We start from the raw sequence: 288,358 nt of genomic DNA, 5'->3' as shown, positions 1-288,358 counted from the left end.
ACATGATAGATTATTAAAAAAGAGCAAATAACTACTAATTTTTTTGCCTTTCAATTTTTGTATTAGAGCGTATTTGACCAAAATAGAACAGAGCCGTTTATATATTTCAAAATATAGATATTACTGTGTTACGAGGTTCGGGAGTCTACTTTTCGGTCGAATGATCTATCTGTCTGGCAAAGAATGTCTTATTTTAATTTGGCATTTGGAGTGTCAGGCTGGTGCCAGGGCTGCCTCACGCCAGAGGGTCAGGGAAAATCACGCTGTAAGTAGGAGGGTGGCCACCAGGTGGCAGTCAAGCACTACCCGTCAGCGTCTGAGTTCAGGTTAGTGTGTATGATGGCGAAACAACTAATTTTGTTGAAAAACAAATGTGTTTAATTTTAAGAGCTTTCTCTCTCATATGTAGATAAAGTCTAATATGGACCGCAGACCCCATTATTAAAATCCATCTAAACCAAGATAAAGTTTTATTACTTATCTGCCATAAATATAGTTTCGTTTCTCTCGCATACTGGAAAACAAAAAGGGAGATGATTGAGTACTTATATATTATTGACCATATACTTGAAAATATATGTCAATAAATAGTGCCTAACAATCTTCTGTCAGAAAAATGTCCAGAACTTCTGTGCAAAAGGGAACTGCAGTAGGGTTCCTGAGCTGTCACGATGTACCTCTACCTGACATTTCTCTGGAGAGACCTCTTCACCTCAGAGGGTGTCCAACTTTGCAAGCTCCCTCCACAAGTATGGAAAATGATAAACATGAGACTGTCTTACTTTTATAAAAAGATCATATTTTTATTCTCAAAGTTAACTTTTTGTAAATACTTTAACAAAGTATTTATTTATAAAGCATTTGAACATTTTGAAGAAAAATTTGGAGTTTCTATATGTAATTATAACCTTTTAGACCTATGCTAAATTAATACCATCACAGAAAAAGCATAAAATTAAAATTATATCATCCTGATTGGTATAAATTAGTGTATCTCATTGTTACTGTTCCTTTCTCTTTTAGAGACTGCATGATTTGTACTCAGTTAATAATATCTTTTTGTTTTATAATTTTATTATGGAAATTTTAAAAAATATACGAAAGAAGAGAGACTAATATAATGAGCCCGTTTATATTCATCTTCCAACTTCAATAATTACTAACATTCTGCATTATTGTTTCATCTATACCCTCCGACCTTTATTTTTCCAAGTATCTGAAGCATTTTAAAGCAAACCCAAGAGGTCATATCATTTCTCCTGTGAACACTTGTTTGTATCACCAATAAGTGAAAACTTAAAAGAAAGACACCAACCACATAACCGCAATACTGCTATCCCATTACTGGAGCTCTTGATATGTAGCTTTGTTTCAAAGCTCAGTCAGGCAGTACAACATCCTCAGTGAAATAATATTTAAGTCTTGAGAGCTTAAAATGAGGGTATGCTGTAGGATGTTGAATAAATACTAATTTTAAAAAATAGGCAGAAAAAATAGGCAGAACTATTTTTAAGATGAAATATATTTATAGAGAGTATATTTTATTATTTAATTAAACTATAAAATCTCATATGTGAGTCATTGCACAAAGGGAAAGCATGTACATATCTGGAGACAGGCAAAGTTTTTTTATTTACATGTGTATATAAAATTTTGTACACGTTTACAAGTTAGATAAGTGTGTTCCAATGTGCATAGTTATGTTTTATTACCACAGTCTGGATGAAAGTTATACGAGTAAGACTACATTGGCTAAACTATGTCTGCCGTGAGGCATGAGACTTTCTGATGCACAGCTCTGTTTATTCTGGCTTCCCTTCTTTTTCAGACTTCATGTGACGTAATGTTCCCTATAAAAATCTGACATCAGTAAGCGTAGGAGCGGACTCGTTACATTTTCTGAAGGTAATCAGTGTTTTTAGGTTTTAGTATTCTCCTCCATGCCTGGCCATATTGACATTAGCTTCAGCTGAAGCAGGCGTGACCACAGAGTTCGTTTACCTCAAATAACTAAAGCTTAAGAACATGCCGCAGAGTTCAGCTAAGACTAGGAGAGGCATGCAATTGCATAGATGAATGTAAGTGATATTGCATATCTTTTTAGGAATGCAATGTTTAGATTATATCTAGTGGCGGTTAAGAGTAAACGGACAGCTTTTTTTTCTCTAAGATCTTGTATTGATAATACTTCCACGCTATTTCAATATTATATTAACCCGGTGTATTGCCTGTGTGTGACAATTTTGCAGGGTTTTCCCTAGCACACTGTTAACTTAAAATCCAAAAGAATGCACAGATTAAATTGCAAATAGAAATCTAAAGTAACTGTTATTTCCTCAGATTTTTTTTTCAGTTGCTATTTGCTTTTTTTTTGAAGTTTTGAATTTTATTTTATTTATTTTTTTATACAGCAGGTTCTTATTTGTTATCCATTTTATACATATTAGTGTATACATGCCCATCCCAATCTCCCAATTCATCCCACCACCACCACCCACCCTGCCACTTTCCCCCTTGGTGTCCATATGTTTGTTCTCTACATCTGTGTCTCTATTTCTGCCCTGCAAAGCGGTTCATCTGTAACATTTTTCTAGGTTACACATATATGCGTTAATATACGATATTTGTTTTTCTCTTTCTGACTTACTTCACTCTGTATGACACTTTGTAGATCCATCCACGGCTCTATAAGTGACACAATTTCATTTCTTTCTATGGCTGAGTAATATTCCATTGTATATATGTACCACATCTTCTTTATCCATTCATCTGTCAATGGGCATTTAGGTTTTTCCATAACCTGGCTATTGTAAATAGTGCTGCAATAAACATTGGGGTGCATGTGTCTTTCTGAATTATGGTTCTCTCTGGGTATATGCCCAGTAGTGGGATTGCTGGGTCATATGGTAATTCTATTTTAAGTTTTTTAAGGAACATCCATACTGTTCTCCATAGTGGCTGTATCAATGTACATTCCCACCAACAGTGCAAGAGGGTTCCCTTTTCTCCACACCCTCTCCAGCATTTGTTGTTTGTAGATTTTCTGATGATGCCCATTCTAACTGGTGTGAAGTGATACCTCATTGTAGTTTTGATTTGCATTTCTCTAATAATTAGTGATATTGAGCAGGTTTTCATGTGCTTCTTGGCCATCTGTATGTCTTCTTTGGAGAAATGTCTATTTAGGTCTTCTGCCCATTTTTGGATTGGGTTGTTTGTTTTTTTAATATTGAGCTGAATGAACTGTTTATATATTTTGGAGATTAATCCTTTGTCCGTTGATTTGTTTGCAAACATTTTCTCCCATTCTGAGGGTTGTCTTTTCGTCTTGTTTGTACTTTCCTTTGCTGTGCAAAAGCTTTTAAGTTTCATTAGGTCCCGTTTGTTTATTTTTGTTTTTATTTCCATTACTCTAGGAGATGGGTCAAAAAAGATCTTGCTGTGATTTATGTCAAAGAGTGTTCTTCCTATGTTTTCCTCTAAGAGTTTGATAGTGCCTGGCCTTATACTTAGGTCTTTAATCCATTTGGAGTTTATTTTTGTGTATGGTGTTAGGGAGTGTTCTAATTTCATTCTTTTACATGTAGCTGTCCAGTTTTCCCAGCACCACTTATTGAAGAGGCTGTCCTTTCTCCACTGTATATCCTTGCCTCCTTTGTCATAGATTAGTTGACCATAGGTGTGTGGATTTATCTCTGGGCTTTCTATCCTGTTCCATTGTCTATATTTCTGTTTTTGTGCCAGTACCATATTGTCTTCATTACTGTAGATTTGTAGTATAGTCTGAAGTCAGGGAGCCTGATTCCTCCAGCTCTGTTTTTTTCCCTCAGTACCGCTTTGGCTAACCAGGGTCTTTGTGTCTCCATACAAATTTTAAGAATTTTTTGTTCTAGTTCTGAAAATAATGCCATTGGTAATTTGATAGGGATTGCATTGAATCTGTAGATTGCTTTGGGTAGTATAGTCATTTTCACAGTATTGATTCTTCCAATCCAAGAACATGGTATATCTCTTAATCTGTTTGTATCATCTTTAATTTCTTTCATCAGTGTCTTACACTTTTCTGCATACAGGTCTTTTGTCTCCTTAGGTAGGTTTATTCCTAGGTATTTTATTCTTTTTGTTGCAATGGTAAATGGGAGTATTTCCTTAATTTCTCTTTCAGATTTTTCATCATTACTGTATAGGGATGCAAGAGATTTCTGTGCATTAATTTTGTATCCTGCTACTTTACCAAATTAATTGATTAGCTCTAGTTGTTTTCTGGTGGCATCTTTAGGATTCTCTATGTATAGTATCATGTCATCTGCAAAGAGTGACAGTTTTACTTCTTCTTTTCCAATTTGTATTCCTTTTATTTCTTTTTCTTCTCTGATTGCCGTGGCTAAAACTTCCAAAACTGTGTTGAATAATAGTGGTGAGAGTGGGCAACCTTGTCTTCTTGCTGATCTTAGAGGAAATGGTTACAGTTTTTCACCATTGAGAATGATGTTGACTGTGGGTCATATATGGCCTTTATCATGTTGAGTTAAGTTCCCTCTATGGCTACTTTCTGGAGAGTTTTTATCATAAATGGGTGTTGAATTTTGTCAAAAGCTTTTCCTGCATCTATTGAGATGATCATATGGTTTTTCTTCTTCAGTTTCTTAACATGGTGTATCACATTGATTGATTTGCGTATATTGAAGAATCTTTGCATTCCTGGGATAAACCCCACTTGATCATGGTGAATGATCCTTTTAATGTGTGGTTGGATTCTGTTTGCTAGTATTTTGTTGAGGATTTTTGCATCTATATTCATCAGTGATATTGGTCTGTAATTTTCTTTTTTTGTAGTATCTTTGTCTGGTTTTGGCATCAGGGTGCTGGTGGCCTCATAGAATGAGTTTGGGAGTGTTCCTTCGTCTGCAATTTTTGGAAGAGATTGAGAAGGATGGTTGTTAGCTCTTCTCTAAATGTTTGACAGAATTCACCTGTGAAGCCATCTGGTCCTGGACTTCTGTTTGTTGGAAGATTTTTAAACACAGTTTCAATTTCATTACTTGTGACTGGTCTGTTCATATTTTCTATTTCTTCCTGGTTCAGTCTTGGAAGGTTATACCTTTCTACGAATTTGTCCATTTCTTCCAGGTTGTCCATTTTATTGGCATAGAGTTGCTTACAGTAGTCTCTTAGGATGCTTTGTATTTCTGTGGTGTCTGCTGTAACTTCTCCTTTTTCATGTCTAATTATATTGATTTGAGTCCTCTCCCTCTTTTTCTTGATGTGTCTGGCTAATGGTTTATCAATTTTGTTTATCTTCTCAAAGAACCAGCTTTTACTTCTATTGATCTTTGCTATTTTTTTTGTTTGTATTTCATTTATTTCTGCTCTGATATTTATGATTTCTTTCCTTCTACTAACTTTGGGTTTTGTTTGTTCTTCTTTCTCTAGTTCCTCTAGGCGTAAGGTTAGATTGTTCATTTGAGATTTTTCTTGTTTCTTGAGGTAGGATTGTATTGCTATAAACTTCCCTCTTACAACTTCTTTTGTTGCATCCCATATGTTTTGGATCATCGTGTGCTCATTGTCATTTGTCTTTAGGTATTTTTTGATTTCCTCTTTGATTTCTTCAGTGATCTCTTGGTTATCTAGTAACGTATTGTTTAGCCTCCATGTGTTTGTGTTTTTTACAGCTTTTTCCCTGTAATTTATTTCTAATCTCATAGCGTTGTGGTAGGAAAAGATGCTTGATATGATTTCAATTTTCTTAAATTTACTGAGGCTTGATTTGTTACCCATGATGTGATCTTTCCTGGAGAGTGTTCCATGTGCACTTGAGAAAAAAGTGTAATCTGCTGGTTTTGGATGGAATGTCCTATAAATACCAATTAAATCTATGTGTTGTATTGTGTCATTTAAAGCTTGTGTTTCCTTATTAATTTTCTGTCTATATGATCTGTCCATTAGTGTAAGTGAGGTGTTAAAGTCCCCCAGTATTATTGTGTTACTGTTGATTTCCTCTTTTAGAGCTGTTAGCATTTGCCTTATGTATTCAGGTGCTCCTATGTTGGGTGCATATATATTTATAATTGTTATATCTTCTTGGATTGATCCCTTGATCATTATGTATTGTCCTTCCTTGTCTCTTGTAACAGTCTTTATTTCAAAGTCTATTTTATCTGATATGAGTGTTGTTATTCCAACTTTCTTTTGATTTCCATTTGCATGGAATATCTTTTTCCATCCCTTCACTTTCAGTCTGTATGTGTGTCCCTAGGTCTGAATTGGGTCTCTTGTAGAGAGCATATATATGGGTCTTGTTTTTGTATCTGTTCAGCAAGCCTGTGTCTTTTGGTTGGAGCATTTAATCCATTCATGTTTAAGGTAATTATCAATATGTATGTCCCTATTACCATTTTCTTAATTGTTTTGGGTTTGTTTTTGTAGATCCTTTTCTTCTCTTGTGTTTCCCACTTAGAGAATTTCCTTTAGCATTTGTTGTAGAGCTTTTTGGTGATGGTGAATTCTCTTAGCTTTTGCTTGTCTGTAAAGCTTTTGATTTCTCCCTCGAATCTGAATGTGATCCTTGCCGGGTGGAATAATCTTAGTTGTAGGTTCTTCCCTTTCATCACTTTAAATATATCATGCCACTCCTTTCTTGCTTTTAGAGCTTCTGTTGAGAAATCAGCTGTTAACCTTATGGGAGTTCCCTTGTATGTTATTTGTTGCTTTTCCCTTGCTGCTTTCAATAATTTTTCTTTGTCTTTAATTTTTGCCAAATTGATTACTATGTGTCTTGGCGTGTTTCTCCTTGGGTTTATCCTGTATGGGACTCTCTGGACTCGCTTCCTGGACTTGGGTGGCTATTTCTTTTCCCATGTTAGGGAAGTTTTTGACTATAATCTCTTCAAATATTTTTTCGAGTCCTTTCTCTCTCTCTTCTTCTTCTGGGACCCCTATAATGCGAATGCTGTTGCGTTTAATGTTTTCCCAGAGGTCTCTTAAGCTGTCTTCATTTCTTTTCATTCTTTTTTCTTTATTCTATTCCACAGCAGTGAATTCCACCATTCTGTCTTCCAGGTCACTTATCCGTTCTTCTGCCTCTGTTTTTCTGCTATTGAGTCCTTGTAGTGTATTTTTCATTTCAGTTATTGTATTATTCATCTCTGTTTGTTTGTTCTTTAATTCTTCTAGGTCTTTGTTAAACATGTCTTGCATCTTCTCGATCTTTGCCTCCATTCTTTTTCCGAGGTTCTGGATCATCTTCACTATCATTATTCTGAATTCTTTTTCTGGAAGGTTACTATCTCCACTTTATTTAGTTGTTTTTCTGGGGTTTTATCCTGTTCCTTCATCTGGTACATAGCCCTCTGCCTTCTCATTTTGTCTATCTTTCTGTGAATGTAGTTTTCCTTCCACAGACTTCAGGATTGTAGTTCTTCTTGCTTGTGCTGTCTGCCCTCTGGTGGATGAGGCTATCTAAGAGGCTTGTGCAAGTTTCCCAATGGGAGGGACTGGTGGTGGGTAGAGCTTGGTGTTGCTGTCATGGGCAGAGCTCAGTAAAACTTTAATCCACTTGTCTGCTGAGGAGTGGGGCTGGGTTCCCTCCCTGTTGGTTGTTTTGCCTGAGGCGACCCAACACTGGAGCCTATCGGGGCTCTTTGGTAGGGCTAATGGTGGACTCTGGGAGGGCTCACACCAAGGAGTACTTCCCAGAATTTCTGCTGCCAGTGTCCTTGTCCTCACGGTGAGACACAACCACCCCCCACCTCTGCAGGATACCCTCCAACACTAGCAGGTAGGTCTAGTTCAGTCTCCTATGGGGTCACTGCTCCTTCCCCTGGGTCCCGATGTGTGCCCTCCAAGAGTGGAGTCTCTGTTTCCCCCAGTCCTGTCGAAGTACTGCAATCAAATCCCCCTAGCCTTCAAAGTCTGAATCTCTAGGAATTCCTCCTCCCATTGCCAGACCCCCAGGTTGAGGAGCCTGACGTGGGGCTCAGAACCTTCACTTCAGTGGGTGGACTTCTGTGGTGTAATTGTTCTCCAATTTGTGAGTCACCCACCCAGCAGTTATGGGATTTGATTTTATTGTGATTGCCCCTCCTACCATCTCAGTGTGGCGTCTCCTTTGGCTTTGGATGCTGGGTATATTTTTTGGTGAGTTCCAGTGTGTTCCTGTCGATGATTGTTCAACACTTAGTTGTGATTCCAGTGGTCTCGCAGGAGGGAGTGAGAGCACATCCTTCTACTCTGCCAACTTGAACCAAATCCTCCCTCCCCAGATTTTGAAAAAAATATTTATTTATTTATTTGGTTGCACTGGGTCTTAGTTGCAGCATGCAAACCCTTAGTTGTGGCATGCATGTGAGATCTAATTCCCTGACCAGGGATTGAACCCAGGCCCCCTGCATTGGGAGCACAGAGTCTTACCCACCGCACCACCAGGGAAGTCCCTATTTCCTAAGATTTTGACTGTCCTCTGTGTATGCCTGCTTTATATGGACTTAGTCTTAGGAGTACTTGCCTTAGGAAAAGTGTAGGAAAGGTAACTTTGTCTCATCAGGTATCTCTAAATTTTTTTTGTTGACTAACTTCTGAAATTCTAAAACCAATGTTCTATTAATTCTATAGTAGATAGATTGAATTCTTTGTTCAAATACAACAATTCCTGAGCCCTAAGCCTTATGAATTATAACACCTCGATGTGTATTCACCCACTCTCCTTTTCTCTGTGCAAGTCTTGATAGGGGAGTGAGCACACCGAGGTTGCTATCAGAAAGAATACATGCAGGCCTTCTTAAGAAGCAGGTTTATTCAACAGAATTAGCTCTAGTCAGGATTTGACTAACCAAAAAATGTGCTAAGTAAATTTGTGTTAGCAAGTAACCTAAAACTGCCTGTTTTTTTTCTATAAGGCTAAAAATATCTGTTTAACAAAATGTTATCGGAAGTGTTTTATTTAAAACAAATATTATAGGCTAATGTAGAGTCTATTTTGTCTAATTTCCCTGAAATGTATTCTCTAATCATAAAACTGCCAACATCATCATCTACTGAATGTTATATCAATAGATAATTGGAAAACTTTCACTTCTAGTGGAGTTTAGTATCAATATTAGAATGTGTAAAAACTTATGAGTGAGATTGTCCTGGGTTCTAATTTTAGTTCTGACACTGACCTTGGTCTATTACTTACCCTCTCAGAAATTCGATTTCTTCATCCATAAAAATAGCATAATCCTGTCTAATAATAATAGCTGTGTTGGAGAATTGTTTTGGCTCAGACGGTGAATATGAAGTAGCTGGCTGTCTTAATTTGGGTTCTCCCAGAAACAGGAATTCTAAGGCAAGAATTCCAGTGAAATAGTTTACTCGGGAAGTTCAGAGAATATGGTAGGGAAGTGGGGGAAGAATCAAATGACAAGGTGTCAACTGGCAAAGAGTACGTGGGTCAGCCAGCTACCACAAAGGACACCTAGAGCTTAATTCTGTAGGGAAAAATGATGCAAAGCACACACCTTAGAAATTTCCACCTGAGGGGTGAGGGAGTTGGGATATTAATACACCAACTTCTGGGAGGTCAGTGGTTGAGGGCTTCTCTCTGGGGTATTAATTCCTTAGCGCTATACTCTGCTCCTGAACAACAACCCTGAGGGATGCATACACCATGCCAGTGGTTGGAATCTCACCAGAGCATACTGAAAATTCCTCAGGAATGTGGGGTGGGCACTGATACAGCTTCTTCACTAGTACAATGTTTTCCCAGGCTTCAATAAAAGATAGGTATGAAAATAAAAAATAAAATGGACCTCTTACTAGAAGATATTGTTATTGAATACTATACCCTTCCCTTTATAACATACTCTCTTTTCTGAATTAGTCAGCTTAAGGCTAAGCTGCTGTACGAAAAAAAAAAAGATCCCAAACACAGTGGTTTGAAGAATGGAGATGTTTCCTTCTTATGTATTAGTCCAGGGTTCTGTGGGACAGATTCGCGGGCCTCCCATTCGGGGAAGCACGTTCCTTTTATCTTGCTGCTCCATAGTAGGAGCTGGAGGAGACATGAGGGTAATGTCTTTGTTTACATGGTCAAAGCAGAAAGTGCCATTTCTAGCTTCCAGCCAGTGGGAAGGGGAAAAGAGAGGGGAGGAGCGTTTGCCCATTGTCTTAGGCCCAGCCAGCCCCAGAAGTAGCATCCACATCCCTGCTCCCATGAAGGGAGCTTGGTCACGAGGCCGTGCCTATGGCAGGGGAACCTGGGAACACCGGCCAGCTGGTGAGCAGCGTCCAGCTCCAGGTCGGTTACTATGGGAAAAGGGAGAAGGGGTTTCTGTGCACAAGCGACACTCTTTGCCACCTCTCAGTAGCATAGCATCTATTTTAGGCTTGACTAAGCTTCTTGTAAATCTCAATAGCCACAGAAAGAGCACAGGATAGGAGCCTATCAACCGATCTGGTGGCGTCTTTCACTGAAACTGAGTCACAGAGCTATTCACATAGTAATGACGGGCTTGGACTTCACCGCATCTTTTCTTTTCACCACATCTTCTTCACCTAGCCATACACTTACCTAGAACTTTTCCTGCTCTCACCCATAATTTTGCACATTTGTATATTTCCAGTGTCTTGATTTGAGTTGAGGCTTACCTAATTGATCTGAGCAGAGGGATGTGCAATCAGCACGACTGACATCCCAGCATCAGTTCTGAATAAATTCCTAGAGCAGGGGTGGGGGAAACCATCTTTCACCATCCAATCACCATGCAGCTTTCTGGTGTGCATGTGACCTGTGGCAAGGTTCTTCAGCTACTGCTTGCCTGGCGCTCCATTGGAGATGGAGAGAGGAGGAACATGGAGCATGGGGGCGGGAGGGGAGGTTGCATTAGGGGCACCGTGGAAAAAGCAGGTTCTTGACCCTTGGCCTCTGGGTGGGACTGTTGGGGGGTCAAAGGGGTGGGGTCTTAGCTTGCTGGAAAGGACTTCTGTGACTCTTTATCTGGTATGAGATGTGGAAGGGGACAGCTGGAGGGGGCTTCTTAAGTTATAGGTCGGTCCCCACAAACATGGGCCAGTGAATGACCCCCCTCCTTGCTGTTCTTACTGTTACCAGGCTCTTTTTCCCCCAGCAATATCTTGCACAAAGTACCACCTTGGGACTGTGGAGTAATTTTTAGTCAAGTGACTGACGAAACTCTGACTTAGGCCCTGTAGTTTAGGGGAATTGATGCATGATGTAAGAAAGTGTGAGATTTTTGAAATTTGACTGTATAAAACTTGAGGATCTCATAGATATATTTCAATCACCTGCATAATTTCTATCCTTATAATCATGAATATTTGAGAATTGGCTAATCTTTATGTTATGTATGCAGTGTACTCTTTGTCTAATGATTATCTATCTGCATCTCTGATTAACCAGACCCTTTCCAAAAAAGTTTCTCTTCCTCACACGCTCGCATTAAAGAGGAATGTTTATGATTCTTTGACCTAATTCTGTGTTGTGTTGATTTAATTACAACTGTGTGCATTCTAGTTATGCTATCTATCACATCAGCTAGATGAAATATCTTGAAGGGAGGGACAAACTTAAAACTTTTTGTTCCTAGGAACAAGTCCTTTTTTTTTTTTATAACACCTTTATTGGAGTATAATTGCTTTACAATGTTGTGTTAGTTTCTGCTGTATAACAAAATGAATCAGCTATACATATGGATATATCCCCATATCTCCTCCCTCTTGCGTCTCCCTTCCACCCTCCCTATCCCATCCCTCTAGGTGGTCACAGAGCACTGAGCTGATCTCCCCCGTGTGATGCAGCTGCTTCCCACTAGCTATCTATTTTACATTTGGTAGTGTATATATGCCAATGCTACTCTCTCACTTCGTCCCAGCTTACCCCTTCCCCTCCCTGTGTCCTCAAGTCCATTCTCTACGTCTGCATCTTTATTCCTGTCTTGCCCCTAGATTCGTCAGAACCTTTTTTTTTTTTTAGGTTCCATATATATATGTTAGCATATGGTATTTGTTTTTCTTTTTCTGACTTATTTCACTCTGTATAACAGACTCTAGGTCCATCCACCTCACCACAAATAACTCAATTTCATTTCTTTTTATGGCTGAGTAATATTCCATTGTATAAATGTACCACATCTTCTTTATCCACTCATCTGTCAATGGACCCTTAGGTTGCTTCCACGTCCTGGCTATTGTAAATAGTGCTGCAGTGAACACTGTGGTACATGACTCTTTTTGAATTATGGTTTTCTCAGGGTATATGCCCAGTAGTGGGATTGCTGGGTCGTATGGTAGGTCTATTTTTAGTTTTTTAAGCAACCTCCGTACTGTTCTCCATAGTGGCTGTAACAACTTACATTCCCACCAACAGTGCAAGAGGGTTCCCTTTTCTCCACACAGTCTCCAGCATTTATTGTTTGTAGATTTTTTTGATGATGGCCATTCTGACTGGTGTGAGGTGATACCTCATTGTAGTTTTGATTTGCATTTCTCTAATGATTAGTGATGTTGAGCATCCTTTCATGTGTTTGTTGGCAATCTGTATATCTTCTTTGGAGAAATATCTGTTTAGATCTTCTGCCCATTTTTGGATTGGGTTGTTTTTTTTTTGATATTGAGCTGCACGAGCTGCTTGTATATTTTGGAGATTAATCCTTTGTCAGTTGCTTCGTTTGCCCATAGGAACAAGTCTTGCTCCTTGTTGATACTCAATGAGTGTGTGTTGTTAATGTTGTTATAGTTTATAAAGCTGAATGCCTTCTCCTTTACTTCATTTCTTAAGCCCTTTTTCATACATATGCGGCGTCTAAAGGTATTTTACAGAACTACCCAGATTTCCATGCACTTTTCTTTTGTTAAGTCCCATCTGATCCGGATATGCAATATGGAGCCGCATTTCTGGGAATATTCAGTGTGCAACACAAAGTCCTAGGAAGTTCCTTTGGAAATCCAGGGATTTAGGGTTTGGAGGGAGTAGTTTGAGTTGATGAATTAATAGAAACTCTTCTAAATTTGTCCAACTCAACCTTCTACTCCTTTCTAAATAATTTATTGAGGGTATAGGATTCCTCCCACCCCCACCCCCACCCCCAATGAGATATGGCCTCACATACTTTGCTACTCTTTGAAGCCCAGTTGTTCTCCAATAGTTCATTCTTAACATTTCAAACAAGTTTCAGATGTTTTCCTTAGGTTTATTAATCATAGAGGCATTATAAAACCTCTCTAGACAAACTCCGCCTGGCCTCTTCTTATTTGGTCCTTCCGTAACTCTGATTACTCAGCATTTGTATACTTTTCTGGTTATGTTTGGAAACTTGCACATTGGTAGAGAGAACTTTTTTTAGTTAGGGTTATCCTAACTCAACTAGAGTAACAATATGCCTGAGATGCAATTGTTGCCACTGCCTGGCACTAAATAGAATACACAGAAAATTGAATCCATTAAAATGTGAAACATCACAAGCTTTGGGGACCTTTCAATAAAACCTGCTCAATTTTGGAAAACCATTTAATGCCACTCTAAAACATTAAAACTTGTAATTTAGGTATGAGATACTTAAATGAGTAAGCCCTAAGTGGAAACCTGATATAAAATAGTTTTTGTTGTTTATCCATTCTAAATGTAATAGTTTGCATCTACCAACCCCAAACTTCCAGTACGTCCCTCTCCCTTGCCCGCTGCCCCTTGGCAACCATAAATCTGTTCTCTATGACTGTGAGTCTGTGTAGCACAGGGAAGTATATCCAGTCTCCTGGGATAAACCATACTGGAAAAGAATATAAAAAAAGAATGTGTATATGTGTATAACTGAGTCACTTTGCTGTACAGCAGAAATTAGCACAACATTGTAAATCAACTATATTTCAATTAAAAAAAAAAAAGAAAGGGACTCTCCTGGTGGCACAGTGGTTAAGAATACGCCTGCCAAAGCAGGGGACACAGATTCAAGCCCTGGTCAGGGAAGATCCCACATACCGCAACTAAGCCCGTGCGCCACAACTACTGAGCCTGTGCTCTAGAGCCCTCGAGCCACAACTTCTGAGCCTGCGTGCCACAACTACCAAAGCCTGCGTACCTACAGCCCATGCTCTGCAACAAGAGAAGCCATTGCAATGAGAAACCCACACACCCAAACGAAGAGTAGCCCCCTCTTGCTGCAACTAGAGAAAGCCTGCATGCAGCAACAAAGACCCAACGCAGCCAAAAATAAATAAAATAAAAAATAAATAAATTTATAAAAGAAGAAAAAGAAAAAAATATTTTTTGGCTCGTCAAAGATAAAATCACAGAACCATAGACTATTTAGAATAGGATTTAGTTCTAAAATCAGTTGAACCTTGACCTCTGAAGATCTAATGGTTCTGACAGGGTATCTGACAAAGGCATATGTTTATGTGGCTTATTAAGTCTATGTAAAGCATCTTAATTTTGAACGACATTATGTACTTCTCTCACTATGGGCAGAACATGGCTGAGAATGGATACCTTCTGCATGTTAGTTATTTTATCTTGCAAGTATTAAACCAATACATTTTATTTCCACCTCTTCCCTGAAATTGTTTTTCATTCACAGTCTTCTATTTCTAAAGCTGAGTCTTGAGGCTTATGAGAGGCTGGCACTGGACTTCTTTAGTAAGACAATAGGGTTGAGAGCAAGGCTTTTTAGAGTTGAGAGTTTTTCCCAGTCTCCTTTAGCTTTGATTTAACTTACCAAAGGGAAAGTCTGGAAAACTTGGGTCACAGAGTTTTCCCATAGTGCAGAGGAGGTAACTCTCCCCTGTGGCATCTGAGCCATATCCCTCCCTGAGCTTTCCTGGAAGAGGAGGAGCTGTGTTAAATAGATGCGTGGGAGGCTCTTTCCATTTATCATCTGAAAGAGATTGCATTTTGGGCTAACATGGGACTCAACCCCATCAGACTGAACTTGGCTGTGCAATGTGGCTAGTGGGACACTCAAAGTTTAGCTTTTCCAAAGACCCCTCCCCCACCCCATGTTGTATAAATAAGTCTAAGGAGTTCTTGAAACTCTGGAAGGGGAATCTGCAAATCAGCTAAGTTGGGAACTGGTGAGCCTGCCCTATGTCCCAGTTTGAGACTGTCTTAGTTTACCCCAGTTGTTCCCGTGTAATTATAATCAACCTTCATTTCACTCTCATGAGTGTCTCAATTTGGTTGATCAATTTTATTGTCAGCCCAGCCGTGGTGCCTGCTGAGATGGGAGCGGCTCTGAAGCAGAGGCAGGAGGAGGACTGTTGGGCCAGATGTAGGAAATGTCATAGACGTGGGGAGCTCTACAGCACTGCTGAGAGCTGAGCTGGAGATCCATCAGCCAGGGAATGCTACCAAGTCAGCTACGAGACCAGATCAAGGATGATTCCAGCAAGGGAGTTGAGTCATGAATGGCGGCGAGGCAAGCAGAAACCAGGTGGACCTGGACATCAGGGGTAAGACTGGAGAACTTGAATGGTTATCTGTCCACACATAAACCATAGCCCTCCCCCATACACCCCAACACACCTTGTAGAGCTGAGGTATGTGTGTGTACGTGCATGTGCACTGGTACACACGGATGGGGTGGAAGGCTAAAAGTCTGCCCTTCTTTCCTAGATAGGTCAGAACATTACCTAAAGGGACTGTTTCAGTTACTGAATGGAGTTAAGTTTTAAATAGTCTTGAAGAAAGTTTAATTCCTTACCCTCTAACCAGCGGATAGAGGCTTGTGAGGAAGCTCAGAACAGTTTCAGTCAAAGTAAAGGTGTTACATTTCCTTTGCATATCTTGAGTTGCAGTATGCCAGTAAATTTGTGACCCCACTAAATGCATATAAGTGCGGTCTAACTACTGATTAAACTAATGACCAGTGGAGTTAGTCTGTTTGGGTCCAAATCCCAGTTCTGCCAATTACAAGCTTTATGATCTTATTCGAGTCACTTAATTTCACTATGTTTTTATTTTTCCAAGTGTAAAATAGGGATAATAATAGTGCCTAACTCTCGGTGGTTTTCTGAGAACTAAGTGAGATGTATGTACTGGGTACATAATACATGCTCAGTGAATGTCAGCTATTGTTATTAGTATTCTGGTAGTCACAGTGATCTATTTCGTAAGTTGTATAACTTCTAAGTGCCTACATTTGCATCAATCCTACCTCAACTGATAAGATTCAAACTCCTTAAGGCCTTAGAGGTTTTTTTGTTTTTTTGGGTTTTTTTGCGGTACGCGGGCCTCTCACTGCTGTGGCCTCTCCCGTTGCAGAGCACAGGCTCCGGACGCACAGACTCAGCGGCCATGGCTCACGGGCCCAGCCGCTCTGCAGCATGTGGGATCTTCCTGGACTGGGGCACAAACCTGTGTCCCCTGCATCCGCAGGCGGACTCTCAACCACTGCACCAACAGGGAAGCCTGGCCTTAGAGTTTCTTTTATCTGTACATCTTCCAGCATGTGTTCAGTGCTCCATGTACCAGGAGTTATCAATGGATGTCCCTTCAGCTGTTGACCGTAGAAGGCTTAGGTGTTCATAACACAGGACAAGTCATTTTTGATTCTCTTTCTCACCTTCGATATCTAATCTTTCAGTAAATACTACATTTTCTGCTTCCAAAGCACCCTTTAATCCATCTACTTCTCTTCATTTCCATCGCAACCTCTCTATTTCAAGCCACTGTGATCTTTCACCCAGATTCCTGCAATAATCTTCTCATCTGTATCCTCTTTTCCATTTTCAGTTCTCTCAATCTATTTTTTTTTTTTTTTACAGTGAATGGAGTATATATAAGTCAGATCACACCATACCCCTGCTTAAAATACTTTAAGGAAGGGATTTCCAACCCCCGGGCCACAGACCGGTAGCAGTCCGCATGGTGTTAAGAACCGGGCCGCACAGCAGGAGGTCAGCAGCGGGCAGGCAAGAGAAGCTTCATCTGCCGCTTCCCATGGCTTCCCATCGCTCCCATTACCGCCTGAACCAACCTCAACCCCTGTGGAAAAATCGTCTTCCATGAAACCGGTCCCTGGTGCCGAAAAGGTGGTTGGGGACCTCTGCTTTAAGGGCTGTCCTTGTCTTAGGATACAATCCAACTTTTCTTTTTTTTACCATAACCTATAAAGCCCTAAGTTAGGACCTATAAATTCAAACTCCCGTGGAGGCCAAATCAGCAACATAAATGAATGAAAAAGGCTGGCTTTGGGACAGTGGTGAACTTGAGATCACAGGCCTCATCTCAAGGGGTGGATCTAGCTGATTGTTGCCATGTAAGAATACAGGCCCACTGCTGACAAATCTTTTGAATTTTCTTGAAAATTCAGAAATTATTGTGTGATATCTCCTTATTTTCAACTTCTGGCAACTAATTTAAAAACACACACATACAGGAATCTAAAAAAACCAAACTCATAAAACAGAGATCAGATCTGTGGTTGCCAGAGGTAGGGGGTGGGGGAATTTGGTGAATGGGGTCAAAAGGTACAAACTTCCAGTTATAAGATAAATAATTCCTGGGGATTTAATGTACAACGTGGTGGTTATAGTTAATAATACTGTATTTTATATTTGAAAGTTGCTAAGAGAGTAGATCTTAAAAGTTCTCATCACAAGGAAAAAAATTTGTAACTATGTGAGGTGATAGATGTTAACTAGACTAATGTGATTGTTTCACAATATACACAAATATCCAATCACTATTTCGTACACCTTAAACTTGTACAGTGTTGTATGTCAATTATATCCCAATAAAACTGGAAAACACACACACACACACACACACACACACACACACACACACACACACACACACACAGAGCTGTGAACCAGATCCAGGCCCGAGACCTCTGTTCTACATGACTGGACTCAACGTAGCTTTCTGAACTTCTCTCTTCTATGCTCTGCCATTGCCTTCTTTATGTTTCCTGAAGGTTCTGTGCTCTGTTCCACATCAGAGCCTTTGGACAGGGATTACTCCTCTTCTCTACAGTTTGCATAGCCTTCTTGCCCTTCAGGTCTCAGGTTAAAACGGCAGCACCTCAAATAGGCCTTCTCTTACAAGAGTCCCTAATTTAGCTCAGGTTACCTAGAAGGCAGGACCTGAGACAAGGATTATGTACTAAGCTTTACTTGCTAGGTGTCATCCCAGGGCAGTGAGACTAACTGAAGAGAGGACAGAGGAAGGATGGGAAGCGGTGCAAGGTGGAGCGTCACAGAGCTGGTCACGGCTCCCTGATGAGCCACATGGAGCTGTGGCTGGGCCCAGGGGTGGCCTGTATGGATGGACATTTGCTTTTGTTAGATAGTCTGTGGGATTACCCGTCTGGGGCTTCTTATGATGAAATCTTGGATTGGGGATTCTCAAACAATGTGAGTGGTGTACCTTTGGTCATCAGACCTACTGAAACCTGGTTTATGGTAATGAATTCTCAGCATAGGCTATTTTTTCTTTTTTCCTCATCCAGCCCAGGCCAAGATGGTTAAGCTACATTCTTATTTTCCTATGCCTGTGCTTTTTTTTTAAGTTCAAGTGTCCTAGTTTTATTTAGGGGTCTCACTTCCAGATCCTAATCTCTGGGATCTGAGGCTTCATATCCTGTTTCAGTAAAAAAAAGATCTATTGGTTTTTGAGACTAATACCCACCCCCCCTCAAGCCCCAAGGATCTCATTGTCAGTTTATGTTCCCTGCTCTTGTTTTCATTTCCCTCTTTGTTTTGGGCCCTTAATGGTTTCCTACAGTTTCTTTCAGGTTCAGCTGGTTTTCAAAAAGAATGTTAGTGATATTTTAGCTAGCATTTCTAGGTGTTTTGTTGGAGGAGAATTTCAGGATTTTTGGACTATACTCTAATATTTTTAAAAACAGAATTCACACACTTGAAATCACGCATTTGTTGATTTGATTTTTGTCTCTCTCCCCCAAGAGATAGTGTGTTCTTCAAGGGCAGGAACCTTGCCTAAGTTCTGTGCCACACATAGTGTTTGGTACATAATAGGCATACATGATATATTTGGAGAAATGAATCTTGATAACGTTAATATGGAATTGGGGATGTAACTGTTCTCTGAGCTCCAGAGGATAGTGCCTCTGTTTTACTCAACTTTGTCTTTCCAGGGAATTTAATACAGTTTCAGGAATAGGGAGGATGTTTTCTATAAGTATTTGGTGGTTAACTTATGGTTATTTATAGAAAAAAGAATTGTAAAAATAAGCAACTTCTTTATGTTTGGTTATTATAGGAATGTTAAGATGGATATTTACAGTTTTATTTTTCAGACTTTCCCCTGACCTCTGAAGCTATAAGTAATTTCTCCTCCATGTATTTCTTATAGCCCTCCTTGCTTTGCCCATCTTGTTGTGTATCTGCCTCATCTTCATTACCAGACTCTAAGCTCTTGAGGTCAGTTACTTCTGTATTCCTGTCTTTAATCCTCTAGTGCTTGCTGGGTTTTTCAGCCTTGGCACTGTTGACACTCTGACTGGATAATTCTTTGTTTTGGACAGCTGTCCTGTGCATTGTAGGATATTTCACAGCATCCTTGGCTTCTACCCACTGGATGCCAGTAGCATTCCTCCACTGTGACAACCAAAGATGTCCCCAGATGCTGCCAATCGTCCCTGGGGCACAGAAATGCTCTCAGTTGAGACCCATCACTTTAGAGCCTCACACAGAGAAAATGCTCCCCATTTGTTTATTACGTAAACTTCTACAGCAAATTCTGATTGAATTCCACAAGGCAAATGTAGAATTCACATTTTCTTGAGGAAACTGGTCTCGTGTTGGACCACCCTTCTTGTCTGCAGGTCTGAACGGGCACTGAGATGAGCTGTGCTCCTGTCACCACTCACTGTCAGCTCCCTCCTCAAAGCCTATCCTCTCATTCCGTCTACTTGTTTATAATCTGAAAACATCTGGAGGTGCAGAGTTTGGGTGTGTGGCTTAAGTCCACAGCTTCCATAACGCATGTATTCATTTTCTGACAAATGCTGTCAGTCAAATGTACATTTGAATGCACCTGCTCTACAGATGACAGGATTTCTAAGCAAATGCAGACAGAGGATTAGAATACTATTTGTTGGCATAAATGTGCAAAATTTGGCCTCGGAACTGTAACATTTTTTTTTCCTTTAGCAAAGCTACAACTAATTTAATCAGCAGTTTTTGAAAAGAAACATTCCTGCTTTCTTACTTTTACTTATTTTACACTGTTTTCAACAGTTTAGAGATATATAAAAAACTTAAGCAATAAATTATGTTTTGTTAAAAAAGCTGTTTATATTAGAAACAAAGCTTATAACAAGTAACACATTTTAGTTAACAAAATTAATTTTAGGCAAGGAAAATGATTTTAGGTAGTGAAAGTGGATGGTGAGACCTTGTTCCCTCTCATGCTCCATGCCCACTCTTAGGGCACCGGCTCACCGTTAACTTACGTAATGTGACTGACACAGCGGTGGAGGGTACAGAGTGATGGTGGGATGTGTGGATTAAATTCCATTATCTCCACTTGTCAATGGAGGAAATAGGCTCAGAGGGATTAAACCATTTAAAAAAATTGTTCACTAGTTGAGGTCAGAGCAAATTCTCCTTTTTCCCAGGGCTCTTTCTACCATGAGACATACTCAGATAGTGATATCATATTCCAGATATTGCTGGGGAAGTGCAAAAAGTGTTTCTCTGTCCCTAGTCATTTACAGTCCACAGCAGCACAATGGCTGGAAACTTTCCTCAGGTAAGCCATAAAGGTGAAAATATTTCCTCCTGGCACCATGCAGAATTTCCAGGCAGAGCCCGAACACAATCTATGGCTCAGAGGGAAAATGTCATGGGAGAAAGTTACAGAAACAAATGCAGTGTTGTAATGGTATGAAGAATTAAGACATTTGTAAGGATAATAGAGTAGAAAAAGCATGGAAAGCAAAGCAACTGTAGTTCATTTTGAAGAATCATGAAAGATGACCTTTCTCTTTTCTTCTGAGCAAATATTAAGAGGAATTCAATTAATGAATTCCAGACCCACACCAGACAAAATCCAGCTGTTTTAGTTTGTTTAATTATTACATTATCATAAGGCAAGTTCACTGAAATCCTGAATAGTAACCAGAAAGGCAAGTCATACCAAGCACAGGTCTTCAAGTCTCCACCTCAGCAAAATATTGGAAAACCACCAATGAACAATCTAATCCTCTGTCTGCATTTGCTTAGAAATCCTGATTTTTTTAAAAAAAAATTTATGGAGTACAGTTGATTTGCAATATGTTAGTTTCAGGTGTTCAGCAAAGTCAATCAGTTATACATATACATATATCCACTCTTTTTTTTTTAGATTCTTTTCCCATATAGGCCATTACAGAGTACTGAGTAGAGTTCCCTGTGCTATACAGTAGGTTCTTATTAGTTATCTATTTTATATATAGTAGTGTATGTCAACCCCAATCTCCCAATTTATCCCTCTCCCCACAAAAAATGATTTTAAGTAATCTTATTTTCCTACTATGAAAACAAAACATCAATTAAAAATTTAGAAAACGCAGGAAAAGATAACCATTGTAATTGTTGTCATTCTTGTAGTTCAGATATAAATATACATATACATATATAAATATATATGTATGTATTTCTGTAGAAATACATATGCATGGTATGGGATGAAATATTTATATCTATATCATATCTATTTTCTATATATCTATCACCATGTGATAATACAATAATTCATTAATGCTATTTTATTACCTGCTGTTTTCACTTAACATTCAGGGAACTTCCTTCTGATTAATTAAATAATTAAACATTCTTCTGCAATGTTACTTTTATGGCTAAAGAGTCAACAGGGAACTTATAATTAAGGTGTGGAAGTCAGTTTGCTTTAAAAAACTACTGCTTTGGGCTTCCCTGGTGGTGCAGTGGTTGAGAGTCCGCCTGCCGATGCAGGGGACACGGGTTCATGCCCCGGTCCGGGAAGATCCCACATGCCACGGAGCAGCTGTGCCCGTGAGCCATGGCCGCTGAGTCTGCGCATCCAGAGCCTGTGCTCCGCAACGGGAGAGGCCACAGCAGTGAGAGGCCCGCGTACCGCAAAAAAAAACAAAAAACTACTGCTTTGTGATTTTCATTTACTTTTTTATTGTCTCACTCTACCTGATTCTGATTTCTACATTCTGTAGATTCAGATGTTTATATTATTACTTAACACTAGCCTTTTTAAGAACTTTCTTCATCATTTCATCATATGGTTGATTTCCTCACAGTCCTCAAGGTAGGGACTAAAAGAAAAGCTTTGAGGTACAACATTTTTAGATATTTCATCATTTCAAAACACTTTCCTGTCCCTGATTATTTGTTCCAGCTCTCCCAGGTGAATTATTACCACATTTTCAGATGAAAGGGGTAAAGAAATGCAAATATTAAGCATATGAAGACCTGCTCAGCTATAAAATGGATTATCAAATTCAAATATTTCTGAGCATTGCTCACCCTGAATTTTTCACCGAGTCTTTCACCCTTGTAACGACATTTCCTGTTAGTAACCACCTCTGCTGGCCTACAGCTTTTAATGCCTAGACATCTTACTTTCTTGACAGTTTTCCTTTTCATTATCAGATAGGCAGATCAGTATGTTGATGAGTTTTGTTGATGAAAGCAAGAATTGAACCTGTTTCCCCTGTGGTTTAAGGACTAATTTGCCTAAGGTGGGCCTTTTTAGTTTCCTTACTTTTTTTTCTCTTTAAACTTTTGATCTCAGTTGCTAATAGTGTGTTATTAATATTAATCCAGTTGTCTTCTTAATTAGCTCATGACATCAGGGGAATTCCATGTGTCTTCCACATAAAGACTCAGTTAGATCCGAAGAGTTCAGTTCATACAGATATTTCAAGATGACTGTCATATTAATGATGAAGATAATATTAATAATGAAGACAATAACTAATATTTATTATCTACTTATGTGTCCAATAGTAAGCACTGTTTTGAAGATATTTTATTATGGAAGACTTACAACCTGCGTGAAAGTAGAGAGAGCACTGTAATGATTACCCGTTACCCAGCTTCAGTAACTGTCAACTTCTGGCCAATCTTGTTTCATTGTTCTCTCGCCCACTTCTCTTCCTCTCTCACACCACAGTGTTTTGCAGTAAATTCCAGATATCGTTTTATTTTATCTGTATATATTTCAGAAGATAAGAACTCTCAGGAAGTATATACTCAAATGTATTTTTAATTTTTAAACTTTCTGTTAAATTATTACGTAAGACAGAAAAATACATAAATCGTACGGGCGCAACTTGGTTAGTTTTTGCAGACTGAACCCATTGGTATACCTAGAACATCTCCGGTGCCACAGAAGCCCCCGTTGTTCTCATTTCCAGTTGCGCCCCCACATCCCAAGGGTAACTACTATCCCGACTTCCGGCACCCTAGATTAGTTTTGCCTGTTTCTGAAGTCGGTATGTATGGAATCATACAGTGTACTGTTTTGGGTCTGGCTCCTTTCATTTAGTCTGAGAGATTTATCCGCATTTTTGCACGTCTGTCCTCATTGCTGTATAGCACACCATTGTCTGACTGACCACAGTGTAGCGATTCAATTGCAGAAAGCATTTAGAGCGGGGGTCCCCAGCCCCCAGGCCACGGACAGCTACCGGGCGAACGAGCCGCTCCCCATCACGCACTCCTCATCGCTCGCGTTACCGCCTGAACCAGCCCCCCACACCCCGTCCGTGGAAAAATTGTCTTCTGAGAAACTGGTCCCTCGTGCCAAAAAAGGATGGGGACCGCTGATTTAGAGAGTTTCTAGTGTTTGGCTATTATGAATAGTCTTAACTTCCTTTATTAATCGTATAGAAGAGGTAAAGGCGGGTTGGGTGAAATAAAAGTAATTTGCTAAGTTCACACAAGTAATAAGTAATGGAGTCTGAATTCAAACTAGCTTTGCCTAACTTCAGACTCAGAGGTCTTAACCACTGTGCTTTCAAGGCAGCCCTTTTCAGAATTAACTATAATTTTCTGCATAGTGTGTATATACAAATCCATACGTTTGTGGGGAAAAGTACATTATTCTGCATGGCTCTGTGCCCAATCACTGGTTTTCCAATTCTGTGTCTACTTCTTGGAGAGTAAATGTCTCACTCCATTTAAAAACATTGTTAAAAGTCATCCATGGCTATTAAGATTTAGAGTATTGAGCAAGAGGAGAGATGACTTTAGAATAGGAAAGGAAGCAGGAAATACACTCAGGCACATGTCATCTGACCCTTTCAAAAAATAAGATGCTTGTGAACTGTAACTGTATGCAGAATATGGTCTTATATAATAACTACCAGGGTTAAATTCTATTAACCTACTTGCAAGCACATAAACAGGGAAGTGGGGTTTTTAATAATAATAAGTTATTATCTTATAACTTTTAAACCTAGTCTTGCTTTTCCTTTTTCTGAAACTGTTGGGAAAATAAATAATTTAGTTAAATATTTTATGAATAAATGTAGGTGTGACACTATTTTATTTGTAAATAGGACAAAGTAGTTATTCTATTATGAATACTTGTAGATATTACAAAGTACTACTTCTTCTAAAGTTTTGTAAAATCTAAATAGACGTATAGCTAGATTAATAGAAAGTGTAAGTATTTGCAAATTGTAAAACCTGACTATAGCAAATATATCAAACTATCATTTTGATACCAAAGAACTAGCTAATGTATATCAATCCCTCCATCCCCGTTGTTTTTTGTTTTTTGGTTTTTCTTGCTGTTGATTATGTCTTTGAGGAGTTTTGGTTGTGAATGCATAGTTCATAAACATTTTTGAATTGCTTATCAAATCATAGACCAAAATTACATTTTTAGAATGTAATTTTAGAATTTTGCTAAGCAGTGAACTCATTCATCATGCATTGTTTGTTTTAGAGAGAATACTGAACAGCTCATATCCTTTGCTTAAAAATAGATTTTTTTTTTCCTCAAAGCAATTATCTTCTTTTCAGTCCAATTTTCTCTTTTCTGGTATTCAACAAGGCTTCATTTCCAATAAGCTTTTATTTTACTACGCTGATCATGAAATTATGCCACTTTTTTTTCTATCTGCCTCAAAGCTGTGGAGTTTTAAGTGTGTGTTTTTGCTCAGAGCATATATCTTCAGGTATAGAAAAGTCTATACATTTGACTCTCAGCGACTGTGAAGAATAGGTTACTGTGACTAACATATGTAAGAGACAGTTGAGTGGCTAAGAACACAAATTTTTGGAACCAGACTCCCTAGTTCAAATTCTGGCTCTGTCACTTACTAACATGTGACCTTGGTCAAGTTACTTAATATCTCTGTGCTTCAGTTTTCTTGCCTGTAAAAAAACTGGGACAATAATAACACTGACCTCACTGGGTTATTGTTAGAATTAAGTGGGTTAGTACACGTCCAGCCCTTAGAACTCTGCCTAGGATATAATATGTTACACAGGTATCTTTATTATTATCCAGAAATCTATTACTTTCCTTTGAAATTTAAAAATTTCAAAATAATTAATTTACAATCTAAGAATTTCTTCCTACAACTTTGAACATGCAGCTAATAATGACCCAACTCTGTCCAGAGAGCCTAGATGCATTTTCCATAAGTTTATGGATAATATGCTCTAAAGTTTTCTTCATCTTTTCTTTCATCTTTTACATGTTCATTTGCTCATTCAATCATTCCTGTTTATTGAACACTTACTATGGTGCTTGAGTATTTAGTAAGGAACAAACAGGAAACATTCTCTGCTACCTGGGTGCTTACAATCCAGTCTTAAAGCCAGCCAATGTGGAGAACAGGGCAGGTCTGGAAATTCCCCTTGTGACCTAGGCCCCCACACCCTGCTGCCCTGAGCATCGTTTTGAAGTCAATGTCTATTTTTCTCTTCACTGTATATATTAAATAACATAAACTTTAACTTAAAAATCACTATGCCTCTTTAAATGAACAATGTGGTAAATTTTGGTCTTATAAACGGATACAGACATAATGTGCCACCTCCCTTACAATTCATCTGCTTTTTTCTCACTGATAACATTAATCTATCTTCTTATTAAAAAGTTTCATCGTGATTCATTCTTGAAGTTGGGAAATTCAGCTTTAGTTGTAAGTTTATTAGACGTTCTCAGAATAATGCTCACACTTAAGATGGGGAAAAGGATGCCGCTGAACGGTAATATATTAACAACATGTGTTGAAAAATCGATTCCTTGTTGACTGTATACAAAACACAAATTTCTAATAGTTCTTAATGCACTACTTCCTCTGTGGATTATGTAGGAAATGCTTTTGTCTGAATAATCGTTCCCAGGGGGTGGGGGAAGCCTTCAAAATAAATTCACTTTATAGAGAGAGATGGAGTGTGTGTGTGTGTGTGTGTGTGTGTGTGTGTGTGTGAGGGGGGGGGGGAGGGAGCATGAGAGAATGAGAGAGAGACTGATGACTGTGGAGTACTGAGTCAGACCAGCACATATGCCTAGCCTGATTAAAGAACATAATTCGAAGGTAGCAATAGTATCTAATTACATGAAATACTTTGTATGCTGTTGCTTGTTACCACATTTTAGAAATAAACGAACAGCAACAATGAACAGCTAGTTCAAAGGTTAAAGAAAACAACGGTGGGGGACTAGGTTTTCATTAAAGAAGAAAAAATAACCCACCAAAACCTCTAATTGTCTGGATAGTTAGGGAAGAAGTAAATAACGATCACCCTCTCAATGGAATTACCTGGGCCCATAAAGGCAAAGTGGGTTATTTCCCCTCAGTCTTTTTTTTTTTTATACCTGGCTTCAGGACTTAGTAATGAAGCTCAGGTTTTTTTTTTTTAGAAGTAATGAATTTACTTTATTTTATTTTTTTAACATCTTTATTGGTGTATCATTGCTTTACAATGGTGTGTTAGTTTCTGCTGTATAACAAAGTGAATCAGGTATACATATACATATATCCCCATTTCTTCTCCCTCTTCTGTCTCCCTCCCTCCCACCCTATCCCCCCCCTTCCAGGTGGTCACAAAGCACCGAGCTGATCAGAAGCTCAGGTTCTTGATGTCCCATCGCAGAAAGAATTCAGTGAGAGACAAAATGACAGGTAAGAAGTGGATTTATCTGGAGAGAAAGACACTCCACAAGGCAGAGTGTGGGCCATCCCAGAAGGTGAGAAAGGCCCTCAGTCTTCTTGACTTTGGCTAACATACTTCTCTGCTTCCTTTTGGACTGGGGACATCTATAAAATGAACTCTTACGAGGGATGAAATGATACATTCCCCAGGTCCTCTTTAGGGAAGGGGGCGCTATCGCATGTGGGTTATGAGTGGGGTGTGGGCACTTTTCAAACAATTGTCTCCCCACACCACCCCCTTTGTAATGTTTTTAAAAAAATTCTCCTAGTCCCTCTCTGAACCATGTCACAGCCCAGTCACACACGTCCACTGCCTATTAGAACCCACTTTCTAGGGACTGTGAATAGATGGTCTCTAAAAGATCCAGTAGAGTTCCAGAAGAGGCAGTTTCTTTTAAGAATGCTTTCATCTCTGTTTTCTTTTTTTGGAGTATAGTTGATAAGAATGCTTTCATCTTAATAGAAGTCTTTTTAAAAAAATCAGCGTTGGCCCAGACCCAGAAGGACTGAGAAGAATCTGAACAAATGCAATTTTATATATGAACAGTAGTAAAGAAATTAGAGGGGGAGGATGAATGCTGTTAGTGCGGTGGGTGGGTTGAGGGGAGCTGAGACGTTTTCTCATTGGTTGAGGTGTGGGCTCATTTAACCTTGGATGTAAGTGTCATTTCTTTAAAAAGGCCACACACACCCCTTGTGAAAAGTGGCAGCCTTTCCCAGACAGACATCAGGGTTCCTTAGCATATTAAGCCTCTTTTCGCAAGTATGCAACACTTAAAATATGCAATCTATGCCTTTACACGTCTCCTTGGTCCAACTTCAGTTTGCATGTCAAAAAAAGGGTATCATTAAAAACGGTATCATTAAACTGACAAATTGATCTCAGGAAAGGGGTCAACATTTTTAGTGGTAGTGGCAAGATTTTTGTCAGGGCAATATTCTAGTGTGTTAGCCAGTAATGGTGTGTGTTTTTGTGTGTGTGAGCACGTGTGTGCATGTGTGTCTCCCTTCCTACTTTGTGGCTAAAAGACACTCTCTCATGTCCTCTTACTGTTAATTTCACATATGTAATTAGTAAGGGAGTCCCAAGAATAGTTTTAAGCACACTTTTTTTCATGATTCTTAATCTTGGAAGATTCATACTATTTTCTGACATAGAATAAAGCAAATAAAAATATCTTGAGACATTCTTTATGTTGGAGTTCAGGGTAGAAGTGATCGCTCTCTGGTTTTGGAGACTGGAGGGTTAATGATGAGACAAGGCTGTTGACAACCAGAGGTGTCTGAAGTCCTGGTTTTCCTGGAGTGCTCTCCGTTTCTTGCTTTGAATGAATGACCTGAGTGAGAACGCTAAGATTTTCCTTTCAAAAACATAATGTTATAGACATTCCTTTATGATAAACTTACTTTAATAACAGTCAGGTATATAAGCTGGTTAAGTCTGATATAACAGGTATGAATGTAATCTAGCTACGAATGCAACACATCAATGTAAAAAGCTGCCTGGGAATGATCTTTTACTGTGAGTTTTCCCAAGAGTTGTCATACAGTTTTAAAAGCCTTTTCTATTTAAGACCGTTTATCTGAGAAAGCCTAATTGAGCAGAATATTGCATTGATAAATTGCTCTGCTCAAGGCAACTGCCTTGAGGTTCCAAATCACAATCTGCGTTTAAGGGCTTCCAACAATAATTACCTCTGTGTAATGAGCAGCAGTCCTTAAAAGGGTCTGCCGTTTCCCCGCAATCTTTTACAGGGTGAGCAGAGCTGTATCCACTGATAACCCAGCTGCCGAGGAACTGAGCAGAGCCGGCTCCAAACTTCTCAGCTGTTGACAGGCTTGACTTGCTGAGAACACTGGTTAAATATAGCACACGCGAGCTCAGCTTCTCGACAAAGTCACTGCTCTGACAGTGCTGTGAAGGGAGCAGAAGACGAGAAACCTAATCTCAGAATCCAACACCTAGCAACAGTTGAAAAAACTTTTAAACAAAAGTCTGGGTGGGAGATATACAACAGCCTCCAATTTCTGCTGATCGGGATTTCAGGGAGAAGAAGCTGCTTTCCCCTTCTCTCTACCCAGTTTCCTGCATGACTTCAGCTATTGGCTAGTCCTAGGAAAGAAAGTGGGAAAAGCTTTTTCCTCTGTATTCTTTTGGGCTGGATAGCTTTCCAGAACTCCAGTCTCTCTTGGGCTGTGGGGCAAGCCACTGGGTTCTTCCAAGGATAAGCTACCTCCATAAAGGACGTACCTTTGGTTAGACGAGCTGCCAGTCAGGTAAGACCAAAATACACAGCTACCTACTGTCTTAAGAAATCTCTGTTTCCACAAGAAGAGAGCTCTCTCTGATTCTGTGTTGTCTGTTTCCTTTGATTCTCACTGTTCCACTATGTGATAACACGTTTAGGAATTATGACGATCACTGTGAATTCTTTTTAAAGAATCAGAAAGTCATCTCTTTCTCAGAATTATCCGATTGTTTTCTAAACACAAAGATTGTAATGATGCTTTAATAGCGATCAAAATGTGTCTGCCAAGTTATCATTTTCTGGCAGGTAACAGAAATACGACAAAGGACAACTTCACAGTCCTTTCACAATGAGGATGGCTAACCAATGGGAGGGGTATTTTTTCCAGAAGCAAAATAACTTTCATATAATGAAACTAGCTGAGCAGCTTGTGTGGTAAATGAGAGGCAAGTCCTGCGTGGTGTTTGCGTTGCTGTGCTTTTGACTGGCTGGCTTCTCCTTTGCCGGATTCTCTGATTACACTGGTACACCTTGTGCTGGTTCTGACCTCGTTACATGACAGTCACCCCGAGTGCTTCTCACTAGGCACAAGATATGCCTGGTTTCAGATCACTGCTTTTGCAGTTGTTGAATAGTATTCAGGAGAATACTATTTTGTGTTTTTTTTTAAAAAAGACACTGAGTAATTGCTTGTATATAGATGAGACAGATTCTGATTTTTAAAACTCGAATGTATTAGAAAAAATTCTTTCTTAAGTTGCACGTATGTGTGTATGAATGTGTTCATCATAGTGTGAAGGAAATCCTCCTTTTGTCTGTTGTATTGGCTCCCCTTCCATGAGTTTCTATGCTGTTTTATCAGAATTGCTTAGCATGATCAACATCACACTGAATCTGACAAAACTTACGGCTGCACATTGGTGACGTGGTTAGTATTGGTAACTCGTGTCTGTAGTTGGGTTGGATTTGTGTAAGAAGTTTGTTCCTCTAAGTGAACATGATAATTTGAAAAAATATTCTAAACTAAGGATAATTTCAAAGAAGATACAAATGCACATTTTAAAAGAAATTATTCGAGTCTATTTTGTCAACTTAAGTAATTTACCCCAAACCAGTTTTGAACAAATTGTTGACAAGAATGTATCAACTCTTTCAGTAAATGTTCCTATTTTAAGAAAAATGAATTAAAGCTTATATATCATATGCTCAGAAAAATGAAATAGTACATACATTTCAGTACATATTATATTTCATGATTCTGATTGCATGATTAGTTTACAAAGTAAATGCAGCTAATCACGTATAACGAATGTAACAGTGCAAAATGCACTCTGGTAAACTTGGTGTCAGAGAATGAAACTTCTGGTGCTTTAGTGGAGATGAAGTATCTTTGTCTTTAAAGAGTTTCAAAAAGTCTGAACTAAATGCTTTACATTTTTCTTGTTTTTATCTTAGGAAGGGTCACATTGTTGGCTTACAAACGTCTGTGTAAAGCCAAAATCTGCCATTCGTAGATTTCGGAGGCATGTAATTTCTTTTGGAGTTAGTGGAACAGTGTGAGGATAACTGAGTACAGCATTTGGCCCTGGGTGAAAGCATGTTTCCTGATGGATTGATTTCTGAGTATCGTTGTCTTCATGACTGTAAGTTTACCCTTGAGAATCAAAAATAGCTCAGGTTAGAGCACGTGCTTTCCTCCAGTTTATGAACTATCAGCAGTGCAGGTTGTGTTCTCTCGTTCACTCAGGCTCACGTCTGTGTTGTTTTGACCCTTGACCATAAGAGAGCCCATTGCCGTTTCTCCCACCACCTTAAGGTCTGTTCCCTTCATCCTTGGTCTGTATGATAACAGCGCTGCTCCCCTTCCACCCCTCGTTGCCATCCAGACCACCTTGCCCATGACCCTGGGGTTAATTTTCTTATGCTTGTCTCTCCTACTCCTCGCTTATCTTTTGCAACTAGTCGCTGCCAAACACCTAGGCTGGGTATTTTGAGAACCTTCCATCATCTGGCATGTACTTAACTTTTCCAGTCTCAGCTCCCACTACTCAACAACAAGTGTCCCTCTGCTTCAGATAGTTCAGATTTTGGGCCCTTCTCCAAACACCTACATACTGCATATTTCAATGCTCCACCTCTGCCCCTTTCATTCCCTCCTGCCTGGAACACTTTTCCTCCTCTCTCCTGTAGAGACTTTGTCCGCTGTTTAAAACCCAGATCAGTGGCTTCCACTTTCACAATGATTTCCCAGACCATACCATTTAGAAGTGATTCCTTCTTAGTTTGGGCTGTTTGGTGCTCTGTTAGAATTAGGGTCCTTTGGAGCAGGGTTTACTTCTTGAAATTCAGAACAAGTTTATGAAGGTGACCAGGTACAAAGCATTGTCCTAAGCATCCCTTGGCTCTGGAGCGGTTCGGCCCCATGTACCTTGTGGATGTTCTATGAACATTTTTGGCTCTGGATTTCTAATGGTGAGCATGTGAGAAAGTATAGGTAAGTATAAAATCAAGACAAGCAACTGTAAGTGTGGTTAATAGCTTTTTATTTCAAAAACTTCTCAAGGAAGGTCTTCATAGTTTTACCGAGTACAGAAAAATTACAAGTAATTGTGACTACGCTCATGTACTTGATTGTGGAGACGATGTACCTCTTGGGAATGAAATAGGAAGGCAGATATATAAAGACTATATATTTATACATGCATCTCCTGTGTATACACCTAGAGCTCTAAATACTATAACTCGTATACTTTTATCATCTTCTGCTACCAGATTCTATTTATAGTTACCTTTGGTACTATACATTTAAATCATGGTTCCTTCCATTTGTGGGTCATCATGGATTAAAATCTGGCCTTGAACATTAAAATATTTAAATATCATGATTATCCCTTTTTATTTTTCTGTAAATATTTAAAAAAGAGACATTTCTCAGTTTTATTTTAAATCACTCCTGAAACCTGTAGCCTTACTGTGTGAGATAAAGCATGAATCATGATTCTGAACTAATTTTTTTCCATGTTCACCAAAAGAAAATAATTCTCTTTACATTTTAAGACAGCCAAGGAGGTTAAAATTACTCTTTTAAATGGATGTTCACCAAGAATCACTATGGGATTTTCTCAAAGAAACTTATGAAATATTTAATATATTCATTTAGCAATGATTTCCCAGTGGTTATAATTTTTACTTATTCTTTAGAAGTGACACTTTGTGGTAAAATACTCATTCTCAACTAATGCTAATTGTCTGTTTTGGAAGATGAGCATTTCTTCACAAAACAGTTGCCCTAAGAAATAAGATTTTACAGAGCTTGTTTAATTGACATCTTCACTAATTTGTCCCCTCTCTAACATGTGGGTTTTAAAACAGCAGCATCATGGGAAGTGAAGGGGTGAGCTTAGGCTGAGATCTATTTCAGCAGACAGGTTTAAGAGAAAAAAGGCTGGTAACAGCTTATTAGAAAAATAATATCTGAAAGCCCGCAACATACATTTGTTTATACATTAATTATTTTAAACATATGTAGCAGTAGAATGAAAGATAAGCTAATAAAATGCGTTTTGCTTCCTTATATCTGAGCTGGATGTGTCATTCAGATGGAGGAGGCAGGAAAGGCTAATTGCATAGGCAAGCCAGACGGCCTGAATTCAGGTTTCAGCTCACTATGACCCTGGGCAAGTTACTCTCTGTGCCTCAGCTTCCTCATCTCTAAAATGAGGGTAATAATACTAGCTTCCTCAGAGAGTTGTTCTGAAGATTAAACGAGTTGATAAAACTTACAGTTGCCCAATAGACTTTTCAATAATTTTATGCTATTCTTGCTTTATTAGTGCACTTTAAATATAGTTATCTGTTTAGCTTAATCTTTGTTGCACACAAAAATCTTAGATACAGACGGTTTGTAAAATCAGGTTCATAGATCATAGGAAAGACAGAAGAATGTATTGTTTAAATGTGGAATCTTGTCAGGGACATACTTTGCTGCTGTGTACTCCAAGCAGACATAGTTTGAGCTCCAGCCAATAATTTAGTATGGAATTTATGTTTCAATCCCTCCGTTATCACTCAGCAGTGTGCTGTCTTATAGAATTATTACTAAAAAGGCCAAGAAATCACCCACAGCATAGACTGTTCCATGGTTTCTATATTTGCACTTGGAGATAATGTGTGTTTATATGTAGTGCTTGGGTATCTCTTTTATAGCCGACTACGCTGGGAGACTTCCTCTTCCAAGGAGGGATATATTATTAAATTTATCATTCTTTATTTCTTCCCTTAGATGTTTTGTTTTGTTTTACTAACCTAGTAACAGATAAAAATGAAAAGACCAAAAAAGGTCATCTCACACGAGCTTCAGCCTCACCAAATACAAGTGAATTCTTGCTACTCATTGCCCTTAATCCTAGTCATTCCTCTTAAACATGGCAAGAAAGTATATTCCAAGGCGAAAAAAGAGTGTTACCTCATAAAGATGTATGAGTATATTATGGGGTGCTCACTATTCTGTATATTTAACTTAACAAAAATATATGAAGCACTCAAAAGTGGAGAAGTTTCTTAGTAACTTCTACTAGCTTATGCAGGGTACTCACAGTTTAGACCTGTCCATTTTGCTTTATTTTTCACAATTGAAAGGATAAGTTTCTAAAAGATAAGGCAAACTGAATTTCAGAATGATCATTCTCTAATGAAGACCTTGTTTTAGAAAGAAAGAAAGAAGAAAGGAGGGAAAGAAAAGAATTTTCCTGGCTTTATAGAATACATTATAAAGGTTCTAGGGCAAAAATATGGGAACCTCAGGAAAACATATTGGCTTATGTTCTTCTTTTTTCCTTAAATGGTCAGTCCTACTCTTTAGCTAATCAGAGAAGAGAAAAGGCTGCAGGCAGAATACGACTTTCCCCATGGCAGTAGCTGAGGCAGTGTAATTTCAAAGGCTAGGCAGCGAGTTGTGTAAGAACTTAGAATAAGGAAAGTCCAGCATGAATTGGGCAGCTCCAGTTGGCTGTTGACCAGCTGATTGCAGAACTTGAGAAACTCCCAGGAAAGAGATGAAGAAACACGATATTAACCAGCGCTCCAGTCCCTGAGAGCTTTGTTTAAGCCACAGCAGCACTGAAAAGTCAAAAGAACGTTGGTGTTGCGTTTCCTTTTTGGGAAATGGTGTCAATGTGCATAATATTGTGTGATTTATGTGTTTCTGAGGTCTGTGAAAGACAGACTTTAAAAAGAATTTTTAAAGCTAATGCAGAATTTATCTCAAGTGGTCTGACTTTCATTGAACCCTTAAGGTTCAGGGATTTTTCTGTTTTTGCTTAAATGCTGTCACCTACCTCCTTCACCAAAACATAGATGAAAACAATTGTTGCTTCACTGGCCAAGGACTTTATATGTCTACACTTGAAAATAGTCTTTTTTTTTTTTGCTTTTTCAATAATTGTAATTGCAATCTTTCAATCTTTCCAAGTTACTTTGAAGAAGTGAATTATCTGCTGCTTATCTTTGTAAGGAAAAGGTGAAAGAAAGCCATGAAATGGGCATATCAGAGTTGGCCAAATGCATTCTTTAAAAAATGATTTGCTACAGATTTAAAGCCAAAAGCCAATTTGATTGAAAACAGTAGACTGCTGACATCACCAAGACAATCAAATTACTGCCAACTTGCCTTGTTTATATAAAAGATCTTTGCAAAAATAAGGTCCCCCCCGACACACACATGAGTCATAGGCGATACAGTAATAGGGATAAATGGACTTTATTTTTCTTTATATGTCTTTAATATACTTATGTCTTAAGTAACTCCTTTTAGGGCCTGCTTCTTTGACTGAGATACCACAGGAAAGGAAGAGGCATTGCTGAGTTCATAATGCTATTTCAGTGTGGCAGCCTAAGTACATGAGGAAATGACACCCCGGGCCTGTATTCGGAGCCTTGCAGTTACTGTGACGACAACACACACTAATGGAAAACAAAGATGGTCTGCTTGCCAGCACGAGCCAGGAAGAGTTTTGCCAGCTCAGATTTTTCCTAATTATTCTATAAGTCTTGAAATGTGACACTTGAGATATTCAAGGCTCTTTGTGTTTCATTAACTGTTTAGTGAGTGACGCATCCTTCACGGGCAGCCTGGAATTTGGACAAGGGAGGGGCCTTTACATATAAGCTTAACTTTCACATGCTCTCTTGATAGATCTCATCCTCTGGTTTGGACACCGCCAGACCAACTGCTTTGGTCACAGCCTGTTGTTTGGTCCTTAAGGAAGGCAGCTGCTTTGGTAGAATTCACTCCTCGGGGGCCCCTCAACTTTGGTGACAAATCCCCACCTTCCATCTTCTGTTCATTCCATAGATCGTTGCCCAGCATGCCAGGTGTTCCTACTAATGACTGGGACATCTGAATCCCAATTCTTATATAGTGATATAATAGATAATATAATGATAATAACAGCTACATATAATATAGATTATCTGCTTAATGTATGTATTATAGAGCTGTGCATAATTATTTAGTATATATACATGATGCCAGTAATAGCATATACTGGAGATTTTTCTGTGCCAGGCACCTTGAATGATTTTATTTACTTCTCATAACAACCCGATGAGGCACTATTTTTATCTCTTGTTTTATGGATTAGAAAAATGAGGTTTATAGATGATAAGTAACTTGCTCAGTGGTAGATTTGAGATTCTAACCCAGGCAATTTGATCTTATTTAGCCCATATTTTCACCACTTTCTTGTAATGCAGGCAGTTGTTCAAGGAGGACCTCTACCTAGGTGACTGTGAGACGTTTTGGTGAAAGGTGTCGAATGTGACCCTGCAGTCTGAAAAGATTCACTAAGAGCAAAGAACAAAGAGATCTGGGGTCAAAAGGCCAATGGGGCTCTTCTCCAGGGTCCTGAAGTAGAGCCAGAATCTGTAATGGCCTGCGGAGCTGGGCGACCCAGGAAGAGCTAGGCCTGGGGCCCTGGAACACAGAAGCTCTTCTTCCACAGTGGTGGATGGCACAGCGTGGATCTTGGCTTCTACGCTGCTGAGATGATTCTCTGGAGAAGGAACACGTGGAGCGTTTGGATTTGTGATCTGTTATGGGCGCTCTTGTAGCCAGATCCCTTGATGCCATTGGGGGTTTTGGTCTGTTGTTGCTCCTGTTGACAAGTTAGAACTCCCCCTCCCATTGTAAAGAAATGCTCTGCAGATCTCTGCCTTGGTCGTGGGCATTCCGTTTGTTAAGTGGTTCAAGAGAGAATCCTGCAACATACTTATTCCAGCTGTTGGTAGCAATAAAGCTGGAAGAAGCCTTCGGTGGTGTGTGTAAGGTTGTTGGGGGAGGTACTGAGGAAGGGGACAGAAAGTCTCATTCTGTATAAGAGCCTTCTTGACTCCCAATGACTTTGTTTAGGGAGTGAGTTGTCAGCCTAACAGCATGTTGTTCCTTCTGAAAAACAGAGCTGGCTGTAGTTTAAGGAAAATTACCTGATACTTTTCAGCCAGTGGTTTGCTACAGTGGAGCAATGGCGTGAGATATTTTATTATTCTATTTAATTCTTTTACCTTTATTCAAATCCGAGTCATCTCCAATGAGGCCAAAAATCTGACTCTCTGGATATAATTGGAATTTTTGAGTTTCTATTTACTTGTATGACACTTAACTTTTGTACTATCTGAAGTAAAAGGAGAGCAGTTCTAATACAATTTTGATGGAGCAGATAATGCTTTGCTTTTTCTTACGCCAGTGGCCATAAATACTCTACTTTTCCTGTGTATCAAATATCCCAGGTGGTAGGATTTAATATCCCAAGAAGGTGAATGTTTCACGTGAAATAAACACATAACAGAATGGATCTCTACCTTCTGAGAAATTCTATTCTATGAATTACGAACGGCATCTTGTCACAACTATGTAGCACACCCCAGCCCCGCTCCTACATGCTCACTACTGGTCAGCACACAGGACTTGTAGGCTACTTTCCTGACAGGCTAAACACCTTTCTGAAGCAAATACACTCTTTGCTCTGTGGCATAGACCTATTTAATCCAAAATAAAGGTCGTGATGTATTATATTTCATTAAGGCACTCTTTTTCATTCACATGATCTCTCCTGACTTCCTTATGACAAACAAACTAAGAATTTCCCTTTTGTCTGCCCTGTCTTTATGTAAAAAGGTGTAACAGTGTCAAAGGAGGGAAAGAATTAGTGTTCTATCCTTTGGAGACAAAGGGCTTCACTGGTTGGCTTCTGGAAGTATTCTTTTTCTCATTCAATTATTCTAAATTCCTCTTGGCACCCAAACCGCATGATAATTCAGACATTCTGTGAGACCTCCTAGTTCTCTTGGCATTGCCACAGCTGGTCTGACTTCCAGCAGGAATGGGGGCTCTGAGTCTCACACTGTCCATGACCACCCAGCTTTGGTCCTGGAGCCACCCATACCAAAGAGGGTGGAAACCTCTAGACTCTGAGCTCACTCGGGACCATCAGGTCATCTAGTCTGCGGTTCTCAACACTCCCTGTGTGTCAGAGTCACCTGGGATGCTTTGAAAATGCAGATATCCAGGCAATGCCCCAGAGGTTCTGATTCAAGCTGCCCTGAGTGCATACCCAAGTGTTGATCTATTTTGGAAGCTTTTATGTGATTTTAATGTGCATCCAGGGTTGAGAACCAGTTATCTAATACAATCTCTTCATTTTAAAGAAGAAGTTACCAGGATGAAGGAAGAGAGGTCGCTTGGTAGAAGTTACAATGTCCTCTGAGGCTGAGTCTATTACCTTTTCTATCACATGATCATAATAAACAACAAAGTAGCCAATATTTAATGACTGCTTTCTATGTGTTAGGCACTAGCAAGGCAGAAGTGAGGCAGATACTCGTACACTCTACATGTACAGATAAGGAGGCTGAGGGAGCTGCCCAAGGCCCTCCAACAAGCAGGTGGCAGATCTGCGATTTGAGTGCAGGCAATTGGACTCCTCAGCTTGTGCTCTTAATCTCTTAATCACTTTGCTGTTCTGGAGCCAACTCTGAGAATGTAAGGTGTTGAGTGGCAGCTGCTCCCCTATTTCAGCATCAGGGGTCTTGTGGCAGCTGGCCTTGGTGCTCTGAGATCCCACTAGCTGGTTTGCTGCTTGGCTGGAGATGGGGTCCTTGCATTCTCTATTTTCCCAATAAGTGTGCCAACTGGAGACAACCCATTCTCTTAGAGACTGTTCCAAAGCGTTCCATTTTCCCCAGTGACTTTGTTTCTTTTATCCAGTCTTTCTTTTGTGGACCATTATAATATTTCCTATCTTACTTTTGGGCACATATCTTTTTACCTTTAGGTGGAAATTCTAACCACAAACTCTACTCTCTCGTTCAGACCTTGACTTTTCCCCTAACCCTGTGAGTTTGGCTGTGTTCACCATTTTCCCTGGGATTTCCCCATCTCTGGACTTTCTTACTACCCCCTAACTTCTCATGACCTCAGCAACAACAGGAAGGGATTAATCACTTCACTTCTTCTATAGCAGCAGGTGCGTTAGAAACAAGCTGGTCTGTCCCATGGAAGTGACTGGCTGGAGGGTCAGCGTACTCCAAAGATCTCTTAAAGTATACATTTTTAGGTTGCATTATGGAATTAATTTTCTGATTGATTCTGTAAGTTTACATTTCTATAGAGAAGGCTTTTTTACACCTTGGGAAAAATCTATATACATGGTCTGGTTAAATGAACTTTACCAAGATGAAAATCACAAATGGCAAATACCTATAGCACAGATTTCTGTAAGCAATAGCAACTCAACAAAAAGTGAAAGATTATAATAAATATTCTATGATAAATATTTACATGTAAATTTAAAAAATGAACGTGATATATAGATTCAGGTATGACTTGGGACTTTTTTTAGAGCCGTGTTTCATAAAACAAGTGCTCAATAAGTTGAATCTGTTAAGTGTCATGGAATTGAGGAAGTAGACATTACTGAACAGCTTTGATCAGTAATTGGACTGAACATAATTTTTTTTATATAAACATGGGAATAACAATCACTGACCATGGGTGATTATTTCTCTGCTTCTCAGTATTCTCTAAACCTTTAATGACCACATATTGTTTTTATTACAAGTTAAAAATCAACAGACATCTTAAATGTTCATTAGAGCATCAGAGAGTAATGAATGCTTAACTGAGTGGAAGCTAGACTCTGTAGCTGTGATTAGCATGATATATGTATATTCCCAACAACAGACTAGAACTCTTACTTTAAATGCATAACTATTTTTCAAAAATTAATTAATTAATTTATTTTTGCTGTGTTGCGTCTTCGTTTCTGTGCGAGGGCTTTCTCTAGTTGTGGCAAGCGGCGGCCATTCTTCATCGCGGTGCGCGGGCCTCTCACTATCGCGGCCTCTCTTGTTGTGAATCACAGGCTCCAGACGCACAGGCTCAGTAGTTGTGGCTCACGGGCCTAGTTGCTCTGCGGCACGTGGGATCTTCCCAGACCAGGGCTCGAACCCGTGTCCCCTGCATTGGCAGGCAGATTCTCAACCACTGCGCCGCCAGGGGAGCCCCAAATGCATAACTATTGACACAAGTCTAATTGCTCCTCATCTCTTCACTCATGTGCTGCAAAACTCATAAAAAAAACAACAACAAACAAACACAAAACAAAACACAACCAAGCTCTTATTTGGTTTACTAGCTGGAAATGCGCTTATCCTTGGAAATCTATTTTGGAGTTAGTTGCTCTCCTCCCCTACAAGTGGTAAAGCAACAGCTGCCATTTAATTAATGTTCTGCTGACAGCTCCAGCTGATGAATACCGTTGAAGTTCCCTATCAGCATCAATACTACCCACATTACCCCAGGAGGAAATATTGATTATAGTTGCTTGATTTTGCCTTATTTCACCGTAGCTTTCTTTCCTGCACTACTTCCTTCAAATTCCAATGAGGCTGTTATTTACATCACCATTCACATCTTCCAGGGAATAAGGTCCCGGTGGAACACATGTGTTCCTGGTGATGTATTGCAATGGAATCTCACCAAAATGAACACGTGAAGCACTGAGCTCAAATAGAGGAGAGGACTGGGGGAAAACCAGATGAAAGTGACTTGTGGTTTCTCAGAAAGTAAAGAATTTTGTCCTTTTGAGAGAGAGATTAGAGAAAAGAAAAAGAGCTCTTGTTTTTCCACATAGCATAAATGTATGGTTAAAACCCTGCAATCTGATTTATATCTGGATTATTATTTCAAGTTCTGTTCCCAGAACTTTCATAGGAGTTGAACTTCAACAGTACTATCATTACTATTGTGTGACAATGAAAAAGATTTGAGCTGTGTGAACACAACCATTTCCAGAGTGAGATCCGTTCAATCCACTCATCCTGAAGAATGTATCTTAGGCTCCGTCAGGCAAGGCCCATGCACGTAGCTAACTGGCAACAGGTAGAACACAGGATCCAAATGGTGTGGCCTTAGATGACAAAGAGTGGTTCAAGCTAGTATCTGGCCTCTGAGGATCTAACATGAGGTTATGGGGTGTCCTGGAAGGCAGGTTGTGTTCTGACCCAGGCAGGGTGTCAGCGTTTGGGCAAGCCTGTCAGCAGGACCAGCGGGGAGAGCCGGGAGGTGGGATTCAGGGACAGAATAGTTCTGGAGGAGAAACAGTCCTAGAGACTCTGTAATGCAATGTCAAAACGACTGAGATGATACTAAATCCCAGAGTCCTGGGCTGGAGCTCTTTGTGTCCCTCCTGCTTCACATTTAGTTCGTCGTGTTCACCGACCCGCTAAATATTTATTGAGATTCATCTGTGTCAGGCACTGAGCTAGGGATTGGGTACAATAGTGAATATCATATTATCTCTAGTCTCTAACTGGGTTACAGGTAAAAACAATGGCAATTTCAATGCCATGTGACTAGTGAGTGAATGGGATTGTGGGAGCACTCACCTGGTTTTGGGTGGCGAGTGACTGATTCAGGAGATCAGAGATGGGGCGATAAAGCAACTCTTGCTGTGGGGAAAGGGGACCCTAGAGGCTGAAAACTAGGTAGGGCCTGACAAACAAGGTCTAAGGGAAGGCAGAGGAAATTAATGTGACTGAAAGGCTCAATGACTGATTTGTTGCAACAAGTCCATATAGCTTTATGAATGGTGGGGAACTCGTAAGTTGCATTCTTTTCTTATATGATAATTTTAAAGTTTTTAAAACATATGATAATGTTTTTATCATATATGATAATTTTATATGATAATTTTAATGTTTTTAAGAATAATGTGATGAAGAGGATGCACTATATACATATATTTTCATCACACTTAAATCTGTCTTGGCCATTATGAGCCAACCAAATATGCATCTTGTGGGCTGGAAAATTCCTGACCCTCACCACCACCCACACTCTGAGCATTCTTTTAAAGCAGTGACCAGTCTTAATAGGAATTCTGTGGTGGTCCAGTGGTTAGGACTCTGCTCTCACTGCTGAGGGTGTGGGTTCAATTCCTGGTTGGAGAACTAAGATCCCGCAAGCTGTGTGGCCAAAAAGAAAAAAAAAAAAAAAAAAACAGCAGTGATCAGTCTTTTAGATATATTTCTAAAAGGGAGTGCTGGATATTGCCTATAAAATTCTTTGCTTTAAGACTTTTACAAGTTTGTGCACTTTGAAAAATACTTACATATATTCAACACTTCACTTCAAGTGACTAAGTGCTTCTGGAGCAAGAAACTTATGTGAATAGCCAGGAAATTTTTGAAGTACCAGTTGGGAGCATTGCCTCACCACATAATAAAATGAATTTTGAAACAACACTCATTAAAATCACTTTTGATAGTGGTGTCAGAATCAGTTCACATCAGATGAGGAGATCAAAGGAAAATAGTCAGAACTCCAGAAACCTACATATGAGAGTTTTGTGTTAGAAAGGAGAGACACTTCAAATCAGAAAAGAAAATATGGAGTTTTCAGTCAATGGGGTTGAAAAAACTGGAAAAAAATGAAATGAAATCTCTATGTCACCACTTATACCAATACATACTAGATGCATCAGAAATTTAAGTGTAAAAATTGAAAGTGAAATACTTGAAAAATGTATACATATTGGTGGAGTGGGAAAGACCTTCCTACGCAAGGGAAAAAAGCAGTAAAACAAAAGACTAAAATATTTGACTCCATGAAAACAGAATGAAAACTTTTATACAGGAAAAAAAACCCACCTCATGAACAAAGTTAAAATGCAAACAGCAATCTGGGCAAAAATATTTGTGACAAAATAAATTAAAAACAAATATCCTTAACACAAAGAGCTCTTTTAAATGAATAAAGCAAGAGACACGACAATAGAAAAATGGACAAATGGCATAAATAAACAATTTATAGTAAATGTGTGAAAAACTATGTAACCTCACTGATAATTAAAAGTTCAAATTTAAAGAAGACAGTAGGGGCTTCCCCGGTGGCACAGTGGTTAAGAATCCATCTGTCAATGCAGGGGACACGGGTTCAAGCCCTGGTCCAGGAAGATCCCACATGCTGTGGGGCAGCTAAGCCCGTGAGCCACAACTACTGAGCCTGCACTCTAGAGCCCGTGAGCCACAACTACTGAGCCCATGCGCCCAGAGCCTGTGCTCTACAACAAGAGAAGCTACTGCAATGAGAAGCCCGTACACCGCAACAAAGAGTAGCCCCCACTCGCAGCAACTAGAGAAAATCTGCGTGCAGCAGCGAAGACCCGATGCATCCAAAAATTAAATAAATTAATAAATAAATAAATTTTAAAAATAAATAAAAAAGAACATAGTATTAATTCAATCAACGCATTGACAAAGACACAACAGAATCCAATACCTGTATGGTGAGGGTGTGATGAAGTGGTCGCTATGGAATGCTGGTGGGAAAATCAGCTAGGACAAGCTTCCTGAAAGGCAATTTGACAATATGTGGTAGAAATCTTAATAATCAGAAGAAAATCAGGCCACTTCCATTTTGAAAAAAAGCATTGTTTTCCTTTCCTCCTATTGTTCTCAAGTATTGCCTATTGACTTCTAAACGTTTGGCACACCTAGAGGCTCTTATTAAAAAGAAAAGTCCACATACTTCTTCCTCAGTAGCTTGATAGGATTTCCTAGGAGGGACCTTGCTTGATTAGAATTGTGGAAACAAGGCTGCATAGTCCGTTCTGCCTAATCACTGAAGTGCCAGGAACATCTTGATGGCCGTGTATTTCCTGAGTAATGTTATTATCAGAACAGAAATTGATATCCAAAACGGACACATATACGACTGGATCACGAGGGTAGGGGAGCAGGGGCAGGTGGATAAAATGGGGCACTGGAGTCAGGAATCCTTGCTTCTGATCACTACTTCCTAAAACTGCTGAGGCTCATTAGGGTTATAGGGCTAAACTGATCCAGGAAAACGGTACCAAGGCTCAAATTTTGGACGATCTGCTCAGTTCATGAATTATTCTGAAAAAATTGTTTTACCATAATATCTTTAGATACTGATAGATGCTAAGAGATGATTGACTCCAACCACTTTTTAGGAGGGATGAGGAAACTGAGACCCAGAAAGTCTGTCTTTCTCGAAGTCGTATAGCTTATGAATTCAAATCTGTGAATTCATAGACAAGCCACAGCATCGTGCTGCATATCTTCCTAGAATCCAGAGCATTATCTGTCTTGGGTTATTTCCCAAGATACTTGTTGTTTAAAAGCTCATGGTTTCTCTGTCTCCTCCTGCCTCTGGCACTCCAGATGTTGGGCTTTTCGGGACACCAGCACCTCTCTCCTCATCAATTCTGTCTGTTATTCCAGGGGATGGAGGGAGGCCAGTTGGAGAGTGGTGTGTGGTGTGTGGTGTGCGTGCGTCCTGCAAGGGGTCTTGTGAGGGTGGTGCCTGGTGCCTGTGATGCTCAGCTGCTTCTCACTTGTCTGAGAGCAGGAACATTTTGTGAACGGGTAGGGAGCAGTGATGTGAGTGAAACCTCACCCAGACCTTGTGTGTTAACATTCTTGTACTTTGTTCTGGACAAGGCCTTTCTTGGAAGAAGCCATTCCTGAAAGATTACCCAGAGTGTAAGTAGGCAGTAAGCATTTCACACTATCTTTTGTTGTTGGGTCCTGCAAGGAATGTGCTGAGATTAGAATGGTGCTTTGTCACTTCGGTGGTCCTTCCAAGTGTTCTTTTTCCTACACTGGGCACAAGTGAATGAGTTCCCTTTACTTCTCTCAAACCCACAGATAAAGTGAGCCTATGCGTTATATGTAATTCTGTTAATTAGAATGTAAGTGTGAATAATAGCACAACTATGCCTAATTTCCAACTTCTATTTGGCGATTTGACTAACAATGCATTATTCAGCGAGTTCATCACCTTCTGCTTCTGTAGCCCTCCTTTCTTTAAACAGCCAAAATGAGTACATTCTCATGTCTTTGCTTCTTTATCATCCCTTGTACCCTCCCTTCCATACTCACACTGTGATGGTGGGGATTCTGTTTCCCCTTTCTCCCTCCCAACCTGAGTTCAGGCCCTGATATGTGTGTTTTGTCCCCTCCCTCACAGGAGGACCTTCTCTGTCAGGCTTCCTAATCAACTTTCCATGCTTTCCTGGGCTTATTCCTCATTCTTTCCTCTTTCCCTTCTTTTCAGAACCCTCTTTCTGTTATTTCTCCTGCTTCAGCCAGTCTTTGAACATCTTTCAACATGAATATACATGAAAGGTACATAAATCAAGACACTTTTATTAATGTTATGGAGAAAGTTGTTATTCATAAAGGATAATTTGCTGTCAGTAATTAACTTTCAACCTCAAGATTTATTTTCAATTCCCAGTCGTTCTCTGAGAAATACCCATCTTGGAGGAGGGAACTGCCATTTCTCCTAGATTGTTGTACAACAGAGCAGAGATTGAAGCATAAATTACCACTCTACATGGGAGGTCAGACTAGATGCTTGGGAACAAGGAGATGGTCTGACTTGACTCTCTTCTCAGTTTTTAATATTTGTTTTTCTATTATGGAATTTGGTGATTTAAGCGGGAATAGTGTCTACTCCATTAAGAGACTGGAAGAACATTGTGTAAGTACAGTGATTGTAAAGGGTGTTTAATATACCAGGAAAAGGTCAGAATTTGGTAATATAAAATCCTCAGCTAAATTCCAGAAATTTTTCATGAGTGCTTTATTTAAAAGGAGAGCTATAAAATGTGGATTTAAAATATGTATGTGGGATGGATTGGATACCATTTTCTCAAATATTCTTGGAAAGGTTCTATATAACGATGGTGTGTAATTAATTTCTTTTACCCAACTTAGGTTCCTCACTAATAGTGGTTGATTTTTTTCTTTAATTTGGTTCATATCAAACTGAAGGTTACAAATAACCTCCTTTGCTGTGTATGGTCTGGACCCAACTATAGAAGCAATTGTCTATGTAATTTTCTACTTACAGCCCAATTAAACTGAAAGACAAATTAAGAATGATGACATCAGTAAGACCTGATCTATAAACTGTCATGTGAATATGACAATCATTAATGCATTAATGTTCATTTTAATATAACTATTATAGCTATTGGCTATAGGAAGAAAATAAAGACAGAATAATAATAAAGTTTTTACTGAGTGCTCCCAACATACCAGAATCTATGCTACATGCTTAATGTGCATGGTATAAAAATAACTATTATTATTCCTGTTTTATAGATATGCTGTTTTGTAAATTCTTGCTTAAGACATGGTCTGACTTCTTGTCATCTAAAATTTGGGCTTATCTGAAACTCACGTTTTAGGAAACAGGGTGCAAGCTCATGAAATACTTTTTCCCTCATGGATTTCCTAATATTTGGTAGTGTTGATTTGTATACAGAATTCACTATGAAATAAAAAAAAATTCCCATAAATATATTATCAGAGTCAAAAAAGTAAGCAATATTCAAAGCCATTTTAACTTGTTAAACCTCAGAAAAGATTTTTTATTATTTTAATACTATATTAATAGTTAATTTTAATATGTTATTAACATATTTTGTGTGATATAATAATAAAATGATATATTATATTATTAATATGTGCACGGTAATCCTATGTAGGGAATGGTGGCGTGGTGGACAAGGCCCAGCCACCATAAATACAACAAGGACTGTAAGGTGATTCCAGGAGAGGAATTGAGTTAACTCTGAGCCACCCATTGTTTTATGTCAGATTCTCCTCGTTATTAGTTCAGGTTATAAAATAAAATTTTCTTTTTTTTTAAAATTTAATTTTATTTATTTTTTTATGCAGCAGGTTCTTATTAGTTATCCATTTTATCCATAATAGTGTATACATATCAATCCCAATCTCCCAATTTATCACATCACCACCCCCCACCCCCCAGCCACTTTCCCCCCTTGGTGTCCATACTTTTGTTCTCTACCTCTGTGTCTCTAATTTGGCCCTCAAACCAGTTCATCTGTACGATTTTTCTAGGTTCCACATATATGCGTTAATATACGATATTTGTTTTTCTCTTTCTGACTTACTTCACTCTGTATGACAGTCTCTAGGTCCATCCACGTCCACACAAATGACCCAATTTCGTTCCTTTTTATGGCTGAGTAATATTCCATTGTATATATGTACCACATCTTCTTTATCCATTCACCTGTCGATGGGCATTTAGGTGGCTTCCATGACCTGACTACTGTAAATAGTGCTGCAATGAACATTGGGGTGCATGTGTCTTTTTGAATTATGGATTTCGCTGGGTACATGCCCAGTAGTGGGATTGCTGGGTCATATGGTAATTCTATTTTAAGTTTTTTAAGGAACATCCATACTGTTCTCCATAGTGGCTGTATCAATGTACATTCCCACCAACAGTGCAAGAGGGTTCCCTTTTCTCCACACCCTCTCCAGCATTTGTTGTTTGTAGATTTTCTGATGATGCCCGTTCTAACTGGTGTGAGGTGATACCTCATTGTAGTTTTGATTTGCATATCTCTAATAATTAATGATGTTGAGCAGCTTTTCATGTGTTTCTTGGCCATCTGTATGTCTCCTTTCGAGAAATGTCTATTTAGTTCTTCTGCCCATTTTTGGATTGGGTTGTTTGTTTTTTTTAATATTGAGCTGCATGAGCTGTTTATATATTTTGGAGATTAATCCTCTGTCTATTGATTCGTTTGCAAATATTTTCTCCCATTCTGAGGGTTGTCTTTTCGTCTTGTTTGTAGTTTCCTTTGCTTTGCAAAAGTTTTAAAGTTTCATTAGGTCCCATTTGTTTATTTTTGTTTTTATTTCCATTACTCTAGGAGGTGGGTCAAAAAAGATCTTGCTGTGACTTATGTCAAAGTGTGTTCTTCCTATGTTTTCCTCTAAGAGTTTTATAGTGTCCAGTCTTACATTTAGGTCTCGAATCCATTTTGAGTTTATTTTTGTGTATGGTATTAGGGAGTGTTCTAATTTCATTCTTTTACATGTAGTTGTCCAGTTTTCCCAGCACCACTTAGTGAAGAGACTGTCTTTTCTCTATTGTACATCCTTGCCTCCTTTGTCATAGGTTAGTTGACTATAGGTGCGTGGGTTTATCTCTGGGCTTTCTATCCTGTTGCACTGATCTATATTTCTGTTTTTGTGCCAGTGCCATACTGTCTTGATTACTGTAGCTTTGTAGTATAGTCTGAAGTCAGGGAGCCTGATTCCTCCAGCTCCATTTTCTTCCCTCAAGACTACTTTGGCTAACCGGGGTCTTTTGTGTCTCCATGTAAATTTTAAGATTTTTTTTCTAGTTCTGTAAAAAGTGCCATTGGTAATTTGATAGGGATTGGATTGAATCTGTAGATTGCTTTGGGTAGTATAGTCATTTTCACAAGATTGATTCTTCCAATCCAAAAACATGATATATCTCTCCATCTGTTTGTATCAATTTTAATTTCTTTCATTAGTGTCATAGTTTTCTGCATACAGGTCTTTTGTCCCCCTAGGTAGGTTTATTCCTAAGTATTTTATTCTTTTTATTGCAATGGTAAATGGGAGTGTTTCTTAATTTCTCTTTCAGATTTTTCATCATTAGTGTATAGGAATGCAAGAGATTTCTGTGCATTAATTTTGTATCCTGTGACTTTACCACATTCATTGATTAGCTCTAGTAGCTTTCTGGTGGCAACTTTAGGATTCTCTATGTATAGTGTCATGTCATCTGCAAAGAGTGACAGTTTTACTTCTTCTTTTCCAATTTGTATTCCTTTTATTTATTTTTCTTCTCTGATTGCTATACCTAGGACTTCCAAAACTGCATTGAATAATAGTGGCAAGAGTGGACATCCTTGTCTTGTTCCTGATCTTAGAGGAAATGCTTTCAGTTTTTCACTGTTGAGAATGATGTTTGCTGTGGGTTTGTTGTATATAGCCTTTATTATGTTCAGGTAGGTTGCCTCTATGCCCACTTTCTGGAGAGTTTTTATCATAAATGGGTGTTGAATTTTGCATCTGTTGCATCAATAGATGCATGAATTCTCCATCTATTGAGATGATCATATGGTGTTTCAGTTTGTTAATGTGGTGTGTCACATTGATTGATTTGCATATATTGAAGAATCCTTGCATCCCTGCAATAAATTCCACTTGATCATGGTGTATGATCCTTTTAATGTGTTGTCGAATTCTGTTTGTTAGTATTTTGTTGAGAATTTTTGCATCTATATTCATCACTAATATTGGTCTGTAATTTTCTTTTTTGTAGTATCTTTGTCTGGTTTTGGTATCGGGGTGATGGTGGTCTCATAGAATGAGTTTGGGAGCGTTCCTTCGTCTGCAAGTTTTTGGAAGAGTTTGAGAAGGAATGTTTGACAGAATTCATCTGTGAAGCCATCTGGTCCTGGACTTTTTTTGTTGGAAGATTTAAAATCACAGTTTCAATTTCTTTACTTGTGATTGGTCTGTTCATTTTTTCTATTTCTTCCTGGTTCAGTCTTGGAAGGTTATACCTTTCTAAGAATTTGTCCATTTCTTCCAGGTTGTCCATTTTATTGGCATAGAGTTGCTTGTAGTAGCCTCTTAGGTTGCTTCATATTTCTGAAATGTCCATTGTAACTTCACCTTTTTCATTTCTAATTTTATTGATTTGAGTCCTCTCCCTCTTTTTCTTGATGAGTCTGTCTAATGGATTATCAATTTTGTTTATCTTCTCAAAGAACCAGCTTTTACTTCTATTGATCTTTGCTATTGTTTTCTTTGTTTCTATTTCGTTTACTTCTGCTCTGATCTTTATGATTTCTTTCCTTCTACTAACTTTGGGTTTTGTTTGTTCTTCTTTCTCTAGTTCCTTTAGGTGTATGGTTGATTGTTTATTTGAGATTTTTCTTGTTTCTTGAGGTAGGATTGTATTGCTATAAACTTCCCTCTTAGAACTGCTTTTACTGTATCCCATAGGTTTTGGATTGTCGTGTTTACATTGTCATTTGTTTCTAGGTAGTTTTTGATTCCCTCTTTGATTTCTTCAGTGATCTCCTGGTTGTAGAGTAACGTATTGTTTAGCCTCCATGTGTATGTGTTATTTATGTATTTTTCCCTGTAATTGATGTCTCATCTCATAGTGTTGTGGTCAGAAAAGATCCTTGATATGATTTCAGTTTTCTTAAATTTACTGAGGCTTGATTGTGACCCAAGATGTGATCTATCCTTGAGAACATTCCATGTGCACTTGAGAAGAAAGTGTAATCTGCTGTTTTGGGGTGGAATGTCATATAAATGTCAATTAAATCTATCTGGTGTATTGTGTCATTCTAAGCTTGTGTTTCCTTATTAATTTTCTGTTTGGATGATCTGTCCATTGGTGTAAGTAAGGTGTTAAAGTCCCCCACTATTATTGTGTTACTGTCGATTTCCTCTTTTAGAGCCGTTAGCAGTTGCCTTATGTATTGAGGTGTTCCTATGTTGGGTGCATATATATTTGTAATTGTTGTATCCTCTTCTTGGATTGATCCCTTGATCATTATGTAGCATCCTTCCTTGTCTCTTGTAACATTCTTTATTTTAAAGTCTATTTTATCTGATATGAGTATTTCTACTCCAGCTTTCTTTTGATTTCCATTTGCATGGAATACCTTTTTCTATCCCTTCACTTTCAGTCTGTATGTGTGTCCCTAGGTCTGAATTGGGTCTCTTGTAGAGAGCATATATATGGGTCTTGTTTTTGTATCCATTCAGCAAGCCTGTTTCTTTTGGTTGGAGCATTTAATCCATTCACGTTGAAGGTAATTATCGGTATATATGTTCCTATGACCATTTTCTTAATTGTTTTGGGTTTGTTTTTGTAGGTCCTTTTCTTCTCTTGTGTTTCCCACTTAGAGAATTTCCTTTAGCATTTGTTGTAGAGCTGTTTGGTGTTGCTGAATTCTCTTAGCTTTTGCTAGTCTGTAAAGCTTTTGATTTCTCCGTTGAATCTGAATGAGATCCTTGCTAGGTAGAGTAATCTTGGTTGTAGGTTCTTCCCCTTTCATCACTTTAAATATGTCATGCCGCTGCCTTCTGGCTTGTAGAGTTTCTGCTGAGAAATCAGCTGTTAACCTTATGGGAGTTCCCTTGTATGTTATTTGTCGTTTTTCCCTGTGGCTTTCAATAATTTTTCTTCATCTTTAATTTTTACCAATTTTATTACTATGTGTCTTGGTGTGTTTCTCCTTGGGTTTATCCTGCCTGGGACTATGTGCGCTTCCTGAACTTGGGTGGCTATTTCCTTTCCCATGTTAGGGAAGTTTTCGACTATAATCCTTCAAATATTTTCTCGGGTCCTTTTTCTCTCTCTTCTCCTTCTGGGTCCCCTATAATGCGAATGTTGTTGTGTTTAATGTTGTCCCAGAGGTCTCTTAGGCTGTCTTCATTTCTCTTCATTCTTTTTTCTTTATTCTGTTTGGCAGCAGTGAATTCCACCATTCTGTCTTCCAGGTCACTTATCCATTCTTCTGCCTCAGTTATTCTGCTATTGATTCCTTCTAGTGTATTTTTCATTTTAGTTATTGTATTGTTCATCTCTGTTTGTTTGTTCTTTAATTCTTCTAGGTGTTTGTTCTTTAGGTCTTCTAGGTCTTTGTTAGACATTTCTTGCATCTTCTCAATCTTTGCCTCCATTCTTTTTCTGAGGTCTTGAATCATCTTCACTATCATTATTCTGAATTCTTTTTTTGGAAGGTTGCCTATCTCCACCTCATTTAGTTGTTTTTCTGGGGTTTTATCTTGTTCCTTCATCTAGTATATAGCCCTCTGCCTTTTCATCTTGCCTATTTTTCTGTGAATGTGGGTTTTTTCCCACAGGCTGCAGGATTGTAGTTCTTCTTGCTTCTGCTGTCTGCCCTCTGGTGGATGAGGCTACCTAAGAGGCTTGTCCAAGTTTCCTGATGGGAGGGACTGGTAAAATAAATTTTTCTTTGCGGAAAGCTAACCACCCTTAGTGTTATCAGATCTTTACTTGCTTCTCTAACGACTTACACTGACCAGCCCAGACTGTGTGTGATTTACAGTTCAAATAATGTTGATTTATATTTGTTGTACATTTGAATGGAAACTTTTAATTAAATGCACTTTAAAATGGAGACCAATTAAACTTTTGTCTGATTTTATCTTCTTAAAATAGCTAATGAGTATAATAGTCTCATGGAAGCTCTGTGCCTCCTCTGGGGAACCAAATGGACAGCTCCTCCACTGCCTCTATGGCAACTGCAGACCTCCTGAGGAAACACTGCCTGGAAGGAAGACAGAACTAGTATCTCAGCTGGACCAAGTTACAGTGGAGGGATCCTCCTTACTTTTCCTTGGTTTTCACGCATGGACTGTCCTTGAAGGCGAAGATTGTTGGGTCTGACATATGGGTAGTTACCATATGATAACCACTTGGGGGAGTGGGAGGTGGCTTTAAATACAGCATGAGTGTATAACTGCAGACATTTAGTGAATCACAGCTCTATGAGTGCAGCTTTTTTGTTGTAGTGAAAACTTGGAGGCAATATATATTACTAATCAGGAAAAGGAGGAATCTGAGTTGCTCTGACATCAAATTTGAAAAAGTAAATGACTATTTAATAAAACAATATATTAAATAAAAATAAATACAAAAATATCTACTTTAAGATTCTTTTGAAACATTAGAAGACTGTATTACAAGAGTTAACAATGGTCATCTCTGTTTGGATGAGTGTGACTTAAAATTTCTACAGTAAGTATGCATCTTATTTAATAAGAAAAAAAGTTGAAGTAATTTAACAATGACTTGATGGATTAGTTCACATGACCAAATAGATAAGGAATATTCCATTTAGACCCAAGATTTAATAAGATATTCTCTGAGGATCATAATGCCAGCATTGTACTTGTGTATTTATAGGCTATGTTTGCTATAAAAGATTTAAAAGATTATCATATAGATTTGGTAGGAATTGTTTTACGTTGTCCCAAATAAAACTATAATGTCTCTGTATTTTTAAACAAAACATTTCTTGGCTAGCATATGCACGGACATTTTGCTTTTCCAAAAATGCATTTGTTTTGTTTATTTTTTTAAAAGTTTAAACAATCATGAACTTACAGAAAAGTGGAAAGTACAGTACAAAGACTGTCTTCCCCTGGAACCATTGGAGAGTGAGTTTCAAACCTGATTCCCATCATCCTTAATTCTTTAGTGTGAATTACCTACAAATAAGGATATTCTCCTATGTAACTGTGATACAAGCATCAAGATTAGAAAATTAACACTGATACTTTACTACCATCGAATTCCCAGAACCCATTCTAGTTTCCTAGTTTTCCCAGCAATGTCTTCTGTAGCAAAAGGATTTGTTTCAGAATCACAATTGCTTTTAGTTATATCTATCTCTTTCATTTATTTCAGTCTGGAACATTTCCTTATTCCTTCCTTGACACTTTTGAAGATTACAGGTCATTTATTTTGTGGAATGTCCCTCATTTTGGGTCTGTCTGACGTTTCCTCATGATTAGATCCAGGTTATGCACCTTTGGCAAAGCATTTTTTGTTTGTTTGTTTTTTATGCTTGAGTTATATATGTATGTTTGTATATGTATATATGTAGACGCATATATATCTATATAAAATATAAACTTTAGTATGTCCTCCTTTTCATTCCTAATATTATTTTTAATTGAACTATATTTGACATATAATATTTTAATTTCATGAGTACAATATAATGATTCAACATTTGTATACATTGCAAAATAAGTCTAGTTACCATCTGTCACCATACAAACCTAATACAATATTATTGACTGTATTCCCTATGCTGTACATTATACCCTCATGACATTTATTTTATAACTGGAAGTTTGTACCTCTTGATTCACTTCCCCCATTTCACAGCCTTTCAACCTCTCTCTGTCAACCACCACTCTATTTGCTGTATTTGTTAGTCTGGGTTTTTGTTTGTTGGTTGGTATGTTTTGATTTTTAGATTCCACATATAAGTGAAATCATACGATATTTCTCTTTCTCTGTCTGACTTATTTCACTTAGCATAATACCCTCAAAGTCCATCCAGGTTGTGGCAAATGGCAAGATTTTCTTTTTTAAGGCTGAGTAGTATTCCATTTTAGGTGTGTACCACATCTTCTTTATCCATTCATCTATCAGTGGATACTTAAGTTGTTGCCATATCTTGGTTATTGTAAATAATACTTCAATGAACATAGGGGTGCATATGTCTTTTCAAGTTAGTGTTTTTATTTTCTTTGGGTAAGTACCTAGAAGTGGAATTGCTGGATCATATGGTAGTTCTATTTTTAGTTTTTTAATGAACCTCCATACTTTTCTCCATAGTGGCTTCACCAATTTACGTCCCCAGCAACAGTGCACGAGGGTTCCCTTTTCTCCACATTCTCACTAACACTTGTTATTTGTTGTTGTTGTTGTTGTTTTCCACAGGAGAAGGAAGGATTTATTTTGCTTGCAGCAAGTAAGGAGAACACTGGGGATATTTCCCAAAGCAGTGTCTTTTGTTGATTTTTTGATAATAGCCATTCTGACCATTGTAAAATGATATCTCATTGTGGTTTTTATTTGCATTTCCCTGATGATTAGTGATTTTGACCATCTTTTCATGTGCCTGTTGGCCATGTGTATGTCTTCTTTGGAAAAATGTCTTTACAGATCCTCTGCCTATTTTATAATTGGATTTTTTTTTGTTATTGAGTTGTATGAGCTCTGTATCTATTTTGTATGTTAAACTTTTATTGGACGTATGATTTGCAAATATCTTCTCCTACTCAGTAGGTTACCTTTTCGTTTTGCTGATGGTTTCCTATGCTGTGTAGAAGCTTTTTAATTTGATGTAGTCCATTTGCTTATTTTTGTTTTTGCTGCCCTTGCCTTTGGAGCCAGATTCAAGAAAGTATCTCTGAGACCAATGTCAAGGAGCTTACTGCCTCTGTCTTCTTCTAGAAGTTTTATGGTTTCAGGTCTTACATTAAGTCTTTAATCCATTTTCAGTTAATTTTTGGGTATGGTGTAAGATAGTGGTCCAGTTTCATTCTTTTTCATGTGGCTGTCCAGTTTTCCAAACACTGTTTATTGAAGAGACTGTCTTTCCCCCACTATATAGTCTTTCTTCACTAAATATTTGTTTTTAATGACCTCCCAAATCTTCTTTGATACCAGAATTATAACTTTAGGGACACAAGAAGACTGTAACCTAAGCTTGGATTTCCATATGACTCCATCATTTATAACTGTAACATCATTTTTGACCTTCATCCAGCCTGTTTTGCTGCATGAATTGGTTAGGACATCTCACCATCAATTGCCCTTGTGGTCTGTCTCAGGGCTTCTCAACTTCAAAGCAGTTGACATTTTGTGCTGGATAAGTCTTTGTTGTGGAGGCTTGTCCTGTGTGTTGTAGTATGTTTATGCTTATGTATCCTTGGCTTCTACCCACAGGATACCAGTAGCACCTCCTACTCCAAGCTGTGACAACCAAAAATGTCTTTAGACATTGAAAAAATATCCCTTGAGGGATGAAATTGCCTCTGGTAGAGAACTCATGGTGTAGCTTGTTTCTTTAGCTGATCTGAACTCAATTGGTGTCCAAATCTTCTTGAAACAGAAATAGAATGGTTTAGGCAATTTCTTTTCTTCCAGTTGTGTTCCATTGTCTTTAAAATATAACCAGAACATTCTATCATATTCTAGCAATGGCATTTTTCTAAATGCTAAATATGACTAGTTCTAACTTAGTTTCCAGTGGGACCTTGGCAGGACAAGAGACTTGCTTGACATAAGTTGCCATTTTACTAGCAAGCACCAGCCTTACTGAGCTCCTTACTTAAAAAATTCTTTGGTGTTCGTATCTCTTTAAATGTTGTTTATTTTTCAAAGTCTATTAAAAGAACAAAAACTGATACCTCACACTTTCCTTTGTAATAAATGGGACTTTATGATTCCTTCTCTTTGTTCCTTAAGGGCACTTACTGTTTGGTCTATACATTTTGGCAAGTAATTACTTTCCACTTCACACTTGATTTTATACCTTCTTGTTTGTTTGCTCATTTTCACCTTGTCATTTTATATTCCTGTCTAATTGGAAACTCTTGAAGGTAGAGATATACCTCCTTTGTTTACCCTACGACCTTGACATATGGCTAGACTACGTGGAGTGGATACTCAATAAATACGGGATTCAATTCAACTGGTTATGCTGGAAGTGGTTAAAAACTGAGTATTTTAGAATATGATGGATTCCCAGCAAGCTTACCCCTAGAAAATGCAGAAAAGAAATTCACTAAAATATGTCAACTTTTCTAGTGTTTTGTATCTGTTAGTCATTTGCCTTAGTATTCCCATGAAGCAAATGAAGGTATACCCATCTGCAATGAAAAGTGGGCTTACTGCATGTGAACTGTATCATATGGTTACTGCTCTCACTCGAACTGTCCTACCTTGAGGAGTTCTTTCTTCCTTCAGTTTTTTCATTTTGTGAACAAAAATGTGGCTAAGTGTCTCTCAACAATTTCAGAATGATGGGCTCTGGATATATGTCAAGACTTGAAAGTTACCATAGCAATCAGATGAATTTTTCTCTTAGTTGGTAAGTTTGGTTAGTTATAAATGACATGGGGTTTTTTCAAAAGCAGTTTTTACCTTTCACCAATCCAGGATATTTATGTTTCTTTTTTTTTTTTTTTTTTTTTGCGGTACGGGGCCTCTCACTGTTGTGGCCTCTCCCGTTGCGGAGCACAGGCTCCGGACGCGCAGGCTCAGCAACCATGGCTCACGGGCCCAGCCACTCTGCGGCATGTGGGATCTTCCCGGACCGGGGCACGAACCCGTGTCCCCTGCATCGGCAGGCGGACTCTCAACCACTGCACCACCAGAGCAGCCCACCTATGTTTCATTTTTTGTTGACTATAGAAATGATAAGACATTTCTACACATTTTGACAAATATAGAGATCATGTAAAATTAAGTTGTTATCGTGGCCAAATACTCAGAGGAACACAAAATATATTTTGCCAAAAAAAATTTATCTTGGGCTTAGTGAGAAAAAGACATTTTACTAAAGTTAACTGCAAACCAAGCACTTTAAAAAGATTGGAATAACTCTTAGTATTTTAATGAATTTAGAAGAAAGAACAGATATATTCTCCAAGATGGTATTTTTTGTTTAACTCGTCATGTGGCATTATGCAATCTTAAATGCAAACCAGTAATGTTATAAATATAGTAACTGCAGAAATATATCAGGCTTCCCTGGGGGCACGGTGATTGAGAATCTGCCGGCCAGTGCAGGGGACACGGGTTTGATCCCTGGCTGGGGAAGATCCCACATGCAGCGGAGCAAATATGCACCACAACTACTGAGCCTATGCTCTAGAGCCTGTGAGCCACAACTACTGAGCCCGCGTGCCGAAACTACTGAAGCCCGCGTGCCTAGAGCCTGTGCTCCGCAACAAGAGAAGCCACCACAATAAGAAGCCCACGCACCGCAACGAAGAGTAGACCCCGCTCGCCGCAACTAGAGAAAGCCAGTGCGCAGCAATGAGAACCCAACGCAGCCAAAAATAAATAAAGTAAATAAATTTATTTTTTAAAAAAAAAGAAATACATCTCAGGCAGGCTTGGGCTTGGGCCTGTTGACCAGTTCTACACATGGAAAACTGACCTTCCACTCACCTCATCCTACAGTAAATTCAGAGAAACATGCCTGTCATCAATTATACCTGTACAGAGGTAGGTATTAATCTAAGTCTCTAAAACATACAGATTGGAAGAAACAGCACATTGCCAAATTCAGTCTTTAGGCGATAATTTTACTTTTCTTTTCTCTACAATTATTCCAATATTTTCCTTTCTAATTAAAGTTTATACCCCGAGGGAAGGGAGGGAAGGCAAGAGGTCATAAAACACCTTTAGAAATAGCAAATGGAAGCATCTTAAATGACCTCAGTAGAGCTGGGTACCTCTGTAGGTGCTGAAGACCAGGAAGGTTGGTGCTGTCACAGGGAGAGCTCTGGATGCCCCGCTCTGCACCATAGTCTTCAAGCTCCTCAATTCTTGTATTTTAACTTACATAAAGGAAGTTAAAGGACCATAAATCCTTTGCTTGTCTTTGTTGAGATCTTTTTGAATAAATCATCTTCACATTTGGAGGCTGTTGTGGTGATTAAAATTTCTCGGAGAAACTGCTGTATTAAGACAGGGAAAATTCCTAAGATTCAGTTTCTTCCTAAATCATATTTGGCTTTTATTTATTATAAATGGAAATGGCTTTCAAGAGAGGCTCCATTATTTTCCTTTAAATGTAATATAATAAACTCAGTGCTTCCATTTTAATTTTAAAAATTAACTTTCTACTTATTACTTTTCTATTACTGTAAAGAAGTTTCTTTGTCTTAAAATTCTATTGAACATTTTGTCATTTTCATTTGAATTTTGCTTTCATTATTCATTTACTTGACACATATTTTTAAGGACTTACAATGTTATATCATCAATAGGCACTTTGGCAAAGCAAATTCAGATATAGTCCTTCCTCAGGAATCTTCTGTAAAGTTAAAAACAACAACAGCACATAATCTTCGCAAGTTTAGTCAGTTTGAAAGTAGGCAGACCTGATTTCAAATCCAGATTCTACCAACTGAAAAGGCCCTAAGCTCTAGTGTGCCCACAGTCTTCCCTGTATAGACCTTAATTAGAAAGGTAGGAAAATATTGAAATAGGTGATGAGAAAAGAAAGGTAAAAATTTGGCTAAGAGACTTTGAGATTTGGAAATGTGCCATTTCTTTCAATCTCTATGGGACTTGAGATGGGGTTTTTGGAAGAAGTAAGATTTATGATGCATTTTGTATTTTGTCTCTGTGACCAATATATGTGTCGTGGAGATAATTTGATGCTTTTAGTTCTTTAAATATTTCTTCTTAAATAAATCCATTCAGTCCATTAACCATAGTTAATGTTTTCCCACTGGTTTTCATGTCAGAGCTAAAGACCAATGTAGGCTAATGGGGAAGGAGAAAGAAAAATTAGTACATTCATAATTTATTCCCTGTTCTCACTTTAGACAAGTTAATTTTCCTTAAATTATCAGGTTCTATCTTAATCATAGGCCACTTGTGGTTATCGAGAAATAAATGTTTGTATATTTGGCCTTCATGGTTTTACATTTCATACTAAAAGCCAAATTCAACCCGTCCTTTAACACCCTATCACAAAACAGTCCATGTGGGAGCCAAAATTCTAAGAAAATGAATAATTCTTAAATTATAAAAATCTTCTCCCAATGGTTATTAAACTAAGACTTGAGAGGGGCTATTTTGTTAAATTAACATTCACATGTTATAATTGCCTTAAGAAGATGACTCTTGTTTCCAGAGTAATCACATTACAAATGAAAGAGCACTTACATCACAGCATCCTGGGTGGGTAATCTAAACCTCATCCAAAAAACAGCCACAAAAAATAAAGCCCCACCCAAGATTACCTTTCTTTTTTTTTTAAGACCAGAGGGTAAAGGGTATGGTGTGATGTGGTTTCTTTGGATTCTCTGGTACTGTGAATGAAAGGAAGAAATAACTTAAAGAAGGAAAGAAATAGCCTAGATTTTAATGAGTGTTGTTTTATTCATTTCATCCATTTAAAGCAACTTTGTTTACAGTTTATTATAACTTCATCACTTGTCTTCCAAATTTGTGACATATATTAAAAAGTTTATACGTTAAAAAATCATCCTTAGCAGTAGATTCTCCTTATTAAGAAATTAGAACTTAATAGATCAAACTGGAGTACCCCTTGATTATTCCCCTCTCCAATGCCTCCTATCTTAGTCCTTTCTCTAGAAATACTCACTATTAACAATGTAATATATATGCTTCCAGACTTTTCTCCGTGGGGTTGCCCATAGAAAAGGTATCTATGTGTGTATGTATTTTAACATAAATGATGTATCCATTATTTCACTTAAGAGTATGGCTTAGACAATTTTTCATGTCAGTGTTTACAGGTCCACCTCATTTTATCAATAGAAACTTGCAGCATGATCTTCCACAGAAAAGGTGCACAATTAGTTATTTAGCCATTCCTGTTGTTATGAATATTTAGGTTGTTTTTGAATTTTTCACTGTTACAAACAACATTCCAGTGAAGATCCTTGTACTTGCTTCCTTGGGCACGTGGCTCTCTGGGGGAGATATTAACAGTAGAATTTCGGAATGATGGGTTATGCAAAATCACCTCTTAATTGTTGTCCTTGTACTTATATTCCCTCCAGCTATGTATGAGTATACTCATTGAATTTTAATTTCCTCTGTTAAAGTAAGACTGAGCAACAGTTTGTATTAAGCTAGATCATTTTTATTATTTCTTCTGTGAATTACCAATTTATATCCCTGGCCCATTTTTCAATTAGTTCAGGTTTTTTCTTTCTTTAAATGATTTATTAATTCTAACCCTTTTTTGTTGTTTATGTTGCTTGTCTTCTACCTTTTACAGTGCTTTGGTCATTCAGGTGTTTTAAATTTTGATGTAGTCAAATTTATTATATTTTCTTTTATGACTTTTCCTTTTTTGCATATTATTTCAGATGGTTTCCTGACTCCAAGGTTGTACATATTTGCCTATATTTACTTCTAATAGTTTCTTATATATGTATATGGCTGAGTAATATTTGTGTATATGTATATCTCCCACATCTTCTTAAGCCAGTTGTCTGTTGATGGACACTTAGGTTTCTTCCATGTCTTGACTATTGGAAATAGTGTTGCTATGAATATTAGGGTGCATGTATCTTTTTTTTTTTCATCTTTTCTGAATATATGCCCAGGAGTGGGATTGCTGGATCATAAGGTAGCTCTATTTTTAGTTTTTTAAGGAACCTCCATACTGTTCTCCATAGTGGCTGCATCAATTTACATTCCCACCAACAGTGTACGAGGTTTCCCTTTTCTCCACATCCTCTCCAGCATTAACTGTTTGTGAACTTTTTAATGATGGCCATTCTGACTGGTGTGAAGTGATACCTCATTGTAGTTTTGATTTGCATTTCTCTAATAATTAGTGATGATGAGCATCATTTCATGTGCCTGTTGGCTATCTGTATGTCTTCTTTGTAGAAATGCTTATTTAGATCTTTTGCCCATTTTTTGATTGGGTTGTTTGTTTTTTCAATATTGTATGTGCTGTTTGTATATTTTGGATATTAATCCCTTGTCAGTTGCATCATTTGCAAATATTCTCTCCCATTAAATAGGTTGTTTTTCATTTTGTTGATGGTTTCCTTTGCTGTGCAAAAGCTTAACATTTAATTAGGCCCCATTTGTTTATTTTTGCTTTTATTTCTTTTGCCTTGCGAGACTGAACTAAAAAATATTGCTATGATTTACATCTGAAAATGCTTTGCCTATATTATCTTCTAGGAGTTTTTTGGTGTCATGTCTTATATTTAGGTCTTGAAACCATTTTGAGTTTATTTTTGTATATGTGAGGGAGTGTTCTAATTTCATTCATCTACATGTTGCTGTCCAGCTTTCCCACCACCTCTTGTTGAAGAGGCTGTCTTTTCTTCACTGTATATTCTTTCCTCCTTTGTCATAGATTAATTGAGCATAGATGTGTGCATTGATTTCTGGGATCTCTATTCTGTTCCATTGATTTACATGTGTGTTTTTGTGCCAATATAGAGTCTTTGCTCTTAATGAGTACACATGATAATAAATTCCTATTTGTACGTGGGTCTGTTTCTGAAGTCTCTTCTGCTTATATTAAACAATAATACCTCATAGTTCTAATTACTATAGATTTCTAATATGCTTGACATCTATTAGACAGGTTGCTTTTCTTTGTATTTCTTTTTTTAAAAAAGGACTTTAGTTACCACTATTCATCCAATCTTTTGTATAAATTTTAGAATTTCATAAAAATTATAGTTGTATTTTGAATAGGATTACGTTGAAATTATATATTTATTTGAAATAGAATTTACATTTTAAAAATATTGAGGTTTTCATCTATGAATGTGGTATATTTCTTCCCTTATTCAGGCTACTTTATGGTTTTTTAAATTAAGTTTTGTAATTTTTTTCCATAGAGGCTTTAATTATTTCTATTAAGTTTATTCTTAAGGACTTTATAATTTAATTTTTGTTGCTATTGGGAATGTGATTTTCCCCCCAATTACATTTTAAAAAGCATTGATGCCAATAGCATAGAAAAGTTGTTGATTTTTTTAATGTTGATTTTGCATCTTGCCATCTATATAATTGAACTTCCTTCTTAGTTATAGTAGTCCTTTATTTAAATACCTTTAATTTTCTAGGTAGATTGTCATGTCCTTTGTAATTAGTGGTAGTTTGTCTCTTACTTTCCAATATTTATAACACCTGTTATGGTTTTACTTATTTGATTCCATTGACTAGGATGTCCAGTTTGATACTGAACAGTAGTAGTAGTATTCGTGTTTTGTTACTGAGCTTAAAGGCAATATTTCCAGTAAGTCTCATGTTTGCTGTATTTTGCAGGTTCAGTAGATACCTTTGATCAAATTAAAGAAGCTTTGTTTTCTTGGTTTTCATACACACACACACACACACACACACACACATTGTGCACGTGCAGACACACACACAACCATATATATAGCTCCTCAGTTGAGTCTTTGGAGCATCATTGAAATTATTTTTCTCCTAAATCATGTGACTAAGTTAGTGAATTACATTGGTTGTTCATTATTAGAAAAATCTATCTTTGCATTCCTGGAATAAAACTTGCCTGATAATAATGCATTATTCTTTTGATGGTTTGCTGAATTTACATTTCTAATATTTTATTTAGCATTTTTGCATCCATGTTTGTGATATTGGTTTATACTTTTCTTTCGTTATGCAGTCTTATTTTGAATTTTTGGAAAGCTTATGACCCATATGTAAATAGGTTGGTAGCTTCTCATATTTTTCCATTCTTGTTTGTTTAAAATATGAATTTCTATTTTTTAAAGGGCTGGTAATAGTTGCCTACAAAATTTTGTGGGCTGGTAACCTTGGGTTATATAGTTGAATACTGTTTCTAGTTTTTTCTGCCTTTGTTGGATTGATTCAATTTTCTTCTACTTTTTTCCTGATGGTGTAAAAATTATAAATTGTTTTTGTTTTTCTAGTAATTGCTATTGCTATTCAATTTTTAACACATGCAACTAAATATATTTTCTATTAATATTCAGAGTTTACCAGTGTCTCTCTACATTCATTGAACAAAATGAAATCTCTGTATGCTTCAGTTTTACTTGAAGCATTTCCTTTCATTACCATTTCCCCCATGTTGGGATTATTTGGACTTTTGGTTCTACATTGTTATTTTTAAAATTATCATTGTTGTTTTAAAAAATCAACACAATTAGGATTAATAATGTAATTTAATGGATTTATTTGTTCACCATTTCTTCCTTATTACTATATTTATTTTTATTTTAAATGGGATAATTATTTCAAAGAGTTATTATAAATGGTAAACTTACTGATTCCTTCATGTTTCATCTTCGTACCTGAATGGTAGTTTAGTTAGGTATAAAATTATAGGTTTAACTTTTTTTTTCCTTGCTCCTTTTTTTTATTGTTGAGGAGATTCTCTGTAGACCATTTTTTTTCTTTCCTAAAGATTTTAGGATTTGTTTCCTTTATTCCTGGTTTTCTGAGATGTTAATATAATGCCTAGGTGTGAGTTTTAAAAATTTATCTTACTCAGCACTTGGTTAGTCCTTAAATTGTTACTAATGTATATATTACCTTCCTTTATTACTTCTAATATCTCTTTTAGTAACTCCATTAGATGGGTGATTGAATGTTTGGGTCTATTTTACATGATTTCTAACTTTTATTTTATACTTTATGTCCCTTCATCACTTTTTCTTGCATATTGGAAGAACTTCTTAGCTTAATATTCTGGTTAAGAAAGTTGTTCTTTGGGGCTTCCCTGGTGGCGCAGTGGTTGAGAGTCTGCCTGCCGATGCAGGGGACGTGGGTTCATGCCCCGGTCCGGGAAGATCCCACATGCCGCGGAGCGGCTAGGCCCGTAAGCCATGGCCGCTGAGCCTGCGCGTCCGGAGCCTGTGCTCCGCAACAGGAGAGGCCACAACAGTGAGAGGCCCGCGTGTACTGCAAAAAAAAAAAAAAAAAAAAAAAAAGAAGAAAGTTGTTCTTTGACTCTGTCCATTCTTTGACCCACTTATTGAGTACTCTATTTCAATGACCAAAATTTTAATAGTTGTTTATTTCTAATTGATCATTTTCTATGGATTTAATATCTTCACAAATATCCCTATGGGTATGAATTATACTTAAAGTCATATTATGACTTCTTTATTAATTTTGGTTCCTTGATATAAGTTCTTCGCTTTTTTAAAACAAAGAACTCTTATTTCTAATGCTTAATGATTCCTGAGTGTTTGTTCCTGCAGCTGAGACTCATTGTTAGGCTGTCCATTCTATGTGTTCCTGCAGTTGCTTAGACACAGGGGCAGGATTTGCTGCTGGAAATCTGTATTTCAGTCTGTTTTCAAGAGCATGTAGGAGGGATAGGGCTGCCACTGGGCAGAGTGCCTCAGAGGCTAGCTTCTGGTAGGTGAGGGGATGTCTCCATCCTCTTGGGTAGCTGCAGCCACCCAGGGCATCTGGGATGCTGTTTTGCTTCTTTGACCCAAGTTCCCATACCCATTGCTTTCAGCTGAAGCAACAACTCTTGTTTCTGCTCTTTGACTCAACAAGTGGCCTGCATTGGTAGAGGGGGTGTGCACAGTTCAACCTTCTTGACTGTTTGTGCTGCTGTTCTCTAACAGTCACAGTCTGTTGTCCCAAACTCGCCACCCCCCTTGTCCTTGGTTTTCATTCCTAACATTTTTGGCAACACTCCCCTATTCTTGTTGTAAGCTGCGGTTTTAAATATTCATTCTAATCCCATCTGCTTTCTGTCTTCCAGTGTTTTCTCAAAGTTTATGGTCCTCCAAAGGTTGATACTGTTTTCCAGTTATATGGATTTAAAAAATCCTTTCTAAAACCTTAAGGGTTTGCAGTGAGAAGAGGAAGCTATAATCTATTTCCATTCTGCCACCTTGAAATGGAAACCAGAGTACTTTTTAAAACATTAGGAGGATGTTTTAAAAATAAGTTTAACAGACCAGTTTTCAGGGCTGCCATTTATGGTCGTGTGTGCTATTCACCGTATGAAGGCTCTGGCTGAGGAGGTAGATGAGAGCTGACACTGAGCTCACTTCTTTTCACTGTACTGTGTTTACTTTCGGAGAAAAGGGGCCCTTTCCTCCAATGTACACAATGATGCCCTAATGGTCAGCAGTGGTGCTGGCCATTTGAGCTTTAAAATACATTATGTATGGTGATAGTTCCACGGGTATAAACTTATGTCAAAACTCATCAAATTATTCACTTGAAATATGCACGGTTATTGTACATCAATTACAATACCTCAGTAAAGTTGTAAAATAAAGTTAGAAAAGTAAATTATGTTATGTAAGTAGTGAAGTAGGTAGAATGTGCTATTGGATTTAGAGGATAAATTCTGAAGGTTTCATATTTTATAAATTGGTTAATACAATATCAAAGCTTTACCTTAGTTGACAAAGTACCAATAACTGTGAAAGAAGAGACATTCATGAACCACAGAAATGATAGTTAGCACGCAATGGTAATTAATCGTTAGTCATCTTTTATGAGGGAAGAAAATAGTAGAGTTAACAACCTGCCTTGGGTATCTTAGGGAGACTCCTAGGTGGAGGCAGAAGGATGAACTAGGGCTGTGCTGTTCACTATAAGACCCACTAGCCACATGTGACTATTTAAATTTAAATTTATTAACACAAAATAAAATAAAAATTCAGTTCTTCAATTATTCTAGTTTCATTTCAAGTGCTCAAGTCCTTGTGACTAGTAACTACTGTAACAGCACAGATATAGACCATTTCTGTCATTGCAGAAAGCTCCATTGGACAGTGCTGACCTAGATAATCTCTTAATTTAGGTTCTTTCCATTCTAATAGCTTTATCTCTGTAGATTAGTATATTAGCATATTTATCTCTGTAGATTAGTCAGATTGTCTAAGGGGGAAATGGAGTATGGATACACACTGAGCGTAGAATAGGTACTGGGTGATTGATGACATTGTTGGTGGATGTATGTATGAATGAATACATGTATGAAGAGTAGCAGTGAATTCCCACTATTTGATAAAGCATTGCATTCATTCATCCACTCATGAATTCAACAAATATTTATCAAATGTTTGCCATGTACTGGGTACTGCTTCAGCTTCTTGGGATATATGAGTAAACTAAATAGACAAAGATCACTTTCCATGTGGAGTTTACATGCCAGGGTGGGGATGTATTACAAATAATAAGCATAATATGTAAGTAAATCATATCACAAGTTTTAAGGTGATAAATGTTATGCAAAATAAAATGTAAATAAAACGTAAAACAGAGTAAGAGGAATGAGGAGTGCTGGGTGAGGATAGAGAAATAAGGATTATAATTTTAAGTAGGGTCGTCAGGTTATGCCTCACTGAGCAGGTGACATTCGAATAAAGACTTGAAAGAAGTGGGGAGTAAACCATGTGAATATCTGGGCTAAGAGCATTCTAGGCAGAGAGAACAACAGGGCGCAGACCTATGTTGGGGGCATGAGTGTCATGTTCAAGAAATAGCAAGATGAGTGGTGGAGCAGAGTGAACAGGAGGGTAGCTGGAGAAGAGGACTGAGAGGTAACATATGGACAGATCAATAGGGTCTTGTAGGCCATTGTAAGAGCTTTGATTATGACTCCAAGAGGGTTTGGAGTGGAGAAAGGACATGATCTGACTGAAGTTTTAAAAGGTTCAGTGTAGCTTCTGTGTCAAGAAGACACTGCAGTGGTGCAAGGACAGAAGCAGGAAGACCATTTGGAAGCCGTTGCAATATCCATGCAGAAACTGATGGTGGTTGGCTCTAGGGTGGTAGTGGTGAGAAGTGGTCAGACCCTGATGTATTGTTTAAGTACAATGATAAATAGCTGGATGAATTAGAAGTGGGTGTTAGAGAAAGGAAGTGTCAGTTAGGATACCAGAGTTTTCACCTGAGCAACTAGAATGATGGCGTTGCCATTCACAGAGCTAGGGAAGGCAGAGGAGGAACAGCTTAAGGGAAAGATTAGGAATTGAGTTTTAGACCTCCTGGATTTAGGATGTCTGCTAAAGTAGTTGAACAGGCTGCTGGGTAAGCAGGTCCAGATTTGGGAGAACAATCAGGGAGGGACATAGTGTTATTGATAAGTAAGGAAATATATTCTCTGTTAATGAACTAATGCAAGTTTTTGTACGTCAGAAGGTGAGAGTTGTCTGGCTGTGAGGTGGGATAAAAATGTCATCATTTGGTTCTTAGCAAGAGCTAGGAGAAGACCTGTCCATAAATTTTGCTTTGCAAATATTCACAAAATATCCAGGCATTAATTTTGGCTTTACAAAAGGGAATGTTTCCGTGCAGGCAGAGATGTGCCCACGCAGAGATGTGCCCTCTCGGGCACAGGGGTTTTCTGTGATTTTTGCAGAAAACACTTTAGCGTTTTTTGTTAATACTGACGCCATGTTAGGACATATGCTGGTATTTTTTTCCTCCCAGCCCCATAATATTTTTAGCAATTAAACCCAAAGTACTGTACTTTAAATATATTTTATTTATCACTGTAGCATAAATAATTTCTTTTTAAGTAATAGGGAAGAAAGCCTTGCTATTAATTTAAAAGAATGAACTAATTAAATGTAAGTATTTGAGCATCAGGCCTGAGTCCTATAAAAACAAGTTAATCAAAATCATGGAGCTTTATAATCTTAAAAGGATGACATCAAGGGTCTGATGTCTTGGATTCTTAAGGGCAGACATGGAGCAGTCCAACATCTATGCCAGAATGACCTCTATGAAGCATAATATTTCCTTTTAAATATTTAGACATCAAGATAGTTTTCTGTGGTTTTAATTGACAAAACATGGATTAGGGGAAAAAAACCACAGAAGTACAGCAATTTTTTCAGCTGTCCTCCTCTTTCTCTACCTTGCTTTTATCTCCTGTTAAATAAAGCTCACCAGTCCTAATGTGAACAACTCAGTTAGCACCTTCTTTCAGAAATGTGACCATTTATAAACATCTCTGGATAAGGAAATAAAGTGATAAGGAAAAGTTCATCAACTCTGAGTTAGAGTCATGAAATCTAAAGGAATTAATATGAATAAACTAAGATAAGAAACATTAGATAGTTTATTCTGGGTTTAGCTATGTTTCTTCCGTAATGCTTTTCCTGATATTTCTATTTGGTTAAGACTCGTATTTTTGGCTGTTTTCTAGATCAAATATATCATAGTGACCCATGTTACGCACAAGGATTCTTGTTTTATGATACCCAGAAAACTGTTTAAGTTTTGGTAGTTTCAGAAGAATCATGAGTTAACATAGGGAACTCTCATTCAGATAGTTTATTTTCAGCTGATTTGCTTTCTTAATTGCATAATCCCAAACTAGATATTTATGTAAAAAAAAAATATATATATATGTTTACTAAGTTTATCTTTGAGCATAATTAGCTAGTTCTTTTTCTTTCTCTTTAGCCTCACCCTAACCCCACTCCCAATACCCACACACCCTGGAACCAGTTAGGTTATAATAGAACACAATAAACCAGTGATTAGTTGCTTATCCTGCATACTGGATGCTAAGAGCCAAGAAGTGATTATGTGGAATAAATGAAATTCCTCCTTTCCATGAGATCGTATCTTAGGCGCATGTAGGGGGCACAGCAGTGAGCTTGGGCTGTGTGCTGAAAGCAGCAGTTCTAAGATGTGCACATGCCCCTGGACATGTGCCAAATGCAGACACTCAGCCTTAAGGCCCTTTGCTCACAGGTATGTCCTCATCTCATCAATCTCACTTGTTTACTCCCTACCATGAATTAAATATTTCGACTGGACATTTCTCACATATAATGTGCTCTTCTTTTTGTTTTTTGGCCAGGCCGCGGGGCATGTGGGATCTTAGTTCCCCAACCAGGGATCAAACCCGCATCCCCAGCAGTGGCGGCATGGAGTCTTACCCACTGGACCACCAAGGAAGTCCCACAATGTGCTCATTTTTTATTCTGTTGCCACTGTGAAGCTCTCATGTACAGATGAGGTCATATGACAATGGAAAATAACCAAATATCTGAGTAGCCACTGCCTTTAACCCTCCCCCACCCTGTAGCCCCCTCTCCTGAAGCCTCCTACCTCCACCTAGATGGCTCTTGGGCCACTGTGGTCCTGATGGAGGTGGTGGCAAAGAGGAGATGCTACAGAGGTGCCTAGAAAGGAAGAACGAGTAAAGGGGTGGTGGTTACTTGCATGGAAGTCCCACCTCTGCACCCCAGACAGCCATGGGATGACAGGAGAGTGAAAAGAGAACCTGGGTACTAAGCTTGGCTTGCGTTTGAGAGAGAATTTTCTAGAGTTTAGAGTGAGCACAGAAGGGGATTTTTTAAAGCAGCTGCTGTGCATAGCTATATATATCCATGGCTATTGATATGTGTATGGACATATATGCGTGCACACACATGTGTACATGTGTTTGTACATATATGATTTAATTGATAAAGATTTTATCTTATTTTCAATTATTTTTGTTATTGGCAGAATTTATGCTAAGTTGGTACATGGCAGGATGGGCAAACTGCTTGTTTATAGCTGCTGTCTGTTCTAACTGAGCCAGTGTGCTCCCGTTTGGCTGGTGACCCTGCCATTGCCGCTGTGTGGCCCCTCCACTGAGATCCTCTGGGCCTCCCTACAATCCAGAAACTAAAGCATTCAAACTTGTGCCACAGGGGGCCTCAAAGCCTCACTTCAGCATGGCAGCTGGCATCATTCGGATTGGTTGTTAAATATTTCAAACATCACTTCTGATTGTAATGTATCTGGAGCCGGGCTCTAAAGAAATGAGATATTCAGACAGGGCAGGTCCCTGTGGGCTTCACCTTGGTAGGGGGAGAAAGAGAAGTGATAGGAAGGATTGTACCAAAAAGGGGGGTGAACAAGGAAACTGAGGATGTAGGCAGAGAGGTAAAGATGCACCGCTGGGAAAGGACACTGCCAACAACTCACTCATGTCCTGGTTGCCTCTGGGGCTGCCACACCTTTGCACAAGCCACTGTCCCCTGCCTACTCCCCCGAAAGTTCTTGCCTTCTGTCATCCCACCTGATCACTCACATCCTGTCCTCTCTTCCATTGAGCATGTGTGTCACATGCACACACTTCACACTTGCTGACATGGTGCTCGGTACGAATTCTGGAGTGTTTGTTTTCCAGTGTGTATGTCCAGGCACCTTAGTGCATAGAATCTGGAGATCACCTCATTTAACACCCTTACTTTGAAAATCAGAGAATAAAAGTGGTCCAGAGAAATTAAATAATTGCCCATGTCCCTTGGATCTGGGATCAAAGTCTAGTCCAGGCATGATTCTCTTACTATACCATGTGTCTCCAGTTGCAAGTTTCCTGAGGGAAATTATATCCCAATCAGGACAGACTTCTCAGTTAGTTGGTTCTGTGCTTTAAGAACAATTGACGTAGTTTTTCTCTTCACCCTATGAACGCTTGGAAAAATAGTCGTAACATTGTGTTGAGTAAAAAACCCCATATGATCCCATTAAAATATGTATGTGAACATAATTTTAAGCAAAGGAAAAATTCTAGGTCCAAGTCAATAAATATTCTTCTATGATGTCAGGTGAGGCAGTAAAAGAATGGACTCTGGAACCCAGCTGCAATATTACACAAAGTATTTACCTTCTCTGCCTCAGCTTCCTCACCTGTGTAATCGGAATGATAATGGTACCACTTCATAAGGTAGTTCTGATGATCATGCAAGAGAAATGCCTGGCACATAGTAGGGCTGTATGTGTTAGCTATTGTTATTATTATAATTTTTGGTGGGTTGAAGTTCTCTACAAACCAGATTCAAAGAGTAGGAGAGACCTGATTCATTGGAATTAGATTTGTTGAGATGACTGTAACAAAGTGGAAGGTCAGATAGAAAGGAAGGTCTGTGGCGGGTGGCAGGGGGGTGTTTACAGTAAACGTTGCATGAGTTATATACCCAACATCTTGGCTGCAAAAAAACTTGAACGTACTAAATATTTCTTCATAAATCAGCTTGTTTGGACCAGTTCTATTTTTATCAACATGTCTTATCTCTCTTATAAACAAATCAGGTCCACCAAAGCTGGAAAATTAAAAAGCTAACAAGTATTGTAATTCAACAGAATTGTTTTTTAAACATGCAGAAAAGCTCAGTCTTTTATACTGACTTTTGGCCATATTGCTTTCGTTATCTTCTGAGATGAAGTGTATAAATACATAGTTATTTTCTGGGGCTCACAATGGAATCTCAGAAATAGGGGATGAATTCTCAATTCTAAAAGAACTTTTCACCTGGGTATTAAGTCAAGCCTTACTGGAAGATGAAAATCATTATCAATAATTCTGATAATTAATTATTTCCCTCTAAGATAACTGAAATTCTAAGGTATTTACTTTGTAAAATAATTTGTTGACGCTAAATTCGCAACTATAGAAATGATTTAATATCTAACATTACTCCTAGACAAAATTCAGCTGTTTGCTTAGGACATGATAGATTTTCCTCAAAGCAACATTGTTTCTTTTTTAAAATATATAAATGTACATAAAATGGTCTTAAGTCATTCAAAAAGGTGTTTAGGAGCTGAGTGCCTTTAGAATGGCAGAAAGGTGACTTTCTCTAAAAGGTATTAAATTCTGGGGAAAGTGTCTCTATCTCTTTAAAATCTTCATATATTTGCTGAGACAGCAAAGAGGTATTGATGGTTCTAGTCAGCTTAATGGTGGCTTATATTCCTTGAGGATGGTTATAGTTGTGGAGATTGCAACAAACACTTGTGGTTCTTAGCAAAGAATCCTTAGACATGCTCTAATCCATGGGGCTGCGGAGATTTTCTACCATCTTGTAGGTCCAGAGCCACTGGCAGAAGCAATTCTGGGGACTTCTAGTCATAGGACCACTGCCATCTCTACTGGTTGTGTTGGGGCCCAAGTGTTTCCCAAATAAGATGGAAATTAGAGCCAGGAGTCAGTAGCATTTCCTTCCTCAAAATAACATTTGATTGGAGTTACTTTTTTTTTTTTTAATTCTTTATTGGAGTATAATTGCTTTACAATGGTGTGTTAGTTGCTGCTTTATAACAAAGTGAATCAGTTACACATATACATATGTTCCCATATCTCTTCCCTCTTGCATCTCCCTCCCTCCCACCCTCCCGATCCCACCCCTCTAGGTGGTCACAAAGCACCGAGCTGATCTCCCTGTGCTATGCGGCTGCTTCCCACTAGGTATCTATTTTATGTTTGGTAGTGTATATATGTCCATGCCACTCTCTCGCTTTGTCACAGCTTACCCTTCCCCCTCCCCATATCCTCAAGTCCATTCTCTAGTAGGTCTGTGTTTTTATTCCTGTCTTACCCCTAGGTTCTTCATGACATTTTTTTTTCTTAAATTCCATATATATGTATTAGCATACTGTATTTGTCTTTCTCTTTCTGACTTACTTCACTCTGTATGACAGACTCTAGGTCCATCCACCTCACTACAAATAACTGAATTTCATTTCTTTTTATGGCTGAGTAATATTCCATTGTATATATGTGCCACATCTTCTTTATCCATTCATCCGATGATGGACACTTAGGTTGCTTTCATGTCCTGGCTATTGTATATAGAGCTGCAATGAACATTTTGGTACATGACTCTTTTTGAATTGTGGTTTTCTCAGGGTATATGCCCAGTAGTGGGATTGCTGGGTCATATGGTAGTTCTATTTGTAGGTTTTTAAGGGACCTCCATACTGTTCTCCATAGTGGCTGTACCAATTCACATTCCCACCAGCAGTGCAAGAGTGTTCCCTTTTCTCCACACCCTCTCCAGCATTTATTGTTTCTAGATTTTTTGATGATGGCCATTCTGACAGGTGTGAGATGATATCTCATTGTAATTTTGATTTGCATTTCTCTAATGATTAATGATGTTGAGCATTCTTTCATGTGTTTGTTGGCAGTCTGTATATCTTCTTTGGAGAAATGTCTATTTAGGTCTTCTGCCCATTTTTTGATTGGGTTGTTTGTTTTTTTGTTATTGAGTTGCATGAGCTGCTTATAAATTTTGGAAATTAATCCTTTGTCAGTTGCTTCATTTGCAAATATTTTCTCCCATTCTGAGGGTTGTCTTTTGGTCTTGTTTATGGTTTCCTTTGCTGTGCAAAAGCTTTTAAGTTTCATTAGGTCCCATTTTTTTATTTTTGTTTTTATTTCCATTTCTCTAGGAGGTGGGTCAAAAAGGATCTTGCTGTGATTTATGTCATAGAGCGTTCTGCCTATGTTTTTCTCTAAGAGTTTGATAGTTTCTGGCCTTACATTTAGGTCTTTAATCCATTTTGAGCTTATTTTTGTGTATGGTGTTAGGGAGTTATCTAATCTCATACTGATTGGAGTTACTTTTAATTAACTTACTTGAAGTGATTAATGTAAAAATTTAGGAAAGTTGCCTTCCAGAAAACACATAAGTGTCTGAGGATTCTGACAATTATCTTCTAATTCTCTTGGGAATATAAAGTGTGGGGGTAACCTAAATATTAAGAGACAGGAACCGTCTGACAGTTGGAAGGCTGCAGTTGAAATGCATCCCTGTTAAAATCAGTGGGTCAAAAAAGCAACTGGAAATTATGTGTCCATAAGGAAATGTGGACGTTAGTATAAATAACAATGGCAGAGTGGATGTTCCAAGAGGGTTTTAAAAAGCAGTCGGTTCAGAAGTTAGTTGTACCAGGACTGGAAAGGACAATGATAATGGCAAAGTTTTAAAACTTTCTTTTGAAAGTTTGACAGTGAGCTGAGAGGATGGGAAGGAAGTGAGAAACTCTTTCCCCAAATCTCCAATAGGATATGCCCTTCCTAAATTCACTTTTATGTTTCATGTAAAAATTCTTTTAGTAAGATGAATATTTCTTTAGTTAGATGATGTGGTTAAAGCAATTATTCCTCTTCAGACCTGCCAAAAATTCATACTAATAGTTAATAACATGCTGAATGAATATTTTAAAAACTGCATTTGAGAAACCTCAACTCATAACTTAAGAAAAGTTTTCAGTAAGCAGTGGCAGGGAATCACCGCAGACACTCACAGAAGAGAAGCAATAAAAATTGGTCTGTCACCTAGAGGGGTGGGATAGGGAGGGTGGGAGGGAGACGCAAGAGGGAGGAGATACGGGGATACATGTATATGTATAGCTGATTCACTTTGTCATACAGCAGAAACTAACACACCATTGTAAAGCAATTATACTCCAATAAAGATGTTAAAAAAAAAAATCGGTCTGTTAAAATAAAACCAAGCAGGATCAGAGACAGTGTATAGTGTCATTAGATTCTTAGCTCATTAGATTATCTTGGCTGGCTCTATACTTAGATGAACCATGTTGCTTGCTTTGGGGCCTCCAGGCAAACCTTATGTGGCAAGAGTTGAGGTCTGAATACATTTTCAGTACACCGCTTCGTGTTATTTCTTCTGACATTTGGCCATCCCCCAAATAATCTCTAGTACGTTTCATCAATGCCTTCATTTTCCTTTTGTAATACTTAATAACTTCTTTGGGTTGCTTTCTATTTAAGCAATTTCCCCACATCCAAGAGCAAGGAAATCCTTGAAAAAGGAAAGTTTAGCCCTCTTAAAGACTGAGACAATGTATCTTTGTAGGTCAAAGAAAATGTGGGGGGAGGTGGGTAGGCATCATCGTAACTCATTCCAAGCCAGCGTTTTCACTCATCTTTTCCTTTCCTATAAATAAAATTAAGTTTTGGGAAAAGGATTTAGAAAAATATTTGAATAAAAATTTTGTCCCAAGCCCTATACCTCCTCTTCCTCCCAGCCAGAGGCCACCCAGGGACTTGATTGATGTTCTCTATTGGAGAAGTCTGAAGGAATACACTTGGATAGCTTAAGTGTATCTGCTTTAGTAGGTAACATTTCCGGGCCACACAGAAATGGAACTAGTTTTCTGGGTGCGCCTCCAAGTTGACCAACTTGGAAAGTAATTAGCGGTGAGGTTTAGAGAATGCTACTTTAACTCCTCTGGGTCTTCTGTTCCCTCTAACTAAAATAAGAGGGCAGATTAGATGTTCTCAAAGGTGGTTCTAAATGAGGATCTTTCAAGCTTGACCCTACTTCCATTTTGGACTGGATAATTCTTTGTTGCGGTGGGCTGTCCTATGCATTGTAGAATGTTTAGCTGCATTCCTGGCCTTTACCCATGCCAGTAGCATCTTCCCTAGTCTTAACACCCAAAATTGTCTCCAGACTTTGCCAAATGTCCCCTGTGGATAGATTGTCAGATAAAAATACAGGATGCTAGTTAAATTTGAATATAAGATAAAGAATGAATAATTTTAAAATATGTTTGGGGCTTCCCTGGTGGCGCAGAAGTTAAGAATTCAGCCTACCAATGCAGGGGATATGGATTCGAGCCCTGGTCCGGGAAGAGCCCACACGCCGTGGAGCAACTAAGCCTGTGTGCCACAACTACTGAGCCTGCACTGTGGAGACCGTGAGCCACAACTACTGAATCTGCGTGCCACAACTACTGAAGCCCGTGTGCAGTAACGAAGACCCAACACAGTCAAAGATAAAATAAATAAATAAATAAATTTAAAAACAAACAAAAAGAAAAGACATGAGAGCGTGCATTTAAAAAAATATATGTTTGTCTGAAATGTTGAATGGGACATATTTATATTAAAAACTTATTTTGATCATGTTGAAGAATATGTTCTGACCTGGTAAATATCAGAATGTTCAAGCCATTGGTCCCTGGAATCAGACCTGGATTCATACCCATCTCTTCTCAGCTTTGTGTCTAGGGCAATCTGTCTAACTTCTCTAAGCCCCAGTTCATACCTACCTTTTAAAGTTGTTGTGGGGATTAAATAAATTATTTTACATGAAGCGCTTATTTGAAAAAACCTTTTTTGTTGTTCTTTATCTAAAATTCAAATTTAACCAAGCATTCAGTATTTTCATTTGCTGAGTCTGACAACAGTATCTGGGGAGCAAAATCATTTCCCCCCTCCTTTTATTGAAAATCTCTGTTCTAGTAAAAAATTTAATGAAGATGTGGTTCTATTCTCCCTGAAGTTTTCTGGATTAATTATAGGGATAGGCCAGACATCCGTTAGATTAGATTTTTGGAAATGTCCCTATTTAGTTAATTTTGCATTCATAGAAATACCTTTTCTAAAAAAGAATATTTTTCAACATTGTTAATATAGGGATGTCAGACAGTGACCATTCCTTTTGATCACTGTTGATTTTCTTCCGGGAAGACTAAGTGTATGCCGAGGGCATTGTCAAAATGGGGGTGGGTGGGGGGGAGAGAGAGAGAGAGAGAGAGGAGAGAGGGAGGGAAGGAGGAGAGAATATGAATATGAGAAAGAGAGAAAGATTTTGTTTGAATTAGATATTTTTTTAAAAGTACCAGTGTAGAAGTAGACGCCATGTGAGAAGTTATAACTTTGTTAAACTTATTTTGAATTCCATACGGGAGTAAGGTGAAGGATAATCTTGTCAGTGCTGAGGGCATGTGGAGTTTTTAACCCTGTCTTGCTTTGGGGACATTTCCCCCTACATCAGCCATAACCGGAAGTGGAGGCATTGCCCCCGGAACCTGCCTCCTTCTCTTTTCTACTCCAAGCTCTTGACGAGTTGTATGGAGAGAGCAGGGTACTGTAATGAAGTGTGCGTGTGGGGAAGGGGATGATCAAATGAAACAGAGGTTTAAGTACATGTCTTTGTATTGTGCCAAACTTGAGACACTGCTTTTTCAACTTGAGCCCAACTCATTTCACCAATTTAGGATTCTGGCAGTTTTTTTCATCGGGATTTCCCATCTTCATGAAAGCAGGGGGCGTTGAAGATGCAGCATAAAAATGAGGGAAGTTGGAACTGGTAAGCCATGGCAGTGATAACTGTAAGCCCGAGTGCTTGTTGGTACTGAAGAGTAAAGTGTATTTTGTCACTGTTATCGATAGAGATTTTTTTCAGTGCTTACAATAGGCATGGGATCAAACATGGAAGGACATGCTGAACAGCATAAAATTGCTCCTGTCTTTTACAAACTTCCAAGTCATTTAGGAAAAGAATACATGCAGACAGAGAAAAGGTAGAAAAAGAAAACAAAATATATGCTAAATGCCAAAAGATTGTTCATACGTTTGGTGTTATACGAGTTGAGAAGAGGAGATTCCACTTTATTCTCGTAGAGGGTGGCTCACCCTCAGCAGTATTGACATTTTGGGCTGTAGAAGTCTTTGTCATGGGGGCTGACCAATGCATTATAGGATGTTTAGCAGCATCCCTGACCCTTACTCATAGAAGCCCATTGTGATCATCAAAAATGTCCCCAGACATTGCCAAATGTCCCCTGGGGAAGAAAAATTGCCCTGGCTGGGAACCACTGGTCTAGTAGTGTGTGGGAAAGCTTCCTAAAAGAGAGAGCGTTTGAGCCGGGCTGGGAGGATGGGTAAGGTTTTGAAAGAAAAAGGTAGTAACAGAGGAGAGCATTTTAGGTGAGGGAGATGGCGTGAATAAAGATGCCAAGGTGGAAAATCAAGTCAGTTTGGAGTATAGTAGGCAGATGAGTTTAATCAGAGTTACTGTCCCTGTGGGGACTAGAACATATTTTAAGAATAAAACATATTTAGTGATTCTGCCTATGCCCACTGCACCTGAAACTGTCTTGACCTTAGGAGCTGTTCAGTAATTAATTGGTGATTTGATGTGAAAAGTAATCTGTATCAAGATTTAAAAAAGCCTTGCGTGAAAGTCTAAAAGATTTAAACTTTTTTTTTTTTTTTCTGGTGGGCAATGGACAGCCCTTGAATGTTCTGAGCAGGAATGACATAATCTTGAGAAAGTCAAGCTGTTCTGGAGTCAGTTGTCTCATTGGTGAGATAAAGGAGTTGGAATTGAGTGTAGTAATAGCAACCAGCTTTAAAAAAACCTTTCTGCTTCAAATTTATCAAACACCTTTGCCTACGTTTTCTAAATTGGTTGCCTCCCAAAATCCAATATTAACTACAGAAAATTTTTCTTCTCTAGTTATTTTTCTTCCCAGCTAACACTGGTGCTCAGACATTGCAGTGGAAATGGGCTTTGAATACATTTCATGCTAAGAAAAAAACTCCCACAGTTTTATTTTCTTCACCCCTCAAGATGTGATGTCATTAGCGGGCCCGGGCGGCTGGTTCACCTCATGGGCAAGATTAAGTTGAGCAGCGCTCTGTCCTTGGCAGGGAGGAGCGTGAACCTGGGCTCCTTTCTGTGTCTGGGATCAGGGTTGAAGGCATTTCCTTGTGTCCCCTCAGATGAATAAGTGGCAGTGTACAAGCCTTAAAAGAGCTGTCTGTCATATGAATTTGGCATTTACCCTCCACAATCTCTTGAAAGTCTGTTTGTGGTACCACAGGATGAGTCGTTGACCACTCTGTTCTTTCCATTCCCAAAGAGGCCAGACAGTTTTCTCTCTAATGTTCCCACACCCCAGGTGCTCTTTTTATTTACTGCAGGATCTGATCTGGTCCTGTGGAGAAACTGCATAATTTACTGTTATGAGGTAATACACAGCTCGTCTTTCTCTGTCCCCAACCCCCCAAACAAACTTCTCTTGTTCCTTGGGTTTCTCAACGTCTGACTGATGTTAGGACAAAGACGAGAATAAATTAGTTGAATCAACAAAAATGGGATTTGGGTAATTAGGAGAAAACACAGCTATGGCTAAAAATGGTTTCTATTAATTCAAAACATTGGCAAGCAAAAGATTATCAATGTGTTCTAGATCTGGTCATCACGAAATCAGGCTTATGGTAGAAATGTTTCTCATGAGAAGAAAAAACAGTAGGCTTCATGGAATTCAATTAAATTTCTTGAGTTGAGTCTGTCATTTCAGTCGGCAGCCTTCCATACAGTTGTTCGTTGCTATTACTATTCGTGGTAGGCAGAACGGCCCTCCCAGAGATGTCTACACCTTAAGCCCTGGCTCCCGTGAATATGTTATGTTATAAGGCAAAAGAGACTTTGCAGATGTAATTAAGGTTATGGACCTTAAGTTGGGGAGATTATCTTGGATCATTCAGGTGGACGTAACCTAATCCCATGCATCTTTAAAAGCAGAGAAGTTTTTTCCAACTGGAGGCAAGAGATGCAGCAAAAGAAGTCAGAGAAAGTCCAAGTGTGAGAAGGATTCAGTGCACTGCTACTGGTACTGAGATGTAGGGAGCCAGGTGCAAGAATCAAAGAGGGGCCTCTAGGTGGTAAGGCCTCCCAGTGGACACCCAGCAAAGAAACAGGGACCCCAGTCCTACCAATTCAAGAAACTGGATGCTGCCAACAACCTGAATAAGTTTGGAAGCGGATTCTTGCCCAGAACTTCCAGTAAGGAGTACAGCCATGCTGACACCTTGATATTATTCTTGTGAGACTCTAAACAGAAGACCCATCTGAACTACACTGTACCCAGATTTCTGACCCAAAAGCTGTGAGCTAATAAATGAATGTTGTTTTGAGCCAGTAAATTTTATGTTAAATCTGTCATGGCAGCAATAGAAAATGAATACGTTTTTCTTGGTCATTGTTTCTGTCTTCCTTACTTCATTACATTGTTACAATTTACTAAGGATTTGCATCACGTATGACACGGCACCAGTTATCAGGCTCCAACACTAGACTGTAAGCTTTTGATGGCATGGATATTTTTCTCTCTTTTTAAAATTCCACCTGTCTGTCCCTAGCACCTCAAACAGTGTCTAATACACATGCTCTGTGCTCAAAAGATATTTCTTGAGTGACTGAATAGGGCAACAAAACAATTTTAAATATTATCCCTTCCCTGGTGGAGTTTAAAAATCCAGTTAAGGCATCAAAATCTCAAAGTAAAAAAAGAACCCAAAAAACAGGACAATAAAATTTAAGCACAAAATGAAAGATATAGACAATAGATACTCTAGACTTCTAGTGGAATAGAGGTTGCAGTGCCTTGAGGTGGAGAAAGATTTCATGGAGGAGTTAGGCCTTCAAGTAAGAAGAGAACTTAAGGAAGCAAAGCAGAAGGAGAAGGACAGGAGAAAAAGAGACAACCCCCAAACTCTACACAGAGTAATTCCAGATGACCAGGTGGTGTGTGAACTAGTCTTGGTTTAAGCATGGTGGGAAGACATGCTGCACATGCCTTGCTGGAAATTACGGTGCATGTTTTATAGTACACTACACGTACCATTCAGGACCGGAATTTCAGTCATCGACATTCTTTGTCAGTCCTGTCATTCTTCTATTTGTGCCCTTCTCTCATAACATGACATTTTCATATTTAATGGTGTCATCTTACTTTTAAAAAATAAATTTGAATGCAAAAGTAATATATGTTCAGTCTAGACTTCTTGGGAAAAAATGAGCATAGAGAAAAAAATCATATACATTTTCACCACTGATAAGTAACTGCTGAACAGTTTGATGTACTTTATAAATTCTGTCCTTTTGAATAATTTACCTACTATATTCACAAAATTAGCATTATACTTAAGATACGGTTTAGAGCTAATTCTTGTTTTATGAATTAATAAATAAGCCATATCTTATCAATAAACCAGTCATAATTTATTTAATAATTTCCACACTATTGGTCATCTAAATTATCTCTAATGTTTTGGGATTTGGAATCTAATACTATTATTAAAACATTGACAAAAATCCTTGTCAATCAATTTCTGGTTGCATCTCTAATTATATCTTAAGGAAAGCATCCCAGAAGTTGGGATTATTGGATCCAAATGAATGACTATTTTGAAGGCTGTTTATACAATTTGTCAAATTACTTCGCAGAAAGAAAAGGAGGAGTTTGTTGTATATACTGCCTCATATCAATTTACATTTTCATGAGTTATGTGTAAGAGTGCTCATCTCACCATATCCTCACCAACATTTAGTTTTCTAACTCTATCTCTGTTAATGGTATTTCCTTGTTGTTCTGTTGTAAATTTCACTAGTTTTCTAAATGTACTTTTGTATATGTATGAAGTTAAATATATTTTCATGTTAGAGGAGAAGTTCATTTATCCTCTTTGTGAATCACCTATTGATACCTTTGCCTACATTTTTAAAAATTAATTAATTTATTTATATTTGGCTGCATTGGGTCTTTTTTGCTGCACGAAGGCTTTCTCTAGTTGCAGCGAGAGAGGGCTACTCTTCATTGGGGCGTGCGGGCTTCTCATTGCGATGGCTTCTCTTGTTGCGGAGCACGGGCTCTAGACAAGTGAGTTTCAGTAGTTGTGGCCTGCAGTCTCAGTAGTTGTGGCTCACAAGCTCTAGAGCACAGGCTCAGTAGTTGTGGCACACGGGCTTAGTTGCTCCACAGCATGTGGGATCTTCCCAGACCAGGGCTCGAACCCGTGTCCCCTGTGTTGGCAGGTGGATTCTGTTTTTTTTTTTCTTAAACATCTTTATTGGAATATAATTGCTTTACAATGGTGTGTTAGTTGCTGCTTTATAACAAAGTGAATCAGTTATACATGTACATATGTCCCCATATCTCTTCCCTCTTGTGTCTCCCTCCCTCCCACCCTCCCGATCCCACCCCTCTAGGTGGTCACAAAGCCCTGAGCTGATCTCCCTGTGCTATGCGGCTGCTTCCCACTAGCTACCTATTTTACATTTCATAGTGTATATATGTCCATGCCACTCTCTTACTTTGTCCCAGCTTACCCTTCCCCCACCCCATATCCTCAAGTCGATTCTATAGTAGGTCTGTGTCTTTATTACCGTCTTGTCCCTAGGTTCTTCATTACCATTTTTCTTTTTTTTTTTTTAGATTCCATATATATGTGTTAGCATACGGTATTTGTTTTTCTCTTTCTGACTTACTTCACTCTGTATGACAGACTCTAGGTCCATCCACCTCACTACAAATAACTGAATTTTGTTTCTTTTTATGGCTGAATAATATTCCATTGTATATATGTGCCACATTTTCTTTATCCATTCATCTGTTGATGGACACTTAGGTTGCTTTCATGTCCTGGCTATTGTATATAGAGCTGCAATGAACATTTTGGTACATGACTCTTTTTGAATTGTGGTTTTCTCAGGGCATATGCCCAGTAGTGGGATTGCTGGGTCATATGGTAGTAATATTTTTAGTTTTTTAAGGAACCTCCATACTATTCTCCATAGTGGCTGTATCAATTTACATTCCCACCAACAGTGCAAGAGTGTTCCCTTTTCTCCACACCCTTTCCAGCATTTATTGCTTGCAGATTTTTTTTTTATGATGGCCATTCTGGCCAGTGTGAGATGATATTGCATTGTAGTTTTGATTTGCATTTCTCTAATGATTAATGATGTTGAGCATTCTTTCATGTGTTTTTTGGCAGTCTGCATATCTTCTTTGGAGAAATGTCTATTTAGGTCTTCTGCCCACTTTTGGATTGGGTTGTTTGTTTTTTTGATTTTGAGCTGCATGAGCTGCTTGTAAATTTTGGAGGTTAATCCTTTGTCAGTTGCTTCATTTGCAAATATTTTCTCCCATGCTGAGAATTGTCTTTTCTTCTTGTTTAAGGTTTCCTTTGCTGTGCAAAAGCTTTTAAGTTTCATTAGGTCCCATTTGTTTATTTTTGTTTATATTTCCATTTCTCTAGGAGGTGGGTCAAAAAGGATCTTGCTGTTATTTATGTCATAGAGTGTTCTGCCTATGTTTTCCTCTAAGAGTTTGATAGTTGCTGGCCTTACATTTAGGTCTCTAATCCATTTTTAGTTTATTTTTGTGTATGGTGTTAGTGAGTGTTCTAATTTCATTCTTTTACATGTAGCTGTCCAGTCTTCCCAGCACCACTTATTGAAGAGGCTGTCTTTTCACCATTGTCTATTCTTGCCTCCTCTATCAAAGATAAGGTGACCATATGTGCGTGGGTTTATCTCTGGGCTTTCTATCCTGTTCCATTGATCTATATTTCTGTTTTTGTGCCAGTACCATATTGTCTTGATTACTGTAGCTTTGTAGTATAGTCTGAAGTCAGGGAGCCTGATTCCTCCAGCTCTGTTTTCCTTTCTCAAGATTGCTTTGGCTATTTGGGGTCTTTTGTATCCATACAAATTGTGAAAATTTTTTTTCTAGTTCTGTGAAAAGTGCCAGTGGTAGTTTGATAGGGATTGCATCGAATCTGTAGATTGCTTTGGGTAGGAGTCATTTTCACAATTTTGATTCTTCCAATCCAAGAACATGGTATATCTCTCCATCTATTTGCATCATCTTTAATTTCTTTCATCAGTGTCTTATAATTTTCTTCATACAGGTCTTTTGTCTCCTTAGGTATGTTTATTCCTAGATATTTTATTCTTTTTGTTGCAATGGTAAATGGGATTGTTTTCTTAATTTCACTTTCAGATTTTTCATCATTCGTTTATAGGAATGCAAGAGATTTCTGTGCATTAATTTTGTATCCTGCTACTTTACCAAATTCATTGACTAGCTCTAGTAGTTTTCTGGTAGCATCTTTAGGATTCTCTATGTATAGTATCATGTCATCTGCAGTGACAGCTTTACTTCTTCTTTTCCGATTTGGATTCATTTTATATCTTTTTCTTCTCTGATTGCTGTGGCTAAAACTTCCAAAACTATGTTGAATAAGAGTGGTGAAAGTGGGCAACCTTGTTTTGTTCCTGATCTTAGTGGAAATGCTTTCAGTTTTTCACCATTGAGACAATGTTTGCTGTGGGTTTGTCATATATGACCTTTATTATGTTGAGGAAAGTCCCCTCTATGCCTACTTTCTGGAGGGTTTTTATCATAAATGGGTGTTGAATTTTGTCAAAAGCTTTCTCTGCATCTATTGAGATGATCATATGGTTTTTCTCCTTCAATTTGTTAATATGGTTTATCACATTGATTGATTTGTGTATATTGAAGAATCCTTGCATTTCTGGAATAAACCCCACTTGATCACGGTGTATGATCCTTTTAATGTGCTGTTCGATTCTGTTTGTTAGTATCTTGGTGAGGATTTTTGCATCTATGTTCATCAGTGATATTGGCCTGTAGTTTTCTTTCTTTGTGACATCTTTGTCTGGTTTTGGGATCAGGGTGATGGTGGCCTCATAGAATGAGTTTGGGAGTATTCCTCCCTCTGCTATATTTTGGAAGAGTTTGAGAAGGATAGATGTTAGCTCTTCTCTAAATGTTTGATAGAATTCGCCTGTGAAGCCATCTGGTCCTGGGCTTTTGTTTGTTGGAAGATTTTTCATCAGTTTCAATTTCAGTGCTTGTGATTGGTCTGTTCATATTTTCTATTTCTTCCTGGTTCAGTCTCGGAAGGTTGTGCATTTCTAAGAATTTATGCATTTCTTCCAGGTTGTCCATTTTATTGGTATATAGTTGCTTGTAGTAATCTCTCATGATCCTTTGTATTTCAGCAGGCAGATTCGTAACCACTGCACCACCAGGGAAGTCCCTGCCTCCTTTTTTATATACTAGTGTTTTTGATTTATAAGAGCTCTTTATATATTATCATTAATTATTGATATTGTGATTATTATACTAATAATCAGTATGTTAATGGCATATATTTATACATAGTACTTGCAAATAATGTTCCCATTTTATAGTTTGCTTTTGAATTTTGTTTATGTTTATGCAGCATCATAAATCATAAATCATTACTTTGAAATCATAGATTTCAAAGTAATACCCCAAAGTAAACAAGGCAAGTCAATGGCTTAAAAAAAAAATTGTCCTCAAACATGTTTTCCTCTCACTCCCTGCCATCCAACTCTATCCCTGCTGCCCCAACATGGAACAGAAAGTCTACTAACGTTGGGACTTATATTACTTCCAAAGTGGTGTAAATTGATTACATTACTTATATCAACTAATTCTTGAATTCAAGAGGTGTTCTATAAATGCTTTATGATTGTTTAATAATCCCACCAATGAATTCTTTTTTAGAATAATTATATATAACAACTTAGCACTCAGAATTATGTGCATTTTGACCTGGAGTAATAGGTCTTAACTGGTTTTCATATTGCTCTGAGTGAATTCACAGACTCCATTGATTATTTCGAATGAGTCGTAAACACTCATAACCTGAGTGTTTGAGTTAGATATAAGGCAGGAGTTGATATAGCCACTCACTCTAAGGAATGGCTTTGGGACTGTCTTGGAATTTTTGCCACAGCAGTCAAATAAGCATCATTATTTCTTACACTTTTGTATTCTTGGTGAGCTTTGATCAGCCTTGTCTTTAGCCAGGCTACTTAGGCATCATTTTTTTTTAATTAATTAATTTATTTATTTATTTATGGCTGTGTTGGCTCTTCGTTTCTGTGTGAGGACTTCCTCTAGTTGTGGCAAACGGGGGCCACTCTTCATCGCGATGCGCGGGCCTCTCACTATCGCGGCTTCTCTGTTGCGGAGCACAGGCTCCAGATGCGCAGGCTCAGTAATTGTGGCTCACGGGGCTAGTTGCTCCGCGGCATGTGGGATCTTCCCAGACCAGGGCTTGAACCCGTGTCCCCTGCATTGGCAGGCAGATTCTCAACCACTGCGCCACCAGGGAAGCCCCTTAGGCATCATTTTTAAAAGGATTCACTTGCTATCTAATTCATTCAAAGAATGAATCATGTTTCACTTTAAAAGAATTGAGAGCAGAGATGCCAAACCCATATTCTGTGACCAGGAACCCTGATCTATTAGTAGAGGTAGTTCGGGTGAAGTGTTGAGAATTCTGGGAATGTATTCAGGCTCAACAGCCAAAAAATGCCACAACCAATTAATGATCTGGGAGGAAAGTGTGACAAAACTCATGCTGTGTATTTACCAGCCCAGGTTAAAGGAAATGTAATTACTAATTTGAAAGTTGAAATACAAACTGATTTTCTAATTTATTTAGTTTCTGGCATGCTGTCTTTGAAGTAAAATTACAAAGATGTTTTTTCCTCATTTGTTTTAGAAGGTGTTAGTTACTCTATTTGTAGAGAACAGCTCTCTATGGAAAGAGTTTGATATTACAACTATTTTAATTTTTTTCTATTTGAAAAGTGTTGAAGAATCCTGAGAAAATTCCCTTTCTTCCATATTGACACCTGGTTTGATTTCCTCAAGAGCTCAGTCTTCAAAGAATTGGAAAAGAGGCCTGATTTTCATCTGTGACAATATCTGGGTCTGTGTAGGTTTTAAAATGCAGTTTTTTTTCAAGATGAAGATTTAGTCCACGTAACCTCACCTGGATGTTTAGCTGAGGGCACACCCAAAAGATCCTGAGTCATAGTTGTAAAATAAAGATCTTTTCGTAGCTTCCTTGATCAAAGCCCCATGTACCTGTAAAGCAGAAATAACTCCAGCTCCTTTTAGGCCTCATCATTAGCTTACAAAATTTACTATTCTCTATTCCCTAGACAACTAGCCTTCATCTTTTTTTTTTTTTTTTTTGAGGTACGCGGGCCTCTCACCGTTGTGGCCTCTCCCGTTGCGGAGCACAGGCTCCGGACGCGCAGGCTCAGCGGCCATGGCTCACGGGCCCAGCCGCTCCGCAACATGTGGGATCTTCCCAGACCGGGGCACGAACCCACGTCCCCTGCATCGGCAGGCGAACTCTCAACCACTGTGCCACCAGGGAAGCCCCTCTTCTGTATTCTTGATATTCTCCTTTTAAACAAGGTAATTTTGTGTTTTGTATTTTGACAATATCATCTTATTATTATTATTTATTTATTTTAATTAATTTATTTATTTTTAATTTTTTTTTGCGGTACGCGGGCCGTTCACTGCTGTGGCCTCTCCCGTCGCGGAACACAGGCTCCGGACGCGCAGGCTCAGCGGCCATGGCTCATGGGCCCAGCCGCTCCGCGGCACGTGGGATCTTCCTGGACTGGGGCACGAACCCGCGTCCCCTGCATTGGCAGGCGGACTCTCAACCGCTGCGCCACCAGGGAAGCCCTAGCCTTCATCTTTTAAATGAATATTTAAAATAATGTCAGCTTGATAAAGCAAATCTCAAGTCTACAAACCCAGTGGTGGAAAGCACTGCCCTTCCTCTTCACATGGTGGGTGGAACCCCAGGCCCACCCTACACCCCACCCCCCTAGTTTCCCTCAATTGACAGTGACCTTATCCAAAGTTCTTAGATTTGAAAAAACAGTTCTTAGCTCTAGCTAACACGCATGGTGAGCTGCAGTTTTCATTGAAAATGCTTCCTGCCAATTAAAAACAAAGGAAGAAGTTAATTGCAAATGATTTTCAGGGAATTAAGTTTAAGTTTCATTAAGTGTTTCTTGCCAGAAAAAGACAATTCTTTAAAGAAATCTAAAAATCTATTTTCATATGCATGTAGCAATTTTCTCTCTTATTTCCCTAACTACACTGAAACTGATTTTAGCTAAAACTACCTATAGGTTCTTAATTAACACTACACACATTTATAGACTAGCTGTGTTCACACCAGCTTTGTGCCCCAGTCATTCGTTTTCAGTTCTGACTAAACATCTCCTCAGAATAATATGCTACTCTTTTGGAGGCAAGTTGTCTCCTGCCTGAGGTTTGGTGACTTCATTTGATATGACACCAATGTTAACCAAGGAAATGAACATCGAACAGTAAAAAAACCAAAAGGGAAGGTGTGTTAAATCATTGGGCAGACACTTGGCACCAGTAGAAGCAACTGGCTCCATTAGCTGGTCCAGGAAATGTGCCACATTGTGTGTAGAGAATCCAACTCCCCAAATTATAGAACTGGTAGAACGTTGTACACCGGGTTTACTTTGCTGGGTAACGTCATCCTTGGCTCAGATGCAATGAAAAATTCATCATCTTCCCAGGTGACGCTGGGGCAAACCAAGGTTTAGTCTCCTTTTATTGCCAGGGAGAGATTGATGGCTGTGGGTAGAAAACTATGTGAAAGTTGGCAGTTCTAGCTGGCTGGAGCTTTCAGGTTTGTCCAAGAGAAAGTCAAGGGTGTGAACCCAGGTAAACTAAATGTTTACAGCTATGGAAGCCACCGTGGATTTGAAACCACCGAGGTGCATGGTCCCATTCATAGACAGCATGCCATTCTCTACAGCCACAGTTTTCTCTGTGAATGACTATGAAACGTAGGTTAGCTCATTTAAGTTTGGGGCTAAACATGCAAGAGGACGATTTCACCAAGATAGGTAGATTTGTAAGATTCAGCAAAATAATGATCTTAACTAAATTGACGGGATCACACACTTTGTTGTTGTTAAGCACAAACAGATGAACTGTCCCAAAGGAATAAATGAAGAAAGTAAAATGTATTTGAAAAGAAGAATGTGCAGAAATATACTCTTAAGTATTTGTAGTGATCATAAGAAGAGTCATGACTTTGCAGAACGGAATCTGCAAATGTATAGGCCATGGGAACAAAGCAGTTTCATTTATTCACTATTTAGCAAATATCCTGTTGCCTACAATATGCAGACACTCTATTAGGTGCTAGGAGTAAAAATATTTAAAAACTTGGTTTCTGCTTTCAGGAAGTTCACACATAGGCAAATAAACATGGTAGTTGCCATAGTTATATGGGAACAACGTTCATGGAGAGTAAAGAAAGAAGCAGCTGAGTTTTCCTAAGGGACCCAAGGAAGAGAAAGCAATGCTTGAGTTGACACTTGAAGGAAGAGTGGGACGAATGGTGGGGATGAGAAGAGCAGTCCAGAGGCCTGGCGAAAGGGTGGTGTGTTCAGGAACAGAGCTGGACTTGGTTCTTTGAGGGCAAGGGCAGGAAGGGAATGCAGAGAGCTTGACAGGGTCTAGGTCATGTAGGACTGTAGGATTTGCTTCTGGGTAATAGCAAATTACTCAAGACTCTTGAGCAGAGGGGTGACACAAAGACACTTCTGTGTTAAATCTCTTTTTCTGAGAGCTCTGCAGAGTATGAGTCGGAGAGACTGACACTTGGGGGCGGGGTTGCGGAGCTGGGGGGAGAAGGGATCCAGGTAGGGGGTGGAAGTCGGACCACACTGGCTACGGGCTTCCCTCTGGCAGCCCCATTCCCGTGCGTCTCAGCTCAGCCTTCTGCTGGGCTGAAAGTCAGTGGAATGCCATAAGCTCTGAGATCATATAAATAACACTTACACAATTATGGGTAAAAATCCCACTAAAAAAAACTCTCGGGGGGAGGTGTACAAATTATCTTATTTTTCTTATATTTTGTTACCTAAAGTATTGTCGGATAGAACCAATGAAATTTTTTTCTCCACAAATGTACGCATACAGTAATGGTATGTGTAAGTCGAAATTCATTTAAACATGGACCTTTTAAAGTATGGGCAAATCTGTGGCAGTCACACACCGAAACAGGCCCATTTAAGCTCTGTGATTAATAAGGCAGTCTGATAGATAAAGTGTGTGGCTGAGGAAATGAGCTAGTGAGTGACAGGGGGACATCACTGCGTATGAGTGACTACAGAGTGACTTGAAGGGGCGGGGACACTATGACAAAAACTCCCGTGGGAGTTCACTCTATAAGGGCTCATTTGCAGCTCGTGTACAAATGTCTCTGTTAAACTTGTTATTTGCATTTAACAATAATAAACAATGATACACTGTGTACCTGGCAAGTGCAGTAAGTAGGATCAAAGCTTACAGTGAATCAAATGTTGACAGCCGGTTCAACCAGAAAAGGGGAATATGAGAACTAGAGACCCTCAAAGAACAGTTTTCTTTAAATTTCTGCATCTCATTTGGGAATCTCAACCTGTTTATTATTAACTGAACAAAGTGTATCTGAAAATTAGAGGCAAATAGTTGGTTTTTGATGGGGCCAGTGGTACATTTGGAAGAGAAGAAGCAGTAAACCAATTTTAATTTAGATTGGATCGACTATCAGAGAATTGTATTTGAGTCATTACGTTCACCATTATTTGCATTGTTACCTCTACTGTTTATTGAGCACTTTCTACTTGCACGGCACTGTACGAAGCAGTCACCACTCACGATTTCATTTTGTCTCTCCAAAGCTCAAGGGGTAGTCAGAGGTTATTATAATCCCCATATTGCAGTAAAGCTGAGGCTTGGAGAGGTTGAACGGACTTTTTTCTCTATGGCTCACCTTAAATGTGAGAATGTTAGAGCAGAAAGAAACTTGAGGTCATCTATTTCATCAGAAACTTAGATGCTAAGCAGTCAGGCAGATAAGGTAACACCGAGACTCCATGCCTTATCCAACAAGGACAGCTGCTATTCAGTAGCAGCCTTTGTTGCCACATGGGAATGTAGGCTTATTGTTGCCGACCTTATAATTTTTAAAGAGAAATCAGGAATTTGGATTTGAATGCGTAAGTTCCCAATTTTTAAAGCATGCTGGGCAAACAAGGTACCTCCAATGGCTATATCTGGGCAAAGGACCACCAGTTAGCAACTTCTAATTAAGTACGATCCCATTATTTTACAAATGAGACACAGAGAGGTGAAGAGAGCTGCCCAGTGTCACACAACAAGTCAGTGGAATAGCTGGGAATCTATGTGCAATACATATTTCTTCCATTTTTTTCCCCTGAAATCATGTTAGATTACAAGTTACCAAAACATTTCTTTACATTTTTCAGAAAAATTTGAAGTATGTAGCTGGGGAAATGAGCTAGTGAGTGACAGGGAATAGATTGACTACAGATTTTTGAAAGGTATTTAGAAATTGTTTACTTCCTCAATATATTCTATTAAAAATTGACAGATAATGATAATGCTTTTGACATAAATATTTGCTTTCCCTTCTGCTGATTGCTTTGATTAATGACTTTATAAAGAGCTTTAAACAGTGTAATTTGGAGAATAGGACTTCTAAGAAAAACATGAGTTGATTTTTAATTTTTGTTTAATGGATGTTTCAGGAGCATAATGACTTCTAACTACAAATTTTCTAATAGTCTTCAATCTTCATTTAATCCGAAAACTGGAGAAATGAGTTAGGGAATCATTTTCCCAAATAATAAAGAAACTTTCCACTTTTATTTCAAGAGTTTTCATTGTGGACCACAACAATGATAGTGTCATTTTATAGCTTAACTGTTAACATTTTCTCCCTTCCTTGTTTCTCTAGTGGTAAAAAGATGGCTCTTACAGGAGCTCCTTGTTTCTCCATTCAGCTGGGTTGTCAAGGAATCCAGGAGGGGCTACTGCACTGATAGCACCAGCTAAAGATCCTGCATGTGTGCAGATATGGACGTATGTGGATGAGGGTTTGGGGAAAGAATATAAGAGAAATGAAGTTGGAGAAGGGAGGAGGTTTCACTCTTCTATCACATCCATTTCTTTTTTTAAATTGAAGTATAGTTGATTTACAAAGTTGTGTTAATTTCTGCTATACAGCAAACTGATTCAGTTATACATATATATACATTTTTAATACTATTTTCTATTATGGTTTATAATGGAATATTGAATATAGTTCTCTGTTCTGTACAGTAGGACCTTGTTGTTTATCCATTCTAAATATAAAAGTTTACATCTGCTAACCCCAGCCTCCCACTCCAATCCTTCCCCCCACCTCCTTGGCAACTACCAGTCTGTTCTCTATGTCTGTAATCCTGTTTCTATTTAATAGATAGGTTCATTTGTGTCATATTTTAGATTCCACATATAAGTGATATCATATGTTATTTGTCTTTCTCTTTCTGACTTACTTCACTTAGTATGATAATCTCTAGATCCATCCATGTTGCTGTAAATGACATTATTTCATTCTTTTTTATGGCTGAGTAGTATTCCAATGTATATATGTACCACATCTTCTTTATCCATTCATCTGTCGATGGACATTTAGGTTGTTTCCATGTCTTGGCTATTGTGAATAGTGCAGCTGTGAACATAGGAGTGCATGTATCTTTTTGAATTATAGGTTTGTCTGGATATATGCCCAGGAGTGGGATTCCTGGGTCGTATGGTAGTTCTATTTTTAGTTTTTTTAAGGAACCTCCATACTGTTCTCCATAGTGGCTGCACCAATTTACATTCCCACCAACAGTGTAGAAGGGTTCCCTTTTCTCCACACCCCTCCAGCATTTGTTATTTGTAGACTTTTTTTTTTTAATTCTTGCGGTACGCAGGCCTCTCACTGTCGTGGCCTCTCGTGTTGCGGAGCACAGGCTCCGGACGCGCAGGCTCAGTGGCCATGGCTCACGGGCCCAGCTGCTCCGCGGCATGTGGGACCTTCCCGGACAGGGGCACGAACCCATGTCCCCTGCATCGGCAGGCAGACTCTCAACCACTGTGCCACCAGGGAAGCCCCTATTTGTAGACTTTTTAATGATGGCCATTATGACCCATATCACACCCATTTCTTAAAAGAAGTCAGGGGAGTCAAGAGTGACAAATTGCTGGGGTTGGAGGGGTTCTCAGTGGGCCCTCAACCACGTGGCCTCATGGAGGCATGAGATTCTTCATCGCAGGAAGCCAGTCCTGCCTGCCATTATACTTTGTAGACGGGTCTCAGCATTTCCCTGTTGCTGACTGTGTGGCTCTTAATAGTACGCATGTTACGTATCTCCAATAAGCTCAACCACAGTGAGACCTCTCTTCCTCTGCAACTTCCCCTTTACTTCCTGCACTATCAGGGGCCTGGCAGTAAACAGGCTGACTTGCCCTGAAGGTTGGGGAAGGCAGATGGAATCCTGAATTTCCAGGTTCTTAGGATTTTACTGACTTGGAATTAAGCATTTTAGTTCAGCTCATATCTTGTTTTCACATTTGTCCGCAATGTATTTTTTTTAACTTTTATTTTGAAATAACTTTAGATTTACTCAAAAGTTGCCAAAAGAGCCCACAGTATATTTTCAAAATAAATTCTGTTTAAAAAAAAACCTAGAAATTATTTCCCTATCTTATTTATATCATTTACTCGATGCAATTGTTATATATATGTTTTACCTTTGACAGGAAAAGTAAACCATCATAGCAATAACATATGGTCATGCAAATTCATGTATTTTTTTAACTGACTCAGGTAAGGGGGGATATCCATAGCACTCTGCATTCAGTAGGTTTTCAAGAAATATTTGTTGACTGGTGTATATAAAAGGGAGGGTTTGATGACACATCTTCCCTCTTTTTGCGGTACGCGGGCCTCTCACCGTTGTGGCCTCTCCCGTTGCGGAGCACAGGCTCTGGACGCGCAGGCTCAGCGGCCATGGCTCACGGGCTTAGTTGCTCCGTGGCATGTGGGATCTTCCCGCACCGGGGCACCAACCTGTGTCCCCTGCATCGGCAGGTGGACTCTCAACCACTGTGCCACCAGGGAAGCCCACATCTTCCCTCTTTAATTGAGAATTACCTAGCAATGGCCTAGTTTGTATTTCAGCGTTAGGAGGGACTTAACTGTGCACTAGTTCAGATATGTGGCCCCTCTAACTCAGAGCTTTATTTTGCACAGGGACCCTGTCTTAGTATAACACAGTCTGGGTGGCTTACAAACAACAGGAATTCATTTCTCACAGTTCTGGAGGCTGGAAGACTGGGTGACAGCAGGGTCGTTTTCTGGTGAGGGCCGTCTTCCAGGTTGTAGACGGCTGACTTCTCCCTGCTGACTTCTCTCCATGGTGGGAGAGGCTAAGGGGCTCTGTGGGGTCTCTTGTAAGAGCACTTATCCCATTCAGGAGAGCTCCATCTTCATGACCTATGCACCTCCCAAAGACCCCACCTTCTAACACTGTCACATTAGCATTAAGATTTCAACATGAGTTTGGGGGGAACACAAACATTCAAACCATGGCAGGTCCCCAGTGACCTTTCAAGAGTATGGCAGTTGCTCTCTAGGACATTATACTCAAAGGCTAGTGCGGTGCATAAATATTTCCTAACTTCTTTTTAGCTTCCTATTTTCCACTTTTCCATCATTTATTTATCTAAATCTTTTTCAAATCTGAGATGCTTGAGAAATCCCAAAGGGTGAATATATCCCACTTGTTCTACAGTGTTAAGAATAGCTTACTTTCCATTGTCCCTATGTCTGCCCTCCTGCATACTTTAAGGAGTTCTACTATGTTTGCACATGCAGCTATTGTTCTGTATTTTAAGAGACAGAGAACAACAGTTTTGCACACTCTGGTCATGACTATATTAGCTTACTATTCCTTTAACCTTTTCTCAAGAGCTTTTAATTGTCCTTCTCTCAACAAGCTGTGGAATTGCTGTGATATAGGACCTCTGGGTTAACATTCTGAGGGTGAGAATTCAGAGATCTGGAGAATTTCATTAGAGGGTATTTGGAGAGAATGTAATATTAGCCTATCAAGTTGATCAGCAGCCTGTTTGTAACCCTCATCTCCGGCAGAGCTTTCCTATTGGGGAGTCATTCAAAATTCATCTAGTTTCTGAACCTTTCAGTCACTTTTTGGCTTTCCTGTTTCCTCTGTAATATTTGGGAAATCCTGCAACTTCTTCACCTTCTGAATGAAGAGCCCATGAGTAGAAGCATCATTCTAGAGGGTCTGTATGATTTCTGAGGACTTTTTGAGAGATCAGTCTACATTTTTTGCTTCCTTCAATTTATTTCAGCCAGAATGGAGCCACCTTTTCCAGGAGATCAAGTAGAATATGCTGGTGTCCATTGCAGTTTCTCATACCCTGCCTTTCCCCCCCTTAGCTTAATTCAATTACATAAAGATGTATTGCTCATAAATTCTGTGTAAGCCCTGTGCTAATTGCTTCAGGGGTTTCGTAAGTGAATTAGATAGCTTTTGCCCTCAAGCAGGTTATGATCTTGTGGGAGCATAAGAAAAGGTTAAGTACACCAAAGCTGTAATATACAGACAAAAATAAGTATAATTTTTGTTTCTATTTTTATTTATTTCTGTTTCTGTTTTTATTGCTTACTTGGGTTAAATTTATTTAAAGCTTTCTAATCAAAGCCCTGTGGAATAAAGGAGAGGAAGAAGAGAAGAGCAAAGTCCTTGGGCTGAATGTATTCATCATGTGCTGAGAATAGTGTTGCTCCAAAGTGTGAAGTCCAGAAGTTGGGTTTATCCCATAGCTCAGTGAATGACAAAAAGTCCTAAGACTATATCTTTTGTAGCTTTACTCTCTACAAATAACCTATGATGAAGCAGTAGCCCTCTTTGATTAAGATTTTCAACCCAAAATGATCTACTGGCAGGCATACAACTTAGCACAGCTGGAAGAAGCATATTCTTGAGTTCATGACAGTAAAAGTGGTTGTCTTTGGACTGTCACTGTGCCACAGTCATAGAATGTAATAGAGGTAATGTAGGAATTGTTACAATGCAACTTGGCTAAGACAGCCATCATACATAGGGCCTCGTTTCTAAAATCTATCTTTTCAATAAATTAATTCATGAAACCTCATAGCTTACCCCTATGAAAAGGAGAACAGTTTGTGATCTCCTGCCTTAGATGGAAAAACTGAGGCACAAAGCAAGCAGTTAATTTCTCTGAAATTTCCTGTGAGCAGTTGATTTCTTTGGAATGTCCAGTTAACCTCTTAACCAACGTTGCTGATGACTAATTCTTGGTTCTTGACCACAGCTCTTCCCTGGCTCAAATATATTCTCAGCAAATCATGAAGCTCATGACCAATGAGCACTGCTCTGCTCAACCCACCACATGCAGTAGAAGCCTTCAAGGTCACTGTTTGTTTGTACATATCTTTGACATCATCTTTTGGATTGTGCTTGAGGCAGTGTTACCTCATGGTGAGTATCTCTGTAGAGATCCCTCACTGTGTCAACACATCAGGAGCTGTTACCGGAACATTACAGACCCAAGCTCTCCCATGAGGCATCTCTGGCCAAGAGGACTGCTGAAATGAGGAGTGTGAGGAAGATGGGAAAGCCAGTATCCTTATGAACTAAGCTGTATTCCCAATAAAAGAAAACAAGAACAAAACATTGACTTCGTTCAAAACCCAGCCTGTTTTCTTCACAAAGGCCATTTGTTTTAAGTTTGTCCATACAAACTTACATATTTTCTCCCTGGCTTATTGTCACATACTTCAAGAAGACAAATTCTTCGTCTGATTTTTCCCTCCTTCTACCTGCTTCTCTGTCTGCTTTGCAACACTGCTGTCCTTGGACTGAGGCTTGGCTGGTCAGAGTGTGTTTATCTTTGTCAGGCAGACAGAGGGTCCAATGAAGGCAGTAGCAAGTGATGCTAGGTTTGTCTGATAACGGGCTGTCTTCTTACTCACTTCTTACTTCTGCCTTTGTAATATCTTGCTCAGGAATGCAGGGAAATTTCTCTAATCCTATTCTGTCTTCATGGGAAAGCGAGAGCCGGGGAGTGAGGCTGTGGCCGTCACTTGGCCCTTCCTCAGTCCTGTGCTGGAGCCAAGTGGCACTGGCTGTGTTCAGTGACATCAGTGTTGGTGATCATCATGAACTTGGCCACGATGGGGGAATTTACACCACAGAACTCTGCAAATGCTACCTACTAATCAAGGATTTATTTTCTTTCTCTAAAGAGCTGGCTTACCAGCACACCACTGCCCTCTGTCCTTAACCTAGCTATACCTGAAGGATTTCTGCCAGTGTCCAGTACAACTTCACCAAACCTCCGACATACTGTGGACACAAGATGGCAAGTCAAAAAGAGTTAGGAAGAGATGATTTCTCCACCTGTGTCATCATTAAAAGATATTTTGGGGACAGGGCTTTACCTGACCTGTAATCTCCATGAGCAGCCCTTTAAAGCGCCACCAAACAAGTATTGATATTAGAAGCCACAAAAGTGTGCTTTCTAAGCAAATGCTGCTTTAAAATAACCTATAATCCCTTGTTCCCACTTCCAACCAGGTTTGTCTCACTAGGTCTCCTGTCCCCTCAGGAGTCACCCTTGCTCCCAACTTTGGTGCATCCACAGTTACAGTTGGAGGCCTTTTGTGCAGTGACTTCTGTGACTCTGGGGGCTTCAGTGACCGTAAAGACTTCAAGACCATCAGGGATTCTGGCCCCACCAATGCCTTCAGTGTGTGCGAAGTTTGGTTGCTGTCTGAGCACTGGGGTTCAATCCTGGAGGCTTCCGCTCTTCCTGCAATCGCTTCTTTGTTGCCCTTGATAACTGCACAGCAGCTTCAGTGATGACAGCAGAGGCCACTGGCAGCAAGAGAAAGAGAGAAGGAAGTGTCAGAAGGTCTCCTGGTAGCCGTCAGGACAGCGCTGACGCGCTCGGTTCCTTACCCCCTCCGCTTGGGGACTTCTAGAAATAGCTGAGTGAGGGTCTTTGAGGAGGGTCTGGACGTCCCCAGTCATGCGTGGGAGCAGCGTTTGAGAGGCCATAGTTTTATCTCCAGGTTACTGTATTCCACGGGACCTGATTTTAAGTTCTCAGTTTGTGAAATGGCAGTGGCTCAGAAAGGTGGAATCTGAATTCAGTGAGACATGATTTAACTATTGGTTAAGCCCCTAACAATCACCTATCCACTCATTCATATTCCAAGATGAAAAAAGCAAAGAAATCTCCAATAAATCAATATTCTCCTCTGAAGAAAAGTGAACAAAGAAAGTTGCTGGGGCCTGTGAATTGCCGGTGCACCTATGATATAATTTTGTGCTTTGAAAAAAATCAGCTGCTAGAATACAAAGTACCTTTTTCATTTCTTAAAAGATCACATTAAAGATCCCTCCCTTTGAGCCATTGTGGATGAAACCAGTATGCCTTGCATAGGGAAGGTACTCAAGAACATTTTTGTGGAATTGGCTTTGAGATAGAAATACTGACTCATTCTTATCATAATAAATTTTTAAAAACTGACCTGGAAATAACTGATTCAGCCAATAAGCTAGCATAGGCAAAAGGTCTTCCTAGTTTCTCCAGCTCTCTCTGTGACTTACCTAGTCAACTGGAACAACTTTACTAGACTGTGAGGGGTCCATGATGGCACAGACCCCCTACAGTTCTTTTCTTTACCTAGGACTGACGCCATGAAATCACGTTATGAGTATGTATTGAATGAAAGTAAGAAAGTGGATCCTGAAAATAATTTCACTGATGACAGTAACATGAATTCTATCTTTAAATTTAGTTTTGAATGGTACATTTTAAAGTGACAAAGAAAGGTTAATTCTAAAATTTCCTTTTCAGTGATCATTCATATGTAGGGTGTGGCATACTTATAAATACACAAGTGACAAAACTAGTTCATGAAAACAGTGGGACTGTTTCGGTAAAATCTAAACGGCCTGCCCAATATAGGTTATGATTGGTTTATAATCTAAATGAAATCTATAGAGAAATAGAAAACCTCCAAGTCTGTGTTCTTGGTGAAGACTCTGGTTTAAGCAAAATCCAGCTATCTGTAATCCTTAGGAAACTATTTTCACAAAATTCACCTATGTCACTATCTTTTGCATGAAGTATTGTGAGAGTTTTTTGAAAGGTATTTTTCTTATGTTCGGAGGTTTTGACTTTTTTCTGTTTTCTGTTCTTCTGCTGCTCCTGCTATTAGTTCTTGGGCACATTTCCTTCGAGCAGAGCTGTGGGGAGGACAGAGTAACATTTAGACCTACTCAGTTGGCCCTGGAGTGCAGTCATGTAGGCTTTTCTCTCCCGGGGACAGCTGGCTGGGCCTGTGCGGGGGAAAACCCTTGGTTCACAAGCTACGTCACCTCCCCACTCTGGTTTGTCAGCTGCCTGGCAAATCTTTGTCCTTGGCCACAAGTGTCATTAGATGAGAAAATATGGGTGACTGCAAGTAAACACATCACCACTCCTGACAAGCAATTATCAATCTGTGTTCTGTGGACGGTGAGTCACGTTAGTGTACAAAGAACAGAGGAGAACAGAAAACAAGGGGAAGGAGGGTACAGGACACCCTCCACCCTCCCTGGTTACAAATTTGGAAAGTACTCACTTTGGGCATTTTTGTTGGCTTGAATGGCAGCTGATGAAAATGAAACGTCAACAAAATAAGAAGGTTGTATTGAATTACTGGGAAAGTATTTTTTCTCATGGCTGCTTGAGAAACAGACATTACTATTTATGTACATCTTAATTTTCAGACATTAAAATTATAGGAACAGAGCCAAAATTAAAAATAACCTGTGTTTTGTACTTTCTTGATAGAACATTCCTTGACCTTCCTCTGCCCTCGCTCCCACTATTTAGTTACCATGGTGACCACCAAGGTTCACTTTTTTTTTTTCTGATGGGAAAAAATAACAGTGCCATATGAGGGACAGACTGAAGGCTGAACATGCCAACACAGACTGTAGTCTCATTATCAGACACAACTTGCCTGAGTTAATCCATTATGTTTTGTTACACACATAATTAGTATTTTGCTGCATTTGTTCTCCATTTTGAAGTTCTCTTAAGTCCACATCAGGCCACTGCACAGCTATGTAATTTTTTTTTTTTTTTTTTTTCGGTACGTGGGCCTTTCACTGCTGTGGCCTCTCCCATTGCGGAGCACAGGCTCCGGACGCGCAGGCCCAGCAGCCATGCCTCACGGGCCCAGCTGCTCCGCGGCATGTGGGATCCTCCCGGAACGGGGCACGAACCCGCGTCCCCTGCATCGGTAGGCGGACTCTCAACCACTGCGCCACCAGGGAAGCCCGGCTATGTAGTTTTGTTTATACTCTTTCCTCTCCCTGGAAAGAGTTTACTCATTCCCTGGGCCCAGCTGAAGTACCACAACCTGAGAAATGGTTGGTCCTCAGAGCTTCTCCCTCTGTCCTAATCTACAGCCATTTGTCTTTGCATGTTTCCAATTTCTTTAAGAACTCAGGAGTTATTCGGGATCAGGTCCAGTTAATCCTCAGATCCAAGACTGCTATTAAAGCATTTCCCAAGCTTCCTTTTATTTTTTAAATCTGTTTAAATGTCTGTTTTGTACACCAGTTATCACAGGAGAAGTCATTGGGGTATGAGCTTCTTATATTTATTGATAATGTTTGTTATTATTTATTTAGTTAGTTTTTTTTCTATTTGGGGATATAATTTATAATAAGCCTAATACATTAGGAGATTAGCATAACACATATAATTTACTGGTAAATATACAAATGTTGGGATAAGTGATTACATTTTTAAATAATGGATTGAACTGTTAAAAAACTTATAGACCACTATTTTGGACTATGAAATTCTTGAGGGAAGGAATATGTTTGTGTGTGTGTGTGTGTGTGTGTGTGTGTGTGTGTATCCTGGCACCCAACATGGTTCTTGTGTGCTTGTTATTTTGTATAGTGGTACACAAAAAACTCTGTGGGATGAACTATAACCCAGAGTTCTGAAGCTGAGAAAGCCAGGGAGTTAATAGTACGAGATCAGCATGGTATTTCCTTGTCTTAGTTTCTTCTTAAACAATTGCAGAACATCCTCTCCACTCAGGTTAATTTAAGAGGTGGTCCCCAGGGGCGGTCTGTCAGGCCCTCCACTGTCCTGTCCCTCAGCTGGCTTGACGATCTATTGATGCCTCTACCACCTCTGCTGGTTCCAACAGTGACCCTGCAGAAGTTCCCCAGATCCTCCCCCTGCCTTCTGCATGGCCAGTTCTCCAAGCAAGGCCCCAGCTCCTTACAGAGCCTCTCCTGGTACACATCTCTGTTCCCATGTGTGCCCTTATTGCAGCCCCCATCAGCCTCGGCTTTGGCCGTGTGTCTGTGGAGGCATGATGGGAGCGTATTCCCGCCATGCACAACATTCTCTCTCCCTTGGCAAAGTGACACTGTCCTCGGTCAAGCTTGTGACAGACTGCAGCTTCTTCCTTTTGGACAATTCCTTTCCAGATGGTTTCTTTGACTACCCTGCCCACCAGTCTGCTTCTTGCCTCTAGTTCCTCCCTGCACATTTCTGCCTGCCATCCAGGCTTGTCCAGACTGGACCCAAACGCAAATGGATTCAGAAGACAGGTGGCTGGAAACAGATGAAGCTGGCAGAGTATTTGCATATAAACCCACAGAAGTAGTCATTACTAGGTTTTTTTTTTCTTGAAACCTGAAGCTTTCTCGATGTAGCTTTTGCTTTTCTCAGGTAAAGAGAAGACTTTCTCTACTAGAAGAAAAACAGAGTTCAGATAAATATATGGCAACTGACTTTTGGGTCTCAGTGTTCAAGAGGTAATGGAGAGTAGTAAGGACAGGTGTGAACTAGTGAGCAAATTCTCCATCTAAGTGGGTCAGCCACCACTCAACCCCAGCTAAACGTAGCTACGTGGGAAGATGGGCCCCGTAGTGCCAGACCTTCTGATTTTTTTCAGTAAAATCTGAAAATCTAGATTATTTGTGAGTCTTCTGATAAAAACTGTCTTGTTAAACACACACCCATATCTGCAAAGAAGTTTTGGCCTCTTTGTAGCCTATAAGTTTAAACACTCAAACAGGGCCTCTGCTGGAGGATGAATGATAATCAGTCATGTAAATAGTTACAATTAACATTTTCTCCAGCCAAGTCAACCATTTCTAGTTTAGTTAGGGGAAAAGCAGAGAGTTTCTAGCTGAAATAGATAGATATCCTGAGGCCTCTTTGCAGCTGTCCGGACCTATCCCAACCCTAGAGTGTTGTTTCTCCGTGTGTGGTCCTGGGACCAGCAGCAGTAGCATCACCTGGGAACTTGTTAGAAATGCAAACTCTCAGGCCCCATCCTAGACCCACAGAATTAGAAACTCTGGACATGGGGACCAGCAATGTGCGTGTTAACATACTCTCCAGGTGATTCTGAAGTGTGAGATCCGCTGCCCTAGGCTTGCAGAGGGAGCTGCTCTGCCTGCAGTGTGTTCCCGGGGCCCTGACGGTTGCTGTAACCCTGGGCTTCCTGGTCCCACACCGTCAGCACCAGGTTTTAGGAGCCAAGATCTGTGTGCTGTGTGAACTCTGGGTCCAGCTTGGCTCTCCAAAGAAGGTATGTGACACCGAAGAGGACGCTGGCACATGGTAGTAGAGAAAAGGGGATCTGGGAATTGCATGTGTCGAGAGAGAAGAGAAGAATAAAATCTGTTCCTGGAGTGTTTCTTACCCTCCCCCTGCCATGACTTCTTTTACATAGGAGAATCGCCCAGTGGTATGATTTAAAGAAAATCTGCCCTCACCCTACCTTCAATCGAACCTCTTTAAAATGACTACTTCCCTTTTCATTTCAATCTAGGTTTAAGACTGAGGAATACAGAGTAAGGGTAGTGATGCTATGATGTGACCTAAATCTAACCAGGTGATTTCTTAACCCCATCCTTAGAACCCAGAAGACTTAGAGTTTAGTAGATGGGTCAGGTTCGGGTTTGGGGAACACCTCGTGCAAGTCTGGACTGGGAAGGCCCACCGTGGAGCAGAATGAGATCACCGGGATCTCATTTTTATAATTTCAATGAAAGGCATAGTGAGGAACCCAGATGGGAGAACAAGAGAGGTGCCTAGAGAGGGAGGTGAGGGGGGGCAGAGAAAGTCCACCCAGTGGTGGCCTCGGGGCAGAGCTCCCTGTGTCACCCCCTCTCTGCATCAGCCTCCTCTCCCAGGTGCCATGCAGTCACTTCACCTTTGGAAGGGCCCCAGCTCTGGCTTCCTCCGGCCCCGTGTGTGAGTCTCATTCCTTGCTTTTCTTTTTCAAAGCCAGGGCGAGAGCAGTAGCGATGTGATTTAAAGGAAGACTCCTTTACCTATATTGCCTGAAAGTCCTGTAGTACCTTGAGGTTTACAAAGCTGTAACCAGTGTTATATTTCACAGTTAAGACGCCCCATAAAACCCAAGGACGTAATTCTAATACTTTCTTTATGACTGAGCTCAGCTTTCGTTACTCTTTGGTTACCTCTCCCATTCTCCGTGCCTCCAATCCCCACCTGAAGCAGAGACCTTCACCTGGCTATTTCCTGGTAAATTCAATTTTATCTGGTGGTTTTTGTTTTTTGGGTTTTTTTGGTTAAATTCAATATGCGTAGCTCAATCCTAGAACAAATCAGAATTCCATTTTGGTCTTTCCTTTCCCTCCTGCTGAGCTCTCCTCCCCTGTGTTTGGTACCACGCAGACACTGTGCGTCCTCTGGGGGGTTGTGAGGGCGTGGTGTAGTCTGCTAGCGTGCACACCTGGTTCAGAGGGAGTCTGGTTCAGAGGGAGCCCTGAGGCTGTCGGGACTGGCCACATAATTTAGGGGCCCAGTGCATAATGGGAACTTGGGGGACTCTAGTTTAAAAAAATTAAGAATTCTGAGACAGCAATAGCAGAACATTAAACTGAGTTCAGGGCTGGTGCAGCTGCACAGGTCACACTCCTACGAAGCGGGTTACCTGTATTCTCCCAGCCTGGCTCCTGGTGAAAGTAGTGGCTGAGGCTCATTCTGGGCTCTTCAGTGTCTCTCCACGACTCTCAGATGCTGCAGATTCCCTGAGAGTAGCTGCGCCTTCCGTCTCATCCCATTTGGGTGGTCTGCTGTGAAGCCCTCTGCCCTGTGACTCTGCCATGAGCACGCCGACCGTCCTTCTCAGCTCCCTTCCACCCTTGCGGGCCCGCAGCCACTTCTCTATCTCCTCCACATACTTAGTGGGCGTGTCTCCATCACCCACGTTGTACAGACACATGCTGCTAAGTCTCTACTCTCTGTCTGCATATCCCGGGCATGACTAGTGCCAGGGGTTATCCTACTCTCAAATTTTAGCCTGTCAAGCTCTTCCACTTTAGATTCCTCAGACTTTGTGAAGGAAAGGAAAGAGCCAGGTAAAGCTGTCCTTCCTCAACTTACCTGCAAGAGAAGAGGATGGGTAGGCAGATGGCACAGTTACTGCATTCTTTTTTTCCCTAACTTTTTTCTTCTCTCTTATTTTCAGGCATTTTCCTGATTACTGTACACTGGGGGAGGGGGTGGGGAGTGGCAGAAACCAGTTCCCTTTCTCCCAGTTTAAATGCATCCATCAATCATATTTGTCAGGCAGTCTAATTCAGGGCTGGCAAACTAAAGACTAGGGGTCAAACCTGACCACACCCACCCATTTATGAATTGTCTGTGGCGGCTTTCATGCTGCAATAGCAGAGTTGAGTAAATGGAACAGTGACCACACAGCCTGCAAAGCCCAAAATATTTAACGTTTACCCCTTTACAGAAGAAGTTTGCTAACCTCTGTGCTAGATGAACACAGCTGAAAGCAAAGTGTCTTTGTCACTGGTGGTACCTACGTGGAGGTGCTGAAAGTTGTTTGATGACCCTGGCGGTTAATCTGCCTCAGATTAATGCTTCCTGCCTTACCACTGCTAGTGGATACTTTCACACACATACGGAGAGTAGAACAGGCGTTATGATTTCACATACGCATGGTGGGTGGAACAGACATTATTATCCTCGGTTTAAAGATGAAAAAAGTACAGGTTGGAGAGCTTAAGGAACTTGTCCAGGATTACAGAATAAGTAAGTGTGGGGTTAACGGTGGGGATGTGGATCTCTTGATTCCTTGGGGTTAGTGGCAAACATCTCCGGGAGGATTCAGCGTGTTAGAAAAACAAATGCTGAGGCTGTTGATACGTGAGGTCTTGGGACACCTTTAGGTCTACCGTGGAGTTGGGTGGTACGCTGAGGTGGGGTGGTTGGAGGGTGGAGAAGAGAGTGGGTTAGGGGCCATTACGTGTTTGAAAAAATTATTCCAAAAGGTGGTAACTCATTTTCTTACATACTTCCTGCCCACAAAATGAGCCAGAAACTTCTGCACTGGGATAGCATGGCATTTTAGATAGAGTCAATTCCTAATGCACCTTAATTAGCTAATCACAAAGTTCTCCTCTTGACTGTTCTTTCCAGCCTTCACACTCAAATAGCAACTAGGTTTATGAAGTTTGGTTAATGGCCATAGAATTCACAGCCTCTTCACACAGCATCAAAGTGAAGAGAGTCTTTAAACATCAAACACCTTTGACAATCATATGGCTTCAGTAGCATTCATAGAATATGTTCCAATAGGAATAATTTTTACTTTTCTCCTGGCTTGGTTTATAAAGTAGCTGTGTTTGTTTTCAATTTAGGCTCCCTATACTCTGATCTATCCCGAGACAAGGGATGCTCAGAAAAGACCAAAGTCAGGAGGAGTTCAAAACAGACACAACCCATGACTTCCTACATTGCAGCTGATTTTAGGTTGCTGTTCATTGCAGCACTATTTACAGTAGCCAGACCACGGAAGCAACCTAAGTGGCCATTGACAGATGAATGGATAAAGAAGATGTGGCACATATATACAATGGAATATTACTCAGCCATAAAAAGAAACAAAATTGAACTATTTGTAGGTGGATGGACCTAGAGTCTGTCATACAGATTGAAGTAAGTCAGAAAGAGAAAAATAAATACCGTATGCTAACACATATATATGGAATCTTAAAAAAAAAAAAAGTTCTGATGAACCTAGGGGCAGGACAGGAATAAAGATGCAAACATAGAGAATGGACTTGAGGACGCAGGGAGGGGGAAGGTAAGCTGGGACAAAGTGGCAGAGTGGCATGGACATATATACACTACCAAATGTAAAATAGCTAGTGGGAAGCAGCTGCATAGCACAGGGAGATCAGCTTGGTGCTTTGTGACCACCTAGAGGGGTGGGATAGGGAGGGTGGGAGGGAGATGCAAGAGGGAGGGGATATGGGGATGTATGTATACATATAGCTGATTCATTTTGTTATACAGCAGAAACTAACACACCATTGTAAAGCAATTATACACCAATAAAGATGTTAAAAAAAAAGAAGTGGTTGAGAAATTAAAAATAAAAGGCATTTAAAGGACACCTGCATACAGTTGACATAAGTGTAGGCAATTAGAACGCATGAAGTCATCGTCAGCACACGGATGGGGTGATCTGTGCAGTATTCCATCTTTTCCCTTGTCAGCATGAAGCTGTGATATCACCCAAACCACTGCATGTCTTTCTCCGCAGGGAGGCTAACCCATCTTATTAACATCCAGCCATTGTGATTTGCCTCGCATTTCTTAAAAACTGCAATTCAATTATTTGAGAATCTTTTCTGCAGAAAGACAAACATTTTTTTCTAACAGGAAATTTTGCACAGTTGGCTTACTAGAATAATCAGCTACTGTGCAAACTAGAATTTTTCTTAATTGGCCTAATTAAAAGAATCAGTTCATCCATATCCAGTCGTATAGCAATTATTGTATTTCTTGAGTCTTAGTGACTTTTTTAATTCAAAGACTCAGAAGTCAAAACACTGCAAAGGGCAAAGTTACTCTTCAGCTCCTTGAGAACCTCAAGCACTGAGAAGTAAAAAGACAGTGTCGGGGGACACTGTCGGGGGAAGAGAAGGTGGTCTTAGAAGAACAAGACGTTACACAAGTAGAAATTAGAGGGAAAAAATCTGCTGCAATAGTGGGATTCTATGTTAACTCTTGTGGCTTGAGACTATTTACTGAATGCTATACCCTGTGAGTAAACTTATTTCAGCCCCAGGAAAGGATGGCTGCGAGTTCATTTGTGTTGCTGTGGTCCTGATATAGAGGTAAAAACTGCCATTCAGCTTCCTCCTTGCACCTGGAGAATCCAAACAAGCCTGTGTTCTGGTTCAGCCTTTCGCAGGTACTGGCCGCGCTATTTTGGGCAAAGGTCTAAATCTCTCTAAGCCTCGCTTTCCTTATCTTTTTAAAACAAGTAATTATAGCACCTGCTTTATGCATTGCTATTAGGATTTCATGAGATGATACTATCTATGTCAGATACTTAACCCAATGCTCAGAGCATAAGCTCCTCAGTAAAGGTCAGCTACTATTATTGTGAATAGAAGTATAATAATATTTAAAAATAATTCATCACATATAGACTGCTGAGAGAAAGCCTAAGATACTTTTCTCTGTAGCTATAGATAAGGCTCTTTTGTGAGTGAAAGGAAATGACTGATTCTTGTCAATTGTGGGGCTGGGCCTTTTCAGAAGTGATGAAATACAGGAAGGAATTCTAGTTCTGGCTAACCAGGAGTCTGGTAATTTTCCAGAGATGTTTTCTTCGTCAGATAAAACAAAAAGAGAGGCCACCCTATTTTATATTCAAAGTTTTAAAACCCTCCAATTGTACATTCATTCAGACTCAATATACAATTAAATTTTTTTTTTTCTTATTTCATGGCAGTTCCCTGATCTATTCTCTTGTTATTTATTTATTTATTTTTTCTGGAAACCTTTTCGAGGTCTGCTGCTATCTTCCTTGAAAAATATTAAGCAGAATTCCATAAAATATTTCACCATGGTTTTAGGCTAGAGTAGAATAATATTTTTCTATTTTGCCATAGTTGTAATATTTTCCTTAAACTTTTGGTTACAACATCACTGCAGTGACTCCAACAGAATCCCCTTTCTTGAATTCTAACATTTTGTGAAATCATTTAGAAGAATTTTCAGTTGGTCTGGGTAGATTTGTCCTAGTAGAATGAAAAGGTTTCACATAAACAAAAACCTTAGTTATTTTGAGGATTTTATGAGTGTGGATAATGAGAAGTGAAAAATCATTTAACATGGCTTGCTGCATAAATAGGATTATGAAAATGAAAGAAAATTGTAAAGAAAATTTAAGGGCAAACCTAGGAACATTTATTAACAGTGTGTGCTGTTAGAATGAACGATAATCTCCCGAGAAATGTTTGAACATTTCATGAGTTGGGATATTTATAACTAGACTTAACCAAGTAAATAAGATAAGCAGAGGGAATAATCTGGCACTGATAGGGAATATACTAGTTGATTTGATGCGTCTTTTGCATCTTAAAATTCACATAACATGTTTTCTTTTGCCTCTGGTTTTGGGTGCTGTGGGTATTGTCATTTATGTATGAAAGAAAGAATCAGGACAGTTCCACGCTCATGTTCTGGAAGCCCCACTTGCAGCGGGCTCTTTGCCAGGCCACACTGGAAAAAGTAGGCTTCCTGCAATTTTGTGCTTTCCTTTTTGCTATGCAATATAGTTTTAATTCTATAAAGTAATTTAAAAATGGAAATTATATAAAGAAAATTATTGTGGTATCTCAACCTGTGCATTGGGTAGGTTCTTGAAAAAGAATATAAATAAAATAAAACCAGGAGCAAACAGGAGGTGGATGGATACTTGAGAAGCATAGGAAAGATGCCAAAACCTAATTTATGCAGAAAAGAAGTTTTTGTTGGTGGTAGGGATGGAGAGTATCGTGACCAACATTGAATCATAACATGGAAAGACAAATCTGAAAGGAGGCAAGAGCAAGGGTGAGACTGCTACGGAAAATTCAAGATCAAGATTTGCAGGAGCTAATGAAGATGGCAGCTGGAACGGGTGTTTAATTGCTGAGGACTTTTTTCTTTGTCCTTTTTTACTTGTTCAAAGGCTCTAGAAATACTTGTTAGTTCAGTATAAATTACTCAAAATTGTTATAAATATTTTCTGATTCCTAGGATATTGTTCATCTGACAGTACACTGTTTATTGCCCAACATATGGGGAGGAAAAGGAGGAAGAGAGATGACCATAGACCTAAAAGAGGGAGGTTTGGAATAAAATTCGGTCTTTCTTTTCTTCACACCGTAGTCAGAAAATTCCATGCAAAGTGTTGCTGACAAATTACTATGCAAGGAAAAGTAAATGTATTTCATGAACTATGTTAGGATGATTTATTTATTAAATAGAAGAATCTGTGCCCCAAATAACATTGATTCAAAAAAAAAAACCAAAACAGTTCTAAATCTGATGTGAATCTTCAATTTCTTTACACCATTTTCTTGAGGAGCACTTTCTTCAAAGGATATGCATTGGAACGAAGCAAAAGCATTCTTGGCTTCATTCAGAAAGTTTGTTATTTACATGTCCCAACCTTCTTTGGCTGGTTTAATAATGAAATTGATATAAGAGATTAATAGGAGAAAAACAAATTTAATTTTATACATACAGGAGTCCCATGAAAATATGAGACCTGAATGGCAGCCAGGTAATTGAAGCTTATATAAAACCTTGAGCTAAGGAAAGGGGTATGGGTCTGGGGATACAAGGGGGAGGAAGGCCGTTCACAGGAAGGCAGAGGAAATGTTTGAAAAACAAATGTTGTCCTATTACAGATTACGTTTCTTAGGTAAAACGTATCTCTCTTCCTGGTATAGGCCCTCTTTCCAATGTAAATTTAGGCAGTTGATGGGGAGGAAAAGAGCTTTACCTGAGTCTGCTGGGTTTTGATTGCCTTTAGTTCAAAACAATCCACATGCCAAAGTGGCATATTTGTGGTCGTGTATTCTGCCCCCACCCCCAACTAACTATTAAGAAGCCTACAGGGGCTTCCCTGGTGGCGCGGTGGTTGAGAGTCCGCCTGCCGATGCAGGGGACACGGGTTCGTGCCCCGGTCCGGGAAGATCCCACATGCGGCGGAGCGGCTGGGCCCATGAGCCATGGCCGCTGAGCCTGCGCGTCCGGAGCCTGTGCTCCACAACGGGAGAGGCCAGAACAGTGAGAGGCCCGCGTACCGCAAAAAAAAAAAAAAAAAAAAAAAGCCTGCAAAGTGCCAGATGCCTTTCTGTTATCTGCCTGCTACTCCTGTGAGCACAATGGACAGAATTTGGCCAACTCTGACTAAATGTTTATTTACTATTGTTCAACTCTGGGACTTTTAACACATTAAGTCTGTAATGGTCCCTGTTCAGACTACATCCTGTTTTCATAACCTGTATCCTTAATAATTAGCCCTGTTGCTTCTCAGAAAGATTTTTAAATGAGTCATCATTTTACAAGGTCTGCAGCAGGTTAATTATTTTGGGAAGAGTAGTTTTGCTTAGCAACCTAATTTCAGTTGCTGTGTGAGTTTTGCAAGAGTGCCTATGGAAGAAGACAGATGAATGAATTTCTCCAACTCTGTAGTATGAAGTGAAAAAACATGAATTTAGAAAACATTTGTAAAACTGTCTGGGTCATCTGCTTTCCAAGGCGGCCCCTTCACTTCCAATTTGCATGTGTTTAAGAACTTAGAAAAAAGCCATATAGAGAGTAAGTATTTAGGGTCACACCTGGGTTCAAATCCTAGCTCTTCTATTCCCTAGGAGTAACTGTGTGATCCAGAAAAAGAGATTTAATCTCTTTAAACCTCAGTGGCCTCATCTGTAAAACTGAGAATAATAGCACCCACTAGGGTTGATGTGAATATTAATTTAATTGAGATGTTGTATATAAAATGCTTAGCACACTGTGTAGCACTTAAGAAACAGTGAGAGCTGTTAGAATACAGAAGAGTATGAATGTCACTAAATGTGATACATGAAAGTCTGTTCCTGTCTGGACCCTTTCTCCTACTAAGTAGAATAAAGTGGTTTAAAGTGGATATTATTGAGGGCAGGCTTGGTTACACTATTGAGAAATTATGTTTTTCTCCTTCTTACATGTTGTCCAATTCCTTTCTAAAACATTTCTTGACTAGTTTGCTATCTCTGAGTACTCTTGCAATCCTGAGATAGAACAGGTGCTGATGGCTGACTTTGTTGTGGAGGTAAAGATAGGTAAATGCCACTTTCTGTGTGTTTGCAGATATACTTAAGTGCATGTAATATATAGATAGATATGCATTTGTCCTATTTTACAAATATCCTAATGCTATAGATCCTATAAAAGATACAGGAAATCCAGGGAAAAAAGACACAAGCACATGTTAGAGTCAAACACAAATGTTGCGTATGATTAACTTTCAGACATTACCATCTTACTTCCCGTGCCTTGGGAAATATTGCCTGGAACTCCCATTAACGCATGATCTAAACTGAAGTTGTTAAATCAATATTTGATGTACCATTCCAAAGAGCCTTAAGATCTAACAGAGAAAATTATTTCAGATCAAAGAAATTCACACGTGGCATGGAGTCATAGGGAGTCACAATTCAATTTGGGAAGCCCATGTGTCTTAGTTATGATGTGTAACAGGTCAAGAGTTAAATTTGAAACTGTGGGAGGAGGAAAAATAATTTTCCCTTTACCCTTCTAAGATTCTTGGCTGATATAACCCTGTAATAAAAATACAGATTAGTAGGAGAAAACAAACAGAAGTTTAAGAACATGTATACCGCCGGTATACATGGAAGAGACCCAGGAAAACCACGTAACTCTCTGAAATGGCCCAAGCCATCACCTTAAATACCAGCTTCAGCTAAAGACAAAAGAAAGATGTCGGGAGCTGGGGAGCCACTTATGAGAGGTTATGAGGAAACCACAGTAAACAAGGAAAGCAGCGTAAATGCAGATTTAAGTCATTGCCTTCTGCATTGATAAGAGTTTCTAGAGATTTTAGAGTCATCCTTCTCTTCCTGGTACAGCAAGGGAGACACCCTTACAGAGATTTCCCTTATAAATGTAAATATGTCTTTAAAAAGGGTAATTTCTACCCAGGTTTCAGAGCTTCACATGTGTCTGCTGTTTCTTAAAAATAATGAGTTTAAAGTAATCAATATGCCGAAGAGGCATATTCAGGGTGGTGTATTGTGCTGACATTCAAAACCTTCTATTCGTCTCGTCCTTTTTTTTTGGCTTGGGATTTAAGTCAGCCCATTCTGCCACAAACAAGCTGTGAAAAATACAGTAGGTCTGCTCTAAAGTGCTCTGGTTTCCATTACAAAGAAACATTTATTCTTTGTTCACCAGCAAAGCACAAAAATGCTCTAAAATTTCAGGAACTAATCACTGAGTAAACCAGAAAACACGGCGCTAGTATTAAGGACCACATTTTCAGTTTATAGTGTTCAAAATTAGGGTGCTATAGAAAGTTCACACACACACAGAAGGGTCCATCTGGTTGTAAGCGTTCAGTTCAAAAAAGGAGCATGAATGTAGATTTCAAGATTTGTTAGAAGAATTGAATGTTCACTATCTAAAAGGAAACATCACACTGTATTTATTTTTCTATTATAAACCTAGTGTTTTGAAAAGCTTTCCTTGGTTTCTTAACTATGGTTGGGTTCATAAAGGAAATTTACTTTCAGAAAACAAGTCTCTGTATTTTCTCTGGAATGAGTAATGAAAATCTTGCTGCTTAGCTGTTCAAGGGAAAGACTATTTATACTGTGAGTTTTAAATAAGCCCATGCACTAAGCTACTCTATTTAAGGGTTTAGGCGAATTTTGTGGTACTGCCCCCAGGATATTAGAGCTATCTTCCCGGAACTTGGAGGCTTAGCCTTTGAGCTCAGTGTATTTGTTTGTATCATACCTGTTAGTCAAGTTCTTTTGCTCAGAGATTGACACAGACTCTGCAAAGCGTTCAAAGTGGAATGACTCAAACGTGCTCCCCATGGGACAGACTAACTGCTGTTTTTGTCTTTTTTTCTTTACTTTACCTCAAAATATTTTTAAAAATTTTGATTTTGATCTGTTTTCTCCCAATTCTTTGTACTCTTGTTCTTATTACTGTAAATGACTGGCATTAAAAAACAAAACACCTGCTTTTGAAAAAGAGGCTATGGAAAAATAGAATTCCATATCACTAAAAACTACCCCCCCTTCCCTTGGCTTTTCCCGTTTTCTCTCTCCACTTCAAGCCCCGCCAACCCTCACTCTATGTGGATTTTTCTGCACGTTGTGACTTCCAACTTGTTCCTGGCAGGGTTTGAGGTTTGCATTTTCTGATAGACAATTTAGAATCATTTAAAAAAAATAACTTTTTTATTTTACAAAAGCTTTAGATTCACAGAATTATTGCAAAAATAATACTGGGGGTTCCCATACACCCCACCCCCAGTTTCCTCTGTAATTAACACCTTAGTGTGGTACATTTGCTATAATTAATAAACCAATACTGCCGCATTATTATTGACTAAAGTCCATGTTTTATTCATAGTTCCTCAATTTTTCCCTAATGTCTTTTTTCTGTTTCAGGATCCCATCCAGGATGCCACATTATGTTTAGTTCTCATGTGTTCTTAGCCTTCTCTTGGCTGTGACAGTTATTCAAATTTTCCTTGTTCTGATGACCTTGATAGTTTTAAAAATTACTGGTCAGGCATTCTGTAGAGTGTCTCTCAGTTGGGATCAGCTTGATGTTTTTCTCATTGTTAGAGTTGGGTCACGTTTTGGAGAAGGAAGATGGCAAAGGTAAAGTGCCATTCTTATCACATTCTATCAAAGATACTTGACAGAATCAGCAGTGCTATCAGCGTGACTTGGCCTTGCTGATGTTCACCTTGATTACTTGGCTTGAGATGTTTGTGAGGTTAGAATCACATTTCCATCTTTTCCTGAAGATGGTCAAAGTATTTTCCTGTAGTTTTTAACGACACGCTCATTAAAGCTGTAAGGAAGCTAACTTGGGACTGATCTTTTTGTTCTTCTTTCTTGGTGATGTTGTAAAGCTGCTATTAGTTTCTGAGTAGTTAGACAAAAATAATTTCAGTGGTGGTAAAAACATCTTATCTTTTTTCACGTGTTTTAGGTGGGAATGAGATCCCGAAACCAGGGTGGTGAAAGTTCATCCAACGGGCATGTCTCCTGCCCCAAGTCCTCCATCATCAGCAATGCTGATGATAAAAGTCTCTCGGAAGATACAAAAAAGAAGAACAAATCAAATAGAAAGGAGGAAGATGTCATGGCCTCAGGAACTGTCAAACGACACCTAAAACCATCTGGAGAAAGTGAACGAAAGAATAAGAAATCCTTGGAGTTATCCAAAGAAGACCTCATCCAGCTACTGAGTATAATGGAAGGGGAGCTGCAGGTAGAGTCCAATTTTTTCAATTGTTGTGTCTCTAGTCTGAAGGTATAAAATAAGAGATTATGAACCTGTCTACCTCACTGGATTGTGAACTTCATGGGGAAAAGGACTGTCTTCCTTATTCATTCCTGCATCCCTAGTGCCTGGCACAAGTTTGCACTGAATACGTTTTTTGTTGAATGAACGAATAAATGAATAGATGCTGATTCTAACATCAAGCTTCTCTAGAAGCAGAAAATTTTTTCATGACATAATTTTGATAATAATTTAACACCTAGTAGTAGGTAATCAATGAGAACATCTAATTTAGCCCTTGACTGTGGTTGCAAACTGTGAAAAGGTCATGATTATTAGAAGGCAGAGTTAAGATCAATTGCTACTTTTGCTTTTTTCCAGAAGGTAGAGTAAAAGAGAGATAAAGAGGTAGAGGGAGAGACAGAGAGACAGAGAGAAAGAGAAGGAAACTTTGTTTAAACCAGTCTTACTCTTTTCTCTCTTCTTTGTGACTTTCAGCTTTAATTTTCTACAAGGTCGTAGGAGTTGAGATGCACTCAAATCAGCAGAGCATTGTATTGTGAAAACTTGATACTTTCACAAAGCATTTTCAAGTCTATTATCTCATTTGATCTCAGTAATAATGTGGGTATCATTATCTATAATTTATAATGAGGAGACAGGCCCAGAAGGGTTAATGGGTTGTCCAGATCTCATCTTAGGCCCCCTGATTCTTGGTCCAGGGCACTTTCCACTATCCATCCCCACCAACCTTCTGTGGCTACCAGGTCCCCCACTAAGAGAATGTTTTTTTGGTTTTTTGGGTTTTTTTGGCGGTACATGGGCCTCTCACTGCTGTGGCCTCTCCCATCGTGGAGCACAGGCTCTGGACGTGCAGGCCCAGCGGCCATGGCCCACGGGCACAGCCGCTCCGCGTCATGTGGGATCCTCCTGGACTGGGGGCACGAACCCGTGTCCCCTGCATCGGCAGGCGGACTCACAACCACTGCGCCACCAGGGAAGCCCTAAGAGAATGTTTTTAAGGATCCAAGAGGGAGCTGGGATTCTTCTGAGTTTCTGAGCCTTGGACAGTTATATTTCTCCAAGTGGGGAAACAATAACTTTTTTTTTTTTGAGGAGAGGATGATTTAAGAGTGAGGTTGCTGTTTTCCTTTTTGTTTTTGTTAGGTTCTTAACTTGCATAAGCCTCTAGGGGAATACCAAAAATTGAATGAGATGAAGCCTTTGTTTGGTGCTGTTAGCATCAGACATATTACTTGCAACCTACCCTAAACTAGGGGGATCTGATCTGTTCCTGTTCTAATCTGTGAGTGCCTACAGATAAGGAAACCCCTGGGGTAAAGAGAAATAGAAAACATGCAAAACTCAAATTAAAAACTCAAATTAAAAACAAACAAGTGCGATTGAGCTTACCATTTATAGGCTGAGAAAAATCACCTTTGCATTTCACAGCAAAAGATGAAAATTTCCAGAGCACCACCATTACTAAAAATAGCTTCACCACTGCCAGAAATGTGGTTATTGTTCTATTAACATTTATTGTTTAAGGAGGCAGAGTATATTAGTCCAATTTTTTAAGCTGCTCCCAGCCTACAGCTATTGACCTGAGTGGAAGGTACAACAGTGACCTAAGAAATCTTCACAAAGCACTTGTCATCAGCTTATTTCCTCCAGGCATGGTGGCTTGTGTGAAGCCTGTGGCTCTTCTAGACTCTAATTTCTGTAGAAGGATGTCATATCATGGTAGATTGTGGACCGTATTTAAGATTCACGTGGCTTTTATGTTCATGGTGTTTCCAGATATGGTTCCAGAGCCTAGGCATGCAAACTACAAGCCCATACACCCGGGACATTAAAGAAATTAAGTAGAAGGCGCCAAAGAAATGCATTTTGCTCTCCCTTAATCTTTGTGAATACAGGATGCCTTACCTTCCAAAATTGATGTATTCCTGAGCAGCAATACATAAGGAAAGAGTGTAAGATATTTGTAGGGGAGGCAGTGGAGAAATGAAGGACCTGATATTATAAGGAATTTCATGGTGAGTTCATTTGCAAAGCAAATACTCCATCCCCCCATATATTTATATGCACACACATACATATGTAAGTATCTATAGTTGTAAATGCAGATTTTGCAATACTAGATTTGTTAAAAACGAGACTGTTCCTATATTTAGAGGCATATTTATATTTCCCATATTTACATTTCATCGTCACAGGAGGGGGTGTGTGTGTTGTAGCTAAGAGTGGGAGGGAGTCGGCATTAGCAAATGTGAGTGGGCTGGTGAAAATGTGACAGCTATGGGCCAGGTTTGCCACAATAGAGACAAGCAAAAAAAAAAGTCTATCTAAAGATCTGGCACTGAGAAGACAGACAGAGAGTTTAGGTACCCTCGGCTCAGGCCTATATGCTCTTCAGCCTGACATTTATGAGCATTTAGTGAGTTGTCTCCCGGACCTCAAAGGCCACCTATCACCTCCCTTTATGGAGCAGCTGTGTTATGATTCAAATACCCTTCCTCTGCATGTGCTGTTCCGAGGTTCTATAAAGTATCAGGACTGACAAGCAGCTTTGAGATGTCTATCCACCTCCTTTATATTTCAAGTGTGAAACTGACACTCAGACAAGTTATGTGACTTGCCCAAGGTCGCACAGCAATTTAGTTAACATTTGCTCCAGATCCAGATTCTGTGTCTCTCAGTTCAGTTTCCCTTCCTTTATAACACTTCCACTCGGGGGATGTGCAGGGTGGGCTCTAGGACCTTTATATTTATTCTTCGTCTTCAGGATTTCTTTGAAGTAGACTCACTCTGTGAACTCCAGGGACAAAGCCATTTTGTGAAATGATGAGAATTTTTTTTTTTTTTTGCGGTACGCGGGCCTCTCCCGTTGCGGAGCACAGGCCCCGGACGCGCAGGCTCAGCGGCCATGGCTCACGGGCCCAGCTGCTCTGCAGCATGTGGGATCCTCCCGGACCGGGGCACGAACCCGTGTCCCCTGCATCGGCAGGTGCACTCTCAACCACTGTGCCACCAGGGAAGCCTGAGAATTTTTTAGATAAGAGAAAGTGAGGAAGGTTTCTTTCACATCAAGGAAGTGGACCATGACCTGAGCCTTGCATTTTGGTGTGATCTGGATCTTGAGAAAACTGGGGAGGCGGGGAGGAGTGTCACATGGCCACGGGCTGGGCACCACGCAACCCTGGGGCTTCATATTCACTGTTCTATGAGGGTCAGCCTTGTGGGGGACTGGAACCACGGGTCAAAATCAGGAGGGTGACACACAGAGAAAAAGGCTTAAAATATTGGGGAGATGAGACCGAGATCAAGTCTGCCTGTAGGCGATGTACCCTGGAAGTGACTTGGGGGGAAACTAAGAGATGGAGGTTCACTCAGGCTCTTCATGCCAGTTTTCTTTTTCTTAGGCTTCTTTTTGATCTCACTCATTCTCCATAGCCAGGGTTTTGGACATTATAGACAATTCTCTGTGTTTTCTGGTACCAGTACTCTGCCGTCTTTGGAATCTGTTGTGTGATCTACGGGAATTTGTTGAACCAACATTGTAGACAGAATGACCTTTGACCTTTATTGTTAGCATTGGCTTTTTGCAAAATTTGCAAATTGGCTGGTTTTTTGTTTGTTTTGTCTTGTTTTGTTTTGCCAGTGAGGTGTCCAGTGAACTCTTGAAGTTCACCTTCACGACATGCATTAGAAATGGAGTTGCTCCTCCCAGGGATTTTTGCATTTTAGGGAGTCTTGTCTGGAACTGGTTATGTCATGCCCTTGGTCTTGGAGCGTGACATCTTCCAGACTTTTCAAGCCACACCTTAGCAGATGCAAGCTCGTCATTTCAGCACAATTACTGGCCGGCATTGCCTGCATAGAAGCAGCTGGGATGGTTTCCATGATTACACTTCTGTCCTTGACTGCTTCCAGTAACAAGTACTTTCTAATAAATTGGAACATTTTTACTCTCTGGGTGAAAAACTGCTTACATATTTCTTAGACTAAACTGAAAATAATGAAATAGTACACCCAGACCATCACTTGGGCATCATGATTAATTTCCCCTTGTATTTGTCCAAAAATAGTGCTTTCAAGAAGCCAGTCAATTTGGCTGAAGTAAAAACGACAAAAGTTCAAAGGAAATGGTACTTACATCAAAAAGCCGTAACAAAAAGCTGGCAGAAGGATATTCTTGTAGAATAATTCAAAAGCAGGATACTAATTGATTCTTTTTCTTGATGAAAAAAAATCTAGCTCTTTTATATAGTAGATTCCCTTGATATAGCCACTCAAATACGTATTAGAAAAACCAACCTCAAATTGACTTTCATCATGTTTTCCTTTGTCCTTATAGTTAGTTCTCTTCTACCTGTGCGTAAGGAGGCTCAGAGAAAACAAGATAGTAACTCTACGGTGCGCTACCATTCCACTGGGCTTTGGTGTTCGCCAGGCTGAGTCAGAGGCAGAGTCACTACACAGTGAGAAATCTTCCTTCATCTGGGTGACCGGCAGAAGGAGTTGTTGTATTCCAAAGATAATTTATGAAACAGATAATATTGTTACTGAAAGCTCAGCTTCTCTGTACACCAGTGCCGAATCGAATCTTGGAGACAGCGTTCTGGGTGAAGTAGAAAAGGAGAGCTTTATTACTTTGCCAGGCGAAGGGGGACACAGCCGTCTCCTTTCTCCAAAACCCGTGAGGGGTTGTGTCCCAACCCAAGAGGATTTGATAAGGAGTTTTACAACAGTACTTCCCAAGGATGGAGTTGCTGGCAAGATTAGGGTGTGTGCAGGGTCTCAGGTGGGCGGCCTCCTAATCTTTTATTTATTTATTTATGGCTGCATTGGGTCTTGCTGCATGCTGGCTTTCTTTAGTTGCGGTGAGCGGGGCTACTCTTTGTTGCAGTGCACGGGGTTCTCACTGCGGTGGCTTCTCTTGTTGTGGAGCACGGGCTCTAGAGCACAGGCTCAGTAGTTGTGGCACATGGGCTTAGTTGCTCTACAGCATGTGGAATCTTCCCAGACCAGGGCTCGAACCCGTGTCCCCTGCATTGGTAGGCGGATTCTTTTTTTTTTGCCATACGCAGGGCTCTCACTGTTGTGGCCTCTCCCGTTGTGGCCTCTCCCGTTGCAGAGCACAGGCTCCGGACGCGCAGGCTCAGCGGCCATGGCTCATGGGCCCAGCAGCTCTGCGGCATGTGGGATCTTCCCGGACCGGGGCACGACTCCGCATCCCCTGCATCGGCAGGCTGACTCTCCACCACTGCGCCACCAGGAAAGTCCCCAGTCTCCTAATCTTGATGAGCTTCTCTTGTCCCTTTAATCTTGCCTCAGGTGGTTTCGTGGCTGCTCCTCCCTTGATTAGCAACTGCTTGAATTTGCCCTTTGGATCTCAGGGAAGGTCACGGAGGCTGGAGTCTTGCCTACAAGAAACGGGGAACAAAAAAGGCCTCCATGCCTAGGAGCCCCACAAGGCCCCACTCTGTTTCAATATGCCTGTGGATTGTTAGAAGTTTCCTCTGTTCTCTCCTTTGGGGGCTCCTAGCCATTTTCTTTAATATTGTTCACTAGTTTGGTTTTTTTCTTTTTTAACCTCACTACTACCTACTATAGGTGAGTCCTCTGTCCACTTTTTTTTCTCACCAAGAGAGTCTATTCATTCTTAAGGCATTAATTAATTCAAAATTGATTGATTTTCCGATATTTAAGAAACTAGAGGTCTGAAAAATGCAAAGGTGAGTAATAATAATACTCATAGCTAAAATCTGATGAGCTCCAACTATGTGTCAAGCGTGGTTTTCAGCACCGGCTATTACAGCAGTCATGAAGAAAGAGCTCCCAACCTGTAGGACAGATGAGAATGTACAGGAATGAATATTTTGTAGGGTAACTGCAATGCAAACTATGGGAGTACAAAGGTGGGAAAGATTGTGAAAATCTCAGGAGATGAGTGGAGGCAAGTTTCACTGAAGAATTGGACCTTGAAGGATTGGTAGGTCTTGGACAGGCAGAGAGGAGCTTAGGGACCACCCTGAGCAGAATCAAACACTGAGCGGGTGGAAAAGTATGGGTCGTGCTCATCAGTGAACAGTCTGCCTTCTGTGGAGAAGTATTCGGTGGAGGGAAAACTGCACCTCCATTTGGAGGCCACAAATAAGACATCCGAAAAACAACCGTCAGCAGGTGTGAAGAGGTGGAGGATGCAGAATCCAAGGGAGTCAAGACTGTCAAGAAGGACAGAGAGGTTGCTTCAGTCCAACCAGCAGAGAGTTTCAGCTGAATATGACTGAATAGTGTTTGTTGGGTTTGTGGGTCCAGAGGTCACTGGGAACATTTGCCAGGGCAGTTTCAGTGAGTGTAAGCCTACTGTCAGTGGTTGCAGAAGTGAAGGGAAGTTAAAGAACTAGAGGAATGGGCTTCCCTGGTGGCGCAGTGGTTGAGAGTCCGCCTGCCAATGCAGGGTACACGGGTTCGTGCCCCGGTCTGGGAAGATCCCGCATGCTGCGGAGCGGCTGGGCCCATGAGCCATGGCCGCTGAGGCTGCACGTCCGGAGCCTGTGCTCCGCAACAGAAGAGGCCACGGTGGTGAGAGGCCCGTGTACCGAACTAAAGTAACATGTTCTAGTGAAAATCCAGGAATTTAGAAAATCTTTTTTTGTCTGGAAGGGTTAATCAGATTTTTTTTTTTTTTGAACACAGCCGAAGAAGCTAAATTTCCCTTTTGTTTAGCATAGCAGTAAATCATTTGTCTGGCACAGAGTATGTCCTTAGTACATTTGATGACTTCCTGCTTTGAAATCACCATGCTGCTTTTCTCTATTTGGGGGCTTTAAGTGAAACATGGGAGTATTAACAAGTAAAAGGCTAAAACAGCATAACTTGAATGCCAGGTCCTGCAGGGAAGTGTTGTAGAACCCAGATGGTTTGGAAGCTGACCTTATTAGTGTTGACTCTGAGCCTTTGTTTACTCCCTGTCTGTGTATTTCCTGCCTTCTGGGGCTGTTGTGATTACTACACTCAGCCGATGTAGATGTTATTTGGAAAACTTTAGATAATGAAGGAGGAGAAAAATAGGATGGTAGCTAGAAGGAACCTCAGGTGAAGGGAGTGTTTTTAATGATGAAAGAGACTTTACGTGTTTTTGTGTTAAAGGGTTATAGAACCAAAAATGAGCAGGGTCAAAGATATGGGAAAGAGCAAGGATTTTTGATGAAGCAATGTCTTGAAGGAGGCAGGGGGAGGGAATCAAAGGTATGGTTTTGTTGCAGGAAGGGCGACCTCTTCCAGAGCCCGAGCGTGGGCTCTTGTCTAACACCCGGAAATGAATTGTCCGAGGAGACACGTGTGCTGACAAAGCAAGAGACGTTATTGGAAAGGGGAGCCTGAGCGCAGAGCAGCAGGGTAAGGGAACCCAGAAGCACTGCTCTGCCATGTGGCTCGCACTCTCGGGTTTTACGGTAATTGGGTTAGTTTCTGGGTTTTCTGTGGCCAATCATCCTGACTCAGGGTCCTTCCTGGTGGCGCACACATCACTCAGCCAAGATGGATTCCGGCGAGAAGGATTCTGGAAGGTTGGTAGGACATGTGGACTGGTGTCTCCTCTCTCCTTTTGACCTTGCCCTAATTCTTCCAGTTGGCCGTAGCTTGTTAGTTCCGCGTTCCTTACCAAGACCTCCTGTTGTAAGAGAACTGATGCAAGTGGTTCCTATCTTGCCTGACCAGGGCGGGTGGTTTCGTTCAGTGGGTCTCCTCACAGTCTGGGGGCTGACCTTGGTTTTGCCCTTGAAAAGGAGGGAGAGCCTTCATCTTCTGTGACAGAGAGAAGGAGAAAGAATGGGTGGGGATAAATATACCGTTTGTAGAGGAAGGTGGGCAATTGAGGGAGATCTCCCCAAAGCCTCGGCTTTCTCAGCAAGGAAAAGACAAAGTGATATTCTGCTGAAAATAAGGAGATGGGACCAAGCAGTGGTCTTAAGGATAAAGATGTACATGCCGTATTGCTACCGGGGGGAATGTCAAAGGAAGAAGACCGTGGACAAATAGGAACATTAATGAGTAGAGTTGAGGACTCAGCCAGCAGAGAGACCGTGTGTGTGCAGTGGCAGCAGTCTGTCTAGAAGCCTGAGTGTACAGGGGAGGTATATTTTATAGCTCTGGATCTGGGGTTGACGTTGTCCCAGTGGGTGCAGTGAAAGGACAGAAATGAAAGAAAGTGGAGTGTATTGGTGAGACAGTGCCCAGCAAGGAAGCGACATCCATGGGAGTGTGGGCCGGAGAGGGCTGGAGGGACCTGAAGCTGGACTTTTTGCACTTACGTTTTCTGTGTGGTGTGGTTTTAACTAATGCAAGGTCTCGGGTGCGGTCCTGGGAGTGGAAGTGAAGGCAATTAGAATTAATGAGGTCAAGGCATGGTAAAGTGAAGATATTGGCTAAAGTCGTGAATGTTGACACCTCCTAGGATGATGGCAGGACTTGGAGTGGAGAGCAAGTCTGTATCATTTAGTAAGTATGAGGGCTGGGGAGCAGAAGCTCAATAGATAATTGCTACCAGACGATTTGGTCGAAAATGCTTCTCTGATCATGTCATGCTGGCGCTTAGGAATTTACAAGAGGTCTCTAGACCCTGTCAGATTGAAATCTAAATTGATCAGACTGGTCCCTAAAAACTATTTATTAACATGCTCCCCACCCACTCACCCCCACCCACCCTACCCCCCCACCCCCACCCCCCCCATAGCCATTAACTCTCTTTTTTTGTTTTCCTTAACTTGATCCTGACTATCCAATCAGGCAGTCTCAAATTCTTTCCCAGCCCTGACCTAGACACTCACACGTACAATCTCAAATACTAACACCATCCCAGTGTTTTTTCCCTTAAGCTTCTTTATATGTTTCTTCCACCTTAAGACTACTTACAGGACAGAAATTGGGGATCTTTAGGAAAATTCAGGGCATGTATTTGTCCTTATTCTATCCTATACTCCCTTCATGTACTAGTCAACGTTTCTTTTTTTCCTTTTTTATTAAAGGGTATTTTTTTATAGCAGTTTTGGGATCACAGTAAAACTGAGAGGAAGGTACAGTGATTTTCCCCTATGCCCTCTGAACGCATGCATAGCCTCCTGTTACTATCAGCGTCCCCCACCAGAGTGGGACATTTGGTACAACTGATGCACCTACATGGACACATCATAACCACCCAAGGCCTGTAGTTTACCTTAGGGTTCATTTTTGGTGTTGTATACTCTATGGGTTTGGAAAATGTATTATGACGTGTATATACTGTTATTAGCACCTTACAGGGTATTTTCACTGCTCTTAAAATCCTCTGTGCTCAGCCTATTCATCCCTCTCCCAACCTCTCACAGATTTCTTTTAGGGACCACCAAAGGCTTACCTCCTCTGTGAAGTATTTTCTAATTAATTACTTGCTCCCTGACACTTGTCTTTCTCCTGTCCTGAAATCCTGAAATATAAACCATAGTTCCCATACATACACATTCCCCAAGTGTTTTATGTACTTACTTATATTTGCTGCCTGAAACAACTTGAGAGAAGGGGTTGTGTCTTCTGCTTCTTTCGTGTGCCTCATTGTACCTAGAAAAGGGCTGGACGCATCATTGTTTGTCTACTGGTAACTGATGATTAATCTCAGAAGGTCCTAATATTTGTACACTCTATGAGACCGTCATAAAATCCATTTTTTAATGTCTGCAAAAGACTTTGAACTATATAGAGAAAGTGTAAGTTCATAGTATACACAATGTTATTGATTTAACAGTAATGGTCCCAAATGTTTACAGTGACGTTCCTACTACCATACTAAGATTTTACTTTTCTGTCATCTTTAACGAGAGATGTCATAACTCCACTGGGAATGGTAATAATCTGTTCAGATGGAATTACCTAGAGCAACCAAGCACGATAGGTTTAACCTACAAGAGTTCCATTTATCACTTTTTTCCTTAGGGATGGGTTTTCTTTTCCTTAGTGAGTTCCATTTGTCACACGGTAAGGCTTCCCATGGAATCTCTGTGCTTCTGAAGAATGAGGCTTTTAGTTACTCTGCATGACTTTTTAAATTGATGACTCACCTGCACTTACTATGCTCCATCTTTAGAATCTCGGGCTGAGGTCACTCGGAGCGAGGCTGCCCAGTGAAACCTCATACCACCAAAATGGTCAGCATGCTGAGAATGGTAGGTCTTTGCTAAGTTTAGGAAGCAGCAAAGAGACAGGTTACTTTCTGATTAAAATCAAGACCAGATCTGATTCTTTGTTGAATATTATGCCTCAGAATCTCATGTGTCCAGTAGGATTGTCAGTATTTTGGCAAAGAGTTTTGGTGTCTGATTTTCATTGTTAGGCAGAATATTTTTAGTGCTCCTAATAGAATCAGAAAGTTGGCTTCTCTGCACTGAGAATAAGGTACTCATTGGCACTGTAGGCGAGAAGCTTGATTTTATTGAGAAATGTAAAAAAATTAATAAAGAAAATGTCCCACAAAATAAATCTTTCTATTATTTTATGAAACTCTGGACATGGGGAAATACTATACAGGGGTATGTGAAAGATGCAGAGTCCTCCCATAAATGACTATAGCCTGTAATTTTTTTCAGTGAAAATGGTCTCGTTTACTTTTAGTAAAACAAACCACATCTAAATATCCAACTTATCTATGTAAATGTTTCTCAATTATTTGGGCATGTTCGCTTATTACATGGAGCTGTTTTTAAATGAAATTAGACTTTGTACAGATAACTGTTATGAGAAATGTGTGTTAAATGGAGTAAGATTGGGGGCGTAATAGATTTGTGATTCCGGGAGAGATGTCAGTTAGAATACTGACAGGTCAGACGCTCAGGGGAGAGGTAAGATCCAGACCTGTGGTGTCCAAAAGAACTTTCTATGAAGAAGAAATGTTTTATATCTGTGCCGTCCTATATGGCAGCCACTAGCCACATGTGGCTTGTGAGCATTTAAAATATGGCTACTATGGCTGAGGAACTGAATTTTAAACTTTATTTAATAATAATTCATTTAAATAGCCACATGTGGCTAGTGGCTACAACACAGATATAGAGAAACAAAGAGGGCACTCATCCGAAGAGACAGTAGTTGAAGCCAAGGGATAGAGAATAAAAGGAAAAAGTCAAGCCCAAAAAGAGACCCTTAGAGAACAACTATGGTTAAGAGGAGGAGAGAGAAAAGAACTGGTCAAAAAGGAAGAGAGGGGGCTTCCCTGGTGGCGCAGTGGTTGAGAGTCCGCCTGCCGATGCAGGGAACACGGGTTCGTGCCTCGGTCCGGGAGGATCCCACATGCCGCGGAGCGGCTGGGCCCATGAGTCATGGCCGCTGAGCCTGTGCGTCCGGAGCCTGTGCTCCGCAACGGGAGAGGCCACGACAGTGAAAGGCCCGCGTACTGCAAAAAAAAAAAAAAAAAAAGGAAGAGAGGACATGATTAAAGAGAAAGGAAGACAGACCAGAACCACGATGTGTCGTGGGTTCCAGGGAGGAGAGAATTTCAGGAAGAAGACATTTAGAGTTGTCAGTGCTGCTGCAAAGTCAGAGGGGGGAAACCGAGAACAGCCATTTATTGAGCTAGCATTTGAAAGGTGCAGTTTCAAAGGAATGGTGAGTGTTGGTATCAGATTGCTGGTGCCCAGAAGTGCTCGGGCCAGCTTTCCTCTTGTTTGTGGATAGAGAGAGTTGGCAGGGCTGGATATGAGGGAACAGTAGGGGTGGGGGAAGGCTTTTTATTTGTTTTTGACCTTTTTTGGAAGGGAACACCTGAACAGGTTTTTAGGTGTTAGATACAGACGTCTTCCTGAAAAACTCCCTCCCCTCCCCTTGCTCCCTTTATCCCTCACAGACACTTCGATCTCTCTTACTTAGGCGATTGAGGTCTTCCCAACTTCTCTCCATCCCCCGAATCTCCATTCTTTGCCTCCCCTTTCTCCCCTTCCCCTTCACTCAGAGAGAAGTTTCCCTTTTTATCAAGGTTATTTCTGTTGACTTGATCGTACTTTCTTCCCAGACTAATTTACACACCTCTTTACCCTCCCCCCTCCCATCCCAAATCTCCCTCTCTCCTCTCCCCGGTCTTTATCCCCAGCTTGTTGGGGGCATGGAAACTTTCCACATAAGGGGAGCTAGATTGATCAAAGCTCCTGGGGTTCTTTAGACATGAATTATGGTCTGTCAGCAAGGTCTTCATCGCCCAGGGAGTCTGGACATGGAATATTTACGTCACTTATTTTCTAATCTTCTCCTGACTATATGCCTACTTCCCTTCTCTCCTTCCACCCTACTCCACCCTAGGTAAATTCATCTCCATCATCTTCTATCTTGTTTGACTATTTTTAACAAAACTTCTACTTGTCCATGTTTTTCTTTTTAAGAACAATTTTAAATTACAGATTCCTAGAGGACAGACTCTGTGAAGCACTTGATAAATGCTTTTTGAAAATTACTTTGTAGTTCCAATTGGTAAATATAAAGGCTTTCTTTTTTTTTAAACAAAAAGTGGATTACCATTTTAATTTTTTTCTAAAGTAATGCATGTTAAATCCAGAGACTGGCTTTGGCAGAACCTTCAGCACAGTGACCAAGAGTGAGGCTGTGCCAAGGAAACATCAGGTGGTGGTGAACGTTCTGGTTTCTACCTTTCATGGTGTGGGGTTGGCCAAAAAGTTTGTTAGGGTTTTTCATAAGCTCGTATGGAAAAACCCGAACAAACTTTTTGGCCAACCCTATACCTTACCCCTGCATCACTTTATGCATTTTCTTGTTGGATATGTTAGGCCAATATTAGTTCCAGAACCATCTGTCACCCAGGGACCAGATGGCAACCTGCCCTGAAAACACTGTCATCATAAGCTCCTTCTTGCTGGGTGAAAGGAAGTCTGGAATTTTCTTTAACATGCTCCAGCCTTTCGTCCCCAAAAAAGTATATGAGGAGGTGAAGAGTGGTTCATTATACTAGTTTGTTCACCTTTGGTGTATGTTTAAAACTTTTTCATAATACAAAATTAGAAAAACAAATAAATGACAATAAAATGGCAGAAGATAATAATGTCTATATCACCCATTCGTCCTTCCTGTGCTACCTACTATATGCCAGGAACTTCACATTTGATTTAATAATCACACTAGCCCTGAAAAGTTAGATGAGGAATAAATAGAGGCTTAGATGGGTTAAGTAAACTCACCCAAGGATGACCTAGTAAGGTGTACCATGCCTTTCTGACCTTAAAACCAGTGCCTATTGTATGCCAGAAAAATAATATGCCACTGCTGTTTTTGTAGTCCAAACGGAAGCGCAAGCTCACTGGAAAAGAGAACTCTGTTCCACAGATAAGGGTCAGAGCATTTATTATTTGCCAACAGAACTTTTTCCATACAAAACAACAAATTTTAAAATTTACAACTTGGAATAATTTTTTGGGTCTCTAAATCACAACTTGAATGAATGTTTAGGCTCCTTTCAATGAAACCACACTGCTTCTTGGGTGGGATTAAACCCAGCCAAAACTCAGTCTGGGACTTGAATCCACTTGCACCTCACATTGGGACTTGAACCCATGATCCCTGACTTAGGAAGGGACTCAAACCCACTGTCTTTTAATCGAAACCGCTCACCTGGTGTCAGGACTTACTTAAGCTCAGGTTCTATTGTCACAGAAAGAATTCAGTGTGAGGCAAAGTGACAGGCAAAGAGTGAGTTTATTAACAATGGACGCTGTGAGAGGTAGCAGCTGGCAGGCTGGCAAGGGAGCACAGCCCCGAGAACGAAGGGCTACATTTTTATAATCCAAGGAAAAGTAGGGGAGATGTCAAGGCTTACATCATTAGTTCCTCCTTTGACCCTATATGGTCTAACCAGGACTGTCATGGTGCTATTTAAATTATATGTATATTAGCAAAAGGGTGGTGACATATACTAAAATGTGGTAATTCATCTCAAGTTTCGGTGTAATGTCCCCTTTCCCTTTTCACCTATATTCCTGTCTTGGCTACATGCAGAGATGGTACTCTTCAAGGACCATTAACTCCCTGATTCATGTAACAAGATTCAGACCCCATATCTATTGTCTTGTGTTTTAACTATCAGGGTTTGTGGCTTTGAGTGTGTCAGGAGCCTGAATGCACCTGGTCTTCCTTCAAGGTAGTGTAGATTGTTGCTAGGTTACTGGATTCTTTTCTTGAGTGGTCGTTAGCCTACAACAGTTTCCCAAACTCTCTTAAAATTCCCTTTCTGACTGGATAGGTGCATGTAAAAGTATGAAATTAGAACACTCCCTAACACCATACACAAAAATAAACTCAAAATGGATTAAAGACCTAAATGTAAGGCCAGACACTATCAAACTCTTAGAGGAAAACATAGGCAGAACACTCTATAGCATAAATCACGGCAAGATCCTTTTTGACCCACCTCCTAGAGAAATGGAAATAAAAACAAACAAACAGGACCTAATGAAACTTAAAAGCTTTTGCACAGCAAAGGAAACCATAAACAAGACCAAAAGACAACCCTCAGAATGGGAGAAAATATTTGCAAATGAAGCAACTGACAAAGGATTAACCTCCAAAATTTACAAGCAGCTCATGCAGCTCAATAACCAAAAAACAAACAACCCAATCCAAAAATGGGCAGAAGACCTAAATAGACATTTCTCCAAAGAAGATATGCAGATTGCCAACAAACACATGAAAGAATGCTCAACATCATTAATCATTAGAGAAATGCAAATCAAAACTACAATGAGATATCATCTCACACCAGTCAGAATGGCCATCATCAAAAAATCTAGAAACAATGAATGCTGGAGAGGGTGTGGGGAAAAGGGAACCCTCTTGCACTGTTGGTGGGAATGTAAATTGGTACAGCCACTATGGAGAACATAGAGGTTCCTTAAAAACCTAGAAATAGAACTACCATACGACCCAGCAATCCCACTACTGGGCATATACCCTGAGAAAACCATAATTCCAAAAGAGTCATGTACCAAAATGTTCATTGCAGCTCTATTTACAATAGCCAGGACATGGAAGCAACCTAAGTGTCCATCAACAGATGAATGGATAAAGAAGACGTGGCACATATATACAATGGAATATTACTCAGCCATAAAAAGAAATGAAATTCAGTTATTTGTAGTGAGGTGGATGGACCTAGAGTCTGTCATACAGAGTGAAGTAAGTCAGAAAGAGAAAAAAACAAATACCGTATGCTAACACATATATATGGAATCTAAGAAAAAAAAAAAAGAGGTCATGAAGAACCTAGGGGTAAGACGGGAATAAAGACACAGACCTACTAGAGCATATACTTGAGCATATGGGGAGGGGGAAGGGTAAGCTGGGACAAAGTGAGAGAGAGGCATGGACAAAAAAATTCCCTTTCTGTCTTTAATCCCCTAGTGGGATTTCTAAACTAACTAATAATCCTACTCTATCCCTATCATCAGGAGGCTACTTTATCTCCTCACCTGCATCTTGCTCTTTTTTTCATGCTTCTCAGTAGAATTATACTGAAAAGTAGAAATCACTTCTAATGAATCCACACGTGACTGATGCCAATGCCACTGTCAAACTGGTGACTGGAAACATTGTTCATGAAAAGTAAAGTAAAATCTTCACTTTAGGTGCATTTTTCTAGTTTATTAATTCATTTAACACATTTTTATAGTTATTAAATGTTTTTAAGAGTAAAATGTAGAACTGCATACCTAGACCATGGTGAATTTAAATTGATGGTGTCCACATTAGTGAGATGTCGCTGTAGCAGCACTGCTTACAAGTGCTAGCAGCTTGACATTGTTCACAAATTCCCTGGCCAGCTTTTAACGTTACCCTTTCTTATTCCCTCCTCTCTTCTGAGCCATTCTGGTGATATCCTGAAACTCACTGGGCGAAGACTTAGTAGATAAAGAACAGCGTTTTTTTTAGGCACTTCCTTCCTCATCGTCTTCCCTTGTTTCAGCCCCAGTGATCCTCGGGGACCTTTCCTGGTGCAGTGGTGACGGTTCAGGGGTTTGTTCTGAACCCTGAGTGATCTGTGGCATCCTGGGGTTTGCCAGATGGAGTTCCAAATGCAGACAATGTGTGGACTATTTCTGCTTGCAAAGCTAGCTGGCCCAGGTGGGATTTGAAATCTGACTTCATAAGCATCACATCAACCAGTCGTAGACCAGCCTCAAAATACATGAAGGGCTCAAAGAGACTCAGGTCACACAGCTGTCAACAGAGAATTATTTTTATCCAAACCATCTGTATTTAAAAGAGAAAGCAGGGCACTGATGAGAATCGTTGAAATCATTTCACAGTGATATTAGTGCATGATCAAAAGAAAGAATATGGACTGATTCAAGAAAAGTGTTATCACCTGGGTCTTTTCGGCTCACATGTAATCCTGTCTGTGGACACAGTTTTGTGCTTTGATGATACATATTTTTTTATTGGCAGGAAGGAACTTTTACCACCTTTCCAAACAGCAGCCCCTGATCCCTGGCAGTGCTTACTCCCATGTTAAACATTTCCTGATCAAGGGCCTGAAAGGAAACAAGAAACAATGTGCACAAATTTTAGTAGACTCTGCTCTCCCCCTGCCTTTTAAAAATAGTAATAATGAAAGCACATTTGCAAGTCCAAGGCTCTGTGAGGGATAGCTAATTTATGAGGAAAATCAGCGATAAACCAAACATTTGTATGTCCCTAAGCAGATGTAGGAAACGGTCTAATGGGCTCAAAACCAGCACTGGGACCAATGAAACTGAGCGTCCCTTGAAGAGCGGTGCTACTGTTTTTGAGCCTTAAGTGGATCAGCCCATTTAAGGCATATTATAACCCCTGCCACCTTGGAATAGTGAAAAAAATTTAATATGTGATATATATATATATATATATGAGATATAAATTATATACATGTAATTTTTGAAAATTACCAAACATTTTTTTAAACCTGAAAGCAAGCAATGTGTAAGATGAACTGTGTTCTGAAACAATCAAAATGTGCAAGCCTTTTTTAAAAAAATGGAATGGAAATTCTTGGCTTTGAGTTTACAAGGGACAATCATTTGAGTGCAGATAAGATTACTGTTGCATGCAGAGTGTGAGCCCAGAGTATTTATCTTTGCAATATCTGACATGACTTTACAGGTGGTTGCAAGGTCTAACATGTCAGCCTGAAGTGCCAGGTATGCTGGCTGCAAAAGACCTGGGCAAAGACGTCGCCTGAAAAGAAACTTACACATCCTGACTGAGAGGCACTTCTGGGTCACTGAAGAGTGGAACGCAGGAAGCTGCAAACATTGCCCTCCCTCTTCCCCTCTCCAGAGCTCTAATTGCTTAAGTGGGGAGGGATATAGGGTCCCCTTCTTCACCTGTGCGATAAGATGTAGTGGTTGTAAGATTCCGTCTCCCCCTGAGTCTCACTGCCTTGTGCCACGATCTTCATAGTTTCCCACCGTTGTCCATTACAGCAGAGAGTGGACCAACAACCTGGTCCTGGGGACTTCCTTGGTGGCACAGTGCTTAAGAATCCACCTGCCAATGCAGGGGACGCGGGTTCTATCCCTGGTCCGGGAAAATCCCACATGCTGCGGAGCAACTAAGCCCGTGTGCCACAACTACTGAGCCCGCATGCCACAACTACTGAGCCCGCACACCTAGAACCTGTGCTCCACCACAAGAGAAGCCACTGCAATGAGAAGCCTGCGCACTGCAACGAAGAGTAGCCCCCGCTCACCGCAACTAGAGAAAAGCCCACGCACAGCAACGAAGACCCAATGCAGCCAAAAATAAATAAATAAAAAATTAAAAACAAAAAACAACTTGGTCCTTGCTACGGACTATCTACTGCCATATGACAGTTGATTCAACTGACCAGGGAATAATTGACAGGCAATTGTGGAATACCGGCTAGGTAGTAGGGAGAATGCGAAGGGGAGGAATAAGCCATAGGGTCCCTGACCTCAACTAACTGCAGAGACATAATCTTCACCGTCAGTGCCTCACTTCGGTGTCCTTCCCGCTGTTTTCATGGTTTACTGCAACAGCCTAACTGGTACTACTTCCTGCGGTCTTGTCATCCACAGTTCTCCATATCACAGCAAGCGTTAGCTTTTTAAAATCCACATTGATCAACTCTTTCCTCTGCTGAAAATTCAGATACTCCCTGTTGCACTGAGAGGCTTTCATGCATGGGCATCTGCTCACCTCTTGAGGTTCATCTTTCACTGTGTCCCCCCATCTGTGGTCCTGTCACACTGACTTGTCTGCAGTCCCCTGAACATTTCCTGTCCTCAGGATTGTTGAGAGCCTCTTCTTATTGAGGACTAGTCTCTTTCATTACGTATTATGCAAATGATTGGAAAGGCACTAATATTCCACATGTTTCAGGCTGGCTGATGGGGGCACTGCATTTGTTCTATTCATTGATTTTGTCCTACTTTATTTTTAACATCTTTCCACATCCAGTGAAGGTCCTTAGGCAGGGGAAGCAATTCTCCAGACAAACACCTATTGTTTGTCTGTGCTTAAAAGCTTATTCCATTACTTGTTATAACTTGATCACGTTTCCTCAAAGACTTCCTGGGACAGAACTTCTGTTCTGTCCAGGCGTTCAGAGGTTTTTATATTTTGATAGAGTGTCATTCCTGTATCTCTTCACAGGTGGAGTTTTATTGTAGTTACATCCTCAGGAATCACCTTGTAATTATAAAACAAGTGTCTGGATAGAGCCACGCCCTGATTCAGTAGTAAACCTGAGCCGCCAAATCAGACCAAATACGAAAATACAATTCTAGGGTGAAGTGTTTATATTTTTAAAATTTTATGTTAAAAATATTTTGTGTGTGATTTAAAACAACAATTTTATTATCTTTCTTTTTTGTTGTTATTGAGGTAAATTGACATAAAACATGATATTAGTTTCAGGTGTACGAGGTAGTGATTTGATATTTGTGTCTATTGCAAAATGATCACCACAGTAAATCTAGGTAACTTAAAAATAATTTAAAAGTTGGAATGGTTAATTCACACATATGGTTGAAAAGCTAGAAAAAGGTATAATGTATGCAAGTATGTATACATTCTTTTTGTTTTTTATACAAATGGAGCATATTATATATACCATTCTGCAATTGGTCTTTTTCAGATGTCAAATATGCCTTGAAAATCTTTCCCTATTAGAACATACAGAGATTTTACATTCTGCTTAAAGGCTGCAGAGTGTCTGACAGTTGGGTGTACCTTAGTGCAGACCCCTGTGGATGGACATTTAAGGGGTACCCAGTCTTTTGCTATCACAATCGATGCTGCTTGAATACATTATACATACATATTATCACACAGGTAAGAATTTTTCTTGGTCGCATTGCCAGCATGGGAAATTGTTGAGTCAAAGGATATATAAATTTGTGGTAGATTTTGCTAAGTTGCCCTTTATAGCTCTGCTTTCCCACACTCTGACAACACACTTTATTATCAGTTGTTTTGCCAATCTGATGTTTTAATTCCTTTGCCAATCTAATAGGTGAAATAGATATGTCCTTGTAGTTTAAATTTACATGTCTCTTATGAGTGAGGTTGAACATCTTTTCCAATGTTTTTAGAAGTATTTGTATTTTCTTTTCTGTGACTGGTCTGTTTCTATTCTTTGCCTGTTTTTCTAGTGAATTTTTTGGCTTTTATTGATTAATAAGAGCTCTTTATATAGTAAAGAAATTAGTTCTTTACCTGTGATATAAGTAAATAAAATATTTTCCTACCTCATTATTTTTATTTTGACTTTGCTTTTGGCATTTCTTGCCATGCAGAATTTATTATTACTATTATTAGTCAACCATCAGTCTTTTCTTTTATGACTTCTGATTTGGATCAAACTTAGAAAGGCTGTCTCACTCTTAGATAATGAAAGATTTCTTTCAAATTTTCTTCTAATACTTCCCCCCACCCCGCCCAGTTTTCCCATTTAAATATTTTATCCATCTGGAATTCATCTTTGTTTAAGGTGAGATGCTTCACTTTTTTGTAGATGACTACTGTCAGGAAGACAGAAACCACTCTAAATATGTCAACAGAGAGGAGTTAATAAAAAGATTTGGTGACACAGACATCGGAAGCTGAAAGGTAGAAGGAGAATGCTGAGGTAACCAAAGATAATAACTTCAGGAAGCAGTTACCACCTCAAGAGCTGGGGAAAGAAAGGGAAGAGGTAGACTTAGTACAACACAGGAGCTCAGAGGAGGGACCTCTCTGAGGAGGGCTCACTGCCCAGGTTCTGTGGGTTCCTCTGAGGGAGGCTGGGTCTGGAAGGTCTGAAGAAGCTGGAGCTGGAGCTAATGCTGCTGCTGGAGCAGTGCTGTCAAAACAAAGCAGAAAGGAGCTCCCCTCTCTCCGCTCCCCACCTTCTAATCCCACTAATGACCCCATGGCAGAACCCAACAGGAAGCAGCAAGCACAGGAGTCAGGAAATGCAATTTGCAATGTTCCAGACTCAGTGGCACAGAGTAGAATAAAGACAAATGAGAGACAATAAGTAAATACCCATTAACTGAACAATGAATTTTCCCCTATGATTTGAAATGTCACTTTTATCCTGTAATATAATATTTAAATCTATTTCCAAGTTATAGTTTAGTCCATAGATTTCTCTATTTCATGCTCTAGTACCACACTGTTTTAATTATTGTAGGACTATGTTTTCATATGTGAATAGGTCAGTCCTTTCTCATTACAACTTTTTCTGAATTTTCCTAGCTCTTCTTATTTACTTTTAAAAGAGGTGACTTTATACTCAAAGGATCTTTAAAGGAATTTAAAAATCAGAACACTTTTTATTAAAAAAGTCATTTATTTTCCTTTGGAGAGGTTTCATTGTTCATGGTAATCAGAACCTCTATATATGAGGTACTTAACAAATACTTGCAGAATAACAAGCTGAAAATTTTAAATGTCATTGTGTCTTTTTTTATTCCATTCCTGTGAACTCCAAACCAGTTTTAGTTTTATTGTATTGGCAGTAGTTGAGCATATAGAGAAAATGCAGAGATCTTTGCCTTTGTCAGCAGTTCTTTATCTATTGAGTTGGCCAAAAAGCTTGTTCAAGTTTTTCCAGAACATCTTACGGCTGTTTGTGTAATCCAGACAAGAGCTGATGGTGGCTCAGACTAGGGTGGTATCAGTGGTGGTGACAAGTGCTCCGGTTCTGCACAGATTTTGTAGGAGAGCTGATAGTATTAGACGGCAGGTTGAATATGGAATATGTGAGAAAGCGATTAGTTAAGGCTGTCTGCAAGGTTGTTGGATCCAGCAAATGGAAAGGAGGGGTTACCGTTTACTGAGTAGGGAAGCACAGTAGACAAGTGGAGACCGGAAATGTAGCTTTGCATTATGCATGAGATGCGGTTAGACATTCAACTACAGAGAGAGAGCCAGTAGGCATCTGGATAAGAGTCTAGAGTTCAGGGGAGACATCTGGACTGGAGTTATCGATTTGGAAGTCACCAGTATGTAGATGGTAGTTAATGCCATGAAACTGGGTGAAAATCATGAAGAAAGTAAATTTAGATAGAAGATATAAGAGGTCCAAGGACTGAGCCCTGGGGAATTCTAGCACTGAGAGGTTGGGAAGAAGAGGAGGAGGAATCAGCAACGGAGAATGAGAATGAGCACCTAGAGAGGTTGGAGGGAAATTAGCAAAATAGAATGTTCTGGAGTCAAAGTGAGGAATTTTTCAAGGTGGAGAGAAAGATCAGAAGTGTCAGATGCTGCCAATGGATCAAGGAAAATGAGGAATGAGAGTTGACCGTTGCTTTCGGCAACAGGGAAGTCACGGTATGCCTTGATAAGAGACGTTTCAGTGGGGTGACAGGAGCACAAGCCTGACTGCAGTGGGCTCACATGAGTGAGCTACTGCTTGTTTGGTAGGAGAGGATATTGGAGTCAGGAAGTATGGGCAACTCTTCCAATGAGTTTTGTTGTAGAGAGAAGGATAAAAATGAAGTGGGACTTCTAGGAGTCAAGAGAGGGTTTTATTATGACGGTAGAAATAACAGTATGTTTGCACGCTTATGAGAACAGCTAGTACGGAGGGCAACATTGATGGTGGGCAAAGGCTGGAGCGTGTCCTAGGTCATAAAGAGAGGATGGGAGCTAATGGATAAGTCAAGAAGTTGGCGTTAACTAGAAGCACCAACAGTTCATGTCTAGTAACAGAAGAGAAGATTATGTACATAGAGACAAAGATGCTGTAGGTGTACAGAGATGGTGGGAGTTTGTGGTTGTTCTTCTATAATTGCTTCAATTTTCTTGGTGGGCTGGGTAGCAAGAGGAAAGATGTGTGAAAGATTTGATAAGAGAGAAGTTATAAAATTGTAGTGAATGAAAGTGGACTAGAGGAATATAGTGTGATTTCTTGGTAGCATTAACAGCCTAGGTAAAATTAGTGATGATAAATTTAAAGTGAGATCACTTGGCATGATGTGTTTTTTCTGCCTGTGGGTACAAGCATTAGAGATGGGACTTGACCAAGAGTTAGATTTGATTTGGCTGTGATTTGACCAAGAGAGTATAATCAAATGAGAGAAGGGGTATGAAACTGAGGATGTGTACAATGGAAATTGAAGCTGGAAGAGAAGGAAAATGAGCACAAGTAGTGTGAAGGACAGAATTATTAGAAGAGAGAAGTTCAGGGAATTGGGAGGTCAGGGTACCAGAATAATCATCTAAGGGAATATTGAAAATCACCAAGAAACTTGACAGAAGTAGTGTTGGAGGGCATAACAGCAATCCAGGAGCTCGTAACTTCAAGGAAGGAAGGGGAGTGAATGCCCTGGGGGTGTGAATGGAACATGATTACAAACAGAAAGGATACAAATGATATTGTCATGAGATTCAAAGCCAGGACATTTTAGGGAAGAGGGAGAGAGAATGATCTGGAAGCGGTTAATGTGGAGGAAGAAGAAATCTAAGGAGAGTGGGAGAGAAACTATACACTTCTGAGGGCTCTTGGGGAAGTGGTGTCCTCAGGAAAAGAGCCAGGGTTCTCTTAGGGAAGTGATTCTCAAACTTGGCTACAAATGCTCAGGCCACACCCAGACCGATTAAATAACAACCGCTGGAAGTGAGAGGCAGGAATCAGTATATTTTCAAAACTTCACAGGATTCCAGCGTGCTGTCAAATTTGAGAATCACTGCTTTTAGAGCGAGGAGGTGATGGGAACATTTTCAGAAGCTTTTGTGAACTTAGAAGTGGCTTGTGGTTGAATGTGTGTTTCAAAGAGCATAGTGAAAGAGTTTCAGGAGATGGAGATTAAGTGAGAGACAGCATTATAAAAGATGCCAAAAGCAGACTTGAGTCTGAAAGGTGAGGGGGTTGAGTTTTCTCTGGGTTTTACTAGTGGTACCTAAAGTACAAAATGTCTCCATTTTAGCAGCTGCTATATCAGAAGGACACATTGTTTTCTTTATTTACGGCTTTGGTGAGTCCTTAGGAGATGCGCCAGATATGTCAGGAAGAGATGCTTCAAATAGTTTTGCTCTGGTTAAGTCATCTTGGGATGGAAGCCTTTCAACTGATCCCCATGAAAATGACACCATCTGTGAGATGGCTACTAGCACTTCAGCTAGAAAGAGTGAGGCCATATTGCTGCAGCTCCGTGGTGTCTTGCTAAATTAGTTCTTGGGATTAAGCATGTGTGAAGAGTGGCTGCAGAAAGAGGCCATTCAGACTTCATGCTTGTTGGCCTTGAAGGTCATGGGGAAATTGGAAGGAAATTTTGGGATATTCCCATCATATTATTTAAGACTAATCACTGTTGAACATGACATGATGAGTTCAGCATTGAGCAATCTGGCAACACTGGTTGTCTGATCTCATCCACCTGCCTCTTCTATTTAGTCATCTTCACCACACTTTCATCCGACCAATGGCTTTTGGATGATGAAGCATGATAATGACAGCTCAGATAAGATCCCTAACCATGAAAACTCAGTAGAGGTCAATGCATATCAATCGTCTGAAACAACAATGTTTGGCAACATGGTAACTACAAATAAGCAGCAGGAGTTTGAAGTAGACTAGGGGACCATGAACCATTTTATCCACTGTATCATAATCAAAGTTTTTTTCCCTGAAGCTTCCCAGCAATTAATATGAATCTTAGCCAGTTGTTCTTGGTCATTTATTATGAAAAAGCTGATACACCGGGAACATAATACAAGCTAGTAAGGCAGAGATTTTTAAACATCAGAATCAAAGTCATGCTGTCAGATAAAGCTCAGGCTTAGGCTTTCATGAAAAAAAAAATCCTAAGGGGCTGCAAGTAATGAAAACATGATATATAACATGCTGAACCAGAGTGCTCCCCACTTTGAATGATGATTGGTTATTGGCAGTAGTTGCTGATAAACATAACAAAATCAAGTTTTTCCAACATCTTCTCAAGAGGACTATAAAAAAATTGGTTGATGTAGGAATTGCACATGGGAAGACGCATGCTGTAAATAATGCGTAAATACATGTACTCACTGATCTGAAAATTAAGGTAAAAATGTTGAATCCCATATTTTTGAGCTCAGCATCAATATGCCTATTGCTAATGGACAAATAGTGTTTGAATATATAATCAAACTTCAGAGAAATATCAACTACTTTTTTAGGGCATTGATTTTACAGCATGCCAAGATTCCTTCAAGTGTGCCCAATAGAATTCAAATGTTTATTTTAAAAATTGATCTGGCCAGGGACTTCCCTGGTGGCGCAGTGGTTGAGAGTCCTCCTGCCGATGCAGGGGACACGGGTTCATGCCCCGGTCCGGGAGAATCCCACATGCCGCATAGCAGCTGGGCCCATGAGCCATGGCCGCTGAGCCTGCGCGTCCGGAGCCTGTGCTCCGCAACGGGAGAGGCCACAACAGTGAGAGGCCCGCGTACCTCAAAAAAAAAAAAAAAAAAAAAATTGATCGGGCCAAAAAATTGCTCAGTTCACATTTAGAAAACTAATTAACTAGCATATGTATTAATTCCTACTTGAGATTGTTGCCATGTATTCACTAGTGATTTAGTAAAGTGGAGAGCTCTCTGGTCTGAGAATCAAGAGACCTGGGTACTAATATATAATCAACAACCAATCAGTTGTATCTCTTGGGCAAATCATTGGCTTCTCTGAACCTGTTTCCTTAGTTGTAAATCAAAGGGTTCAAGGTCTTTCCTACTCTAAATTCCTGCAATTCTATGAATCAACTGTTCTGCTAAAACTTGGAGCAATTTAAGTTAGTCAAAAAACTGAAATTAAAGTTAATCCTTTCTCATGGCTTCCCTATGCTATCCCATGCTCTAGAACTTTCCTCCCATCCTTCCTTTCAAAAGGTGGCTTGATGAATAATTAGCTATAGGAGTTACCTTCCCAAATTTCATTCCTAGTGGATTATAAAGTCATGCAAGAATGGGATTATGTCCTCCTCATGTGGGATTCATCATAACAACTAGCAAAATAAATTTACACGGAGCTGCTAAGTTAATAAATGAGTAGATAGAAAGAAGAAAGGAAGGAGGGAAGGAAGAAGGAAGGAGTTAATTAACTGCTTCATCTATGGTGTGTGTTGATGTTAGTGGAAACAGAAGCAGTAGCCACGTCCTTCAGCTTTCATCCAGAGAAGGTAACGGGACAAATCAAAGAGATGTTTGGTAAAGATTTTATTTAATTACTACAGGCATAATCACAGTAGAGATGTTTATTTCAAACAAATTCAACACAGTGGAATTCTAGTCCAACACAATTATCTGGTCTTTCCCTTGGAATGTTTTTGGGGGTGGGTTAGTGTTTGATCTAAACTTTGGGTTACAGATTCAGGCAAAAAGAATTAAGAAAACTGGAAAAGACTCAGTTGACAGCTGGACATGTATAAATAAAGAAGACAATCAAGTTACTGAAAAACAAATAAGCAAGACATAACTGTTAGCTCTGGTGAAATGAGAATTAGCATCAATAGAATTTCATTCTTCTTGAGCTTTCCATTCTATGAGAATAAAAAAATAAAGTGGTACATATTTGAGAGACTCTATATTGATAGGTATGTAGGGGGAATTCATAAAGTATAATATTAAGATTGCCAGCTCTGGAGTTAGGCTGCCTAGATTTGCATCCTGATACCACACAGGCTGGGCGAATTACAGAACTTCTTTGTACCAATTCAGATCCCTCGTCCACAAAATGGTGATAATAATAGTACCTGTTTGTTAAGGTTACTGTGAAGTTTAAACAAGATAATGTTTGCAAAGCACTCTACACATTTTCTGACATATAGTAAATGCTCGATAATATTAGGCAGAGAGCAATAGAAAGAGAGACAGAGACAGAGAAAGTGTGTCTGTGCTGACATCTGCATTTATGTATCTATAGAGAAAAACAATCCTGAAAAGATCGACTTCAAATTATTAATAGAATCAGCCCTGGGGAGTGGAATTTGGGAGAAAGTGGCATATACCTTCACTTTTTCTTTACTGTTGATTCTGTAATGTTGATCTTTAAAAAATAATCAACATTTATTACATTATAAGTTTAAATCTTTAAGAATTTTGACAGTAGATCTAAAGAGATAATTTACTAAATTAAATTAATCCAGAGAGAGCACAATTTAAACTGGTTTATGCAGAATCAAGGCAGCAAAAGAGGCCATAAGTAACAATTCCTTTCGGGGGGAGGCCATAATTATATACACATTCAAATCTGCAGTCTTAGATAATTCTTTGAGCTAGATAGGATACTGCTCTTTCTACTAGAGTTGAGAAAGTTGAGAGGTTTCCTGCATCTTATGTTATCACTCAGCCAGTGAAGAGCAGGCCCAGAACTCAGGGCCTTGATTCTTTCAGACCCTCCACCCCGTTATGACATGCGCCGTGTTGATCATTCCCCACAGAGCCCCAGGTTTAAAGAGACAAGTAATAGCTCATTTACATAATCTCATAAACCCAGCAGAATGGATGGCGACATTTTCTGATGAACTGGCTAATTTGCCTTAGATCTATATAAAGACACAGGTGAAAACTCAAAATATGTGAGTCATTCTGGTAACTTCTTATATCTTGTAAAGTTTAAATACAGTCATGTTTTAGGCTTTTGTGGCTGGTAAACTGAAGCTTTTCACCTTGTGGGTAATTTAACATGGTTAGCTTTGGTTGAGATCTCATTTTTTGGCTGCAGATTCACAGGATCCCCCAGTCTATTCAGTAATTGTGATGCAGTCCTGTAGCATTTAAGACTAAGCCCTAAAAGCTTTGCTTTGTATACTTGATCTGTAGCGACCTTTTGAGTTTGCTGCCTATTGAACCGGAGGTCTTCCTTGTGAAATCATAGAATACTGCCCCAGTTCACTTTCTGTTACTTGATATCACTGAACAAAAATACCATTATCAGGGTCTGAGAAAAAAAAGATAGGGTACCCTGTCTCTTTAAAAGTTTAAGAATAGCAAGCACAGTAGAGTTAATTCTTTGGGGGCTGTGCCTTGAGAATTTTCTGGCTTAGAGTCAAGCTACAGATAATTAATTATGTCAGTGAAAAGCTCTGATGGCCTGTTCTTTTCAGAGAAAAGTGACATCATCCATAGAATTCTCTGGCAATAAAGAAGAACAAAGCTGTGAGTGCAGGAAATAACAGACAGATGTCCATGAGTGCATATTTTATCTACTTCAAAGTACATTGCAAGAAGTCATACTCTAGGGCCGTCTCCCAGCAGCAGTGGAGGGGTCTTGGAGAGTCAGAGAAGGAAGTTTGCAGGACTGGGTTCACCGACCTCACATGCCCTGGCGTGAAGAGAGAAATGTGACATTTTTAGGGAAGTTACTAAAAAGATGACAGTGCTCAAAAAATGTTGGCAAGATCGTGGCAAGCCAATCAAGTTACATCGTGTGGGGAAACTGGACCAGATGGTGGTGGTACCATTTGTGGATGAATGTTACTATGGGAAATATTACCCAGTGAGTTTCATTCCAGGACCTTCTCTTGCTTTGTGTTTATATCATATTCTCACAGAAAACTGTTACTGACCCCCAGAGCAACTTGTAATGGAAAGAATAAATATTTTGAAATCAGATAACTCTGTTTCTTACAAATCATGTAACCTTGGGCAAGCTATTTAATTTCTTTGAGCCTTATTTTCTTCATCTGTAGAATGGAGTTAAGAGAAATAAGTAATACCCATGACAATAATTTTGTTCACACCAGGGTGCAATTAAAATATTGGTTGTTATTAAATTCAACTCTATCCTTCCCTGAAAAATATGTTAGTTTCATATTACACATATAGAGCCAGACATATTAGTTGGAATACATGTTTACTTACATAAGCAATTTTAGACATGATAAAAAGATAATTGTTTCAAAATGTCAGGTACCAGAGTAGGAAAAATTCTACTATTAGAGATTTATTCCTCTGAGTTGATACTACCCATTCTGGAACTTTCTATTAAAAAACATTTTATCTGACTATCAAAGTAAAAGTAGTTCAGTGTAGATCATTTAGAATATGTATTCTCAATGAGAGTTTCCCAACAGGGTAAAATTAGTTCTTAGAGAGGGGTAAAGAAATTTTAAATGTCATAATGGTTTGTGCACCTCAGAAAGATCACAGTACATTAACAGATGTACATTAAAGTTTCATAAGGGGGAGATTAGGAAAAAAATATCTAAAAAGTCTCCTTAGAAGCACAAAACTGAAAAAAGTTTGAGAAACAATGATGTAGAAATATTTAAAAGTTACAAAGAAAAACATTAATCACCCATAATTCTAACATCCTGAAAGAACAATTGTGAATATATGTGTATTTTTCTTCACATATATTTGTTTTACATAATTGCAAGCACGGTGTACACACAAATTTGAATAACGTTATAAGCATTTCCCACCTCATTCAACACCCCTCGAAATACATTATTTGAAGTCTGTAAAATACTTTATCTTATGGAAGTATTATATTTTACTCAGATATTTCCTTATCATTGAATATTTACATTGATTCCAATCTTTTCACTGTTATAAGTAGCATCATAATGAACATACTCATGCACAAATCTCTGTCCTTCTTGTTAAACTCCTCAATGAAAAGGTCTCTTGTATGCATCTATTACCAAATTGTTTTCCAGAACCTTCCCAACAAAACTATGAAAATGCCCATTAATCAAACTCTCACTACAATGACTATTATAGTTCTAAAATGTGTTCTGATTTAAGGCTGAGCAACGGTATCTCACCATTGCTTTAATTTACATTTATTTAGTTGTTAGTTAAGTTGAACTATTTCCTAATGAACATTTTATATATAAGTAAATTGTATATTTATGACTTTCTATTGAGCCTTAGGGGTTTTTTTCACTGAATCTGTGAACTCTTTATAATTGAGGATAGTTACCTTATGTCTGTCATAGTTGTTACAAATATGTTTTTTGGCCATTTAATTGGCTACGGTTTTTTTTCACATGTAGAATCTCTAATCTCTTTCTTTGTCATTTCAGAGAAAATGTTTTCCCCCTTCAAAGTCAGATAACTACTCATGTATATTCATTCATTATTCATTTATTCATTCATTCATTCATTCACTCATCTGTCTTTAAAGAAAGAAACACATAAAACAAGGTTATATACTGATGGATGATGAAAATATTGTGATGAGAGACTTGTGGAAACCTAACTGCATTTCCCCCAGAGCAAGGATTCCGTATTCTCTAACTCACTGTTTGTGATAACTTTACAGAAAACAACTATTGCAGATAATGAGAATCAACTGTAATTCATTTCTATTTGTTCCTTGAATCATGGCGAGATTTGACAGGAATTTCATGAACATAAAAGGAAGTAATAAGCCAGTATCTTTTGGCGTCTAAGCTTTGTGTAGTGAAAGGTAAAAGGTAGATTTTTAAGAAGCTATTCTGTCCTCAAAAGAGAAAGTAGACATGCTTCGAAAAGGGGAAACACAGGACACTGCTGTTGGATAAGGAGAATACACGCACACAACGCACACACACACACACACACACACTTTACTCATACATGTAACAAAAGTTTATTGAGTTGGGTCCTGTGCTAGGGGCCAGGGACACAAGAGAACAAGAGGCTGTGGCCTCCCTGGGCTGCCAGTCTTGTGGGAAGGGAGAAAACGAGCAATAGTGGTTACGAAGCGATAAGTACAGTGATTAGGGAAGCATCAGGCGACAGAAAGGGCAGGGCTGCACATTTCACATCTATTCTCAAATCACAGAGCATCACATGGTTCCTAAACACTGATACTTAGGTAACAGCACACATGAGGTTTTCTTGATAAAAAACTTTTGAATGTGGTCCAATAGAGTAAAAAAGCTTGGTAATTGTATAAGCAGATGTAATCAACTACATTTTCACTTTAAAAGGGTAGATTTGGCATTTCAATCTGGGATTTGGCACCAGAATGCCAAATATTGTCCATAAAAGCAGTTAGCCGGGGCTTCCCTGGTGGCGCAGTGGTTAAGAATCTGCCTGCCAAGGCAGGGGACACGGGTTTGAGCCCTGCTCCAGGAAGATCCCACATGCCACGGAGCAACTAAGCTCGTGCGCCACAACTACTGAGCCTACGCTCTAGAGCCCGCGAGCCACAACTACTGAAGCCCGCATGCCTAAAGCCGGTGCTCCGCAACAAGAGAAGCCACTGCAATGAGAAGCCCACGCACCGCAACGAAGAGTAGCCCCCACTCGCCGCAACTAGAGAAAGTCCATGCGCAGCAACGAAGACCCAACACAGACAAAAATAATAAATATATAAATAATAAATAAATTTATTAAAAAAAAAAGATCACAAACAGTACAGAAATCTTGGGCCTTTTTCAGGAGTCTCCTTTCTTTAAAAAAGGGCATTCCAACTAGGAACTCATAAGAATTTTATTAAACATCAAAGATGTAATTTTTAAAAAATTAACATTTCTATTTTTTTCTTTAATTAATTAATTTAATTTTATTTAGTTTTGGCTGCGTTGGGTCTTCGTTGCTGCATGCGGGCTTTCTCTAGTTGCAGCGAGTGGGGGCTACTCTTTGTTGCAGTGGGTTCTCTTTGTTGTGGCTCTAGGCACTTGGGCTTCAGTAGTTGTGATGCGTGGGCTTCAGTAGTTGTGACGCATGGGCTTAGTTGCTCTGCGGCATGTGGGATCTTCCTGGACCAGGGCTCAAACCCGTGTCCTCTGCATTGGCAGGTGGATTCTTAACCACTGCGCCATCAGGGAAGCTCAACATTTCTATTTTTGTACTTATTTTTACTTTCTTTTCCTAAATCAGAGGGCTTGGCTTTGGTTGCACCTTCATTTAGAGGCAATGCTTCCAGCCTCAGTGCTAGCACAAGATGTGCTGTTTGACATTGTTTCTTACTGATGCCAGGTTTTAAATAGAATACTCAGAAAAGTTTAGGAAAAATTGTTAAGTCATTCCTGCTGCAACATAAACTTTTGACAGGGGTGATGAAGAAACTGCAGACTCTCACATAAACTGTGGAGTCCAAATGCTTGAATTTAGCAAGGAGCTGCTCCTTCAAAGCACACCAACAAATAGTGCAGGGGGCTCGGAGGCGTGGGGCAAGCCAGCAGGGGCTGCCAGTGTCTGTGAAGCCTGTGGCACAGGTACTGCAGGTACTGTTATGAGTGGTCTGGGGATTCACAGGATATCGAGAGCCACAGGGCTGAGGAGAACTGCCTTAGCCTTTGACTTACTGATGCAGTTTGTGGAAAGGCTTTTTGCTGTGTTGCCCAATAGATCCAGCTGTTCCACATCAGTCAACTCACTCCTATGAGAAAAGAAAAAAGAGGAAATTGCCTTTTATTGGGCATCCACAGTATTTCAGGCACTATATTAACCACTTCACATATATTTCAATCTCTTACAGGGTGGGGAAGATGAAGTTCAGAGCTAAGTGGCTGAAGGTCACGTTAGCAGAGCTACAATATGTCTGTTTGGCTGCCAAAGGGCAGGGTAGCTAACATTTGCCAGGTACCTTTATACATCAGCTCATGTAAAACCTGTGAGGGAACTACTGCTGTGCCCATTTTACAGATGAAGAAACTGAGTTCAGAGAAGCTAACTCATTCAAGTCACACTAGCAGTAGTGCTGATGTATGTTTCTAACTCAAGAGTCCCAAGTGCATGCTGTTTGTACCACATTGCTTCTCTTGAGTAGGAGTAAAACTAAGCAAAAAACTAGCTCTCAGTTTCCATCAGCAGCTTGTTTAAAGAGAAAGACAGGGACTTCCCTGGTGGTCCAGTGGTTGAGAATCCACCTACCAATGCAGGGGACGTGGGTTCAATCCCTGGTTGGGGAACAAAGATCCCACATGCTGCAGGGCAACTAAGCCTGCATGTCACAACTACAGAGCCTGCACGCCTCAACTAGAAAGAGCCCAACTAGAGAGAGCCCAACGAAGAGGCCACGTGCTGCAACTAAGACCCGATGCAGCCAAAAATAAAAATAATAAAAAAATAAAGAGAAAGACAAAAAGCAAGTGGGTTAAGGAAGCACATTACAATAAACATGTTCAGTACACCAGAACAGCTGATACTTAGAATGACGACCCCGAGTTCTCAGAAAGACATTAACTTATGTGTATTACATTCTTTTTTGAAAGGAAAGGGACTTTATAATTCATTTGAATTCTAAATGAATTCAGTTTGGGAATTCATCCTATTCCCAAACCCCTACAGTGAAACAACTCTGTTGTTTAAAGTAAATATTTTTCAATTACTTATAAAAGTAAATATTCAGTGTGACATGCCCTGTAGGTTCATAGTGGCTGAGATTTTCTTGTATTTTTGTTCAAAAACTTAAACTCTACTTGTTCTAAGTTGGTCAAATGTATGCTACAAATACACAAATCACTTAGGTCAGAGGCTGAAGTGAATACCTCAAAAAACACAACAAATCCTAAGGAATTTAATGTAATGTGATTCAAATAAACCTTACATATAAATTTTTTCTAGACAGTGTAGTCTTGTTTGATTGAAATATCTTCTCTTTTGAAAGAGTATTACTTATATTTCCCAGCCCTCTCCAGTCAGAGGATGAAAATAAGATCAGAGAAACTACCTTCTCCCTCTTGTTCCCTGTGCCCTCACCTGCTCTGTGGGATGCCAGGCCCCTTATGCGCAGGGAGTCCCCAGAGGGTGACCCACACGTGTTGCACAGCCTGCTCCGGGCTACCGTTTGGCATTTGCCACTTGGCCCTTTTCCCCCCTCCAGCCCACAGCCAGCTCTGCTGTGTGAGACCCAGGGCTTTCTCCTCCATGTACGTCAGTTGGTGTCTACTTAGAGGCGGCTCAGACTAATGTGTACACTGAGAGCGACATGCCAGATAGAGAGGGCTGCCCCTTCCCGCCTTCCCTGCCCACTGCTGAATTCTAATGTACCAATTCTTCTAGTTCTTATTGGGCTCTCTTACGACAGTCCCTCACCCTGGGACTCAGGCGGAGGTCGAGGTGTCTGGGCTGGAAGGGTGTCGGAGTGACAGACGCTGTGCTGCACTCAGACTCACCCTTCCCCTCTGACCCTGCCCCATTGTCCTTCAACCAAAATGATGCCCTTCCTCCTCTGGGATGAGCTCTTTCCCAGGAAGAGCCGGGGTTCCTCATGCAAATAGCCCTGTGTCAGGGCCACCCTGCCAGTCAGTCCTCCAGACAAGATTACATGGAAGGATTTCACTCAAGCTTGAAAAATACTTCTAGAGACTATATGGGAAGGAGACAATCACAGGATAAAGTAAGGAGGTGAAGAAAATTTACATAAATAAGCAGAATTGTACCAGAGGTGTCTGTATACAGCTATCGGTGCAAGGTCTGGTACAGATGCTGTATCTGTCTTGGGTCTCCCTCTTCTAGCTGGTTTATGTTGACGGGGTTAAATTCATGCAGCTGGGTAAACAACTACAGTGAGAAAACAATCATAGAGTTGTGCCTCAGCAATGACTTCTCCCACGTTTTACGGAATTCAGCTTCTCAGCCAGCGCACAGAAAGCTGGACTCTGTCTGTTGGACCTGATTACATGTAGGGGTAGGCAGTTCAAGGGCTCTGCCTAAGGTCTTTATTAGCACAGAACCAAAAGCCTGTAGTCTTTTGGAATTTAAGAAGCTATACACTGCAGAACCACAGCACTGAAGGGGGGAACCTGTGGCCTTATCTAATTTCTAATCCGGGACACAGCAGGTGTCTTGCTATTAATATCCCAATGTGGGTAAAAAAGAAAATAGATGAGGGCTTCCCTGGTGGCGCAGTGGTTGAGAGTCTGCCTGCCGATGCAGGGTACGCGGGTTCGTGTCCCGGTCCAGGAGGATCCCACATGCCGCGAAGCGGCTGGGCCCGTTAGCCATGGCCGCTGAGCCTGCACATCCGGAGTCTGTGCTCCTCAACGGAAGAGGCCACAACAGTGAGAGGCCCGCATACCGCAAAAAAAAAGAAAACCACATAAGTAAAGAAAATGTGTTTAGATCCATGGATGACTGTCATGTTCAGATAACTAATCACAAGAAAACATGACTGCACTTTTATAATTTTCTACATGGAATTTTACCTTTTTAAAAAAGTGGTATTCTCTAGATAAAGGATTGGGGATGGTTTGTATTTTCTTTCCTTATTTGAACTTTTCGGGGGTGAACAAGGTGGTACTTTCTTTTAAATTGTGGCAAAATAGACATAACATTTACCATTTTAACAACATTTTAACCATTTTTAAGTGTACAATCCATTGGCATTAAATGCATTCACCTTGCTGTGCACTATCACCACCATGCATCCATCTCTAGAATGTTTTTCATCTTCCAGACCTGGAACTCTGTACACATTAAACAATAGCTCTCCATCCTCCTTTCCCTCCTGTCCCTGCCAACCACCACTCTCCTTTGTCTCTATGAATTTGACTTTTCTAAGTACCTCATATAGATGGAATAGTATTTGTCCTTTTGTGACTGGCTTATTTCACTGGGCTAAGTGCCTTCAAGGTTCATCCAGGTTGTAGCATGTGTCAGAATTTCCTTTTTCTCAAAAGGCTGAGCAATACTGGAGGGCATGTACATACTACATCTGTTTATCCATTCATCTGTCAGTGAGTACAGATGTTGTATTCCTCCTTTTGGCGATTGCTAATAGTATGCTGCTATAAACCTAAGTGTTCCTGCTTTCAATTACTGGATCATATGGTAATTTATTAGTAATAGAATTACTGGATCATATGGTAATTTATTTGTAATTTTTTGAAAAACCACCATACTGTTTTCCATAGTGCCTAAACCATTTTACAGTGTACAAGGATTCCAATTTCTCTACATCCTTGCCAATACTTATTTCCTGTTTTTTGTTTTTTTGTTTGTTTTGATGATAGCCATCGTAATGTGTGTGAAGTGGTATCTCGTTGTGGTTTTGATTTGCATTTCCCTAATGATCAGCAATATTGAATGTCTTTTCATGTGCTTGTTGGCCATTTGTATATTTTTAGAGAGACGTCTATTTAGGTATGTATCTGAAAAAACCCAAAAACACAAATTCAAAAAGATACATGCACCCCAATGTTCATAGCAGCATTATTTACAACTGCCAAGATATGGAAGCAACCTAACAAGATATGGAAGCAACAGATGAATGGATAAAGAAGGTGTGTATATGTGTGTGTGTATATATATATATATATACACACACACACACACACAAATATATACATACAATGGAATACTACTCAACCATAAAAAAGAACAAAATTTTGCCATTTGTAACACCATGGATGGACTTGAAGGGCATTAAGCTAAGTGAAATAAGTCAGGCAGAGAAAGACAAAAAGTGTATGATATCACTTATATGTAGAATCTAAAAAATACAACAAACTAGTGAATATAACGAAAAAGAAGCAGACTCACAGATATACAGAACAAACTAGTGGTTACCAGTGGGGAGAGGGAAGTGGGGAAGGGCAATACAGGGGTAGGGGATTAAGAGGTACAAACTATTAGGTATAAAGTAAGCCACAAGGATGTATTGTACCACATGGGGAATATAGTCAATATTTTATAATAACTATAAATGGAGTATAAACTTTAAAAATTGTGAATCACTATATTGTACACCTGTAACTTATATAATATTGTATATCAACTATGCTTCAGTAAAATTTAAAAAAGAAACATCTATTTAGGTCTTTTGCCCATTTTGAAATGAGGGTTTTTGTTGTTGTTGTTCAGTTATAGGGGTCCTCTGTATATTCTGGATATTAACCCCTTAGCAGATATATGATTTGCAAATATTTTCTCCCATTCTGTGGGTTGCTTTTCACGCTGTTGATTGTGTTCTTTGATACACAGAAGTTTTAAATTTAGATGTAGTTCAACTTATCTATTTTTTATTTTATTGCTTGTTTTTTTGGTGTTATATTCAAGAAATCATTGCCAAATCCAATATTATGAAGTTTTTCTCCTATGTTTTCTTCTAAGAGTTTTAGTTCTCCATTCAGCTCTTTGATTCGTTTTGAGTTAATTTTTGTATGTGGTGTAAGGTAAGGGTCCATCTTCATTCTTTTGCATCTTCATTCTTTGTGGATATACAGTTTCCCCAGCATCATTTGTTGAAAAGACTATCCTTTTCCATTGAATAGTCTTGGCATTCTGATTGAAAATCATTTGACCATATATGTGAGGTTTTATTTCTGAGATCTCTATTCTATTCTACTAGTTTAAATGTCTGTATTTATGGCAGTATCACACTGTTTTGATTGCTGTAGCTTTGTTGTAAGTTTTGAAATCAGAAAGTGTGAGACCTCCAACTTTGTTCTCTTTCAAGACTGTTTGGCTCTTTGGGGTCCCTTGAAATTCCATATGCACTTTAGAATGGATTTTTCTATTTCTGCAAAAAACATAATTGGGATTTTTAGGAATTTTACTTTTAAAAATTCAAGCTATCATGGTATTAATAAAAGCAAGTTTTAATATGAAAAACAGCATCTGCTTGTGATATTTTAATAAAAGATTTCTTTTAGATAATATTTGGTGTGAAGTGCTAGAAAGGAGTAATCTTTAATGAACAAGCAGTATAGAGACTTTTAGGCTATTATTAACCATATAGTTGTGGAGAGAAACTTCTCCAGAAAAAACCTAAAGACACATTTTTAGCCCCAATGGCCCTCTAAACTAACCATAGCTGAATCTTCTCCTTGTATGTTGTTGTGTCACTAATTATGTTAACCTTGCTTTCTAACACTGAGGAGCAAAAAAATGGGTTTAATTTCTATAATAATAGCTAATGCCATCATAAATTACTTAGCTTTTTTTCTTCCAATATGTTTATAATATTCCATTTTACCTAACTAGGGTAAAAAGTATAATTCAATTTGTATGAGGTTTAAAGATTGTTTCCTGTTGTAACATTCTAGTGGAATGTACTGTTTTTCCTTATTCAGTTTACATATTTTCTTTTTGGAATAAACTTAAGAAGAACAAAGTGACTCCTAAATTGTAGACAAGAACGTCAGATGAAAGAGCAGAAGTTGAAAAATGTAATTGTTTAACTCTTTTAAACAAAGCTAAATAATTAAGGTTGTTCTGAGATTTTCAGCGGCAGTTTATGCCTCTCTGACTTCACATCACTTAATTTTACTTTTATTTCCACAAATATTTACTGAGTGCCTATCATGTGGGCAGGCACCCTTTAGTAGACACTGCAGACACAGTCCCTGTTCTCAAAGCAGCTCACAGCCTAAGAAAGAAATAGGCAAGTAAACTAATAAATTACATTATTTAAACAGATACGGAACATTGAGTTGAGTTCCCAGAATGGGAAGGCATTTACAGAATGGGCATATGTTGGTATTCCAGGACCATCTTTTCCAGCGTTCCTTAGCTCAGTGCAGCAATAGACCATATTTATGTGGTTAACTGAATAATTTGAAGAAGTGATGGTGTTTAGAAACCGTGACATTCTGATTCTTCCATAGCATAGAAACAAATTTATTCTTTCCTCAAAATGCATCCACCAGGGACTTCCCTGGTGTCCAGTGGTTAAGACTCCGTGCTTCCACTGCAGGGGTTGCGGGTTTGATCCCTGGTTGGGGAACTAAGATCCCACATGCCGCTTGGCGTGCCCAAAAAGAAAAAAAAAAATGCATCCTCCATTCAAGGTCAACAGCTCTTGGCAGGGAATATCTTGTTTGAGGTGTGCAATGTCAATAGTTAGGGGCGGGCTTCTCAAACTTCCCACCTGGCTGTGTTCCCTCTCAACCTAAGTGAGTGGACTGCCAGGCTGGGGATCATGGTGGCATCGTCTAAGAAGCTGTCCCAAGCTGTCCACCCAAGCAAATGTTTTTTAAGTCTTGTGTTTTGTCCTAAACATTCAAGTAAATACTAATATTGTATTAATCTTCTGAAAGGGTTTTAAACTACTTACCACCTACCCTAGTCTTTAAGTAATCTGGGTGCTTCAAGAGGATGCACCATGTTTAATTTGAAGTTCCACAGCTCATTCTGATTCCTCTGTCCCCCCAAAGTTAGACATGTACCCATTTTAGGAGTGTAGAACAGCTATGTCACATGGGCATAAGAACTAAGCATTCTTTCCTACTCATTGTGGGTTTTTCCCAAAGATTAAAAAAACCCACAAGTTTAAAAAATAGTTAAAATTGTCACTAGGCATAATCATCAATGATGGAGTTTTGCCTGTAAAGAAAGCTAAGTTTTGGAAACACTGTCAGTGAAATTCAGTTTCTGAGTACAGTTAAGTCCACCATGGCTGCCCTGCCAGATGCAGGGACATTTTGGAATATCCAGTCTCCTGACCACTCCGTGTTTGCCCTGGGATAACCAACTCGTCCCATCTTGCCTGGAACTGTCCAGATTTGCAGAAGTCCAGCTTTGTGGGATTCTGTTCTTCTTGGTCCCAGGCAAACCAGGACAGTTGGTCACCCTCATTTGCACAGAGGTAGCAAATACTTTCACCAGTTTCTGGGGACCCTCCTAGTTTATGCTGCTGGTCTGAAGTGACCATGATTCCTTGGTGAAGAAGAATCAGTGGAATTGATAACACAGTGAGAACAGGAGAAACCTCTGGGGCAAGCAAGTCCCCGGGAATCAGGTGAGCCTACTGGGAACCTTGAACAGAGGAGACATGTTAAGTGCTTTTGGTGCTGAATTGGCCTAAAGTAGTGGTTTCTAAGTGCAGCTCTGCTTCATAATCACCTGCAGAGATATTTTAAATCACAGTTCCTGGGTTACACCGTCAGATCTGCTGATTCAGAATTTGTGTTTAGCACGGCAGTTGGATGATCTTTCCAACCATCTGACCGTGTCACAATCCCGATGCTTAAAAATTCCAAGGCTTCTTGCTGTTCTGTGATAAAATGCAAACTCACTGCCTGGTTTAGAGGCTTTTTATGAGTTGCCCATTGTTTATCACTTCGGCCTCCTGTGGCCCCAGCCCATGCATCTAAATCTATTCAGTTTGGCCTTTGCCTACAGGTTTCCCTTGGCCAAGAACACTCTTAGCCTAGCTCCACCCCTCTTTCTCTGGCTCAAGTACTTATTGTGAGATTTCGGGTCACTTTCTCCAGGAAGCCTCCTCCGTCAGCTCAGATGCAAGTCAAGTGTTCTTCTGGACCAAGTTCTTAGCCCCCTGTATCTCCTCCATCCCAAGGTTTGTCATGTTATAATGTAAGTGACTTTCAACTGATTGTCTATTTCCCCCTAGACGTCAATGCCTCAGGATGCAATTATATCTCCAGTACTGAATGTGCACAAATATTTATTGAATGGATCATTGGATTCAGCCTTCTTTTGAACTATACCACCTGTGTGGGCTCCACCTGTCCTGTGTCTGTCGCCCCAGCCCTACTTTCACAGCAAAGACCAGATACCCACCCTTGACTTTGTGAGACGGATCACACACTCACCTGTCGGCCCCAGGCTTTGCACAGCGGCCCTCTGCTGCCCCCCTGTGTTTGGAATCAGCTCCTTATGCAGCCAATTGAGACAACCCCTTGCTCCACGGGGTGCAGTTTCAATTCTGCAGGCACATCTTTGTTTTTGGCGTCCGTATGTCTCCCTTGGCACAAAGGGGAACCAGGTAGGATGGAAGAGAAGGCTGTGACCCCTCTGTGTCTGTTTCTATACCCTAAGCTCCTATTTATTCTCCTCCATCACCAGGACTAAGTCAGTTGAACATTTTCATTGTCTCTTCTTCCTGTGACCTCCTTTTCTCCCCTTTCTAGAGCCCTCTTCAAAGTATTCCTCCCTCTGTGTCCTTTTACATCTATGTAAATACAGTGGCCTATTTCGCAGCTCCCCAGCACCCTCAGACTTTCCTTGCTTGTGATAAAACTTCCAAGTGGGGGCTTCCCTGGTGGCGCAGTGGTTGAGAGTCCGCCTGCCGATGCAGGGGACACGGGTTCGTGCCCCAGTCCGGGAAGATCCCACATGCCGCGGAGCGGCTGGGCCCGTGAGCCATGGCCGCTGAGCCTGCGCGTCCGGAGCCTGTGCTCTGCAACGAGAGAGGCCACAACAGTGAGAGGCCCGCGTACCGCAGAAAAAAACCCACAAAAAACCAAAAACAACAACAACAACAAAAACTTCCGAGTGAAAATAGTAACGTTCAAGGATAGTAACGTTCAAGTAACGTTCAAGGAAAATAGTAACGTTCAACGTTTCTTACATTTTGAACTTCAGTCTTTTCTACAAAAATTAACAAGACTCTCAGAGGCGTAAAGTGGTTTTATCCCCAAAACGTAGGATCTTAATTACATAAATTGAATCACATGTTTAAAGTAATGAAAAAAATTTATTGTGATCACATCTTTATTATTCCATTGATTAAACAGATATCACAATATGAATATTTGATTTACTATAGTAAACTATTCTCAATAGTAGTGATTTATGGGCAACATTCGTCTTCCTTCTATGATCATTATTACAGCAATTAAAAAGCTTTTAGTTAGTCCCTGAAGAGTAATGTGGCTCTAAATACATAACGCACAGTGGTACATAACCATAGCCTCTTTTTCCTTGGTAATTGGTGTCTAGGGTAATTGAACTCAGATTGAAATGTCTGGTATATGCAGCATAACACAGTCAATACAGTTCAACCATAAGCACATTTTTTAGGGAGAAAAGAAATAGGTGTTTCACATCAGTCGTTTTCTTCTAAGAGAACTAGAAAGATTTGGTTAAAAAGAAAGATACGGGCTTCCCTGGTGACGCAGTGGTTGAGAGTCCGCCCTTCGATGCAGGGGACACGGGTTTGTGCCCCGGTCCGGGACGCGGAGCGGCTGGGCCCGTGAGCCATGGCCGCTGAGCCTGCGCGTCCGGAGCCTGTGCTCCGCGATGGGAGAGGCCACAACAGTGAGAGGCCTGCGTACCGCAAAAAAAAAAGAAAGATACCAATAATATTTACATATTTTTAAAGTGGATAGCTTAAACTTTTAAACTAAAATAGCTACTTATTTACAGTTGCAAAGCTCTCTGTTTACATCGTCTGCCTGAAGACTGAGAACAATGGACGTACCTTGGACTCCTTCAGTACAGGGTCACCATACACAGATGTGGAGTTGTGCCTTGCATCGGGGTGCCTGGCAGAGGGACTGAATAGGCGTGAACTACAGCCCACTCTTTGCTCCTTAGGCAGGCTGCACTCTGACTCAGGGTTGTGTCTGCTGGAGGAAGCGGGCACCTCTTTCTAATTTGCACAAAGACACCGTACAGCTAGCCTGATTCTGTGTCTGCGCTTCGTCCTTTCGCCCTGCGTGGAAACACATTGCCTTTCCATTCGACTATTTTCTGACTTTAACTTTCTCGCTAATTCCAAACCACTGGTTGCTTCAAAATTAATATTTTCCATTTTTGTCTTGAAAGGAGCACATGTATATGTGGCAGAGACAACATAGGGAAAATTTGCAAATTCCAGTCCAGTGACGTTTCTGTAATAAATTCGTCTTTAGCCATTTGGAATTAGATGAATTTGGAGACTACGAAAAAGCAATAAAAGTGAGAAATCTCAAGAAAGACAAACTTTATAATGGTCCTGTCTCAGGGCTAACTAGTTAGCTCCCTTGTTTAGAATACCGTGATAACGAGCCAGGTTTATGATTTAAAACCCCCAGTTAGCATAACACAGGGGAAAACTCTATTCCATCGTCGCAGACTGAAATTCTATTGCCACCAGTGTGTTCTTTGGTACAAGTTGGGATGAAGTAAGGGTACTTCATACTCATCACCATTACTGGAAAAACAAGTATACAACCAGATGGGAGTACGTTTGGTCAAAGTCAGTTCCGTCATAACTAGTTCATCATTCCTCATCAGTAGAAAATACATCCAGATGTATTTGCATTATGTGATGGGAACCACAGTCAATATGATTGAAAGCCTATAATCATGTGGTTTTCTCAAGAGCTTCAACAAGACACTAAAGTTTTGCTAATAAACCAAAAGAACAACTCTGACCCCACCAACCTGACTCTGACTGGCAGTGTGGATATTACAGGAGTTAAGTTTCACCTTCAGCGGGAATTCGATTGAGAAGCCCAGCCCAGCACCGTGAGAGCTCCCAACCATGTGTTTCTGTGCAAAATGAATCACTTGATGGGAAACAGGAAATCACTAATAAAGGCTGTTTTTGTTAATTATACACGGAGTTAGAACCGGCATAGGGGAGAGCAGGGTTTTTTTTAAAGCCAGATTTGAATACTGTATATTGAGGGCATAAACAGAAAACTAGAAAACTTTAAATTGTCATTGACCTCATGTGCACTGAAAAAGGGCTAAGTGTCCCCAGGAGCAGTCCTCCCCCTTCTCAGAATCACTGCTACTTAGATCAAGCACTTTTTATGTAGTTAATATTAGCACAAACCCTTTTTCTGCTTGCCGGCTTCCTAGCAACCTGAAGCAGAGTATCTGCTTGCCAATCTGCTTTCGGTGAAAAAAAAAAAAAAAAAAAAAAAGAACAAAAAACACCCAGTAAATTTGCCCATAGCCCTGACGAGACAGGAATATATTCAATAAACTCCGTGTTGATTTTGTGAGCCCGGCATAGGATTTATGTTGTCAACCGTCTGACCTTGCTGCACTTTCCACCACAGGCCAGGGAAGATGTGATCCACATGCTGAAGACGGAGAAAACCAAGCCTGAGGTTCTGGAGGCTCATTACGGGTCTGCGGAGCCGGAGAAAGTGCTGCGGGTCCTGCACCGAGATGCCATCCTGGCCCAGGAGAAGTCCATAGGGGAAGATGTGTATGAGAAACCCATCTCAGAGGTAAAAACATACCCCGACAAGTCCCTGAGAAGGAAGCCTCAGAGGGATGTCTCCACATCCTTCCATTTTACACGCTTTAACGTTTTCTTTCAAAGGCAAGCATTTTATGATGCCCTAATATAGAATTAAAGTATAATTAAATAATTCAGAATTACTGTGGATACATTTCATTGATAAGAATTGTAGAAGTATTTCCTTAAATATACTTAAAGCCCGAAATATGTTTCTCATGTGATTATGATAGTTACCTGCTCTTCATCCTGTTATTCTTTTATTTCTCTAAGAAGGGGTATGTGTAAAAATTTGAGGTGCTTATGGGTTTTAGCATTGAATTTTCAGATTATTATCAAATTGGTAGCCTAAAATTAAACTGATTTTTATTATTGATATTTATGGTTATAAAGCCACTCAGTTTTGATATCTTATAGACCATTAAAATGATCTCATGTGAATGGCTAAAACATAAAAGTTGAAGCAAAATCCCAATGGAAGGCTTAGGGCAGTTCTTTAAGATGAAAGGGAATCTAATAGGACAATATTTAATCATTTTTATACAAGACTGTATTAGGAACTATCAACTATTGTTGTTAATTACCCATGATATTACATGTTAAAAATACTCTCATATCATCGTAGAAGTTCAGTGAAGAAGTTCGTAGAAGTTCCCTAACCAGTTGATGGATCTAGCCATACTGACTCTTCGGAATTCATGTTAAAAAAAAAATCATAGATATGAAATTAGTATCATAAATGAATAAAGAACACAGAAATGAAAAGTGCGAAGCAATTTATTGTAATTTAGCGTAAGACAAGCCTTTGCAGCAGCTCAGCTTGACAGATCTCAGAAAGACCTGCTTTAGAAAGTATTCACAACAGATTGACAGCCCATAATTTTCTAACTTCTGCAACCAGGATGAACTGGAGCTCTGTTCTCATCTTTTCCTTAAGCATTAAGAGTAATTATCAATATGCGATAGAATAGAGTCAACTGGCTGAATCCACTTTCATGTTTGAGATAACCCACAGTTATTAGCTGCCTGTAGCTTTGGGCAGGTCACTTCAGCTCTTTAAGCCTTAGTGTTCTTCTCCGTCAGGTGCACATCTCATAGAGTTGTGAGGATTAAATGAAGCAACGCCTGTAAAACTTTTAACGTAGTGTCTGGAACATACTAGCTACTCAACAAATATCAGCCATTAGTATTTGCTGGGAGCTGAGGGTGATAATTGCTCACACTCTTATTTAGTTCCAAACCTGGAGAGACTCGAGGAGTAAAAGACATAGAGAGGTCAAAATATCGGGTTTTTTGTTTTGTTTTTTTTGCGGTACGTGGGCCTCTCACTGTTGTGGCCTCTCCCGTGGCGGAGCACAGGCTCCGGATGCGCAGGCCCAGCGGCCATGGCTCACGGGCCCAGCTGCTCCGCGGCATGTGGGATCTTCCCAGACCGGGGCACGAACCCGTGTCCCCTGCATTGGCAGGTGGACTCTCAACCACTGCGCCACCAGGGAAGCCCAAAATATCAGTTTTATATTATTATTATAATCACCTGGACTGAAGAACTTGGCTTGGATAAATAGTATCATTTGGGCTTCTTAGTTCTTTTCTCCCAAGTTAGAGCTTGGTATGACCTCTCAAGGAAGAGGTAGGTCTACAGATCACACACATCCAGAATCACTGCCTCTGACCCACTGAGTTCTATGGACAGTACATAAAGGAAGGCGTTTCCAACTTACCTTCAGAAAGTAGGCCTAACCCAAGTGGACAGAGGAGCAGAGCAGAAAACACCCACCTTTCTTTTGGGTTGTGCTGTTGGAGTTAGCTTAAGCTGGGCACGCTTCTTGGTTCCTTTCTCCCCTCAACTCAACAATCTGAAGAGTTGTTCCTCCCTTGGGGAGGAAGGAATAAGGAGGTAGAGGGAAGGACAGAAGCTACTTTTCCCAACACTGGCAAAATGGTGAAGTCCTGCTTTGTGAGAGAAATAGAATGCTGAAAGGAGAAAAGATTTCTTCCACCATTTACAGATTTTTGGTTTCTTAATCCTTTGGGCTTAATAATCAAGTTCCTGTTGCTCAGGAGCAAGAGAGTTGCTTCCAAGTTCATGATGTAAGAATCCCATATATTACTGTTCCATTAGCCTCCTGGTATCATGAGAAGATAGTCCAGCTCTTGTTCCTAGAAGCCATGCTGTACCTCAAGCCAAAAATCACTGCTGCTTATTCCAATTTTCATCCCAAATTAGGCCCAGCTAGGTCATCCAACAGAACTCACCAAAGGTTAAGCAGTGAACCCAATATGGTGGACCCCCCTCTCTTGCCAGGTATCTGGGGAGAAATTAAGCAGCAAATATTAAATCGCCCTGAACTTCCTTGTAAACTAAAGTCTGAGATATCAAAGTTCATAATTCTTAAGCAAAACTGCAAAGAAATTAAGGGTTCAGTTTCTTTCCTTCCCAAATTCTTATTCTGCTTAGCCTTAGCCAGAAGGATCTTAACCTTAGGCATTTTCAAAGTTGAATTAATACATCCTGAAGTCCTTTATTCTGTGTTTACTCAAAGAGTCCAAAGATTATTAGGACATGTGCAGTTATCATTGTACCAACCTCACATTCATAAATTGTTAAAAATGCAAGAAAAGCCCCAGCTCCAAGGTCCATTTTTCTCAAGTGTAATAATATTCCTTGACCTCAGGACTCAGCACAAAGCAGGCTCATGTCACCAAGATCAAGGCAGAGACTTAGAGGGTGTCTGAGGGAAGGAGGGTGGATAGAGAAAATCTTCAGGTACAACAGGATGCCAGTCAGTGTGGGGGAACTTGTCCCCATCAGACAGAGCCTGCCGCCATCAAGAGGCTAATAATTATGGGAAATGGCGAATCCTGGGTTGGGTGGAGGAATCTGTTTCATGCATTATCCTTGCCCTCAGTGAGTGGCATTTGAAACCTATCTGTCTTTTTGTGAAGTTTAGGGATTTGCGGTGGTGACGTCCTCCATGCCTAGGTCTTGTTTTAGGTGCTCTACTTTTCCACCTGCATATTTTTATTTGTTTATTTATTTTTGGCTACGTTGGGTCTTTGTTGCTGTGCGTGGGCTTCTCGTTGTGGTGGCTCCTCTTGTTGCGGAGCATGGGCTCTAGGCGCGGGCTTCAGTAGTTGTGGCACGCAGGCACTGTAGTTGTGGCTCGCGGGCTCTAGAGTGCAGGCTCAGTAGTTGTGGCGCACAGGCTTAGTTGCTCCCCAGCACGTGGGATCTTCCCGGACCAGGGCTCGAACCCGTGTCCCCTGCATTGGCAGGCAGATTCTTAACCACTGCGCCGCCAGGGAAGCCCCCACCTGCATATGTGAAATCTCTTGAATCTTTTTCTTTTTTCAGCCATGATGTCCAGGCCTAGGAAACCCATCTTGTACCAGTGGTTTTCCTTACTGCCCCCTTGTTTCGGTGTGGTATTACCCCTTCCCGCAGGTGACCTTCTGAAGCCTGTCTGCCTTGGGACCTAGTGGGGACCTAACCTTACCCAGGTGACCGTTCCTCAGAACTTCGCCTTCCCTCGTGTTTGAACTCTCTAATTCTTGGGTAACTTGTCCTACTCAAGGCAACAGAAATGTTTTCTTTTGTCACAACGTTTCCTCCAGTAGGAAGGCTCAGCTGAGTTTTATTGTTATTGTTGTTTTTGACCAGTTTTTCAAATGGCCCCTTCTTTCTCTATCACTATTTTAGGGATCGTAGAGTTTTTGTTTGTTTGCCTCTAACTTCCCCTATGCTTTCAGACCCAGACATTTGTTTTCTGAATATTACCTTCCGTATTGTGTAGTGTGTGGTCACCCTCAGCGAGAGAAGCAAAACCAAGGAGTTATGAGTCTGCCAAAAGGATCCTTTGTTCAACACAAATCTTATCTACTTGTATGTTCTTGAGTTGGATGATCTCCTAAGGAGTCTTTTCCCGTCACAGCACACCGGTGTTTGGACTGAATCTTCTGCTGTCCTGCCTGAATCCCCTTTCGTTTGTCTCATCTTTCCTTCGAAATCTACGTCTCCAAGTTTCTTGAGCATGTTCGCTCAGGGCCCATCCACCATGGCTGACACCATGAAAATCACCCCAAATTGCTTTACATATCCTACCCTGATCTCAGATTTTAATTCTTCAGCATGTCTATATTTTATGTAACCGCTTTGAATGGCTGTTGCAGTCTTCAAGAGAAAGGGCCCCAACTGATCTCATGAAGAACCATCTGCAGTCAGACAGCATGTTCCTCAAACGTTTCCTTGATCCCGACACCCTCTTTGTGGGGCAGTCACGCTGTTCTGCTCTCTAGGCTCTCCTGTCTCTACCTCCTCTGTCACCCATTCTGATTCAACAAAGACTAAAATCTCTCTTTTTTTTTTCTTATAGTCCTATCTTTAAGGGCACTTAGATCCATTTTCCTTTTTGGTCTTTCCAGTTTGGTCTTTAAGGCCTCATGTTTCCTCTTAAGTAGATTTCTCTCTTCTCAAATTCCTTAGTATTTTTCCCATTAGCTCTCTGTTGATAACAGAGCTAAAATCATTCCCTAAACCATGATCCTTTTGTCTGAAACATACTGAAATTTCTCCCCATCTCAAGTCCCTGAACTTCTTCTCCACCAACTTGATTCAGGTACACTCTTTCCTTAGTAAATTTTGGCCTTTGTTGCTATGATGATCTCATTCAATTTTCCTTCCACCTCTGTCCAAGTGGGAGCTACATTTCCAAAGTAATAGGTGCCCATTTCGCTTTCACTATTCAGTAATAAGAACTACCATTCCTCTGTGGTTGAGCCACAATTTGGAGCCTGAAAACCCAAAGCCATGGGACACAGTATACATGATTAATGAATCCACTGGGAGGTGGTCTTCAGAGTCTCTGGACAAGCCACACAGATCCAAGAGGTCAGCCCACTTCAGTTCTCTCCTAGGAGCTCAGTGCAGTTCCAAACAAAATAACGAGAAACAGGGTCTGGCACAGCTGATCTGTTGCTACCTATGTTAGTTCTTACATCCTGAATTTAAAACTGAAAACTAGATCCTCACACAGTAATGCTTTATTGCTAAAGAGGAATTTACTACCTTTGCAGTTTAAAATCTGGTCCGCAGGGCTTCCCTGGTGGCACAATGGTTAAGAATCCGCCTTATGCAGGGGACATGGGTTCGAGCCCTGGTCCGGGAAGATCCCACATGCCGCAGAGCAACTAAGCCTGTGCGCCACAACTACTGAGCCTGCACTGTAGAGCCCACGAGCCACAACTACTGAACCCATGTGCCACAACTACCGAAGTCCACGCTCCTAGAGCCCGTGCTCTGCAACAAGGGAAGCCACTGCAATGAGAAGCCCGCGCACCACAAGGAAGAGTAGCCCCCACTCGCCACAACTAGAGAAAGCCCGCGCGCAGCAACGAAGACCCAACGCAGCCAAAAGTAAATTTAAAAAAAAAAAAAAGAAAGTCTGGTCTGCAGTTCTGGGTGAAAAACACAGCTCACACACCAATGTGTCAGCATCCTTCCGGATGCATGAAAGGACAAAAAGACTGTCTTCCTGATTGTGCAACCAGTGCTGAGGTCAAGCTGTACTGGTGTAGGTGAGGTGAACACAGCCCACAGAGACAACAGCAGCTACTCCAGGGGCCTCGTCCCAGCACGGTAGCTGCTGAGAACAGCCAATCTCAAAGGCCCACACAGACAGAACATACTAAAGCTAGGGCCTAGCAGTCCTACCTAGGCTGCCCTGGAACAATTAATATCAACATATGCTGTTTTTCCTCCAGATGCCCCTACAGTGTTTCTCTCTCTGGGTATCTCAGTCAACCATCCAATTAATAACGCCCCCATCTTTGCCTCCCGAGTTCCTTGAACGGATTGAGGGATAACTGCAGGAGTCTGACAGATGACTTGAAACATTAACTTTATTATTGGCATAAATAGGTAGATGACCACCACCAGGTTCCTATTACTCTCTCCTAGACTCTGGAGACAGCACCTGAGGGAGAGTACAATGTACCATCTTATGGCAGACAGAGTAAAAAATAAGAAATGAAAAGGCAGGGCTGTTCATGCCCAGCTCGCTGTCCCAATACAACCTTTAAAAACCATTCCTTCCTCAGGGAGGAGAGGGTCAGGGTATCAGAAAACAGGCAGAAGTTGCTCTTGCAAATACTCTCAAAAGGAGGGGAGGCCTTACTTTACGACAAAGTTAAGAAGGATCAAAAAGGGGAAAGAGGGCTTTCCTGGTGCCGCAGTGGTTGGGAGTCCGCCTGCCGATGCGGGGGGCGTGGGTTCGTGCCCCGGTCCGGGAGGGTCCCGCATGCCGCGGAGCGGCTGGGCCCGTGGGCCGTGGCCGCTGAGCCTGCGCGTCTGGAGCCTGTGCTCCATGGCAGGAGGGGCCACATCAGTGAGAGGCCCGCGTACCGCAAAAAAAATAAAAATAAAAAATAAACAAAAAAGGGGGAAAGAGCTGCTCCTTGCACATTTCTGATGATGTCCCATCAATGCTTGACAAATTCTATAACACATGGTGAAAATCACACTTGTGGAAAAATGGAGAGTTCTTGGGGAGAATATTTTGTAACAGGGAGTTATTCCAGTGAAAAAACCTCTTGTATAGACTGTCCCATTAAGACTGAAGTAATTTATCAGAACACATAAAAGTACGATTTGCCTCCCTGATGATCTCAGGTATGGCTGGCCAACCTGGGCTTCACCAGTCTGACTCATCACCTGTTCTTAGGCAAAGGGGGTGGAGGTCTAATCAGAAGGCACTGAGGATTATGGGGACAGAGGTGGAAGGAAAATTGAATGAGATCATCATAGCAACAAAGGCCAAAATTTACTAAGGAAAGAGTGTACCTGAATCAAGTTGGTGGAGAAGAAGTTCAGGGACTTGAGATGGGGAGAAATTTCAGTATGTTTCAGACAAAAGGATCATGGTTTAGGGAATGATTTTAGCTCTGTTATCAACAGAGAGCTAATGGGAAAAATATTAAGGAATTTGAGAAGAGAGAAATCTATTTAAGAGGAAACATGAGGCCTTAAAGACCAAACTGGAAAGACCAAAAGGGAAATGGATCTAAGTGCCCATTATCTCTTTTATTTTGGGCCCCATAAATGATTCATTCACAATGAAAATATAATACAATTGTACAGGGAACCTCAGAGCCTCCTTATGACTGAAGGGCAAACGTGCAACATCAGGGGAGTAGCTCTGAAGCTGATAGCCAGGGAGCTACTCCACTGAGTCTTACAGAGTTGGCTGTGGGATTAAGAATGGATTCTAAATATATCTGATTCACCTAGAGCAGTGGTTCTCAACAGGGAGGGGGGCATGGGGACTTTTCCTTCCAGGGGACATTTGACAACGCCTGGGGATAGTTTTGTCACAACTGGAGGTGGCAGTACCGGCATCTAGTGGGCAGAGCCCTGGGATGCCGCTGAGAATCCTATAGTGGACAGGACAGCCCCTCAAATAAGAATTCCTTGGCCAGAAATGTCAGTAGTGCTGAGGGTGAGAACTCCTGCACTAGGGTTTGAAGAGGAGAGTAGGATAGGGAACTATCAATATTGTAAGATTGGGTCCAATTTAACACACATGTACTGAACACCTACTTTCTTCCAGGTGCTGTGCTAGGGACCAGGGACTAAAAAGATGATCAAGGCATATGGTCCCTTAAAGATCTTATAGCCTGGCTGGAGAAACAGACCCAAAAAGCCCTGTAATAATATTTGATGAGATCTCTTTTAGTTTGAGATATGTGCGCTCTGCAAGTTCTGAGATTCTCCCTATATTTAGTACCTCTTGAAAGAAGAGGATTGTGGGTCCTTCATATACTTTTCCTAGAAATGCACTTAACTGCAAGCCTTAAAAAAAAAAAAAAAAAAAAAGGTTGCAATGAGGATAATTTCCTCCTCCCGCACCGGAGTTTGGTGCGGGCTGAGCTCTTTATTTTTCTGAGATTAGGCCAGATGCTCTTCTCTTTCTTTCTGAGTATAGGGCTTCACCGTCTCATTGCAACAGTGAGTTTGCTCTCCTGAAAGGTTAGGAACCACACATATGTTCACAGAAAAAAGGCCAGAGGCCAGAAATTACTGCAGCCCTATTGTGGCTAGTTCATAAATCCAACTGGCCTAGAGAAAATGATGGCATGGGAAAATGGCAGAGAAGAGCAGATTCCGTGTCCTCCCCTACAGGTAATAAATCATTAGACCAATGCAAACGAATTATTTAGAGTCCTCCATAAATGAAATAAAGTATTAAGCTCTTTCCCATGTTTGTGTCCTCAGCTGGACAGACTTGAGGAAAAACAGAAGGAAACCTACCGGCGCATGCTAGAGCAGCTACTGCTGGCCGAGAAGTGTCACCGGCGCACGGTGTACGAGCTGGAGAACGAGAAGCACAAGCACACGGACTACATGCACAAGAGCGACGACTTCACCACCCTGCTAGAGCAGGAGCGGGAGAGGTAACTGCGCACGCGCGCCCCGGAGGGCCGCGCTCTCGTCCTGCCCCTCCTGCCCTGGATCAGATTTCCACCCGTGACTCCGCGGACACGGGCCCGGGGTTTAATTCCTAATTTCCTAACGGTTTGCAGAGAGTGAGACAGACTTTGCTTGGAACTATTAATGTGAGCATGTTGCGGGTTCGTATAAATACGGCAACACATTCCCACTAGGATGTGAAAAGCCAGAAAGCCACAAACTAAGGGAGCTTCTGTTTTAACTTGATCAACGAAGCATTTACGTTTGAAAAGCCTCTCTACTAACTGCCTTCTACTAGAAATAACATACTTTTTCTCTTTGGGATTAAAATGCACTTATTCAGTGAGACAAATTATCACCATTTTAAATGAATCCTATTCATTCTTAAAACGGGTATAGAAAACCTTACTACTTGGTTGTGTGTGAATTACTTAATGCCTAGAGTTACCTGCTTAACTTTTTCAGGGTTGCATAACTCTTAAAACTCAGTGTAAAACAAAACAGAACAAAAATTCAGCGTTGAGCCTTGAACACTGTAGGTAGTTTTCTCAGACCAGGGATTAGCACCTTTGAAGCAGAGACTTCAAATTGAAACGCTTTGTGATGAGCTCTTTGATATTCTCCAGTTTTTCAGCATCTTCTTTTTAGCTTATTCTCTCCTTTTCCTCCCCTCAGCTGAATGGTTACATCTGTGAATTCCACAGTCTTTGAAACCAATGACATTGAATCCCGATGCTTTGAGTTACCAAGCGTGTCTGCTTCTGTGTTTAGGACTTGCAAATTAAGAACCATTGGGAAAGAGCTTCGCCAGTCCCAGCTTTGCTATATCTAGTTACAAAAAGGAGATCTGGTTTTCCCAGATTAGTTTATTTGCCAGAAAAAGTTACCTCAATAGGAAAGTAAATAAAAGCATGAAACAACAGGTTTGTGTTAAATTTTTAAGTTATTGGTAATGTTTACTTATTACTGGACTTGGTACATCTCTTGAGGAAGGAGAAACGGAAAAGGGAGCAATGGCTGGAGTGTTAGGTACAATACCCTCCACTTATGGTTTCTTTAAGTCTGTCTTCTGCTGCTGGAAGCTCAGGTTTATCAGCTTCTTGTTTGGACAAATAGATGGTCCAATTTGATACTTTGGGGCAACCAAACAGTGAGAATAAACTCTACCCCCGCAACCTCCATGAACTTTCCGATCTCAAGCATAGGTATTGCAGACAAGGTTTGAATGACCGTGTAAATTACATATATCTAGGTGTCCTGTGTTGGAATGGGGTCAGGTAAGAGTAGCAACTTGTTTGATATTTCTTTAAAAGATCTGAAATCAAATAATTTTAAAGAACCAGCTGTGTGAATTAATATTTTCTGATCACTTTGTAAATCTTTTGGTCTAGAACCAGATAGGTCTGCCTTTTCTACAATTTCCCACCTAAGCTAAATGACTGAGGTGAATTCACCTACAGAGTGGTAGGTTTAAATGAAGTATGTGGATGAAGAGACTGTACTTACCCAGCTGTTTTTCTTTCTTTTTTGTTTTCCTAATATTTGTGTACTGTGAGAATAATTGAAATAATAACACTCGATGGAGAGCTCTATAGTTCACAAAGTACTTTTATATTCATTATACAACGAGCCTGTCCCAAGTGTACTTATTTACTAACTTCATGTTGACCAATTCAAGACTAACAATTCCAATCCCCTGCTCCTTCTTTGGAGTTGTTTAATTTTACTAGGGCAATTACACAACGATTTCTCCTGAGCAAAGCGCTATGTAGGAGGTTTTAAAAATCAAAGCAGAATTTAAAAATTATATATATCATGATGCTTTTCATACTTTGATCAGCACCGTTGACATATGTCACCAGATGTACATGTTTTAGATAAGAATCTTTGACTCACTAAATATCCAACCACTTTGAGACTCTGAAACAGTAGTTTTGACTCAACAGGTTATACTTTAGTGCTTTATATATTTTCCTGTCAATGTTTCTGCCCAGGCCGCCCCCCTGACTGACCACCAGTGCACATGCTGTGGGCACGTGCTGACCGACGCTCATTATGCTAAATTAGACACCCTCACTAGGACCCTGATAACTGAAGCTGGCATCGCTGAATTTCTCTGCGTTCTGATCTGAGGCGTCCACGGTGACTGGCTTTGCTGAGTTCCCTGGGCAGTGAAGCCTTTAGGATTTTCTCAAAGGTCAGGCCTGGGCCTCCCGCTGCCCTTTGGAAGAGGCCCTGCTAAATCTGCTTTGGGTTAAATCCTCTTTTTGAAGTAAGCGGTCATAATTAGATGTACTTATGGGGGCTGGTAGTTTGCTGACCCCGGGGCTTTCTTTCCCGTGGGCAATGTCGCCAGGGGCTGGTCCCCACCAGGACCTGGGCCACGGCTCAGCCAGGCCCCAGCGCCCCACTCGGCCGCAGCCCCTGCAGGGGAAGCTGGGCTACTGCTGATAGAGAGCTGGTTTTTCTGAGCCAGAGTGGGAATTCTGGCATAGACTATTCCAAGTCCTTTGTTTGCCTCTTTGTTTTGCACTCCCTTCCCTCTTTCTCCGGAAAAGTCCCTTTTGTGAAAAAAAAAAAAAGAGAGAGAGAGAGAGAGAGCGCCAAGAGCTTTCCTTCAGAAACATTTCCCTTTAATTCTCCTGTGAGCATGAGTGAAGGAAGGAAAAAAGTGAGACGAGATAAGCCCAAGTTGTTTGTTCCCTGTAATCACCCAGTTTCTACTGGGTGTGTGACTCTGCAGGCTGCCTCTACTTAGACAGCTTTCTGATTTGGTGGCCATGGGCGGACGGGAGTGCAGACCCAGGGGACCCTCCACATGTGCAGAGCATCTAGGCTCCGTTCTCTACACTTGTCCTGCTCTGTAAGGGTTTCTCACGCCCTCTGGAAAATGGTTAAAGGTAATAACAAGGGACCCAGGCAGACAGGATCAGTAGCTATCCAGATTCAGATATTTGATGAAACCAGAAGTCCTTGGTTTTCAAAAACAAGCCTTGGTTTGACTAGTATTGCAAAAGACTTCTGAGTTCAGCCCTTTCAAGTCCCTCATCCTACAGGTTGGGTAACTGAGGCCCAGAAAAATCATGTAGCTCAACTAAGACGACAGTGCAGGCCACTGGTCCAGCACTGTTGTACGAATGAGTCCCTTGGGCAGAATGTCTTGTTTTATGTTTTCTTCGTGTGTGTGTGTGTGTGTGTGTGTGTGTGTGTGTGTGTGTGTGTGTGTGTGTGTGTGTGTGTGTGTGTGTGTGCTCCCAACCTCCAAGCTCTCACGTCCAAACTATGACACAGAATCTTAAAAGGCATTATGATGGTTGTTGGGAGGATATAAACAGATCTATTTGGACCACTGGTGTCTTTCAACTGTCAAGACTGGAGAAGCTTTGGAACAGCATCTGCTGGAAGGAGCAGCCTGGGGACTTGTTTTGGAGCGGAGTTGGAACAGCACACACAGTGTTCTACTTCTGTTGCATTCTGATGGGAGGCTGATGGTAGTTATGGGGGAGCTAAATAAAGCACCCCTCCAAGCTACCTCCTTGTTATGGCCACTCACCTAGACCCTGAAAGTGTAAAAACTAAGCAGAAGTTATTTTTCACTTTTCAGGAGTTGTTAAATTCATCCTATATAAAAACTCCACAAATTAAGTGCCTAAAATGGACAAAGTATTGTTCTGGGCTTCCTTTATGCTAAACCAAAAGACCCATCATAATGTGTTACCATCATTTACTGCTATTTATTTTTACAAAGAGTTGTATTCCCAAATTAAAAAGTGGAACTAGCATGAAAAAATGCATTGGCTTAACTAGCATTGTTTAAAATATAGATGAAAATATCCTTCATTGCAGTAATTAAGATTAGAGAAAGAAAGCTCCCTTTCTAACTAACTGCTATATTCTGTTTGGTCCATATTTTGAGTCAACTTGACCTTAAAAGGCATAATTCTGAGCACATGAGATCACCTTCAGAGTTTATGCTTTATTCTCTGTATGAACTGCAAGACTTGTAATTTTAATCTTACACTTTCTCTAGGGCTGCTTCAAGAATGTCAGGATAGAGAGAATACAGTTACATCAAAAAGTGCTTTGGAACGTAAAGAAGTATTTGAGGGGGATGTGTGTAGGCATGTGTGTGTGTGTGTGTGTGTGTGTGTGTGTGTGTGTGTGTGTGTAAATGATGTGGGGAGGGCTGTCTAAATCTATAACTGTAGATATAGATTTGAAAGCTTTTGGATTCTATAGGCTCAGCTGGGACTACATAAATAATTACATCATCATATAATATTGCAGCAAGCCTTCCAAGTATAGGGTCATTTTTTAAAAAACTACAAACCAGCATCTCGAGAGAAATCTCTTAACTTGTGAAGCAAAGAATGCAGGAACAGGGGCTTGGTGGAGGGGAAACTTTCAAGCCCCATTTTGGTATTGTTCCTTTAGGCCTGGTGGCCTGTGGGACAGGCTGCACCATTGCACTTGCCTGTGGCGGGGATGACCGGTCAGAGCAAGCTTGTGAAAAGTTGCTCTAGCGGCCTGGGATCCTGGGAGATATTCTTGGCACACTTTATAGAAAAAGGTGCACATCTGGTTCCCTGGCATATTTTCCCTAAGTTTCTCAGATTTAGATGGCTTATCTCTAAACTATCGCAATAAAATGGACTTTTCTCATTGGTAGCTCAGAGAAGCACACTAAAGTACTTTGTAGAAAAAGATTGCTGCTGATGTGTAAATGATCAAGTCTGATCATGCAGAAAGTAATCAATAGGTGGAACATATCAGCAGGAAACAACGGAGGCCTCTTGTCTGTGCTTAGCCCTCAGCTACATGCTGCTCACTAGCTAGACTAGATTTCATTGACCCCCCCCCCGATACGCTGGACACGTACACATATGGTTTAATCCTTACAAAACTGTATGAAGTATAGTTACTATCCCTATTTAGAAGATGGGAAAGCAGGTTAAATTCCTTCCACCAAGGTCACTTGCCAACAGTTAATTGGAAGAATCAGTGTTTGAACTGAGCTTCCTACAGTAAAAACAAACAACCAAAAAAAAACCTTTTCCACTTCCAAGTTCTTACCTTCTGATTGAAATGAACACTTCATTTCTCCAACATTTGGAGGAAGAAAAGATGACTTGAAACGTTGGCTCTGTGTATGGCACATCCATTCTGTTTGCAGGTTCAGGATTCGAATTCACAGACCTTTACCTGTCGTTGAGATATGCCACCTACTATCAATATCCTGACCAAGAAAATTGCTGACCAAGAAAATTGCAGGGAATAGACAGCTTCTAAGAAAGAAGAGGAATTAGAATTCAGAGACTCAATCACAGAAAGAATACGTTTTACAGTTGATTTTCTGAAAGAACGCCAGGATCAAACTCCACCTTCCAATGGCTCTCACCCTTGCAATTTGCAAATCCCACTTCCTACTGGAAAATGTGATTGAAATGAAGGAGCCTGAGGTGATTTTGATTTTGCATAGCTAGGGTGTTTGTGTTGGGGGATGGGATAGGTGGGGACAGTGTAAAGGAAGTGATGTTATATCTTACCTAAAGGGACCAGGCAATCGGTGACTCAAAAAGATAGCTTCCCAAAGTTGGAAGATGGGAGTTGGAAGACAGTTGGTCCTCTTAAAAGACCCAGGATATTAACATATCTACTATCAGCACTGTAGAACTAGGAGCCTGTTACTCATTCTTAACTCGACACTCCCTGGATGAAATATGAAGGAGCCCATTAAAAATGCCCTTGATGTGGGCTTCCCTGGTGGTGCAGTGGTTGGGAGTCCGCCTGCCGATGCAGGGGACACGGGTTCATGCCCCGGTCTGGGAAGATCCCACATGCCGCGGAGCAGCTGGGCCCGTGGGCCATGGCCGCTGAGCCTGCGCGTCTGGAGCCTGTGCTCCGCAACGGGAGAGGCCACAACAGTGAGAGGCCCGCGTACCGCAAATTAAAAAAAAAATGCCCTTGAGGTGCATTTCACCAGATCCCATCTGTACAAAACTGCTGAGTCTTGGGTGGGTATAATCTTTTTCCCAAGCTTTATAGTGTTCTCATTCTCAAGGTCATTGAGTTAGCAAACTCTGATCTAAGATTCTTCAGAGTTTTAGTAATATAACTTTTAACAGATATGCCAGGGAAGATAGGTTATCTGATCAACATAATTTTCTAACTAATCAAAGGTTATGATATGAATTAATTTACTTTTACTGTTATGGAAGATATTTCTCAAATACATTTTACTTTTTTAAGAAAAATTTTAATATACCACAAAATCCAGTTAAGTCATATTTGAAGATTTCAGAATCTTGTAGTGCTGCTATCTGGATGACTCTGTATGTTACAGCCTCAGGGCCTATCAGATTATATTCAAATCTAAATGTCAATTATGGTTGTATTTTATTGTTGATAGGATGGTGAAGATGTTTTCCGGATCTTAGGGCTTAACCCGGCTAACTGAGAATTTTAGTTAATTAGATTTGACATATTTGGACTTTTACAACAACAGCAACAGAACTTGAACCAGGAAGGACTCTGATATTATACAAAGGGGTGGGATAATAATCAAAGAAAATTGGCCATAAGAAAGGAATAGCGTTGAAAGGGAGGTCTTGCGAGACAACAGGCAAGAAACATATTTCACTGCTTAAGATTTTAGCATGTAAGAATGCCTCAGTCCTGGTATTTGATACCCCTTATTCTAGAAAAGTCCTAGGAGAGGTGAGACTAGAGGGCGGTATTTGGAATTTGAATGTGAGAGTTAAAGAGTGAGAGCCCAGTCGTGGGAGGTGGTCAGCTTGTCAGAGTCTCTCTAGTTCTGAACCAATCATTGGGGAAGGAAAAATGGAGAGTAATATAAACCCCAGATATATGGGTGTGAAGAATTTGAGAATGGAGCTATTACTAGGTAGAGTCCAAGGGTGTCTCAGTCTGCTTTGGCTGTCATAACAAAATAGACTGGGTGGCTTAAACAACAGAAGTTTACCTTCTCCCAGTTCTGTATGCTGGAAGTTCAAGATCAGGGTTGCCAGAATGGTCAGGTTGTGGTGAGGCCTCTCTTCCTGACTTGCACATGTCCACCTTCTCGCTATGTCCTCACATGGCCTTTCCTCTCTGCATGTACATGAAGAGAGAGATTCTTATCAGGCCTCCAATTCTATTAGATGAGGACCCTACCCTTGTGACTTCACCTAACCTTTTTACATCCTAAAAGCTGTATCTCCAAACATAATCACGATGGGGGTTAGGCCTTCAATATATGAATTTGAGGGGGCAAATAGAAAAGGGCATGGCAAAACTTGTGGTTCTCCCTCCAATAACTCAAGAGCAAGAGAGTAAAACTTGGTGTCTGACGTGTCCAGTTGGAGAGAGCTTGATATAGCTTCAGTATCCTGCAACCCTAAAGGAATATCTAGATTTTCCCTGTGCTTCTGAAGGGCCATGGGAATAGCTGATTCAGGGCTGGAATGAGAACAGAACTGTGACCCATTTGGGTCAGCAATCTGAGCAGGAATGCAACTGAGGCCAGAGACCACAGTGTGCCTCTCAGAGAATGCCAGTGTGGAAGGATGATGCCTACATGACCTCCCCCCCATCCCTGATGGCCCCAGAACTCAGCCCCAACTCCAGAAATGGGATCCTGAAGGCCTAGAGTTAACCCAGAAGACCCCGACTTGACTGAGGAGTCTTTAAATTTACAAAGGAAAACCTTACTCGACTGAGTTTACCCAGAGTTAACTAAAATAAAATAGAATGAGGCAGAGGCGGCGGTGGTGGTGGTGACCGCTAGCCAGTGTAAGATGACAGTGGCGCTGTTGGTGGCAGCAGGTGAGGTGGCTGGGCCTGGCCTGGTCCGAGCCGCCACTGCTGAAAGGATGACCCAAGCCAGGAAGCGGGCTGCTGAGCCTCGACGGCCTGCGCGCTTGGAACTGCCCCAGCCAGACACACTCCTACCCTTGACGTAGCCATCCTTCGGTGCACCTACAGATGTATTTTCTCAGGAGCTCAGCCTGACCCTACCTCAGTGATACAGGAGGAAAGACCCGCTGTTGTATTCAATAAATAAATAAATAAAATGGAATGGGAGCCCATAAAAGAAACCTAGAGATATAGAAATATGAAGATAATTGTATTTCTTGCACGCATGAGTTTGAGGCCTGCCGTTACTACCCCCTTCGTTAGTAAAATCATCCAGGTGTGTGCTAAAGAGAAATAGGTAGTATTGTGTCTGGTTCCAGAGTACTGAAGGTGTGCTTACTAATGTTTTGTGAAATTTAGAGGATCATCTGATCTAAGTCTAACCTTTCCAGCCAGTTAACTCTTTCCCTGGGTTACTCTAGCTACATGGTACCAGACCCCCTCAAGATCTGTAACCTAGAAACAGTTGTTTTCTCAGTCTCCTGCATTTCACTGGGAGCCAGAGAGCCTTGAATTCAAATGCTGATTCTGCCGCTTACTAGACGAGTTAGATAACTCTTGGACAGGTTATCTAACCTTTCTGATTCTTGGTTTCTTTATCTATAGAATGGGGATAACCTATCTCATAGAGTTGTTTATGTTCATGAGATAATGAATATAAAGCCCCTTCTACAAAGTATAGCATATACTGCCTAAAGGTGATCATTTCTTCTGCTCACCTGTGTATAAACACTAAGAGGAAAACTATGACGGTTTCACTAAATCACAGTTTACATTTTCTCAGACTAAGATGTTCTGAGAACAATGCAAAGTATTGGAAAAGTAAACTATACTGTTGTCCCGGGGTAGTTGTTTTGTATTTAGATTGTAGGTAGACTCAGGAAAACTGAAAACCTACTACAAACAGAGAATTCAATAAAGTGAGGTGGCAGGGTACAAAACTACATAGAATCAATATTTAAAAATCAATAGTTTTCATATTTCCAAAAGACAAAATAATATAAACTATATTAAATATTAACTATCTAGGAATAAACTTAAGGATGTGAAAGATCTACATGAAGAAAGGTTTTTAATGCTACCTAGAGATTTGAAAAAGATTGAGACCAATGGAAAGGCTTACCATTCTAGGACTGGAGAACTCAACGTTGTAAAGATGTCGTCTCCATATATTAATCCACAAACTTAATGTGGTTCTAATAAAAACACCATCAGGTTTTTTTTAAGCATCAGAACTAAATGAAGTTATTCTGAAGTTAATATAAAAAATACACAAACAAGAATAGTCAAATATTGAAAATGAAAAGTAGTAGAGAAGAAAAGTTTCCTATCAGGAAAACTAACAAACAAACAAACAAACAAAAAAACAACTCATTTTAAAGCCACAGTAAGTAAAACAGTGTGGCACTGGTATATGAATGGACAGATCAATGGAGCTGATATATTTCTAGAAATAGATTATAGTAGATATAGAAATTTAATATATGTTAAAGATGGCATTCTAAATCAGTTGGAAAAAGCTGTGTCTCTTAGGAATGGCTATTATTATATTCATTTTTATGTATAGGATAGGTAATTTATTTGTAGACATGGGGAGAGTTGCCCATATTATAGCCAAGGCTATTTTTTTCTGTCCTGACCTATGTCAAGGGAAGATTTAGCATTTACTTTTTAAGTTTCCAAAGGATAGATAAATCCCATGTAATAAAAAATTATATTTGAGAAATAAAATATATAGCAAGAAAGTGATGACTTACTTTCTACAAAAAAAAGCAGTATTATGATTTTTAGCCACATAAAATTTTATGAGAAGTAAAATATGTGGTAACTATTGGCATCCTTTGGAAGAAAAACTGCTATAGTAACTTTGCTGAGGTCATAAATTTACAGCCATTTTTCTATAACTTTGTATATTTAAAAAATGAATACGTTAAAAAGAAGTGACAACACATTTTATATAGTGAAAAGATTAAAAGCTTAAGCCCAACTTGGACTGATTTACTAGAATAACCTGGGGAATAATTATTTTCTTTCCCCAACAGCTGCATAAAACAATGAGAAAAACAACTAATCTAAAGATTTGTACCTAGTAGTGTATCAAATTGAGTGATTTAAATGCATGTATTTTTCAGAGAAGTTATTATGGGTTATTAAATGGAGTCCAGATACAAATTCACTTATTTAGAAAGTCTAATGCAGATTGGCTTATAATTTTTGGATAAAAAAGTTGATTGTAAGTGGTACAGTGTATGTATGAAAATAAAATTTCATGCCTATCTTCACAGTTAATCAGAGAGCTCTCAGGAACTAGAGCAGATGGTAAGTTTTAAGAAACACACCATGAAAATCATTAGGAAATAACAAACAGCCCAGCTAGAATGGAACTTTAATTGACAAATTTTCAATCAGTAACTATAGCCTTAGACTTCCCTGGTGGCGCAGTGGTTAAGAATCTGCTTGCCAATGCAGAGGACACGGGTTCGAGCCCAGGTCCGGGAAGATCCCACATGCAGTGGAACAGCTGAGCCCGTGTGCCACAAATACTGAAGCCCGCGCTCCTGGAGCCCATGCTCTGTAACAAGAGAAGCCACTGCAATGAGAAGCCCGTGCACCGCAACCAAGAGTAGCCCCCGCTCACCGCAACTAGAGAAAGCCCGCCCGCGTGCAGCAACAAAGACCCAACGCAGCCAAATAAATAAATAAAAATTTAAAAAGAAAATAACTACAGCCTCAGAGTCTACCCAAGTGACAAAAATACAGTGAATTTCCTAATGTAGTGACAGATTTTTAAAAATGATTTCTGATCTATCAGTACACTATCAATTGTAATCCAGGCGGTTGTAATGCCAGGCAATTGATCAATTCTGACAGGCATTCTGTATGTTAGAAAATACAAAAACAAAATCTCCTATAGATTTTTTTTTAGTTAATTGACACATTAGTGAAATATGTAAGTTCCAAAGAAAACACCGGAATCCAGGTTGCAAAAGCAACTGGGTTAAAAGTGGACATTTCTAACAACTGATTGGCTGTTTTTGGTCCCCAAATTTCAAACTAGTTGAATTGAGTTTTTAATTGAGCTGATAGTTTATTTCAGCATCATGGATAAAATAAGGTATTGAAAAGTAATACGTAAGATTATTCTGGAATGAAAAGTCTTAGGAATGCTGCCCTAAATTGGCAGCCATAATAAATACCAGGCAAAAGGTTTTTTTTGCACAAATTCATACACCAAGAAAGAGTTAAGAAAAGAAAGTGCTGGGAAAATGTGTTGTTTCTTAGCACCTACAATGAATAATTTTTACTTTTTTTCCGGGATGGAGGAAGGTACTCAGATTAGCATTACAAATCCTGGATTTCAGAGAGGGACTTGGAACTTGGGAAGGTGTGTTTTCAGTGGTTGGAGGTTGTTCCTTTCTGGCTTCTTGACCAAGTGTACCCTCTTTTTCCAAGAATGCTTGTGTTTGGAAAGTACTTCATGGAGGTGAAAAGTTTAAACAGAAAAGATTAATCAAAGGTTGGGACTTTCATGCTCAATGCATAACATATTCAGCTCTTGGATGAGAACTCTTAGCTAAGAAACTATTCAAATAATATTCAGGGGCTGAATGTGAGCTTCAACTGCAAACTACAGGTCAACTTTACTTAATCTTAACTCATTCCTCTTAAATTCAGAAATGTTGAACCTTAAGGATTTGCTTTATATTTTCCGTATAGTTTTCAATATCCTATAGGAGTTCACTGAGAGTTAAAATAAATAAGCATTTATTTTATTCTGAAATGCTTAAGGAAGCACGTGTGTCTGACCTGAAATATGAAGGAAACTGGAAGTGGTGAGCTGACTGTTCTGCACCCAGTGTGCTTTAGAAAGGGGCAATGATCTGGTCCACCTAGTCTTTGTCATTTGTCACAGTGTCACCAGATCCTACAGTATTCTAATGACGCAAGTATTCTTACTTTACCCACGTATATATACCTGCCATCCTTCCCTCCAGTACTTTTGGTTTGCTCAGCTTTCCAATGCTCACAGATTTGTCTGACTCCTGCAATCTGTAATATTTGAGAAGCTTTGGATTATATTTCTCCCAAAGAAGAAGATAAATGTGTGTAGAACTACTGCCCAGACTGCCCATGACCAAACCTCCAGAAAGAGATCTTGGAAGAAAGTTCTCCTGCCCCATCCTATGACTTTCTTCTCCCAGCCTGTCACTCCAGCCCCCCAGTGCATCCACTTCTCAAAGTTCTGGAACACAACCTTCTCTGCTGCAAAACCTGTCTTTTGAGATAAAAGCACTCTGAACTGGCAGTCCCAGTGATCGCCCACACACTGAGAAACATCCCGCTTGCCATATGCTAAACTAGATCTTTCTCAGAAATGTTCAGGAAACATGTCCTCTTTATCTCCTGTTCATTTGTGTTTCTGGCCAAGAGGCTATAGATTGGAGGTTCCAGTGACCTTCTCCTTGGATTCCATTAATTTGCACAGAACTTAGAGAAACATTTTACTTTCTAAATCTCTGGTTTATTATAAAAGGATACAACTCAGGAACAGCCAGATGGAAGAGACCCATGGAGTGAAATATGAGGGGTGGGTGCAGATTTTCTGTGCCCCTCTCCAGGCGCACCACTTTCTCCAGATTACCATGTGTTCACCAACCCAGAAGCTTCATTCTTTTGGTTTTTTATGGTGGCTCCATTACATAGGCATGGTTGACTAAATCATTGGCTATTGGTGATTGAACTCAATCTTCAGTCTCTTTCCCCTCCCTGAAGGTCCAAGGGGTGGAACTGAAAATTCTAACCCTCCAATCCTAGGTAACCTAGGGGCTTTCCAAAAGTCACCTCATTAACATAACAAGACACATTTATTACTGTCATCCTTTAGGAAGTTCTAAGGGTTTTAGGAGCTCTGTGCCAGAATCAGGATGAAGACCAAATATACATTTCTTATTACAAATCACAATATTACAGGAACAATTGTAAGCAACTGGTTTTAAGAGCCACTTGTTCAGGTCATGATGCTCAGTGACCACCTTGATGTTTAAAGGAAAGTGGGAGGGACTTCCCTCGTGGTCCAGTGGTTAAGACTCCATCTTCCGATGCAGCGGGTACGGGTTCAATCCCTGGTTGGGGAGCTAAAATCCCACATGCCTCGTGGTCAAAAAACTAAAATATAAAACAGAAGCAATATTGTAACAAATTCAGTAAAAGACTTTTAAAAAATGGTTGATATAAAAAAAATAAATCTTAAAAAAAAAAAATAAAAGAAGGTGGGAGCCTAGATACTCTGTTTCTAGGGTCCAGTGCTCTAATAAGTTATGATTGTCTTAGAAGATCTGCACGCACAGTACATTTAAAACTTGACTTGAGGGACTTCTCTGGTGGCACAGTGGTTGGGAGTCCACCTGCCAGTGCAGGGGACACGGGTTCGAGCCCTGGTCCGGGAATATCCCACATGCTGTGGAGCGGCTGGACCCATGCGCCACAACTGCTGAGCCTGCGCTCTAGAGCCCGCGAGCCGCAACTACTGAGCCCGCGCACCTAGAGCCCATGCTCCGCGGTGTGAGAGGCCACCATGGTGAGAAGCCTGTGCACCACAACGAAGAGTATCCCCTGCTTGCCACAACTGGAGGAGGCCCATGTGCAGCAATGGGGACCCAACGCAGCCAAAAATAAATAAAATTAAAAAAAAAAAACTTGACTTGGGGACTCGTACTCACAATAATACTTAACATGTGCACTAGATTACATTTGAGTACACATTTCAGTTAATACATGCTAAAAAGTTTGAGACAGGGAGACCCTCCATTTGGTTGTATATCATTCATAGAAAAGAAAATTACAAATCTTCTTTAAACAAAAATGTTGATCTAATTCACTGAGTAAATTATAATTGAGTGAATGTTCATACTTGACCAGTTCATTTGGATGTTTAATAGGTTTCTCCAACTTAATGCGTCCAAAATGGAACTCTTGGTTTCTTCCTGCAAATCTATTCCTCCTGGTTGTGACCATCTCAGTCAACGGTACTGCAATCTAATTACTCGAACTAAAATGCTAGCAATTATCCTTAATCCTTGTTTTTATCAGCCTTCCATATATAGACACCCATAAGTTGTATTGATTCTGCTTTCAAATTCTATCTGGAATTTGTCCATTTTTTCCCAGAACCATTGCCACTGCCCTAGTCCAAGATAAAGTCTTATCCAAGCCACCATCGCATTGCTTGTCTGGGCTGCTGTAATAGCTTCCTTCGGACATCTTGTTTCCACTCTTGTCCTCCCAACTCCCAAGTACAGTCTCTGTATATTAGTCATGTAAATCAGATCCTTCAGAATGAAATCCAGCTCCTTACCATGGTGTGGCAAATTGGGCCAAGGGAACTTGCTTTTTTCCAATCGTCAAATCTTCCTAGAAGACTTTGGTAGCTAATGATACATGGTATGTCACGATGAAAGCCGTTCTCTAACTGAATTTTGCTACAGATATAGTTATTAGGAAGCAGTGCTTTTCAACTTGGTGAAGCTTCAGTCCCCATCCTGCAGACATGCCTACAAGTTCCCCACCTGAAAGGTTTAATCAGGCAGAGGCGGCAATATTCTAGCTACAGGATCAGCTAATTTCTTAGTTCAATTAGGTGATGGAGTCCTAGGCTAAGCTTGAGGGACGAAGGACCAGATGGAGGCCTGAGTCTAGAGCCACACTCCAAGGACATAATTCTGCTGGGCTCACCAGGCGCTCATGTCTCCTTTCTACAAGGATGGAAGTGCCACACATTTTGAATCACTCATTTCACTGATGAAAAAATGATTTCCAACCTTCCTCATGCTAATTCGAAAACCTTCTAGTGCACATTGAAGCTCTTATATCTTATCAGAGCTGCCTCTGGAGGACATGCTCCTGATAAGGAGACTTCAAATGTTAAGTCCCTCTACTTGAGTCACTTGAGCGGACCTGGTTCCTCTCTTCCTCCACTCTTCATGCTCTGGTGACGCTGGCCTTTTTCTGTGCCTGGGACTTCCCACACTCCTTCCCACTTCAGGGCCTTTGCACCTAGAACCCCTGCCTCTGCTTTTTACATGGCCGTTTTATTTGATCCTTCAGCCTCCAAAGTCACTGCCTTAGGGAAAGACTTCAGACAGCAGGTCACCTACCCTGCTGTCACCTCCTTTGAAAACACCCCACTCCCTTTCCTCAGGGCATTTATCACTGCAGCTTGAACTCCACCAGGATGGGGACCTTGTCTGTCCTGTTCACACCACATCCCTTGTGCCTAACACAATGCCTGGTCCTTAGTGGACAGCCAATTCAGAATGAGTGAATGAAATAATCATTGGGGAAACTCAGATCAAAACCACAATGCGACATCACCTCATACCTATTAGATTTGCTATAATCAAAAAGCCAAGAGATAATAATTGTTGGCAGGGATATGGGAAAAAGGAATCTCTGTTGGTGGGAATGTAAATTGGTTTAGCCTCTATGGAAAATAGTAGGAAGTTCCCTCAAAAAATTTAAAAATAGAGCTACCATAAGACCCAGCAATCCCATTTCTGGGATCCAAAGGAAACGAAGACCGGATATCAAAGAGATATCTGCACTCCTATGTTCATTGCAGCCTTATTCACAACAGCCAAGACACAGAAACAACCTAAGTGTCCATCAAAGGATGAATGGATAAAGAAGATGGTGATGTATATATGTATATAATGAAATATTATTCAGCCATGAGAAAAAAGGAAACTGTGTCATTTTTGACATCATGGATGGACCTTGAGAGCATTCTGCTAAGTGAAATAAGCCAGACAAAGATAAATACTGCATGATAATCTCTTATTCGTGGAATCTAAAAAAAATGTCAACTCACAGAAACAGAAAGTAGGAAAGTGGTTGCCAGGGGTTGAGCAGGTGGGGGAAATAAGGAAAGGTTAGTAAAAGGGTACAAACTTTCAGCTATAAGTTGAATAATGTCTGAGGATATAATGTAAGACACGGCGACTTGACAACACTGTATTGTATAATTGAAATTTGCTAAGAAAGTAAAACTTAAATGTTTTCACCAAAAAAAGAGAGATACAATTGATAGATGTGTTAATGAACCAGCTGGGGGGAATCTTTTCACAATGTATATCAAATCACCACGATGTACACTTTAAATATCTTACAATTTTGTTTGTCAATTATACCTAAATAAAGCTAAAAAAAAAAAAGATGTGGTCCTTGCCCTTCAGGATCCAATACTGGGATGTTCCTAGCTACTGTGACTCTAAAGAGGGTTCTATTGCCCATTTAAACATTTCTTCTCAGTTCCAAGAGGCTTCAATAAATAATGTCATTTGTCCAGGGAACCTTAATTAATTATGATAAATACAACTATTTTAGGCGAGTCTTAATAGTAGGGCTTTAAATTAATTTTGAATGTAACTATTTAGTGGTATTAAGCAGGGAAGAAAAAAGACACTTCTGTGATTGCCATTTATGGCATTTGTTTTAATGATTTTTCAAAGGTGATAAAACTTTCCTATTATCATTTGTCTCTAAATATTGATCTGATATGGTTTTGAACATAATCAATGACTCCCTGGGATTATAACTCAAGCTTGAATAACTAGAAGCAGACTGAATGCAAGATGCCACTTGACTATATAATCAATCTTGACTCCTTCATTTCCTTTTGCAGCATGGATTTGTACTGTCTGTGTCAAATTGAGACCACAAATTTGTATTTTTTGCCAAGTGCCTACTATTCTCAAAATGAATAAACTGTGCATAAGCATATTATTAATTATCTATTGCCAGGTTCTGTGGCCTTGACTCACATTGTCTTATCTAATTCTCATAATAACCCTGTAAGTTAGAATCCATATCTCTGTTATACAGCTGGATAAACGGAAGCCAGAGGAGTTATAAAACATATTCTTAGTAGGTAGATGTCAAGCCAAGATTCAATCTTGGGTCTATCAATTGCCAAGAAGCCCTTTCTGCAACACTCACTCGAACTTGCGTACAACAGGTGACGGCCACAGTTTCTTTCCTTCTTGAATTTCAGTTTTTCCCATCATCTATATTAAAACAGTTGGGAAAAACCCTCCAAAAAAATTTAAAAAAAAAAAACATAAACAAGACCTAATTGGTTCAATATCTGTAATTTTACCTTAACCATGAATGTTGCTTTATGTAACTTTTACCAAAATAACTCGATAATCAAAACACATTTATTCAGAGCTGCGACCCTGCAACATGCACTAATCATTATACTTATTTCATGCTGTTAAGAAGATAGACATGTTCTTAAAGCAAAAGGCATGATTGAACATTAGGGAGGTAAGAAAGCATTTATCTTTAACTTATTTTTCTTTCGTATTTTTGTATGCCATAACATAATAGCTTAAATATAATATAAAAGTTATCTGAGGACTTTAAAATGCTCTGCAGCGACTTCCCTGAGGGCACAGTGGTTAAGAATCTGCCTACCAATGCAGGGGACACGGGTTCGAGCCCTGGTCAGGGAAGATCCCACATGCCGTGGAGCAACTGAGCCCGTGCGCCACAACTACTGAGCCTGCTCTCTAGAGCCCGCGAGCCACAACTACTGAAGCCCGTGTGCCACAACTACTGAAGCCCGCGTGCCTAGAGTCCGTGCTCCGCAACAAGAGAAGCCACCACAATGAGAAGCCTGCAACGAAGAGTAGCCCCCACTCGCTGCGACTAGAGAAAGCCCACACGCAGCAACGAAGACCCAACACAGCCAAAAATAAATAAAATTATTTTTTAAAAAAATGCTCTGCAAACATTTCATTCTGTTAACTTCAAAGTTAATTTGACTAATTTACCTGGTAATATGCTTTTATTCTATAATTAAAACAGAATTTAACACAAATGATATACAAATTCTATACATATGGGTTAGAAAAATTTATACTGGAACTTTTAAGTTACCTAACGGTTTTTTGGCTGAATTATCACTCACTCACAGACTCAGGAAAGAAAAGAAAGGAAACAAGGAAAAAAGAAAGAAAGAAGAGGGAATAAAAGAAAGAGGAGAGAGAAAAACACTTTTAGGAAAGAAACAAATTCAGGTAAAAAAAAATTTTTTTTTAAGACACAATGATCCTTAAACTAATGGGTACTTGGCATTCTTTGGCCCAAGCTGTAGTGTTTTCATTTAGATAACATGTAAATTAACTGGCACTTTGCTTGAAACGTGAATCTCCTCCTGTTGGCTGAATCGTAGATAAGGCTCTAGTGGGATCCCTATTTAGTTCAATTCCAGCATGCGTTGAATAGATCTGTATGGAATTTAACTAGTTTGAAAAATCAGAAATCAGGAGTGAGGCCCATCTGACATTTTATGCATATCTTTTCTTTAACTTTTTCCTTCTCCCCAACTTCAACCCCCTCCCCAAGCGCATTTTCCTCAGTGTAGGGCGTAATTCCCATTCTTAAGAGCTGCCTTCTCTTCCCGTCCTGGGCAGCTCCACCCCTTTTCACGGACCGAAGTAAATCTGCACAATAATGAACCGTGGAAGGGAGGAATGACATCACCAGTTAGTGGTCCCGAGCTGTTTTGCACAACATTCACCTTTCATTGTTCTGATGACAGGGCTGGAATGTGACGGTTAATTCCCTGTGGAGTAGGGGGCTGAGCAGGGCCCGCTGCTGTTGAACAAACTTCAGTACCCCCTTATAAAAAACAAAAACAAAAACAGAAGCTACCATGCTTCCTAGTATTAAGGTAAGGAAGTCAAGATCTGTTTTGATTTAAGCAAAGCTAGTTACTTTGGTCCATGCGCACTTCATTTGTTCATAGGCTTACTTGGCAGTAAACTCATTTCTTAGTGTGGTTGCAAAGAGCATCTTGGAAGCTGAGTTTGGACATTTGTATAGACTTGACTAATCTGACCAGGGCTGTAAGGACTCGACAACCTTTCAACTTTCGGCTACAGGTTTTACTGAGTGTGGACGGTGACAACCCTTGATAATGACCAGCGTACTGTGACTTTCCTTAATACCTCAGACTTCTTGATTGGAACTGGCCAAGATGCGACTTGCGGTATGAAGCGTGCTCCTGTTTTTCTATGGAGGGGAACAGTAATCTCATCCTACAGAAACTTGGGGAGTTTGTATAAGAACGGAAAAATCTCTTATCTTGCTGCCAGCAGTCCTACTAATATGTTCTGAAGGCTTTTAACAACCTTTCCATGTGCTGTAAATGTCTCTTCTAACTTATGATTTCTTGGTGAGCGAAAAACTAATTCGAGGTGAAAATATTATTTTCAAAGTTTTTGTTATTGTTATGTGGATTTTCTGCAGATCTCTCTTTGCATATGCAGAGAAGGCTTGTAAAAGTTGGCAATGAATTAGATTGTACAGTGATCTAAAGAAAGCCGTTTTTGTTCTGAAACAGTCAGTGTGGCAGTGATAACAAGAATAACAAAGCAGACAGGAGGTTTTATTTTAAAGTGTAAATGGCATTAAAATTTGGACTGTGTTAAACAATTGTGTAAAAAGTTCAACTTTAGTAGTTTTTCAAACTGCCAAAAACATTGTCTGAATTTAGCGGAGTATATAAAATAAATAACTAGTATTTAGTGCTCAGTAGGGCTGGAGGGTAGTGTAAGTCTTTCACAAAAGAACTTCACTTGGCCAAAATCTAATTTTTATAGCGTGATTTCAGATTCATATGACCTGTTGTACAGAAATTTGAACATAAGGGCAGATGGTATGGTTTTCATTTGTGTAGATTTAATTTTGTGTAACATTGATTGTTAATATTTTGTTTCTGTGTTTAAAGTGACAAAAATCTCGAGTTCAACTGTGATGAAAATCTTGGGTTCACTACATTGATCTGCCTGTATTCTTAATTCCATGTGACTGGATGAACTTCTGTTTGCTTGTAAAACCAAATATCCTTTCCACGACAGAAGGGCGCGTGCACATTTCTTTTTTCTCTTGGTCAACAATAGTCAGGATCAATACAAAATTAAGTCTGGGGTTTTGGAGTTTTACTTATTATTTTGACTTTTTAAAATTAGCTTTAAAGTTATTTAAAAACTGGGTAAAGTGATTATTAGATAAACGTCAACATAATTTTTAAAGTATTTAGTGAAATTTCACATATGCTTATATTTAAAAGCTTTTAAAAAAAGACCTTTAGATACAACGGCAATAAATTCTACTGCCATTTTAAAAAGGGAGGGGGCTGTTTTTCTGAGTAAATAAATGCAAGCGAATGCACTGCTCTCAGTGATTTATGTACTTAAGTTAATTCACTACTTATTTCATGTCTGTATTATTTTAAACAAATCTTATTTATGAAAATAGATGTGCCCAAGAGACAGATTCATAGTATCTTAATAAAAGGCTTTACAACAGGATATGTTTTTATATTATGAGTTCCCATAATTTATAAGCTTAGAATGTGACTTTTGCCCAGCACTCTATAAATCCATGCACAGAGTAAAATGGGGTATATTTGTACCTTCATGGATTGTCTTCAGCTTGTTTGAATCGTCTCAGGAAATCTGATTCATGCTGCCATTCCTCCCTCCTGTGTTCTGAGTGAACACAGGAGAGACCTCTACCCAGGCCTGTGGGAGGACCCGTCACACTGTGGTCGCAGGGACCCTCAAAACCCGCCTGCCTCAGAAGACCCTCCCTACTCTCTGGCTTCCCTGGGAAATCACTTCGCTTAGCTTATTGTCTGAGGGCGAGCGTTTCCTGTGATAAAGCACAGTGTTACCTAGATGGAGCATCGCATCATTAGGTGTGATACACCTTGGTGACACCTTCTTTGGGGATGGGAGAGGTCTTTGGGATTGAGCGAGGGAAGGTGAGGGGGCCAGCTGGAATAAAGAGCCCAAGGCCACACAGTTAGGTGACAAACTTCTCTGCTTCATGGCTTTTTCTGTTCCTCCTGAAAATCATTCAGTAAATGTATGCACCTGGCTGATTCTTCGTAAACAACATCAAAGGGAAAGAATGATATCTTCTTTCTACTGTTTTACAAATATTCATCTGATCGATCTGAGGGTGTTTGAATAGTATTTTGAACAACTCAGGAAATAGGAAAACACAATAAACGGTATATTATTGTGGGTAGAAATTACTCATCCAGGCCTGCAAACAACAACAGTTTCAAGTTTCAAGAATGAAGTGATCTTTCCCACTGCACCAGTAGATGCACCAACACCCTCCCCCCGCCACTGTGTTTGAAGAATTCGTTCTGTTGGAGGGGAAAGATACAGATTGGCAGTAAATTTCAATTTAGCATTATTGCTAGTAGTATCTAACATTTATTGAGTACTTATCCTTTTACATATAATAATTCTGTGATTCTGACAACAACCCTGTGCACAGATACTATTATCCCACTTTGATAGAGAAGGAAACTGAGGAAGAAATATAAATTAAGAAACTTACTCAAGTTAGGAGGGGGCAGAACTGGACTCAAACCAGATGGTCTGGCTCTAGAGCATGTGCTCAGAACTACTACACTGAACAGAGGGTCAGCTTTGAAATGACAAGTGCCCCCCAAAATACATTTATTTTCTGTCAATGAAAATTATTGGCATGATTGAGTTACACAGAGTTGCGTAGAGTTACATAGAGTTACATTGATCACATACACAAATTACTACCCATGATTTCATATTTGGTCCTCGATCAGGAATTATCCTTTTTTATTTTCCTGAATCTTCCCATTCAGTTTTCAGTATTTGTGGTCTTTCTCCTTTATCAACCAGAAATTCTCTAGCTCTAAAGAATCTGCAGTACAAAATGTAAAGGGTAAAGAGCTAGGCTTCAAGATCGTTGCGCTGGGATCCAAGGCAAGTCCCTTCCCTGCTGCCCAGCCTTAGGGCAGGAACAGATGAGACCCCCTGGGGTCTGGTCCGTATCTGGCCCCAGTGACGAGGGGCACCACTCTGCCTCCCGCTTCTTGCTTCAGCTTCCTTTTCATTCTTGTTCCTGTTCTCCATCCTTAGCAATGTGTACGCGTGCTATCACCGGTCATTCTTCTTTTTCCTCAACTCTTCATTGACCCACTATTGACCACTGCTCTCTGTGGCTCCTCTCTTCTTGGATTTGTCCTATTTACTTTTTATTTTTAAATGTTTATTGGAGTGTAGTTGATTTACAGTGTTGTGTTAGTTTCAGGTGTACAGCACAGTGAATCAGTTATATATAAACATATATTCACTCCTTTTTTTTTTAAGATTCTTTCCCCATATAGGCCATTACAGAGTATTGAGTAGAGTTCCCTGTGCTCTGCAGCAGGTTCTTATTAGTTATCTATTTTATATCGAGTAGTGTGTATATGTCAGTCCCAATGTCCCAATGTATACTCCCCCCCCCTTATCCCCTGGTAACCATAAGATTGCTTTCTACATCCGTGACTCTACTCCTGTTTTGTAAAAAAGTTCGTTTGTACCCCCTGTTTTTTAGATTCCACACATAAGCGATATATTTGTCTTTCACTCAGTATGAAAATGTCTAGGTCCATCCATGTTGCTGAGGATTTGTCCTATTGTCCCAAGTTCTAAGTCTGTCTTAGGAGAAATCATGAACCATCCAGTTTTGTGTTGGTTGTAGAGAAGGGGAGTGGCCCCTAGCCCTGCAATTTACATATTGTAAGAGCTGGTCAAGATGCAGTGTATCATTCAAGGTCACAGGAACAAAACAAAACGAAACGAAACCCAGAGGCTTCAAACAGGGTAATCTGATAGCTTTATAAATGTGCAGGTAGAGTAGAGAGAAGCTAATAAGGGACCCTGCAGTTCCCTGGGGGGACGGGAGGCGGGTTGGAATGTGAGAGTGTGTACCTCTTACTACCCATTAACTTGGATGGAGGCAGTAGTTACCAGAACCCTCAGGCGTAACTGTATCTATAGGAGAGGGCCTCGAACAGGGACTGTGGCCGTTAGTAGAAGAAGGAAGCCAACTATCCCAGTCTCAAGAGGGAATTAATACCACATTCTCCGATCTCCTGCCAGTGCCTCCTATTGACTAAAGCAAACCTGAGGCTAGAAGGAGTTGGTTACAACAATGCCTAGTACAAAGGATAATAATGAGAAGTATAGAATTTTATGTTATTAAGTAATACAATATACACGTTAATGGCTTGGTACTTTAGTAACTTCAATAACAATTTTTTTTTTCTACAGCTGTATATAACATTGATCTCATAGAGTGAATCAAGGTCCCTATTCAAAAACACTTTCTAACCAAGAGGTCTGGAGCCCTAATTTGCATCCCTTACAAGTTTATAAGAGAAAACTATATATATTTTTTCAAAGCTGAAGAAAAGTGAGATCTAAAAGAGAACACTTCAAAAAGTCGTAAAAAACTTGTCTTGCCCATGCTGATTCAGTTGACTTTTTCACAAAGATAGTTTTGCCCTCAGCTCAAGTCAGTGGAGCCTTGAGAAAAAAACAGGGCAATGGGTCCATCATAACATACTAAGATTCCCCGTGGTACCAGTTAGATCAGCTGGCTAGATTGTGGTGCTACTGAAGCCAGTGTGGTCAAGGAGAGATTACCATTCACACACTCACCCGTATCAAAATGCAGGAATAATCCCATCTAATTCTTTCTACCTTAACCTTCACCCAAACCAGACAATTCTACACCCTAACTATTCCTATAATCTCCTTTTCTCATGTTGCAATGTGATCTTAGTTTTGTCTTTTTTTTTTTTTTTTTGGCATGGGAAAATTTCAACACTTACATAATGGGTCTCCCTGCCTCCAGCCTCCCCTTTCTGTAGTCCATATACCATGTTGTCATCAGACTGTCCTAATATTGAAATTGTATATTATCGCCGTCCTTAAAGTCCTTCGAGAACTTGGTATAATCCTCAGGAGGTGCCTGACTCCTTGGGATGACATCCAAACTGCTTGACGATCTGACCTCCACCTTCCACTGGAGCCTTACCTCTTGACATTGTCCCACCTCCTACCGCGTGCCCTGAGGTTGACTGCTGCTCTGAGTGACGTCCTGTGTTCTTGCATCTGCACACCCTTTTCCCTTTACGTGGCACCGCATTTTCCCCATTCTTCATCTGGATGACTTTGCTTATTCATTCATCGAACAAATACTGATTGAGCACCTACTGTATGTTAGGCACTGTGCTGGTGGGGGGCGGGGCTGGTGTTCAGGGCTGGACTCTGCTCTTATGGCGTTTTTCTTCTGTGCAGAGGTGGAAAGACAGACAATACCTAAGTACACGAATGAATGAACCAGATCATTTCAGACAGTGAAAGTGCAGTAAAAGAAATAAATATGGTACCATGATGGCGTGCGGCTGGGGAAGCTGTTTTCAATAGGCTAATCAGAGAATGCCTCTCTGGGGAGAAGACATGTGAACTGAAACCCAAAGGATGAGAAAAAAGAGCCCGTGGGACCATGGGGTGTGGTTGTGCAGGTAGTAGCCCCTGACCAGGAAGAACTGGGGCTGAAATCCAGTCTTCCTTCAGCGTATCAAGCCAGGCACCCCTGCACGGGCCTCGTTCCCTAAGAAGGAGGGCAACCCCTATCTAGGCCTCCCAGAGGGGCCATATGGGCTACCCCCTGACAGCGGGGGAACACTACTGGGAAAAACAGTTACAAAAGCTTTGAGCAATTACTTCCTCCAATCACATCTCCACCCTTGGATGGAGTAGCATATATTTAAAGCATAAATAGCACCTTTTACAAAGGATTGCAATTTTTTTAAATTCCAAGCACGTAGTACATTATTTAACAATGGTAGAGTGTTCAACCCATCCTTGTTGAATTAGTGAGTGAATTAATGAATCATGGCTATATTCTGTATGAGTCGGGAAGCTTCATACTAGAGTGTTTGATTAGAGAGCTTGTTCTCAAATAGTGATTCTCAGATAAGGGTCTCCTGTTGGGCAGCAAACTATCAGGGAAAAAATAGTTGTTTCAATGGTTTTAGGTGAAAAACAAACAATTCCCCAGACTTTAATTTCTCCGATGACTGAGAGCAATTTACTAGTAGTAGAGTAAGTGATTTATTTCTGAATTTAGCATTCGTAAATTTAAATTAGCATGTTACTAGATTTTCATGAAGACTAAATTTGTATTTCACCGTGGAGTCTGGTTGCTACCAAATCGTGGCAAGCACTGAGCGTGAGCTCACCTGGTAGTAGGAAATCTCACAGTCTCCAAGAAGAATAATTTATTATCAGCCACGAGATTTTCACGGCTTTCAGTTGCTGCCAGATGTGCCTTTTAAAGATAGATTACTATCAGTTAAGTTTCATAATCAGCTTAGTTTATTGTCTGTTGTTGGGCTAACCCAGAGAGGAGTCATAATGCATATCCTTGTTTTATAATTTTTCACAACTAGACCTCAAGTTACCTATTCTACAGCAGAATTATACATAATCCTCTCAAAATCTGGAGAGTGAACCTTCATTTGTAATAATCTGCTTGAGAGGTGCGTGAATGCTATTTGAATTACTTGGATTATACTCTTGAATTGAATGTAGTGAGATTACTGGATTATTTATACATTTATAGGGTATAGTTTTATAACATGAAATCATGTGTATAAGTTCAGGGTCTTCTCTTGTGACATAAAAGCAGTTCATAAAAGGCGCTAGCAAAAAGTTTACTTCTTTTCTTTTCTTTTAATTTTTATCACCAAGTTCTTTTTCATGAGAATAGGTGAGCTAGGCCCCATCCCACCACAGTGGGATAGTGATACAAGTTTGAGATCAGATAGGGACCCTACAATACTGCTGGTCTTCACAATAGGGGAAAAGAAAAAAGTGCACAAGGGCTTTGTAAACTCATCCCCACTACTAAGAAACACAAAACAGAAACAAAGCTCAAAAAAGTCTGTGCCCTGTGATAAAGGACCCACCATTTCTGTATATGTAAAATATGGTTATCTAGCACTCAGTGCCCAGGGCTGGGACTAGGGTGAGGCGAATGAGACTCTCAGCCTTGGGCGCAAAATTTAAGGGGATGCCAAAAAACTCAGTAATCAAGATACGTAATATTTTTAATGCACTATTTTTAAAAATTAAAATTAATGCAAAAAAATCCATGATGAACAGATATATCAAAATTTCAAATGAGAACAGGACCTGAATCTGCAGCTGCACAACCCAGTCTCCTCCACTTCACCCTAATCCCCGCCCTGCACAGTATGTTGGGGACATTAGATTAATTCTGCATAATCATTATAATAGTCACCATCTTGAGGAACTGAGGTGATTTATGAAAGAGTAACACTTCTTCCTGGGTCATCTGGTAAAACCATGTCCTATCATGTTACCGAGCTGCTTAGTTCTCTACTATATGCTCTAGTTGGGAAAAAATGCATTGTGATTCAAGGTTTCAAACTGCAGGAAAGCTTAACTCTTTTGAGGTTCATTCATCTCTAATCACTCTCATGCCCTTGCTAGTTTTAACCTGCCTTTTCTCTTAACAGAGAGGCATACACACAGGGAGAGCTGAAGAAGTACAAAAAGAGTGGAGGGGAAGGAAACAGTGAGAAGGGAACTTAGCGTGGTCTGGCTGAGAAACAAACCTAGGATGACATCAGGGTTTCAAATGGGGTCTGATGGATTAAAATGGTGACAAGTGACAAGGGAAGCAAAGAGAGGATTGCTGCTCTGGGGCTAATGCTGAGAAATTTGGAGAAATGGTTCAAGGAAAAAAAGTGAGAATGAACATAGTCCAGCGAGGCCCTGAGTCTTCAGGAGCACGGATTGACTACTGTTCCAGGGAAGGTGTTTATCTCAAAGATGGGTATCCAGGAGAGGTTTTAAAAAAATCTTTCACTTCCCCTTTCCCCTCCAAAACAATTTATCTTTAGACTCTAAAAGGAAAGCTAAATTAACAAATATCTGTGGAACAGATCAGAATGAGCTGCTTTTTCTAGCATAAGTTTGCGTAAGAATGAACAGATCCCAGTGAGGAAGAAAAAGTAGAAGTCGCTAACAAGCTTAATTATAAACATGGAAAGGAATGAAAGATTCACCCACAATCATGGAAATATGAGAATCACATCATAGAGTAAGGAAAATGAAAATATGACCAGACTCCAAACTAGCTGAGACGTGGGTGGAGAAAAGCTAAACATTACAAAAGAGGGTTAAATCTTATTATGAAAAATTTCAAACATCTACAAAATAAAAAGAATAGTGTAATGATCTCCTATGTACCCAGCACTTAACTTCAACAATTAATCAACTCTTGACCAATCTGGTTTCATCTATCCTAACTCTGCTGGATTACTGTAATGTAAATTCCAGACATATCATTTCATTCATAAATATTTCAATATGTATTTCTAAAATGTAAGGATTCTTTTAAAAATATTGTCAAAATCCTTTATCACACCTAAAATTTAATAATAATTCCTTAATGTAATTTTTCCGATTGTCTTATTTTTAATAATTTGAACGAGACTCCAAACAGATTATAATTGGTTGGTATGTCTTCTCACTTTCTTTTAATCTATAGTTTCCCCTCCCCCATTCTTTTTTCTTAGAATTTATTTATTGAAGAAACTAGGTTTTTTATCCGGTATAGTCCCCTACATTTTGGACTTTTCTGATTGCATCATCACAGTGTCATTTAGTATGTTTCTTGCCCCTGTCTTTTCTGTAAACTAATGGTTATAGAAGCTTGATCTGATTCAGGTTCAATTTTTTTGGTAAGAAAATTTCTTGGGTGGAGGTCTATATATATGTATACAGTATCTGGCTGTCTCTCTTTTGGGAGACATTAATGAGCATTGCCCACACCCATTATTTTATTGGGGATTGCAAAGTGGTGGTATTGTATAATTACTTCTTTATTTATTATTTTCATTATTTATTAACTGGACTATTTCTATAAAGAAAAACAAAGAGCTTTAAAGTTAAGTGGGAACATGCTAATATCTCTCATATACATATGAGGTTAAAAATGTTGACCCTGCCCTACCTGTGTCCTGTGTCCACATCCCTGTTTCTCCTTCCTTTCACAATCAAGATCTCAAATCATTAGTCTCAGGTACTTGTCTCCATTTTTTTTTTTTTTTCCGCTTTGATTTTTCTTCAGCTAAGCTTTATTTTGTATTTTGATCCCTAACCCCACTAAAACTGCTCCAGTGAAGTGCTGTCGATATCCGTGTTGACATATCAAATGGAAGAAGTTTTCTTTAAATTTGAGTTTAAATGAAAACAAGGAACATTTTCCTGTCTCTCACTTGGTGCCTCCAGAGCATTGCAGTATGGACATGCCCCATTCCTGCCCTCTTGGGGTCTGCAAATCCACTGTTGCGTGGACTCCCTCCTGACTCTCTGGCTCTCCCCGCTCAGCCTCTCTCATTAAGTGCCTTGATGTTTTCTCATCTCAGTGTCTTTTTCCTATCCTTGGTCCTCTTTCTCTCTGATGTCTCACACCTCTTACTCATCTCATCCTCTCTCATGGCTTTAGATTGCACCCGTCACTGGACACTCCCAGTCTGTAACTTTGGCCCAGATCCATCTCCTAAACTCCTGGGTACCAATAAGCACTTCACTTGTAGGTTCCAATAACCTCAGAGTCAACGTGCCTTTTTAAAATTTTATTCTGTTTTTGGCCGCGTTGAGTCTTCGTTGCTGCACGCGGGCTTTCTCTAGTTGCGGCGAGCGGGGGCTACTCTCCCCTGCGGTGTGCGGGCTTCTCACTGCGGTGGCTTCTCTTGTTGCGGAGCATGGGCTCTAGGCACGCAGGCTTCAGTAGTTGTGTCACACGGGCTCAGTAGTTGTGGCACGTGGGCTCTAGAGCGCAGGCTCAGTAGTTGCGGCGCACAGGCTTAGTTGCTCTGCGGCACGTGGGATCTTCCTGGACCAGGGCTTGAACCCGTGTCCCTTGCATTGGCAGGCAGATTCTTAACAGTTGCACCAGCAGGGAAGCCCCGATGTACCTTTTTTGGAGCATCATGATCATCCCCTCCAAGGCTGTTTCTCTTCTCTTAGCCTATATGTGATAAGCACTGACAGCCAACAAATAACTCTGTCCAGAAGCAGTGGAGTCTGTCCAAATTTCTCCCTCTCCATCCTCACTCAGTCTGTTACCAAACCCTATGACTTCTGTCTCCTGAATATCACCATGTGAACCCCCTTCTCTTTTTATTCAATGACATAACCTTAGTTCAGACTCCGTTTCTCAACTCTTGCTTTCTCAGGAGCTCCTAACTGATCTCCAGCTTCTCCACACCTGTCGAACTTCCTCATATTCTGAATCCCAAGTTCAGAGTCATCCTCTTAGCCCGCTGGGGGCTTTGTTTTCTTGGCCTTCCTTTCCAACCTCCTTTCCTTCCACTGTTCCCACAGGTACCCTTCACTGTAGTTGAGTTACCTTTGGGGTCTATTTCCCAGTTCTGTGCTTTTACGTGCTGTTTCCACTACACTCCTATTTTAGGCTTTGCAGGCCACTTACAGTGTCTGCCTCCTCTTCTTCGTTATGTTTTACAAGCCTTTAAAAATGTAAGAACAATTTTTAGCTCTAGGACTGTCCAGATACTGGCCTTGATCTAGATTTGGCCCACAGACAATACTGCTAACCCCTGGTCTAGAGGGTCCTTTCCCTGCCTTCTCTACTTACTTAGCTCCTACTTAGCTTTTAATATGCAGGTTAAGAGTCACCTCCTCCTAGAAGCCTCCCTGACTACACTCCCCTGATATGACTTAGCTGCCCTTCCTCTGGTTTCCCACAGAGGTAGATGCTTCCTCTGCATGTCTTTGTTCTCTGTATTGGTTTAATTGTTCTCATCTTTAGAGAGTAAATGCCTTAGGGGCAAGAACTGTGTCTTTTTTTAACTTTATATGCCTAGCAGAGTGCCCCCGCACAAAGTAAGTGTTCAGTAAATGATTGTCAAATGAGTAAACAAGAAGAGGTGTGACCGACAGCACTGGCGGATGGCATTTACTGAGAACATTCTGTGGGCTGGCCACTGTCTAAGCACTTTACAGAGGCTGTTTGCTTTAGTCTTCACAACAGAGGCACAAAGAAGTTAAGGATTTGGCCGAGCACATTCGAATTGCAGCAAGACTTTTGAGATGGCCTTTTGCGATCATCTTCAACAAACGTGGAAAGAGCTCACCATCGGCCACATTCTAGGTGCTGCGGCTGCAGCAGTGAATAAAATACACAAAAACCCACCTATCAAGGTGTTTACAGTTTAGAGAAGAACGACAGTCAATTAAAAAAAAAGAATAAGTAAAATGTATAGTGTATTAGATGGTAATAAGTGCTCTGGAGAAAAAGACAGCAGAAGAAAATAGGAAGTTCTACCATGAAATGCACAAGACAAATAAGGTTGGCAAAGCAGGCCTCCCTGAGAGGGGATGATTGTACAAAGACTTGAAGGAAATGAAGCAGTGATCTAGTAGAAGATCTCAAGGATAAAAGAAGGAGTTTTAAGAGATAAAGTCACAGAAGTAGGAGGAAAAGAGTGATAACGTGGGGCCTTTTAGGCCATTGTGATGATTTGGGCTTGGAGCCGAGGAATGACGGGATCTGATTCACCCTTTTTATTTATTTATTTATTTTTACATCTTTATTAGAGTATAATTGCTTTACAATGGTGTGTTAGTTTCTGCTCTATTCACAAAGTGAATCAGTTATACATATACATATGTTCCTATATCTCTTCCCTCTTGCGTCAGCCTCCCTCCCACCCTCCCTATCCCACCCCTCCAGGCGGTCACAAAGCACCGAGCTGATTCACCCTTTTTAAATCACGCTGGCTCCTGGGCAGAGGACAGATGAGGGTGAGCAAAAGTGGAAGTTGAGAGTCAGGTTAGGTCGCTATTGCAATAATACAGATAAGGGATGACGGTGGCATGGGCCAGGGTAAGAGCAATAGCGGGATGAGAAGTAATTGGATTCGAGATGTATTTTGAAGGTAGAGTTGACAAGATTTATTGAAGAACTGAATGTGGGCTTGTGAGAGAAGGACAGAATTCAAGGATGACTCTCGATCTGGGGCCCAAGCATCTGGAAGAATTTGGTTGTAGTTGACTGATGTGAGGAGGATGTGGTTGGAACAGGTGCAAGGGAGGGCTGGGAGCTCAGAGAGATAATGACTAACAGCCCCGCGGGCTCATGGGTGACTGATGACAACGTCCCTGCTGCTGAATGGGTTGAAGTCAGCAGCAGGGAGAGCTTGACTGTATTTGAAGGGCTCTGTACATTGACCTGTCTTTCTGTTAATCACTGGGGTTGTGTTACCATTGACACAATGCTATATATAAACTGATATATTGGGTGACAAAACAGTCCAAGGAGGATCTTGACAGTTCCAGAAGGATAGGTGAATCAAGTAAGATGAAGTTAACCTAAACAAACACAAAGTCTTGTGAATTTCAGCTGTTCAAGCAATACCTGTTTGAGAAATAACATTGTTAAAAGCACACTGTGGTCAAACAGATCTGGTCCAAAATCCCAACCTGCCCCTTCTTAGTCCAGTTCCCATGATTAGGGCAAACGACTCCCTTATTTATAAAATGGCATAGTAATGCCTTGCTCAAGTGTTGTTATGAAAATGAAATGAAATAATAAAATACACAGCCTTGGATATAACAGATAGTTGGTAAATAAAATGTTTTATTATCAAAAGACCTTTCTTCCTATCCTTTATTTTTAAAAAAATTAAGTATTAGTAAATACTTGAGTTTGGAGTGGGCTTTTACGAGCCTCTTGAAATAATATTAGGACTCAAGGTTTTCTCATACCTGAAACATTATTTTCCTGGAACAAGTTTTCTCGTCAGCCGGAATTCCACCTGAAAAAGTTAGCTGTCTTCTCTTTATTTTTACAACTTCTGCTTTCACCTCTTTCTGCCTTAAGATTAATAAGCTATTTTATGTTTTCAATCATATTTTAAGCCACCCTTTTATATTTGTTTACAACTTTTCTCCCTTTATCTGACATCTTAGAACACTTTGCAGGGCTTTTAATATTATTTTTCTTAATCTATTTTAAAACTGAGATATAATTTATATATTACAAAATTCACCAATTTTAATTATACATTTTGATGAGTTTTGATAAATGTGTACACCATAACAGTCAGAACACCGAAATCCTCTTATTTTGCTCCTTCAATAGCATAATTACATGGAAATGCCCCATAATGTACAGTAAATTAAGTGTTTAAAGCACAAAGTGAAATTGTAACTATTAGAAAATTGTTTGTGCGATAGTCATTATGCTTTGTGAATAGTTGCACAATGATATGATAATGCTTCTGAATGCTTGTTTAATGTAAAAAAAGAGGATTTCTAGATATGGGGGAAGAAGAAAAAAAACACCTGAAAGTGGAATGCCAAATTGACTGGAAAGGTAGATAAAAAGGTTGTTCATCCACCAGAACTAAGGATAGACAGACCATTAGGATATCTTTCCAGTCCACACAGAGAAGGCTCCCTCTCTCATGTGAGGTTTCCCACTTAAGAGAAACTCCTCTTCTCCCAGAGCTGATGACTAGGATGACCATATTCTTTAAGAGAGGGCATTGCTAATGAGATCAGACACATTCATTGTCTAATAGCCACTAGTAATATCCAATTACTGGCCTAGTAACAACCATGACATACATTCGACAAAAATTTATCCTCAGCTCAGCATTGTAAGGACTTTAGTTCACACAGCCCTGTGTAGGTGGCGTGAGCTGTATTTCTAGCTCAAGCTTATTTATTTGTTCTTTCTTCCATTTATCCATTCAGTCAATATTTCTTGAGCACCTCCTATGTGCCAGGCATTGTGCTAGGGGGTGAACAAGGACCTGGCACCCACTCTCACAGAACTTTCATGAACAGAGGTAGGCAGACATGAAAAACTTATAAGTTGATAAGTGTTAAAAAAGAAGACCGCAGGGTATTATGAGAGTTTCTAAGAGGCTCTGACTTAGTCAGTTTGGTCAGGGAAGGCTTCCTGAAGGGAGTGACATTTGAGTGAGACTCAAAGGATAAAAAGTCAACCAGATATGTTCACGTGTGTGTGTGTGTGTGTGTCAGAGAGAAAGGAAGAGCAGGGAGGTACTTCTAAGCAGAGGGTCCAGCATATTTGAGGAATGTGTGGAGCTTAGATAACAGGTGAGATCAGCTTGAGCTCAACCTGCCCAGGTGGTCAGGAATCACATCAGTCTGGGCCTTGTTATGGATTTCATGCCTCTATTCTTAAAGCAATAGGAAGCCATGGGAGTGTTGACTTAAAAAAATGCACAACGTGAGAGTTGCAAATTAAGCTTTACTGGGGGCAAAATGTGGACTACAGCCCCGAGACAGCGTTTCAGATAACTGAGAAACTGCTCCAAGGAGGCGAGGGGTGATCCAGGACATATAGGAGTTTTGCAACAAAAGGGCAGGTAGTCGGAACGTTAAAAGATTATTGTTAATTAAAGAAAACCAGGTATCTCAGGTTAAGGAATGTAGCGCTTTTCTGTGTATGGGAAGATGCAAGAGTCTGGGCTCACTGAAATCATTCCTTTGATAGGCAACTCAGCTACCTAGGGCCAGTATCCTGTATTTGCACATCCTGAGTTTCCTCAGGGCTCACTTCAGGGAGTGGCTGCAGTCTGACGGCTGCTAGATGGCAGGTATTCTTTTCAGCCCTGAGTTTCCTCAGGGCTCACTGGCTCACGTTGGAGGGCTGCAGTTTTTGATGACTGTGACACCCTTTGTTTATTGACGTGGCAGGAAATATGCCATTTATAAATATTCCATTTACCAGGAGTGACATGATTATATTAGAATTTGGGTGAGAGTAAGTAGTAATAATAATAATGATAACATAAACATAATAATAATACAATTATACATTTATAATATAAAGTGTAGTTTTAGCTACACTTACTATGGGCCAGGCACTGTTATACGTGCTTTCCATATATTAACTGATATGCACCTCAGACAAACCTTATGAATTAGCTACTATTTTGATGCTCAATTTATAAGTGAGAAAAGTGAGATACACAGAGGTTATATAACTTCGCCAAGATCATACAGCTAGGAAGTGGCACAGCTGAGGTTGTGAGGGGACCAGTTTGGAGGCTGTTGCAGAATTATCAGCAGATGTTGAGTACTTGGACTGGAGTAGAGACAGTGGGGAGGCATTAAGGCTATGGGTTAAGGTGTATATGACCTGTAAAATTTATAGGACTTATTTTCAGAGCACTACATTTCTAAGTGTTGGCACGTTTATTTATTTGTTTGTCTCAATCATGGTAAGAACAGTTAACATGAGATCTACCCTCTTTAAAAAATTTTAAGTATACAGTACAGTACTGTTAACTATCGTCTGGTATACTTTTCAACTTGCTGTTGCTTCAGTTCTCAATATCTGCCAATACCCTTTCTCACCTGTTTTTCCTGTTTCTGTTAAAAGTATTACTGTTTGCAATTATTCAGACCCAAAGCACTGAAGTCATGTTTTTCTCTCTCTCTCTCTCCCTTCCTACCAGTTAGTAAGCAGTCACAAAGTCCACGTTATCTTTTGCAAAGTTGTCACAATTCATCCTATTTTTCCCATCGCTAACGCCCTGCGCACACAAATTATGAAACAGAAACTAGTACCTGAAAAGCCCTCTTCGTGCCCCCTTCTAGTCGCTACCCTTCAGTACTGGTAGCCAGCATCCTGCCTTCTGATTAGCTTCATTAATGGCTATTTGTTAAACCTTCATCCTGCAGTAATTGATAAGGGATTTATTATAACAGCATTTTATTTTGTTTTTATGTAATACCTAAGAGAAACTTATTTGCGGACTAATCTTTTAATTATGAAATATTAAATATGAAATATTTATATATGATATAATATATAAAGTTTAATGCAATAAAATAGAATGTTTTAATATATTTTGTTTTCTAGGTTGAAAAAACTCCTTGAACAAGAAAAGGCTTACCAAGCCCGCAAAGAAAAGGAAAATGCTAAGCGGCTCAACAAACTGAGAGATGAGCTTGTGAAACTCAAGTCCTTTGCACTCATGCTGGTGGATGAAAGGCAGATGCATATCGAGCAACTTGGCCTGCAAAGCCAGAAAGTACAGGACCTGACTCAGAGACTGAGGGAAGAGGAAGAAAAGCTCAAAGCCATCACTTCTAAATCCAAAGAAGACAGGCAGAAATTGCTCAAGTTGGAAGTGGATTTTGAACACAAGGCTTCGAGGTTTTCCCAGGAGCATGAAGAGATGAGCGCTAAGTTGGCCAATCAGGAGTCTCACAACAGGCAGCTCAGACTTAGGCTGGTTGGTTTGACTCAACGAATCGAGGAGCTGGAAGAGACCAACAAAAATCTTCAAAAGGCAGAAGTAGAACTTCAGGAGCTAAGAGATAAAATTGCCAAAGGGGAATGTGGCAACTCCAGTCTCATGGCAGAGGTGGAAAAGCTTCGGAAGCGCGTACTTGAGATGGAGGGTAAAGATGAGGAGATCACGAAAACCGAATCCCAGTGCAGGGGGCTGAGGAAGAAGCTGCAGGAGGAGGAGCACCATAGCCGAGAGCTCAGACTTGAAGTCGAGAAGTTACAGGTGAGAATGTCTGAACTGGAGAAGTTGGAAGAAGCATTCAGCAAGAGTAAATCAGAGTGCACCCAGCTGCATTTAAATCTGGAGAAAGAAAAGAACTTAACCAAGGACCTGCTCAATGAGTTGGAGGTAGTCAAGAGTCGGGTTAAAGAACTGGAATGTTCTGAAAGTCGATTGGAAAAGGCTGAATTAAGCCTGAAAGACGATCTGACAAAGTTGAAGTCCTTTACCGTGATGCTGGTTGATGAAAGGAAAAACATGATGGAAAAAATAAAGCAAGAAGAGAGAAAAGTGGATGGACTCAATAAAAATTTTAAGGTGGAACAAGGCAAGGTTATGGATGTGACGGAAAAGCTCATCGAAGAAAGTAAGAAGCTTTTAAAACTGAAATCCGAAATGGAGGAAAAGGTATACAATTTGACAAAAGAGAGAGATGAGTTAATAGGCAAACTGAAAAGTGAAGAAGAAAAATCCTCTGAATTAAGCTGCAGTGTTGACTTATTAAAGAAGAGACTTGATGGGATAGAAGAGGTGGAGAGAGAAATAACAAGAGGAAGGTCTCGAAAAGGACCTGAGCTCACCTGCCCAGAAGGTAACAAAATTAAGGAGCTAACACTTGAAATCGAGAGACTGAAGAAACGTCTCCAGCAACTGGAGGTGGTGGAAGGGGATCTGATGAAGACGGAAGATGAGTACGGCCAGCTGGAGCAGAAGTTTAGAAGCGAGCAGGATAAGGCCAACTTCCTCTCTCAGCAGCTGGAGGAGATAAAACACCAAATCGCCAAGAATAAAGCAATAGAGAAAGGTGAGGCGGTGAGCCAGGAAGCTGAGCTGAGACACAGGTTTCGGCTGGAAGAAGCTAAAAGTCGAGACTTAAAAGCAGAAGTCCAAGCCCTTAAAGAGAAGATTCATGAATTGATGAACAAAGAAGATCAGCTTTCTCAGCTCCAAGTGGATTATTCTGTCCTTCAGCAAAGATTTATGGAAGAAGAAAATAAGAACAAGAACATGGGGCAGGAGGTCCTCAATCTGACCAAAGAGTTGGAGCTGTCCAAGCGGTACAGCCGCGCTCTCCGACCCAGCGTGAACGGGAGGAGGATGGTGGATGTCCCCGTGACGTCCACCGGCGTCCAGACGGATGCGGTCGGCAGCGAAGCGGCGGAGGAGGACACGCCAGCAGTGTTTATACGCAAGTCCTTTCAAGAAGAAAACCATATCATGAGTAACCTTCGACAGGTGGGGCTGAAGAAACCTGTGGAACGTTCCTCTGTCCTAGACAGGTATCCTCCCGCGGCCAACGAGCTCACCATGAGGAAGTCTTGGATTCCATGGATGAGGAAAAGGGAGAATGGGCCCCCGGTGACTCAAGAGAAGGGGCCTCGAGCCGGTTCCAGCCCGGGGCACCCAGGAGAGCTGGTTCTTTCGCCCAAGCAGGGCCAGCCCCTGCACATTCGAGTGACGCCGGACCATGAGAACAGCACTGCCACTTTGGAGATTACGAGCCCCACGGCGGAAGAATTTTTTTCCAGTACCACCGTCATTCCCACCCTAGGGAATCAGAAACCGAGGATAACCATTATCCCGTCACCAAATGTCATGTCTCAGAAACAGAAAAGCGGAGATGCTACTCTCAGCGCGGAGCGAGCCATGTCCCCAGTCACAATTACTACCTTCTCCAGAGAGAAGACACCAGAAAGCGGAAGAGGGCCGTTTGCGGATAGGCCCACGTCCCCCATTCAGATCATGACCGTGTCCACATCGGCGGCCCCGGCGGACATCACCGTCCCTTCCGAATCCCAGGAAATGCCCGTGGGAAGGACTGTCCTCAAGGTCACCCCGGAGAAGCAGACTGTGCCAGCCCCAGTCCGGAAGTACAACTCCAATGCCAATATCATAACCACGGAAGACAATAAAATTCACATTCACTTAGGTTCTCAGTTTAAGCGCGCCCCTGGGACTGTGGCTGAGGGAGCAAGCCCGGTGATTACTGTCCGACCTGTCAGCGTGGCCGCGGAGAAGGAGGTGTCCACTGGCACAGTCCTTCGCTCTCCCAGGAGCCACGTCTCGCCTCGCCCTGGCGCGAGCAAAGTGACCAGCACCATCACCATTACACCGGTCACGACCTCATCGGCCAGAGGAACCCAGTCAGTGGTGAGTAGAGGGGGCTGCAAAGTTCACGCCAAGGCGGGGGGCGCGGGGCTGTGCGGGGGGAGTGAAAACAACGCAGTGCCCAAAATACAGCAAAAGCACGTGCCTCGGCTCCACCCGAACCCACTACGAGCTGTTTCCTAGGGGACTGTCTACATCAAGAAATAGGAGTAAAAAGTGGCCTAGTACTTTATGAATTTGCGCCAATTATGAGGGATAATTTTTCTTTCACATCAATTATGGAGACTCCAAAAATCCTTGCAAAGATGGCCTCTTGCAGTGTCAGCATATGGGAATAATGAGGTTTAAAATTTGGTTTTTATGTTTACAGTATTTTGAAAAATGGAGACTGGGGAGAAATGGTCAATATGCAGAAAATAATTAAAACCGTTACTGGGTTGGGCTTCCCTGGTGGCGCAGTGGTTAAGAATCCACCTGCCAATGCAGGGGACACGGGTTCGAGCCCTGGTCCGGGAAGATCCCTCATGCCGCAGAGCAACGAAGCCCGTGCGCCACAGCTACTGAGCCCTGAGCACCACAACTACTGAAGCCCGCGTGCCTAGAGCCCGTGCTTCGCAACAACAGAAGCCACCACAGTGAGAAGCCCTCGCACTGCAAGGAAGAGTAGCCGCCCCTCGCCGCAACTAGAGAAAGCCCGCCTGCAGCAACTAAGACCCAATGCAGCCAAAAAATAAAAATAAATAAATAAATAAATAAATAAATAAATAAATAAATAAATAAATAAATTTATTTATTTATTTATAAAAATAAATAAATAAAAATAAATAAATAAATAAACTATTCCTGGGTTATATTTCTAGAACCTAAAATATTTAAAATACATTTACATATGGTCATAGTCATACTTTATTCGAAAAGTAAGATTAAAAGATTATTATATCCAAAACGTTTTTTTAAAGTAAAAAAGAAGTGAGTTTATATTTCTAAACAGTACATTGTATTAATAGTATCGTGCAGAGAGCAGGTGCTCGATAAATATTTAGTTAATACCAGCTGGGGGGCTAAATGAAGGGTTATAAAAAAGCATGTCCAAAGTATAAAAGCCAGAACTTAAAAATAAATTCTATTTTTCAAAATACATCCAGTGATTTTCTTCATTTATTGAAGACAACTGGTAGATGAAATTATAGAAGAACATGCACTACTTAGATATTAGTTTAAACTAATAGACTAGAAATTATGATTCCCAATCTCTGAATAAATTCTGCAGCATATATTAGAAACTCTTAAGAAGGAGAGGAAGCTTATTATTTAAGTATAGAAACTGTGGCTCATTTTCCCATATCTTCACTATAATTTACTTTAATTCTCTGTGCACAAGCATAGACCCAAGACAGGCTCCAAAGTGTGAATTACTCACTAACTGCTTTGCCAGTGAAGCTTTTTGTTATTGGCTCCATGGGAGCTGAATAGCATTCAGCACTGCTCACCCTTCTCAAATGGTTCAATGCTGCTTTTATTTAAGCAACACAGCGTAGCTTGGATTTTTATAAAAGCTAGTGGAGGTGTAATTGTTGTAATTTAGAGCAGATCTTCTGCTGGAACATCTTATTCCCATCTTAAGGGTCAGGTCAAGCTAGGCTTCCCTTCTGCAGCAACACTTTGGATTACTGACTAAAGCCCCTACACAAATAGGATTTCAAAACAACTGTCTAAGATTTCTAAGGCCTAAATGATGATTCACATACTTCAGTTATATCAGATCCCATAAGATCAAGGGCAACAAAAAGTTTGGGAATACCCCTCTTAGAAATCGAATAGTGTGGTTAGTTCATTTGTGCATTTATTCAACATTTATTGACCATTAGCAGCACTTTAGGCATGGGGTTAGGTGCCGACTGTAAAGAGGACGTGTTGAAGTTCTTCTTAGTGGGAGAGGCAGGATTGAAACCTCCTTAGTGGTTCTGTGAGAGGGGTATGTACAAAGGAACAAGCAGAGAAGGCTTCGCCGGGGGAAGAGGTCTTCACAGATGCAGAGAGAGGGCAGCGTGTGCACAGGCGCGGCGATGGCGATGGTGATGGCGATGTGAGGAACTGGCTCGTTGGGGAAGGTGAGCTGTCCCTTTGCGCTGCAGCGGCTGGGGCTGGAGACAAAATGCAGGAGCAGAAAAGGAGAGGCACACTGGGGTCAGATACTGAAGATGTGTGGGTCTTTTTATGAAACTGACATTTAATCTCAGAGAGTAGACAAAGGGACCCAGAAACAAGGTAATGATTTTTAAAACTACATTATTTATGTGTTAGGTATGTCTGTAAAACCATTTAAAGGATAAATTGGAGGAAATAGAGGCCGAGGACGGGGATACTGTTGCAATTCTGTAGGCTGGAGATGGTGTATGCTTGAACTGTGGTAGCGAAAATGAGGACAGACATATATTGAAGACGGAATTGAAGATTTCATGACAAACTGAGTACAGAGGGCAGCTCTGAGGTTTCTGGCTTGGCTGTAGAGGTGGATAAAATGAGAAACTCAGGGGGACTACTGTTTGGGGGAGAAGTTAAGTAATGTTTGGGGCCTGTTATAATTGAGATGCCTGAGGGACACTGAAAATGTCTAGCACGCGGCTGGAAATCTGGATCTGCATTTAAGGAGAGCACTGAAGACTCAAGGTCCTGGGACTCAGCAACATGTGGGTGACAACTGAGGCGATTCTCAGGGTGAATGTGAAAAATGAAAAGAGGGCCAAGGATGGAGCATGGTGACACCCACATTTAGAAGGCAGGCAAGCTGGAACCGGGAGCCAGCGCCAGAGTGAAAAGGAGTCGGCAGAGACAGGAGGGGGATGGGTGAGACCCAAGTAAGAAATCACAGCAGGAGAGTTTTAGGAGCACCTCAAGAAGGGCGCTGTGGGGGAATTCTGTGGCAGTCCAGTGGTTAGGTCTCCGAGCTTTCACTGCAGGGGGCACGGGTTCATCCCTGGCCGAGGAACTAAGGTCCTGCATGCCATGCGGCATGGCAAAAAAAAAAAAAAAAAAAAAAAAAGGGGGTGTGGTCAGCAGTGACAATACAAAAAAGAGAAGATCTGGCCTCCTTAGGAGGGGAAAGGAGAGCTGCTTCATGTAAAGCAAGTGAGGTGATTTGGGGGACAGTAGGAGTAAAGATGCCTGAGTATACGCAGGGTGTCCTGCAGCTTCTCTGTGAAGTAGGAGTGAAGGCTGTCTTCAGTAAGGGTAGAGGAGGTAGGTCAGGGGCTTGAGAAGAGAACGAAGGGTGCACAGATGTTCCGGGAGAGGGGAAGGGGGGCGACTGAAGTGGACTAGACACCAACTCCAACTTGTTAACGATAATCTGATCTGGAGAGGGGTCGTCTGCGGGTAGTTCTGTGGCAAGAACCCTGCTTATGCGCAGACTGATGGCATTTCCGGGGGAAACTCACCAACATTGCCCTTGCGTTTCTGTATTTTCTCTCTTACAGTCGGGACAAGACGGGTCATCCCAGCGGCCTACACCCACCCGCATTCCTATGTCAAAAGGTATGAAAGCAGGAAAGGCAGTAGTGGCAGCCCCAGGAGCAGGAAATCTGACCAAATTCGAGCCTCGAGCTGAGACTCAGTCTATGAAAATAGAGCTGAAGAAATCTGCAGCCGGCAGCGCTACCTCTCCTGGAGGGGGGAAGGGCTGAGGGCAGTGGCGGAGGGGGTATGTCGTGCAGATGCTACTGCTGCCCTCTGTTCGTGCCAACTCTCTACATGTACTAATTTAAGTTTTCAATATCTTGTTCATAAAATAATCAACTAATAGCCACGTGTCTTTCCTATTTTGTGGATTTGTTTTGATGCTGGGGAACAGAACTAACCAGCAAAACTACCGTGTGCTGTGTGCTTTGCGGAGGGTGCTGGGCCCGAGGCAGGGCCCGACTTCTAGACCCAGTTTTGCTTCTAGAAAGTGGACCCATTAGTTAAATCAGTAAGATATGGGGGCTGGATCACAGCCTCGCCAAAGCCGGCTCCTAATTGTAAACCAAATATAATAGGCTTTGTTCCACCATAATTGATTTTTCAAAAACTCTTTGAGGAAACAGGAAACAGGTTAACAACTGTCATTGGCCTCTATCAGATTCCAAATTTGCTTCATGTGCTGGAAACAAACAAACAAATAAAACCCCCCAAACAAAACCCATCTCCTAGTTATCACAGGGCCTGGACCTCTAAGGTTTTGCAGAAACAAAAGCCTCTGAGACGATTTCAGGAAACAATTTGAATGTGAAATAAAATGGAAACAAAATATGGAATACTAAAAACAGAGTTTTACTGATTTGTGTGAGTGTGTATTGTAAAGATTTTGGAATTTTAGAACCATTAATGTCAGACTCATGCTCTATTCAAGTGTGCAACTGATTTAAATTGTGGAGCAGTTTGAATAGAGCTGCCAAATGGCCCTTTATAGTTCAAGAGAGGTTGTAATGGATAGAAAATAGCGACAGTAAATTTTGATACATTGTTGCCAAGAAATAAAATGACATCATGCACAGCTTAATTGAATTGAAACATTTTCACAGTCAAGTGTGGACTTGACTTTGCAAGTATAGAACCAGTTCATGATTGTGTGTGTGTGTGTGTGTGTGTGTGTGTGTGTGTGGTGTGGTGAAGTGTATTATTATTACCTGTGTTTGTATCATTGTTAACTTTAAGCATGTTTTCATAAGCATGAAGAGTGTGTGAATGCAGAACGCCAGTGTCTGTGAGAAGATTAACCATGTTGACGTGGACATGGTGCTTGGTAGTCAAATAACCACAAATGAGCTCAAGGCTGATAACCCCCAGCTTAGCATCTGAGGTCTCAGGTAGGCAGCACCTTTGTCGAAATCTTTGAGGCAATTGGGTGAACTTCACAATAACACAATGAGTATTAAGTTACAGGTTGCTATTTTCTACTTCTAAATTGTGAAGTTTCCAGAATCATTGAATAATCCTGCTATTTGGTAAAAGGTAGATTTTTTTTTAAAGACACATGTTTGGTTTTTAGCCCGGGAGTCACCGTGCTTCATGGTATGGAGACTGTCCTCTGAGTTCTTTCCACACTGTTCTTCCTGTCCCTTGTAGAACTTGGGCTCAAATTGTGGATGAGGGAGATAGACCCCTCACAATATTCACATGTACTTAATCAGATCACTGTTGCCTACAGCTCAGTTCTCAGCAAATATACTTTAAAATATTGAGCAACTACGGGAGACATGCCCTAATAATGGAATTTCAAGGCGGAAGGAGAGGGAGACTGAGAAAAAAAGGCTTTATGAAATATGATTTTGAACAAGTTTAAACAACAGATCTTGCCATTTCGAATACTGACTCGTGTCTTTTTGAAAGGGAATTTCCCCCCTTTTGTAAAGTGGACATTATCCCTTTCAGAAACAAGGACGCTCCACTGTTTTTCAAATGCCTCCCTGGCATTTAGGCTATTCGGTGTTACTGTACATGCTGTATTTGAGCAAATGAAGGCGTCAGGAGAACGAAACACTGTTCTGTTTTATACTACCTGCCATTCTTCAGTGACCCTTATCCTAATCGAGTGTCACTGCGGCTGTTTTCTTTTTTACCTGCTCACACCATGCTTATGTCGGTTCTGCCCGGAAGCTCATTCCATCTGCAGGGAGAGGCTGTAAGAGCTTAACCGTGAGTGGACAGGATGTTTATACATCTGGATCTTGGAATACAGCCACCTGCAGAGGACAACCGCTAAGAAAACTTGGCGGCACGACACATATTCACTTTTCAGAAACGATAAAGTGCGACTGCCGTGGCAGTTTTCCTTTGTAATTTTAGAACCAACGCCACATTTATTGGCTAGCTTGGTTTTAAACTGCATATTAGAAATGAAAGCCACCAAGGACTGGAGGTGGAGGATTCAATGCACTCCTACTCCGGCTTCTATGTGTGAGTATAACATGTTTTTAAGATGCAGTTTCATGTGCTTTTATAAGAGTGAATGGGATGAAAAAGTTAGAGTCTTTTCCCTGTCCTGAAACAGTACTGTGTAGTGAAATAGCAGGGGTCTCACTAGGGCAGCTATGAACAGCTGCTGTCAGGTCCCGTGCTGGGGAGGGAGGGGTGCTATTTCCACAGATTTCAGTGTGACGGCTCCCTCTGGGGACAGGCAGGGCCCCATCCACACAGCTACAGAGGCAGCCCTGGTCTTACCCTCCTGAGACTAATTTTTGTGTGTTGGCTGTTTCCACATTCTACGAGGGTGGCCATGTAGCATGCCTGGTACCAGAAACATTCCAAGATGGGACACGGCCCAAAAGGTATTGATCATTTCTTGAAAATGACTTTCCTGTCTAGGTCACCTGCTTAAACAGAGTCATTCAGTTTCTACTGGCATCTTTATTATATTTTCATTGAGGACAGGTTAACGGGGAACAGTTGGGCTGTCTGGAGATTTTAGTGTACTCCTTAAGGGTAAGGTGTTACCGGATCTCTTAGTTGAATGTCTTTAAGAAACAAGTGAAGACATAGCTTTGATGTGCAGTGTGGGAAGAGTATAATTTCAGGGAAACAAAAACCTGCCCAAGAATGAGAGATGCACAAAGATTTGAATTTCTCATGCCTTTCATAGATTTGGAATACTGGGGAGAGAGCAAAACTTTCCTGATTGGGAAAACCCCAGGGATATTAGATGAGAAGGGCACGTTTATGTGGGCAGCAGGAGGGCAGAGAGAGAGAGGAAGAGGTAACAGGATGAGCACAGAGAGGGCTTCCCAGTAAACAGGGATGCATTATTCCCAAACCTCCCTAACCCAGCCGATGGTCAGTGTTTCCCCCATACTTCCTCCTCCAGTCTCATCCTTGGTTATCTCCTCACCCTCTGCTCTTTCAGCTTCTCCTTTTCACCTGTTACCTCCACACAGGATGTAAGTATGCTCTGGCCTCTTCCGTTTCAGCACAGTTTTTCCTTCAGCCATGCAGCCCTCTATAGCTACCGCCCTGAGCCCTTCCCTGCCTACCCAGTGGAGCCACTGACACAACGCTCGGCCTTTTCTGCCTCCACTCCCACTGTTCCCATTGATTCTTTAATTATTCTTTATTTTTGTGAAAGTAACTCATATACAGTTAAAATACAAGCCAGTGCTAAAAGACATGAAAACAGCTGTTCATCACCTCACACCCCCTTTCCAAACTCAGCTCTACTCCTTAGAGAAAATTATTTCTCACTCTAAATTGATAAATTTTGGATATCTTTTTCTTCCCATTATTGGTTTGATGTTTGAGAATTTAGTCTTCTTACATGTCTCCTCCCTTCCCTTTTCCCCATCCTCACAATATGACTGCATCACACAGTTTTTGATAAATGAGCAGCCGGCAGCCAGCATGTTTCATGTTCATATGTTTACAATGTAAATTTAAATATTGTTCCCTGCTGAGCCAACTAGTGTACTATGATTATGTTTCCTTCCTCGTACCATGTTCCCCCTTCAAAAGAATAATTGCTTTAATTTTTCGTCTGCGTACTTTTCTATGTATCTATCTGTATTTTTTCCAGATGCTCCGACAGATCTACCAAACACCTATGAGTAATTTTTCCAAACACTTAAGCACATCAGTTTCATACTTTTCCCTGGAGGCCTTACTAGTTCAACCCTCTGCTTCCCTACTTAGTCTGGAACGCTTGTCCTTTACGTCTGCTGCTCAGCTGTGGTCCTATTGCCTACATTGAATCCTCTGTTTCCTGGATTTCTTATCTTCTACTTCTTTTGCTTACCTGTTTGTCTGTCTGTCTATCTATCTATCTATCACCTATCTATCTATCTACCTATCGAAGCGCATCTTCCAGTAGTTTCTACAGAGAAAAATCCTCCAGTAACCTTCCTGAGGCAGGCTACCTGCGTTCCGGGAACAGATCAGGGAGATGAAGTGGAGAATCTCACAGTTTAGGCACTCCCTTGCGTTCAGCCCATTCTTGTGCCTAGGTCCAGAACTTGTTAGGTCAGTTTTTTCACAGAATAAACCCCGGATCTCTGTAAGGGTGAAAGCAGAGTGAGGCTATGCGCCTCTCCCTCTGTGACTGAGACATCTAATCTCCTCTGGATTCCTTGAACTTCTCTGACTGCCCTGCCTCAGTCTCCCTTGCCGGCTCTTTATTGTATGCATACATTTTTTTTTTATTGAAGTATAGTTGATTTACAATGTTGTGTTAATTACTGCTGTACAGCAAAGTGATTCAGTTACACATATATATACATTCTTTTTATAATATTCTTTTCCATTACGGTTTATCACAGGATATTGAATAGAGTTCCCTGCGCTTTACAGTAGGACCTTGTTGTTTATCCATCCCATATATAATCATTTGCATCTGCTCATCCCACACTCCCAATCCATCCCTCCCCCACCCCCTTCCCCTTGGCAACCACCAGTCTGTTCTCTGTGTACATGATTCTGTTTCATCGATAAGTTCATTTGCATCATATTTTAGATTCCACATATAAGCGATATCATATGATATTTGTCTCTCTCTGTCTGACTTACTTCACTTCGTATGAGCATCTCTAGGTCCATCCATGTTGCTTGTGCATGCATCTTAAGGGTTGCTGTTCTCCTTATCTTTTCAAAAGCCATTTGCCTACACTACATGCTCATTCTGGTTACTTTATTCACTCCCATGGCTTCAGTTATCTCCCATACGCTGATGACGACCAAACCTCTATCTCCAACCATGCACTCAGCGTGGCACTGTACATCTCCAACTTAGTTCTTCTCAAAGCCATTCTCAACAACCCCTCCATCCTTCTTCCAAGTTTTTTCCTTCTCCTATAATTCTGCACCTCAGGAGGAATGTCCTGAGCTACCCAGTCACTCAAGAAAGCCAGAAGCCACTTCAGGCCCCTCCTTCCCCCTCGCCCACCAAGGAGACTCATTCAGCAAGTCTCTCGTACCCCTGTCAAACCCCTGACACCTGAGGCAGCTGCACCCACATCTCCATTTTCCCCATCACTGCCTGAGTGGAGGTTCTAACTACTTCTCATCTGGATGACTCTAATACTCTCCCAACCGATCCCGTAATCTCCAGCCTCAACGTTTCCTGATTCATTTTTCATTTTGCTTTTCAAAGTGCAAGTTGATCATCTCACTCCTCCATTTGAAGCCCTCCCAATCGTTATCCACAGCGTGCGAAGCCAGCTCCCTGGTGCGGCACTCAAGGCTCTGTGATCTGGCTGCCTGCCTCCCCACCCTCCCTTCCCCTCGCCTGGACTCCCACCCCCAGGCCCACAGAATGCCCCGCACAGTGGCCAGACCACCTTCCCTTGACTCTCTCAACTTGTTTCTTCTCCCTGGGTTGCCCTTCCTCCGACACTTCCTTCTGGTGGTTCTGTCCTCTGTTCAAAATCTCTTTTAAGAACTTTGCCTCCATGAACAAGACAAGCCATTATTTCAGAATCTAAGCCAGGGTTTAAAGCCTGTCATTTTTTACATTTTTATAGCAAATGCTCTAAAAAACTTGGTACTTATACTGTAGAGAAAGAAAACTAACAGTCAGAGGACGGCTGGGAGTTGGAGAAGAAAGAGGTGTTCCTGCTTCCTCCTTAGTTTGCAATACAAACCTGTGAGAATGATAAGGAGGGTGCTGACACATCATGCGTGAGAGCACAGAGGGAAAGAGGGAGCAGAGTTAGGGGAAATCCGGGTGCTGCCATTCTAGATGGTGTAAGTTACTGCTATGTCCCTCCAAAGGCTCCGTGGCAGGTAATGGATGCAAAACAGCCAGGAGTCCCGGACCGGGGAGTTCTTGCCTCTGAAGCTATCACACGTGTGGAGAGCTAAGGGGGTCTGGGAGCTTCCTGTGAAGCACAAACGTACTTGAATTATTTATGAATGGCTCATCCTCTCTTACTCCCCCAGAGGAGCATGAAAGCACTTCAGGAAAGAAAAAGTTCCAGGTGATTTGTCACGCTCTTCAGTTTCATGAAGGACCCTCTAAAATAGATCAGAGAGGCTTCCGTTTTAAGGGATCAAACACCACCATCCATAAGCAGGATTTAGATTGAGGACAGATATTAAGGCGAACATGGAGAGAAGGTGGATTGCTCAACTACGGACTAGAATCCTGACATAGGACTGACCAGGAGATCAGAGGAAGGCTGTGTAACCTTTGGCAAACCACCTTACCTTGGCTTGTGGCTTAGCATTCAGCTATGATCCTTTATGCTTCTGGCATTCCTCCTTAGAGTGATAAGGTGAGACGCTTCACTCTTGTTCAGTGAGCGACTTAAAAGAGTCTGCCATAATGCTTTTCCTAAGAACTAATAATTAATTGCTTATCTGGTAAAAGTAGTTTTGGCCTCTCTACTTGTGCTAATATATGTATGTGTGATGGACAGAATTGCAAAGCCAAGGGCTGTTTAGAAATGAACTAGACTTTAGAGGTCGATAATTATCCCTTTTATTAAAGATGAAAACAAAAACAAAACAAGAAAACCCCCAGTGCTTAGAGTGTCTCATTATCTTATTAATGATGAAACCAGGGCTTCAGTTTCTCCCAGTACCTTATTCAGGATTTCATACGAGTAAACCACTTCAAGTGGGCAAAGTGTATATTCATACATAGACTAAAAATAATATTTTAAAATAATAATATGGCCAAAGGATTTGAGATATTGAGCTCTCTACATAGAAACCCTGTGTGTCAAAGTTCTCAAAACAGCAATTTGATGAACATTATCCTTATCTAAAAAACACAGTGCCCTTCTCAATTTTCACACATAATGTAATATTCCATGCTATCCTGTGACCCACCGTAGACTTAGATCAACCTAAGCTGATCTCAGCATCTAGCATCTAACACCTGTGTCTAAAAAGTAGAACCTGAGCATGTTTGGCTCAGGTACTCAGCTATTTTCCCACCATTTAGTTTTTATTTATAATTAATGTTCTCTATGAAATAACTAGTTCCAATTTGCTTGTATCTGGGGAACCGTAATCTGTGTGAGAGGTAACAATTAGCTTGCCTGAAAAAAAATCTACCAATCATAACTGCGATGATTGGTAACTCCTGCAACCTGGGGGGGCGGGTGAGGGGAAGATTTGGCCTGATGATGGAGTGGAAAATGTTCTGTAAGGAAGCAAATAAACTCTTAGGTGGTTGAGAAACCCCAAGAGAGTTTGTATCATCTGATTCCAAAGTTTCCTGAAGCAAATGACAGAACTGATTAGCGGAAGTATTTTTAATTAGCCGAGCTGAATCCAAAAGAAGAATACAAGTCCAAATCAACAGGGGAAGTTTATTGGATTTCCTATTTAAAACAGATGTTTTATCAGAACTCTGATTAACGTCTGAATGTGATAGGAACAGGACTGAATACTGAAGCAGTTTCTTAAAATGAACCTTAAAAGTAAACAATATCTAGGCACTCCTACTTCTGAAAGGTGTAGAGAATGCGGACATTTTTGCAGGAGGATAAACCCCCCAGCAGGCAGCAAGGTCAAAGCTGGGGTTTGGTAGCTGGTGGAGGAAGAAAGGCAGAGCCCTAAGCCAGTGCCTTGCTCTCCAGGCAGAGCTCCTGGGGGTAGGAGCCATGGAACAGGGAACAGGCCATATGCTGGCCAAACTGAGGCAGAATCCAACAGGAAATGTTTTCTGTAACGCTGGTGTACAGTTTCCTGTGAATAAAGCAGCCCTCCTTTGCCGATGCAAAGTCCTGCTATAAACTGAACTTCTGCTTTGCTTTGTCTTTGGTATATGAATTTGGAGGCTATTGAAGTGATGTGGTCTCATTTACTAGAGTTGATTTTTAAAATTCAGAGCTCAAGAGTCCCCTTGAGGCTTGGCAGGGCGTAAGCAGAGGCACTGCTCTGGAGGAAGGCACTGACTTTTCAGGGAATACATCTTTCTTACTCCACAGCCAAGGGGTTCTCCTGGGAGGAATCAGAATTCCAGTTTGTTACCGGGTTGCCCCACTGTAGCACTCAAGAGACATTCTCCCCCAGATTTCTCCCCAAATCCTGTCTTATGTATACAACTTTGGATCTCAAGTCATCTGGCTGGCCAGTAGTTTTGGGGATACCACCCAAGTAGGATAAATAAGTCATCTTTGTAAGGTCAGAAATCAAGTGTAATTTGGAATTGATAATCCATTAAAATTCCTTTCCATGGAAGTTATCTAATAGCTAGTGTAATAAAAGAATGAATTCATTTCACAATAATATTATGAAAACAATGTATTTAATGTGTTACATGAAGCTTCTCAAGAAAAAAAACTTCAAGATAACACTTGAGAGAAACACATAGAGGAAAAAGTGCTTTGGTCAACTGTTAATATAAAAAATATATGTAAAAATCCAGTGTCCCCATGTACATATGCTGATTAAGATTTAGAGGGTTTTTTTCTTCTTCCAGTTAGAAAAATGGAAATTGTTATTAAATACCTACACAACAGAGGGCCCCAAATTTAAATGCTTCTCTATTTTGAGTTTGCTGATAGAGGTGGTAATTAACTGTGGCTTTGGTCTCAATCTTCCTCATATATTCTATAGATTACTAATGTCAGAAAAGTGGTATCTGTAAAGAGTAAAATTTAGATTACAGAATGACATCTGATTGTACTTAGGTCACCTTAGAGGTCCCTAATGACTTATTTGGGTCTTATTCTGAGATGAAATGAAGACAGAGTAGTAGATGGAAAAAAGATTTGCTCACTGACTTTGTAACTTCAATAAAATCTATAACATTATTTTATTGTACTAAATCATAAAAAAAAAAAGGAAGGGACTTGGGAATTCTGTCTTAAAAAAAAAGCACAAATAATGGCATTAATCCCTGAAGCATTTTTATTTTATTATTATTTTTGTTGGCAACCATGAACTCCTTATGCATCAGATAGTTTTGCTGTGTAATGTCACTTCAAAATTTAATACCTGAAAACAAACTTTTTTATTTCTCGTAAGTTTGTGTATTGGCTGGGTAATTCTTATCTGAGTCAGTTTACAGATTTGGGGAAAACATAGATAATAAGCAAACATAGATTTAACAAATATGCTTAATAAGTTTCAAATGATAGAGCCACTATCATATAGATCTTATCTCACTGTCTTTAGAAACAAGACGAAATATGTCTCTATGATAGAGCCACTATCATATAAATCTTATCTCACTGTCTTTAGAAACAAGATGAAATATGTCTCTATGTTATAAAATAAAATAACTTGGGCTTGTTTTACTTTAAGTAAATTTTATGTACATAAATATTAAACCCCATCTTTTATTATTGAAGTTGAATAAAATAAAATAAACTCTCTTATTTGGCATTGTCAAATATTTTTGAGATAGTCTTTTTAGTAACATAATCTGATTAATAGCTTTAATATATATATCATGCATGGATTACCAGTTTGCTACTTTAAAAATAATAATAAGATGTAATGGTCCAACCAAGACATTGTTTCTATGTATGTACTCTTGCCATATGTATTTTCACCAAATACTAATTCTGTAAAGCTATTATTATTATTTTTCTAAATTGGAGTATAGTTGACTTACAATGTTGTGTTACTTTCTACTGTACAGCAAAGAGAATCAGTTATACATATACGTATATCCACTCTTTTTTAGATTCTTTTCCCATATAGGTCATTACAGAGTATTGAGTAGAGTTCCCTGTGCTATACAGTAGGTTCTTATTAGTTATCTATTTTATATATAGTTGTGTGTATATGTCAATCCCAATCTCCCAGTTTATCCCTCCCTCCCCCCTTCCCCCCGGTAACCATAAAATTGTTTTCTACATCTGTGACTTTATTTCTGTTTTGTAAATAAATTTGTTTGTACCAGTTTTTTAGATTCCACATATAGGTGATATCATATGATATTTGTCTTTCTCTGTCTGACTTACTTCACTCAGTATGACAGTCTCTAGGTCCATCCATGTTGCTGCAAATGGCACAAATTCATTTTCCTTTTTATGGCTGAGTAATAAATAGTCCATTGTATATATGTACCACATCTTCTTTATCCATTCATCTGGACACTTAGGTTGCTTCCATGTCCTGGCTATTGTAAATAGTGCTGCAGTGAACATTGGGGTGCATGTATCTTGAAAAGCCATTATTATTATGGAATCTATAAGATGCTAGGATTAGGAGAAGGCAACTCTAGGAATTTAGAGGTTTGCACACTCAAGGGGAGAGAAGAAGGTACTGTAGTAAAAAAAATATTAGCCCTGCCAGGGATTTGAGAGATGATATCTGATACCCTCATTTTGTAATGAGGAAACAAAGGCACAGGCATTCTGAATTACGTATACAATAAGAACAATTCTAGACTTCACTCTTTTAAGTGTATGTTTCCTATGATCTCTTAAGGGAGGAAAATGGGGAAGATACTTTAATTCTATTAAGGAGGTTTGAGACCTACGTCTTTTCCCTCTTTGAAACCTACTATAGAAATTTTTAAAAAGAAAAAGTGTTGAGTGGGAAATAACATTTTAATGTGAGACCCTGATTTTTACCTGCATAATATTTTATTTAGTGTTTTTAGTTTTTACCTGAAGGTTTTGATACAATTTTAGGCCCTGAAAAAATTTGAGGCTAGAACAATTTTCCAAAGATAAAACGAGATAATGATTTTTATGGGTTTCTGGTACAGTAAAAAATCATACCTATGTCTTAAAAGCTTTTAAAAACCTTCATAGCTAGGTTATTATTAAGTATATAAAACATTTATGTATTTACTTTATCTGTTTTATCCCAAATTCAATTCGGAAAGGTCAAGGGAAGGAATGGAAATATCTCCACCTAGTGGTCAGTGTGAAGTAAACCTCTAGGTCTATGACATAATGAGCTTTAATTAATGTTTACTTAGATATTAATTATCCATGTTAAAAAATGTAAATAGTAAGAATTTGAGACTAACACGAACATAATAGGTGGCAATTTCCTCACGCTATTCATAAACGTTGACATTAGTTGACCCGGAGGTAATACATTTTTCAGACAGAGAAACAATTTGAGGCTTCGTTATTTCTCTCCTCTGCTTTTTATCTCAGCAAAGGCAGGGCCCTGCTTCATTTTGCTCACCAGCATAGTTCCATGCCCAGCACAGTGATGGGCATGTAGTAGGGCCTCGATGACATAATGAAGAAAAAGATGATAAATGTTCACAAAGGCATAAAGGTTAAAAGTGAAATCAATCAAATAAATATAAATATTACTCATTGTGGCTGGTAGTGTTCTAATTGCTATTTCTGAATCTATTTTTATTTACTTTTATAAAAATGAATTCAGATTTAAGAGCATATGCAGAATTATGCAAAAAGCAACAATCAGAGACAAAAATGAGTCATCTGTATTTAGTGACTTCTTGGGAATAATGAATATTTCCTTATTAAAACTCAAATCTACACCCATAAACAAGTAAAAGTATGTGACTATCGTTCAGAACAGAAATTCTAGGCAATAGTCTGGTTTCCACTATGGGACTTGTATATAGTAATGACTGTCTTTGTGTTCAGTGCTTTGCTTGGGGAAAATCAATCGAATATTGTTAGAATATTAGACATGGTTTCTAAAAATCTTCAAGAATTTAGGGGTAAAGCTCCGGTGTCAATATAAAGAACTTACCCAAGAATAGGAAAGATCTGCAGGAGAAGCTATTGGGCTCATGAACCTATTTTTGTTTGTTTTCTTGTTTAACACCTATGGTCTTTTAGCGAAATGATATGGTATTGACCCTCACATAAACTACTGATTTGAGTCTCAGTTTAATTGAAAATGCCGTGTCTTTCTTCTCTTTGTAGAAAGCATCATCATCCACCAGTTACGTATGAACTCCAGATGAAATGGTAAACCGAGCACACACTGGGTGTGTGTACTTCTTCTGAGTCCCTGTTGAACGGATAGTATTTCTCCAGCTCTCCACCATCACTAAGGTCCTCTATGCTACTGATCATGACTGGAAATAACTTTCTACTTCCAGTGAATTTTTTTGAGGATACAAATGTAAAAACTGAACATGGTGTTGCTGACAATATAAAAATACGTAGCATGAGAGCAATCCAATCTTTATGTCAAAATAAATTTCTCTTCCTTTTGCAAAGCTTTCAGGTCCATGGGCACATGCTGTGTAATTTATTTTTATAATACAATTTGTAATGTGATTTTTTACTAAAGTGTTTCCTTTTTCATAGTCTATGGCACATGTATCTGTAGAATACACTGTCAGTTCTTCAAAGTATTGGTAGTGGTGCATTCAAAATGGTAACCTATACTTATTTTCTTTCATCCATTTGTTATTTCTGAAAAAAAAGAAAGAAAGTACAACACTCTACATATTTCCTGGGGTAAATTCAAGACGTGAATCCAAAGCAGGAGATTCTGGAAGAGGTGTCATTATCGTTTGTACAATGCTGTGCTTCTGACCATGGTACAACACTAACAAATAACACTGACTTAAGAGCTTAAATACTTAAGCCAGTTTTTAAAGTTGATCTTTCTAGTGCTCTGTGCCCAAAACGTTGGATGAATTGGTTTTCATATGGAAGAAATTAATAGAAGGAGCTGTATGAGTTTAACCAGTAAGACTTACAGGAACATCTTCTACTGACAGTTCAATTATATTTCTGTTTGCATTGTTTACTTATATGTACAGGACTTATAATAAGGACTGTGATATCAGGATATTTCTCACAATCTACCCAAATGAAAGCCTGAAAATAAAAACTGGCCTAGATGCTATCAGCATCTTTTTAAAATATGGTAGGAGAAATCCCAAGATAGATAACTATTTTTTTTCTTGATAGCTAGGATTTGGACAGGATAATCTATAACCACATATAGGTTAGAGAATATGTTCTTTAAAGATTCAAAGCAAACATACATTACTCAAATCTCAGTGTCAGACCTGCTGTTGAATTTAGGTTTATGTGAAAATATGCATCAGAAATCTACTTGAAACCCTAATAGTATAGGTTTTTTTTAAAAAAGACTTTGTTAATATCGACATGTTTTCAGTAAGGTCTTTAGAAAGATAACTGAAAGAGAACTGAAGAGTTGACACATTTTCTAGGTGCGGAAATCATGTATCATGTCACTTTACTGAGATTAAAGAAAGAATGCCTCTGAGTGTCACAAGGATAACTAGAAAGTACACAAGTAATACTATTGGCCCATTTCTCCAGTCCACAGCTTTATCCAGGTTCCTAAGGCCAAGAGGGAAATCCACACTTCACCTCTGGAACAGAAACATTAGGTTTTAAGGTATACCTTGTGGAATTAGCAAATCATATTCAGTAGCTATTATAAATTAAATAACTATATTTTATGTAAAATTAGTTTTGATTTTTGTAAGTAAAAGAAATGCTACAGTAGGTTTGTCCTAGCATGAATGATTGTGAGTCCATCACAGCCCTGCAAGCCTTTCGTTACTGATTAAGAAAACTAGAGTGTGTATGTGTGAAGATTTTAAAAATTGTTATGGCTTTTGATTTCTGAAAACGTTTCTGAACTGTAAAGACAATTTCTATGAGAAAAGGGTTTTATTTAGTATTGTTGTATTTTTTGACTCACAGTTAAGTTCCCTGTTTGCCAATGCTTATACTTCTGATGGCAAAAATATTCCGATATATCACAAACTAGCGTCTGACGCAAATAACTTTCTGAACGTGTGGGAATTTTATTACACTAAGAGTGAACAGGCTAGAGGATAAAACTTTAAATACTTCTTGACTTTAATTTAAAATATTACAAATAATTTATATACATTTGGATCGACAGTTTTTATTTCTCCTGCATTTATAATGAAATTTGGTACTTGCAAAGCAAAGTGAGGGTGATGGTGTGATCCAAGTCATTCAGATGGATACAGAGCTCTTTTCTGCCTCTGCTATGGTTAAGTCCTTTCTTCAAACTCTAATGGAATCTGAGTGACAGATGAGTAAAGTTAACCTAAATTAATAAAAAAATTGTCTTGAAATAAAATAATAGAATATTAAAAATTAACAGAAAATAGAAAACACCAAATAGTCATATCCTTATCTGATGAATAAACAAGCAAGATCATAAATAGTCATGTTCCAATATCAACATCCAATTGAAAAAATTGCCCCCCATGGGCAATCCTGGCACCATCCCAGACTCACATGATTTCTATAGCTTTTATTATAAGCAAATCTCCAATCATCAGTATGAATGAGAATCAGTTTTGAATGGAATAATTAGGTTTTCTGAAATATAGTCATAATCAGTGTTTCCAGGTTAAGGCATATAATTGAACTAATCCATTATGTTGCCCTTTTCTTTTTGAGAGGAGAATGTTTTTTGAGGGTATCTTCTACAAAGATTTTTTTTCAAGTATGTCATAAAATATTAGGGTGTGATGAAGTTAGTGGTAGAGGAAATATTCCAGATAGTAGATGCCTGGAATGGCCACAAAATGTGCAGAATGAACTGCATCTTAGGACAACCATTTGAAAAAAAATCATGGTGTGGAATATCTAGCTTAAACATTAACAGAGACACCAACACTATTGAAATAATTCACAGCTTCTAAAAACCAGTGACGAGGAGTAAATGGTGTATCAGACAATGCCTTTAATATGTTTGTGCCTTTTCTATTTATACTGTGGTTGAATTTTCCTGGAAATAAATAAAAAACATAGCAAAAGTAGGGTGTGTTCATGAATTTGATGAGCAACAATTCTAAAAACAACGAAAATGCAAGATGGAAGTTTAAAAAAAAGTGTATCTGGCATCTGAGGCCTATACGCCCCTCTGGACTCCCACATTTACGCCTCTGCTAAAAATACTAATGAGAAGGCAAAAAGGAAAAATGACAAAAATTGTTGTAACCAATTCATAAAAATTGGGAGAGTTTCATGGAATTAATTTTGCTTAGTGACCACTAAAATTTTATTTTCTTAAATTTTCAGCATTTACTCCATAACTAAATGATGAAAACTGTGTTTGTTACTTAGGGAAAATGCCATAGATTCATAAATTTACACAGAAATATTTATAGGTGCCATGACATGATTCTTTTATTTTCTGGTGGTGTTTTCTTTTTGTTTGTTTATGTTATTTGGGTAATTTTACCTCACCATTCACAGATTTTGTTATTTTAACAATTCAGATCTGTATTTCTTTAGATTTTGCTTTAAAAATATCAGATGTTAGCTCTTCCAATATAAGAGACTTACAATGTGATCAGGTATTCTTAGAAGTCTTGCAAGGTTTAATGGATTTTCAAAAGCAAAAGATTGCATCGAAAAATTTTGGAGCTACATTCTATTTTCACAGCATTCTCAATTTTGTTTCCTTTAAGTTTTGTTAAATCCATGAGAAGTTTATTATTTTTCACTACAGCCGAGTGAATTTATGGATATGTACTTGTTTTTTCTATGAATGTAATATCCTACTTTCAGTTCTTCACAGGCTATTGAAATTATTTAACCAATTAAGACATTTTCTGTATTATTTCCAAAGCCAACTGTGTTTATCAAAATCTCACCAGAGTGAGAAAAATAACAATTGTGATATGAAAGCATTGTGCAATATTCTTTTTTGAGTTGGAACATAATATTCATCAAATTAAAATCATTTAAAATGAGTATTCAACTTTACTTTTACTTAAAATTGTTTGCTTTAAAATAGTCTTCCCTTCTGCATTTTGTATTTTCTTTAAAATATGGTGGTTTTGACTGTGAATACGCAGAAGCAGTACAGCAGATCTGCCAAAATGAGAGACGCTTTTCCTTGGAGTTACATCATAGTTTGATTCCTTAGTGAGATGAAAACTGCAAGACACCAAGAGACGCAGCTGGTTGCAGGGCTTCCCTCGCCCCTTTTAGCCTCCCCAAATGCTTTGTCCATCAACATTCAGATATTTCCCACTGCGTTCCGCTGTCATTCTAAAGGGGGATTACTCGGTAGAGCGAATGCTCCTGAGGTTTTCCAGCAGTCCTCAGCCAGCCTCTACAGGGGCAGTTGGGTAATGGTTTCAGCAGTGTGCTGGGGGTGACTGTGGGGTTGTGCTCTGATCTGTTTTATTTGTCAGCCTTGTGCCGGAAATGGTGGTCCATTGCCATAGCCGATCCGAATGTATCTTTGCCTTACTGGGGACAAAGGAATGGGTTTCTCCTATTATTTAAAGATACACATATCCAAAAAGCAGGCAAGGCTGATGTCTACCCAAAGATGCCTTCCACAGGAAAGCTGCAGATGTTAGGGGTCTTGCCCATAATCGCAGCTCTTTGGCTTCTCTTCTTGGAGGAGGGGAGCCCTTTGGGGCACACAGTTTAAGAGCACTGTTATTTCATGACTTCCTGGGAGAAGGGGTCTCAGGTTTTCCATCATATACGTTCAAATGGATTATTGCCTTTGAGTCCTGGGCTAGAGTCACTTTTAGTGAGGACAGGCTTTTCCCCTAGGGAGAGAAACCGGAGCAACTTCTCTGGGCCCCATGTTTGCTGGCAATAGGGCACACTGCACCAAACTCTTCTTTCTCTGAATGTCATTAAAGTCTGCTTTTGGAATTTGTATTCAGTGAATCCCAAGGAACGTATGAAAAATGTCAAACACTGAGGTCTGTCTTCAGCTGGGGCAACCCTAGTGACTGCATGGTCCCAGGCACAGCAACCTGATCCACAGATGATGGTAGGAACCCAGTTCCCTGCAGTTCCCAGATCATTATTTTTTTTAAAGGTAATCAGTCCTCCTTTAGTTTTCCCTGGCATTACTTCCAACATCTCTTTCAGAGATAAGTATCTCTAAGGATAAAATAATTTTCTTCTTTCTCTTCAGGAGTCCATTTGTCTGTCCCATTCTGCCTTATATTGACCGGCATTGGTGTAAAACGCTGTCTCCCTAGTTTGACTGTAAGCTTCTCAGAGGCAGGACTTGCATATTCCTCACAGTGAATAGAATATACTGGATAAACGTTTGCAAAAGGCAATATAATCCCTTCTTCCAGCTGCTCTCTCCTAATCTTCACAGAAGTTTTCCATGACCATAAACACATACTCAGTGTTGGTCTTTCTGACTCTTACTCCCATTTCTTTCTCCTCCTTGAGAACAAGGTATATGCATAGTCAAAATGGCAGGGTGGGGGCTTCCCTGGTGGCGCAGTGGTTGAGAGTCCGCCTGCCGGTGCAGCGGACACGGGTTTGTGCCCCGGTCCGGGAAGATCCCACATGCCGCGGAGCGGCTGGGCCCGTGAGCCATGGCCGCTGAGCTTGCGCGTCCGGAGCCTGTGCTCCGCAACGGGAGAGGCCACAACGGTGAGAGGTCCGCGCACGGCAAAAAAAAAAAAAAAAAAAAAAATGGCAGGGTGTTTTATAGGCACTTAATTATTGACTCCTAATCCCAAAGGGTTGCTCCTTTAGCAGCGTGTTCTGTGCCAGGTCTTCCTCAGCAAATTGACCTGCCTGGTGATTCTACCCCTGCAGAAGCCCCTGGACCCACTGAAGGTTTCAGATGCAGAGTATCTGGATTTAACAAGAGAAAACTCTCAGTAATCACTGATTCTAAGGGAAGATATGCTCTGTGCAAGGACAAAGGGCCCTCATCTTATCAGATCACCAGATGGTCTGTGCTATCATAACAAGAGAGTTGTGGTCAGTCATTTTTGATTCACAGAGAGGCTAAGCACCTGTTCCCACATAGAGCACTGGTGCACGTAGGCAGTGGGACAAATGGACTACATAAGCTAACAAACTGGGCATCTCCCAGAAGTGGAAGGAGCCAGAGATCTCTGTTTCTAGGGCAATGGCAATCTGCTAAGATCTTGCTTGAGAATAAGAACATGATCAACCAGGGTATATGGTTTTGCAAATTATTAATAATAAGTGTAGTATAAGGTTCAACTTTCTGTACGTCCCTTTAATTTTGATTCTCTTCTCTCCTGGATAGAGAACCACAATATCACTTAGACCTTAGGACCAATTTCCTCACAATTTAGTTTTTGACATCATAAAGAGGATAAGGTGTGGTACCTCCCCAGACCCTCTATAAGTCCCTGTGCACACATTTTATATGGCACTGACCTCATTATATCTCAATTGTTTGTTGGCAAATTGTCTTTCTCATCGAGTAAGGAAAGTCTCTTTCCTCCATGGCCCCTCCCCTTTTAAAAATAATTTCTCTGTTACACATGTGTCAGTTGGCTGTCAAACAAGAAACTGCAACATTGTATTTGAAAGGAAGACCTTATCTATAACTGATGGTACCTGTAATAGATAAATGATGGAAAACTATGTGCCATGGTATGTAATTGACTGAGGTTCTATACAGCGGAAGTTATGAAGTCTGAGGTCTCATTGGAGTTATGTTCTTTCATTTAAAGAAAGTGTGGAATTACGAGAAATGAAACCTTATTTCCTTCCCAAAACAAAGTTCTTAGACTGTCTACTAAGGAATTTTGGTGTCACTGTCTTTCCTCTAATGAGATTAACCATTAAAATATCTTGCTTGACTTGTATTTCTGATTACTGACTGTGGTTATTTGTGAACTTGCAAAATCTTCATCACAACACCAATGACCTCAGGCTAATCAGAGAATCTCAGTGTGAGAACAAAAGGATTTTCTTAAAAGCCTAACTGAAAAAGTTTAATAAATACACTACATAAAAATCAGGAGAAGGTCAACTTTAAAATCAATTTGGATCAATCTCTGATGCAATAAATACAAGAAATCAAATTTATTATACAGTAGATGAAAAATTAGTCAATAGTCAATCTAAGAAAAAAATGGCAAATTTTATTTGAGCCAATCTGAGGATTATAACCTGGGAGGCTTTTAGAATCTTTTAGAAAACTCTGAGGACTGTTCCATCTGTTAGAGGTCAAAGTACAGTCATATAAGTTTTTGAGACAAAGGGTTATATGTCAAATGATGTACAGTATTGCCAGTTTATACAATCCAGATCTGCTCGTACAAAGGGAGTAGTGGATCATTCTGACCTTTTACAAGATTAAGAGGGAAGCTTATTTCCTAAGGAAATCTGATTAATGCAGATGCACAACACACACTGAAGGGGAGGGAGGAGGCCCAGACAGGCAGAGAAAAATTTTATGTTCAAATTTTTCTTGTCTTGCCATAAAATATGGATTTTATTTCATCAATTTCCCCCCCCCCCTTTTTTTTTTCTTTTTGCGGTACGCGGGCCTCTCACTGTTGTGGCCTCTTCCGTTGAGGAGCACAGGCTCCGGACGCGCAGGCTCAGCGGCCACGGCTCACGGGCCCAGCCGCTCCACGGCACGTGGGATCCTCCCGGACCGGGGCACGAACCCGTGTCCCCTGCATCGGCAGGCAGACTCTCAACCACTGCGCCACCAGGGAAGCCCAATTTCCCCTTTTTGATCATTAATCTTTTGATGGAAAGCATTAGGTGATCAAACATTTGGTCCCTTGATGCCAGGATGGTTGCTTTCATGCTCTGGGTCTATCATGTCCCTTGATGTTGGGTCTTAATAGCCTGGTTCTTTCTTTCCTTTTAGGGGGTTGTACTAGTAAGATGTCTGGCAAGAACTAATAATAAATTCCAAGTTGTCCAATAGGACTTATGCCAATTTTACCTCATATGTGCGTTTTGCATGTTCATTAATTTATTGAGAACCGTGGATGTGATCAGTAGTTTCAAGTTGTCTAGATATCATTATCTTAGTAGAAGTAGGTAATATACAGCACAAAAGGGGCAAGAAGCTGCCAATTTATAAGTTGCACAAACTGTAATCACAATTGCCAGTAGAAGTAATGATGTCATTACGTGCATGTTTAAGCCAAGATCCTTCTAAATCAAACCATTTTCCTAATCTTCCCCTAAAATGGGAAGAGGATCATTCAGAGCAGAAATCTGATTCTTCATATGTATCATAAGATGAGTTACATCAGAAGACAGATCAGGTATAAAAACGCAAGAAGGAAGAGACATGGGAACATATGTGTATGTATAACTGATTCACTTTGTTATAAAGCAGAAACTAACACACCATTGTAAAGCAATTATACTCCAATAAAGATGTTAAACAAACAAACAAACAAAACCCCAAAATTCTGTATGCATTATATCACAAGTTCCCCCTTGGGAAGCCGTTAGAATATCAAGGATTATGTGATTTTGTAAGACCACTTTCCTCATTATGGAGACTTCAGAACTGAGTAAGCTATTGGCTTGATGACTATCATTTAAAGTTTGCTCAGTAAATTTTGTTAAAACTACTATGTGATTAATGATATCTTCTATTCCAAGTAAAGAAATGAATACCCTGGCCAAATGGTCATACCATTGGAAAACTGATTGAAACCCAGCATGCTCACATTAAAAGCAGATTGACAGGGGCTGTTTCCAAGACTACACACAGGTGATCTTGAGCCCAAAAGAAACCAAATGTGCATCTTCCCAACCAACCTGGGGAGAGCCACGGCCATAAACTTGTTCCACAAATCCATTGGTCCCATTAGAGCCACCGAATATTTAATATCTAACGAAAAGGAGTATTTATGGCCAGGTTCAGAGGAGGTGTCATTAAGTTGGCCAGGTAAGAAGATCCCACTTGGTAATATTGGCAGTAATGGTAGCTTGCATGGTTTCTTTCTTTTAAAATAAAATTTCTGAGGACCATCCAATTAGAGCTTTGGAGAGGAGAAAACTACCAAGGTAATCTAGGAGTACTGGAAGTAGGTAATTGGCCACAAACCCAGCAACTAGATTAATTTTTTGAAACTTGCAAATGAGTGAGCCCAAGGAATAAATACATTTGGTTCATAAGCAAAATACAGTCCTGGTCCAGTATCTTGGGTCAGCTGTCTACTTCAGATGTCATCTTCATCTTGTCCTGGTCTGGTAGTGCTGGTCTAAGTTAGTCAAAGTTGGGTGTCAGAAATAGGATTGCAGTTTATTCAGGAAACAAGGCCTAATATGGCCTCCTCCAACTTGGCTGTAAAGAGCCCTTTATCTGATGTCTTTTCCAGTATGCATAATCTTCTGGTTGTAGGTCATGGGGCATCTGATCTTCATCCAAAGATAGATTACTCTGATAAGCTTCAGAAACAAACTTCACAGTAATGCAACATAGAAACAAGGAGTTTATTGGTAGCAAGTTATTTATTGGTAGTAAATATAAAAAACCCTCGAAGACCTAGAATTTAATGTCCACTGAAACATAATTTTTTTCTCTCTAAAATTATCGTTATTTCTATCAAACGTAGCCAAATTAAGACTAATTTATTTGCAAAATAAGTCTGGTTTCAATAAATTTGGCCTAATTATTTACACAAGTGCAATTGATCACATAGGCTCTTTTAAGTTGGCTGTGCTGGAAATTTTTATAAGGAATCTCAAATTAAACTTTTAAAAGGCATCAAGGCCGGGAAATCCATGTCAAGGGCTTGCCATCAGATTCTGCGTGCAACATCTATAAACTCCAGTGTATTCCTCTCTTCTCAAGGTCCCCAAAATATCTCGAGATTCCTGCACCTGCCAGGAGGTGGCCTTTCTTATCCACCTGATAAGGCTGCTGGGAACCTAAAAGTCTCCAATTTCTGGAGGTAGAGAGAAAAGATAAATGTTACAATTCTACTTATAAAGGTATAATTTACCAAATTGCTATGTTATAATTATAGCTTGAGGGGAAGGGTTTCCTTATATCTGGAAAACAGATTAAACACCAGTAATATTTCAGATAAAAAAACAAAAAAAATTATAACCATATTCATCAGCTCCCTCAGTCTTATGTAAGTAATCCCTGATCTTAATATTCTGTTAAGAGTTTTATGAAGCCATCAGCTTTTCCATTAGAATTGTTTAATTTCTTACCCAGTTCAGCAGTATGATCTAAAAGTTATCAGAAGCCTGTATTTGTCAAAAAGTCCTTTATATGAATCTTCTTGAAGACAAAGCATTTCTTTTGCAAAAGCATTAGAGTACATCAATAACTATCTATAAATGACAAAAGACTTAAAAAGGCAAGGTTAAAGATCTGATTACAATGCAGTTGACAAAGAAAGCTGGTTATTGTTGAGGCAAACAACATTTAGATAATAACTAGAATTATTACAGATAACATTTTACTAGGACGTAGTCAACTTTTAGAAATTTCATATAATCTCTAGGACATTCATAATAATGACATTTACCCATACAATATAACCTAAGAAGGTTTATTAGCACTCATTGGACAATGTTTGTCATGTAATTTAACATACCAAATAAGTCCAATTAGTTTAATATCATTCCTTGGTAAGGAGAGAAAACAATTCTCTTGAGATGTTCCAGGGGCCCTTTAGAAAGCATCAAAGGTAGCTAGAGGTCAAACAAATTTCAATTAGAATTTGATCTTTGGGAAGTTTCAAAAATATCAAAAAGGTTTCAAAACACTTAGTCAAATAAGATCACAGGTCATTGTGGATCAATACTTATTCGCTTAACCAAAGTAACAATAAAAGATTTCAAAAGCTAATAAAGTTATAACACATAACTTAAAAGGTAAAGAAACTTTACAATCTGCTATCAATCTGTCATCTCATTTACATTCGATTTACTTAAAAGGTTCATCATTCAAGTTATTTTTCTTGTTGACAAATATTGTAACAGGAATACTAAGATCTTATTTGACTTCTGGTAAACCTAGCTAGGTACAATAAAAGTATTATACTTAATGTTGATGACTCTAAAGACATGTCTGTATTAATTAAACTGACAACTTAAACTTGTTTTCATGCATTAATCATTAATCTTAGATATTGTGATCTTGAAGTTCATTTGGGTTAGTTTATTTTTTAATATTTATGAGTATATAAGCACTTAATTTTCTTCAAGCCAATTAAATAGAGCTCTTTTACAAATTAATTCTGGCAATACTACACATCTACAACACACATACACAGATAATGATGTGCAGGTGAAAAAGAGTTAGGTGGGTAAAGCAGCTACTATGATGGCAGAGCACAGGAGACGGAAAGGAACTGGAAGGATATCAAGGAATCTAGAAAAGTCATTTCATCTACTTGGACCTCATCTGAAAAGGTAAGTTTTAGATTAAAAATCTAAGGACGTTTTCAGTTCTACAAGCGTTGCCAAACCTCCCGAATTCAGACTTGGGCATCCGACGTGCAGCCAAAACCAACCACTGAGACACTGGTGTGTGTGGATAGAGGAAGGTTTATTCCATTTAGCCGAAGTGGGAAGACTAGAGAGCAAGACCTCTCAGCTCCATCTTAACAAAGAAGCTAAAGTGGGGAGTTTTATGCAGTTAGGGGGCAAGAGAGAGGAGGCTTCAGGGAACTGACGGGGAAATCTTTCTTCAGTCTCAGAAAACACCTGGTGCAGCCAGACTTCTGGGCGGCAGCAGCTGGTCATACCTTCCTTAAGGTCATTCATTTCTTCTGCAACACAAACTCATAAATTCTCCTTGTGACCCTGGAGTTATCTCCTCCTGCCTGACCAAGAAATAGTACTTCAGCATCTAAAAATTATACCGTGAGAACAAGTGGTGCTGGGCAGGGACCAGGCGGTCAACATGTGTGAGCCAACAAGGCCTCATCAGAATTTAAATTGTTTGATTCCAGTTGCTAAAATGTTAAAGGGTACTAAAATCACAAGGGGCCCGGACACACAGGTCTATATTTCAGTCAACATGGACTTTTTATAAGAAAAAAAGAGACAAGGAGTTAAATCATCTTTCCTATGAACAAACAGTACTAAAGAAAAAGGAAACAGGGCTTCCCTGGTGGCGCAGTGGTTGAGAGTCCGCCTGCCGATGCAGGGGACACGGGTTCGTGCCCCGGTCCGGGAAGATCCCACATGCCGCCGAGCGGCTGGGCCTGTGAGCCATGGCCGCTGGGCCTGCGCGTCCGGAGCCTGTGCTCCGCAACGGGAGAGGCCACGACAGTGAGAGGCCCACGTACCGCAAATAAATAAATAAATAAAAAGAAAAAAAAGAAAAAGTAAACAGTATATCAGAAAACATATATCATGATCACTCAGATCACTAGAACAACAATAAAAACCTGAAAGCAAAATAATTGACCATTCTCACAGAATGCTGGAACGGCAAACCACTTAAGGAACCATCACACGTAGTGGGTATAATGATGTAGGCAGAAATGGGGAGAGAAAACTTGCCGTATGCTTTATATTTTTGCATTATGCCTGATGTTGTTTATATACATTTACCAGTCAACGGAACTTAGCAAAACGCTTCTCCATTAACTTTGCTAGGTGAACGTTTTCCACTTGTGCCTGAGGTTGAAATTTACATAGGTCAAAACAACATACAGACATACTTATGTTACCAGTGCTGTGCTAAGAATTTGAGAGATGATGACATCACATAAGCAAGTGAGTTATCTGCCAGATAAAGAGTAGATTGACTCACCTCCTGAGACTTGAAGTCATTTTGAAAATACATTTAATTATAAATTATGAGGCCCAAACACTCTTTTAGTTCCCCTTCCCTTAGCTCACCTTCCAAAAGGAGTAACTATAGACAAAGCCTTAAAGAAAATAAATGTTGGGTACTTTTTTCAAATGATGTGACTTACTCTCTGCTCTGGATTTCAAAGATGCCAATTTAATGTGGGTTATATATAATCAAAAAATTTTTTTTACAAATGTATACTTATTGCAGAAATTTTGGAAAACACAAGATTGCAAAGTAGAGAATAAACATTCTTCAGTTGGTCACTGGAGGTTACCACTATTTACTTTTTAGTTGGGCTTTATACTACATACCTATGCTACTTTGGTATTATGATTTAGTCACTTTTCGTATCATGAGTATTTCCTTGGGTCATTAAATACTTGGTAGTTTTAAAGTGTCTGCACAGAATCTTATTTTATAATAATGCCATACTTTGTTGAGGTTTTTTGAATTATCCAAAGTAAAATAAAGAACTGGCTATTGAAAATTGGCAGTTTGTAGCAGTTGAATAATAATAATAACGGCTGGTTAGCCGTTAAGGTGGCGTGTTGCAGTGCAGAGTGCTCGGCTGTTTCCTGTTTTCTCCTGATTGCTCGTGTGTAAAGATGCCTTGTCGAGCAGAAACAAATGGCCGTCCAGTTTATTAAAATGCCTGACAGCTGCACTTCCAGTCACCTGGGCCTTGAATATAAATAACGGAGCATACAGCGAGCACATCTAGCGATGATAAATACACCTTTTATTTTTCTTCCTCTCCCCCCCCCCAAAATGGTAAATCTGATCATCTTCACATATGAACTTAAAATATGGAAAATGTTGAGGAAGCAAACAGATGGCTTGTAACTTTTTAGGTACTTATAATATGGTGTATCTTCCTGCTCATGAATATTCTGTACTATAACCATTGTTTCTGTAGTTTAATTAAAATGTTTTCCTGGTGTTAGCTTTAAAAAAAAAAAGTAAAATAAAGAGCTACAGCTTATTACAAAAGACTTCTTAACGACCTGAAAAGACATTTTTCCAAAGAAGACATACAGATGGCCAACTGGCACATGAAAAGATGTTCAACATTGTGAATCATCAGAGAAATGCATATCAAAACCACAATGAGCTATCACCTCACACCTGTCAGAATGGCTATCATCAAAAAGACCACAAATAACAAATGTTGGCAAGGATGTGGAGAAAAGGGAAGCTTCCTGCACTGTTAGTGGAAACATAAACTGGTGCATCCACGGTGGAAAACAGCATGGAGGTTTCTCAAAAAATTAAAAACAGATATACGATATGACCCAACAATTCCACTCCTGGGTATATATCTCCCCAAAATGAAAACACTAATTTGAAAAGATACATGCACCCCTGATGTGCATAGCAGCGTTATTTACAATTATGTACCAAGCTGTAGACACAACCTAAGTATCCATCAACACATGAATGGATAAAGAAGAGGTGGTATATATAAAATGGAATACTACTCAGCCATAAAAAAGAATGGAATTTTACCATTTACAACAACATGGATGGACTTGTGGAGGGTATGTTGCTAATTAAAATAAGTCAGACAAAGACAATACTGCGTAATATTGCTTATATGTTGAACTTAAACGATAAAACAAACTAGTGAATATAACAAAAAGAAACAGACGCACAGATCGCATAGAAAACAAACTAGTTTGTTACCAGTGGGGAGAGGGAAAGGGGGACGGGCAAGGTAGGGATATGGGATTAAAAGGTACAAACTACTATGTATAAATAAGCTACAAGGTTACACTGTACAGCACAGGGAATATAACCAATATTTTATAACTATAAATGGAGCTTAACCTTTAAAACTGTGATTCACTATGTTGTACACTCGAAACTTATATATCGCAAATAAAGAAAAAAAGACTTCTTAAATCAATGTGCAAAAGATAAACGTGGACTCAGAAAAGACGGTACAAAGTAACTTGGAGACTATTAATGGCGGAAAAACAAGCGAGAACAGCTCAATCTCAGCCAAGATAACAGGGTTAACCAAGTCAGATGATTTATTCTTGAGGACAAAAGGGTCACCCATAATGCATCTCACTTAATATTTACATTTGTTCCTTGTGTGGAGATTTATTTTTTGAATTAGAAAAAGTCGTGGTTTTACAACTCAAGCAAATACTGCCGATCCCACGAGCCTCTGGCTCTCATGCTGTGGCCTTTTCAATGCTCCGATCCCCTTCCGAAAGGGCTTCGAGGTGAAACAAAAAGCTGTCTGGCACCGGAGCCACCCGCTCCTGGGCTAACGGGTGTGGCCCGGGTCGGCCGGGTCTGACCCGCCACCCGGAACGGCAGTCGCCACGATACCAAAGAAGCCGGCAGGTGTGTGCGAACCGAAGCTTCCGCGAGCGGAGCGAAGACGCGCCTGTGGCGCAATGGCCGAGGCCTCTTCGACCCACCCAGCCGGGGCCTCGCAGGCGCCAACGCAGCTTCACGCTCTGGGGACAGAGGCCCTCATTTCGTCGTCACAGGGCCAAGGATCAGCGGGCTTCCGCCTTCTCCCCCCCCCTTCTACCCTCCTCCCTTTTCCCCTCCCCTCGTCCCTCAGGCCTCTCCTTCCTTCCTCTCTCCCTCCCTCTGGCGTGCCCAGCCGAGTCCCGCTTCCGGTCGGCGGCTGTCTGCGGAAGGGTGTCCCGCCTCTTCCGCCTTTACAGCCGAGGTGGCGGCGGCGGCGGCGGCGGCGGCGGCGCCTGCGCGTCTTCTGTCGGGGTCAGCAGGCGGGTCAGCTGGCGGGTCAGCTGGGCGGTCCACCTGCGCGTCGCGGAGCCGCGCCCGGGGGGGTCGATGGCGATGAACTACAACGCGAAGGATGAAGTGGATGGTGGGCCCCCGTGTGCTCCCGGGGGCACCGCTAAGAACCGGAGACCGGATAACACGGCCTTCAAACAGCAACGGCTGCCGGCTTGGCAGCCCATTCTTACCGCCGGCACGGTGCTCCCCACCTTCTTCATCATCGGCCTCATCTTCATCCCCATTGGCATCGGCATCTTCGTCACCTCCAACAACATCCGCGAGATCGAGGTGAGCGGACGGGAGGCAGCGGCGGTGGGAGTTGGCGCCGCCGGGGAGCGAGGTCCCCCCGCCGACCCCACTCCTTCCTCGGGTCCCGGGGCTTGACAGGCGGGCCCCGCCCTCCCCCACCTTCTCTCTTCCTCAGTTTCCACTTTCTCTTCCTACGGGTTTTCTGAATTTGCAGTTTTGCCCGCCCTTCCTCTGGCTGTTTACCGGGTTAGAGAGGGAATGAATGTTTAATGCAGAGTGTGGGTCGGGGGAAGAGCGCCCCTTTCCTGGGCGGTGTGTGTGGTTTTAACCTCCAACGGTGGTGGAAAAAAGAAGCAAAGAAAAAGAGAAGTGGAAAGAAGTTATGTGGAGATAAAACGCCAGGAGAGTTGACACGGCCAGAGTGTCATTACCTGTGTGGGGATTATCCCGGGACACGGAGATTAACACCTTGGCCATTGTTGGGGGAAAGACCCAGAGTCTTAGAGGCATTGATGATTTTTATGTCAAGAAGGTGTCATGTTACCAGATCACATATTAGGACGTGTGACCGAGGTGTGTACAGTACCTTTTGAGTTAATAGATGCTTTTAGTTATAGGGCATGAGGTAAAAGGTAACCTGAAACTTCAATTCCGGTTTTGCCTTTAGGCTACGTTGATTAATAACCATGCCCTACATTCGCCCTAGTTTTTTTTTTTCCCCAAACTTAAAACAAAAAAAAAGAAGAAAAAGAGTCAACGACCGTAACACAGAGAATAATTTGTGAATTGTCTACTGAACATTTTACTTTTATAAGACGTGTTAGAGAAACTTGGGGAAGCATCTTGACTTTTGTCAGAGAAACAATCAGTATCTTTATCCATCTGCAGTGGTGAACATAGGTTGATACAGGTTGTAAATACTTTGTGTAGATGTCCAATATTAAACATCTGCTCATCCACTTTTCTTGAATATCTGAGAAATATTTTTATCTGTTCGAAAGGGGAGGAGCTGGTACAATGTTCTCTTGATTGCTTCTGTTCTATCAGATTGTGTCATTTTTTTCCCCTCTAATTTTATTAAATACTTAAAAATTATGCATACTTTTTAATAGGGCTTTCAGAGCAATTTTATTTCAGCTACAGAAATAGGCATACTTTCCAGTTTAATTCACAGTGTTACCTGTAAAAGCAAAATCGTTATATTTTTTAATTGTACAGTGCTCATTTCTGTGTTAATAATAGTAATAAGAATTGTACAATATCTATAGCCTAGTTTTTAAATCTTTTACTAAAAACTCATTTTCAGTTTAATAACTAAAGAAAGTAACACGGTATTTATTTTTCAGCATAAAGTTTTGTTTTATCATTTTTATCTCCTAGTAGTCCTTCAAATGTAGTACTTCTTGTTCTCCCAACTGTACGAGGACCACACATATCAGGATGTGAGCGAAGTGGTGTAATACAAGGACCATGGGCTCTAGGCAGGAGTCAGGCAGAGCTGGGTTTAAATTCCAGCTCAGCCACTAACCAGCTCAGTTTATTGGAAAACATAATCTCTCTGAGCCTCCGTTTCCTCACCTGTAAAATCGGTAAATAATGCCTATCTTGTGAAATGTGAGAATTAGAAACAATATAGATAATATTCCTGGCACTAAGTTTGTACAATAGTTACTGTTATTGTGATGACCCCGAATCAGGAGATGAGAAATGGAGTCAGAGGGGTTGGTATTTGCTAGTAAGCTAGAAGAGTATTGTAAAATTGAGACAGAAACCAAACCCAGATGTCTTGATTTTCAGTCTTAAGCTTTCACGCTACACTAGGACCCTTACTGCAATGTTAGTAGTTAAGTAGAAGAAAATTTAACATTAGAAATTTCATCATCTTATTTAAACTTCTTAGGTTTTTTTTTTTTTTAAGATTTTTCTAATGTGGACCATTTTTAAAGTCTCCATTGAGTTTGTTACTATATTGCTTCTGTTTTCCATTTTGGTTTTTTGGCCACGAGGCATGTGGGATCTTAACTCCTCCACTAGGTATTGAACCCGCACCCCCTGCATAAGAAGGTAAAGTCTTAACCACTGGACTGCCAGGGAAGTCCTTGAAACTTCTTAGGATATTAAGATGAAAGTAGCGATAGTTTGGAATTTTATATGATGAGTATTTACTAAATTATCAGAACTCACCTATAGATATTTACTATACTATGAAGATAAATGTTTACTTTCTTTAACACTTTCGGATTCTGAAATAAAATACAGTTCTTCACACCAAGTAGTTGGTGAAATGGAAATTTCTTTTTAAAAAAACATTTTTTAAATTAATTTTTATTGGAGTATAGTTGCTTTACAGTGTTGTATTAGTTTCTGCTGTACAGCAAAGTGAATCAGCTATACGTATACATATATCCCCTCTTTTTTGGATTTCCTTCCCATTTAGGTCACCACAGAGCACTGAGTAGGAAATATCTTAAATAGTTCTCATGTATATAATTCTGATTTCAAGTTGCCTGAAGAGTCTTCTGCAGCTTGATCTAGTTAGAAGGGCACTAAAGTTAAGAGTCAAGGCATCAGAGTTGAAGTCCCAACTTTTACTCCCTAGTTTGTGATCTTAGGCATATTTCTGAGTCTCGATTTTCATTTTACTTGAAGAGCCAAAAGATTCAGACTAGGTGGTCTCTAAGAGGCTGTTCAACTCTAATATTCTGTGACTTCCAACTTTAATGTGATTTAAAGAAAAATGCTGCATATTCAAATTGTATCACCTTTGGAACCAGAGGAAATGAAAATTAGGAATGATTAGGAATTTTGTACCAATGCTCACATACAGTTATGCAAATAGAATAAATTTTTAAAAATTTGTTGATTATGTGGAGAATTGGTTCAGAGTTGGGTGTGGAGTTATTAGAAAAACCTAGGGAGCTTTCCCAAAACACACACGCGTGTTTCCGACTGCTGTCCACCCTTTGTCAGCCACTAGTTTAGTAATAAAATATGTTGAGGGTTATTAAAAGTAAATGTGTAACGAGAAGTTCTTGGCAACATTCACTTCCATACTGTAAGTTGCTCACAGCTCTTTGCCTCATTATTGAAAATTTTAAGAACTTGTATTGTTGTATTATCAGTACATCAAATTACTAGGCCAAAGGAGACTTTCCCAATCAGAATGCTTTTTTTTTTAAAATTTATTATTTATTTGTTTTTATTTTTGGCTGTGTTGGGTCTTTGTTCTGTGCGCGGGCTTTCTCTAGTTGCAGCGAGTGGTGTGCGGGCTTCTCATTGTCGTGGCTTCTCTTGTTGCAGAGCACAGGCTGTAGAGCACAGGCTCAGTAGTTGTGGCGCACGGGCTTAGTTGCTCCGCGGCATGTGGGAATCTTCCCGGGCCAGGGATCAAACCCATGTCCCCTGCATTGGCAGGCAGAGTCCCACCCACTGCGCCACCAGGGAGGAAGCCCCCAGAATGCTTTTGTAATATAGCTTGAAGTGCTAAGATCAGAAATCCAGACTTTTTAGGTAGAGAAATCAGAGGGTCTTCATCCTTTTCCCAGAAATTTTATACTAAAAAATTACTACTCTTGTAAAGCATGTTGGACTCTCCTAAAAAGGGAGTAAAAAAGGTATTTAAAAATTTTAATGCTTATATTTGGAAGAATATCTCCTCCCCCCATTAGGTGTATATATCTCGTTTAGTTGGTTTTTAGATTTTCCATAATCTAATAAAGTTATTAGAAAACAAAAGTTAATTTTATCATTCATAAGAAAATATTTAATATCTCGTTAAGACTAAGACTTAATATCTTCATTTATTATTAGCAGCAAGGAATGAATATTTTCTGTAATTTGGCAATTGTAGGAGTCAGGCACTTCTTTCTACCATATAGGTAGTGTTTTTCTAGTTGAGGGCCCTTGTTGGTGAGGCAGAGATATTAATTGAATGGGGCTAACTTGAAACAGGTAGGAGATATTCTTAATTTTTGCAATTTCACACATTTATCTGTGTGAAGTTATATAGTTGTAAATGTTTTTTTAAATTAACTTATTTTTGGCTGCATTGGGTCTTCGTTGCTGCGTGCGGGCTTTCTCTAGTTGCAGCTAGCGGGGGCTATTCTGCTGCGGTGCGCGGGCTTCTCTTGTTGCAGAGCATGGGCTCTAGGCACGTGGGCTCTGTAGTTGTGGCACGTGGGCTCAATAGTTGTGGCTCGCGGGCTCTAGAGCTCAGGCTCAGTAGTTGTGGCGCACGGGCTTAGTTGCTCTGCGGCATGTGGGATCTTCCCGGACCAGGCCTCGAACCTGTGTCCCCTGCATTGTCAGGTGGATTCTTAACCACTGCACCACCTATATAGGAAGTCCTATATAGCTGTAAATTAATGGTTAGGATCAGATGAGGACGTTATTCTGAGTGATATTCAGTATAAACTTAAAACTAAACATTTACTTCAAATTAATATTGCCAAAGTGTTCAACATACATTTTCGTCAAATTTTAGTGGATTAGGCACTAAAAATTAGGCAAGTGTAAAGATTTTAATAGTCAAATGAATTGCAGTTGCTTAGAAGTTGACTTAGAAGCTGACTCTTGGAAATTAAGAGGTTTGTGGTGTTAGTGTTATCATTTGTTTCTCACGTAACTTTAGTACTTAGGGCAAGGCACGGCAAAGTAAGTATGGCTAGCCAGACCATTTTTGTGAAGCCCAGGAACTGAGAATGGTTTTACAGATGAACGTTTGCTATTGAGTTTGATGATAGGGAACACTAACTTTGAACTCCGATAATGCGAAATGTTACCCCCCCAAAAGAATTTTATTCTTACTAGTAGACCTGTGTTACCAGAAAATTGTACACAATTGTTATTATATGTTGAATTTCGTCAATAAAAGTGTGTGCAAATTTGTTTTCTCTCTGTTATATAAGAACCTACAAATATCCTCTTGGTTTGCAAAGCCTAAAATATTTACTTTCTGGCTCCTTACAGAAAAGACATTCCTACCCTTGACTTAGAGTTTTAAAGAGACATACTGGCAAATTTAGCAGTTGTTACAAAAATAGCAGTGTTTAACTTATACATTCTGATCCTCAATAATCTTTTCAAGGTAAGTGTAGAGATTACTGGTAATTGCTTGTGTTCTACCTTCTTTGTACAAATAGATGTAGAATACCTTAGCTGAATTTACCATTAACCTTGGCGCAGGTAATATTCTTCATTTCTTTGTCACAGTCAGATAAAGTTGAAGGAACTAAAGAAAATTGTTTTTGAAATTTTTAATGACCTCTGTCTTCATTAGAGCCTCTAGAAAGGACAAATAATTCTTTTTTATTTTTATCTTTTATTTTTTAATTTTTATCTTTTAAAGATAAATTCTTTAGTGTGGAATCAGTTCAAAGGGGTACTTAAAAATGCCATTTTTAATTTAATCTAATTAATACTTAAAATGATTTACCTTATTACTCAGCATTTTGTCGAGTGACTTGTTTAGATATTATATTGATTTCCTTTAAGACAGATTTACATTCAAAAATGGAAGTTCTCCAGTTCTTATGCAGGGTAAAAATGGCATGTCCTTCAGATTCCTCCTTTCCCACCGCATTAAATTCAGTCAGTTTCTTAAGAACGGGATGTATTTTTAGAATTACTAAGAAGAATTGCCAGTTCGATTTAGGAGAGCAGTTACAATGGTAGCAGAACAAAGTTGGGAAATATGATAACTCTTAAACTAATCCAGTCATCTCCATCTGTTGTTCTGTTTTGCCTCTGGCTCTTTGTGTTTTGAATTTAAGCTATTGGCAGGTCTCCAGTTTATCATTGTATTCTGCACTGTGCCTTGTATGCTTTTGACATTTAACAGGCATTAATTTTTAAAAATAAGGGAACTGTAGTTCCTCTCCCACCTGGTAGCCTCTTTCTTTCTAGGATAAGTTATGAACTATTATCTTTAGTATAAGCTTTTTTTCCCTTCCTTTATTAAGGTTACAATTGACAAAAATTGTATTTATTTACAGTGTTCATTGTGATGGCTTGATATATGTGTATACTGTGAAATAATCACCGTAATAAAGCTAATTAACATGTCTATCACTTCCCATAGTTACTCTCTTATTAAAAAGACAAGAGATAACAAGCCTTGGTGAGGGTGTAGAGAACAGGGAACTCTTGTGCAATGTAAACTCGTACAGCCATTGTGGACCAGAGTATGGAGGTTGCTCAAAAAATTAAAATATAGAACTGTCATAAGATCTAGTACTTCCACTAGGTATATATTTAAAGGAAACCAAATCAGTATCTCGAAGAGATATCTGCACTCCCACGTTCACAAACTTTGTTTTTATACCCAAATGGATTTTATTACAGTCTGGACATTAGGCCAGGCTGCCCTTGAATTTTAGCTCATGGAGGATATAGTGGTCTTTTGATGGTAAAAACTCACAGACTGAGTTAAATTTATCAAGAGTTTTAATCAACATTGAGCATTTTCTGTATGTAAAGTGCTGCTCTGGGCATAGTGGGCGACAGAAAAAAGTTTGTGGACAGGGCCTCTTTTTTTTTTCCTTCCCCCTCAAACAGAGAACCCTTCTTAAGGTACCTGAACCTGGAATCTTTTGGGGGGAGTTGAAACATACATATTAAAGGAAAACCAAGCATTGCTAGATGAGTGGCACAGACAGAAGGAATATGCCTTAGTGGTCCAAAAGAAGACAATATTACATCTGTCTCTAATAACCATGGAAAACTTTGTGGCGGAAGTGGGCTTTGAGCTGGAATTGAAGGATAAATAGCACTTCTAAGGAGGAGGTTGGATGCATTCCAAGAAAGGAGATTTATATGAACAAGATTGTAGTGGCAGGAAATCAAAAGGTGTCTAGAGAAAGTAGGAGTAAGGGTAAATAAGCTGGTGCCATGTTGTGGATAGACTGGGTATTTGATGATGATGAAACCGCCTAACTTAGACTGGGACCTGAACCCACGCGCCGGAACTCGAGCCCAGCCAAAACCCAGACTGGGACTTGAACCCATGGTCTTTTAACTGAGATCACACACCTGGTCTCAGGACTTGGGAGCGGGCTTGGGAGAAGCACACTCCACAGACAGAGTGGGTAATTTATTTCATAGGCTACTGAGTCGGAGGAATATTCCAGCTATTTTGGGGAGGGAGTGGGAATTTCTAGGAATTGGGCCACTGCCCACTTTTTGACCTTTATGGTCGGCCTTGGAACTGTCCTGGCGCCTGTGGGTGTGTCATTTAGCTTGCTGATGTGTAACAGTAAGTGTATACTGAGGCTCAAGGTCTAGTGGAAGTCGACTTGTCCGCCATCTTGGATCTATTTGGTTCTAAATAAGTTTATGTTGTGTCCTTGGACTATATCATTCTTGTAAAGGTTGTGCCCTACCCCCTTCCCTCCTGTTTCAGTGAAATGATGGTGTCCACTGTAGAACGGTTGCAGTGAAGAGCAGTTAGATTTAGGAAGTGTTATGAAAGTAGAGCTAATAGAATTTTCTCATGTAGTGGATGTGTCGGGTGTGAGAGAAATTGTAGAATCAAAGATAACTCTAAGATATTTTGGCCTGCATTGGAAGGATGGAATTGTAATTTTGTAACCGAGCAAGGGCTTGTGTGCCTGGTTGCAGAAAGACAAACTCTGACAGCAAGCATTTGCAGCAAAGTGTAGGGGTTTATTTGCAGGGTGCCATGCAAGGGCGTGGGAGACAAGCCTCAGATCCACTCCAACTCGGTCTTTGAGTTAGGGATGTTTTAAAGGGGCAGAATGGTTTTGGGAATCAGGGTATCTTTGGTCTACAGTTCTCTGGCTAGGTGATCCATGGCTCGGGGGTCTGTAGGCTCACCTTGCCCTGGAGAAACAGCCTGAGTTTGTGTGTTAATGATGGTATCTACAACAAAAATTTTAGTACATTAAGGATGTTATCGACAACAGCAATCTTAGTCCTCTGACTCTGGATGATTAGTGTTCAGTTAGCACAGAATTGAGGTCAGAGGGGACAAAAAAGGGAACAAAGCTTTGGAGAGAGAGATTAATCATAAACTCAGTAAGGGAACATGGTTTTAGGGAAACTTGGCTTCAATTTATCAAGATGGGGAAGACTGTAGAAAAAGTTTTAGTGTGACAGTAGGGGGTTAGGGTGTGAGAAGCTGAGTAAAGAGTTCTGTTTTTAACTTGTTACGATGAGATGCCTTTTAAACATCCAAGTCGGAAATAATGAGTAGACAATTGAATATATGAGGCTAGAGTTTAGGGGGAAGGTTGAGACTGGGTTTAAGCATTGAGGATTCATCAGCGTAGATGATATACAAAGACATAAGATGGAATGAAGTCAAAAGAGTGATTATAGGTCAAAAAAAGTGAGAACATCCAAAGAAAGCCCTGAGTCACTCCAGTGCTTATAGAAGTTGGGGAGATGAGGAGGAACTAGCATGGAGACTGGAAAGGAGCAGCCAGTGAGGACTGAGGGCTGGCCTTTGGGTTTACAACATGAAAGGAGCAGTCTTGCAGTGAATGATGTCACTGTCCATGAGGGTGTTCAAGCCAGAAACTCTGGAAGTCTACCTAAGCTTATCATCCCATCTCTAGGCGTTAAGTTCTATAGGTTTTACTTTCTCTATATTTTTAAAATCTTTTTTCCCATTACCACTGCCTTTTTCTTAGTTTATGTTCTTAACATTTCTCATCTGGATTATTGCAGTAACATTCTTTTTTTTCTTTTTTCGTTCTAGTCTGGCATTTTCTTTAGTCTTTCTGCATGTCACTGCCAGAGTGATCTTTTAAACAGCCTAATCTGAATATTTCATTCTCTTGCTTAAAATTTCTTGTATGTCTCCCTGTAGCATTCAGGATAATGTTCAGAACCCTTAATGTGAAATGTAACTTTCTTCATGACAGGCTACTTTCTGTTTCTCTGGCCTCGTCTCCTACCACTCGCCTGCCCTTTGCTCTAACCATAGCAAACTGCTGTATTTTATGGGATGTGGCATGCTGCTAGATCTACCTGAAATGTCCTTCCTTTTCTTGTTCTACCATGGTTTTCAAATTACGTTCCTGTCAACACTATGGAAGGTTTTCCCTGATTTCTCCCCTTTCCATTTTCAAGGAAAATGATATATATACAATATGCAAGATCAAACATGTATAACTATGATATCCATCCATATCTGAAGGCAAACAAATTTGCTTATTGAACAGTAATTCACAACAGTAAAAATTTAGCAAACAAGTTTTTTGGCAAATGCTGCAAGCAGAAGAGGGATGATGATGATTTTAAAAATGGCAGATTTTTTTTTTTTTTGCAGTGCACGGGCCTCTCACTGCTGTGGCCTCTCCCGTTGCGGAGCACAGGCTCAGCGGCCATGGCTCACGGGCCCAGCCGCTCCGCGGCATGTGGGATCTTCCCAGACCGGGGCACGAACCCGTGTCCCCTGCATCGGCAGGCGGGCTCGCAACCACTGCGCCACCAGGGAAGCCCTGATTTTTTTGATGCTTATTTTAGAAGGAGGTACTGTTGTATACTTATTAGTTCTGAAAAGCTGGAAACCATAGACCAACCTCCAATTACATGGATTTGTAGTTTAATTTCTAAATTAATTAAAATATAAGAATGATTATGTGACATTTAATAACATTGTGCATCACTATGCTGAGTAAGTTGGCTATTGTTCTAAGCTCTCAAGTCTCACATTATATACAATTATATTTAACTTTGAAAAAGTTTTTGAAATTATTTGTTTTTCCTTGAGTTTTAAAACGATAGAATGTACTTTTTCTTCTCCCTTTTAAAAAACTGGCATGAAGTCTCAAAGCTTGATTTGTACTGGAAGAAGTGAGAGTCAAATTCAAGGATACTAAGCATATTGCTAAGGAAGAATTGACAGAACTTGGGTGCTAATTCCCAAGAGGATGCCAAGATTTTGAGCTTGGATGCTTGGGACAATGGTGGTACCATTTATAGGCATCAAAAGACCACAGTTGGGTGTGAGATTATGGGGTTCAGTGAATCATCACTGTTGATTTTTTTTTTAAGTAAAGTTTTTAGTGAAGCATAATGCCCCCCCTGGCCCCCTGCCCCAAATTAACAAGTCACATATGTCTGACTTAGTTTTGGAAAGATCACTGTGGATTTGAAATAGAGAGAGATGGTAAGAGTTTCAAGTGGGAGGGAAGAAATTCAACCAAATGAATACATCTAGGGATATAAAAATGGGACTGGGGGGTGAAACTAAGACCGGTGGTGATTTAGAGAGGAGAGTATAATGTATGAAATATGATATGAGGTAGCATGAGGTTATCGTCACAAAGTAGCACTGGAGACAAAGATAAAAGCCACTGATGTTTGAACATCAGTTACATGACTATACAAAGACAATGTTTTATATAGAAAAGACCATGTATTTCCTTAAAATAAAAGCCCTGCTTTACTCATATTAACTGCTTATCTGTTCCTTTGATCTACCCTGTTACATAGATTGGAGCATAATTAGCAAAGCCCTTTTCATCAGTTCTGTCCTAGGCAGTTTTTATAACTTGATACTTTTGTAAGAGTTTTAAGGGGTAAACTAAAACTTCAGGTTGGAATTTACTTTTTCGTTTGTGGAGATGCGTTAAATGCCAGATATAAAAACTTTGTGTATGGAACTTTATATTATAAAATTCTATTTCAGGTTCTAAAAGTTAAGATGGTGCTAGAATGACATCTACCTATCATAACAAAGTTGTTGTTTTTGATCTGTATTTTAGGTGAAAACTCTGAAGATTTGGTAGTACTGTTTAAAACGTCAGCATATTCATGAACGGGGCCAATTTTATTTTTAAAATATAATGTCTTTTAAATTGACTTCCATATTTCTAAATTATTGTATGGTGCATGTTATTCAGGATTAATGGGAGGCAGCAGTGCAGTCTAATGGAAAGAACAGCAACTTTGGAGCTAGCCAGACATGATTATATCACTGTCATGGATTGAATTGTGTCCCAGCAAAAGATGTGCTGAAATCTTAACTCCTAGTACCTGTGAATGTGACTTTATTTGGAAATAGAGTCATTGCAAATGTAATCAAGATGAGGTTATTCGGGTGGGCTCCTATCCAATATGACTGGTGTCCCTATAAGAAGAGACAGGCACAGAGGGAAGAAGATGTGAAGACAGGGATATAGGGAGAACTGTGTAACAGCAGAGACAGAGGTGGTGTGATGCAGCTGCAAACCAAGGAATGCCGGCTGCTGCCAGAAGCTAGCAGGAGGCAAGGACAGTTTCTCCCCAGAGTCTCAGAGGGAGAATAGCCCTGCTGACACCTTGAATTCAGACTTCTAGCCTCCAGAACTGCCAGAGAAGAAATTTCTCTTGTTCTAAGACACCCAGTTTGTGGTATTTTGTTTCACCAGCCCTAGGAAACTAATAATAGTCACATACTAGCTGATTGGCTTTGGGCAGTCATTTAACCTCTGAATCTCAATCTCTCTGTAAAAGATTAAAATAGTTCTGGTATGGAATAGACATTTGGGAAATAATAGCTAATTTTTTTATTGCTATTCTTTCTTCAAAGATAGTTTACATTTGTATATCACCTAATTCATTCATTTATCATTTCCACCTCTGAGCATGAGCCTTACTGATTGAATTAGAAGTAAACATCTTTTCTGTGGCTCCCACTCAGATTCTTTAACCTACAGAAACATGCTGCAGATTTCATGTGACCCATAGAATTTTATTAGGATATAAAGGATTGAGCATGTTCTATAGCTATCAGTTTAGAACTAAGCTTTTGATTTTTTAAAAGCTAATCTTCAAAAATAAAAGAGTGACTGAATTAAAAAAAAATTGAACTCTTAACTTTTAACAGGCTCTAAATAATTTAAGTATGTGTCAACTGAAGGAAAACCGATAACCTAAAAGCTGGGAGTTAAGTTTTGTTTGGGGATCTTACTGAGGACTACAGTCCAGGACACAGCCTCTCAGCTCTGAGAAACTGCTCCGAAGAGGTAAGGGAAGAGTCAGGATGTGCAGGAGTCTTTGCTGGACTAATCACAAAGAACAGGCATCCGAAGTTCATGATTTTAGTGCTTTTCTGTGTATGGGAAGATGCAAGAGTCTGGGCTCACTGAAATTATACCTTACATGTGCATCTTAACTATCTCGGGCCAGTATCTAAAACACAGAATGCTTCCTGTTTTTTTTCCATCCTGAATCTTCCCTCAGGGTGCACCTGTTGGTGGGCAGCTGCGATGTCTAATGACTTGACCCTTGTAGAGCTGGGATGGGGGCCACATTCCCTGTCCACATGTGTATGTTTATTTCTTTCCTCTACCCCCTTTATCTGATGAGCTTTTTTTTAAAAAAAATAATTAATTAGTTTATTTATTTTTGGCTGTGTTGGGTCTTCGTTTCTGCGCGAGGGCTTTCTCCAGTTGCGGCAGACGGGGGCCACTCTTCATCTCGGTGCGCAGGCCTCTCACTGTCGCGGCCTTTCTTGTTGCGGAGAACGGGTTCCAGACACGCAGGCTCAGTAGCTGTGGCTCACGGGCCCAGTTGCTCTGCGGCATGTGGGATCTTCCCAGACCAGGTCTCGAACCCGTGTCCCCTGCATTGGCAGGCAGATTCTCAACCACTGCGCCACCAGGGAAGCCCTGATGAGCATTTCTGAAGGGAATTTTTCTTATTTATGTATTACTAATTTAATAAAAAAGAAGCATTTAAAATACTTTTTAACATGTTCGGTACTCCACAACACCCTGCTGTCTTTTTGTGCCTCTTTTACTGTTCCTCTCACTCTCTCAGTCAATCAATGCCCACCTTCTTTCCCACTCAGGCCTGGGTTATACAAATTACCTTGTCTACAGTCATAGTAATCTCTGTGGAAAATTCAGTGCTGTCCCTCACGTTTGAGCTTTGAGTAGGAAGCAGTGTAACTTGCATTACTTCCTCTGAGGCAAGAACGTGCACCATGGCTCAGCCTTTACAGCCTTTTCTTTTTGCCCAAGATCTCTGAGTAGCAAAGCAGGGAAGTTGGCTGCTGTTGTGCCACACCAGTGGCATCAGCGTGACTTATAAAACTAAAGAATCTGCTCTAGGCCCCTCGGGCAAGGTTACCGTCTTGACCTTCCTATTCCCTCGCTCCTCTGCCTTGCCTGATGGTAACTGAACGAGCTTCCTGGTGGCTGCTGAGGTTACTGCACCTCGTGTGTGCAGCAGTGTTGGTGGAGGGTGCTATCTCCTGAAGCTTCTGATACTGTTGTTTCTAAGAATTCTACAACAGTACTGGGATGGCCTTTTCCACAGCTCTATCCCCATTTTGTCACCTGGACTGCAAAGCCACACTGCTCTAGCTTATAGTGGCTCGTCACAAACGCTACCCCTTTAGCTTCGACTCTGCAACCCTATTCCACTTTCCTGGTTTCTGAGACCTAGATTTTCCTTATTACTAGTAGCCAACTGTTTTATAAATGGACAGATCTTTAACTCAGAACTTTGTCCTAAATTCTTGTATCTTGGGTTTGTTCCTGTGCTAAGCCCTCAGTTAGAGATTGTCCCTCTTGGTACTGTCACCCTGTAGATAACATCCACTTGTCAGCCCTCGTGGAGAAATTTGCTAAATACTGGATTAAGTATGTGTTTCCATAGTACCTGTACTTCTTTTACCAAAACACCTGTTCCATCTTAGTGACCGTGTTCTGTATTAGACAGTGAGCTCCATGTGATTAGGTATTGGGATGAGTCCCTCTTGCCTGGAACACACAGACATTCAAGTAAATATTAAGTTAATAAGTGATTCTTTCCTGACAGGGTGTTCAGGAAGAAATCAAAGTCTCGTTATCTTAGACTTCTAAAAAAATCTGTTGTTAATATCAATACAAGTGTTTGATTATGTTAGCCTCCTCTGTCTCCATTTCCTTATTTCCTTTTTTAAATTTAAATTTTAAGTTTTTTGGCTGTGTTGGGTCTTCGTTGCTGCATGCGAGCTTTCTCTAGTTGCGGCGAGCAGGGGCTGCTTGCTCTCCATTGCGGTGTGCGGGCTTCTCATTGCGGTGGCTTCTCTTGTTGCGGAGCACGGGCTCTAGGCACGCGGGCTTCAGTAGTTGTGGCTCGTGGGTTCAGTTGCTCCACGGCATGTGGAATCTTCCTGGATCAGGGATCGAACCCGTGTCCCCTGTATCGGCAGGCGGATTTTAACCACTGCGCCACCAGGGTAGTCCCATTTCCTTATTTCCTGAAGGACATTTTTAACACTCGGGATTATTTAACTTTCAGAGGCTTTGTTGTCAGCAATATTAACCAACTCTGGGTAGCTTACAGGGGAAAGGGATTTATTGGAGGAGATTGGGTAGCTCTCACACAAAATAGATGGGAGGTCTAGAAGATCAGGTTTGGAGACAGGAGGGAAGGAAGGGAAGTTTGGAAGCAGAAACAGTGGCTCAGATGCCACAGCTGCTGTTGAGTTCCCTGTTCGACTTCTGCTGCCGCTGCTGAGCTCATCACACCCACTCCTCTCCGATTTATATGGAGATTCAGTTCTCTAGTCTCAATCAGGATTGATCGTATGTATGCTTTTGTCCTGGCTCCTGGGGTTAGGGAGAGGAAGGACTCATTTACTCCCTTGGCTTCTGAAGTGGAAGTTGGAGCCCGGCCTGCCTCCAAAACTCTCCACCAGGAGAATTCCCCAGGGCTTGGAAGTGTGTTTGGGTGCTGGGCATCCAAATTAACAACAATAAGTCACAGTTATCCCCCAGATTTATCTTCATTCTTATAATCTGCAGACTCTGAGTTTGTATATCAGAAAGGATGGTATGTACATTGTGCAAGAGGACATAGAATGGTGGAGAGAACAGAGATTTTGGAGAAAGGCAGAGCTGGGTTCAAATTCTTGATGGGTGATCTTGGGAAAATTACTAAACCTCCCTAAATGTCAGTTTCCTAGGTTAAAATGAGGAAAATAAAAATTAACTTTTCAGGACTACGTGTTAATGAGATGGTGTGTGTTAAGTGCTTATAATGTCTGACACTTAGTATATCCATTCAATAAGCAGTGGCCAGTAAAACAAAGCATGTAGTTACGGATCCAGTTTACCTTTTAGTGTTGTCTCGTTTCCTTCCAACATGAAAACTCTCTCCACAAATCCAAAGTGTCATCCTGAAATGTACCTGTGCTCTCTACCTTCGTGCTTCTCCATATGTCGCCTTTTTCCATCCTTTTTTTTCCTTTTAATGGCTCAGTTCAAATCCTCTTTTCTTCTCAGTGAGAAAGTGCTAGTCAATCTAGTACTTACTGCCCTCTTTGCCGTTCAGTTTAGCACTTAACGTTTATAGTCATTTTCTTTGTGTTTATGCACTATCTTTGATAGTCTTCTGGAGGGCCAAGGGGACTGACTATGGTGGTGAAGAAGCAGTTTAGTAGAAGGAACATTGGGCTTGGAGTAAAAAATCCTTGCTTCTAGCGTAGCACCAGCTACTGCTGTTCGTGTATCCTTGGACAAGCTTCTGAATGTTCTCTTTATGTAAAATGAGGATAATACTATAGGATTTTGGTGAGGATCAGATGAAATATGTGTGGAATAGAAAGGACTGTGTAAACTGTATCGACTAAGTATAAGATATGATTACTTTTGTATCTTCATGTCATGCCTTGCACATAGTAAGGCTTAAAATGTGAATGACAGTTTTTTTACTTTCAGAATTTCCTGGAATCAAAAGACATGCAATTTTTTGTACATTTAAAAAAGTATAATTAAAAGATTGTGATGAAAATGTTATAGCTATTCTTTGAAGTATAATTTGACATTCAGCAATAATTCTTGGTTTCGAAAAATGTTCAGGTTTAATATACTGTAGTATAATTTATTAGATTTCACATTCCATCGTATTATTTTTGTTCAGTTAAATAAAGAAAATATATCTTTGCTTAATCACAGCTGATGATCTGTCTTTCCTCCTTTGCCCTAGAAAATAATTTGAAAGAGAGTGGTTTAAGAGGTTTTTGTTCAAAGGCAAACAATATGGTAATAGGCCCAGCTGACAACTTTTTTTTTTTAATCCTAAATTTGACTTAGAAGAGAGAGAAGATGTGCAGAGATTATTAAATTAAAAAAATCGAAAAAAAATTTAATATATTTTAACATAGATTTTTAAATATAGTTAATTTTTCTAAATGTTCTTATGTTTTCTTTCATCTTGTCAAAACCATAAAAGTTGGCTTTTAAGTGCGATATTGTGCATGAATAAGCCCTGGGTGGAAAGCTGTGGCCCCACAGGTTTAGTGAAAAATTATACACGTTTTATCTCTCTTCATTTAGGAGACCTGTTTTTTTAGCTTGTTTTAATTACGTGCCTAGCTTCTCTTAGATATTTGCAGTGAATGAAAATTTTCTCTAAACAAAGTTTCATTAGTAAGTAAGCTTTGATGGAGGACATTTCAATAGGTTATATCGGAATTTGACAAAACCAAGTTTTGTTAAGCAGTTTTGTGGTTTTTGAAAAGCAATTATATGTAATTTTTAAAATTATTAAAAAAAATTTATTGGAGTATGGTTGATTAACAATGTTTTGTTAGTTTCAGGTGTACAGCAAAGTGATTCAGTTATGCATATACATATATTCATTCTTTTTCAGATTCTTTACCCATATAGGTTATTACAGAATATTGAGTAGAGTTCCCTGTGCTATACAGTAGCTCCTTGTTGGTTATCTATTTTATATATGGTAGTATGTGTATGTTAATCCCAAGCTCCTAATTTATACCCCCCGCCCCATTTCCCCATTGGTAACCATAAGTTTGTTTTTGAAATCTGTGAGTCTGTTTCTGTTTCGTAAATAAGTTCATTTTTTATCATTTTTTAAATTAGTTTCCACATATGAGTGATATCATATGATATTTGTCTTTGTCTGACTTAGTTTGATAATCTCTAGGTCCATCCATGTTGCTGCAAATGGCATTCTTTTGTTCTTTTTTTATGGCTGAGTAATGCTCCATTGTATATATGTACCATATCTTTTTTTTTTTAAGATTTATTTATTTATTATTTATTTATTTTTGGCTGTGTTGGGTCTTAGTTGCGGCACGTGGGCTCTTCACTGAGGCATGCAGGATCTTTTGTTGAGGTGCGTGGCCTTCTCTCTAGTTGTGGCGTGTGGATTTTCTCCTCTCTAGTTGTGGCGTGCAGTCTCCAGGGTGTGTGGGCTCTGTAGTGGTGCGTGGGTTCCAGAGCGCTTGGGCTCTGTAGTTTTGCAGCACGTGGGCTCTAGTTGAGGCACGTGAGGTCAGTAGTTGTGGTACACAGGTTTAGTTGCCCCACTGTGTGTGGGATCTTAGTTCCCTGACCAGGGATCAAACCCGCGTCCCCTGCATTGTAAGGTGGATTCTTTACCACTGGACCACCAGGGAAGTCCCTGTGTACCACATCTTCTTTATCCATTCCTCTGTCGATGGCCATTTAGGTTGCTTCCATGTCTTGGCTGTTGTAAATAGTGCTGCAGTGAACATTGGGGTGCATGTATTTTTTTGAATTATGGTTTTCTCTGGATATATGCCCAGGAGTGGGATTGCTGGATAATGTGGTAGTTCTGTTTTTAGTTTTTTAAGGAACCTCCATAGCAAGAGTAGGTACAATTGTAAATTGTACCAATTTACATTGCCACCAAAAATATAGGAGGGTTCTGTAGATGTTGTAATTTGATGCTCTATTTTCTATATACATATTTTAACCTTTTTTTTTAATTATGAAAAGAAATTGAATATCCATATATAAAGTTTAAATGTTCAGCTTCAGAAATAAAGATTAGTTGGCTTTTTTTTTAAACTTTATTAAAGACAATTAGGGTTGCTAATGATAAAATTCTTATTTATCAAGAGAGTGATAAGACAAGTCATAGTCTGGGAGAAAAAAGTGTTGAAAGGCATATCTGATTAAGGACTGTTACCAAAATGTACAAAGAACTCATAATAGTCAATAAAAGAAAATGGAAAACCCTATTAAAAATGGGCAAAAGACCTGAACAGATACCTCACCTGACAATATCTTAGTCAGCTTAGGATTCTATAACAAAATGTAGACTAGGTGGCTTAAACAACGGGTACTCATTTCTCACAGTCCTTGAGGCAGGGATGTCCAAGATCATGGTGCTGATAGGTTCAGTTCTTGCTGAGGACCCTCTTTCTGGCTTGCAGATGGCCACCTTCTTGCTGTGTCCTTACCATGGCATAGAGAGAAGGAGCTCTGATTCCTTTTCCTCTTCTTATTAAGGATACTAATCCCACCATGGGGGCCCCACCCTCCTGACCTCATCTAAACCTAATTACCTTCCAAAGGCCTACCACCAAATGCTATCATACTGGGGATTAGGGATTCAAAATAGAATTTGGAGGGAGAGGAGACACAAACATTCAGTTCATACATTCTGCCCCTGTGCTCCTCAAATTCATGTCCTCACATGCAAAACACTTTCATTCCATCATCAGCCCCAAAAGTCTCAACTGGTTCCAGTATCGACTCTAAAGTCTAAACTGTCTTCTCAATATCATTTTAATCAGATATGGGTGAGACTTAAGAGACTTTCATCCTGAGGCAAAATTTCTTTCCAGCTGTGAACCTGTGGAACCAGACGTGCTTCCAAAATTCCATGGAGGGACAGGCATAGTATAGACACTCAAATTTGAAAGGGGAAGAAATGAAAAGAAAGGGGTGATGAGTTCCAAGCAAGTCTCCAAAACCTAGCAAGACAAATGTCATTAGATCTTAAGGCTGGAGAATAATACTCTCTGGTCTGACACTGCCTTCAGGACCCACTGGGATAGAAGTCCTGCCCCGAGGCTCCAGATTGCTGCCCTCTGGTCTGTTGAGCTCCTCCCCCAGTATGAACCGAGGATGTAGCCCTGATGGTCTCGAAATCATCTCTGGGATCATTCTTCTCATCTTGGAGAATCAATAGCACATTCTGTAGCCGAATGGCTGTATGGGCCAGTCCTGTAAGATCTAAGCAAGTCCCTCAGCTTTCCTTCATTTTGTCCCTTCTCTTTCCCCTTCCGTTCACACTGGCAGTGTTTCTGCTGGAATGGCTGATTAGGTCCTTGGTTCAAACCCACACTAATCTCTTTATCGAATGATTGTTCAGCTACACCGTAGTATTCTCTTCAGAACAAGCTTTCTGATTTTTTGTAGTACGGATAGGTTTGAGAATTTTCCAAATCATAAGTTTTGGTCCCTTTTTGCTTAACATTATTCCTTATTCCATTTGTTTCTCTCTTCTTCCATTTTACTGTAAGCAGTCAGGTGGAACCAAGACACTCTTTGAATACTGTGCTTGGAAATCTACCTAAATATCCAGTTTCATGGCTCACAAGTTCTACATTCCACAGAACACTAGAGCACACTTTAGCCAAATTCTCTGCCACTTTATGACAAGGATCACCTTTTTTTCCATTGTCCAGTAATGTTCCTCATTTCTGAGTAAGACCTCACCAGGATGGCCTTTTACCATCTATATTTCTACCAATATTCTGATCACATTTATTTATTAATTCTCTAAGGAGATGGAAGCTTTCTTTCTAACTCTCCTCATTTCTCTTTGAGATGTCACCAGAATCACCTTTAATGTTTATGTTTCTAGCATGCATCTCAAATCTCCAGCCTCTAACCGTTTCCCAGTTCCAAAGCCACTTCTTTTTGAGTATTTGTTAAAACAGCACCCCACTTTTCAGGACCGAAATCTGTCAATTTGGGCTGCTATAAAAATATATATATATAACTGATTCATTTTGTTGTAAAGCAGAAATTAACACACCATTGTAAAGCAATTATACTCCAATAAAGATGTTAAAAAACAAAAAAAACAATATAGACTAGATGGCTTAAAAAACAGACATTTATTTCTCACAGTCTTAGAGGCTGGGAAGTCTAGATCAGGGTGCTGGCAGATTCAGTTCCTTCAGATTCTTCACCCTGAAAAGGGTGGAGACCCTTTTCCTGACTTGTATTGATAGATGGCTGCCTTCTCACTTTGTCCTCACGTAGCTGAGAGAGAGAGAGAGAGAGAGAGAGAGAGAGAGAGAGGGAGAGAGAGGGAGAGGGGGAGAGAGAGAGAGAGAGAGGGAGAGAGAGAGAGAGAGGGAGAGAGAGAGCATGAGCGCGAGCACGCTCTGGTCTTTCTTCTTCGTCTTAGGAGGATACTAGTCGTATCACAGAGGCCCTACCTTCATGACCTCATCTGAACCTAATCCAGGGACTTCCCTGGTGGCGCAGTGGTTAAGAATCTACCTGCCAATACAGGGGACACAGGTTCGATCCCTGGTCCAGGAAGATCCCACATGCCGCGGAGCAACTGAGCCTGTGCGCCACAACTACTGAGCCTGCGCTCTGGAGCCCTCGAGCCACAGCTACTGGACCCGCACGCTACAACTACTGAAACCCTCATGCTCTAGAGCCTGCAAACCGCAACTCCTGAGCCCATGCATCGCAACTGCTGAAGCCCGTGTGCTCTAGAACCCCCATGCTGCAACTACTGAAGCTTGCATGCCTAGAGCCTGTGCTCTGCAACAAGAGAAGCCACCGCAATGAGTAGTCCGCGCACCTCAACAAAGAGTAGCCCCTGCTCGCCACAACTAGAGAAAGCCCACGCGCCGCGACAAAGACCTAACGCAGCCAAAAATATAAATAAAATTTAAAAGATAAATAACCCTAATCCAATGTCCCCACCTCCAAATTAATCACATTGGGAATTAGGGCTTCAACATATGAATTTTGGGGGGACATAAACCTTTAGTCCATAGTACACAGATGGCAAGTAAACAAGTGAAAGATGCTTGACATGATCATTAGGGAATTGCAAATTAAAACAACAGTGAGATACCACTATACACCTATTAGTGAAAACCCAAAACGTCAACAGCACCACGTGCTGGTGAGGTTGTGGAGCAACAGGAACTCATTCATTGCCGGTGGGAATGCAAAGTGGTGCAGTCACTTTGGAAGACAGTTTGGCAGTCTCTTACAAAACTAAACATACTCTTACCATGAAATCCAGCATTTCTACTCCTTGTTATTTACGTAAATGGGCTGAAAACTTAGGTCCACACAAAAACCTGCATGTGGATGTTTATAGCAGTTTTACTTGTACTTGCCCAAACTTGGAAACAACCAAGATATCCTTCAGCAGGTGAATGGATAAATAATCTGTGGTGGACCAAGAAAATGGAATAATCTTCAATGCTAAAAAGAAATGTGCTGTCAAGCCATGAAAAGACAGTGAGGAACCTTAAATGCATATTCCTAAGTGAAAGACGTAAATCCGAAAAGGCTGCGTACTTTATGATTCCAATTATGTGACATTCTGGAAAAGGCAGAACTATGGAGACAGTAAAAAGATCCATGGTTGTCAGGGCTTAGGGATAAGGGAGGAATGAATAGACAGAGTACAGAGGATCTTTTAGGCAGTGCAACTATTCTGTGTGATACTGTGATGGTGTATATATGTCATTATACCCTTGTCAAAACCCATGGAATGTACAACACCTAGAGTGAATCTTAAGGTAAACCACTGCCTTTGGGTGATAATGATGTGTCATTGTAGGGTCATCATTGGTAGCAAATGTATTACTCTGGTGAGGGATATTGATAATCAAGGAGATTGTGTATGTGTAGGTCCAGGGAGTATATGGGAACTCTGTAGTTTGCACTCAATTTCGCTGTGAACCTCAAACCACTCTAAAAAATAAACTCTATTAAAAAAAATTCGTATAATGGAAAAAGTTTTCTCATTTTAGCTATCAGGTCAGGTCTTCTGACAACAGCTGGTGTACTGCAATTCAATTCTGACACCGACCACCTGAGTTAGTGTCAGACTCCACAGGTGTAAGGGCATGGTCCCCAACAGTATACTTCAGTACCACTCAGACACCAGCTGCAAGTCAGGCTACCCATACTTCTGGCCAACTAGCTACAAATCCGGGAGTTCCCAAGCCCCCCTCGCCCCGACTGCCCTCACTTCAGATGCTAGTTGCAAGTTCAGAGGTCTCCAGGCCACTTGCATTTCTGACCAACTGCCTATAAATATGGGAGGTTACTGTAACTTCTCTCAGGTTCCATAATTTGCTGGAATGACTCAGAACTCAGGGAAATGCTAGACTTACAATTATAGTTTTATCATAAATCATATAAACTAGGACCAGCTAAATGAAGAGACACATTTGGCAAGGTCTGGGAGAGTCTTGAATATAGAGCTTCGTGCCCTCTCCCTGTGGAATCAGGGCACATTGATGGGTTAACCAACCCGGGAGCTCACCTGTGGTGGCCAGAGTTTTTATTGGAATTCCATGATGAAGGCATGATTGATTAAACATTGGCCACATGATTGAACTAAATTTCCAGCCTTCTCCCTCTTTCCAGAGTCCCTAATCACATCTAGCCTTTCTGGTGAGCAGCCCTCACCTGAGCCATCTCCTTAGCATAAACTCTAGGGTGACTCAGGGGCTTATCAAAAACAAATGCACTCTTATCACCAGGGGAATTTAAGGGATTTAGAGGCTCCCTGCCAGGAACCCAGGAGAAAGATAAGACAGATTCTTAATTATCCAACACCAGGTTTTAAAGAAATGGTAGCCCTTGAGAAACCTGGTAGTTTTTTGTTTGTGTTTGTTTTTTTAATTTGAAAATGTGCCATGGAAAGCTGAGATGATGGAAAAGTTGTTTAGACTTTGTAGTTATTTAAACCTTTATACATCATGCAGTTTGAATTTTATATTTATGATTTTATGCGTAAATGTATTTCTTTTGGTAAAAAGGAGAGATGAGCCAGTAGGATGACATAGGACCCTTTCCAGTCAAAATAAACAGCTGACCTTATAAAAAGGTTTTTTCTGGGCTATTATTGCTCCATCAGGCTCATTTTTCCCTCTGATAGCAAATTATTTCAGAGTGTATCCAGTTTCTCCAAGGAAGTGTGCTTAGTTATATTTTTCTCTTGCAGATTGATTATACCGGAACAGACCCTTCCAGTCCCTGCAATAAATGTTTGTCTCCGAATGTGACACCTTGTATTTGTACCATTAACTTCACTCTGGAACAGTCATTTGAGGTCTGTATTCCCAAGTAGTGTTTTAGAAAAGCCATGCTTTAAAAAATATTGATATTATATTAAATTTTTTTTTTACTAGTTATTTTCTTCTTGTTGATATGTTGCTTTAATTTATTGGGAATCTATACACTTTTGAGGAAGATTGTTTTGTTTTGCTATTGGATTATGCTGTCTGATAATTAAATACATTAATAGTTTATGGTAGTTAGTAGTTTAAATTAAATTTAAAACCTATTCTTTTTCTGGAAAATTTTATAACTGTACAAAATTTTTTTTTGTATCAAGTTTCTATCTACATCTACTTGTATTTAAAAAATTATTGCTCAAACTGTTTTGCCTACTTTTAATACTATAAGTTTTACTTTGGAAAATAAATACTAATTCATCCATTATTGCATTATTTTTTCATCAGATATGATACTTTAACATAAATGCAAACACTTAGTAAAACCTTATTGACAAGCAGTTAGAATACCGTGTGTGTGTGTGTGTGTGTGTGTGTGTGTGTGTGTGTGTGTGTGTGGTCTGTGTGTCTGTTGCATTCACACTTACCTGTCATTCTTCTTGGAAACTGAGCAGATGCTAAAGGACACAAAGATTCAGAAATAGGCATGACAAGACCCGTTTATGTTCTCCTTTACCTGAAAATTGAGCTTTAAAAAATTATTGTTTTATTCTTCAGGGAGCAAAACTGCTTTAATACATGCCAACTTTTTAGATTTTTGTAGCTATGCTTTAGATTTTCTTAAAGGTCGTGATGCCTTTTGAGGTCCCTAATAGATGGTTGCCATCTAGTGGTTATGGATGCTGTTGCCCTGAGATCGTGGACTGTAATGCTCCCTTTTTAAAAAATATGAAAATAAATTAGGGAGAAGACAGGAATTTAATTATTTTGTTTTGGCAGAAATAACATATAACTTTAAAACATCATAAAAATTTGATTTTTTTGTGTGATGGACAAACTATAAGTTGCATTAAGTTCTGCTTTTGTCAGAACAGGCAGAATTAAAGACATGGAAGAGACTTGTAATGATTTAGAAGCTCCACTAGTTTCTTCCCCCATACAAAAACATTAAGCATTTCAGAACTGTTCTTCTGCAAAGGTGATCATCCTCAGATTCATTCTTTTGTGGGCTCTGTGTTCCTTTACAAGCCCAAGCTGAATTAGACTAAAGCCTTTTCATAGGACAAAAACCCAACCAACCAAATAAATAAACGAAAGATTTCTATGTAAGTGTTTTCTTTATAAGGAATGGGAAAGTTTGCATATTCTGACATTTGAAAATCAAGCTTTAAATAAATGATTGTGTATAAGAAAACAGCAAATCAAATAAAGCAAAATGTTATTGAATTCCTTTTTTTTTTCTGTCTTCCTTTTAATTGAGTATAAGGTTATAGACAATGGAGGTAGCAACCAGAAAGGAGAAAATAGCTGATGTTTTTGCCACCTCTAAAAATCTTAGTCATTCAAGATGACTTCATAACATCTTCTAAATAGTTACAATGTAGGTAGGTTACCCTTATTTCCCAGATTATTTCCAAGTTGACTCCACTGAACACATTAAAGTACTTTTCTTGATTATTATAAAGTGACTCATTATCTTAGATACTTTACTAATTATTAATTTGTTCATTACTAATATTATATAGTATCCTGCTGAGAAATTTACTATGACCCAATTCAAGTTCAGAATTTATTTTGGGCAGTAAATGAAAGCTTGAAAGCATTATTCCTTTGAAAAGTTGATGCTAATTGGATGAAGACCAATCTGAATTAGAGAAGATTTAAAATTGAAAGTAGGGACTTCCCTGGCGGTCCAGTGGTTAAGGCTTTGCCTTTCAATGCAGGGGGTGCAGGTTCGATCCCTGGTCTGGGAACTAAGATCCCACATGCCTCATGGCCAAAAAAACAAAACGTAAAACAGAAGCAATATTGTAACAAATTCAGTAAAGACTTTAAAAATGGTCCACATCAAAAAAAAAATCTTTAAGAAAATAAATAAATAAAACTGAAAGTTGATCAGACTAGCCTAATAATTAGATTCCTTGAGAGCTTCTTTGTTTGTTTGTTTGTTTGTCTTAATGTAAATAGACGTCCTTGAGGTCTTTCAGAGTATTTTCAAAGTTGACTCTTGGAGTTTTGACCTTATTTGATTTGATTCTTTAACATTATTTGATTTGGTTTGATTGTTTAACCTTATTTACAATTTGTACCATTTTAGATTGCTAAGTACTGGTAGAATTCACCCCAGTAACTGTTTTAAGTTATCACAAATTCTAAACTAGTGCAAATTACATAGCTTTTATGTATGCATGAAACAATTTCATACTTAATAGTTTTATATGAACATTTTTTCCCTTTCTCTTTCTCTAGGGCAATGTGTTTATGTATTATGGACTGTCTAATTTCTATCAAAACCATCGTCGTTATGTGAAATCTCGAGATGATAGTCAACTAAATGGAGATCCTAGTGCTTTACTTGTAAGTAAAATGATAGAACATGAAACTACGGTGTCTAAGAACTAAGAACATGTGGTAACTGTTCAGTTAGAAATGTTAAATTTAATAATGTTAGATGAAATTAAAGTGTTGTTTGACATTTTTAGTTTGTTTAGTGAAGGTTTTTAGTTAAAATTTTTTCCCCTGGAATTTGCACAGATTAATGATTTCTTGCAGCCAGAGGACACGTTACAACCTGCTTGTTTCCGGTAGTATCATTGGGATTTTTGCTTTGTTAATCTGTTTGTAATGGAATTTTGATGAGTCTAGCATTCTGGGAATATAATTTGTTCTGTTTGAGTTTACTCATTATTATTACACTGGGTAGGAATATATAAATAAGCTACTTTTAATTTCTGAGATTGTGTTTTAGAATTGAAGATGTATGCTCTTTGCTTTTTACCTTGTGGGGAGCCCGAGTACTAAAGTCCAAAGGGTGTGGGTTAGTGAAAAACTGTCTGAGGAGCTTTTTGAAAACACAGATTCCAGGATTCTCCTAAGTCTCATATGTCTGTGTCTACAGGGGTGGAGCTCTAAAATATCTATTTTTAACAAGCTCCCCTTCTGATGCTCAGCCTGGTTTGGGAATCTGTGGACTAGAGGATCTTAGCTTCCTGACTGTTGTTCAGCTTCTCATAGTAGTGGTTGGTGCCCAAGTATTTTATATTATTGCTACCAATGCAGCAAACCTTTAGCAATTCAAGTATCTCTTAGAAACAGTGACACTCTTAGAATGCAATTTAGGACCATACTGGGACCAGAATGGTCCTGGTAAACGTAAAGTTACTCTAGGTTATCCTTCCTGGTTTTATTGCTATTTCCTGATGTTTGGGATCTTAAGAAATAATAAGTCTATTTAAAGATTCTGGTTAGGTCTGCAATATCTTGTAGTCCATGTGGGATTTATGTCGTGGGATCCAACTTTTAGGACTCAAGTCCAGAGAAGGTGAAGGTCTGCGAGACACACCAAGTTGATGAGGCACACGAAGAATTTGATTGGGATCATAGATTGGGTGTGTTGAAAGACCTAGAAGTGGTGCTTGATTTACAGTTCTTTTATATAGATACACACTCTCTTCACTGAGGGCAAAAGAAGCTGAGATTCTTTTCTTCCAAACCTCAAGCAGAGCTTTTAGACTAAACTTAAGCATTGATGAATTTTTTCTGTAAAGGGCCAATAGTAAACATTTTCAGCTTTGCAGTTTATATAGTCTATTGCAGCTACTCACCTCTGCCATTTTAGAATGAATGCAGCCATGGAGAATACTTAAGTGAATGGGTAGCTGTGTTCCAATAAAACTTTATTTACAAAAACAGGAGCTGGGGCTGGATTTGGCCTGCAGGCTGTCATTTATCGATCCCTGGACTAGACCAAAATATATGACTTTAAGACCAGGTGGCTTTCAAAAATTTTAGAGATGTTAAGAACAGACAGATTGAAGTTCAAGTAACTTAACATTGTATATAAGGCCCTTCACAATCTGATGTCAGCCTACCACTTCAGCTTCATTGATTTTATATTCTATCCTTAATGTACCTTTGGCCTGGCTGCCCTGAGCCATATATGCTGTTCCCTAACCATGCCTGGTGATGCAGGTAATCTGCCCATTTGGGCATTTCCATTTCATTTGTCTAGAATGTGGTTTTTACTCTTTCCCCGGAGGTCTTCTCACCTCAGGCCTGCTGTTTACTTTAGTGTCTTTGGATGCAAAATAACTTCTTTACGTATTTACTTCATTCATACCCTGTTCCAAGTCACTTCTCACTTTACTTAACACACTGTCTCCCCATATCATCTACTCTTGCTCTTCCTTTCCAGGCCATTTTCTACAGAGCTGCTAGAGTGATCTTTTAAAAAAAGTAAATACCACTTCCCTGCTTAAAATCTTTCAGTGGTTTACTCAGGATGATCTGAGCTATGCATGACTCTCCAGTCTCATCGTGTGTCATTTTCTTTATTGCCATACTCTAACTACATTCCCTGTTTACCTTCTCAGAGGTATCAAGTTCTTTCTAAATGGTGTGTACTGTTCTCTCTGCTTAAAGCTCTCTTCTGCCTGCTCTTCACGTGGCTGTCTCCTACTTTCTTTAGGTCTTAACTTTCATGATACTACCTCCAGAGACAGTCTTCCCCTTATCTTCTGTCCTCCCAACTACACTGCAAGCTCATGAGAGCAGGGAGCATGACTTTCTTTAATCACCATATACCAAGTGCCTCTCCAGTACCTAGCACATGAAAGGCATTTAATAAATATATATGGAATGAATATAGACACCTTTATCATGGCTCTTATTTCATATTATACTTGGTTGTATTTGAGTCTGTTTCCTATATTACATTGTGAGCAGCTGAAAAGCAGGGACTTTTTTTTCATTTTTCCATTTCTAGCACCTTACATGGTATGTGGTACATGTTAGGTACTCTTTATTAAATGGCTTTCCTAGTAAGCCAGTTACTGCAAAGTACCTAGCATTGCTTAGTTCAGTATCTGATGCATAGGTAGTAAATATTTTCCTTTTTTAAAAAAAACTTCAATAATTTAGTAGTTAGAAGATGGTTCTTCGGGACACTAGTCCACCATCTTTTCTGGTTTTCCAAATAAAGTTGCTCTTCCTTGCCCCCCTCCCCTCCAAAATGGTTTAGTGGTTAAAATATATTCGCCCCATTGAGAGTTTATTTACCTTATTTTTTTGAAATCAGTTTTCATCAAAACATTCTAATAGTAATAAGCCAGTTATACATTGTCTATCTTCATGGTCTTAGAATAGTAACTTTCTGAATGTAGATGTCTTAGGGACCAAAAAGCTGGGAAGTCAAATATTAAAGAGACTTTATGAGATTCCCTGCCAGAACGTAGATACAAGTCAAGGTTGGTTATAATGGAATAGCCCTAAGAGGCCTAACTAGGTTCTAGTTAATTTCAAATGGAGACTATCTTGGTTTGTTTATGTGTTGTGAGACATGGCTTAATGTGGCCTTGGAGTCGCAGAACAACTCAGATGTATACCTAATATCAGACTTGGTAGAATCTCTGGATTAATCCTACAGCTTCCACGTTTCCTTGAGATCTTCAACAGGGACTAAGCCAAAACCAAATCTGGAGGACAGGTGAAGTGCTGTTTGCCTTGCCAACATTTATGCTTTCTTTATACCTGGGTGCACAACTTAGAGAAAATTGGTATATTCTAGGAATCTGCATTAGACTTTTCCTTCCTCCCTCCCTCCCTTCCAAATTACAAAATTTGAAATTATCTACTTGAACATGTTAATTTTATAAGTGAAGTGCAGATAAATCAAGGGACTTGCGCAAAGTCACATAGTACATAGCTGGAACTAGAAGCTCAGGTCTTATTTTTTTTCTTTTTAATATTTATTTATTTGGCTGTGCTGGGTTTTAGTTGCAGCATGTGGGAGCCGCGTGTGGGATCTTCGTTGCAGCATGTGAGATCTTTTTTTTAGTTGCGACATGCAGGATCATTTTTAGTTGTGACACGCGGGATCTTTAGTTGTGGCATGCGGGCTGTTAGTTGCGGCATGCAGGAGGGATCTAGTTCCCTGACCAGGGATCAAACCCGGACCCCCTGCATTGGGAGCCCAGAGTCTTAACCACTGGACCACCAGGGAAGTCCCGAAGCTCCAGTCTTCTTACTTCAAGTTTAAGATTCCTTTCATTCTGTCACAGCTGGATTGACAATAGACGGCTTCTTAGTTTTTCTTGTGCAGAAAACATTTTGTAGTTATGATTTCTGTGTTGGTATGAAAATTGTTTAAAATGTCAGTTTGGGGGCTTCCTTCGTGGCGCAGTGGTTGGTAGTCCACTTGCCAACGCAGGGGACACGGGTTCACACCCTTGTCTGGGAAGATCCCACATGCCATGGAGCAACTAAGCCCGTGCGCCACAACTACTGAGCCTGTGCACCTAGAGCCCGTGTTCCACAACAAAAAAAGCCACCGCAATAAGAAACCCACGCACCGCAATGAAGAGTAGCCCCCGCTTGCTGCAACTAGAGGAAGCCCGTGCACAGCAACCAAAACCCAGCACAGCCAAAAATAAAATAAATAAATTTATAAAAAGAGAAAAAAGTCAATTTGACATATACCTATATGACAGTATACGCAAAAAAAGGCTATAATGTAGTAATGTTAAAGAATATATTTTGAGTAATTAAATGTGGTATTATTTATAGTCTGTTTATAATATAGACATTTTACATGCATTGGAAATGAGAAATATTAGGGATTGAATTTTTAATCAGTAATTAGGACTAACTCATAGTTCTCCCAGAGGCCTGGGTAATAACTTCTCTCTTCTTTCCTTCTAAATATCAGAATCCCAGTAAGGAATGTGAGCCTTATCGAAGAAATGAAGACAAACCAATTGCTCCTTGTGGAGCTATTGCCAACAGCATGTTTAATGGTATGAGACAGAGATAAACAAAGATGATATATATATATTATACTGTAGTTAGGAATATTTGTATAATCTTTCAGAAACATGAATGAGATTGAGAAATTCAACAGCTTTAAGATAAATATGTGAATTAGTTATTTAGTGGGGTATTATAATGCTTTATGACTTTCTTTTGTGATTTCTTATATTTTAAGAATGAATTTCTGTCTCTGGGAAGAAAGAAGCAGGGCCATTCTGCTAACTTACTATTTCGTACATGATAAAATAAATGCCAGGCTACCTTTACCAACAACTCTGAATATATATACCATTAGATAGGGGCTACAGTTGATCATTTAGAGCAGCACTGTCTGATATGAATGTAATGTGAACCATAAATGTGAGACGTGTATAATTTTAAGCTTTCTGGTAGTCACATTAAAAAAACAATAAAAAAGAAACAAGTGAAATTAATTTTAATTATACTTTATTAAACTCAGTATGCCCCACATATTATCATTTCAGCAGGTAAGTGATATTCAGTATATAAAAGTTATTAGTGAGATATTTTATATACTAATTTTTATACTAAATCTTTGATGTCTGATGTACATTATATCCTTACAAAACATAGTCATTTGGACCAGCCGTAATTTCAGGGGCTCTGTAGCCATATATAGCTAGTGATTACCAGATTGGACAGTGCAGAGAGAGAAATTGATAAGCCAGAAGCTATTTAGCAGTGCTTTTTTTTTTTTTTTTTTTAAAGAATAGAGGCAGATTTACCTTGCAAATTGTTTTAGTTGGGTTACTATTAAAACATTTGACCATATCACATATCAGTTAGCCATGTAGGAAAATGACCTGGAACTATTGAGGGAAGGCAAGTTCATCTAGGATTATAAAGTTACCATAGTTAATTCACATGTGAATAATCAAGAGCAAATGCTCATCACATGCCTGCTTCGTTACAACCGCTTTGGGGGGCAAGTGCCAGATCCTCATTTCTCATGGAAGAAAGCCGGCACTATGGATATTCAGTAGATGTTTAGCAGTATCTTCCTTTTCTTGTGTTTAGATACACTAGATTTGTTTCTGGTTGGCAATGAATCTGATCCTACACCTATTCATTTGATAAAGAAAGGTATTGCTTGGTGGACAGATAAAAATGTGAAATTCAGAAATCCCCCTGGAGCAGACATTCCCCTAGAAGAACGATTCAAAGGTAAAATATTACTAATATCCCGTAAAACATAAGCTAGGCGTTTTAATGAAGTACCTAAAATTTTCTGTCTTTAGAATCTTAAAAAAGTTTATGCTTTTTAAAAAGCAACTTTTCTTAACTTGCTGTCAAGTTAGGTAAAATATGTAGTATCTTCTAATGTACTGAAATTCTAAAGGAAAAGTAGTATACTTTTAATCTTGAATTTCTCTGGTATTTCCTTGTAAGCGTTTCAGCCATAATCTTTTAAAATTGTGACAAGGTTTATTTTAAACAAGTATTTATTTATTTATTTTAATTATTAATAGTTATAAGTCCAAATTTCTTTTTGTTTCTATGCCTCCTTGATTTCACAATGTAATGTTTCTTACCATTATATCTTTGAATTAAGTCATTTGCTTTTTGGAGTATACTCAGTAGCCTACTTTTAGTATTCTCTTAATTGAGATATCAATCAAATCTTTGTAATTATTTGTTAAGTTTTTATGTGAAGAATTGGTTTCTCTTTCGATTTTAAGACTTCCTTAGAATATGAATATATTTCTACTTTTGAACATAAGGAAAATATTCATATTGTATATCTTTGTTTTATTAGAGTGTGAATTTTCAGTGAAACTCTCAACAGAATTGAATGTGTTGTCTCCCCACCCCACACCGATCTCTCCTTTTTAAGGCACAACAAAGCCAGTAAACTGGGTTAAACCAGTATATATGCTGGATCCTGATGAAGATAATAGTGGGTTCATAAATGAGGATTTTATTGTTTGGATGCGTACGGCAGCACTACCTACTTTTCGTAAGTTGTATCGTCTTATAGAGAGGAAAAGTGATTTACATCCGACATTACCAGCTGGACGATACTATTTGAATATCACATACAGTATCCTTTTTTGGCCATGTGCACAGATTCAAAGAATTTGAAAGGAGTGTAGTCCAGTCTTGTCTCAGTTATGTGGCATGCTGCTTTGTGTTTTAGTTTTGCTCTCTGCATTTTTATGAGTATGTGTGTATGTATGAGAAAGTCTCTTTTAACTTGTTTCTTCCAGAAATGCCTTTAAGTTTTAAATACTTTGTACTAGAGTTCAAGCATCTTATTTGGTAAAATTATTTAAAATGTAGGTGCTAGATTTATTAATAAGTTAGATATTTTTACAAGAGAGATTGTAATTCAGCTTAATGCAAAGGCTAGTACTCACTTAGTAAAGCTAAGTGTTGGTGGTACTGGGCTGTTTTAATCTATATTTTTTTAGATAATAAAAATCAGCAAATTTGTTATTTCATATCAACATAATTATTTATAATTATTGCTCTGTTTACAATATCAAAACATTTTTATCATTAGCTGTATTGTTCCACCTTAATAATTTAGGCATACTTTTCAGTGCTGATAAATATCATTAATTTCATCCTGACTATATGTCAACGTTATACTAAGTACTTTCCATGTATTATTTTATTTATTTCAAGCATTGTGAGGCAGGTGTCATCTCCACGTTATAGACAAGAATATAGGAACATAGAGCATTTAAGTAACTTAACTGAGATTACACAGGCGAGAGAAGAACCCGGGTTCATAATCAAGCTGTGCTGACTTTACCATCAACCATCACTGTAGGCTGCATCCCTAGCTGGTTCACTCAAGTAGTCAGCCCAGTCCATATTGGCCTGGATGCAAAGTCTTTCCTAAGCCAGAAATATTGGGCACTAACTTTTATTCTCAACAAAATCCTTACATCTTTTAATTTCTAGCCCATTGCTTGTATATATCGTGAATGAAAAATTTTCACATATTAGCATGTGTGCTGATGATCTTACAGTTTTGATTTTTCATAACCCAAATTAGCTATAAGTATATAGTTTTAGGTTTATAATGGATTAATAAACGGTTAATAGACCTAATTTCAAAATAAAGACCTATTTGTAGCCTTAGTTTTTTGATTTTGCACCTCAGTAGACAACTGAACATGACCTGAGAGTGACAGACTGAAAGTGACCAAGTGTTTGAAACTAGGCCTACATAGCAGAAATTTTAGACAGACAGACCCAGTTTAGGTGCTGGTAGAAAGAACATTATCTTGAGGCTATGGCAAAAGTAGAGGGCATCCTGTAGCCTACAGCACGATAAAGGGAAATCTTTGGAGCACTCAGGAGTTCTTAGTTGACAGATAATTTGCACCAAGAGAACTTTTAGGAGGAATGCAGACTATTTTGAAAATCGGTAAAACAGGAATTTGACCTGCAGAACGTTAAGGGTTAATTATCAAAATCGGGTATAAGGTGGGAACTAGGTATTAGAATCAAGGCAGAAGCCCACTTTATAGGGTTGCAATATAGAGAGACTAGCATGGGTGATTTGATACCACATCCCATAGGGTGTTGGGTTAGTTAGAGCTCTTACAGTCATTCCTGGCTCAGACTGGGATTGATTTAAGAACTAGTAGAGCTGAGCCTGCCATTGGAGTCACAGCCGGGCTGGGGAGTCATCTGCGGGGCTGGGGAGCTACGGAAGCTGGAGAAAGAGATGGGAACTAACATGATTCAAAAGATGCTTTTGAAAAAGTTGTAAACCTTTTGCATAGGGACTTAGTTCTGTCTTCTTCTCTTCCCTAACTCTTGCCAAATCCTAGAACTGGTCCGTGTAGGTAGCTCATCCAACATGTTGGTGTCCCATTTCTCAAATTTGTTTAAGGATCCACCCTTCAATTCCACTCTGTTTTAGTCGTCAATCCAGTGTCACACCGTGAGTTTCACCATTGCTCCAAATCACTAATGTAAAACTTCATTGTCATGCTTTTCGACCTTGTATGAGTCGTCCCATTCTCTCATAACTACACTCTTGCTACATGTGCTCTTTGAGCTCATAGAGACCCCTAATCTCTTCATTCTTCCTTTTTCTCCTGGTCTGTCAAGCTCTTTTTCCTCTATGGGTTTCATTGCTATTTATCTGAAATATATTTTCACATTACAGACCTTTTACCCCTCCTGTGTAATGAGAACAGAAATATCTAAGAAATGAGAAATTATATAACCCTTAACTTTAGTTGTTTTTGCTTGTAAACTGTACTGGCTTTTATTTTGTTATTTTTCCTATTTATTTATTTATTTTCTTATTAGTCATCCATTTTATACACATCAGTGTATACATGTCAATCCCAATCTCCCAATACATCACACCACCCCCACCCCCAGCTGCTTTCCCCCCTTGGTGTCCATACGTTTGTTCTCTACATCTGTGTCTCTATTTCTGCACTGCAAACCGGTTCATCTGTACCATTTTCTAGGTTCCACATATATACGTTAATATACGATATTTGTTTTTCCCTTTCTGACTTACTTCACTCTGTATGATAGTCTCTAGATCTATCCACGTCCCTACAAATGACCCAACTTGTTCCTTTTCATGGCTGAGTAATATTCCATTGTATATATGTACCACATCTTCTTTATCCATTCATCTGTCGATGGGCATTTAGGTTGCTTCCCTGACCTGGCTATTGTAAATAGTGCTGCAGTGAACATTGAGGTGCATGTGTCTTTTTGAATTATGGTTTTCTCAGGGTATATGCCCAGTAGTGGGATTGCTGGGTTATATGGTAATTCTATTTTTAGCTCTTTAAGGAACCTCCATACTATTCTCCATAGTGGCTGTATCAATTTACATTCCCACCAATAGTGCAAGAGGGTTCCCTTTTCTCCATACCCTCTGCAGCATTTGTTGTTTGTAGATGTTCTGATGATGCCCATTCTAACCTGTGTGAGGTGATAGCTCACTGTAGTTTTGATTTGCATTTCTCTCATAATAAGTGATGCTGAGCAGGTTTTCATGTGCTTCTTGGCCATCTGTATGTCTTCTTTGGAGAAATGTCTATTTAGGTCTTCTGCCCATTTTTGGATTGGGTTGTTTGTTTTTTAATATTGAGCTGCCTGAGCTGTTTATATAGTTTGGAGATTAATCCTTTGTCTGATGATTCATTTGCAAATATTTTCTCCCATTCTGAGGGTTGTCTTTTCGTCTTGTTTATGGTTTCCTTTGCTGTGCAAAAAGCTTTTGAGTTTCATTAGGTCCCATTTGTTTGTTTTCATTTCCATTACTCTAGGAGGTAGATCAAAAAAGATCTTGCTGTGATTTATGTCAAACAGTGTTCTTCCTATGTTTTCCTCTAAGAGTTTTATAGTGTCCGGTCTTACATTCAGGTCTCTAATCCATTTTGAGTTTATTTTTGTGTATGGTGTTAGGGAGTGTTCTAATTTCATTCTTCTACATGTAGCTGTCCAGTTTTCCCAGCACCACTTATTGAAGAGACTGTCTTTTCTCCATTGTATATCCTTGCCTGCTTTGTCATAGATTAGTTGACCATAGGTGCGTGGGTTTACCTCTGGGCTTTCTATCCTGTTTCATTGATTTATATTTCTGTTTCTGTGCCAGTACCATACTGTCTTCATGACTGTACCTTTGTATAGTTGAAGTCAGGGAGTCTGATTCCTCCAGCTCCGTTTTTTCCCCTCAAGACTGCTTTGGCTATTCGGGGTCTTTTGTGTCTCCATTACAAATTTTAAGATTTTTTGTTCTAGTTCTGTAAATGCCATTGGTAATTTGATAGGGATTGCATTGAATCTGTAGATTGCTTTGGGTAGTCATTTTCACAATATTGATTCTTCCAATCCAAGAACATGGGATGTCACTCCATCTGTTGGTATCATCTTTAATTTCTTTCATCAGTGTCTTATAGTTTTCTGCATACAGGTCTTTTGTCTCCCTAGGTAGGTTTATTCCTAGGTATTTTATTCCTTTTGTTGCAGTGGTAAATGGGAGTGTTTCCATAATTTCTCTTTCAGATTTTTTATCATTAATGTATAGGAATGCAAGAGATTTCTGTGCATTAATTTTGTATCCTGCAACTTTACCAAATTCATTGATTAGCTCTAGTAGTTTTCTGGTGGCATCTTTAGAATTCTCTATGTATAGTGTCATATCATCTGCAAACAGGGACAGTTTTACTTCTTTTTTTCCAATTTGTATTCCTTTTATTTCTTTTTCTTCCCGGATGCCGTGGCTAGGACTTCCAAAACTATGTTGAATAATAGTGGTGAGAGTGGGCAACCTTGTCTTGTTCCTGATCTTAGAGGAAATGCTTTCAGTTTTTCACCATTGAGAATGATGTTTGCTGTGGGTGTCATATATGGCCTTTATTATGTTGAAGTACGTTCCCTCTATGCACACTTTCTGGAGAGTTTTTTATCATAAATGGGTGTTGAATTTTGTCAGAAGCTTTTTCTGCAACTATTGAGATGATCGTATAGTTTTTATTCTTCAATTTGTTAATATGGTGTATCACATTGATTGATTTGCGTATATTGAAGAATCCTTGCATCCCTGGGATAAATCCCACTTGATCATGGTGTATGATCCTTTTAATGTGCTGTTGGATACTGTTTGCTAGTATTTTGTTGAGGATTTTTGCATCTATATTCATCAGTGATATTGGTCTGTAATTTTCTTTTTTTGTAGTATTTTTGTCTGGTTTTGGCATCAGGGTGATGGTGGCCTCATAGAATGAGTTTGGGAGTTTTCCTTCCTCTGCAATTTTTTGGAAGAGATTGAGAAGGATGGGTGTTAGCTCTTCTCTAAATGTTTGACAGAATTCACCTGTGAAGCCATCTGGTCCTGGGCTTTTGTTTGTTGGAAGATTTTTAATCACAGTTTCAATTTCATTACTTGTGATTGGTCTGTTCATATTTTCTGTTTCTTCCTGGTTCAGTCTTGGAAGGTTATACCTTTCTAAGAATTTGTCCATTTCTTCCAGGTTGTCCATTTTATTGGCATAGAGTTGCTTACAGTAGTCTCTTAGGATGCTTTGTATTTCTGCGGTGTCTGTTGTAACTTCTCCTTTTTCATGTCTAATTTTATTGATTTGAGTCTTCTCCCTCTTTTTCTTGATAAGTCTGGCTAATGGTTTATCACTTTTGTTTATCCTCTCAAAGAGCCAGCTTTTAGTTTTATTGATCTTTGCTATTGTTTTCTTTGTTTCTATTTCATTTATTTCTGCTCTGATCTTTATGATTTCTTTCCATCTGCTAACTTTGGGTTTTGTTTGTTCTTCTTTCTCTAGTTCCTCTAGGTGTAATGTTAGATTGTTTATTTGAGATTTTTCTTGTTTCTTGAGGTAGGCTTGTAGCAATAAACTTCCCTCTCAGAACTGCTTTTGCTGCATCCCATAGATTTTGGATAGTCATGTTTTCATTGTCATTTGTCTCTAGGTATTTTTTGATTTCCTCTTTGATTTCTTCAGTGATCTCTTGGTTATTTAGTAACATATTGTTTAGCTTCCATGTTTGTGTATCTTACGTTTTTTTCCCTGTAATTGATTTCTAATCTCATAGCGTTGTGGTCAGAAAAGATGCTTGATATGATTTTAATTTTCTTAAATTTACTGAGGCTTGATGTGTGACCCAAGATGTGATCTATCCTGGAGAATGTTCCGTGTGCACTAGAGAGGAAAGTATAATCTGCTGTTTCTGGATGGAACGTCCTATAAATATCAATTAAATCTATCTGGTGTATTGTGTCATTTAAAGCTTGTGCTTCCTTATTAATTTTCTGTTTGGATGATCTGTCCATTGGTGAAAGTGAGGTGTTAAAGTCCCCCACTATTATTGTGTTACTGTCGTTTTCCTCTTTTAGAGCTGTTAGCATTTGCCTTATATATTGAGGTGCTCCTATGTTGGGTGCATATATATTTATAATTGTTATATCTTCTACTTGGGTTGATCCCTTGATCATTACGTAGTGTCCTTCCTTGTCTTTTGTAACGTTCTTTATTTTAAAGTCTATTTTATCTGATATGAGTATTGCTACTCCAGCTTTCTTTTGATTTCCATTTGCATGGAATATCTTTTTCCATCCCCTCACCTTCAGTCTGTATGTGTCCCTAGGTCTGAATTGGGCCTCTTGTAGACAGCATATATATGGGTCTTGTTTTTGTATCCATTCAGCAAGCCTGTGTCTTTGGTTGGAGCATTTCCTCGATTCACGTTTAAGGTAGTTATTGATATGTATGTTCCTATTGCCAGTTTCTTAATTGATTTTGTAGGTCCTTTTCTTCTCTTGTGTTTCCCACTTAGAGAAGTTCCTTTAGCATTTGTTGTAGAGCTGGTTTGGTGGTGCTGAATTCTCTTAGCTTTTGCTTGTCTATAAAGTTTTTGATTTCTCCTTCGAATCTGAATGAGATCCTTGCTGGGTAGAGTAATCTTGGTTGTAGATTCTTCCCTTGCACCACTTTAAGTATATCATGCCACTCCCTTCTGGCTTGCAGAGTTTCTGCTGAGAAATCAGCTGTTAACCTTATGGGAGTTCCCTTGTATGTTATTTGTCATTTTTCCCTTGCTGCTTTCAATAATTTTTCTTTGTCTTTAATTTTTGCCTGTTTGATTACTGTGTATCTCGGCATGTTTCTCCTTGGGTTTATCCTGTCTGGGACTCTCTGTGCTTCCTGGACTTGGGTGGCTATTTCCTTTCCCATGTTAGGGAAGTTTGTGACTATAATCCTTCAAATATTTTTTTCAGGTCCTTTCTCTCTTCTTCTGGGACGTTTGTAATGCAAATGTTGTTGCATTTAATGTCCCAGAGGTCTCTTAGGCTGTCTTCATTTCTTTTCATTCATTTTTCTTTATTCTGTTCCGCTGCAATGAATTCCACCATTGTGTCTTCCAGGTCACTTATCTGTTCTTCTGCCTCAGTTATTCTGCTGTTGATTCCTTCTAGTGTATTTTTCATTTAAGTTATTGTATTGTTCATCTCTGTTTGTTCTTTAATTCTTCTAGGTCTTTGTTAAACATTTCTTGCATCTTCTCGATCTTTGCCTCCATTCTTTTCCCGAGGTCCTGGATCATCTTCACTATCATTATTCTGAATTCTTTTTCTGGAAGGTTGCCTATCTCCACTTCATTTAGTTTTTTTTCTGGGGTTTTATCTTGTTCCTTCATCTGGTACATAGCCCTCTGCCTTTTCATCTTGTCTCTATATTGGCTTTTACTACTAACATTTAATTTGCGAAATCAATCCTTTTGGATAATAATTATATAATTATTTTGTGATTCAGAACATATGAGTAAGGTACCTGTGTATTGTAGAATTTTACCAATGAATTACAATCAATTAAATGCCAACTTTTTAAGTTGTATTTTAAAAATCAAGTAACTAGACATGGAAAAGTCTTCCTATACACTCTTCAGATTACCCTGTACATTCATTTGATGGACGAAAACGGATGATCTTGAGCACTATTTCATGGATGGGAGGAAAAAATCCATTTTTGGGGATTGCTTACATCGCTATTGGATCCATCTCCTTCCTTCTGGGAGTTGTACTGCTAGTAATTAATCATAAATATAGAAACAGTAGTAATACTGCCGACATTACCATTTAATTTTATATTTTGAAAACAAATTTACTGCATGTGCATCAAGGCCAGTCCTATTCAACCTAGCTTTCAAATGCTGATGTCTGGTTAGTATGTCATTTTTGAAGTTGGCACATAACTTTTTTTTTTTAAAGCTGTCTTTGTCCTTTGCTTCTTCCTTATGGATGACTTAGGAAAATATATGACGGGTATAAAACAAATTCGCTATACTGATCATATCAACACTGTAACTGCTGAAATGGCATTCTTATGTTTCCTTTCTGATGGGACAGTCCGTTTGATGCATGGAGCCTCTTTCATGCGAAATGCATCTGCTGCTTAAATGTTTATGCTGTGTTGATAATATTATATTGACATATGATACTGTATATGTGTGCCTATTGTGTGAAGAAAGTGATTACAAGATGTGTGAGTATAATGACTTGCTAACCCTTTAGGATTCATAGTTACAAAAAGATGAAGAAAGACCAAATCTAAATAAAACACTTCATCCTTTTCACAGGTCGTGTGTAAAGGCTTAAAGTACCATCTTTGTTGAGGTGGTTCATGTATTCAGCTTATCCAGTACAGTTCTTTGTCAAGCTTAGGTTTGATTTCAAAGGACCTATTTACCTGTCTAGAATAGGAATTAATGCTCATGGTAGGTCTCCGGTAGGAAGATTTAAAATTCCTCTTTCCATTTGGTTAAGATGTTGCAGTCAGGAAACCCATCTCACTTGATGTTTTTACATGTGACCATTTCCCTTGAAGCTTACACTTCATAAGGGATGAAAGAATATAGGTGAGCTTGGCAAACTTCTTGGCCGACCTTTATCTTCTGCCTCACCTGTCAACCAGATGTAAATATTCAAAGGAGACTGTTTTCATTGTGGTATTTAACATTAAGAAATTTGCTTCAGCATTGGAAATACCTCAAGCTGTTTTTATTTTGCAGGTAAGTGTTTTGACTTAAGTACTAATATTATCTTGCAGAAATTTTGGAAAACAGTAACCTTCATTTCCTCTATATTTCATTCAATTTTTACATATAGGTCAAGGATGAATAGGTATGCACATTCTCTTTAGTTAAGCCACCGATTGTTTTGGTTGGTTTTTCTAAGATGTACTTTAAAAATAAGTTCTTTAAATTTCCTAGTTGAATTCTGGAGATTTTGGAGTATGTACATGATAAATTATATGTGCTTGAAGTTATTTTATTTTCTATTAACTGGAATTATTTTTAATATTCCTTATTGAATAAATGCTGTAATTTGTTTGCTATGGAACTTATTCTTGAATGTAAACTTATTGTTTCACATGCATGAAATGTATGTCTTAATCAGAGGTGGCTTAATTGCATTGAAATAGCTATTTTTTTTTTTTTTAACTAAAATAACTCATAGGTTTGTATAGAAGAATGCCTGTTTGAATTCGGAGTTTGTAATGGTTTCCTTCGTTTATATTTTAAATCAACAGGTCTGGGTAATGTATCAGTTTTGATTAATGTATGTTTTTTTAAAAAAAAACAAAAATAATGTAATGGTTAATAGTAGAAATGTGCCACACTTCTTAAGTTTTGTATAATATGAAATTCAGTTAAAAGAACTTGTAGTTCATAATGACTTTCAACAGATAGAATATTACTTGCATTAAGTACTTAATGTATAATTGTCCTGAAATTTCTGAGTGCATAGGGTATTCTTCGTGTAAAACTATTCTTTGTTTTATCAGTCCTTCAGAATATGGTTATTTATTCTGATAATTGACCCTCTTGCACATGGCAGTTTATTTTCTGGGGTATATCGTTGGGGGAGAGGGCTTCTCCCAGTCTTTGCAGATTGAGTTTGTGCTGCTTAAGAAGGACTGCCGTCCTGCGTCTCTTTTTCTAACTGGGGGACCAGAGGTGCTGCTACAGAAAAGTTGAAGAGCTCTTCCAACACTTTCTCATCTGTGGTCAAGACGGAATCTTAAAATATATTTGGAGTTTTATCTATTTTACAAGTACATTGATGGCCTAAGTTCTCCCTTGTCTCCTGCCATTTGAGCTGTAAGCGATTCCTGTTGCTGAATATGAAGAATGTGGAACATTCATATGGCCTCTGTGACTGGCGGAAGGAAAACATTTCTTTCTTATGGGCTTTATGCTGATCTTTGGGAAACACTGATGTCATACTCAACTTTCAAAGAATCATATTGCATTTTAAGACAACTAGGTTAAGTAGAAGGCATTGAAGAATGTACTAACTTGCAGGAAATATTTTGATATATGAAATTCCCAACTGAAGGAATTATTTAATAAGTAAAAGCTAAGAAATTTCTTTGAAATCAGAAAGCAGTTTAAAAGTAAATTGGTAAAAATAACTGTACTACCTAATAGAAAATTATTCAATGAAGAGGAGAGTCAAGTGAATATTATTTGTTTCTTGGTTACAGTATTTGTAACTTTGATTATATTGAAAGATAACTTTCTGTTAGTATGTTCTGTATTAATAAAAATGAACAAAATTAATTTTGCTATGTTCAGGTGTCTTGCTAAAATAACAGCGCCCCAGTGTTGTTGCAGATGTTTAGCACTAAATTGTAGCCCAGGCTCAATGAGGCCAAATTTTAACATTTCCATGCCTAGATTTGATTGCCATATGTGAATATGTTAATCACTCTGATAGCATTAACTGCAGGATTTATTCATGTTACTGAGAAACATCTGTGCTTACCAAGAAGTGGTCAGATTATAACCTGTTATAAGCAGACAGGCTAAATTTGGTATTAGATCAAGGGAAACTTCTGGTAAATAGAAAATGAATAACTGGTATAGAGACAATGATGACGAAAATAATGAATTGGGCAGGGACACAGGAAATGAAAAGCCAGACTAGCAAAGAGGAGCAGCTGAGTGGTAGGCGTAACGACTGCTGTTCAGCCTGCTTGCCCCGTCTTTATGGAAACACTGCCTTAGAATTATTGTACCATCCTTTGTTGGTTAAGCTTCAAAGTTCTGTTCTTTGCGAACATGGTTAGTTTGAGGGGAGGGTGGAGGGAGTAAGGAAGTGCTGCTTCAAGAAGAATTTGGTGCATAAATGTTTGTTGTAGTATTTGGATAATCTAGTAAAGTGTTTTAGAGCCCCTTTTTAGCCCATGCCCCATTCAATAAACGTAAAAATCACATTTCCCGGGCTTCCCTGGTGGCGCAGTGGTTGAGAGTCCGCCTGCCGATGTAGGGGACACGGGTTCGTGCCCCGGTCCGGGAGGATCCCACATGCCGTGGAGCGGCTGGGCCCGTGAGCCATGGCCGCTGAGCCTGTGCGTCTGGAGCCTGTGCTCTGCAATGGGAGAGGCCGCAATAGTGAGAGGCCCGCATACCGGAAAAAAAAAAAAAAAATCACATTTCCCCTAATGTCATTTGAAATTTCAAAATAAATATCATTTAAAAATAAATACATAAATATCATGTCTAAAATCACATCAGACCACGGTGACCTTATTTTCTTTTAAATATGTAAAATTTGTCAAAGTAACGTGTACACAGTTAAAAAAATCTAAAGGCCTTATGATGAAAAACAGCAGTACCTGTCCCAACTTTCTAGAGACAATTACTTTGACTTCAAAAGTTGTTACTTTTGGTATTTATCTTAGTGTATCTAAATTATATGCCTGTTCTACTATTGCTTGATTTAACAGTTTTAGACATTATTGTCTTCTTGATAATATTACCTGATGATGTAGCTAACACACGTACTTCCCCTTCCCCCATTATATAATTATAATATTTAATAAACACATTAGCAGTTGTTTAATTATGACTTTAAAAATACTGTATACTTTAGAGCGAAGCAGAGCACCAAGATTATACTTTGTACACTTTATTTTTCCTGGAATTAATAATCACCCCACTTTTAACATCAACATAACTTTCTGGAAGCCTGTCTTAAAGTTTTTCCAACTTTTCTATCAGGTCCACCCTGTTCTTATCACTAGTCTTTTGAAGGTTTTTTGTCCCCAAATACCTGATAACCTGATTCCCTGTTTTTGCTAGAAAGGTCTATTCTGCATTTGTCCTTCTCTGCCAATCTCTACTGGTGGTTTTTTCAAACAGCTACTCAGCCATTATCACATTCCCTCTTTTTGTCACCCTCCTGTGTTAGATCTGCTGTTTCCTAGTTCACTCTCTTGTTTACTGGAGCTATTTTCAGTTTTTCGCGTAGGTGACTTTCCTTGTATTTCTGGCTAGTCTCAGCAATCTGTCATGTATAAATGGACCCCCAAAACTCATTGAAAACTCTTTGTTTGTGGGCAGTGCTTGACAAGTGATGGCCTCAGTAGCGCAGTGCTACTCAAAAATGCCACTGAGTGCATTATTTGTTCTGTTCATGATAAAATGCTTAGACAAGTAATAAATAGTTGGCAGGTCAGCAACTGTAGGTAGACTGAATTTTGAGAAGCACCGCATTAGGGAATGACTGTCAGGGAGCCAGTCATTTGGCTGGAGGCCTTTTCTGTGGGACTGTTCAGTTTCTCTGGGGAAGAATTCTCTAGTCTTCTGCAAAAGGAAGGGGTTGAAAGAGGCTCTGTCTCTTACTGCTTTGAACTCTCTGCTTCTGCCTTGTCTTCCACCCCAGCTTCTGTTTTCCACTTCACATATTTCAGCTATACCCATCCCTTTGCATATGCCTTCCACCTAGTTGTCTCCCATTACTTCTTCCAGATAAAAATGTTCTTGCCTTCTACCTGTGGGAGACAGTGACCGAGGTGAGAGACTGTATTTGGCCGAGAGGAGTAGGGCAGAGATTGCAGGGAGCTGACCATTCTGTTGCATATAATTTTCAACTACTCATTTTCAGGCCTGTCCCTTGATTCCACTCTTTGCTATAAATTCTACTTTCAAGTCTGAGCTTCTCAGGGGTTTTAGAACCAATCAACATGCTTCTCACTGGTATCCATCCCCCTTGCAGTCCCTTTAGATTGTGGCTTCCTTGGTCCTGCTCAGCTATATCCCATCTGCTTTCTGTTTTCCAGAAATCTGTTGAAATTGATTTTCTGTCTCTTCTTTGGTCGCCATCCTTTTGGGCTGTCTTTTAAGAAATGTTTTTTAGACTGTCATACAGTAAACTTTACTTTCTGTACTTGTAGTGTACAGTTCTGCAAATTTTAACACACGCATAGGTTTGTGTAACCATTTTAGAATACAGAGCAGTACCAAAACCTCCCAACCTCCCTTTTACCATACATCTTTATAGTCACCCTTCCCTCCACCCATAAGCCCAGGCAACCACTGATCTCTTCTCCATCCCCATAGTTTTGTCTTCTGGAATGTCATAAATGGAATCATATCATATGTGACCTTTTGAAACTGGCTTCTTTTACTCAGCATAATGCCTTTGAGATTCATTTAAGGTGATGTATCTAAAAACACCTCATACGAACAAACATATGGACACCAAGGGGGGAAAGTGGCGGGGTGGTGGTGGTGGGATGAATTGGGAGATTGGGATTGACATATACACTAATACGTATAAAATAGATACTGATAAGAAACTGCTGTATAAAAAAAATGAAATGAAAAAAACCTCATACCCTTTCAATTCCTTTTCTTTCATTTTTACTGGAGTGATAGGGAGGACAAACAAACTCTTGGGGCCAATCCGCTATCTTAAACCGGAACCACCTTGAAGTACCTTTTGGTGATCTTAGTACATTTTGAAAAACTATGTACTTTAAGTGACATTAATGGGAGCTTGTCTGTATGCCACAAGCTTTTCTATGCAGGGTGATGTGCCAGAAGATTGAACTCACCATACATCACTTTCACTGTCAAGACTTATATGCCACTTTGTTTCAAGGACAAGCAATGCAGAAAGAAATAGATTTACAATTATATGTCAAATTGCAGTTGAATCAGTGGTCTAATCCCCGGGGTATGTTGTCGTTCCTTTTTCATGACAAAGCTTGTAAAAGAGCAGTTTATATTTTATTACTATCTTCAGCCTCAGACAGGCTTTCATCCCACTATTGCACTGTAGTCTCTTCACTATCAATCTGCACCTGAAAGATTCAGAATACGGTTTTTAGAATCAGGCTGACCTGGCTCTTAAATACATAAACTGTATCTTCAGATTATTTAATCCCCTAAATCATTTACTTTACCATTTCCTTGTCTGTAAAATGGGGATTTTAATACCCACTTGACAGATATTGATTTGAGGAATAAGGGAAGTGATAGATGAAACTCATTTAGCACAAAGTATAGAAAAATGGCACTCGGTGAACGACGACCACTCCCTTCTGTCAAATCAAGGGAACTCATCCCATCCTAGCCTGGTGTTTCTCTTATATTCCTCGATGTAGTGAATGGTAGGTATGACCAACCATCTTATGAGTTAAGCCAGAAATCTGCTCTCCTCCCCAACTTCCCAATCCAATAAATCACTACATTCTGTTGATTTTTGAAGGTACTTCCTCATTGTTGGCTCTCTAACCCATCCCCTTATCTCCATCCCTTTAGCTACATCTCTTTTGCTGTTGACTGACTTCAGGTTTTCTTTTTTCCTTGGATTACTATAAGTACCTTCTAATGGACTCTCTGTCCTGGTAACTCATATCCAATCCAGCGTTTCACTACTACCAGAATGATATTGAAATAGAGTTCTGATTCTTGACCATTTGCCATTTAAACCTTTATATAAATTTATAAATAATTGGGTATTAAAATCGGTGAGGAAAATAACTTGAACTGGGAACAAGTAACTTGGTGGGTCTAAGTCTAAAGATCAGAAGGAATGATAATTTCAATATTACTAATTTTATCTACACATTTCACCTATGCTGAACCCATACATCATCAGCTTTCTATTTGAAATGACAGTGGAATAATTATGAGTTTGTAAAAAGGTGGACAGATATTTACTGTGGTATAGGGTGGATACTTTCGTATTTATACCCGCTTGAGGGTGGGCACTTGTAACAGACACTTGTAATGTGGCATTATTTAAGCACAGTTGGTATCTGTACAATAATTGCTGTGCCTGGCAACTCCAACCATGGAAAGTGCCCTGCTAGCCTGAGGCAGCAAGACTCCGGAGTCCAGATTTGCCCTCCCATTTCTGGTCCCCCAATTAGAATTTCCCCCTCTTTTCAGCGTTTTCCCAGACTCAGAGAAACGAGTGAACAGCTTCCACACTTTCGCGACACTGTGGGAGAGCTGCTTGCATGGGGAGTTCTGCAGCACCCAAAGGTGCAGCAAGATAAAAACTAGTATCCCGACGCAGCTCTACACAGCACACTCTCAGCACACGGAACAGTAACGTCCTCACAACAGTGGAGAAAACTGATTGTATCCGTGTAAGAGAAGTTATACTTTTTGTTTTGTATTTCATCCAGCTTCACAGTTTAAGAGTTCGGCCAAACCAGCGTTCTAAACAGTGGCTCAAAGGTTGCTCAGAGTTTTACGTCTTCTCGTTCAAAATACACACACTAATTTTCTTCGATAGCCTGGTCTCACATTAATTTTATCTGAGCTAGTTAAACGAGTACGGAATGCCTCGCTCCTTGCCTCTCAGGTCTCAAAAGTCGTTCCTTTATCCCCAGCCTCCGCTCCCGGGGTAACCGGCGGCTCAGGAGCGAGGTCGAGGCGCAGAGACAGCCCGCCGGCTAGAGCGGCCACAGCCGTCCGGCCGCTCTCTCTTTTCTTCCGCTCTCTATGGTTAGGAGCAAGTCCCTCCTCCGCCCGGAAGTATTTAGGCTCCAGGCGCTTGCGCAAGGCCAGAAGGTAGTTCCGATTCCGGCGTGTGGATCTTCGTTCCTCGTGTTCAGTTGTCGCGGTTGGTGGGCTGTAACGGAGCCAAGATGCTGCGGAGTCTGCTGGTGAGTAGCTTGTCGGCTGGCATTCGGGATGTGGGGCGAGAGGGTTGGGAGCGGAGGCTAGAGGTTCGCGACAGGAAAGCCTCTCCTGGGAGGGGAGGAGAGAGGGAGAGGGCGGCTTCGGAGGTCACCTTCCTTGGTCCGTGTCCTTTTCGCTTGACCTTCCTTCCCTTCCATGGATCACTCTTGCCCCAAGCTGTGCTGGGTAATTGTAAGGAGTGGAGAAGCTGGGGAGGTGACCAGAGGATTGTGCGTCAGGCAAGCCTTGGGTTCTTAGTCGCCACCCCTAATCTTGTGGGTGCGGGTGGGAAGTTTCTGATACCCGGAAGCGTCAGCAGAAGGATGTTCCTCGGATAACGAGGGGTTTGAGTTTCAGTGACTCTGAGGTTTGTGAGCAGCAGAAGGCAGTTTAAAAAGCAAGCCTTTCAGTTTTGGCTGGCGCTTTAGGAGCATTCATGGCCGAAGGGTCGTGTTGCTTCCATCAGGCGGTTCTGCAGTGTCCTTCACCGCTCCACCGACTTTGAGCATGTGAAATATTTTCCCCAAATTTTGAAAAAGAGAAGGAAAATGTAACAGTGATCGTTTTCTTCGGTAATTATCCAATAAAGCTTTACTTATCTTCTCAATATATTATTTATTTTAGAAAGTGGTTTGCATATTTGTAATTTATTTCAACTGGATATGTAATGCAAGTCTCTTGTAAAAGATTTATGCCCTATTAATTCTTTGGGGAAAATGTAATGAGGGAAGCATTTTAATTAAGTAGGAATCATGCCAGTTTATTTTGATATCAAGTAATAGATTTTTAATAATATGGTAGAGTATTTAAATAAAAAACTTCGAACCTCGTGTATTTTGTAACCATTCTTTATTTCTGTAATATCTATATATCAGTATGTTTTCCTCATATAATGCTACTGGTTCAATTCAGGTAAAGATCATGATTTTTTCCCCCTCAAAATCTACATGAATTGCTTCTTAAATGTGGTGTTTGGAGACTTCAGAATATAATATAAAGAGCAGTGGCGGGGCGACAAATAGGAAAACCTCAGTGCTTGTCTGTGACTTTGTTATTGACAAATCGGGTATGTTTTAACTCTCAGTTTCACTTTTCTGTAATACTGAAGATTGGGAATGGTTGGTTTTGAAGGGTTTCTTTAAGCCCTAAGTCTGTTTAGTATATGTGGATTTTTTTTAATTTCAGGCTCTTCGTCAGATTGCCCAGAGGACCATAAGTACTGCTTCACGCAGGCAGTTTGAAAATAAAGTTTCAGAGAAACAAAAGCTCTTTCAGGTACTGAAGTATTTTATAGGAGATTGTTACTTGTTATGATTAGATTACCAAAAGTTGGCGATAGGAGGTAAATCTGGAGACGTCTGATTGTTAACAATCCTGTTGTATTAGCAGAAGAGTAATAGGAAACTGTCTGTCGATAGCTAACTGGGCATTTGCTATAACCAAGAGGCCCTTGGGAAAGCAGAAGAAACGAAGGGGTAAAGATCAAAGACACTTTCTTTTGGAGGAGTCACATTGGGTTGGCACTCTGGGGTAGCTGCACAGTAATAGACAAATAGACCATAGAAAGAGCCCAGAAACAGAACAAATACATTAATATATGTAGAAACTTGATATATGTTAAAGGTGCTATTTCATATCAGTGGGGAATGGAAAAATTGGGTGGCTGTTTTTTTGTGGTTTTTTTTTTTTGCGGTACGCGGGCCTCTCACTGTTGTGGCCTCTCCCGTTGCGGAGCACAGGCTCCGGACACGCAGGCTCAGTGGCCATGGCTCACGGGCCCAGCCGCTCCGCGGCACGTGGGACCTTCCTGGACCGGGGCACAAACCCGTGTCCCCTGCATCGGCAGGCGGACTCTCAACCACTGCGCCACCAGGGAAGCCCTGGGTGGCTGTTTTGAAGAAAGTAAAGTTATATCCGTTCTGTATTGTGTGTTAAAAGATTAATTGCAGATATAAATACTTCTCCCTCAAAAAATATTAAAAGAAAATATAGGAGAATTTTTTTTCAGCTTACTGAGGTATGATTGACAAGTAAAAATCGCAAGCATTGGGAATTCCCTGGTGGTCCAGTGGTTGAGAATCCACCTTCCTATGCAAGGGTCGCGGGTTTGATCCCTGGGGATGGGGGAACTAAGATCCTTCCTGCCCTGGGGGAACTAAGACCACACACTGCAACTACTGAGCCCACGCGCCACAACTATAGAGAGGCCCATGCACCACAACGAAGATCCCACGTGCCGCAACTAAGACCTAACACAAAGAAAGAAAGAAAGAAAGAAAGAAAGAAAATATAAATAAATAGTTTGTATTTAGGTTGTACCTGATTTTTTTTTAAGGTGTACAAACAATGTTATATTTAATGTATCTATGAATGATTACCACAATCAGGTTTAATCTTAGGGGTCATCCTAAGAAAGTCTTTACAAAGCCTAGAAGCTGTAAAGGAGAAAAATTGCAAGGTTTGGTGACACGAAAATTTTAAATGTACTTATGGTACAAATTGAGGTAAGTGACAAATTGAGGGAAAATTTTTTAAATTAACAAAATTTTTAATATTAACAAAAAGTTAATAACCTTAGCATACAGAGAGCTCCTACAAATCAGTAAGAAATGCACATTAAAATGACAAGTTGCTACTTTTTTTCCCTGTTCAATTGTCAAAATTTTAGAAGATTTAAAATAGGTTATGTTAGCCAGGTGTGGGAGATAAGTGCGTTCCTATACAGTACGTTGATACATGCTAGGAAGTAGTATTGGTACAGAAATTTTAGAGTATTTGAAAGTATTAGAAGCAAATTATTGTACATATCCTATTCAGGACTCCCATTTTAAGAATCTTTCCTACAGAATAGTAGCATAAATATATAAAAATAGGAAATAGGCTATTAATCATTATGGGAGTTTAATATCAAAAAAACCCAACAACCTAAATACCCATTAATAAAGGATTGGCTAATGTAATTTTATTTTTTGCACAGTGGAATGCTGTGTAGCCACTAAAAGGAACAAAGTAGGTTTAAATGGGCTAGATGGTTTTTAAGATAATGTTGAGTGAAAAATCTGTGATAGGCCATTATATAGCATAATCTCATTTTGTGTATTAAACAAGTATGTGCATAAATTAGAAGCTATGACAATACAAGCTTTAAAAAATTAAGGATATGTATTAATATGTGTTAATAGTGGTTTTCTCATGAGGAAAGACTTAGTGGGACAGAGCACTTACCTTTATAAGTAGTTAGGTTATCAGTGAGTTTTTTGTTTAATTGTGATCTCTGATGTTTCATAAAGAAAATTTTAAGTGGTTAAAAAAAAAGTATTATGTATGCTGCATGAAAATAAAATACTTATATTTAACAGGTGTGTTAAGTATCCTACACTATGCCAGGTGCTGGATTGGGAGACTAAGGATATAATTTAGGGTTATAAACCAAAACTCTCTCTCCTGTTTTTTTAAGGGAAAAAAAGATTGTACCTATGACCAAAGTGTGATGATTATTGCTTTTTTTAATAATTAAATTGATGAACTCAATGAATATATTTTCACAGCTTTACTGTTTATGTGTTCTTTGGAAAGAACATTTTATTAGATCTCAAATTAACTTTAAAAGAAAGAATGTTGATTTTTAGGAGTTTTTATTTTAAAAGTAGTTGCAGTAGAGAAAGATTCAGGAAAAGGGTAGTCCTTTTTAATTTTGATATTTAAAATATTTCAATTTCAGTGTTTTAAGAAGCCACTTAATTTTATATGAATGGATTAGTCTTTTTCATTTAGTTGGAAACCAATGATATACATTAATTATTATTTTTTTAACCTAGGAGGATAATGGAATTCCAGTGCATCTAAAGGGTGGGATAGCTGATGCCCTCCTGTACAGAGCAACCATGATTCTTACAGTTGGTGGTAAGACATTTGGAATGCTTGCTCTATAGCAAAATCATAGTAGCGATAACTAACAACATCATTGCTCTCACTGTGCCAGTATTTTAACACAGGCAGTCTGTCCCCAGAATCTGAGGTCTTACTGCTTTACATATAATGACTCACAAAGGTGATTGATACATATTGTATAAGAACGTTTTAATGTCTTCTAAAAAAAATAAACCGATAAAGTTTGATAATTATCTTGTGATAGAGGTGGCTTTTGGAATGTGCTGCTAGTGGCCCTGCAGGCCTTTGGAAGAGCCAAAGATAGCTGCTCTATCCCATCTCCTATAACAGGGGTTCTTAAATATTTTGACTATGATGTATAATAATAATACACTTTACATCTAATCCCTGTACATACATATTTATGACAGAGATAAAACCTTATACAGCACAATACTTTTACTGCATGTAAAGTGCTTTGATATTTTTTCTGTGGATTGGGCAGTTCCATTATTCAATATTAGCAGTGGAATATCACAAATAAGCATGCTAGGAGCAGAGTTAGGAATCTGAATGATTGCTCCCTGGCGGGAGAAAGGGAAACAGTATTAGAGTGATTACTGTGTGCTCATTCTATTGATAGGAGTGCCACATATGTGGATTTCTGTAACCCTTGTATTAAGTCTGTAACGTATCCTCATTTTAAAGATGGAGAAATTATGTTAATTACCCAGATAATATTGCTTTGGAAGAGCTGGTGTTTGAACCCTAAGCACAAAGTCCCCTTATGCTTATGCCAACGTGCCTTTTTTGGCTTGAATTGAATATAGTGAAGGGACATTTTATGGACAACAAGCAGATGGTGACGTTTGGGCTTTCTTAAGGTAAAGTCCTAAATTCTTTTTGGCCAGTGTGACTATTTCATAGACGTTTTGGTAATTAGTTTTAAAAATAAATTTCCAGTTATTAGAAATTCTTACTTCAAATTTGATTATTTAAAAATTATATGTCCCTTTTGCTTGGTTTTATATTGATAATACACTTCAGGGAAGGCTTTGCCTATTTGACCTTTTGGCTTTTGAATCATTCTTAGCATTTCTCAGGCAATTTTAGGTTTTATGTTCTTAATCTTATTTTAAATTTTTTTACATGTCATTACGTTAACAGATACATTACTGTGCTGCATCTAACACTTCTATACAAGTTAAGTAATATTAAAACTTGATTAAACGTGTTCTGTATGTATTTATTTTAAATTTTGCCAGCACCTATCAAAATACTTCTGTATATTCCCATAAAAGTAGTTTTAATACCAGCCTTGCCTCTTTATCTTACAACTTTTTAGCTGGAATATTGGGTTTATACATTTAAACCTGAGAATTTCCTGTTAAGTTCTTATTTCCTTTATTTTTCAGGAACAGCATATGGCATGTATCAGCTGGCTGTGGCTTCATTCCCCAAGAAGCAGGGTTGACTTCAGTTTATCCTCCCAGCAATCGGTTGGTTCAACTCCATTCAGTTCTCTGTGGACCAGTAGTCTGATAACTAACTTGAGTTCTTCTTTGGGGATCAATATTTATTGACTTGTACTAGCTGCCACCAATAAAGCAGTCTTTACCATGCTTTGTTTTATTTGATCACTTTAGGATACATTATACCAGTAATAGCAGCCTTATAAACCTTAGGTAAGGAGGAATCTTTTGTCATTAGGTTATATATAGTACCATTGTGGTATTATTTTAGTGAAATTTTATTTTTAGCGGCTTAGAATTCCAACAGGGGATGGTCTTCAGCGCTAATTGAGCTTGACACTCGGAGTGCATATTTCTTTGAGTCTTCCCCTCCCCTCTCTTCCCTGCTATGGTGTATCCTGGGATATGCTAGCACCTAGGGTTAGTGGAAGCAGGTTAGTTTTGGCTCGTGGGGTTCAAGTTTCTTTTTTCCTCCCTTAGCTCTGTGTGTTTATGTTTAAGAATATTGGATGTATTCCACAGTTTAGAGTAGGCTTTAGTAGAATTGCTGTAAAATAATCCAGTATTTGTTCTTTTCACACTCAGAATGGGCTTCTGTTATGTTAGTTTAATCCATAACATACAGTGTACCTTTCCTTAAAATACTTAGTTCATTTGTAAAAGTTATCTTCTGAGGGAACGGAAGGAGTCAGACTTTGTCATCCCTGCAAGGTGTGCATTTGTAACACAGTGAAGATTAAGAGTCTAGATCCGTCAGATCTAGGGGAAATCTATGAGTAAGGGTTTTATAAAAGCTTCAATTTCTGGATAAAATTGAGAAAACTAATATAGTTAGAAAAACGGAGTCAAGTCTGAAATACCAAACTAATTCTTTTCCTTTTAAAACATTGAGGCTTATGGTACAAATCCATTTCAAGAGGTACCTAATGAAAGGTGTTTCAGCCTTGAGTCTTGAAAGTTAGAAAGATCTTGGTTAGCCATATATCTAACCTGCCACTGAATGCAGGAATCCGCCCAGCCTCTTACAGAATCTCATTACTAACATCAGCAGAGAACACTGCTTTTGAAGGGAGTGCAATGAATATTGTTAGACATTTCTAAATGCTGAGAAATATCTTAAGTAGGCCTGGAATCTGGTTCAATTCTGATTCAGAGCTAAAAAGCAACCAGTGATAATATTTTGAAACAAGCTATATTTATCAGCATTGTACAAAGGAGAATTTCATCAATGTGATTTGAAATGCTTTTATAACATGATGTGA

At 39.7% G+C, this 288,358-nt stretch overlaps 3 protein-coding genes across 3 annotated transcripts; all 3 read left to right on the top strand.

The window, feature by feature from the left end:
- Nucleotides 1–86,609: 86,609 nt before the first annotated feature.
- On the top strand, nt 86,610–206,752 carry FILIP1 (filamin A interacting protein 1). Its single transcript, XM_060284003.1, has 6 exons — nt 86,610–86,669; nt 113,304–113,585; nt 156,713–156,886; nt 165,167–165,345; nt 200,138–202,943; nt 206,378–206,752. The coding sequence occupies exons 2-6, from the start codon at nt 113,310–113,312 to the stop codon at nt 206,582–206,584; spliced, it is 3,642 nt and encodes a 1,213-aa protein (XP_060139986.1). The 5' UTR covers nt 86,610–86,669; nt 113,304–113,309; the 3' UTR covers nt 206,585–206,752.
- A 27,243-nt stretch (nt 206,753–233,995) lies between these two features.
- On the top strand, nt 233,996–276,390 carry TMEM30A (transmembrane protein 30A). Its single transcript, XM_030859319.2, has 7 exons — nt 233,996–234,356; nt 257,262–257,369; nt 259,744–259,851; nt 264,200–264,287; nt 265,339–265,485; nt 266,156–266,362; nt 273,715–276,390. Exons 1-7 carry the CDS (start codon nt 234,120–234,122, stop codon nt 273,906–273,908), a joined length of 1,089 nt encoding a protein of 362 aa, XP_030715179.1. The 5' UTR covers nt 233,996–234,119; the 3' UTR covers nt 273,909–276,390.
- Nucleotides 276,391–281,589: 5,199 nt separating this feature from the next.
- Nucleotides 281,590–287,246, top strand: COX7A2 (cytochrome c oxidase subunit 7A2). Its single transcript, XM_030859318.2, has 4 exons — nt 281,590–281,738; nt 282,940–283,029; nt 285,573–285,657; nt 287,040–287,246. The coding sequence occupies exons 1-4, from the start codon at nt 281,721–281,723 to the stop codon at nt 287,096–287,098; spliced, it is 252 nt and encodes an 83-aa protein (XP_030715178.1). The 5' UTR covers nt 281,590–281,720; the 3' UTR covers nt 287,099–287,246.
- The last annotated feature ends 1,112 nt before the right edge of the window (nt 287,247–288,358 follow it).

Source organism: Globicephala melas, chromosome 14 (assembly GCF_963455315.2).
Source record: "Globicephala melas chromosome 14, mGloMel1.2, whole genome shotgun sequence".
NCBI lineage: Eukaryota > Metazoa > Chordata > Mammalia > Artiodactyla > Delphinidae > Globicephala > Globicephala melas.
Note: the sequence above shows the minus strand (reverse complement) of the source record. Positions and strands in the feature narration are given on the sequence as shown.

Coding starts and splice junctions, on each gene's coding strand:
- FILIP1 (XM_060284003.1), top strand. CDS start 113,310: ATGAGATCCCGAAACCAGGGTGGTGAAAGTTCATCCAACGGGCATGTC. Junction 113,586..156,712: donor TAATGGAAGGGGAGCTGCAG/GTAGAGTCCAAT, acceptor TTTCCACCACAG/GCCAGGGAAGATGTGATCCA. Junction 156,887..165,166: donor ATGAGAAACCCATCTCAGAG/GTAAAAACATAC, acceptor TTGTGTCCTCAG/CTGGACAGACTTGAGGAAAA.
- TMEM30A (XM_030859319.2), top strand. CDS start 234,120: ATGGCGATGAACTACAACGCGAAGGATGAAGTGGATGGTGGGCCCCCG. Junction 257,370..259,743: donor CTCTGGAACAGTCATTTGAG/GTCTGTATTCCC, acceptor CTCTTTCTCTAG/GGCAATGTGTTTATGTATTA. Junction 266,363..273,714: donor CTATTTGAATATCACATACA/GTATCCTTTTTT, acceptor TACACTCTTCAG/ATTACCCTGTACATTCATTT.
- COX7A2 (XM_030859318.2), top strand. Junction 283,030..285,572: donor AGAAACAAAAGCTCTTTCAG/GTACTGAAGTAT, acceptor TTTTTAACCTAG/GAGGATAATGGAATTCCAGT. Junction 285,658..287,039: donor CATGATTCTTACAGTTGGTG/GTAAGACATTTG, acceptor TTTATTTTTCAG/GAACAGCATATGGCATGTAT.